The sequence below is a fragment of the Salvelinus alpinus genome, chromosome 5 (assembly GCF_045679555.1).
Source record: "Salvelinus alpinus chromosome 5, SLU_Salpinus.1, whole genome shotgun sequence".
Classification (NCBI taxonomy): Eukaryota; Metazoa; Chordata; class Actinopteri; order Salmoniformes; family Salmonidae; genus Salvelinus; species Salvelinus alpinus.
The window spans coordinates 53,037,525-53,283,068 of record NC_092090.1 but is presented as its reverse complement, the minus strand read 5'-3'; the positions used below and the strand labels follow the sequence as shown (position 1 = coordinate 53,283,068).

At 42.5% G+C, this 245,544-nt stretch overlaps 10 protein-coding genes, 3 long non-coding RNA genes and 2 other non-coding genes across 25 annotated transcripts; 6 read left to right on the top strand and 9 right to left on the bottom strand.

Moving 5' to 3' along the window:
• The first annotated feature begins 2,744 nt into the window (after positions 1 to 2,744).
• LOC139575208 (uncharacterized) lies at positions 2,745 to 5,340 on the top strand. The gene is made up of 3 exons (XR_011674912.1): positions 2,745 to 4,486; positions 4,606 to 4,782; positions 4,899 to 5,340. It is a non-coding gene; the product is annotated as an uncharacterized lncRNA (long non-coding RNA).
• Positions 5,341 to 25,555: 20,215 nt separating this feature from the next.
• On the bottom strand, positions 25,556 to 28,451 carry LOC139576318 (uncharacterized). 2 transcript variants are annotated; one of them, XR_011675090.1, is made up of 4 exons: positions 28,246 to 28,445; positions 28,088 to 28,163; positions 26,022 to 26,103; positions 25,556 to 25,911 (listed from the first exon to the last, which is right to left on the bottom strand). It is a non-coding gene; the product is annotated as an uncharacterized lncRNA (long non-coding RNA). The 2 variants fall into 2 exon arrangements; XR_011675089.1 differs by lacking the exon at positions 28,088 to 28,163 and having other exon boundaries at positions 28,246 to 28,451.
• Positions 28,452 to 33,247: 4,796 nt separating this feature from the next.
• Positions 33,248 to 38,692, bottom strand: LOC139576316 (dickkopf-related protein 4-like). Of its 7 annotated transcripts, none has more exons than XR_011675084.1 (5): positions 38,521 to 38,692; positions 37,608 to 37,720; positions 35,002 to 35,141; positions 34,420 to 34,501; positions 33,248 to 34,309 (listed from the first exon to the last, which is right to left on the bottom strand). XR_011675084.1 is itself a non-coding variant. In XM_071402265.1 (5 exons), the coding sequence occupies exons 3-5, from the start codon at positions 35,102 to 35,104 to the stop codon at positions 34,092 to 34,094; spliced, it is 318 nt and encodes a 105-aa protein (XP_071258366.1). In that variant the 5' UTR covers positions 35,105 to 35,141; positions 37,608 to 37,720; positions 38,521 to 38,692; the 3' UTR covers positions 33,248 to 34,091. The 7 variants fall into 7 exon arrangements, 1 of the variants encoding a protein (XP_071258366.1); XR_011675083.1 differs by having other exon boundaries at positions 35,011 to 35,141; XM_071402265.1 differs by having other exon boundaries at positions 35,087 to 35,141.
• An 11,491-nt stretch (positions 38,693 to 50,183) lies between these two features.
• LOC139576314 (zinc finger MIZ domain-containing protein 2-like) lies at positions 50,184 to 70,569 on the top strand. Of its 2 annotated transcripts, XM_071402263.1 has the most exons (9): positions 50,184 to 52,724; positions 54,030 to 54,195; positions 54,615 to 56,799; positions 57,250 to 57,310; positions 57,522 to 57,617; positions 57,713 to 57,775; positions 58,836 to 59,032; positions 59,495 to 59,717; positions 69,756 to 70,569. In XM_071402263.1, the coding sequence occupies exons 7-9, from the start codon at positions 58,836 to 58,838 to the stop codon at positions 69,849 to 69,851; spliced, it is 516 nt and encodes a 171-aa protein (XP_071258364.1). In that variant the 5' UTR covers positions 50,184 to 52,724; positions 54,030 to 54,195; positions 54,615 to 56,799; positions 57,250 to 57,310; positions 57,522 to 57,617; positions 57,713 to 57,775; the 3' UTR covers positions 69,852 to 70,569. The 2 variants fall into 2 exon arrangements, with proteins under 2 accessions (XP_071258364.1, XP_071258365.1); XM_071402264.1 differs by lacking the exons at positions 50,184 to 52,724; positions 54,030 to 54,195; positions 54,615 to 56,799; ... (1 more) ...; positions 57,522 to 57,617; positions 57,713 to 57,775 and adding an exon at positions 58,122 to 58,222.
• Positions 70,570 to 79,767: 9,198 nt separating this feature from the next.
• Positions 79,768 to 84,540, bottom strand: LOC139576317 (uncharacterized). 2 transcript variants are annotated; one of them, XM_071402266.1, is made up of 4 exons: positions 84,149 to 84,540; positions 83,898 to 84,023; positions 81,086 to 81,167; positions 79,768 to 80,975 (listed from the first exon to the last, which is right to left on the bottom strand). In XM_071402266.1, the coding sequence occupies exons 1-4, from the start codon at positions 84,299 to 84,301 to the stop codon at positions 80,668 to 80,670; spliced, it is 669 nt and encodes a 222-aa protein (XP_071258367.1). In that variant the 5' UTR covers positions 84,302 to 84,540; the 3' UTR covers positions 79,768 to 80,667. The 2 variants fall into 2 exon arrangements, with proteins under 2 accessions (XP_071258367.1, XP_071258368.1); XM_071402267.1 differs by lacking the exon at positions 84,149 to 84,540 and having other exon boundaries at positions 83,898 to 84,133.
• Positions 84,541 to 92,796: 8,256 nt separating this feature from the next.
• On the top strand, positions 92,797 to 103,169 carry LOC139576313 (chromaffin granule amine transporter). Its single transcript, XM_071402262.1, has 15 exons — positions 92,797 to 94,819; positions 95,203 to 95,539; positions 95,682 to 95,740; positions 95,931 to 96,014; positions 96,138 to 96,230; positions 96,526 to 96,615; positions 97,136 to 97,179; positions 97,632 to 97,692; positions 97,908 to 98,003; positions 98,097 to 98,175; positions 100,524 to 100,575; positions 100,662 to 100,725; positions 100,813 to 100,932; positions 101,092 to 101,225; positions 101,727 to 103,169. The coding sequence occupies exons 1-15, from the start codon at positions 94,693 to 94,695 to the stop codon at positions 101,832 to 101,834; spliced, it is 1,548 nt and encodes a 515-aa protein (XP_071258363.1). The 5' UTR covers positions 92,797 to 94,692; the 3' UTR covers positions 101,835 to 103,169.
• A 12,534-nt stretch (positions 103,170 to 115,703) lies between these two features.
• tti2 (TELO2 interacting protein 2) lies at positions 115,704 to 124,309 on the top strand. Its single transcript, XM_071402260.1, has 8 exons — positions 115,704 to 116,224; positions 116,331 to 117,042; positions 117,243 to 117,429; positions 117,544 to 117,636; positions 117,797 to 117,981; positions 118,154 to 118,297; positions 118,392 to 118,548; positions 123,995 to 124,309. The coding sequence occupies exons 2-8, from the start codon at positions 116,342 to 116,344 to the stop codon at positions 124,076 to 124,078; spliced, it is 1,551 nt and encodes a 516-aa protein (XP_071258361.1). The 5' UTR covers positions 115,704 to 116,224; positions 116,331 to 116,341; the 3' UTR covers positions 124,079 to 124,309.
• On the bottom strand, positions 124,253 to 128,144 carry mak16 (MAK16 homolog (S. cerevisiae)). Its single transcript, XM_071402261.1, has 10 exons — positions 127,897 to 128,144; positions 127,253 to 127,302; positions 126,982 to 127,091; positions 126,783 to 126,847; positions 126,544 to 126,695; positions 126,333 to 126,387; positions 126,079 to 126,153; positions 125,831 to 125,935; positions 125,035 to 125,100; positions 124,253 to 124,934 (listed from the first exon to the last, which is right to left on the bottom strand). The coding sequence occupies exons 1-10, from the start codon at positions 127,909 to 127,911 to the stop codon at positions 124,725 to 124,727; spliced, it is 903 nt and encodes a 300-aa protein (XP_071258362.1). The 5' UTR covers positions 127,912 to 128,144; the 3' UTR covers positions 124,253 to 124,724.
• Positions 128,145 to 131,897: 3,753 nt separating this feature from the next.
• Positions 131,898 to 131,995, bottom strand: LOC139577403 (small nucleolar RNA U13). Its single transcript, XR_011675293.1, has one exon. It is a non-coding gene; the product is annotated as a small nucleolar RNA U13 (small nucleolar RNA).
• A 2,388-nt stretch (positions 131,996 to 134,383) lies between these two features.
• LOC139577401 (small nucleolar RNA U13) lies at positions 134,384 to 134,481 on the bottom strand. Its single transcript, XR_011675292.1, has one exon. It is a non-coding gene; the product is annotated as a small nucleolar RNA U13 (small nucleolar RNA).
• Positions 134,482 to 136,746: 2,265 nt separating this feature from the next.
• Positions 136,747 to 141,405, bottom strand: spinb (spindlin b). The gene is made up of 6 exons (XM_071402259.1): positions 141,269 to 141,405; positions 139,962 to 140,167; positions 139,751 to 139,799; positions 139,369 to 139,619; positions 138,931 to 139,164; positions 136,747 to 138,191 (listed from the first exon to the last, which is right to left on the bottom strand). Exons 2-6 carry the CDS (start codon positions 140,011 to 140,013, stop codon positions 137,992 to 137,994), a joined length of 786 nt encoding a protein of 261 aa, XP_071258360.1. The 5' UTR covers positions 140,014 to 140,167; positions 141,269 to 141,405; the 3' UTR covers positions 136,747 to 137,991.
• A 15,365-nt stretch (positions 141,406 to 156,770) lies between these two features.
• mfsd14bb (major facilitator superfamily domain containing 14Bb) lies at positions 156,771 to 181,714 on the top strand. 2 transcript variants are annotated; one of them, XM_071402256.1, is made up of 12 exons: positions 156,772 to 157,010; positions 168,058 to 168,150; positions 172,971 to 173,033; positions 173,681 to 173,808; positions 174,269 to 174,383; positions 174,498 to 174,716; positions 175,008 to 175,121; positions 175,703 to 175,774; positions 175,938 to 176,050; positions 176,224 to 176,321; positions 176,605 to 176,759; positions 177,903 to 181,714. In XM_071402256.1, exons 1-12 carry the CDS (start codon positions 156,939 to 156,941, stop codon positions 178,116 to 178,118), a joined length of 1,458 nt encoding a protein of 485 aa, XP_071258357.1. In that variant the 5' UTR covers positions 156,772 to 156,938; the 3' UTR covers positions 178,119 to 181,714. The 2 variants fall into 2 exon arrangements, with proteins under 2 accessions (XP_071258358.1, XP_071258357.1); XM_071402257.1 differs by lacking the exon at positions 168,058 to 168,150 and having other exon boundaries at positions 156,771 to 157,010.
• Positions 178,915 to 205,678, bottom strand: lrrc2 (leucine rich repeat containing 2). The gene is made up of 11 exons (XM_071402258.1): positions 205,600 to 205,678; positions 203,185 to 203,221; positions 202,131 to 202,278; positions 196,287 to 196,417; positions 194,966 to 195,027; positions 194,693 to 194,849; positions 194,372 to 194,505; positions 187,831 to 187,976; positions 187,150 to 187,302; positions 183,441 to 183,565; positions 178,915 to 183,250 (listed from the first exon to the last, which is right to left on the bottom strand). The coding sequence occupies exons 3-11, from the start codon at positions 202,265 to 202,267 to the stop codon at positions 183,201 to 183,203; spliced, it is 1,095 nt and encodes a 364-aa protein (XP_071258359.1). The 5' UTR covers positions 202,268 to 202,278; positions 203,185 to 203,221; positions 205,600 to 205,678; the 3' UTR covers positions 178,915 to 183,200.
• A 26,563-nt stretch (positions 205,679 to 232,241) lies between these two features.
• LOC139576306 (protein FAM240B) lies at positions 232,242 to 233,906 on the top strand. Its single transcript, XM_071402254.1, has 3 exons — positions 232,242 to 232,423; positions 232,713 to 232,837; positions 233,708 to 233,906. The coding sequence occupies exons 2-3, from the start codon at positions 232,716 to 232,718 to the stop codon at positions 233,817 to 233,819; spliced, it is 234 nt and encodes a 77-aa protein (XP_071258355.1). The 5' UTR covers positions 232,242 to 232,423; positions 232,713 to 232,715; the 3' UTR covers positions 233,820 to 233,906.
• A 2,060-nt stretch (positions 233,907 to 235,966) lies between these two features.
• Positions 235,967 to 239,332, bottom strand: LOC139576307 (uncharacterized). Its single transcript, XR_011675082.1, has 2 exons — positions 238,914 to 239,332; positions 235,967 to 238,723 (listed from the first exon to the last, which is right to left on the bottom strand). It is a non-coding gene; the product is annotated as an uncharacterized lncRNA (long non-coding RNA).
• Between the last annotated feature and the right edge of the window lie 6,212 nt (positions 239,333 to 245,544).

Below are 245,544 nucleotides of genomic sequence, written 5' to 3'. Positions count from 1 at the left end.
TTTCGTCATTTGGTTGTGCATCAGCAGATTTTCTCTTGTTATGCAAGTCACTGACAGTCACTCAATTAGTCCATGTCAGCTAAAATGGTTTAGATTGTACATTTGTCTAGCCAAATATCTAAACCTGTAGTAATCAGGGTCCAATTACAGACCAGGGAGCCTCCATTAATTTTGTTGGCCACTCTCACTCCGATAACATATTAAAAACTGCAAACATTTCTCTTCACCCCATGGCAAAATGAGTAGAATTGCATGAAGTAAGTTACATTTCTAAATCTTCTCTCCACCTCATGGCAAAATTTATAAAATTGCAGCAAACTTGCTTTAAAACTGCATTGCAGGAAATTAACTCTTAACACGTAATTGTTTACCAGATAATTATGATATTATTAGGAAATATTTAGGCCCACTGTGTTGAGGAAAATTTGGTTTCTTTGAAAATAATTACTTTTTACTGACTTGATAACGTATTGTCAAAGGCACGTAGACAATATTATTTACTGTGTCGATACGGGAGTAGGCTAGTGTACAATCGTAACGTAATTTGATGTGCTAGTGTTATTTATTTAATGGATGAATTAAATTGTAAATGAAAAGAGCATATGCCAAACCTGGATTGTGTGTGTGGGGTACAGAGATTGGGTAGTAATATAATAATCATGTTGTGGTCTTTTGTTCATCAAGCAGACCAGATAATTCGAGATCGTTTACTGCAGTATTTGGTTGTCGAAGTTGGTCGCTTAATGGGTCCAGTATGTCAGCTATATGGTCCAATACTTCCTGAGGGATTGGAACCTCAACCTGTGCCATAGTTGCTAACTAATCCAGAAAAGTGGAATTCTCACCGCCACCGAAAACATGAATAAACTCCTTATAAGTATTGTGGCTATGTATCTCAATGTCATGATGTGAAAAGACACACAAGAATAGCATGGTCTTTAAATAGAACCTGTGTGCCCAGCCCTCTGCCCAACCCCCTGCTGCTTCACCAACGCCTGGCATTGAAACATGCCTGAAACGGCGAAAAAAATAAATTTAAATGATGGCAAACAAAGAGCATCAGCCAAACATGGATTGTGTGTGGGGAGTATAGAGTTGCGGTAGTAAAATAATGTTGTGGTCTACATTTTTGTTCATTATCACCAGATAATTTGAGATGATGGGAGAGCCTGTTAGGCTATTTAAAATGGAAGAATACAATTGATATACTGTAGCATGAGACTAATACCTCCTGTTTTTTTTAATGGGATTTGAGTGCTGTTTAGAAAAATATATGTATTCTTAATAAGACACTGCAACATTACGGAGTGCACATCAATTTAAATTCCACTTTGTAACTAAACTATAGGAAAAAATCAAGGTACTGGACAGGACTATGATGTCTAAAGGTCTGGCTTTCCAAGCCTTTCTGTTCATCTAGAAGCAGACCTGATGATTATAGATGGTGGGAGAGCCTGTTATTTGAAATGTAAGAATATAATTTACTGTATATACTGTAACAATGACAATAATCCCTTTATGTATACACAGGCGGCCAGCTCTAGGAAGAGTCTTAGTGGTTCCTAACATCTTCCATTTAAGAATGATGGAGGCAACTGTGTTCTTGGGGACCTTCAATACTGCAGCCATTTTTTGGTACCCTTCCCTAGATCTGTACCTCGACACAATCCTTTTTCAGAGCTCTACAGACAATTCCTTCGACCTCATGGCTTGGTTTTTGCTCTGACATGCACTGTCAACTGTGGGACCTTATATAGACCGGTGTGTGCCTTTCCAAATCATGTCCCATCAATTGACTTTACCACAGGTGGACTCCAATCAAGTTGTAGAAATATCTCAAGGATGATCAATGGAAACAGGATGCACCTGAGCTCAATTTCAAGTCTCATAGCGAAGGGCCTTAATGTTTTTATTTTTTATACACTGCTCAAAAAAATAAAGGGAACACTTAAACAACACAATGTAACTCCAAGTCAATCACACTTCTGTGAAATCAAACTGTCCACTTAGGAAGCAACACTGATTGACAATAAATTTCACATGCTGTTGTGCAAATGGAATAGACAAAAGGTGGAAATTATAGGCAATTAGCAAGACACCCCCAATAAAGGAGTGGTTCTGCAGGTGGTGACCACAGACCACTTCTCAGTTCCTATGCTTCCTGGCTGATGTTTTGGTCACTTTTGAATGCTGGCGGTGTTTTCACTTTAGTGGTAGCATGAGACGGAGTCTACAACCCACACAAGTGGCTCAGGTAGTGCAGCTCATCCAGGATGGCACATCAATGCGAGCTGTGGCAAGAAGGTTTGCTGTGTCTGTCAGCGTAGTGTCCAGAGCATGGAGGCGCTAACAGGAGACAGGCCAGTACATCAGGAGACGTGAAGGAGGCCGTAGGAGGGCAACAACCCAGCAGCAGGACCGCTACCTCCGCCTTTGTGCAAGGAGGAGCACTGCCAGAGCCCTGCAAAATGACCTCCAGCAGGCCACAAATGTGCACTCCAGGAACAGGTTTGCCTACCCCTGTAGGGAATGGATGATCTTTGAGATCATTCAGTTCTTGCTTTGATAGGTGGGTGTGCGGATGTGTTGCTGCTATATCATGCTCCAAGGATATTCCAGCATGCTCACTTCTGTATTCACTCCAATTGTGCAGTCATGGTTGAGGTTAGATAGGAATGCACTCCCTGTGCACCATATTGTAGTACAGGCCTAAAGTTGGTGGTATAGATGGTCACCAGGCCGGGTCTGTTGACACTGAAACTCTCATGATGGCGCAGCACAAACATCTATATATTTATAAACTGGGCGGTTCGAGCCCTGGATGCTGATAGGCTGACAGCCATGGTATACCACGGGTATGACCAAACATTTATTTTTACTGCTCTAATTACGTTGGTAACCAGTTTATAATAGAAAAAGGCACCTTGCGTCGTGCCTAAGAACAGCCCTTAGTCATGGTATATTGGCCATACAACACTCCCTTGGGCCTTATTGCTTAAATATATATAATGCTCAATTAAAAATAGGAATAAAAACACTGACTGTCCAAACAGCAAGTTACAAGTGACCAAATTGGATTTGTGTGTGTTCAGACAGCAGTAATTTGCTGACATGGCTATGCTAGTTGTCATAGTCATGACGGGTGTGTGCGCAGTGGTGTAGGCGTATTGGTGGTGGAGCTCGTGCTTCCTGTCACCCAGAAGTTATGTAGCAAGCTAAGGTGACAACAATGCCTGTCATGGACGTTTCCCAGTTGCTTTGAATGTTCAAATTCGTAGTGTAAGAACACTTTTAAAGCTTCCAGCATCTAATCAGTATCACACTATTGATAGAATGGGCTAAAGAGACAAACGTATTGAGGCTTAAGTCATGATGACGTATGATCTGGTCTGTAGTAGCTGAGTGTATAAATGCTTTTAGAAACATAGTTTGATTGGGATGTGGGGACACAAAGGATGATGACATTTGTACTATAGACTGACTTGAGGAGTTTAGAGTGGTAGATTGGGACTTTACAATTGAAAGTGTAATAAATGAGTGTGTATACAGTTAATTTTGGTTCTGAGAGTGTAAATTAAATTCCTGTGGTGGGTGTAATAAGGAGCGACAGGACCAAATCTAATGGCAGGGTATCACAGTATGGTCAGGCATAGATAGTAGAAGGTTACGCTAAGACCAACTCAGATTGAGGAGTACATTCAAAAGAGCACACAACACCCATGTGCATAACACACCTCTCACCCTGATAGCTGATGTGTGGTGAAAGTTTTGGCACAATATGGTTGCAATGCATCACCAAGTGGGTGCTACACATTGGTGCTACACATTGGTGGTGGATAAGGTGTATGTAAAGTGCTTTGATTTAAACATTTATTTCATGCCTGCAGAAATAGTTTTTCAGACTTAGCGGTAATATGTTTTTTTGTTATTTATCTGATTGTAGTCTGAGTCCTTTCTCGAAGATGGTCCAGCAGAGAAGACTAAGGAAGACGACCCATGCAGTTTCCCAGATACAGCTATGCAATGTCACTTTCAGATTTATTTGCAGGATGCAATGCCATCAGCTACACCAGGGTTTACCAAACTTTTCCACCACTGCCACCCATTTCTCAGCTTTGATCTAACTTTATTAAACAAGCCCCATTCGCCAGAGTAGGCTAGCCTGTTCTCTATGAGTGGAGCGGAGACTGTGCGTGGAGTGGACGGTCCCGCACATGCACAGAAGCTTCGAGACCTTTAGTCGTTGGGAGGAAAGATCCGGAAAAGTCAGATCCGCAGTCACTCAGTTTTTTACATTGCATGCTTTTATTTCACATCATGCTTTCAATAATCTCACCAGAAAAAAACATAACTAACATGTTGATGAAATCAACTCACTTTAAACTGCCACTGTAGGATCAATATTTGTTTGTTCTTTACCTCTAGAATGCAACTTGAAACTTCAGGAAGAGGAACCAAAGTGGTGGACGTGGTTTCAATGACAAAAGTAATTTCTACATTAGATTTTTACATTTGACATATTGTGTTGAATACTGTTTTGAAAATATGCCACTTTACTTTTTCTACTATTTATTGCATATTTGTTTGCCATCTATGTATTATCAGGGCAGACAAAAAGATGTAGGCAATGGAGAAAAAACATATTGTGGTGCAGCGGTGGTCAGTTGCCAGCTTGGAGTCCAAGAGAGTACTTAACGTTGCGTTGGAGAAGAGGGCAAAAGCTGTGTCGAAGACCATCTACCACTCTGCTCTAGAACGCAAATTCATGTGCAGCCTAATGAGGTGAGAGGAATGAAAATCTTTGTGCCATTGTTGGAGTTCTATATGCATATTAGGATAACATTATCTGACCTGTAATACTAACTAACTGTAACACTTTTGTTTTTGTTTCATTTCAGAGGGTCAAGCAATGACGACAAGGTTGTCAAGGAAAAACTTGAAACGTAATAAATTCATGGCATCAATAAAGCTGTACACCCTGAAGGTGTGCCATACCCTTCTCCAATCTCACTCAACTGCTGACTTTCAAAGTGGCAATTGATTTGGAGGGTGGTGTCTGGGGGCAATGTGGAGAGAGTTTCTGTTTAACCTCAAACATATATTTTCTTTGCAATGAGAAAGCTTGACTGTAGAATGTAGACCCTGCCACTTTGCTCTGTAATATTTATTTCAATGTTCTGACCTGTAATTGTGAATAACATTTGTCAAATGCATTTAACCCTATATGGTGCAATTTTTGAATGAGTGTTACTAAAAAAAATACTAAAATAAACATGTTTCATAATGGACAAAGAAAGAATACCAGCATAGTTTATAAAGTCATGTAATGATTAACTATTGAATCACCAATACTTAATATAAATCATTTCTGTTTGGAGTTATTGTAAATTGAAATAAAAACTGTTAATTATAGTGGCTGCTACAATGTTGCACCAGCCGTATATTACCTTTCCCAGGTGAAAGTGCATTTGGTAAAACAGACCGACAGGCATCAGAGAAAGAAAAGTCTAGGCTACGGGAAAAGGGATGATGAAGATTTAAAACATCTAACCTCCACTTTGAAGTGATCTGAGACCTGCACTGAAGCTGGCCGTGTTGGCGGCACCCCTAGTTCCCTAGTCGACTGATAGGGGCGTGGATCAGAAAACTAGTCAGTATCTGGTGTGACCACCATTTGCCTCATGCAGCGCAACACTTCTCCTTCGCATAGAGTTGATCAGGTTGTTGATTTTGGCCTGTGGAATGTTGTCCCAGTCCGCTTCAATGGCTGTGCGAAGTTGCTGGATATTGGCGGGAACTGGAACATGCTGTCGTACATGTCCATCACAAACATGCACAATGGGTGATATGTCTGGTGAATATGCAGCCCATGGAAGAACTGGGACATTTTCAGCTTTCAGGGATTGTGTACAGGTCCTTGCAACATGGGGCCGTGCATTATCATACTGAAACATGAGGTGATGGCGGCGGATGAAAGGCACGACAATGGGCCTCAGGATCTCCTCACAGTATCTGTGCATTCAAATTGCCATAAAAAAAATACAATTGTGTTTGTTGTCCGTAGCTTATGCATGCCCATACCATAACCCCACCGCCACCATGGAGCACTCTGTTCACAATGTTGCAATCTGTCCGGTACAGTTGAAGCCTGGATTCATCTGTGAAGCGCACACTTCTCCAGCGTGCCAGCAGCCATCGAAGGTGAGCATTTTCCCACTGAAGTCGGTTACGACGCCGAACTGCAGTCACAACTTGCAGACTTGTTTACGTGTTGCTGTGCATTTTGTTGCCAACCCCACTTTGCTACCTGACAACTTTACGGTTTTTACTTTTTAATTACCGTTTATATTTTTAGTTTTTCCCTCACTCAACTTTTTTCCATTCAACTTTTTCATTCCGGACGCTTTATCTGGACATGGTTCGTCAGGACTTCCAACAGCCGAAGCTAAGTAGTAACATTAACATGATGCCTTCTAATTGCAGTCGCTGTACTCATAATATACAGGAGAACGATCACCTTACGACGAGGATAGCTGTGCTGCAAGCCCAGCTTCAGACGCAATCGTTAGGCAAGGGTAATTTCAGTGTAGGAAAGGATGAAACAGCGTCTGTGCCACCAGTAAGTACAGCTAGTAATGTTAGTACAAATCCCCTCGCACGGTCCCGCAGCCGGACAGCTTTCTCATGGCTTCTGGAGGGAAATACTGTAGGAATGCTCAACCGGTGTCGCTCATTCAGCCGACAGAAACTTTCAACCGGTTTTCTCGATTAAGCAGCGAGTAGGAGTCTGAGGCCGAGCCTTCTCTGGTCTCTACTCCTCCCATTACGGGGTCTGAGACGCCAAAGGCTCCCACCATTAGCTCTGACAAATTGAAAACCCTAGTCATTGGTGACTCCATTACCCGCAGTATTAGATTTAAAACGAATCATCCGGCGATCATACACTGTTTACCAGGGGGCAGGGCTACCGACGTTAAGGCTAATCTGAAGATGGTGCTGGCTAAAGCTAAAACTGCTGAGTGTAGAGAGTATAGAGATATTGTTATCCACGTCTGCACAAACGATGTTAGGATGAAACAATCAGAGGTTACAAAGCGAAAAATAGCTTCAGCCTGTAAATCAGCTAGAAAGAGGTGTCGGCATCGAGTAATTGTCTCTGGCCCCCTCCCAGTTAGGGGGAGTGATGAGCTCTACAGCAGTCTCACAGCTCAATCGCTGATTGAAAACTGTTTTCTGCCCCTCCCAAAAGATAGAATTGGTAGATAATTGTCCCTCTTTCTGGGACTCACCCACAAACAAGACTAAGCCTGGCCTGTTGAGGAGTGACGGACTCCATCCTAGCTGGAGGGGTGCTCTCATCTTATCTGCGAACATAGACAGGGCTCTAACTCCCCTCGCTCCACAATGAAATCGGGTGAAGGCCAGGCAGCAGGCTGTTAGCCAGCCTGCCAGTTTAGTGGAGTCTGCCACTAGCACAGTCAGTGTAGTCAGCTCAGCTATCCCCATTGAGACCGTGTCTGTGCCTCGACCTAGATTGGGCAAAACTAAACATGGCGGTGTTCGCTTTAGCAATCTCAGTAGAATAAAGACCTCCTCCATTCCTGCCATTATTGAAAGAGATCGTGATACCTTACATCTCAAAATAGGGCTACATAATGTTAGATCCCTCACTTCAAAGGCAGTTATAGTCAATGAACTAATCACTGATCATGATCTTGATGTGATTGGCCTGACTGAAACATGGCTTAAACCTGATGAATTGACTGTGTTAAATGAGGCCTCACCTCCTGGTTACACTGGTGACCATATCCCCCGTGCATCCCGCAAAGGCGGAGGTGTTGCTAACATTTACGATAGCAAATTTAAATTTACAAAAAAAATTAAATATGTTTTTGTCTTTTGAGCTTCTAGTCATGAAATCTATGCAGCTGACTCAATCACTTTTTATAGCTACTGTTTGCAGGCCTCCTGGACCATATACAGCGTTCCTCACTGAGTTCCCTGAATTCCTATCTGACCTTGTAGTTATAGCAGATAATATTCAAATTTTTGGTGATTTTAATATTCACATGGAAATGTCCTCAGATCCACTCCAAAAGGCTTTCGGAGCCATCATCGACTCAGTGGGTTTTGTCCAACATGTCTCTGGACCTACTCACTGTCACAGTCATACTCTAGACCTAGTTTTGTCCCATGGAATAAATGTTGTGGATCTTAATGTTTTTCCTCATAATCCTGGACTATCGGACCACCATTTTATTACGTTTGTAATCGCAACAAATAATCTGCTCAGACCCCAACCAAGGAGCATCAAAAGTTGTGCTATAAATTCTCAGACAACCCAAAGATTCCTTGATGCCCTTCCAGACTCCCTCTGCCTACCCAAGGACGTCAGAGGACAAAAATCAGTTAACCACCTAACTGAGGAACTCAATTTAACCTTGCGCAATACCCTAGATGCAGTTGCACCCCTAAAAACTAAAAACATTTCTCATAAGAAACTAGCTCCCTGGTATCCAGAAAATACCCGAGCTCTGAAGCAAGCTTCCAGAAAATTGGAACGGAAATGGCGCCACACCAAACTGGAAGTCTTCCGACTAGCTTGGAAAGACAGTACTGTGCAGTATCGAAGAGCCCTCACTGCTGCTCGATCATCCTATTTTTCCAACTTAATTGAGGAAAATAAGAACAATCTGAAATTTCTTTTTGATACTGTCGCAAAGCTAACTAAAAAGTAGCATTCCCCAAGAGAGGATGACTTTCACTTCAGCAGTAATAAATTCATGAACTTCTTTGAGGAAAAGATCATGATCATTAGAAGCAAATTACGGACTCCTCTTTAAATCTGCGTATTCCTCCAAAGCTCAGTTGTCCTGAGTCTGCACAACTCTGCCAGGACCTAGGATCAAGAGAGACACTCAAGTGTTTTAGTACTATATATCTTGACACAATGATGAAAATAATCATGGACTCTAAACCTTCAAGCTGTATACTGGACCCTATTCCAACTAAACTACTGAAAGAGATGCTTCCTGTGCTTGGCCCTCCTATGCTGGACATAATAAATGGCTCTCTATCCACCGGATGTGTACCAAACTCACTAAAAGTGGCAGTGATAAAGCCTCTCTTGAAAAAGCCAAACCTTGACCCAGAAAATATAAAAAACTATCGGCCTATATCGAATCTTCCATTCCTCTCAAAAAAAATTGAAAAAGCTTTTGCGCAGCAACTCAGTGCCTTCCTGAAGACAAACAATGTATACGAAATGCTTCAGTCTGGTTTTAGACCCCATCATAGCACTGAGACTGCACTTGTGAAGGTGGTAAATGACCTTTTAATGGCGTCAGACCGAGGCTCTGCATCTGTCCTCGTGCTCCTAGACCGTAGTGCTGCTTTTGATACCATCGATCACCACATTCTTTTGGAGAGATTGGAAACGCAAATTGGTCTACACGGACAAGTTCTGGTCTGGTTTAGATCTTATCTGTCAGAAAGATATCCGTTTGTCTCTGTGAATGGTTTGTCCTCTGACAAATCAACTGTAAATTTCGGTGTTCCTCAAGGTTCCGTTTTAGGACCACTATTGTTTTCTCTATATATTTTACCTCTTAGGGATGTCATTCGAAAACATAATGTTAACTTTCACTGCTATTCGGATGACACACAGCTGTACATTTCAATGAAACATGGTGAAGCCCCAAAATTGCCCTCGCTAGAAGCCTGTGTTTCAGACATAGGGAAGTGGATGGCTGCAAACTTTCTACTTTTAAACTCGGACAAAACAGAGATGCTTGTTCTAGGTCCCAAGAAACAAAGAGATCTTCTGTTGAATCTGACAATTAATCTTGATGGTTGTACAGTCGTCTCAAATAAAACTGTGAAGGACGTTATTCTGGACCCTGATCTCTCTTTTGACGAACATATCAAGACTGTTTCAAGGACAGCTTTTTTCCAATTACATAACATTGCAAAAATCAGAAACTTTCTGTCCAAAAATGATGCAGAAAAATTTATCCATGCTTTTGTTACTTCTAGGTTAGACTACTGCAATGCTCTACTTTCCGGCTACCCGGATAAAGCACTAAATAAACTTCAGTTAGTGCTAAATACGGCTGCTAGAATCCTGACTAGAACCCCAAAATTTGATCATATTACTCCAGTGCTAGCATCCCTACACTGGCTTCCTGTTAAGTCAAGGGCTGATTTCAAGGTTTTACTGCTAACCTACAAAGCATTACATGGGCTTGATCCTACCTATCTTTCCGATTTGGTCCTGCCGTACAAACCTACAAGTACGCTACTGTCACAAGACGCAGGCCTCCTAATTGTCCCTAGAATTTCTAAGCAAACAGCTGGAGGCAGGGCTTTCTCCTATAGAGCTCCATTTTTATGTAATGGTCTGCCTACCCATGTGAGAGACGCAGACTCGGTCTCAACCTTTATGTCTTTACTGAAGACTCATCTCTTCAGTAGGTCATATGATTGAGTGTAGTCTGGCCCAGGAGTGTGAAGGTGAACGGAAAGGCTCTGGAGCAACAAACCGCCCTTGCTGTCTCTGCCTGGCCGGTTCCCCTCCACTGGGATTCTCTGCCACTAACCCTATTACATGGGCTGAGTCACTGGCTTACTGGTGCTCTTCCATGCCGTCCCTAGGAGGGGTGCATCACTTGAGTGGGTTGAGTCCCTGACATGATCTCCATGACATGGGTTGCCTTGTCTCAGGATGGTAAGTTGGGGGTTGAAGATATCCCTCTAGTGGTGTGGGGGCTGTGCTTTGGCAAAGTGGGTGGGGTTATATCCTGCCTGTTTGGCCCTGTCCGGGGGTATCATCGGATGGGGCGACAGTGTCTCCTGACCCCTCCTGTCTCAGCCTCCAGTATTTATGAATTTTTCATGGCCACCGTGCTTCGACAACTGCATTGCTTGCTGGGTTTTAGGCTGGGTTTCTGTACAGCACTTTGAGATATCAGCTGATGTAAGAAGGGCTATATAAATATATTTGATTTGATTTGAGGTCAAGACCCTGATGAGGACAATGAGCAAGCAGATGAGTGTCCCTGAGACGGTTTCTGACAGTTTGTGCAGAAATACTTTGGTTGTGTAAACCCACAGTTTCATCAGCTGTCCGGGTGGCTGGTCTCAGATGCCAGATGTGGAGGTCCTGGGCTGGCGTGGTTACACGTGGTCTGCGGTTGTGAGGCCGGATGGACGTACTGCCAAATTCTCTAAAACTATATTGGAGGCATCTTATGGTAGAGAAATTAACATTAAATTATCTGGCAACAGCTCTGGTGGACATTCCTGCAGTCAGCATGCCAATTGCATGCTACCTCAAAACTTTAGACATCTGTGGCATTGTGTTGAGAGGCCTTTTGTTGCCCGCAGCCGTTTAATCAACATCTTGATATGCCACACCTGTCAGGTGGATGGATTATCTTGGCAAAGGAGAAATGCTCACTAACAAGTATGAAAAACAAACGTGTGTAAAACATTTGAAAGGAATAAGCTTTTTGTGCGTATTGACAATTTCTGGGATTTGTTGTTTCAGCTCATGAAACATGGGACCAACACTTTACATGTTTGCGTTTATATTTTTGTCATTATTGACAGATGTTTTATTTGAAAGATTCAATGTTATTATCAATCACCAATTGAATAACAGAATAAACATCAACAAACTCGAATGCTTTGTATTAATCTCACACCAGTCTGCCAGCACAGGCTCTATGAAATTGGTCCACAAGGACACAGGGACTGGACAACTTGACCTGCTGCCACCCATGCCTTGTCCTCCTTGGCTGGCAAGATGTACACAAGTCCTGTGGTTATTTATTTTCAAGAACTGCATTTCAACAGCACCAGTCAGTCTTATCTGTTACCAGTCTGACAGACTGCCTTCAGAAAGTATTCACACCCCTTGACTTAAAAAAAAAAAAAAGAGTCTTATGTTACAGCCTGAATTTAAAATGGATTACATTTAGATTTTGTGTCACTGGCCTACACACAATAACCTATAATATCAAAGTAGAATTATGTTTTTAAAGTTTTTACAAACAAATCAAAATGAAAATCTGAAATCACTTTCGTCAATAAGTATTCAACTTTGTTATGGCAAGCCTAAATAAGTTCAGTAATAAAGATATGCTTAACAAGTCACATAAATTATGTCAGGGGTTCACCTAGGGGTCATGATAATTGATTATGCTTATGTTGTATTAATAGAAGGGGAGGGTTTATTAGACCCAAATCATCAGGGGACATCTGGACAGCCCAAGAATGTATACCGGACAAAGACTTGTTTGATGTACCTCTTCTTGACTCTGACATGGAGCTGTTCGTTGAGGTTCTGCCTATATAGATCAAAGCACAGGGAAGAAACATGTAGGATTTACTGCAGTAGATGTGGAAACTGATATTGAGGTTATACGTCCCCTAACAGACCATTTATCAGCGCAACAGACAGATTTATTAGCTCGGAACACAGCTTGTGAATTGGGGGAAGGGAAGGCCCTTACTTTCTACTCAGATTCAGCATATGCTAGTGGGGTTTGGAAAGCTAGAGGGTTTACTAATACCACAGGCACACCTATTAAAAACAGACCTTATGTTGAACAGTTGATTGAAGCTATGTGAAAACCTAACACATCTAACACAAGTTTTCTCCACTCTCACACTAGGAAAGCAGCAGAACTAATCCCAGGTGAAGGCCCTGACGAGGTACCCATAAACGTTGGAGACTGGGTGAAACTCAGGGTCCACAAGCAAACATGGAACCAGCCACGATGGATGGGTTCGTTCCAGATTAACCAAGGTAACACCAACAGCCCTGCGGGTAGCGAAGAGGTCCAGCTGGCATCATCTCTCCCACTGCAAGCATCTCCCAGAGTGGAAGCCATTGATGAGTGACTGGAGGGAGGGAGAACAGGGCCCCGAGAACATCTGAAGGAGGAAGAAGGTCCGAGCCAAAGGACAGAAGCAGAGGGCCCAGACCAAAGGCCAGAAGAACCAACAGAGGGTTCAGCCACAGAACCTGAAGAGTCATCAGATGTCGAGGACACCATCATACACACACACTATGGTTGTGAAACCAGAAAATCGTAACCATGGAAACACACATGCAGGGTAATTATTGCTTTCCAAATCCTACTCGTTCCCTTTGTGGATGGGGATGAGGAGAATAATAAATGGATGGAAGCAGTGACAGACATAGGATTACAGGGGAAGGGGAACACATCTGGCACACGGGTAATGATTTTCCAGAAACCCACCTCCACAGCCTTTCTGTGGGGAACCCAGGTAGTACCAATTGGAAAGAATGTTTTTACTCCATTTTATGCAAAGGAACAATACCAGGGTTTGACAAAGAAACAGCAATTATACTATTCTGATGTTGGTCACTAGGGGAAAGGAAGCAGCATGGGAATGTGGATTATCCAATAAGACAATAGGTAATAGTTCAGATGCAGCTAAAGAATTTAAGGAGGGTGGGCCCATTGAGACTAAATGTTCAAGGTGGAAGAAGGTTCCTAGCGTACAACCAGGTAACAATTCCCAGCTGATCAAATGCATAGGACCTCCAAAAGTACAATGGGGAGAGTATCTGACTGGTAATGTAAAGCCCCTAAATGATAAAGGAGATGTTGTGTTGACAGGATTAAAACCCACAATAACTCCTCCTGTTTGTATCTGCAACTCAGGGAATGTGGATGTAGGAAACACCACTAATTGCCTGTCTTACACAGGCCTAAAAACGGATACCAGTAGTTTGATGTACTGGATCGTACTAGGGTAAATATGTCAAACATAGGCAAAGGCATGGGGACACCTCCGGATCATCTCTGGATCTGTGGGGGTAATGGCTAAATTTCCCTCCCCATGGGATGGAAAGGGTGTTGTTATCTGGGGAAAACTGAACTGACAGCAGCAGCAATACCTGCTTCTGAGCTGCTGAACAGTTCTTTGCAAATTAGTTTCAGTTTGAATGGCAGAGCTAAAAGAGCAATGGCTCAAGATAATGAAGTTTATGGACATGTGTTGTCTCAGATAGAGATGGCAGCCCTGGTAATCTTTCCAGGTGCAGGAGTTGTAGTAAAGGGTAAGGGGATTAACAATTTGACATACTCCATGCAGGGCCTTTCTAATTTGAAAGTATAGGGTTTTACTCAGTTGTCACTAAATGTGCAGAGTTTGAAGGCAGTAGTGACCAGAGACGAAATGGCACATATTGGCTAAAGACAGAGGGGCCTACAGGTCCCTTGGAATAGACGATGAGGATTATTGTGTCATGTGCTTCCTGACTTCTCTGACAACATGACAGCTATTATTAATGACCTGGCTAAATTATGAGGTACTCTGGGAAAAGCTGTCAACACCATCTTTGACCGAATTGGACACTGGTTTAATGGTGTATTTGGAAACGGGATGGGTAAGATAATGATGTTCCTGTCTGCCATGATTGTTCCACTTCTGGTAGGACTACTGTGCTTTGCTGTTGCTTTATGTATAATAAAGTGCTTGGCTAAAAAGACTGTTGAACATTTGGGGATTATGGGTCACGTATGTTGGGGTGGTCACAAGAAGGGAGCAAACTTACCTAAGGTGGTAGAGGGAAGATATGGGAGATACTAGAGCTTGTCATGTATATATGGTTTTCTATTTTGCAGAACTTACTCGGAAACATGCGTGCTATGTTCCTGTTGTCAACTTCTGTCTGCAATTGCATTAATAAATGAATGAATGATTTACTTAAAGATATTGTCTGAATGCAAATTTCACCAATGAGACAATACCTGACAAGGAACAAGGAAACGAACCCCAACAGTTACATGGACTCACTCTGTGTGCAATAATAGTGTTTAAGATGCTTTTTGAATGACTACCTCATCTCTGTACCCCAAACATACAATTGTCTGTAAGGTCCCGCAGTTGCAGTGAATTTCAACCACCGATTTAACCACAAAGACTAGGGAGGTTTTTCAATGCCTCGCAAAGAAGGACACCTATTGGTAGACGAGTAAAAATAAAAAGGCATTCATTGATTATCTTCTGGCTTGGGGTAGAAACTGTTATAAGAAGCCTTTTGGACCTAGACTTGGCAGAGTGAACAGTCTATGACTAGGGTGGCTGAAGTTGTTGACCAATTTTAGGCCCTTCCTCTGACACCCCCTGGAATAGAGGTCCTGGATGGCAGGAAGCTTGGCCCCAGTGATGCACCCTCTGTAGTGCCTTGCAGTCGGAGGCCGAGCAGTTGTCATACCAGGCAGGGATGCAAACAGTCAGGATGCTCTCGATGGTGCAGCTGTAGAACCTTTTGAAGATCTGAGGACCCATGACCAAATCTTTTCAGTCTCCTGAGGGGGAATAGGCGTGATTGTGCCCTCTTCATGACTGTCTTAGTGTGTTTGGACAATGATAGTCTGTTGGTAATGTGGACAACAAGGAACTTGAAGCTCTCAACCTGCTCCACTTCAGTCCCGTCGATGAGAATGGGGGCGTGCTTGGTCCTCCTTTTCCTGTAGTCCACAATCACCTCCTTTGTCTTGATCATGATGAGGGAGAGGTTGTTGTCCTGGCACCACATGGCCAGGTCTCTGACCTCCTCCTTATAGGCTGTCTCATCGTTGTCGTGATCAGGCCTACCACTGTTGTGTCATCGGGAAACTTGATGATGGTGTTGGAGTCATGCCTGGCCATGCAGTCATGAGTGAACAGGGAGTACAGGAGGGGACTGAGTACGCACCCCTGAGGGGCCCCCGTGTTGAGGATCAGTGTGGCGGATGTGTTGTTACCTACCCTTACCACCTGAGGGCGTCCCGTGAATAGCATTCTCACATAGGGAATGAATAGCATTCTCACATGGGTGTTCCTTTTGTCCAGGTGGGAAAGGGCAGTGTTGAGTGCAATAGAGATGGCATCATCTGTGTATCTGCTGGGGTGGTATGCAAATTGGAGTGGGTCTAGGGTTTCTGGGATAATGGTGTTGATGTGAGCCATGACCAGCCTTTCAAAGCACTTCATGGCTACAGACATGAGTGCTACAGGTCAGTAGTCAATTATTACAGACTCAGTCAGGAACAGGTTGAAAATGTCAGTGAAGACACTTGCCAGTTGGACAGCACATGCTCGGAGTACACGTCCTGGCAATCCATCTGGCCCTACGGCCTTGTGTCTTCACTGACAATCCATCTGGCCCTACGGCCTTACTCACATCGGCTACGGAGAGCGTGATCACACAATTGTCCGGAACAGCTGATGCTCTCATGCATGTTTCAGTGTTACTTGCCTAGAAGCGAGCTTTTGGTTGGGGTATGTACGTATGGTCACTGTGGGGATGACATCATCGATGCACTTATTGATGAAGCCAGTGACTGATGTGGTGTACTCCTCAATGCCATCGGAAGAATCCCGGAACATATTCCAGTCTGTGCTAGCAAAACAGTCCTGTAGCTTAGCATTTGCTTCATCTGACCACTTTCTTATTGACCGAGTCACTGGTGCTTCCTGCTTTAGTTTTTGCTTGGAATCAGGAGGATAGAATTATGGTCAGATTTGTCAAATGGAGGGTGAGGGAGAGCTTTGTATGCGTCTCTGTGTGTGGAGTAAAGAGGTGGTCAAGAGTTTTTTCCCCCTCTGGTTGCACATTTAACATGCTGGTAGATATGAGGTAAAACGGATTTAAGTTTCCCTGCATTAAAGTCTCTGGCCACTAGGTACGCCGCCTCTGGATGAGTGTTTTCCTGTTTGCTTATGGCCGTATACAGCTCTTTGAGTGCGGTCTTAGTGCCAGCATCGGTTTGTGGTGGTAAATAGACAGCTACAAAGAATATAGATGAAAACTCTCTTGGTGTGGTGTGGTCTACAGCTTATCATGAGATACTCTATCTCAGGCGAGCAAAACCTTGAGACTTCCTTAGATTTACAAATATACACAGACCGCTACCCCTTGTCTTACCAGAGGCCCCTGTTCTATACTACCGAAAAAGCTTAAAACCTGCCAGCTGTATGTTATTCATGTCGTCGTTCAGCCACGACTCGGTGAAACGTAAGATATTACAGTTTTTAATGTACCGTTGGTAGGATATACGAGCTCGTAGCCCATCTATTTCATTATCCAATGACTGTACATTGACTAATAGGATCTATGGTAAAGGCAGATTACTCACTCGTCTTCAGATCCTTACAAGGCACCCCAATCTTTGTCCTCAATATCTCAGTCTCTTTCTCCTGCGAATGATGGGGTTGAGGGCCTTGTTGGGCGTCTGAAGTAAATCCTTCCCGTCCGACTCGTTAAAGAAAAGGTATTCCTCCAGTATGGAGTGAGTAATCGCTGTCCTGATATCTAGAAGCTCTTTTCGGTCATAAGACACGGTGGCAGAAACATTCTGTACAAAATAAGTTACAAATAACGCAAAAAAACTCACACACCAGCACAATTGGTTAGGAGATCGTAAAACGGCAGCCATCTCCTCCGGCGCCATTATGCTGTCCTGAATAAGAAGCGTTGCGTTTGGGGCAAATCCAATACATCACTGAGTACCAGTGCGGTGGCTGCGTCATGTAATGGGTATGCATGTCATTGGCAAGGACTAGGGAGTTTTTTAGGATAAAAATAAACTGAATAGAGCTATGCACAGGCAAAATCTTAGAGGAAAATCTGGTTCAGTCTGCTTTCCAACAGATACTGTGAGAAATTCACCTTTCTGCAGGACAATAACCTAAAACGCAAGGCCAAATATACACTGGAGTTGCATTGAATGTTTCTGAGTGGCCTAATTACAGTTTTGAATTAAATTAGCTTGAAAATATATGGCAAGACTTGAAAATGGCTGTCTAGCAATGATCACCAATCAACTTGACAGAGTTTGAAGAATTAAAAAAATAATAATGTATATTTTTTATATTACGTGAAAGGGTTAAAAAAAATATAGATTTTCCACTTAGTGGCGCAACTTTGGTTTTAGAAGTGGGGGGGACATAACTTGTCATCCCATTTCTTGGGGCATCTAAAGCACATTTCCTGCATTTCTACACAATCTAATATGGCCCTTCTAGCCATCTCTATTTAGAACAACAAAAAGTTTAAGTGATTGATAAGACTGAACTAGATCAATGGTAATTCAATAATCAATATTGTTTTGCATCTTTAACCAATAGCCTAACAAATGAACAACTCTTATAAATAAAGTATTTCACTTTGATTGTCTTTATTAAGACATCCTCTATATCAAATTTCAGCCAGACCACCCAACCAGCCCGAGCTGCCTCGACACCCGACCCTCACCAGTCTAGTCACTAACTCAACTCTCTCCCCAACACAACTTCCTTCCCATCTTTTTTCTGTCTCGAGGGAAACAAAAGTTGAACGAAAACACACATACACCTACACATCAGTGGACGCTGCTGTTGGGAAGGTGGCTCATAATAATGTCTGGAACGAAGCGAATGGAATGGCATCAAACACATGGAAACCATGTGTTTGATGTACTTAATACCATCCCACCAATTCTATTCCAACCATTACTACGAGCCCGTCCTCCCCTATTAAGGTGCCACCAACCTCCTGTGCTACACATTAACACACAGAAACAGTAACCCCTCCATATAATTCACATCATAGGCATAATAGTACTGTAGAGCTCTTTTTACTTGCACACAATATAGCTGGGGTCCCTGTAGCACCCCAATCCAACACACTCCACTCAGATTTAGGATTTTAGTGAAACATTTATTATTGGTTTCAGGTGTGTTAGGCCAAGGCCAGAGTGACAACAGTACAGCAGACTCCCAGGACCAGGACTGAGCAGCCCAGCAGCTAGGGATTGCCTAAAAAGATATCTCCCCTAACGTGGGCTTGTTTTCAATACAGACTCTTTTTGTCGTACAGTATTCCATATAAGGCATCCAGACCTTATGAAAGTTGCACAGTATACCCTTAATCTTAAAACAAATCTTGTGATACCATACATAACTTGACATTTCTTCCATATCTTTTGTTTATGCTTTCATTCCTTTTCAGGTCAGTTCCTGAGACACTTAGGAAGTGATAGAGCCATAAACAAAGTCCCCATACAACCATCACTTAGTGCCACAACGCCGCTCATTGGGGAATTAATGGAATTATATATTTCGTGAGTGTGTGTGTGCGTTGTTAACATCTGCCATAGTTACTACCCAGATTTTCCAGTCTGGACGACCAGACAACGGGTCCGGAACGGCGATCCCAAACCAGACATCCACTGCCCATCCTTGTGGTGGACTGCCCCACTGTCAGAGAGCCTACCAAGGTAAACCACCAGAGGGGGGGGGGTGTTAAGTCCGTCGTCAAATGAATGAGACCAAAGCGCAGCGTGGAAAGTGTTCATGATATTTACTAATGAACTCCGACAAAACAACAAAATACAATACCGAACGTAAAGTTCTGCAGGGCTAGACAACAACTATGCAAAACAAGATCCCACAAACTAAAGGTGGAAAAGGCTGCCTAAGTATGATCCCCAATCAGAGACAACGATATACAGCTGCCTCTGATTGGGAACCATACCCGGCAAACAAAGAAATAGAAAAACTAGAATGCCCACCCAAATCATACCCCGACCTAACCAAATAGAGAGATAAAAAGGCTCTCTAAGGTCAGGGCGTGACAGGGGGACCACAACGGGGATCACCAACCGGACTTCCACTGCCCATCCTTGTGGTGGACTGCTCCGCTTTCAGAGAGCCTACCAAGTTCAACCACCAGAGGGGGACTGCTTTTATTCTCTATGTTGGTGAGGTCGGGTGTGATTTAGGGTGGGTCATCTAGGCGTTTATATGTCGCTGTCGGCCTGTTATGGTTCCCAATCAAAGGCAGCTGTTTATCGTTGTCTCTGATTGGGGATCATATTTAGGCAGCCATTTCCCCTTTGTGGTTTGTGGGATCTTGTCTATGTATAGTTGCCTGTGAGCAGTATATTAGCTTCACGTTTTGTTTGTGCTTGTTTGTTTTTTTTGTTTTGGTGAGTTTCGATTTATTAAAATATGTGGAACTCTACGCACACTGCGCCTTGGTCCATTCATTTCGACGAGCATGACAGTTGATTTGTAACTTGCAGGATAATCACAAGATCCAAATCACCAGGGGGGGACTGTCATGACGTGGCCCTTTCTGGGTATAGATTGTGGTTTCCCCTATCTCTTGCTCTCTCCTACACCCAGGTTCTGTTATCTCAGGTCATAAATTCCTGGTGGAGACTCTCTCCCCCTGGGCATGCAGTATTGAGAGAGAGAGTTTCACACTATATCAAAGGAACTTCTACTACATCACAGAATTTGAGTACTGAACAATATCCATGTTTTGGAGAATGTGTAAACGGTCGGTGGAGAAGCCAGTTACGACCCGGTCCGTTTTGTTTCATGTTTGTGACCTCATGAAAGACAATACAGCCACATTACCATAACTCTGTTTCTACAGGTGCCTCCATTATGAGGTTTGCATCTAAGTATTGTATAAAATGAATGAGTAAAGATGAAACTATTTGTGAAATGATGTAATGTGATGATAAACCTTTAATGTGAGAGAATTGTATTCCGTTTAAAGTTTAACTAAGTCATTGGCCCGCCCCCGTCAGCACAGACATGATCAGGCGTCATAGAACCGCCTTTTCTATTGTTACGAATAAAAAACCCTCCTGAGGAAATCCTCTTCAGACCATGCATACTTTGGTGTAAGCTGAGGTGGCACAGGTTTGAGTACCAAGCCTGAGCAAACCCACAGCGTGAGCTGTGATTGCGAATAGTTTAGACTAAGCAAACCCACAGCGTGAGCTGTGATTGCAAATAGTTATTGAATTCCCAACCATACCACATGAAGCATTGGCTACACGGCTGGAAATGGTTAAACTCTGAGACTATCGATCCCTACAGAATAGGAGAAAATCTTAGATACTAATTACTAGTCTGCAGCTAGAAATGATGTAAACCTGGGATGCGACTACCGACAACCGCCGAAACTTCTATTCTATGAGAACATTTCTGAATGGTACTCTGAAGTATCCATTCTAACCACAAAATAATTTGATCTTCAGGGAAACAGAAAGATAGAGAGAGACTTGGATGAACTCTCCAGCAGATGGACCGGATTCCAACAGAAAAGATCACGACACATGGGCGTAAACATATATTGATTGCAATTATTCCCAAATGAGTGAGCGTTCATGTGCAAAGGATTAGCATTTCAATTAATATAGTTGTCAACTATGTGTAGTGATCCTTTTTGTCTTTCAATCAATTCAATCAATTTTATTTTATATAGCCCTTCGTACATCAGCTAATATCTCGAAGTGCTGTACAGACACCCAGCCTAAAACCCCAAACAGCTAGTAATGCAGGTGTAGAAGCACGGTGGCTAGGAAAAACTCCCTAGAAAGGCCAAAACCTAGGAAGAAACCTAGAGAGGAACCAGGCTATGAGGGGTGGCCAGTCCTCTTCTGGCTGTGCCGGGTGGAGATTATAACAGAACTATGCCAAGATGTTCAAAAATGTTCATAAGTGACAAGCATGGTCAAATAATAATCATGAATAATTTTCAGTTGGCTTTTCATAGCCGATCATCAAGAGTTGAAAAACAACAGGTCTGGGACAGGTGGCGGTTCCATAACCGCAGGCAGAACAGCTGAAACTGGAATAGCAGCAAGGCCAGGCGGACTGGGGACAGCAAGGAGTCACCACGGGCGGCAGTCCCGACGCATGGTCCTAGGGCCCAGGTCCTCCGAGAGAAAGAAAGAGAGAAGGAGAAAATTAGAGAGAGCCAAGATTTTCAAAATGTTCATAAATGACAAGCATGGTCAAATAATAATCAGGAATAAATCTCAGTTGGCTTTTCATAGCCGATCATTAAGAGTTGAAAACAGCAGGTCTGGGACAGGTAGGGGTTCCATAACCGCAGGCAGAACAGTTGAAACTGGAATAGCAGCAAGGCCAGGCGGACTGGGGACAGCAAGGAGTCACCACGGCCGGTAGTCCCGACGTATGGTCCTAGGGCTCAGGTCCTCCGAGAGAAAGAAAGAGAGAAGGAGAAAATTAGAGAGAGCCAAGATTTTCAAAATGTTCATAAATGACAAGCATGGTCAAATAATAATCAGGAATAAATCTCAGTTGGCTTTTCATAGCCGATCATTAAGAGTTGAAAACAGCAGGTCTGGGACAGGTAGGGGTTCCGTAACCGCAGGCAGAACAGTTGAAACTGGAATAGCAGCAAGGCCAGGCGGACTGGGGACAGCAAGGTGTCATCATGCCCGGTAGTCCTGACGTATGGTCCTAGGGCTCAGGTTCTCAGAGAGAAAGAGAGAACGAGAGAATTAGAGAGAGCATACTTAAATTCACACAGGACACTGGATAAGACAGGAGAAGTACTCCAGGTAACCAACTGACCCTAGCCCCCCGACACATAAACTACTGCAGCATAAATACTGGAGGCTGAGACAGGAGCGGTCAGGAGACACTGTGGCCCCATCCGAAGAAACCCCCGGACAGGGCCAAACAGGAAGGATATAACCCCACCCACTTTGCCAAAGCACAGCCCCCGCACCACTAGAGGGAAATCCTCAACCACCAACTTACAATCCTGAGACAAGGCCGAGTATAGCCCACAAAGATCTCCACCACAGCACAAACCAAGGGGGGGCGCCAACCCAGACAGGAAGATCACGTCAGTAACTCAACCCACTCAAGTGACGCACCCCTCCTAGGGACGGCATGAAAGAGCACCAGCAAGCCAGTGACTCAGCCCCTGTAACAGGGTTAGAGGCAGAGAATCCCAGTGGAGAGAGGGGAACCGGCCTGGCAGAGACAGCAAGGGCGGTTCGTTGCTCCAGAGCCTTTCCGTTCACCTTCACACTCCTGGGCCAGACTACACTCAATCATATGACCTACTGAAGAGATAAGTCTTCAGTAAAGACTTAAAGGTTGAGACCGAATCTGCGTCTCTCACATGGGTAGGCAGACTGTTCCATAAAAATGGAGATCTATAGGAGAAAGCCCTGCCTCCCGCTGTTTGCTTAGAAATTCTAGGGACAATTAGGAGGCCTGCGTCTTGTGACCGTAGCGTACGTATTGGTATGTACGGCAGGACCAACTCGGAAAGATAGGTAGGAGCAAGCCCATGTAACGCTTTATAGGTTAACAGTAAAACCTTGAAATCAGCCCTTGCCTTAACAGGAAGCCAGTGTAGGGAAGCTAGCACTGAAGCTAGCACTGGTCCCGTGTGGCTCAGTTGGTAGAGCATGGCGCTTGCAACGCCAGGGTTGTGGGTTCATTCCCCACGGGGGGACCAGGATGAATATGTATGAACTTTCCAATTTGTAAGTCGCTCTGGATAAGAGCGTCAGCTAAATGACTTAAATGTAAAATGTAAATGAGTAATATGATCAAATTTCTTGGTTCTAGTCAGGATTCTAGCAGCCGTATTTAGCACTAACTGAAGTTTATTTAGTGTTTTATCCGGGTAGCCGGAAAGTAGAGCATTGCAGTAGTCTAACCTAGAAGTAACAAATGCATGGATTAATTTTTCTGCATCATTTTTGGACAGAAAGTTTCTGATTTTTGCAATGTTACGTAGATGGAAAAAAGCTGTCCTTGAAACAGTCTTGATATGTTCGTCAAAAGAGAGATCAGGGTCAAGAGTAACGCCGAGGTCCTTCACAGTTTTATTTGAGACGACTTTACAACCATCAAGATGAATTGTCAGATTTAACAGAAGATCTCTTTGTTTCTTGGGACCTAGAACAAGCATCTCTGTTTTGTCCGAGTTTAAAAGTAGAAAGTTTTCAGCCATCCACTTCCTTATGTCTGAAACACAGGCTTCTAGCGAGGGCAATTTTGGGGCTTCACCATGTTTCATTGAAATGTACAGCTGTGTGTCATCCGCATAGCAGTGAAAGTTAACATTATGTTTTCGAATAACATCCCCAAGAGGTAAAATATATAGTGAAAACAATAGTGGTCCTAAAACGGAACCTTGAGGAACACCGAAATGTACAGTTGATTTGTCAGAGGACAGACCATTCACAGAGACAAACTGATATCTTTCCGACAGGTAAGATCTAAACCAGGCCAGAACTTGTCCGTGTAGACCAATTTGGGTTTCCAGTCTCTCCAAAAGAATGTGGTGATCGATGGTGTCAAAGGCAGCACTAAGGTCTAGTAGCACGAGGACAGATGCAGAGCCTCGGTCTGACGCCATTAAAAGGTCATTTACCACCTTCACAAGTGCAGTCTCAGTGCTATGATGGGGTCTAAAACCAGACTGAAGCATTTCGTATACATTGTTTGTCTTCAGAAAGGCAGTGAGTTGCTGCGCAACAGCTTTTTCTAAAATTTTTGAGAGGAATGGAAGATTCGATATAGGCCGATAGTTTTTTATATTTTCCGGGTCAAGGTTTGGCTTTTTCAAGAGAGGCTTTATCACTGCCACTTTTAGTGAGTTTGGTACACATCCGGTGGATAGAGAGCTGTTTATTATGTTCAACATAGGAGGGCCAAGCACAGGAAGCAGCTCCTTCAGCAGTTTAGTAGGAATAGGATCCAGTATGCAGCTTGAAGGTTTAGAGGCCATGATTATTTTCATCATTTCCTGCTCTTTCTCAGTCCACATCCACTTCCCTTTGTCCACCAAGCCATCATATCGGCTTAGCCCACTAGGAAATCATCCCTATCATTTGTTAGTAACATATCTACTGTTTTTTTGTGCATTTCTGTGATTATTTGGTTAGTTAGTAAATAATTAATTAAGCCAATTGGTGTATGGGTGATTTATAGTAAAGGCTAGGTTCGTGCAGATAACCAACAATTTAAGATGTTTGGAATGAGACTGACGTGAGGTAAAGAATAATTCATTAATAGAAGACTAATTGTTCAGATATTAAAATATCTTATAGTTATATTAGGAAAATTATAATTTTGTGAAATTAAGATTTTACGTGGTGCCCCGACTTCCTAGTTAATTACATTTACATGATTAGTTTAGTCATGTAATAATAATTACAGAGAATTGATTTGATAAAATAACAGTCTTCACTTTAAATGATGCCAAAGGCACGTCACTGGCTGTTAAAGTGCAGCATTTTGCCACATGACGTTTTGTGTTAAACCCACTTTTAGATTCTGATCGGTCACTGACTGGACTGGCTATTTTCTATTTAGGGCAGAGAGTCCCTCTTGGTGCAGGTCCAGACTGAATCAATGACATGAAACAATATTGAAACAGTGATGGTAAGTGTGGATTCCAGGCTACAAAACCCTATCCTCGGGCCCTTTTCAGATATTGTCAATTTGATGCTTATAATCTTCATCCAATAGATGGCACTAGTGGACATTGGTATGATGAGGTCTGGACCATTTGAGAGATGGTACCAGATGCCATTAAGTTATGAAATGTGCAGATTTGTCTTTTAAAGATGAATAAGATTAGGTGAGGGGCTCAAATAAAAACAAAGAGTAGACCACCGGAGCTTGTATGGAATTAAATATACATTTACAAAAGCCTAACTTGCATTTAGCCTTTAACATTTAAAACAAAGAATGGCAGAAAAGTAGTTTATTGAGTCAAAAGTTTTGAGTGAAAGAAAGGCTTAAGTCATCCACATCTTCTCTCGGCATTACGCCTCTTGCCTGAGTGTCTAGCACTCCTCCTGTTCTTTTTCAGTTTGGGGATACAAACTCCTTGGTTTTTGGGGCTTTCAGCCTGGGCACGACAGGTTAGCCCGAGAGCACAGTTGCAGCGTTCAAGATTTCTCCGCTGTTTAGAGCGTCCTCCTCGCAGGAGGCAGATCTCTCTCTCCTTTGGGATGCGTTGACATCTTTTCCCTGTTAAATAGCGGACGCAGCACAGTCCTGCCTCACAGTCTCCAGAGCGCATGCATGTGGCCATCTCTGCAACTGGAGAGGGAACAGGACAGTTAATAACACACTCAGATATGCAGAGCTGCAAGAGTTGGAGGCAGCACACACAGTTTGGGACCAGGCTATCCTTTTCCAAGCTTTCTTACCTTTCCTTTTGTTGTCGTCATCATCATGAGCAAGTATTTCTTTACTCTGGTTCTTTTTCTGAGATCCAATGCAGGTATTTCTCTGTGTAGATATAGGAACTACATTACCACTTACACATGACAGTCAGCAGCACAATTAAAGTATGTAATGTTAGCATTTCAGTTTAAAAGGGCAATCTGTGATTGGTACATTTTGGACTTTTGAATTCATGATATAGTCATTTATTATTGAAACAGTGGAGGCTGCTGAGGGGAGGACGGCTCATAATAATAACTGGAACGGAGCTAATGGAATGGCATCAAACACATAGAAACATGTGTTTGATACCATTCTACTAATCCGCTCCAGCCATTACAAGCCTGTCCTTCCTAATTAAGGTGCCACCAACCTCCTGTGCTTGAAGAATATAATATAAATGCATCCTGAATTTAGTTAAACTGTCATACCCCATCAAAACCCAACATGTAAGCTTGTTTTATTTACTCTATTGTTTGTAACGATGTAACTGTAAACAAACACTGTGAAGCCTCAACATTTTTAAACTATAATTTTGATCTCATGGAAGTCACTACTTTGTCCATGAATTTGAGAGTGGTTACATTTCTCCAGCCCCATCCCTTCATCTGCAGATTGCCGCTTTCAGTTTTAATTAAGAGGTCATTTGGCACATAAGGTCACACCATAAACAGTAAGCTCCAAAAGTATTGGGACAGTAGCTAGGTTTCCATCCAATTGGTGACAAATTTTCATGTGAATATTCTAACAACAATATTTTAACAACAATACTCACAAATTTCTTAACTGTAAACGGCTGCTTACAATGCAGCTTTACAGAAACACCACCTTAAAGCTCTTAGGGAAGACCAAATGAAGTGTAACACCACCTGTCAGTTCTACCAACCTGAGCATGAGGACGGAATCCAAAGCTAACGGTGATGCCGACATGCAAAAATGCGACATACAAAAATGAACATGAGAGATTTATCTACTTTCATTTAATCCCTCAGAAAAACAATATCCATATTTTTCACTTCCGAGATGTGCTTCCATTAAATGTACTTATTCCAGATAAAAGTATGTGTGTGATGACATGGTGACATATTAATACATTTGCGGTTAAAAATGTACCAAATGAAAACGGTTGGTTTTCTCACAATTTTTTCCCATTACATAGCGAGTGTGCTAATGTAACAGTATAACTTTAAACCGTCCCCTCGCCCCGACCCGGGCGCGAACCAGGGACCCTCTGCACACATCGACAACAGTCACCCACGAAGCGTCGTTAGCCATCGCTCCACAAAAGCCGCGGCCCTTGCAGAGCAAGGGGAAACCCTACTTAAGTCTCAGAGCAAGTGACGTAACTGATTGAAACGCTACTAGCGCGTACCCGCTAACTAGCTAGCCATTTCACATCCGTTACACTCACCCCCCCTTTCAACCTCCTCCTTTTCCGCAGCAACCAGTGATCCGGGTCAACAGCATCAATGTAACAGTATAACTTTAGTACGTCCCCTCGCCCCGACCTCGGGCGCGAACCAGGGACCCTCTGCACACATCAACAACGGTCGCCCACGAAGCATCGTTACCCATCGCTCCACAAAGGCCACGGCTCTTGCAGAGCAAGGGGAAACCCTACTTAAGTCTCAGAGCAAGTGACGTAACTGATTGAAACGCTACTAGCGCGTACCCGCTAACTAGCTAGCCATTTCACATCCGTTACACTAACTCTGGTATTGGCACGTGCGCTCTTGCCAACAGCGCGCAGATACACTTATAGCCTACTTGATGAGATTATTATAGACAAAGGAGCCTGATTATTTGTATTTGTCAAATGGCAGCCAAGCATCGATGATCATGTCACCAGAATAAGACCCTCGTTATTTCGTTATTTTAGCCTAATAAACTGCATACGTAGTGGGAGGACCACACGTCATCACGTGACTCCAAGTTTACTTCGATATGATGGTTATTATATCGATATTTGCACATAAAATCATTTCCACCAACATTTCTGGAATCATCATCATCTAGCGTATTTTGTTTTGTCAACACTTGTAAAGTTTACCGGAAAATGTTCTTTCCATCAGGCCTGTCATCACATTTTGCATCGGAAACGTGGCTACTTTCTCGCCTAATTCAATCTGAAAAAAGAGACACTTTTTTCCACACAGCTGCAAAACGTAGCCTAGTCATCACTGGTCACTCCACTGCAGGTGCTCTCACCTGTTCCAATAGATCCATCGCTTCTTTAGAGGATCGGATTACATCTGATTCGAGGCTGTGCACAAAACAATGAGAACACATGAAAAGCAAAGCGATCGTAGGTGTCCACATTGTTGACCAAACAAAATGACACATAATATCCAGCAGTTATAAATTGCAAAATCTCCAATATAGAAGACAAAACCCACTTTCCTTTGAGCAGAGCAGAGCAGGTGTATCCTGGTATTTATAACCCTACAAGTTTCACATGTAAATTATGTATGTCACATGCACAAGTACAGTGAAATGCCTTTCTTGCTAAATCAAAACCCTACAATGCAATAATCAATCAAAATGTAATACTAGAAAATAACATAAGGTAGAACAAAAACACACAAGAAATAAGAAAACACTGGCCCACCCGCACAGCATAAAGCTTCTACTTCTTTCACTGCACACCAAAATCAACACCAATTCCTCCTCCCGACACACAGAGGCCCTTTGAAACATATGTTTAATGAATAAGAAATATTCTTTGAACAAACCGCATCAATTGACATGGATTAGAGCTACATTCTGGCCAACCGGAACATATGGTAAGCGGCTCTCTTTAGAACTAGACTAGTTTAGGCCATAGGGGGAAATGTAGTAAATGTAAGAATTGTCAACTGTTTGATGGTGAGAGATCATTATATATCACTAATGTAATAATAATAACTAGATCAGAGGACTGATATGAGAGGTTGATTCTGTCCATTTTGTCTATAAATGCTTACAGTAAATACATGATATTATGAGTCTACTTTTTATGATGTAAAATTAATATATTGAATCATCGATATCATCAGGAGATATATTGAATCATATATGAACAGTCACTGTGACTGCACCCATTGGCAATCTTCTCCCCACCCAAATTGGCTTATTTCAATGGCTCGAGCTAGAGGGAAATTGGCTTATTTCAATGGCTCGAGCTAGAGGGCTGCATTGAGACCTGCAGGTACCGACAGAGATCATTGCGGCACGGTCGTCATTTTTCAATGTGCGTTTGGGAGCGGGTGGTCAGACATAGAATTTAGGAATTGGAATATTTTTGTTGTCCCGCATATTATTTGGAAACTGACTGTCACGTTCCTGACCTATTTTATGTTATTTTTGTACATGTTTAGAGGGTCAGGGCGTGAGTTGGGGTGGGCATTATATGTTTTGTGTTTCATTGTTTAGGTCACTTGTAATTAGCCTTATATGGTTCTCAATCAGAGACAGGTGTTTGACGTTTTCCTCTGATTGAGAACCATATATAGGTTGGCTGTTCACACTGTTTGTTTGTGGGTGATTGTCTTCCGTGTCTGTGTCTGCGCCTGCGCACCACACGGGACTGTTTTGGTTGTTCGGTTCGTTTATTGTAGTCTGTTCCTGTTCGTGAGTTCTGCGTGTTTTATGTAAGTTCCATGATCAGGTCTGTCTATGTTGAACGTTTGTAGCCTGTGTGTGTGCACTACGTTTATAGCTACGTTGTTTGTTTGTTATTTTGTATAAGTCAAGTATAGTTCGTGTCAGTCTTCGTCTTTTCAATAAATTCATTATGTCAACATACCTCGCTGCGTATTGGTCCACCGATCCTTCTCTCCTCTCCTCGTCCGAGGAAGAGGAAGACGACAGCCGTTACACTGACATCTTTCTGCTTTGAATGTGTTAGCCTTTTATTGTATCCAAAGCACATTATTATTCACAAACTCTCAGAATTCGCTGCTTCAAGTGAAGTAGCTAACCTCTTCTGTCCTAGTTGGGCTTGCAAGAACAAGCGCGCCTTGTATGTTTGGTCTTAATGAAATAGAGTAGGCTGCCTATGCATAGGAGGATATTCACTTGGCAGTTATCTTGCCTAGGAAATTAAATTAAATATGATTAGACTATAGTTTACTACAGTGTCTGTAAATAAGTATTGATAATGGAAAGAAGTGTAGGGCGCTCAACCAACGTGAGTCGAGGTGTAATACTTTTTTACAATCATCATTGAAATAGAAAAGGCGCAATGCGCACATAGTGAGTGAGCGCCTTTTCATTTTCAATAAATATTGATTACCTATTAATTTGTCTCTGTCTGCAAATTGTCCTCCTAAAAGGTAGCCTATTTTTTTATATGCAAAACATAGCTTAAGAGAAAGTGCAAGTGTCCACTCATCATTCTTGCTGCTTTATATTCAGTAGCCACAAACGAGAGACCAGGTGCTCATGTGGTCTCAGCTGAATAGAGTAGGCGATATCTTATGCATGGGCCGAAAATCACGGCAGTTATCCTTCCAATGAAATTTTCTTCATGAATATGATTGGGCTATAGTTTACTACATTGCCTAGAAATATATACTGATCACCCATATTTGTTTCCGTCTTAAAATCATCCCATTCCTAAAAGGTAGGCTATACAAAGTAGCTAAAGTGCAAGTATCTACAAATACCTCTAGCCTATTGGCTGATAAAACCCAGTAATACTTATAGCCTAATAATGGGCCACGTGAGCAATGTTCCGTCTAATATTTTTCGGCACTGCCCCTTTAAGACATAAAAAAAGCTCTTTACCTGACTGCTTTTCAAAGATGGCTAGAAATGTATACCTTTGTGCTCTTGTAAGAAGAAACCACTTCCCCATTGCTGACTACAAAATAGCTATAACTGGGCTAATAACTCACTAACTAGAAAAGAATATGAACAAATGTGCACACGTGGCTACATGCAGCTCTAACTTTGATCTCAAAACAAGCACATAATAATCTCAACCACTCATGTTGTAAAACAGCCCAGTTCAAAATGAATGGCACAACTTCATATATGGCAATGGTCTATTTGCATATAGGCCTACTGCAGCTCTGATTGGTTATGGCTAATATTACGTTGATTCGATCACAATTCCCACAGTAAAGGGAAACGTTAATAGTGTTAACTAACGAGGAAAACTAGAAAGTTGAGTAAAGTTCAAGTTCTCATGATTCTCTGCAAGGGCAGATTTTTATTTTGTGCGGCAGTCCCTGGAGAGCTGCGCACCCGTGCACGCGCAGTTTAGAGGGAACATTGCAAGTGAGAATCTCTGGTAATTTAACCTATTCCTTAGGTTATTTTTGGCATTTTCATATTGCCTATAGGGCGCAAAATTGCTGCGAAGATGGCTCGCAAGTGAGCTGCATCACATATGCCTAAAATAACATTGTGGGACTGCGGTTGGGTTCGGGACCAGCTTTTCAGGTAGCAAGTGGGAGTTGGACAGAAAGCCAGAGTGTCGGCGGGTGCCGTATGAAAAGCTGCAGTTCCCGCGTAGACCTCTAGCTAGAGCCCCTGCATTCTATATGGCTTTCCATACCCTAAGATATGTTGTGCATCAATGGAAAATATGAGATTACCCATTACCCTGATTCTACCATTCCAAACATTCTCTCTCTCAATATAGGAGGAAGGTGGAATCCAATTACACAGGCCTTTGACGCTTGCAGGATGTGGCAGGGCTCGCAGTCGATAACAGACTACAAAGCGCTCCCCAGCTGTGAGATACCCAGTGATGCAGAACTACCAAACAAGCTAAATGCCTATAATTCTTGCTTTGAGGAAAAACAACACTGAGTCTTGCATGAAAGCCCCTGTTGTTCCGGATGACTGTGCAATCTCACTCTCTGTAGCTAATGTAAGCAAAACTTTTAAACAGGTTAACACTCGCAAGGCTGCAGATGGAATACCAGGGCTCGTTCTCAGACCATGCACAGACCAGCTGGCAAGCAATTTCACTGACATTTTCAATCTCTCCCAGTCTGTAATCCCAACATGTTTCATGCTGACCACCATTGTCCCTATTCCCAAGAACTCCAAGGTAACCTGCCATGACACACATCAACACCATCATACCAGACACCCTGGACCCACTCCAATTAGCATACCGCACCAACAGATCCACAGATGACACAATCTCAATTGCATTTCATCAAGAGCATCTTGACTGGCTGCATCACCGCTTGGTATGGAAAATTCACTGCCCTCAACCTCAAAGCACTACAGAGGAGAGGATGGTGCGGACAGTCGAGTACATCACTGGGTCCAAGCTCCCTGCCATCAAGGACCTCTATAATAGGCGGTGTCAGAGGAATATCTGAAAAATTGCCAAAAACTTTAGCCACCCAAGACATAGACTGTTCAATCTGCTACTGTCCGGAAAGCAGTACTGGAGCATCGGCTCTCTCTGACTAATAGGCTCCGAGACAGTTTATTTCCGCAAGCCATGAGACTGTGAAAATAGCCATAAGACTGCTAAATAGTGAATTAAATGGTTTCCCGGACGATCTGCATTGACCCTATCTTGCACTGGCTTTATGCACACTCAAAAGACTATATATGCACTATATATACACTCACTCATAAACATTACACTGACACTCACACAAACCCACACATTCATATACACTACATAAGCACACGCAGATAACACACACATGCATACTGATGCCACACACACACACTTTCACAATCATCATATGCTACTGCTAGTCTGTTCTTTATTTTACCCTTATTGTTATCTATCTTGATGCCTAGTTATTTTACCCTGCCTTTATGTACATATTTACCTCAAATACCTAGTACCCTGCACATTGATATGGTACTGGTACTCCCTGTATATAGCTTCATTCTTGTTCCTCTTGTGTTAGTTACTATTTGTAATTTTCTTATTTTATTTTCCCCCACGATGAAATCGGGGGGACTGTGGATCTGTCTCCGTCCGTTAGTACGTTCGTACATTCGTCACATGCGATATCTCAGACAGCACTGGCAAGATTTTGACGACACTTGGGTGAATGATGCGTCTTGCCATAGGGATCTGGCATTTATAAAATGACACTGGTTGGTCAGATAGTGGTGCTATGACAAGCGATTGAAAATGCTACATTTTAAATGTCACGCCCCTCACCCCGTTTGACTTTCAAGTCATGAAATTCGGTGCTGCATTTATTGTTGTTGTTTACTGTTGCCTTGCACTTTTTAACTCTGCATCATTGGGAAAGGCTCGTAAGCAAGCATTTCATGGTCAAGTCTACACACGCTGTATTTGGTGCATCTGACAAATAAAATGTGATTTTGATCAAATGTTTCTCTGTATCTCTCTTTCTTTCATAAACACATATATGATGTGTACATATGCGCACACAGGGAGAGTGAACATGCATTGGTCCAGGCAGCTCACCTAGGGCTGTTTGATTCAGGTCTGCCTTTTTAAAAACCTACCCTCGAGCTAGTAGGCGATGGCACCTGCTCAGTTCCAGGTGAATTTCAGTTATCAAAACACAGTGGAAAAGCCTGTATTCCCTACCCCACTAAATACATTGCACAACACTAATTCTATTAGTAGTAGGTACATATAGTAACAGTACATGACAGTATATAGTAACAGTACATGCTTATAATTTATGCAAAGCAAATAATTCAAGCAATAGAGGAATTATCCCTCTTAGATTCACATGGTACTAAAATAATTTTCCAAATTCTTCATTATTAATATGAGATGAAAGGTGAGTTCCTAACGAGTTCTGGAAACCAAGCTACAGCTTCATGTGATGTTCAAAGTGGTGGAGGCAGATATTTTGATCAAGAGAGACCTTTAGAAAACATGCACATTTTCTTTAACACTAAACATACAAATATGTAATTTACAGTTATAAAGAAGGTGAAATCTTATAGTTTGTAGTTTTATAATTTGATTATACTATATGTAGAAAGCATATAAATCATTTCAAGCCTTATTGTTGAATAAAAAATATGTCATATAATCTTTTCATATTTTTATCATATTTGTACTGTGTACTTGAGCTTGTGTCCTCAAAAGGGAATACCCCTCAAACTCCTTGGTTTTTGGGGTGTTCAGCCTGGGCACCGCAGGTTAGCCCGTGTGCACAGTCACAGTACTCAAGATTTCTCCGCAGTTTAGAGCGTCCTCCTCGCAGTATGCAGGCCTCTCCCTCCTTTGGGATGCGTCTTTTCCCTGTTAAATAGCGGACGCAGCACAGTCCTGCCTCATAGTCTCCAGAGCGCACGCATGTGGCCATCTCTGCCACTGAAGAGGGAACAGGACAGTTAGTACCACACTCAGATATGTAGAACTGCAAGGGTTGTAGGCAGCACACACAGTTTGGGACCAGGCTATCCTTTCCCAAGCTTTCTTACTTTTCTCTATGTTTTCGTCATCAACAGGAGCAAGTATTTCCTTATTCTGGTTCTTTTTCTGAGATCCATTGCAGGTATTTCTCTGTGTAGATATAGGAACTACATTACCACTTACACATGACAGAGCAGCATAATTAAATGATGTAATGTTAGCAGTTCTGTTTAAAAGGGCAATCTGTGATTGGTACATTTTGGACTTTTGAATTCGTGATATAACCATTTATTATTGAAAATCTAAAATAAATGCCTCCTGAGCTTAGTTCAACTGTTGTTCCCATCAGAACCCAACATGTTGGGGCTAAGCTTGTTTTACTAAATTGTTTGTAAACATTGTAATTGTAAACAAACACTGTGTAGCCTCAAAACATGGTTAAAACTATATTTTTGATCTCATGTCAGTAGTTGCATATAGCTTTGTCTATGAATTTGAGAGTGGTTACATTTCTCCCTCCCCAACCCTTTAACTGCAGATTGCCCTTTCAGTTTTTAATTATTCACATTATTATGTTCCCTCACTGTTCCACTTTGCAGGTGCATTAAAAACAACATAATTTGCAAATTTCAATCTGAAAAAATAGATACTTGAATGACCCTTGAACACTTGAATCCACACAGCTGTAACACGTAGCCTAGTCATCACTGGTCACTCCACTGCAGGTGCTCTCACTTGTTCCAACATATCCATCTTTTCTTTAGAGGATAGGATTATAGTTGAGTCGAGGCTGTGCACACAACAATGAGAACACATGAACAATAAAGCGATTGTAAGAGTCTAAATTGTTGACCAAAGAAAATTTCACATAATATCCAGGAGTTATAGGTTGCAAAACCTCTAATACAGAAGACGAACCCACTTTTCTGTGAGCAGAGCAGGTGTATCCTGGTAGTTAGGACACTACAAGTTTCAAGTTTAAATGTCACATGCACAAGTACAGTGAAATGCCTTTCTTGCTAACTCAAAACCCCAAAATGCATTAATCAACAACAACGCAATAATAGAAAATAACAAGGTAGACTCAAAACAAAAGATTATATGGCATGAAATATACATTTGCAGAAGCCTACCTTGCATTTACCCTTCAACATTTTAACCTTAAAAACCTCTTAGATGTAAAGTCCCCTGTTTAAGGGACCTGCATGGTTCTGGTACCGGTTCAGACCAACATTTTTTCTTATAAATAGATCTGGGGACAGAAATGGCTTGCATTGAGCGATAGCCCTGGTTCCCATGGACACAGAGTGCAGGTGCATCCTGGTACTTATAACCGTACAAGTTTCAAGTTTCAGGTTTACATTTTTTATGTCACATGCACAAGTACAGGGAAATGGCTTTATTGCAAACTCAAAACCCAACAATACAATAATCAAAAACAATGAAAATAACATAAGGTAGAACAAAAACACACAAGAAATAAGAAAACACCGGCCCACCCGCACAGCATAAAGCTTCTACTTCTTTCATTGCACACCAAAATCCACACAAATTCCTCCTCCCAACACACAGAAGCCCTTTGAAACATATGTTTAATGAATAAGAAATATTCTTTGAACAAAACCGCATCAATTGATGTGGATTAGAGCTACATTCTGGCCAATGGGAACATATGGTAAGCGGCTCTCTTTAGAACTAGACTAGTGTAGGCCATAGGGGGAAATGTAGTAAATGTAAGAATTGTCAACTGTTTGATGGTGAGAGATCATTATCCATCACTCCTGTAATAATAATAACTAGATCAGAGGACTGATATGAGGTTGATTCTGTCAATTTTGATATTATGAGTATACTTTTTGTGATGTTAAATGAATATATTGAATCATCTATGAACAGTCACTGTGACTGCACCCATTGGGAATCTTCTCCCCACCCAAATTGGCATATTTCAATGGCTCGAGCTGGAGGGCTGCATTGGGACCTGCAGGGCCCGACAGAAGTAATTGCGGCGCGGTCGTCATTTTTCATACTGTAGTTGGGAGTGGGCGTTCAGACAGAGAATTGAGAAATTAAAATAGTTTTGTTGTCCCGCAGAGTATTTGGAAACTGATATTTTCAGTATTAAAAGCACATATTTTTTCTGTTAAGCTTACCTCTTCTATCCTAGTTGGGCCCTGCAAGATCAAGTGCGCCTAGTACAGTGGGGCAAAAAAGTATTTAGTCAGCCACCAATTGTGCAAGTTCTCCCACTTAAAAAGATGAGAGAGGCCTGTAAAAAAAAATCCAGAAAATCACATTGTAGGATTTTTAATGAATTTATTTGCAAATTATGGTGGAAAATAAGTATTTGGTCACCTACAAACAAGCAAGATTTCTGGCTGCATCTAAGCGTTCAGCTGACTGAAAGTGTAAAAAGCTTTCGTGGATGGCCCTTGTTGTAATAGTACCTCACAACTAAAGACATTTGTTCTTTTTTCTTTAAATCTTTGGTTTCATCTGCAATTACACTAAAAACTTCAATTTCTTTTACTTTTCTTATTATTTCACTTTGTACCACCTCAGCTAAGCCCTCAAGAACTTCGTTCTGGATTTGGTGGCTTGTGTACTTAGCATTGCCACATGCATTCATCCTTTTCTCTATGAGAGGGTCATGCTTTGCTATTTCTTCTATATTGTCAAAAAATTACCCTTGTTGTGAGTGTCATCAGACTCTCAATGAACTCTCTGCACTATATTTTGAGTGGCAGTTAATAGGAGCACATCTGCAATTGTTTTAATGTAAGTAGAGTTTTCCTCCACTTTCTTTTTCTGGTTCTCATTTATGACATCTAACATTGATGAGTTGCTGTCAATAGCGCTTTTATGCTGATTCCAAGCATACATAGCATTGATATGATGCTCTGCCTTCGAATGGAGCTTAAACACAGAGTCTTTAAACAGCTCCTTTTTCCAGTTACAAAAACCTGACTGTGATGTAAAGGCAGATGCAGGTGTATTGTGTAGAGAAAAATGCCTACAGGCGAAACAATAAGTCGAATCTTGATTTACAGAATATTCAAGCTATGAATTGTCCTTATCACAGGAGCTGTTGAAAGCCCTTTTCCTAGTACCATGCTGAGTTCTGGGAAATGTTTTCAAACACGGCTGTACAGGACCCTCTTCTCTGGATCTTGAAATGTATGAAATACATGTTAAATAATGTGTCATATGTCCATGGAAATGTCTAATTAAGGGATCCACAAGATTAGATACTAACCGTTGCTAAATAAAATCTGTAATTTAGAGGGAAGGGCTCGATGACATCTCCTGGCAGCTCTGGCTCACTATCTTGCTCAGAGCCAGAGGTCTCTGTGTCATCCCTTGATATATCTATTACATTAAAATAACACAAGAACCATTAGTGTATCATCAAAATAAAAATGCCACAGCCATCAAAACAAGAGCACACATGAATCAACAACCAACATTTTAAAGTGAGGCTTAATCTGACAAAATCATCTATTACAAGCTGAAGCTAAACTTAAATTCTGAACTGGGCATGTGACTGACTACCTGGTAGATGCTCTGACCTGGTGGTGGTAGACTGGGTCCTTGTGAAGTCTGACCACATTGACTCTGACTAGCCTCAGGTAGGGAGCTGCTCTGGGGTCCGATGGTGATGCAATGGCTGGGGTCCTTTTGCACCTGATCTGCCTGTTTGTGCTTCTTTAAAAAATAGTCTATCTATCCCTTCCTTTTCAGGCTAGCCCTACTCTGCAGTAAGTAACTTAGCTAGCTATAATTTCTTACACCTTTACGATACCAAACAGGCTATCTGCAAATTGTGGTAATCTTTTGAGTAACGTTAACAGGTTGATAATAACAATTGTTCATTTTGAGTTCAAGTACGGAAATCTAACTGAGTTAATGGATTTCAAATTGCTGAATGTTAACTTGCTGAACACTGACAGCTGTAGCCTACTAGTTGCCCCACATTAGCTAAACATTCATATACTGTAACTTACTGCACTGTATATGCGTGTATTACTAGCACAGATGTAAACATAATGTTAGGCTAAATTGGGAGCCGATCTCTCTTATCAAAGGTCTAACGTTAACTTACACAACGACTCAACTTTCGTAAAAGTTGTTCAGGAAACCTAAATAAGATGCTAAACCTTAAAACTTACTTCAAATATGACGCTTTCGCCAATCGCGAAAAGAGCTTGTGTAAATATTCTATCTTCGTTTTCTGTATGTTCTTCTTATTCTTCTGTATCTCGCAAACAACGTTAATATTCTCTCTTCCTTGTCTTCGATTTGAAAACGTCAAAATAAATGCTTCTTTCAACAAGAGGTGAAACTAAATGTAAATCAGCATCAAACTGATTCCAGTAGCAAATTACATTTTGAGGTGACAGCCGGGGTGGCCAATCAGATGTCAGGGGGGTCCAGTACCACCCCGGGCACCCCTCTGGCTCCTCCCCTGATCCTATATACAAAACATAGCTCAAGAGAAAGTGCAAGTGTCCGCTCTTATCATTTATGCTGATTTATCTTCAGTAGCCATAAGTGCGAGATGAGGTGCTCATGTGGTCTCAGCTAAATAGAGTTGGCGATAACCTATGCATTGCCGGAAAATTACAGCAGTTATCGTCCCACTCCTAAACTCCTAAACGTAGCTAAAGTGCAAGTATCTCCAACTTCGTCTAGCCTATCGGCTGATATAGCCCAGGAATACCTATAGCCTAATATAATGGGCTACGGGAGCAATGTTCCCTCTAATATTTTTTGGCACTGAGAAAATTTCAGATCTGCTGAGAGCAAACTTAAACCTTGTTAAATTTCTGTGCACCTTCTAGCATGCGTTTACTGAGAACACTGAGGCTGTACCCACTTTAATTTATTGTTTTAACAGTGACCAAGTAGGCTACTGTTGCTATTTGATCATAATGTAGGCCTACCAGAGTGTTTTACAATTAAAATACTATGGAAAATATGAATCGCATAACATTTTAACATGGAAATAGTGGTTCTATCATTCAGCCTACGGTAGCAGCCAATTTAGTGTTCAATGTAAGCCTACATTCCATGAGACTTTTGAAAAAAACATGCAGGCCTTCACATTAACCTATTTATCCACTTGTCCTTCAGACAAGGAGGGGACTGAACATTTTGTTATGTTGTTTGATGCAAGAAACCACTTTACAAAATTTAATGAATTAGTATTCCCTGCTATTATTACAGAGAATCAGAGAAAGTATGCGACCGTCTGCCTATTGGTTGCTTAGCTTATTCAAGCTTGTATAAAAATACAACATTGCCCTTTTAAGACATAAAAAAAGCTCTTTACCTAACTTGCTTTTCAAAGATGGCTAGAAATGTACACTTTTGTGCTCTTGTTGGAAGCAACCACTCCCCCATTGCTGACTATAAATTAGCTACCACTGGGCTAATAACTCACTAACTAGCAAAGAATATGAACAAATGTGCACACGTGGCTACATTTATCTCTCCTTTTGATCTGAAATCAAGCACATAATAATCACAACTGCTCATGCTGTAAAACAGTCCAGTGGCACAAATCCATATATGGCAATGGCCTATTTGCATATAGGCCTACTGCAGCTCTGATTGGTTATGGCGCACAGGTCTGTGTAGAGTATGGGTATGCGCTCTGCCTACAACAAAATCTCTTGCATAGTTAGTTTTGCATACCAAGTCTTGCAAAGTTAGTTTTGTTTTGGTATGTTTCATTGAATGTGGCTAATATTGCATTGATTCGATGACAATTCCCACTGTAAAGGGAAACGTTGAGAGTGTTAGCTAATTGGGAAAACTTTAGAAAGTTAAGTTCAAGTTCTTGTGCTTCTCTGCAAGGGTTGATTTTTCTTCTGTGCTGCAGTCCCTGAGAAGCTGTGCGCATGTGCATTCGCATAGCTTAGAGGGGAATTGCAAATGAGAATCTCTGGCAATTTAACATATTTCTTAGGTTATTTTTGGCATTTTCATATTGCCTATAGGGCACAAAATTGCTGGGACCATGGCTTGGAAGTGTGCTGCATCACATATGCCTAAAATTACATTGTGGGACTGCGGTTGGGTTCGGGACCAGTACTTGAGGTAGCTGGTGGAAGTTGGACAGAAAGCGGGTGCGGTATGAAACGCTTCGGGTCCTGTGCAGACCTGAGCTGGAGCCCCTGCATTCTATATGACAGAGCTGGCTTTCCATATCATAAGATAAGAATGCCCACCATTACCCTGATTCTACCATTCCAAACATGCTCTCTCTCAATATAGAAGGAAGGTGGAATACAATTACGCAGGCTTCGATGCTAGTCGGATGTGGCAGGTGTTGCAGTCAATAACTGACTACAAAGTGAAACCCAGCTGTGAGATGCCCAGTGATGCAGAACTCACAAACAAGCTAAATGCCTTTCATTCTCGCTTTGAGGAAAAACAACACTGAGTCTTGCTTGAAAGCCTCTTTTGTTCCGGATGACTGTATGATTTCGCTCTCTGTGGCTGATGTGAGTAAAATTTTACAATAGTTTAACACTTGCAAGGCTGCAGATGGAATACCAGGGCCCGTTCTCAGAGCATGCGCAGACCAGCTGGCAAGCGACTTCATGGACATTTTCAATCTCTCCCAGTCTATAATCCCAACATGTTTCATGCTGACCACCATTGTCCCTGTTCACAGGTAACCTGCCTAAATGACTATCGTCCCATAGCAATCACATCTGTAATTATGAAGTGCTTTGAAAGGCTGGTCATAAAACACATCAACACCATCATCCCAGACCCCCTGTACCCACTCCAATTCGCATACCGCACCAACAGATCCACAGATGATACAATCTCAATTGCACTTCACCCTGCTTTCTCCCACCTGGAAAAGAGGGGATATAACTGTTTAAGAATGATGTTCGTAGACTACTGCTCTGCGTTCAACCACATAGTCCCATTCAAGTTCATTACCAAGGTCGGGACCCTGTGACTGAACACCTCCCTCTGCAACTGGATTTGGACTTCCTGATGGGCTGGCCCCGGGTGGTGAGGGTAGGCAACAACACCTCCACCACGCTGTCTCTTAACGCGGATGCTCCTCAGGGGTCGGTGCTTAGTCCCCCACCCACGACTCCAACACTATCATCAACTTTTCTGATGACTCGATTCAACTTGTCAGTGTGGTGCCAGGACAACAGCCTCTCCCTCAATACCAGTAAGACCAAAGAGCTAATTTTGAACTGCAGGAAAAAGAAAGAAGAGCACGCCCCCTTCCACATCAACAGAGCTGTAGTGGAGTGGGTCGAGAGATTGAAGTTCCTTGGTGTCCACATCACTAAGGACTTAACATGGTCCACACATACCCGCACAGTTGTGAAGAGGACACGATAGCGCCTCTTCCAACTCAGGAGTCTGAAAAGATTTGGTATGGGCCCTTGGATCCTCAAAAAGTTATACAGCTGCACCATCAAGAGCATCTTGACTGGCTGCATCACCGCTTGGTAAGGCAAATGCACCGTCCTTCACCTCAAAGCACTACAGATGGTGATGCAGACAGCCCAGTACATCACTTGGGCCGAGTTCCATGCCATCATGGACCTCTATGTCAGGCCATATCGGAGGAAGGCCTGAAAAATGATCGACAACTTCAGCCACCCAAGACATAGACTGTTCACTCTGCTACTGTCCGGCAAGCAGTACTGGAGCATCAGCTCTAGACAGCTTCTACCTCCAAGCCATAAGACTGCTAAATAGTTAATTCAAATGGTTACCTGGACTATCTGCATTGACCCTATTTTGCACTGACTTTATGCACACTCACAAGACTATATATACAGTGGGGAGAACAAGTATTTGATACACTGACAATTTTGCAGGTTTTCCTACTTACAAAGCATGTAGAGGTCTGTAATTTTTATCATAGGTACACTTCAACTGTGAGAGAAGGAATCTAAAACAAAAATCCAGAAAATCACATTGTATGATTTTTAAGTAATTAATTTGCATTTTATTGCATGACATAAGTATTTGATACATCAGAAAAGCAGAACTGAATATTTGGTACAGAAACCTTAGTTTGCAATTACAGAGATCATACGTTTCCTGTAGTTCTTGACCAGGTTTGCACACACTGCAGCAGGGATTTTGGCCCACTCCTCCATACAGACCTTCTCCAGATCCTTCAGGTTTCGGGGCTGTCGCTGGGCAATACGGACTTTCGGCTCCCTCCAAAGATTTTCTATTGGGTTCAGGTCTGGAGACTGGCTAGGCCACTCCAGGACCTTGAGATGCTTCTTACGGAGCCACTCCTTAGTTGCCCTGGCTGTGTGTTTCGGGTCGTTGTCATGCTGGAAGACCCAGCCACGACCCATATTCAATGCTCTTACTGAGGGAAGGAGGTTGTTGGTCAAGATCTCGCGATACATGGCCCCATCCATCCTCCCCTCAATACGGTGCAGTCGTCCTGTCCCCTTTGCAGAAAAGCATCCCCAAAGAATGATGTTTCCACCTCCATGCTTCACGGTTGGGATGGTGTTCTTGGGGTTGTACTCATCCTTCTATTCCTCCAAACACGGCGAGTGGAGTTTAGAGCAAAAAGCTCTATTTTTGTCTCATCAGACCACATGACCTTCTCCCATTCCTCCTCTGGATCATCCAGATGGTCATTGGCAAACTTCAGACGGGCCTGGACATGCGCTGGCTTGAGCAGGGGGACCTTGCGTGCGCTGCAGGATTTTAATCCATGACGGCGTAGTGTGTTACTAATGGTTTTCTTTGAGACTGTGGTCCCAGCTCTCTTCAGGTCATTGACCAGGTCCTGCCGTGTAGTTCTGGGCTGATCCCTCACATTCCTCATGATCATTGATGCCCCACGAGGTGAGATCTTGCATGGAGCCCCAGACCGAGGGTGATTGACCGTCATCTTGAACTTCTTCCATTTTCTAATAATTGTGCCAACAGTTGTTGCCTTCTCACCAAGCTGCTTGGCTATTGTCCTGTAGCCCATCCCAGCCTTGTACAGGTCTACAATTTATCCCTGATGTCCTTACACAGCTCTCTGGTCTTGGCCATTGTGGAGAGGTTGGAGTCTGTTTGATTGAGTGTGTGGACAGGTGTCTTTTATACAGGTAACGAGTTCAAACAGGTGCAGTTAATACAGGTAATGAGTGGAGAACAGGAGGGCTTCTTAAAGAAAAACTAACAGGTCTGTGAGAGCCGGAATTCTTACTGGTTGGTAGGTGATCAAATACTTATGTCATGCAATAAAATGCAAATTAATTACTTAAAAATCATACAATGTGATTTTCTGGATTTTTGTTTTAGATTCCGTCTCTCACAGTTGAAGTGTACCTATGATAAAAATGACAGACCTCTACATGCTTTGTAAGTAGGAAAACCTGCAAAATCGGCAGTGTATCAAATACTTGTTCTCCCCACTGTACACTATACAGTGCATTCGGAAGTGTTCAGACCCCTTGACCTTTTCCACATTTCGTGACGTTACAACCTTATTCTAAAATTATTTTTACTTCTTCATCAATCTAGACACAATAACCCATAATGACAAAGCGAAAACAGGTTGTTAGAATTTTTGCAGATGTATTTAAAAAAACAAATACCTTATTTACATAAGTATTCAGACCCTTTGCTATGAGATTCAAAATTGAGCTCAAGTGCATCCTGTTTCCATTGATCATCCTTGAGATGTTTCTACAACTGGATTGGAGTCCACCTTTGGGACATTCAATTGATTGGACATAATTTAGAAAGGCCCACACCCGTCTATATAAGGTCCCACAGTTGACAGTGTATGTCAGAGCAAAAACCAAGCTATGAGGTTGAAGGAATTTTCCATAGAGCTCCGAGAAAGGATTGCGTCGAGGCAATGACCTGGGGAAGGGTACTAAAAAATGTTTGCAGCATTGAAGGTCCCCAAGGACACAGTGACCTCCATCATTCTTAATTGGATGAAGTTTGGAACCACCAAGAGCTGCCTGCCCGGCCAAAGTGAGCAATCGGGGGAGAAGGGCCTTGATCAGGGAGGCTACCAAGAACCCTATGGTCACTCTGACAAAGCTCAATAGTTTCTCTGTAGAGATGGGATAACCTTCCAGAACGACAATTATCTCTGCAACACACCACCAATCAGGCCTTTATGGTAGAGTGGCCGGAAGGATGCCATTCCTCAGTAAAAGCTACATGACAGCCCGCTTGGAGTTTGCCAAAAGGGACCCAAAGACTCTCAGACCATGAGAAACGAGATTCTCTGGTCTGATGAAACCAAGATTGAACTATTTGGCCTGAATGCCAAATGTCACGTCTGGAGGAAACCTGGCACCATCCCTACAGTGAAGTATGGTGGTGGCAGCATGCTGTGGGGATGTTTTTCAGGGGCTTGGACTGGGAGACTAGTCAGGATCAAGGGAAAGATAAACGGAGCAAAGTACAGAGAGGTCCTTGATGAAAACCTGCTCCAGAGCGCTCAGGACCTCAGACACCATAGGGCAAAGGTTCATCTTCCAACAGGACAATGACCGTAGGCACACAGCCAAGACAATGCAGGAGTGGCTTCGGGACAAGTCTCTGAATGTCCTTGAGTGGCCCTGCCAGAGCCTGGACTTGAACCTTATAGAAACAGCTCTGAAGAAACATGAAAATAGCTGTGAAGCGACACTCCCTATTCAACTTGACAGAGCTTGATTGGATCTGCAGAGAAGAATGGGAGAAACTCCCCAAATACAGGTGTGCCATGCTTGTACCCAATAAGACTCTAGGCTGTAATCGCTGCCAAAGGTGTGCTGTGGAAATTCTACACAGTAGATAATTGAAGTCAATCTTAAATGAATCATTCTATATTAACAGCGAGCTGGACAGGTCACAATCAAACTTAGATGCATATAGCATCGGTCTGAAGTGAGCTCCGCCGGGGCAGTTCCTTTTAGTTCTCTTATATACTGCTTACAAAGACAAGTTATATTTGCATGATTTAGCTTATTCATTATTCATCATTAATTCATCATTAACGTTTGGTTCATGCATGTGACCGACCAATATCTCACGAGGCTTCTTCTCTCCAAGCTGTTGACCTTGAAACTGAGATATCCGTTTCGTTTTTAAAAGAAGGTTCTGGGCGTACTGCCAAAATTGCAGATACTGATCGTGAGGATTCCTCCCAGGCACGTTCAATCAGTCACTTGCATGAACACAGAAATTGTTTTTTAGAAAAGCACTCCCAACACTTTTTCCATCACAGGTGCTTCAACAAAGTACTGAGTAAAGGGTCTGAATAGTTATACAAATGTTATATATCTGTTTTATATTTTTTTATAAATTAGATACAATTTCTAAAAACCTGTTTTTGCTTTGTCATTATGGGATATTGTGTGTAGATTGATGAGGGAAAAAAACGATTTTATCAATTTTAGAATAAGGCTGTAACGTAACAAAATGTGGAAGAAGTCAAGGAGTCTGAATACTTTCCTACATAAGGGACCAGTATAACCCCCTACCCTCCAGGTACAGATTAGTATAGTGCCCTACCCTCCAGGTATAGCCCCCTACCCTCCAGGTATAGACCAGTATAGCCCCCTACCCTCCAGGTATAGCCCCCTACCCTCCAGATATAGACCAGTATAGCCCCCTACCCTCCAGGTACAGACCAGTATAGCCCCCTACCCTCCAGGTATAGACCAGTATAGCCACCTACCCTCAAGCAATACTTATATATGCCATTTGGACATTTCTTATGCCATTTGAACATGGTTAACTGACTTTTGTGTTCGGAAGCCAACTTCCTGTGATCATATATGGCAAATGGACAAAACATAGGCCTTATGGACAAACTCACATAAAATAAGACAAATCTATATACATACGCTTCCTACATATGTACAGTGGGGAGAACAAGTATTTGATACACTGCCGATTTTGCCGATTTTCCTACTTACAAAGCAAAAATACAAAAATCCAGAAAATCACATTGTATGATTTTTAAGTAATTAATTTGCATTTTATTGCATGACATAAGTATTTGATCACCTACCAACCAGTAAGAATTCCGGCTCTCACAGACCTGTTAGTTTTTCTTTAAGAAGCATTGATGCCCCATCGCACCTCGTGGGGCATCAATGATCATGAGGAAGGTGAGGGATCAGCCCAGAACTACACGGCAGGACCTGGTCAATGACCTGAAGAGAGCTGGGACCACAGTCTCAAAGAAAACCATTGTTAACACACTATGCCGTCATGGATTAAAATCCTGCAGCGCACGCAAGGTCCCCCTGCTCAAGCCAGCGCATGTCCAGGCCCGTCTGAAGTTTGCCAATGACCATCTGGATGATCCAAAGGTCATGTGGTCTGATGAGACAAAAATAGAGCTTTTTGGTCTAAACTCCACTCGCCGTGTTTGGAGGAAGAAGAAGGATGAGTACAACCCCAAGAACCCTATCCCAACCGTGAAGCATGGAGGTGGAAACATCATTCTTTGGGCATGCTTTTCTGCAAAGGGGACAGGACGACTGCGCCGAATTGAGGGGAGGATGGATGGGGCCATGTATCGCGAGATCTTAGCCAACAACCTCCTTCCCTCAGTAAGAGCATTGAAGATGGGTCGTGGCTGGGTCTTCCAGCATGACAACGACCCGAAATACACAGCCAGGGCAACGAAGGAGTGGCTCCGTAAGAAGCATCTCAAGGTCCTGGAGTGGCCTAGCCAGTCTCCAGACCTAAACCCAATAGAAAATCTTTGGAGGGAGCTGAAAGTCCGTATTGCCCAGCGACAGCCCAGAAACCTGAAGGATCTGGAGAAGGTCTGTATGGAGGAGTGGGCCAAAATCCCTGCTGCAGTGTGTGCAAACCTGGTCAAGAACTACAGGAAACATATGATCTCTGTAATTGCAAACAAAGGTTTCTGTACCAAATATTAAGTTCTGCTTTTCTGATGTATCAAATACTTATGTCATGCAATAAAATGAAAATGAATTACTTAAAAATTATACAATGTGATTTTCTGGATTTTTGTTTTAGATTCTGTCTCTCACAGTTGAAGTGTACCTATGATAAAAATTACAGACTTCTACATGCTTTGTAAGTAGGAAAACCTGCAAAATTGGCAGTGTATCAAATACTTGTTCTCCCCACTGTATAATTGACCAAAAATTGGATTTTTGAAGATTTCACCCTTGAGCCCTGACTTTCTGATCATTTCCCATATAGAATCTTACGGTGGAGCGCACTCGACCCCTTTGGGATTTTTGGTTTATTACACCCGGCATTTGACATATTCCACTTGCAATATGTTTTTGACCAATTGCCGCCCAATTGAGTGGTATTTGCGATTGTGTATATGGATCGTCCAATGCCAATAAGTAGCCATTCATTTTTGTCCATTTCATGGGGGTCTTCCCTTTCCGAATACACTGTATATACACTCACTCACACACATTACACTGACACTGACACTCTCACACAAACCCACACACATTCACATACACTACATACGCACACACATAACACACATGCATACCCATGCCATACACACGCATGCACGCACGCACGCACGCACACACGCGCACACACACACACACACACACACTTTCACAATCATATGCTGCTTTTACTCTGTTCTTTATTTTACTCGTATTATTATCTATCCTGATGCCTAGTCACTTTACCCTACCTTTATGTACATATTTACCTCAAATACCTAGTAGCCTGCACAGTGATATGGTACTGGTACTCCCTGTATACGGCTTCATTTTTGTTCCTCTTGTGTTAGTTACTATTTGCATTTTTCTTATCTTATTTTCCCTCACAATGAAATTGGGGAGGGTACTGTTTATCTGTCTCTGTCCATTAGCATGTTTGTTTGTTTGTACATGCATCACATGTGATATCTCAGTTAGCACTGGCCCGATTATGATTAAACTAGGGTGAATGATGCATTTTGCCATAGAAATAGGCATTTACAAAATTACACTGATTGGCCAGATGGAGGCGCTATAACGAGGCGCTATAACGAGTGATTGAAAATGCAAACTTTTAAATGTCATGCCCCTCACCCCGCTTGGCCTAAAGTCATGAAATTCAGTACATCAGTCTCTATTCTCATGCGTTTACTGTTGTTGTTTACTGTTGCCTTGCATTTCCCGGTAAAGTCTACACATGCTGTATTCTGAATAATACAATTCGATTTTTCTTTGTCTCTTTCTCTCTCTTTACATGATGTGTACACATGTGCACACAGGGAGAGTGAACTTGCATTGGTCCAGGCTGTTTGATTCAGGTCTGCCTTTTTAAAAACCTACCCTCAAGCTAGTAGGCGATGGCACCTGCTCAGTTCCAGGTGAATTTCAGCTATCAAAACATAAGGGGAAAAGATAGGGAGGGGCCTGTACTCCCTACTCCAATAAAAGCCTGCACACCACTAATTCTACTAGTAGTAAGTACATTTCAAGCTGACAGAAATATAGTAACAGTACATGAATATCATTTATGCAAAGCAAATAATTCAAGCTATGGAGGAGTTATTCCTCTTAGATTCACATGGTACTTTTAGAGGGGAGTGTGGATTTCAGAATTCTTAAAATCCTACATGTTTTGATTGGACCACTTTTACCATTTGATAATATTACATTTGCATGTCAAGCAGTGAACAAACAGTGGCTCCAGGTTTTCCAGCAGCAGGTTCGGAGGTGTACACAGTGAGAAGTGGATGTGCTGCCTTTTGTTAACAGTTTACAAGACTCTCCTCCTGGTACGCTAGCACAACAGGGACCTGTTGACAGAGCCCATTGGACAAAGATGAAATGCAAACAGGCCTGCTGAAAAGGTTGCTCCACAGTTTGAAAAGGGTCCATTTGGGTGAGATGGCAGATAAACCTTATTGTGAACAACACCAGCCTCAGGTTACACACCCCCTCACCCACCCACCCCTCTCAATAAAGAGCAGCAGATGTAGATAATTGCTTCCCCTTGTGACGCAGAGCAAGCTCAGGCCAGGGAGTGTGTATGTGTGTGTTTGTGAGGTGGCTGTGTCTTATGTGAGGGGTAAGACGTAGAGTGACTAACTTGTGAAAAAAGGCTACAGCAGGACTTAAATAGAGCAACAGGAGGGTGAGTTGACCACTTGTACCCAATGTGGATCTGCAGGATGCATCTGAAGGTAAGACATCTTGGCTCAGGTCAAATTGGACTCTAGGCCTCCCGAGTGGCGCAGCGGTCTAAGGCACTGCATTGCTTGAGGCGCCACTACAGATCCAGGTTTGAACCCGGGCTGTGTCGCAGCCAGCTGCGCCCGAGATCCATGAGGCGACGCACAATTGGCCCGGCGTCGTCCGGGTTAGGGGATTGTTTGGCTGGCCGGGATGTCCTTGTCCCATCTACTCCTGTGGCAGGCCGGGCGCATGCACGCTGACACTGTCACCAGTTGTACTGTGTTTCCTCTGACATATTGGTGTGGCTGGCTTCTGGGTTAAGCAAGGAGTGTGTCAAGAAGCAGTGCGACTTTGCAGGGTCGTGCTTGGGGGGGACGCAGGGCTCTCGACCTTTGCCTCTCCCAAGTCCGTACTGGAGTTGCAGAGATGGGACAAGACTAACTACCAATTGGATATCACTAAAAAGTAAACAAAAAATGTTTGGACTCTAGGGATGCTCAATACTTTTCTATAGACCTAACTGAAATTGATGAAGGATGAGGCTAATCAATCGTAGAAATGTTCATTTTAGTTTGTTCTGTAACCATTAAAGGCACTCCAAATAATGCATGGAATATGACTCAAACCTGAATTGTAATGTTATCCATTGCTTTGTTCCCACCAGTTATGCATGGTAACCAAAGGCTATATGATGTATCATAATAATGTCTGAAGGTAAGAGTAAGCTATATGCAAACCTGATGTTCAGAAATAACCAACTTTTTGCGTATTCACCTCTATTACTGGAAGATATTGTGATTTTCATAGGAGATTGGTGTAACGTAATACGCTGGGAGTCAGGGGCAGGTGCAGAAGGTGAGTTCAATAATGAATCGAAGCAGATTAACAAAATGTGATAAGCGTACAGAACGTGAGAGAAAACAATACTACCTAGTGACTGCTGTCAACTGAGGGCTAAATAAAGGGGGAGTAATCAAGGAGATAATGATGACCAGGTGTGCGTAATGATGGGAGCAGGTGTGCGTAATGAATGTTGCCAGGGCCGGTGGTTAGCAGACCGGCGACGCTGAACGCTGGAGAGAGGGAGCGGAAGTAGGCGTGACAATTGGTGCTGTGTGTACTGAGCCTTTTGCACACTTGTTGTTGACTAGCATGTTGTGTAAGGAGAAAGGATGGAGCTGTGCGATCAGACGTATGTTTGACATATGGACCAGTCCTTATTTACAGTTTATGAGCACCACAGCAGGCAAGCAGGCTACACTTGACCTTGATCAGAACAGAACACAGTAGGCAGGGCTCTGAGAGGGCCCTGGAGGAAGTCTAATCCTATTGCTGAGAGACAAAAACACCATCCTCAGAGCCAAATGTCTCTCCAGAAATACCATGCCTGACCATTCAGGCAGCAGCCACCAGCTCACTCCATTAGCTACCACAATTACTGTAGCCCTGGCTGGGCATCCCAGTTTATTAAATTGAAACGGAGGGTGCATTAGTGGTGGCTGCAGGTCAGGGAAAGGTAACATTAGAGGTAGTACACACAGAGAGATGAGACCCTTCAGATCAGTTACTATTGTAGTTTTATATTTGAGATGAGAAGAGTAAACCTGATGTACACTGTCATGACTGGCCTGTTCGGGTCAGGTTACCGTAGACCATAATCCTACAGCGATATCTCTCACACCCACCAGTGGGGGACAGATCGAGAGTTATGGAGGTGGGGGGTTTCATTACACCTCCTACCCATTGTAAATCTTAAGGCAGCAGACAAAATCCCCTTTGTCCTCTCAGTATGGAGGGATGGAATGTATGATGGGCCTATGGAGAACCTACCTCTGAACAGTAACATGCAATAAATGGACTTTGGGACAATATGTTTCGTGGTAGTAGTGACAATAGAGGGAATATGAAAATGAGTGTCATTTTTGTTATGTTATTCAAAGTTAAATGACGATGTTATAACGAAAACATTATAACTTGAAGAGTTTTCACACTATGTACTTGAGGTTTGCATACTGTACGTTGTGTGGAAAATGTCCAGATCAAAGAGAATGTTTTTGTAAAGATGTAATGTGAAGTTGGTTGTCTAAATCGGATCTGAGTCAAATCCAGACCTTGCATCGTAGCTAGTTACGACCAGAGAACTTGCCCTAAAGGTGGAAACGCCCATTTCTGACCCGAGGGTATAAAACATGTGAAGTAACATAGCAGACTAAGCGACCACGAGCTCCAGCCAATGTCCAAATTAGTTGTATACCCAAAATTCAACACAAGGTTGAAGAAGACAAAGGAACCTGAAGAGGGTTAAACCAAGGCCTCATACCTTTTAAAGGGTTAATATATTGTGCTATGATAAACTCTGTGTGTGTTAAAACCTGTTTTGAGTGTTGTGCCCTTCAGACACTATCAGAAGACGAAAACCGCCTACAGTACGTTCATACTCCTCCTGTTGGGCCCCACCATGGTTATCTGAGGTTCTGAGAACACAAGGCTGCCGCAGGCCTGATGAAAACAGCCACCTGTCAGAAGATGCTTGGACTCGTTCACCTTGTTATGACTCTATACTTGTGATGGAAGGTCAAGTTTCGGTCAACCCACTTCTGAGCTTTTAATTGCTGATAATTGCTGGTTGCTGCTGTCAGGGAGAGGTTAGATTTATTAAAATGTTGTTGTCAGGGAAACTCACGCAAGGAGGACTGGGAGAGGCTCTATGAGTTACAGGATGTCTTAGACATTTTGCAGAACCTGGGGAGAGCTATTATATACTGTACTCTGTACCAACTTCTGCCTACAATTGTATTACTGAATGAGTATTTTAATACTTAAACAAAGAGTCTGTGTTTCCTTTCCATTACTAATGTATGTTTGATAATTATGTAGACCTGATCATCTGTTGAAGAAATTGACCAACAAACCTTTTTACAATCTATGGTACGGATGAGTAACTGTGTCTAAAGAGGGTGAATTCAAGCAGGACCACCCGGTCACCACTCTACAAGGAATCGTGTATCTAAACTACTTTCATTCCCACGCTGGAACCATCTACACGGCTGATTAGCCGTCCTCCGAAGAACCCCTTTCAGAGCAAGGGCGAGGAAACATTCCACTAATAGTAAGGACACTGACATCGTGAGGACAAACAGAGAGTTACACCTGGCAACCGAATGCGTGCTGTCATCAGAGAAGTTAGAACGCGGTCCACGAAGAGGCACCCCATCAGAGACCTGCAAAACGTAATTACATCATTATATTCTGACCCATAAGAGCGGCAGTTCGGGGCAAGGGTTAAAATAAGCATAGTTGACAAATGTACCCAAGTGCGCTTTTCTCTCGTGCACTCTCTCTCTTTCTCTCTCTTTTGAAATCCCCATTTTGTGTAACGATTGTCGTATTGTTTTGGCCTGCTAGGGACCTGTTTCATTGTACTACGTTCTAATCAATAGCCTAGACTGTGTGTTTATGTATGTGTATCTTATATTATAATTTTAGCTTGTTAGTAAATAAATGATCAACTCAATTGGTGTGGTATTGACTTATTTAGTGAGACTCGGGTTTGTGTAGATTCCTGGATTATGCGACGTTCAGAATGAGACTGTAAAGGAAATTAGTTAATTAGCGACTGTTGTAAAATCGATATCCTGATATTCTTTGAGTTAATTTGGTAAATAGAAACTCAATAAAGCCAAAACCCTCCCATTTTGTGCCCCAGGTTAATGAGTTAATAATTACCTGATTCATTTAATCTGTCACGCCCTGACCATGGAGAGCCTTTGGTTCTCCATGATGTTTAGGTCAGAGTGTGACTAGTGTTCTAGTCATTTTGTTTCTATGTTTTGGGATTGAGTATGGTTCCCAATTAGAGGCAGCTGATTATCTTTGTTTCTAATTGGGGATCATACTTAAGGGTTCCCTGTTCTCACCTGCTTGGTGGGATATTGTTTTTGAGAGAGTGCATGTAACACTTCAGTACTGCACGGTAGTTGTTTGTGTCTTGTTTTGTTTGAAAGTTTCACTAAAATAAAGATTTGGAACTTTAATCACGCTGCGCCTTGGTCCGTCTCTCCACACAATCACGTAATTATAAACCGTTAATCATTCATTGAGCAGCCGTCGTCACATTAATCAATACAACATTATGACAGCGCTCTTAGAAAAAAAGGTGCAATCTACAACCTAAAAGGATTCTTCAGCTGTCCCCATAGGAGAACCATTTGAATAACCCTTTTTGGTTCTAGGTAGAACCTTTTTTGGTTCCATGTAAAACTCTTTCCACAGAGGGTTCTACATGGAACCCAAAAGGGTTCTACCTAGAACCAAAAAGCATGCTCCTATGGGGACAGCCAAAGAACCCTTTTGGAACCCTTTTTTTCTAAGAGTGTAGTTTGTGTGTAGTTAGTTTAGGACTAACTCAACTGTAGTGGTGTAACGATAATACAGACATGGTTTTGGAGACCTTATTGTGACTAAATTGGTAATCAAATGTAAATATTTTCAAATATGTTTTAATTATCAACATATCTGTTTCTTATCCAAAAAAGGAACTGTTCTGTAGCTATTGTCCTAGGGAACGTGGAGAGCTATGTCGCTGTTCAACCCCTTGGCGTGGGTGCGAGAGTTGCTACGACAGAGCAGAGGCTCCTCCAGATTGGTGCTGGTGGTCGTGTGTTGCCCTACTACTGGATAGCATGCTGCTTACTGTTGTCGGTGAGTCCAGACAACCCACACACACACACGCACACGTACACACAAACACACACTTTCAAATGTGCATGTAGTTGTGTACCTTAGATCGGGTAGTGATATTTGTATTGAAAAAGGCACGTCACCCATTTTAATATTTAGCTGCAGGGCCAACAGTGCAGCTAGCGTGACCATAGCATTTGCCTTTACCTGGCTTGACCTCTAGACCCCACAGAGAATAACTCGGGTTGACAGAGAGCAGTGCGACCACATTCCCCCTCATGGAGTAGATCCACTGTGCCTCCCCAGTACTGAGACAAAAGGGTTCCCTCCTTTCCTTTCGCCTGCCTTTTAAAGTGCACAGTCTCCTCCAAACCCAAATGTGTCATCTCGCAGTACCCATAATCCCAACGTTTTTATATGCCCTGGATCCTCCTACACAGGACACCTTCATCCAGCATGCAGAGGCTCTCTGAAGAGGGCTTCACATTGGCCTCGGTCAACTCCTTCTACGACAACACTTCCTACAGCATCAGGTGCTCTGAGAGCAACCTGTCTGAGGCCCTCCTCTTCAACATCTCCAGAAACTCCAGCCAGGTGAAAGGCAGCACATGCCAGGAGGACAGTGCCTTCTTGGACAAGGAGAATGTTCGTGTGGGACTCCTCTTTGCCTCCAAGGCTCTGGTGCAGCTTCTGATCAACCCCTTTGTGGGTCCCCTGACCAACAGGTACATGTTCCGGCTTCACAGCAAGTGTTTTGTGTGTGTGACAAAATCACAGCTTGCTAGGACGGTGTTCAATTTCGCATTTATTGAAATTGATTAAATACAATAGAAACTGGTTCTAATCTTATCATTATCTTTTCCCCCAAGAGTTGGACATCACATACCAATGTTTGCTGGCTTCATCATCATGTTTGTTTCAACAATAAGTATGCGTGTCTGACACTGACACACACTTCTAACTTGTTACACACAGTTGATAATGAGATATAATTGAGGTAGTGATCTCTAATATACATACCATGACTGTTTCACAACTCCAATGTGTCATCTTCAGATTTGATTGTATCTTACCACAGGGCAGTCATAGTAACGCTGGTTGTGTCTGGTGGTTGTCAGTGTTTGCCTTTTCAGGTACATACACCTTGTTGTTTTTAGCTTGCTCTCTTCAGGGAATTGGTTCCTCATTCTCCTCCATGTTTTGTGTTTCACAAAAATATCCTAATTCCCCAGTGTTGCAATAGAATATGAACCATTTTGTCCTAGCATCTTAATGTCTAAGTGAAAAGCATGTCTTCTCCTGTAAGACTGGGAATGTTGGCCAGTGTGTACACAAATAATGAGGAGAGAGGCGTAGCTATGGGGATCGCTCTGGGTGGACTGGCCATGGGGGTTCTCGGTGAGTTACTCCCCTTTTTTTATTTAACCTTTATTTAACTAGGCAAGTCAGTTAAGAGCAAATTCTTATTTACAATGACGGCCTACCAAAAGGCAAAGACCTCCTGCGGGACGGGGGCCTGAGATTGAAAATAACAAATAAATACAATATAAATATAGGACAAAGCACACATTACAACAAGAGAGACAACACAACACTACATACAGAGAGACCTAAGACAACAACGTAGCAAGGCAGCAACACATGACAACACAGCATGGTAGCAACACAACATAACAACAACATGGTAGCAACACAACATGGTAGCAGCACAAAACATGGTACAAACATTATTGGGCACAGACAACAGCACAAAGGGCAAGAAGTTAGAGACAACAGTGTGACGGTATGAAGTACTGCCAGAAAGGCTAAGATTAAGAAAGGAGCAGATCCTGGTGGTCCTGTGTGGCTCAGTTGGTAGAGCATGGCACTTGTAAGTTGTGGGGTCAATTCCCACTGTGGCCACCCATACGAAATTGTACTGTATGCACACATTACTACTGTAAGATGCTTTGGATAAAAGCATCTGCTAAATAGCAAATGGTTATGATGAAACGTGTCTTACACTAAAACATGCCAAATATGAAATCATCAAGTGGAATACATGTATAATCAATAATTTTTTCTTGAAACTGTCTTTGACAGTTGGAGCGCCATTTGGCAGTGTGATGTATTCATTTTTGGGGAAGACTGCTCCTTTCTTGATCTCGGCCTTTCTGGCAGTATTTCAGTATTTCCGTTTATCTGTTACACTTTACATTAGTGACCTTATTACAGTGTAATTATTCCTGTTATTACAGTGTAAGAAGTATTGTAATTACTCAGTGCAGGGTAATAATGAGTAATAACAATTATCATTACACTTGTACAGTAAAGTCTGTACTTATAATGTGTTTTGCATTGCTTAGGGTCGGGCCAACGTTAGGGTTATGGTTAGGTACAGTGTAATATGGGAAATTACTATACTTGTTGTTACACTGTAATTACATGAGACACAGTAATAAGAGCACTAATGTCAAGTGTTACTAGATTATCTCTTGTGGCTACCAATCAGAATGACGAGTTTAGACAGGCAAGCTGTTTGTACTGTTCGGAGAGGACAAGATATATTCTAGGAATGTTCCTTAATGCTGACTGACTCTCTAAACACACAGTGTTACATCTCTGCCATCAAATATTTCACCAGATGTGAGTATACTTTTCACCTTTTCTTTCAAGATAAAAAAAATGAATGTAACCCACCCACAGAATGAACATAACTGAGTTGATCAAATCAAAAAATGGGGCTTTATTTCAATTCATCTTTCCTTGATTCCTCAAATGCTATGTCCCACCTCCTTCACAAAACCATTACAGAAGAAGGCCTGAGGAGGGACTTTGGACCTTCTCTTCCAATACTATAGAGTAGAAGGCGAGGAGCTAGGATGTGAGGAACCACGGAAATACAAATTCGGATTGAGCCAGAGTGTGTACGAATCAGTGTCGTTCAAGATGCACCGAACAGAAGCCATCATTGCATTAAATTACACGTTGTTTTATTTTATAATGTTGACATTTCAGAGGTCTCCTCCCTCACGCTAGAAAAAACAAGACATTTTCTCTGTCTCCTCCGGCTTAACATTTCACATTAATTTACAGAGTGTGGAGGGCACTCCTTTGCTGACCCTACTGAAGGACCCCTACATTCTCATTTGTGCAGGTGAGTCTGGGCCTTGACTGTCAGAATAACAAATCAAAGAGGAAGGCTAAACACAGAGAAAGTGTCCCTAATGTCAATCTATTCCCTATTAGTGCACTACTTTTGACCAGGCCAGGGTGAAGTAGTGCACTAAATAGGGATTACATTGCCATTTGGGATGCAGACATAGTCGTAAAACAGAAGTGAGCTGACCTTGGTGCTTTGGTTTCAGGCTCTCTGTGCTTCGCCAACATGGGAGTTGCCATTCTGGAGCCCACACTTCCCATCTGAATGATGCAGACCATGTGCTCTCCCAAATGGCAGCTTGGTACGTTCCTACGTCATGTTTTTTTTCTTTCCAGTAAATCGTATGGATGAAATAGTCCTTCCTTTGTTTGACAGTGTTTTGCGTTTGATTTGTAGGTATGGCTTTCCTACCAGCGAGCATTTCTTACCTTATTGGCACCAATTTAACAAAACGTGAAGGTAGGTTTTCGTTGATCCTCTCCTGGTTACTTCTATTTGTTCCTATCTATCAATTATCAATATATAAAAGCACGTCACCATCTCTTTAATGCTAGTCACTCAGTAAAGAAGATCTCATGTAAGCCTATGGGGGTTGTGTGAATCAGTGTTAGTGTCTGTGTGAATGTGTGCAGGGGCAGACTGCCCAAAATGCCAGATGTGCTGGTCAATTTTTTCCCCAGTGGGCCTGTCCAACTTGTTATTTTTGCCTAAAATGATCATTATCTGGTCCCAGTCCTCCTCTGTGTGTGTGTGTGAGAGAGAGAGATGATTATTCCCATTAAGGAGATGGTATTTTTCTCTCCTCAGGTGGCTGTGCTCCATGTTTGGGATGTTTATTGTTGACGTCAGTCTCCTTTGCGTGACTATTATTTCCTATGCACACTTTTGGCTCTGCAAGATCACAAGGTAGTTCAATGAAGAACCATCATATTTCTTGTCCTATAGGTTCATTTTGCAAAGAACATCTATGGTCTTATTGGTCCAAATGCAGGCCTGGGGTTTGCTATTGGTGGGTGCCGATGTATTATATAGAAACACATATGAATGATGGTCTGAAGCATCAGAGAGACAGACAGACAGATATATATATAGCCCAGGCCCAGCCCAATTGTTGACCCAAGATCAGCGTCCAGTGGCAACTTAATCCTACTCTGTAGTGCATATTGTCTGCTATAGTAGTACTGTGGTCTCAGGATGACCGCAAGCCAGGGGTTGAGACACATGCGCCGTATGGGAATTGCCTGCAAGACCCATGTATTGTGCTGAAAAATAAACCAAAATGGTGGCCTCTGTGGGTCTGAGTGGATACTGCACTCCCTGCTGGCTATAGGAGTGTGTGGCTTTATGTCATGTTCAACAGAGGGAAGTTCTTCGACTTTGCAACACTGCTCAATATGGACCGTATTTATACGTTATTATAACCATGTAACCCAGGGAAAACAGAGAACATCAAAGTGACTTCTGTTTCCTTTATCTCATCTGCCATATCATGCCCACACTAACCTAGAGGACTTTTCAGATGGGCGGCGGTGCGGGCTACAACACACAGTTCATGCAACACCCGGGCCCCATGTCCCCGGCAGGTATGGGTCCCGCTTGTTCTCCGTCAATGGGGCCCCTCAGGGCCAGAGGATGCCCCTACACCCAGGCTACCCCAGGGCTCAGCAGGGACCCACTAGGCCGCAGCAGGGACTCAAATGCCCATACAATGCTGAGGTGAGTCTCCCTCAGCGAATGACTTCACATATTTTCTAATGCAAACCATTTGTAGACTGACAGCCATAAGTTGAAAATATACAGTTTGAATTACAATACTACGTTAACACCTACGTACATTTTATTTATTTTATTAAGCTTGAGCTTTATATTGAGTTTAACGTAATGTAGTTGTATTTTGTTAGTGTCCAACTTCAACATGGGCCATTCTCTTATAGTAGTCAGGTGTCCCTTCACATTTCAGCAAGTAAACGTTAGTCTTTAATAAACTCTGGGTATCAGATTTTGCGAGCTTAAGCTCAACTTCCTTATTTGGTGAGGTTTATCTCGGTAACGTTATAGCTTTCATTTGTTTGTATCCTCGTCATACAGAAATATATTTGTGTGCCCAGTTTTGTTTTGAGGTCAACACATATCTCGGTTCCATTTTGCCCCCTCTGTGTCTCTTCCTTTACCGGGCAGCAGTATGGTCCAGGGCTTTACCGGGCAGCAGTATGGTCCAGGCATGGCTGACCCTGCTCCTGGTCAGGGACCCTACCCTGGGCAGCCCATGCAGTACCACAGGGGCCTGTGGCCCCAGTGCTCAGCCAACTCTCCCTCCTATCAAGGCCACAAGATGCCCATGCAGCAGGGAAACATGGGCCAGTACCCCTCAGGACCAGCCCATCCAGGACAGTGCTACAAGGTAATGCTACCTACGCTGTCTAGTGCCACTATCTGTCAAACCCCTATTCCTGTCTCTGTTACACAGCCTGTTGGGCTGTGCTGTTTTCATACCCTCCCTCCTATGTGTGTGTATGCCCTTGCTGGCTACTGTAATAATACCCAAACTAGAGTCCAGAGTACAAACCAGTGTTGTGTGATTTGCCTTTCCGTCAGAGCAGTTCAATGGACAGGGCAACACACTAAATGCACTAGCGATGGCTAGGGGAGTCGGTGGAGTTTACAACACCTTCAACCAGGCTGCAGTCAATGGGAGACAGAGTGAGAGAACTCATTCCACCTTTATTTATATCTAATGTTCAATGTGTTTCCATCACATTTTCAACTCTACCAATAGTTTTGTCACAATCTGTTGTGTTAAATACCAAATGTGTCTACTCTGGTCTTCGTGCACTCTAGCCAACATCTCGCAGATACAGGGTAATGGCTAGAAGGGATCCAGCTTTTGTTGAATTAACGTCAGATTTGACTTTTTGTAGCAGGTTGGGAGAATTTATGCAGCAGGTTAGCAGAATTAACGTAGCAGGTTATAATAATTAGGTTAAGGTTAGGAAAATGGTTAGGGTTAGTTAAAATGCAAAATAATCTACTTTTTATGTGTATTTGACAAAAACTGAAGCCCTTATAGCCATGACTCAGATACAGTGCGGGTAAACTAGTCTACATGATGAGATTATGAATAAGAGCAAGAATGTTTTTTATTTTTCAAAACGGCAGTCTAGCATTGATTATTATTATACCAGAATAAGACCCTCGACATTTATTGGAAAGGAGCATCAAGCTCATACCATGCACTTTCACCACCCTGTGAAGTTCATCATTTATTTAATCTGTAGCCTAATGGCCTAAACGGCATTGTTTCCTGAGTCGAAGTGGGAGGACCACACAGCATGTCATCACGTGACTCCAAGTCTATTTCAAATTATTGTTATTATATCAATATTTGCGCATAAATGCTTTTCCACCGCCATTTCTTGCATACCCTTACAAAAAAGTCTTACAGGATTGACAAAATCCTGCAGGAAGTATGAATTGTCCTGCAGAAATGTAAAAAAAACTGCACAAACATGACAATTCCTACAGGAATCCTGCAGGACCAAACGCAGAGTGGCTCCCGAGTGGTGCAGCGGTCTAAGGCACTGCATCTCGGCGCAAGAGGTGTCACTGCAGTCCCTGGTTTGAATCCAGGCTGCAATCTAGAAGAAAAAGAAACGCACACCTATTTAGGCGAGGTGCTGGCTAGCGGAGTAGAAAACTTCAAAATAAAGGAGAGCCGCACACTGTAGGAGCTCAGATGCAAAAATGTAATTACCAACGTTTCGACAGCCAAGCTGTCTTCATCAGGGTATGATCACAAACACTGCAGGATGACTCGTTTATATAGTGTCAAAAGACATACAGGTGTCTGTAATCATGGCCAAGAGTGGCCTAATATCATTGGTTAATTCTCAAATATTAAAATGGCATACAAAGAGCAGCGTACAAAAAACAAATGGATAGCATACGATCATAGATTCATTTTAGACTACACAAGCTTACAAACAATGGCAAAGTCACAAGAATGGCTTCAGATCAAAGTCTACGTTGAGACCAAAGGGTCGTTTTAACAATAAATTATCAAGGTCACCCACTCTCCTAGGGAGGGTGACATGTTCGATGCCAATATAACGCAGAGACGAAATCGAGTGGTTTGCTTCCAAAAAGTAGGCTGCGTCACATCTGGCCATGATTGGGAGTCTCTTAGGGAGGCACACAATTGGCCCAGTGTTGTCCGGGGTAGGCTGTCATTGTTCTTAACTGACTTGCCTAGTTAAATAAAGGTTCAATTAAAAAAAAAGAATAACTGGCAATTCCTGCAGGACCAAGTCAATTCCAGGTTGAATCCTGCAGGACAATAGGTACCCTGCACCAGTAGCAGTAAATGGTGTAAGTACTGCCTGGGTAAAATCCCATTTAAAAAGGGAAGGCTATAGAACAGCAGGAAGTGTCGTAACTCTGTGGCTTTCCAATATTTGAGAAAATTAATTGAGTGTTGTGGTCTTGTCACATTTACAGGTGGTTTTATGGCAAGCAATCTTTTATTTACGCTCTCTATTTCTCTTCCAGAGTACCAGTACTCAGGGTGATATTTGGACTCAAACCACAGTATAGTCATTTGCCTACATATGCCAACTAAGATGCCGTGCATGTAATCAAAAGCAAACCCGGCAATCATGTTGAAAACAGTGAGGAACATTAAAGGAGATCGGCCCTTAACACCATGTATGATGTTCCCTGACTCTACCAACAAGGCAACCTCTCTGCGGTGTTTACTGTCTGTGCATGGCTCTGGCTCACTCAAGTGGATACAATCTAGTGAACCCATTACCCTTTTCAACCACTTCTCCTTTGTGATAGCACCAGGTGCACCCATGTTCAACATTGAACTGTTTGATCTTTTGTACTTTAGAACGAGCAGTGGAATCACAAATACATAGTAAACTGCACACATTTGTGGGTGTCCCTCTCAACTGTCATGTCAAGCCCTCACCCTCAAGTGAAACACACTCATCAACAAAGGGCTGAAGGAAATAATTAATTTCTGTGCTCTTTTGCCCAAGCCACAGCCCCACAAGAATGATGTGCTTTGCTCTTAGGTTCGGGGGACGTTCATTAACTGTGAATTGTGTAGTGGAAATATTCAGTCAATCATATTTCCCAAATACCGGAGCCTGTGAGTTCAAATAGACTTTTATTACAACATAATAAAAGCCTAGCTGGTTCATGAAAACAACTACCTTTCCAGTCTTGGCACATACTACTTATACATTTTTCCTCCTTACGTCACACACACACAGTTATACCTCTTAATGACTCATCCCTTCTGGCATTTAGCCACCGTTATCTTATTGCCTTGCACTAATTTTAGTTTGGTTTCACATTAGGGCATGGAAACTGTAGAGCCACACCAATTGTTAAAAAATACAGACATGTGCTCGCCTTAAGACAGGTGCATGCATGTAGGACCATAGCAACAGTCCTTGGCACTTTACAGAAATAACCAGACATGTCATCCTGCTAACTCCTCTGAAAGGGACACCCATGTTCTAGAAAAGACCCAAGAGGTATAACCATAGCAACAGTACATATCAGGCCATAACACAGTTACAGGAATAACCAGGACCAAATATATCCCCTCACATAGCTAGAAAGAAGTATAAGATCCCCCCCCCCCCCTCAAGCCAATTATCCTTCAACATACAGTGTAAAAGCATATGCATGCATTTCTTAGCCTTGCCTGAGATTTTTTGTTATGCATGAGAAAAGAAAAACAATTAAAACATCAAAAATAATAAACTAAACCTCAGAAACCTTTATAACGTCGTTCTCGATATGTCACGACTTCCGCCGGAGTCGGTCCCTCTCCTTGTTCGAGCGGCGCTCGGCGGTCGACGTCATCGGCCTTCTAGCCATCGCCGATCCACTTTTCATTTTCCATTTGTTTTGTCTTTGTTTTCTACACACCTGGTTTCAATTCCCCCATTACATGTTCATTATTTAACCCTCTGGTTTCCCCCATGTTTGTGTGCGTGTTTGTTCTATTGTTCAGGCTGTTACTGACGGCTGGTATTTTGTTGCCGGGTTTTGTTATTACGCCCGTTTATTTCGTGGTACCGGTATTTTTCCCGCACCGTAGTATTGTGTTTATACTGGTGTTCTATTGTAATAAATACCTTGTCCACGCATCTCAGCTCTCCTGCGCCTGACTCCTTTCACCAGTTACCCACAGCCTTGTCACAATATGACACCTAAAAACATGGCCCTCCCTCACAGACACCTCTCTAACCACTATTTGGTCATAAGTGAAAAAACCTGTTAGAGGATTAAGGGCATGTTCTGTGGACTCTTGTAACCGGAAAACCCTATGTAACTTACATGTCTAAGCAAACTGAAACTCAGAAGGTCTAACATAATTTATCATTCAGCAACTGTTACATTGAGTACATAGTTATATTCCATTATACTATGTGTATACTCTAAACATATTCATAAGGGGCAGTCCCCCTTTTTGCACATGGCACAGATAATTTAGTCAGCAGGATGAAATGTCCAAGTTTCACGTCATCTAGTTTGCACCATTTGCACAAACCTCAAACGTCGCAGGTTTAGGTACTATTACTACACCTGTCATGGGGGATTTGCTACACAGTATACAAATGTCCATTCTATGTTATTTTTTTTCCTGCTGCCCCACTGAACCCACTTATATCAGCCATGTTTTGTTGCTTTTCTAAATTTTGGTCAATGTCAGATTCTGGGGTAGTTTCTTCATTGTGGCTACCCCAGTTGGTAACAGGTGTCCAGATTTTCTGCATCAACCCACTTTCTTGTGGTTTTGCCATTGTCTCCATTGGTGTACTAGTGCTAGGTGCTAGGTGTTTTTACATGTTCTTCTAGGTTTGCCGCTGTTGCTGTCAAGGCATTCTACCGTTCTTCTACCGTTCACTGTTTGTTAAGAAATCGATGGTAGGGATGTTTCCTTCCCAATCTCCTGTTGTTGTTTCTCCGTCCCCTTTGACAGCGCCTCCGTCAGGGGTATCTGCCAGACTAGGTATGTCATCAGGAGCAACATTAAGTTTGCAGATGACACAACAGTGGTAGGCCTGATCACCGACAACGATGAGACAGCCTATAGGGGGGAGCTCAGAGACCTGGCAGTGTGTTGCCAGGACAACAACCTCTCCCTCAACGTGAGAAAGACAAAGGAGCTGATCGTGGACTACAGGAAAGGGGGGCCGAACACACAAATTCACATCAACGGGGCTGTAGTGGAGCGGGTTGAGAGTTTCAAGTTCCTTGGTGTCCACATCACCAACAAATGATCATGGTCCTAACACTCCTACACCGTCATGAAGAGGACATGACAACACCTTTTTCTGCTCCGGACACTGAAAATATTTGGCATTGGTCCCCATATCATGAAAAAGTTCTACAGCTGCACCATCGAGAGCACTGGATTAGCTACAAGCTAATTTAGCCATTTTTTTGCCGCTGCTAGTAGCTTTTACCTTCTGCACAGACACCAGCCCTGTTATTAGCCTGGATATTACTCACCAATTTACCAGCATCGGACTGTCTCTCGACAACAACGCCGGACTCCTGCCGTAATCCCTGAGCCACTACTTCTGATCCTCACAGCTAGCTTGCAGCTAGCGCAGCTAGCGCCACTGCCACGAAGCTAGCACCAGTTAGCAAACACAATTCTACAATTCACAACCTCTCTTTCGCCATCCGGCTTGGATTCTCTGTCGACACGACCACGTCTGAGCAGACCCCCTCCGTCTGAGCAGACCACCCCCCGGGCTACTAACTTTAAACGCCGCGTGCTAGCTTAGTGGAGGCCTCCCTGCTCCATCTACGGCTGCCCCCTGGACACTATGATCACTTGGCTACATAGCTGATGCATGCTTGACTGTCCATTAATTCACGGTACTCCATTCTGTTTATTTGTGTTTTATCTGTCGGCTCTGTGCTTTAACTCAGGATCTGTGTGTAGTTAATCCGACCCTCTCTGCCTAGTCGTCGCCATTTTTACCTGTTGTTGCTGTGTTAGACTAGCACCCTGTTATTGCTGCTGTTATCTTACCTGTTGTTTTAGCTAGCTCTCCCAATCAAGACCTGCAATCACTTTATGCCTTATTGTATGTCTCTCTCAAATATCAATATGCCTTGCATACTGTTGTTCAGGCTAGTTATCATTATCATTGTTTTGGTTTGCAATGGACCCTGTAGTTCCACTCTCCGTACCTCTGATACCTCCTTTGTCCCACCCCCCACACATGCGGTGACCTCACCCATTGAGACCAGCATGTCCAGAGATACAACCTCTCTTATCATCACCCAGTGCCTGGGCTTGCCTCCGCTGTACCCGCGCCCCACCATACCCCTGTCTGCACATTATGCCCAGAATCTATTCTACCACGCCCATAAATCTGCTCCTTTTATTCTTTGTCCCCAACGCTCTAGGCGACCAGTTTTGATAGCCTTTAGCCGCACCCTCATCCTACTACTCCTCTGTTCCTCGGGTGATGTGGAGGTAAACCCAGGCCCTGCATGTCCCCAGTCACCCTCATTTGTTGACTTCTGTGATCGAAAAAGCCTTGGCCTCATGCATGTCAACATCAGAAGCCTCCTCCCTAAGTTTGCCTTACTCACCGCTTTAGCACACTCTGCCAACCCTGATGTCCTTGCCGTGTCCGAATCCTGGCTTAGGAAGGCCACCAAAAATTCTGGGATTTCCATACCCAACTATAACACTTTCCGTCAAGATAGAACTGCCAAAGGGGGAGGAGTTGCAATCTACTGCAGAGATAGCCTGCAAAGTTCTGTCATACTTTCCAGGTCTATGCCCAAACAGTTCGAACTTCTAATTTTAAAAATTAATCTCTCCAGAAATAAGTCTCTCACTGTTGCCGCCTGCTACCGACCCCCCTCAGCTCCCAGCTGTGCCCTGGACACCATCTGTGAATTGATCGCTCCCCATCTAGCTTCAGAGTTTGTTCTGTTAGGTGACCTAAACTGGGATATGCTTAACACCCCGGCAGTCCTACAATCCAAGCTTGATGCCCTCAATCTCACACAAATCATCAAGGAACCCACCAGGTACAACCCTAAATCCGTAAACATGGGCACCCTAATAGACATTATCCTGACCAACCTGCCCTCCAAATACACCTCTGCTGTCTTCAATCAAGATCTCAGCGATCACTGCCTCATTGCCTGTATCCGCCACGGGTCCGCGGTCAAACGACCACCCCTCATCACTGTCAAACGCTCCATAAAACACTTCTGCGAGCAGGCCTTTCTAATCGACCTGGCCCGGGTACCCTGGAAGGATATTGACCTCATCCCGTCAGTTGAGGATGCCTGGTCATTCTTTAAAAGTTACTTCCTCACCATATTAGACAAGCATGCTCCGTTCAAAAAATGCAGAACCAAGAACAGATATAGCCCTTGGTTCACTCCAGACCTGACTGCCCTCGACCAGCACAAAAACATCCTGTGGCGAACTGCAATAGCATCGAAGAGCCCCCGCGATATGCAACTGTTCAGGGAAGTCAGGAACCAATACACGCAGTCAGTCAGGAAAGCAAAGGCCAGCTTTTTCAAGCAGAAATTTGCATCCTGTAGCTCTAACTCCAAAAAGTTCTGGGATACTGTAAAGTCCATGGAGAACAAGAGCACCTCCTCCCAGCTGCCCACTGCACTGAGGCTAGGTAACACGGTCACCACCGATAAATCCGTGATAATCGAAGACTTCAACAAGCATTTCTCAATGGCTGGCCATGCCTTCCTCCTGGCGACTCCAACCTTGGCCAACAGCCCCGCCCCCCCCGCTGCTACTCGCCCAAGCCTCCCCAGCTTCTCCTTTACCCAAATCCAGATAGCAGATGTTCTGAAAGAGCTGGAAAACCTGGACCCATACAAATCAGCTGGGCTTGACAATCTGGACCCCCTATTTCTGAAACTGTCCGCCGCCATTGTCGCACCCCCTATTACCAGCCTGTTCAACCTCTCCTTCGTATCATCTGAGATCCCCAAGGATTGGAAAGCTGCCGCGGTCATCCCCCTCTTCAAAGGGGGAGACACCCTGGACCCAAACTGTTACAGACCTATATCCATCCTGCCCTGCCTATCTAAGGTCTTCGAAAGCCAAGTCAACAAACAGATCACTGACCATCTCGAATCCCACCGTACCTTCTCCGCTGTGCAATCCGGTTTCCGAGCCGGTCACGGGTGCACCTCAGCCACGCTCAAGGTACTAAACGATATCGTAACCGCCATCGATAAAAGACATTACTGTGCAGCCGTCTTCATCGACCTGGCCAAGGCTTTCGACTCTGTCAATCACCATATTCTTATCGGCAGACTCAGTAGCCTCGTTTTTTCTAATGACTGCCTTGCCTGGTTCACCAACTACTTTGCAGACAGAGTTCAGTGTGTCAAATCGGAGGGCATGTTGTCCGGTCCTCTGGCAGTCTCTATGGGGGTACCACAGGGTTCAATTCTCGGGCCGACTCTTTTCTCTGTATACATCAATGATGTTGCTCTTGCTGCGGGCGATTCCCTGATCCACCTCTACGCAGACGACACCATTCTATATACTTCCGGCCCTTCCTTGGACACTGTGCTATCTAACCTCCAAACGAGCTTCAATGCCATACAACACTCCTTCCGTGGCCTCCAACTGCTCTTAAACGCTAGTAAAACCAAATGCATGCTTTTCAACCGTTCGCTGCCTGCACCCGCACGCCCGACTAGCATCACCACCCTGGACGGTTCCGACCTAGAATATGTGGACATCTATAAGTACCTAGGTGTCTGGCTAGACTGCAAACTCTCCTTCCAGACTCATATCAAACATCTCCAATCCAAAATCAAATCAAGAATCGGCTTTCTATTCCGCAACAAAGCCTCCTTCACTCACGCCGCCAAACTTACCCTAGTAAAACTGACTATCCTACCGATCCTCGACTTCGGCGATGTCATCTACAAAATAGCTTCCAATACTCTACTCAGCAAACTGGATGCAGTTTATCACAGTGCCATTCATTTTGTTACTAAAGCACCTTATACGACCCACCACTGCGACCTGTATGCCCTAGTCGGCTGGCCCTCGCTACATGTTCGTCGTCAGACCCATTGGCTCCAGGTCATCTACAAGGCTATGCTAGGTAAAGTGCCGCCTTATCTCAGTTCACTGGTCACGATGGCTACACCCACCCGCAGCACGCGCTCCAGCAGGTGTATCTCACTGATCATCCCTAAAGCCAAAACCTCATTTGGACGCCTTTCCTTCCAGTTCTCTGCTGCCTGCGACTGGAACGAATTGCAAAAATCTCTGAAGTTGGAGACTTTTATCTCCCTCAACAACTTTAAAAATCTGCTATCCGAGCAGCTAACCGATCGCTGCAGCTGTACATAGTCCATCTGTAAACTACCCACCCAATTTACCTACCTCACCCCCCATACTGCTTTTATTTATTTACTTTTCTGCTCTTTTGCACACCAGTATCTCTTCTTGCACATGATCATCTGATGATTTATCACTCCAGTGTTAATCTGCTAAATTGTAATTATTCGATTTATTGCCTCCCTCATGCCTTTTGCACACATTGTATATAGATTCTCTTTTTTTTTCTACCATGTTATTGACTTGTTTATTGTTTACTCCATGTGTAACTCTGTGTTGTCTGTTCTCACTGCTATGCTTTATCTTGGCCAGGTCGCAGTTGCAAATGAGAACTTGTTCTCAACTAGCCTACCTGGTTAAATAAAGGTGAAATAAAAAATAAATCCTGACCGGTTGCATCACCACCTGGTATAGCAACTGCTCGGCATCTGACCGTAAGGCGCTACAAAGGGTTGTGCGTACGGCCCAGTACATCACTGGGGCCAAGCATCCTGCCATCCAAGACCTCTATACCGGGCGGTGTCAGAGGAAGGCCCTAAAAATTGTCATAGACTCCAGCCACCCTAGTCATAGACTGTTCTCTCTGCTACCGCACGGCAAGAGGTACCGGAGCGCCAAGTCTAGGTCCAAGAGGCTTCTAAACAGCCTCTTACCCCCAAGGCATAAGACTCCTGAACATCATCTAATCAAATGGTTACCAAGACTATTTGCATTGCCCCCTCTATTTTACACTGCTGCTACTCTCTGTTCTTATCATCTATGCATAGTCACTTTAATAACTCTACCTACATGTACATACTACCTAAGCTAACCGGTGCCCCCGCACATTGACTCTGTACCGGTACCCCCCTGTATATAGTCTCGCTATTGTTATTTTACTGCTTCTCTTAATTACTTGTTACTTTTATTTCTTATTCTTATCCGTATTTTTGAAACCGCAATGTTGGTTAGGGGCTCGTAAGTAAGCATTTCACTGTAAGGTCTACACCTGTTGTATTCAGCGCATGTGACTAATTCAATTTTGATTTGATTTGATCACTCTCATAGGAACCCGAAAGAGGAAAAGGAGAAAGTCAAACGCTCCGGCTGAAATGTAGGAAGTCAAAAGCTCCAGCTGAAATGTCCTTATCAGTTGTCCAATAGAAGGGGGAGTAAGAGTGTGCATAGTGTGATTATAGATCAGAGGCCATTAGGCTGCTCAGAGGTGTAAACATACAAATCAACTGAGAATGTTAATCATGTTTGTTTTTTTTCATGTTTTTTGTTTTGTACATTTATAAGTAATTTCCAAGTTTATATAATGTTGAACAGTATGGAGTTAATGTTCAAAATGGGGGACTGATGGGTTATAAACGTTAAATATGAAATATCCTTATTCATGTTACTGAGGGAGCAAGGGGAATGCAAAGAGTTTACATTCTGTCAGAGCAGGTTGGTATCAGATATTAGGTATCCTATGGAGAGGAGAAGGGCCACAGTCTGGTTTCAGTTGTTGGGTTGTAATTTGAAACACTTGCTACACCAGAAGTTAATGTGTAGGGGTCAATGGAGGTTGGATATGAGCCAGGGGCTTGGAATGTTACTAAGTAAGGGAAAAGGCAATCGCATGGTTGCGGTCACAGATAAGGGTGGATTAGTGAGGAATGGGGGCCGAGGTCAGGTCACATGAAGGGAGAAGGGACAGTGTATTACCCATATCACTTAACTTCCTGCCTAGCAACTGAGATGTATTGGCTGTCCAGATGTGTAAGGAGTACACTCAGCACAGGAGGAAGTTATAAATATATGTACTTGTGTAAATATGTCTTTGTCTTCTGCAGCTGTGTGACCCAGTGAGTGAATAAACTTGGTTTGAGCTTTATTAGTTTTCCGTGAGTTTTTACTATGTCTAGTTAGAACCTAACACTCAGAATTCAATAAATTGTATATTTTCTCACAAAACTACCAGGAAGTCTGAAAAAACAGGCAGAGTTAATCAATCAATCAATCAAATGTATTTATAAAGCCCTTTTTACATCAGCAGATGTCACAAAGTGCTATACAGAAGCCCAGCCTAAAACCCGAAACAACAAGCAATGCAAATGTAGAAGCACAGTGGCTAGGAAAGGCAGGAACCTAGGAAGGAACCTAGAGGAACCAGGCTCTGAGGGGTGGCAAGTCCTCTTCTGGCTGTTCCGGGGGGAGATTATAAGAGTACATGGCCATTAAGGCCAAATTGTTCTTCAAGATGTTCAAATGCTCATAGATGACCAGCAGGGTAAAAAATAATCACAATGGTTGTAGAGGGTGCAACAGGGCCAACCAGGCAGGATATAACCCCACCCACTTTGCCAAGCACAGCCCCCACACCACTAGAGGGATATCAACAGACCACCAACTTACTACCCTGAGACAAGGCTGAGTATAGCCCAACGAAGATCTCCTCCACCGCACAAGCCCGAGGGGGCGCAAAACCGGACAGGAAGATCACGTCTGTGACTCAACCCACTCTCAAGTGATGCACCCCTCCTATGGACGGCATGGAAGCGCACTAGAAAGCCAGTGACTCAGCCCCCGTAAATAGGGTCAGAGGCAGAGAATCCCAGTGGAGAGAGGGGAGCCGGCCAGGCAGAGACAGCCAGGGCGGGTTGTCGCTCCAGTGCCTTGTCATTCACCTTCATACCCCTGAGCAAGACTACACTCATTCATAAGACCTACTGAAGAGATTAATCTTCAGTAAAGACTTAAAGGTCGAGACCGAGTCTGCGTCTCTCACATGGATAGGCAGACCATTCCATAAAAAAATTGCTTTATAGGAGAAAGCCCTGCCTCCAGCTGTTTGCTTAGAAATTCTAGGGATAATGGGCTGGGAGGTTATATTAATGAGCTCGCCTTGACTGAAAGCTCTTTGAAATACCCTTGTGGTCGTTGCCAGGTAACAAGGTAAACAACGGGCAACGTCATTCCGAGCCTAAATAGCATGCCTCACCCCATTTTCTCAGAAAAATGCTCTCATGGTCAACAGAGCTAATCATGGACTGTTGGATATCAATTGCATTTGTAATGTTTTGTAACTATTTACAGAATACAGTTAAGTGTGAGTCACCTTAGAAGCTTTGACATAAGGGAATGTACATGAAAACAGCATACAATAAGTGTACTGGACAATGTATTGGTGCTTCTGTATTAGCATTATAAATGACAACATGTTCAGAATTGTATGTATTGATCCGACATTTATGTGATCATTCACAATAGGTCAGCATTGCCCAAAAAAATATCAACATGAAAACTCATAAGAAATAAAGGTGTGAAATAATGGTTAGATGTAATTTTACATAAAAAAAGAATGCTTGAAAAAACAAAACAATACAAGGTAACAAAATTGGGTTGAGGTCGGGTGATTGTGGAGGCCAGGTCATCAGATGCAGCACTCCATCACTCTCATTCTTGGTCAAATAGCCCTTACACAGCCTGGAGGTGTGTTGGGTCATTGTCCTGTTGAAAAATAAATGATAGTCCCACTAAGTGCAAACCAGATGGGATGGTGTATCGCTGCAGAATGCTGTGGTAGCCATGCTGGTTAAGTGTGCCTTGAATTCTAAATAAATCACAGACAGTGTCACCAGCAAAGCAACCCCACACCATCACACCATCTCTTTGCTTATTTGAGCTGTTCTTGCCATAATATGGACTTGGTCTTTTACCAAATAGGGCTATCTTCTGTATACCAAACCTACCTTGTCACAACACAACTGATTGGCTCAAACACAACTGATTGGCTCAAAATTAAGAAGGAAAGAAATTCCACAAATTAACTTTTAACAAAGCACACCTGTTAATTGAAATACATTTCAGGTGACTACTTCATGAAACTGGTTGAGAGAATGCCGAAGGGGGTGCAAAGCGGTCATCATGCAAAGGGTGGCTACTTTTAAGAATCTCAAATATAAAATATTGTTTGATTTACATGATTCCATATGTGTTATTTCATAGTTTTGATGTCTTCACTATTATTCTACAATGTAGAAAATAGTCAAATAAAGAAAAACCTTAATGTGTCCAAACTGTTGACTGGTACTGTATATATATATATATGGGGTAGTGTGTGTTGGCCAGTGACAAAACAAATCTACATTTAATGCATTTTAAATTCAGGCTGTAACAACAACATTTTGAAAAAGTCAAGGGGTATGAACACTTTCTGAAGGCACTGTATGGCCTCCTTCTAGTCAGGCCTCTCACAGACAGGGGTCCTGGGATGGACAGCTTGCACAGCTTCCCCACATATGGCGTTGGAGGGGGGGGCATCTAAAGCACATTTCCTGCATTTCTACACAATCTACTATGACCCATGACCCTTCTAGCAATCTCGATTTAGAACAAGAAAAAGTAATCAAAAATGCCCACAGTCATCAAGCAAGGTAAGAGATTATGTAATAAGTTTAAGACTGAACTAGATAAATGATAATTCAATAATCAACCCAACTTACTTCCCATCTTTTTTTTATGTCTCAAGGGAAAGGTTTGGAGAACAAAAGTTTAATGAAAACCCACATACACCTACATGCTAACACACAGAAACAGTACACCCACCATATAATGAATATAATAGGCATAATAGTACTGTAGAGCTCTTTTTACACAGTATAGCTAGGTCACCCGTCCGGCCCCTAGGGGTCCCTGTAGCGCCTCAACCCTACACACCAGACATCAGATTTAGGATCTTAGTGAAACATTCATTATTGGTTTCAGGTGTGTTTGGCCAAGGCCAGAGTGACAACAGTCCAGCAGACTCCCAGGACCAGGACTGAGCAGCCCAGCAGCTAGGGATTTCCTCAGTAGATATCTCCCCTGACGTGGGCATGTTTTCAATACAGGCTCTTTTTGTCGTACAGTATTCCATATAAGGCATCCAGACCTTATGAAAGTTGCACAGTATACCCTTAATCTTAAAGCAAATGTAGTGATACTGTACATAACTTGACATTTCTTCTATACATTGTGGGAGGATAACCAACGTTCCAATTAATGGCAATGCATTTCCTAGCCGCTATAAATGCTAGGTTGCACAGTTTCTTCTGATAACAATCTCCTGTTTCAACATTGGCAAGCAAACAAAACAGGGAGAATGGAAAATCCTGCAAGAATTCAGTCAGCTTTCACAAGACCATAACATATGCAAATATGTCCCCTTTTGTGCTTTACACCTCCATGTCACAATCGTGTGTAGAGACAGACCAAGGCGCAGCGGAGGTTGAGTTCCACATGTTTATGAAATGAAACTCACAAAACAATAAAGAGCAATGAACCGTGTCGTTCTGTAGCGCTCACAAGCATCAACACAAAAACACGATCCCACAAAAACTAGTGGAAAATGGCTGCCTAAATATGATCCCCAATCAGAGACAACGATAAACACTGCCTTTGATTGGAAACCATAACAGGCCAACATGGAAATAAATGCACTAGATCACCCACCCTAGTCACACCCCGACCTAACCAAAATAGAGAAAAAAGGCTCTCTATGGTTAGGACGTGACACTCCAACAGAATAATACAATTTCAGAGTGCACGATATTCAGTTTCACTGGCATATAGTACATTCTATGGATGGTCTTAAACTGCAGTAATTTGTGAGTAATTTGTGAGATTATATGAACATGACTGAGCATTCTAACATATCTGTATCCATTCATCATCATCAATAGCGTCTCCCAGGTCTTCCTCACATTTTTGTTTTACATGTTTTGTGTCATCGGGAAAAGCCTCTATCAACCCTTGATATAGTTTGGAAATGAAATTGACTTTAGAGGTTTGTCGGACTGCCTTAAAATAGTTTCAATCTTCCAAGCTTCTTGATTTTCTAGTGTTTGATGCACAGGGAGAATAAAGTGTTGTTCACCTCTGTGCTGTTACAGACTGGTCTTCCCTGGCTGCCTGAGACCTCTGTCACCATCTGATCCTGCTCGGATGAGGTATGACAAAGAATTACCTTGGTGTACATTTATACATGATATTATCCATGAATAGAATCAATGGTTCAATAATTGAAATGACCATTATTTCCAGATCCCAAACTATAGCCTACCCATCAACTCAAGATGGAACTTTGTATCCATTCACTAATTTTATATACTGCAAAATTCACCTGACTGGTCTTCCCTGGCTCTCTGACCCTGCATGGACATCTGTCACCATCTGATCCTGCTAAAACATAATGAGCATAGCGTACTGACTGTGCATCATGACAGTGAAGCATGTGGAGCTATTTATACCATGTCAGTGTGAAAAGTAGGGAATTAGCTATGGTAACTGACAGATCAATAATGTTACATTGCTATACTGACTAATAAAAACTAACATTGCGCTGAAAATACATCAGAAGATTGGTCTTCAATCGGTTGGTAACTGGTTTCATCATTTGATTCAGGTATAGTGTGATTGAACAACAATAATAGCTAAAGATATTGAGCTAGCTAGCTAGCTAATGTTAGTCAACTTTTGGCAAGCTATAGCAAATGGTACATCATCATATTACTTCTGTTGAAATGTGACAAAGCAAAGGCTACAAAACATTACCATACACACAACAGCTGTTAGATACTGCTACCTGAGATAGCTAGAGGCTAGCTAGAGCTGAACTGGCCGTGGTAGCTGCTAGCTAGCTAACTAGCTGCTAGTAGTTCATTCACTTCAGTCGAGAGGTGATGAAACATTGGCTCACATAATATGTGAGTTACTACTAGCTCAGCACTGGGAAAACATATTTTTTTTCCTATCAAACAGCAGTTACCTTGCCAGTTAGATCAGTCAACTAATGAGTAGCCAGTTTCTGCTCTGCTTGCTTTTACAACTGGGAGAAAAAGCGCAACACAGATAGCAGCTGCCTCTGTTCATCTATCCCATGCTGGTCCTATATGCCAGCCTTTCAGAAACTTTGCCTTCACACACCCTGTCAACACGCTCTGTGGTGTCCATGCACCACCATCTCAATTTTCTGTGACTTTCGTTCTATCCCCGCAGTAAATCAAATCAAATCAAAGTTTATTTGTCACGTGCAGTGAAATGCTTACTTACAGGCCCAAAACAACAGTGCAATTTTTAAGTAAAAAATAGGTATTAGGTGAACAATAGATAAGTAAAGAAATATAAAACAACAGTAAAAAGACAGTGAAAAATAACAGTGGCGAGGCTATATACAGAAGCAAGGCTATTAAAGTAGCAAGGCTATATACAAGCACCGGTTAGTCGGGCTAATTGAGGTAGTATGTACTTGTAGGTATGGTTAAAGTGACTATGCATATATGATAAACAGAGAGTAGCAGTAGCGTAAAAGAGGGGTTGGCGGATGGTGGGTGGTGGACACAATGCAGATAGTCCGGGTAGCCAATGTGCGGGGGCACCGGTTAGTCGGGCTAATTGAGGTCGTATGTACATGAATGTATAGTTAAAGTGTCTATACATATATGATAAACAGAGTGTAACAGCAGCGTAAAAGAGGGGTTGGGGGGACACAATGCAAATAGTCCGGGTAGCCATTTGATTACCTGTTCAGGAGGCCTTTTGGTCTTTTGGTCCTAGACTTGGCGCTCCGGTACCGCTTGCCATGCGGTAGTAGAGAGAACAGTCTATGACTAGGGTGGCTGGGGTCTTTGACAACTTTTAGGGCCTTCCTCTGACACCGCCTGGTGTAGAGGTCCTGGATGGAAGGCAACTTAGCCCCAGTGATGTACTGGGCCGTACGCACTACCCTCTGTAGTGCCTTGCGGTCAGAGACCGAGCAGTTGCCGTACCAGGCAGTAAGGCAACCAGTCAAGATGCTCTCGATGTTGCAGCTGTAGAACCTTTTGAGGATCTGAGGACCCATGTCCAATCTTTTTAGTTTCCTGAGGGGGAATAGGCTTTGTCGTGCCCTCTTCACGACTGTCTTGGTGTGTTTGGACCATTCTAGTTTCTTCGGGATGTGGACACCAATGAACTTGAAGCTCTCAACCTGCTCCACTACAGCCCCGTCGATGAGAATGGGGGCATGCTCGGTGCTCCTTTTCCTGTAGTCCACAATCATCTCCTTAGTCTTGGTTACGTTGAGGGATAAGTTGTTATTCTTGCACCACCCGGCCAGGTCTCTGACCTCCTCCCTATAGGCTGTCTCGTCATTGTCGGTGATCAGGCCTACCACTGTTGTGTCGTCTGCAAACTTAATGATGGTGTTGGAGTCATGCCTAGCCATGCAGTCGTGGGTGAACAGGGAGTACAGGAGGGGACTGAGCACGCACCCCCGAGGGGCTCCAGTGTTGAGGATCAGCGTGGCAGATGTGTTGCTACCTACCCTCACCACCTGGGGGTGGCCCGTCAGGAAGTCCAGGATCCAGTTGCAGAGGGAGGTGTTTAGTCCCAGGGTCCTTAGCTTAGTGATGAGCTTTGAGGGTACTATGGTGTTGAACGCTGAGCTGTAGTCAATGAATAGCATTCTCATGTAGGTGTTCCTTTTGTCCAGGTGGGAAAGGGCAGTGTTGAGTGCAATAGAGATTGCATCATCTGTGGATCTGTTTGGGCGGTATGCACATTGGAATGGTCTAGGGTTTCTGGGATAATGGTGTTGATGTGAGCCATTACCAGCCTTTCAAAGCAAGTGCTACAGGTCTGTTGTCATTTAGGCAGGTTGCCTTAGTGTTCTTGGGCACATGCACTATGGTGGTCTGCTTGAAACATGTTGATATTACAGACTCAATCAGGGACATGTTGAAAATGTCAGTGAAGACAGCTGCCAGTTGGTCAGCACATGCCCGGTGCACAAGTCCTGGTAATCCGTCTGGCCCCGCGTCCATGTGAATGTTGACATGTTTAAAAGTCTTACTCACGTCGGCTACAGAGAGCGTGATCACACAGTCATCCGGAACAGCTGATGCTCTCATGCATGCCTAGTGTTGCTTGCCTCGAAGCGAGCATAGAAGTGATTTAGCTCGTCTGGTATGTTTGTGTCACTGGGCAGCTCGCGGCTGTGCTTCCATTTGTAGTCTGTAAGAGTTTGCAAGCCCTGCCACATAAGACGAGCGTCGGAGCCGGTGTAGTACGATTCCATCTTAGCCCTGATTTGGTGCTTTGCCTGTTTGATGGTTCGTCGGAGGGCATAGCAGGATTTCTTATAAGCTTCCGGGTTAGATCCCGTACCTTGAAAGCGGCAGCTCTACCTTTTAGCTCAGTGCGAATGTTGCCTGTAATCTATGGCCTCTGGTTGGGGTATGTACGTACAGTCACTGTGGGGACGACGTCCTCGATGCACTTATTGATAAAGCCAGTGACTGATGTGGTGTACTCCTCAATTCAATAGGAAGAATCCCGGAACATGTTCCAATCTGTGATAGCAAAACAGTCCTGTAGTTTAGCAATTGCTTCATCTGACCACTTTTTTATAGATGAGTCACTGGTGCTTCCTGCTAGAATTTTTACTTGTAAGCAGGAATCGGGAGGATAGAATTGTGGTCAGATTTACCAAATGGAGGGCGAGGGAGAGGTTTGTTCGCGTCTCTGTGTGTGGAGTACAGGTGATCTAGAATTCTTTTCCCTCTGGTTGCGCACTTAACATGTTTATAGAGATTAGGTAAAACTGATTTAAGTTTCCCTGCATTAAAGTCTCTTATTATAAGATATTCTACTTCAGGCGAGCAAAATCTAGAGACTTTCTTAGATTTCGTGCACCAGCTGTTGTTTACAAATGTTTACAAATATGCACAGACCGCCCCATTGCTATAAATGCTAAAAATCCAATCTTACTGAAACATATTTCACTTGTATCCCTCTGTACTGGTACAGATCTTCCACTCACACCACTCCTCTCAGCATCCCTCCCCCATGACCTATCTTCCTCTACTTTCTTCACTGCCTCAGCTTATGACAACTTCTGCGCTACTCTAACCATGGAAACCTCAACCTGCTTCTCTCTAGAAGCTAGTTTCCCGTTTATAAACAAAGGCATAGGTGCACATGATGACGGTTTTAAGGCGGTACATATTTAAATTAGTTAAGATGATAAGACACAACCATTGGTGCATAACATTTCCGGCTTCATGTGACGTTGCATAAAGCTAGAAGTAAATCCTTGGTATCGCCTGGTTCCTGAATCCCAGTGTTTGATGCCGTGTTCACGTGTTAGTCGGAACTAGGAAACTCAGACATTTCAAATTTGCTAACTGGTTGAACATGGCATGTGTGTAACTACAACCAGTTAACAAGTCGGAAATTTTAGAGTTTCCTAGTTCGGGCAAGCATGTGAACACGGCGATAGCTGATTAACACTAAACTTTGTTCTCTTACATCGAGGCGGAGTTGAGTTTTGATAACGGGTCGCGGGATTCGCTAGCAACATTGAGCCATCAGTCGAATCTTCTAAAAATGTAAATTCTGAAAACGCTTACCGGTACTATGTTTGTCTTGTACAACTACGGTCCTTCCGCAGGGTGCTGAAATTCATACTTTTAATAAACTTTTAGCAAACACAACACCTGACTTTTTCCTTTTTGCTCGTACTACGTAAACTGAGATTCAATTGGCTCCGTGCTATCCGGGATCGTTGGGACGCCCCTACCCCATTGAAGTTGACATTTTCATTGGTTATGGTTAGGGTTATGGTTAGTGTTAAGATTAGGGTAAGGCGAAGGGTTTAGGGTAGGGACGTCGCAAGGATTCCGGATAGCACGGACCCAATTGAATCTCACCTTATGTAGTAAGAGCAATGAGGAAAAAGTCAATGGTTGTATGAATTTCAGCACCCAGCGTTTTGAGAATTTACATTTTTAGAAGAATCAACTGATGGTGGCTCAATGCTGTTACTAGCAAATCCCACGACCAGTTATCAAAACTCCCTCAACTAGGGGAGAGGGGACCTGCAACTTTATGATCAAACTTTATCAATGTGCTAACTACTGTAATTATTTTATATTTCGGTCAACCTACTTTTAACTGGTTTCATCCAAATATCATCCAATTCGATTAAAATAAATATGATTTTCCAAAGCTATCTTATAGCTGTACCATTCAAGGTTATATTGAAAGCACAATCACAATCATTTGAGGAAATTGCAGTTTATTTTTTATTTCACAATTCATTTTCATTACACAAATAACATTTTGATCTTAGGATCAATAATGTCACGGCTGTTTTCCATACTAAAAAGTGAAGTGCCACTCATGCACACCAGTTCTCCATGAACAGTAGGCTACAAGCTATAAAATGTTATGTTCTTCACCGTGTGAGTCATAGAAATTACGATCTTGCGTTCGGGCCTTTCCGGCAGTCTTCGTGGTTTTTATATGCGGGAACAAAAGTTGTATAATTGTAAACTAACAAAGATTTTGTTCTAGTTAGAACTCAGTTATATTAGTTAATATACAGCACCAACTACATCAATATATGACAAGGCCCATTATGTGCTACCTGGCCTTTAAAGTGCAGCATTTTGCCACATGGGGTTTTGTGTTAAACCCACTTTTAGATTCTGATCGGTCACTGACTGGACTGGCTATTTTCTATTTAGGCCCAAGAGTCCCTCTTGGAGCAGGTCCAGACTGAATCAATGACATGAAACAATATTGAAACGGTCAGTGTGGATTCCAGGCTACAAAACCCTAGCCTCGGACCCTTTTCAAATATTGTCAATTTGTTGCTTATAATCTTCATCCAGTACCAGTAGATGGCACTAGTGGACATTGTGATGATGAGGTCTGGACCATTTGAGAGATGGTACCAGATGCCATTAAACTCAAGGAAGTTATGAAATGTGCGGATTTGTCTGTTAAAGATGAATAAGATTAGGTGAGGGGCTCAAATAAAAACAAAGTGTAGACCACCGGAGCATGTATGGAATTAAATATACATTTACAAAAGCCTAACTTGCATTTAGCCTTTAACATTTAAAACAAAGAATGGCAGAAAAGTAGATTATTGAGTCAAAAGTTTTGAGTGAAAGAAAGGCTTAAGTCATCCACATCTTCTCTCGGCATTACGCCTCTTGCCTGAGTGTCTTGTACTCCTCCTGTTCTCTCTCAGTCTGGGGATACAAACTCCTTGGTTTTTGGGGCTTTCAGCCTGGGCACGACAGGTTAGCCCGACTGCACAGTTGCAGCGGTCAAGGTCAAGATTTCTCCGCTGTTTAGAGCGTCCTCCTCGCAGGAGGCAGATCTCTCCCTCCTTTGGGATGCGTTGACATTTCTTCTCTTTTAAATAGCGGACGCAGCACAGTCCTGCCTCACAGTCTCCAGAGCGCACGCATGTGGCCATCACTGCAACTGGAAAGGGAACAGGACAGTTAATACCACACTCAGATATGCAGAGCTGCAAGAGTTGGAGGCAGCACAAACAGTTTGGGACCAGGCTATCTTTTTCCAAGCTTTCTTACCTTTCCTTTTGTTGTCGTCATCATCATGAGCAAGTATTTCTTTACTCTGGTTCTTTTTCTGAGATCCATTGCAGGTAATTCTCTGTGTAGATATAGGAACTACATTACCACTTACACATGACAGTCAGCAGCACAATTAAAGTATGTAATGTTAGCATTTCAGTTTAAAAGGGCAATCTGTGATTGGTACATTTTGGACTTTTGAATTCATGATATAGTCATTTATTCTTGAAGTCAGTGGAGGCTGCTGAGGGGAGGACGGCTCATAATAATAGCTGGAACGGCGCTAATGGAATGGCATCAAACACATAGAAACCATGTGTTTGATACCATTCCACTAGTTCCACTCCAGCCATTACCACAAACCCGTCTTCCCCAATTAAGGTGCCACCAACCTCCTGTGCTTGAAGAATATAACATAATGCGTCCTGAATTTAATTCAAATGTCATACCCCATCAGAACCCAACATGTAAGCTTGTTTTATTTATTCTATTGTTTGTAAACAATGTAATTGTTAACAAACACTGTGAAGCCTCAACATGGTTAAAACTATAAATTTGGCGCAGCGGTCTAAGGCACTGCATAGCAGTCACTACAGATCCAGGTTCAATCCCGGGCTGTGTTGCAACCGGCCGCCACCGGGAGACCCATGAGGCGGTGCACAATTGACCCAGCGTCGTCCGAGATAGGGGAGGGTTTGGCCGGATGGGATGTCCTTGTCCCATCGCGCTCTAGCGACTCCTTGTGGTGGCCGGGCGCATAAACGCTGACTTCGGTTGCCAGCTGTATGGTGTTACCTCTGACACATTGGTGGGCTGGCTTCGATGTTAAGTGGGCAGTGTGTCAAGAAGCATTGCGGCTTGGCGGGGTCGTGTTTTGGAGGACGCATAGCTCTTGACCTTCGCCTCTCCCGAGTCCATACGGGAGTTGCAGTGATGGGAGAGACTGTAACTACCAATTGGATACCACGAAATTGGGGAGCAAAAGAGGCCTGACCTAAAATTTGAAATGTAGAGAGATTCAGATGATATTTTGTAACTACTCTCAAATGTAACTACTCTCAAATTCATAGACAAAGCTATATGCAAGTACTGACATCCTTGAGATAAATTCTCTCTCTCTATATATTTATATATTTAGAGAGAATTTTCATCTCATGGATGTCAGTACTTGCATATAGCTTAGTCTATGAATTTGAGAGTAGTTACATTTCTCTTTCAACTGCAGATTGACGCTTTCTGTTATTAATTAAGAGGTCATTTGGCACATAAGGTCACACCATAAACAGTGAGCTCCAAAAGTATTGGGACAGTAGCTAGGTTTCCATCCAATTGGTGACAGATTTTCATGTGAATATTCTAAAATCTGCATAAAAACAATATGCTAATTTTCCCTACAGAGATGTTCTCCCATCAAATTGACTTGTTCCTGCTAAAAGGCTGTGCGTGATGACGTAGGGCGCATATAAAGACCTTTTGCGGTTAAAATCCCATGTACCGAATTAAAAATACAAGTTAAAGGAGTTTCCATTGCATCTTCAACTGTACTGATGGTTTCCTCATAAAAAAATGATGTCATATAGCGAGTGTGCCAACTCTGGTATTGGCACGTGCGCTCTAGCCAACAGCGCGCAGATACACGTATTGACTACATGATGAGATTATTATGGACAAAAGAGCTGATTCTTTTTATTTGTCGAATGGCAGCCAAGCATCAATGATCATCATGGGGCGGCAGGTAGCCTAGTGGTTAGAGCGTTGTGCCAGTAACCGAAAGGTTACCTGATTGTATCCCTGAGCTGACAAGGTCAAATCTGTTGTTTTGCCCCTGAACAAGGCAGTTAACCCACTGTTATTAGGCCGTCATTGTAAATAAGAATTTGTTCTTAACTGACTTGCCCAATTAAATATAGCTTATATAAAAAATATATAAAATAAAAAATGTTACCAGAATAACACCCTTGTTATTTATTGGAATAGAGCATCAAGCTCATCACCTTGCACTTTCACCACCCTGTGAATTTCATCATAACTTTTCATCTGTAGCCTAATAAACTGCACGCTTTCCCGACGAGTCGTAGTGGGAGGACCACATGTCATCATGTGACTCCAAGTTTACTTCGATATGATGGTTATTATATCAATATTTGCACATAAAATCATTTCCACAAACATTTCCGGCATAATTTATTTCACTGACACAAAAAGGACTCATTGTCTAGCGTAAATGTTATTTTTCCATCAGGCATGTCATCAAATGTTATATCCGACATGTTCTTTACTCGCATAAAAAGCTTGGAAGGAAAACTAGCTAATGAAATGTTTTGTTGTTGTTGTGGCTCTGTGCTCCAGCCCTTTTGAAATGATACAATAGTTATGATGTTAAAGTGCAGACTGTCAGCTTTCATTTGAGGGTATTTTCATCCATATCTGGTGAACCATTTAGAAATTACAAATAGTTTTTGTACATGTTCATTTTAGGGTACCAAAAGTATAGGGACAAATTCACCTTTGTGTATTGCAGTATTCAAAAGATAGTATGTGGTCCCATATTACTAGCTTGCAACTATTACATCAAGCTTGTGAGTTATCCTTTTTTGGGGTGGTATGATATTTATGCCTCTATAACTTGCTCACTTATCATTACTCACGATTCATTCAGGACTACCAGTAATCATGGTAGTATCCACATTTATGTAGAAGTGTTTAGAAACATATTCTATTATTTAAGAATTAATTTGACTACGCAGTGATAACAGTCTCAGATCCCTTCTTTCTTATCTCTCTCTCACACACACACTACAGCACTCACCGTTGACGGATTGCATTCTTGATCAGGACAAGATGGCCTGGTGTGATGGCGAGTAGAAGATGTATCTGCCCTGCGACGTGTGTTCACATTATTCTGTACACCCATCGTTCCATTGTGCGGGTCCACCTGTATTACGAAGAAAAGCATTGGCCTAATTCAATCTGAAAAAAAGACACTTGAATCACTTGAATCCACACAGCTGCAAAACGTAGCCTAAGCATCACTGGTCACTCCACTGCAGGTGCTCTCACCTGTTCCAATAGATCCATCGCTTCTTTAGAGGATCGGATTTGGTTGGAGTCGAGGCTGCGCACAAAACAATGAGAACACATAAAACAATGAGAACACATGAAAAGCAACGCGATCGTAGGTGTCCACATTGTTGACCAAACAAAATGACACATAATATCCAGCCGTTGTAAATAGCAAAATCTCTAATACAGAAGGCGAACCCACTTTTCTCTGAGCAGAGCAGGTATATCCTGGTACTTATAACCCTACACCGGCCCACCCGCACATTGTAAAGCTTCTACTTCTTTCATTGCACACCAAAACCCACACCAATCCCTCCTCCCAACACACAGAGGCTCTTTGAAACGTATTTTTAATAAATAAGAAATATTCTTTGAACAAACCGCATCAGTCGACATGGATGAGAGCTACATCCTGACCGACCGGAACATATGGTAAGCTGCTCTCTTTAGAACTAGACTAGTTTAGGCTATAGGGGGAAATGTCGTAAAATGAAGAATTGTCAACCGTTTGATGGTCTGAGATCCCTATCTATCACTCCTGTAATAATAATAATTAGGATATTAACTGTCTAAAATAATGTAATAGGCTATAATAAATGTGTTACCTCGACCTTATTTTGATATTTTCCTATTCTCTAAGTAGGCTACTTGACTCCGAAATTAATTTTAAAAATAAGGGTGTCAAACACCTTCGTCCTGTGCACCTTTTCCTTGCCCAATTGCTTCATCTTTTTTGTTAGATACAGATCAAACACGTCAAAGTGAGGGCAGGTATTTACGAGATCAGAGGACTGATATGAGGGGTTGATTCTGTCCATTTTTATAAATGCCTACCTAGCAGTCAATACATGATATATTAGTCTACTTTTCATGATGTTAAATTCATATATTGAATAATCTATATCATCGGGCGATATATTGAATCATATATGACACTGTGACTGCACCCATTGGGAATCTCCTCCACGCACAAATTGTCTTATTTCAAAGGCTCGAGCTAGAGGGATGCATTTGGGAGCTGCTGGTCCCGAGTACGACAGAGATCATTGCGGCGCGGTAGGCATTTTTCATGCTGCGGTTGGGAGCGGGCGAGACAGATAACTTTGTTTTGTCTCGCAGATTACTTGGAAACGGCCAACTTTTTTGTTTGCGTTAGTTTAGGCCTACCTTTGTCTTATTTTTCACAAACTATCAGAATTCGCTGCTTCAAGTGATGTAGCTTACCTCTCCTCACCTAGTTGGGCGTCTGAGATCAGGTGCGACTAGTATATGTGTGGTCTCAATAAATAGAGTAGGCTGTCTATGCATTGGCGTAGAATCACGTGGCAGTTATCTTTCCAAGGAAATTAAATATGATTAGACTATAGTTAACTACAGTCAGTGTCTGTAAATAAATATTGATAATGGAAAGAAGTGGAGGGAGGTGCAACCATTGAGTGATGGTGCAATCAAAAAATGACATAATCATTGAAAAGGAAAAGGCGCAACGAGCATAGGCAACCATGGTGAGCGAGCATTGCGCCTATTCTATTTCAATAAATATTGATTCACCCCTTAATTTCTCTCTGTCTGCAAATAGTCCTCCTAAAAGTTATCCTTTATTATATATTCAAAACATAGCTCAATAGAAATTGAAAGTGTCCGCTGTCATCATTCTTGCTGCTTCAAGTTTAGTTGCCATAAGTGCAAGATCAAATTTTCAAAAATTTGTTAGGAAACAGCCTTATTCTAAAATGGATTACATTATTTTTCACCCCTCATCAATCTACACACAATTGCCCATAATGACAAAGCAAAAAAAAGTTTTTCGTAACTTTAGCAGATTTATAAAAATAAAAAAATGAAATATCAGATTTATATTAGTATTCAGACCCTTTACTTGGTACTTTGTTAAAGCACCTTTGACATTGATTACAGTCTCGAGTCTTCTTGGGTATGATGATACAAGCTTGGCACACCTGTATTTGGAGAGTTTCTCCCATTCTTCTCTACAGATCCTCTCAAGCTCTGTAAGGTTGGATGGGGAGCGTCGCTGCACAGCTATTTTCAGGTCTCTCCAGAGATGTTCAATCGGGTTCAAGTCCGGGCTCTGGCTGGGCCTCTCAAGGACATTCATAGACTTGTCCCAAAGCCACTCCTGCGTTGTCTTGGCTATGTCCTTAGGGTCATTGTCCTGTTGGAACGTGAACCTTCGCCCAAGTCTGATGTCCTGAGCACTCTGGAGAAGGTTTTTATCAATGGATCTCTCTGTACTTTTCTCTGTTCATCTTTTCCTCGATCCTGACTAGTCTCTCAGTCCCTGCTGCTGAAAAACATTCCCACAGCACAATGCTGCCGCCACGATGCTTCACCGTAGGCATGGTGCCAGGTTTCCTCCAGACGTGATGCTTGGCCTTCAGGCCAAAGAGATCAATCTTGGTTTCATCAGACCAGAGAATCTTGAGAGATCTTAAAGTGCCTTTTGGCAAACGGCAATCGGGCTGTCATGTGCCTTTTACTGAGGAGTGGCTTCCGTCTGGCCACTCTACCATAAACGCCTGATTGGTGGAGTGCTGCAGAGATGATTGTCTTTCTGGAAGGTTCTCGCATCTCCACAGAGGAACTCTGGACCAAGGCCCTTCTCCCCTGATTGCTCTGTTTTGCCGGGCAGCCAGTTCTAGGAAGAGTCGTAGTGGTTCAAAACGTCTTCCATTTAAGAATGATGGAGGCCACTGTGTTCTTGGGGACCTTTAATGCTGCAGAAATGTTTTGGTACCCATCCCCAGGTCTGTGCTTTGACACAATCCTGGGACTGAACACCTCCCTCTGCAACTGGATCTGGACTTCTTGATGGGATGTCCCCAGATGGTGAGGGTAGGCAACAACCCCTCTGCCACGCTGACCCTCAACACGGGGGCTCCTAAGGTGTTTGTGCTTAGATCCCTCCTGTACTTCCTGTTCACCCACAATTGCGTAGCCACGCACGACTCCAACACCATCATCAAATTTGCTGACGACTCAACGGTGGTAGGCCTGATCACAGATGGTGATGAGACAGCCTACAGGGAGGAGTTCAGAGACTTGGCAGTGTGGTGCCAGGACAACAGCCAAGGAGCTGATTGTGGACTGCAGGAAAAAGAGAGAAGAGCACATCCCCATCCACATCGACGGAGCTGTAATTGAGCGGGTTTAGAGCTTGAAGTTCCTTGGTGTCCACATCACTAAGGACTTAACATGGTCCACACACACCCTCACAGTCATGAAGAAGGCACAACAGCGCCTCTTTGACCTCAGGAGGCTGAAAAGATTTGGCATGGGTCATTGGATACTCAAAATGTTCTACAGCTGAACCATCGAGAACATATTGACTGGCTGCATCACCGCTTGGTATGGCAAATACAACACCATCGACCTTAAAGCGCTACAGAGGTTGGTGCGGACAGCCCAGTACATCACTGGGGCCAACCTCCCTGCCATCCAGGACCTCTATATCAGGCGGTGTTGGAGGAAGGCCTGCATTTATTTTTATTTTTGCCGAGTGGTGCAGCGGTCTAGGGCACTGCATCGCAGTGCTGAGGTGCCACTACAGCCTAGGGTTCAACCCCAGGCTGTGTTACAGCCGGTCGTGCTTTATGTAAATGTTTACCTCAAATACCTAGTACTCTGCACAGTGATATGGTACTGGTAGTCCATGTATATAGCTTAATTATTGTGCATTTTATTCCTCTTTTGTTAAATGTAATCGTGGGGAGGACTGTGGATCTGTCTTACATCAAATCAAATTTTATTAGTCACATTTGCCAAATACAACAGGTGTAGACCTTAGTGAAATTCTTACTTACAAGTCCCTAACCAACAATGCAGTTTAAATAATATGAATAAGAATAAGAAATAAAAGGAACAAGTAATTAAAGAGCAGCAGTAAAATAACAGTAGCGAGATTCTATACCAGGGGTACCTGTAAAGAGTCAATGTGCGGGGGCACCGGTTAGTTGAGGTAATTGAGGTAATATGTACGTGTAGGTAGAGTTATTAAAGTGACTATGCATAGCTAATAACAGAGAGTAGCAGTGGTGTAAAGAGGGGGAGGGGGGGGGGGGGGGCAATGCAAATAGTCTGGGTAGCCATTTGATGAGATGTTCAGGAGAATTATGGTTTGGGGGTAGAAGCTGTTGAGAAGCCTCTTGCACCTAGACTTGGCCCTCCTGTACCACTTGCCGTGCGGTACCAGAGAGGACAGTCTATGACTAGGGTGGCTGGGGTCTTTAACAATTGTTAGGGCCTTCCTTTGACATCGCTTGGTAGAGAGGTCCTAGATGGCAGGAAGCTTGGCCCCAGTGATGCACTGGGCCGTGCGCACTACCCTCTGTAGTGCCTCGCGGTCGGAAGCCAAGCAGTTGCCATACCAGGTAGTGGTGCAACCAGTCAGGATGCTCTCGATGGTGCAGCTGTAGAACCTTTTGAGGATCTGAGGACCCATGCCAAATCTTTTCAGTCTCCTGAGGGGGAATAGGTTTTGTCGTACCCTCTTCACAACTGTCTTAGTGTGCTAGGACCATGATAGTTTCTTGGTGATGTGGACACCAAGGAACTTGAAGCTCTCAACTTGCTCCACTACAGCCCCGTCGATGAGAATAGGACGTGCTCGGTCCTCCTTTTCCTGTAGTCCACAATCATCTCCTTAGTCTTGATCACGTTGAGGGAGAGGTTGCTGTCCTTGCACCACATGGCCAGGTCTCTGACCTCCTCCCTATAGGCTATCTCGCCATTGTCGGTGATCAGGCCTACCACTGTTGTGTCATCGACAAACTTAATGATGGTGTTGGAGTCGTGCCTGGCCGTGCAGTCATGAGTACAGGACGGGACTGAGTACACACCTCTGAGGGGCCCCTGTGTTGAGGATCAGCATGGCGGATGTGTTGTTACCTACCCTCACCACCTGGGGGCGGCCCGTCAGGAAGTCCAGGATCCAAATGCAAAGGGAGGTGTTTAGTCCCAGGGTCCTTAGCTTATTGATGAGCTTTGAGGGCACTATGGTGTTGAACGCTGAGCTGTAGTCAACGAACAGCATTCTCACATAGGTGTTTGTTTTGTCCAGGTGGGAAAGGGCAGTGTTGAGTGCAATAGAGATTGCATCATCTGTGGATCTGTTAGGGCGGTATGCAAATTGGAGTGGGTCTAGGGTTTCTGGGATAATGGTGTTGATGTGAGCCATGACCAGCCTTTCAAAGCACTTCATGGCTACAGACGTGAGTGCTACGGGTCGGTAGTCATTTAGGCAGGTTACCTTAGTGTTCTTGGGCACAGGGACTATGGTGGTCTGCTTAAAGCATGTTGGTATTACAGACTCAGACAGGGAGAGGTTGAAAATGTCAGTGAAGACACTTGCCAGTTGGTCAGCGCATGCTCGCAGTGCACGTCCTGGTAATCCGTCTGGCCCTGCGGCCTTGTGAATGTTGACCTGTTTAAAGTTCTTACTCACATCGGCTGCGGAGAGAGTGATCACACAGTCGTCCGGAACAGCTGGTGCTCTCATGCATTTTTCAGTGAAACATGCCTCGAAGCGGGTATAGAAGTAGTTTAGCTCGTCTGGTAGGCTTGTGTCACTGGGCAACTCTCGGCTGTGCTTCCTTTTGTAGTCTTTAATGGTTTGCAAGCCCTGCCACATCTGACAAGCGTAGGAGCCGGTGTAGTACGATTCGATCGTAGTCCTTTGCTTGTTTGATGGTTCGTCGGAGGGCATAGCGGGATTTCTTATAAAGTTCCGGGTTAGAGTCCCGCTGCTCTAGCCTTAAGCTAATTTCGGATGTTGTCTGTAATCCATGGCTTCTGGTTGGGGTATGTACATACGGTCACTATGGGGATGACGTCATCGATGCACTTATTGATGAAGCCAATGACTGATGTGGTGTACTCTTCAATGCCATCGGAAGAATCCCGGAACATATTCCAGTCTGTGCTAGCAAAACAGTCCTGTAGCTTAGCATCTGCTTCATCTGACCACTTTTTTAATGACCATTTCACTGGTACTTCCTGCTTTAATTTTTACTTGTAAGCAGGAATCAGGAGGATAGAATTGTGGTCAGATTTACCAAATGGAGGGCGAGGGAGAGCTTTGTACGCGTCTCTGTGTGTGGAGTAAAGGTGGTCCAGAGTTTTTTCCATCTGGTTGCACATTTAAGGTGCTGATAGAAATTTGGTAAAACGGATTTAAGTTTCCCTGAATTAAAGTCCCCGGCCATTAGGAGCGCCTCCTCTGGATGAGCGTTTTCCTGTTTGCTTATGGCGGAATACAGCTCATTGAGTGCGGTCTTAGTGCCAGCATCAGTCTGTGGTGGTATGTAGACAGCTACGAAAAATACAGATAAAAACACTCTAGGTAAATAATGTAGTCTACAAATGATCATGAGATACTCTATCTCAGGCGAGCAAAACCTCGAGACTTCCTCATATATTGTGCACCAGCTGTTGTTTACAAATATACATAGTCCGACCCCCCCTTGTCTTACCAGACGATGATGTTGTTTTATCCTGCTGATACAGCGTATAACCAGCCAGCTGTGTGTTGATAATGTCGTCGTTCAGCCACGACTCCGTGAAGCATAAGATGTTACAGTTTTGAATGTCCCGTTGGTAGTTTAATCTTCCTCGTAGGTCATCGATTTTATTTTCCAATGATTGCATGTTAGCTAGTAGAACGGAAGGCAGTGGGTGTTTATTCGATTGCCTACGAATTCTCAGAAGGCATCCCGACCTCTGTACCCTTTTTCTGCGTCTTCTCTTCACGCAAATTATGGAGATTTGGGCCTGTTCCCGGGAAAGCAGTATGTCCTTCACGTCGGGGTCGTCGGACTCGTTAATGGGAAAAAAAGCTTCTGCCAGTTCGTGGTGAGTAATCGCTGTTCTGATGTCCAGAAGTTATTTTCGGTCATAAGAGATGGTAGCAGCAACATTATGTACAGAATAAGTAAAAAAATATGTTACAAATAATGCAAAAAACAAACAAAAACACATTTGGTTAGGAGCACGTAAAACATCAGACATCTTCTCCGGCGCATTCTCCGTCCGTTAGTACGTTTGTCACATGCGATATCTTAGACAGCACTAGCCTGATTTTGACTCAACTTGGGTGAATGATGTGTCTTGTCATAGAGATCCAGCATTAAAAAATGACACGGATTGGCCAGATGGGGCGCTATAACAAGCGATTGAAAATTCGGACTTTTAAATGTCATGCCCCTCACCCCATTTTACCTAAAGTCATGAAATGTGGTACATTGGTCCCTCTCCTCACAAGGAAGACATTTGCTTCAGAGATCCATAAGGTCCGACATGATGGATTTTTTGCCATTTAGAATTTTGTGAAAAACACTTAAAATGCTACTCCTCTGGCACTGAATGACCGATCTGCACAAACCTTGATATGTGGCTTATATGGACAAAGGTCTCTCAACGCAATATTTTCCAGACTACTACCTAAAACAACATGATCATTAAGCAATAATCATTCACCGGGGCATGGTCATGGTCAAAATCTGGTACAGATGTTGCAAACACTGTCAAGACTCAACATATGCAAGAACATTCACATCGACCACACGGTGGCGCTATAACGGGCACATGTTTTGTTACTTTCAGTATAGTCCAGTTTGAATTGTTGTCACTAATTGGTCCAAAGGGGAGGGTGCTGCATCATTCGTGGGGGACAATGTTTACTGTTTTTGCTTACAGTTGCCTTGTTCTTTTTAACTCTGCATTGTTGGGAAAAGCTCGTAAGCAAGCATTTCACGGCAAAGTCTACACACGCTGTATTCGGCGCATCAGACAAATTAAATGTGATTTTAATTAAATTTTTCTGTCTCTTCTCTCTCTTTACATGATGTGTACACATGCGCACACAGGGAGAGTGAACTTGCGTTGGTCCAGGCAGCTCACCTAGGGCTGTTTGATTCAGGTCTGCCTTTTTTAAAACCTACCCTCGAGCTAGTAGGCAATGGCACCTGCTCAGTTCCAGGTGAATTTCAGTTATCAAAACACAGTACTCCCTACCCCACTAAAAACCACACACCACTAATTCATTCCAAGCTGACAGAAATATAGTAACAGTACATGACTATCATTTATGCAAAGAAAATAATTCAAGCTATAGAGGAGTTATCCCTCTTAGATTCACATGGTACTTTTAAGCCATGTTCACATTGGCAGTTTGAATTGACTCAAATCAAAAAAAATTGCAAATCCGATTGCAAATCCAATACAGCCCATGCACATGGAATCAGATGTTTCAATTCACATTTCAAACCACCTTCAAAGGTGCTTTGAAGTCAGATATAAATCTGATTCCTGGCCAGGTGATTTGTGTCTTAATGGTAAAATCTGATTTATTTGCCCTCAAGTGGTTTATTAACTTTTATTTGGCATATATTGTTGCTTGCTAGCTACTCTGTTGAGAGTTTGACAAGACCATATGGTAGCTAATTATCTTGTTAATTGCTTACAAACAAATTTGTGAATGTTCTAGGAAGCTTAACAGCTACCTAGCTGGCTAGTTGACTGCCTTGGCTGGCCAAAAATGACTCATTTTGACAGTTGGATCATCTTATACTTTGACGCTTTAAAAGTGTTCTTTGAGCATTCAAAGCAACTGGGAAACGTCCATGGCAGAAATTGTTGTCATCTTAGCTTGCTACATAACTTCTGAGTGATGGGAAGCACGAGCACCTCCACCAATTTGCCAACACCACTGTGAACACACCTGTCGTTACTATGACTAGCATAGCCATGTCAGCAAATGACAAATCCTATTTGGTCACTTGTAACTTGCTATTTGGACAGTAAGTATTTCAAAACGGATTTGAAAAACAAAACTGATTTGAGCATTAAGGCCTGCATTGTGAACAATTCTTTAGATGGGCGAGTGGTGTGGATTTCAGGAATTCTCAAAATCCTTCATTTTCTAATTGGACCAATTTTACACTTTGATAATATGATATTTGCATATCAACCAGTGAACAAACAGTGGCTCCAGGTTTTCCAGCAGCAGGTTTGGAGGTGTGCTGCCTTTTGTTTACAGTTTACAAGACTCTCTTCCTGGTACGCTAGCATCACAGGAACCTGTTGACAGAGCCAATTGGACAAAGGTGCAATGCAAACAGGCCAGGGGAAAAGACCAGGTTGTTCCACAGTTTGAAAAGGGTTAATGTGGCTGAGATGGCAGATAAAGCTTATTGTGAACAACACCAGCCTCAGGTTATACAGCCCCCCCCCCTCACACACCCACCCCTCTCAATAAAGAGCAGCAGATGTAGACAATTACTTCCCCCTGTGACGCAGAGTGAGCTCAGGTCAGGGAGTGTGTACAGTATGTGTGCGTGCGTGCATGTGTTTGTGAGGGGGCTGTGACTACCCTATGAAAAAAGGGCAGCCACAAGAGGACTTAAATAGAGCAACAGGAGGATGAGATGACCACTTGTATCCGATGTGGATCTGCAGGATGTATCTGAAGGTAAGAGGTCTTGACTCAGGTCGAATTGGACTTAAGGGATCCTCAACACTTTACTATAGACCTAACTGAAATTGATGAAGGATGAGGCTAATCAATTTTAGAAATGTTAATTATAGTTTGTTCTGTAATCATTAAAGGTGCAAATAATGCATGGAATATGACTCAGCATGAATTGTAATGTTATCCATTGGTTTGTTCCCACCAGTTACGCATGGTAACCATGGGCTATATGATGTGTCAATATAGTAATGTAAGATGTCTGAAGATAAGAGTAAGATTTAGATTTCTCTGCAAACCTAATTTGCAGAAATTATTAACTTAATCCGTAATCACCTCTGTTACTGAAAGTCATTGTGATTTTCATAGAAGATTGGTACTGTGTGTACTGTGTGTACTATTTGTTCTTGACTAGCACGTGGTAAAACGAGACATGATGGAGCTGTGCGATCAGACATTTGTTTAACAGATGGACCAGTCCTTATTTACAGTATGTGAGCACCACGGCAGGCAAGCAGGCTGCACTTTACCTTGATCAGAACAGAACACAGCAGGCAGGGTTCGGAGAGGGCCCTGGAGGAAGTCTAATCCTATTGCTGAGAGAAAAAAAAACATCCTCGGAGCCAAATGTCTCTCCAGAAATACCATGCCTGACCATCCAGGCAGCAGCCACCAGTTCACTCCATTAGCTACCACATCCCAGCTTATTAAATTGAAATGGATGGTGCATGAGTGGTGGCTGCAGGGCAGGGATAGGTAACGTTGGAGGTAGTACACTCACAGAGCGATGAGACCCCTTCAGATCATTTACTATTAAGGTTTTATATTTTCAGATGAAAAGAGTATACCTGGGGTAGGTTATGTGTAGTTAGTTTAGGACTAACTCAAATGTAGTGGTGTAACGATAATGTACAGACACGGTTGTGGGGACATATTGTTGTGACTAAATTGGTAAACAAATGTTGATGTTGTCAAATATGTTTTAATAATCAGCATATCTGTTTCTCATCCGAAAAAGAGAATTGTTCTGTAGCTATTGGCCCAGGGAACGTGGAGAGCTATGCCACTATTCAACCCCTTGGCGTGGGTGCGGGAGTGGCTGCGACAGAGCAGAGGCTCCTCCAGATTGGTGCTGGTGGTCGTGTGTGTTGCCCTGCTACTGGATAACATGCTGCTTACTGTTGTCGGTGAGTCCAGACAACCCACACACACACACACACACACATACGCACAAACACACACTTTCAAAAGTGCATGTGGTGTGTACCTTAGATCGGGCAGTGACATCTGATTTGAAAAAGGGACATCACACATTTTAATATTTAGCTGCAGGGCCAACAGTGCAGCTAGCGTGACCATGGCAATTGCCTTTACCTGGCCTGAACTCTAGACCCCACAGAGAATAACTTGGGTTGACAGAGAGCAGTGCGACCACATTCCCCCTCATGGAGTAGATCCACTGTGCCTCCCCGGTACTGAGACAAAAGAGTTGACCTCTCTTCCTTCCGCCTGCCTTTTAAAGTCCACAGTCTCCCCCAAACCCAAATGTGTCATCTCTCCTCTCTCGCAGTGCCCATCATCCCAACCTTTTTATATGCCCTTGACCACCCGACACAAGACCCCTTCATCCAGCCAAGCACACAGAGGCCATCTGAGGAGGGCTTCACATTGGCCTCGGTCCACTCCTTCTACGACAACACTTCCTACAGCCTCAGAGGCTCTGAGAGCAACCTGTCTGAGGCCCTCCTCTTCAACATCTCCAGGAACTCCAGCCAGGTGAAAGGCAGCACATGCCAGGAGGACAGTGCCTTCTTGGACAAGGAGAATGTTCGTGTGGGACTCCTCTTTGCTTCCAAGGCTCTGGTGCAGCTTCTGATCAACCCCTTCGTAGGTCCCCTGACCAACAGGTACATGTTCCGGCTTCACAGCAAGTGTTTTGTGTGTGTGACAAAATCAGCTAGCTAGGACAGTGTTCAAGTTCTCATTTATTGAAAATGAAGAAATACAATACACACTGGTTCTAATCATATCCTTCTCTTTTTTCCCAAGGGTTGGATATCACATACCAATGTTTGCTGGCTTCATCATCATGTTTGTTTCAACAATAAGTATGCGTGTCTGACACTGACACACACTTCTAACTTGTTACACACAGTTGATAATGAGATATAATTGAGGTAGTGATCTCTAATATACATACCATGACTGTTTCACAACTCCAATGTGTCATCTTTAGATTTGATTGTATCTTACCACAGTGCAGTCATAGTAACGGTGGTTGTGTCTGGTGGTTGTCAGTGTTTGCCTTTTCAGGTACATACGCCTTGTTGTTTTTTGCTCGCTCTCTTCAGGGAATTGGTTCCTCTTTCTCCTCTGTGGCAGGTACTGTTTGTGGGTGTTGTGTGTTTCACAATAATATCCTAGCTCCACAGTGTTGCAATAGAAATTTAACTACTTTGTCCTAGCATCTTAATGTCTAAGTGAAAAGCACGTCTTCTCCTGTAGGGCTGGGAATGTTGGCCAGTGTGTACACAAATGATGAGGAGAGAGGCGTAGCCATGGGGATCGCTCTGGGTGGACTGGCCATGGGTGTCCTCAGTGAGTTACTCCCCTTACTCCCCCTTTCTAAGATCCTAGTGTTCCAGTGTGGCTCAGTTGGTAGAGCAAAACACTTGTAATGCCCAAGTTTTGGGTTCAATTCCCACTGTGGCCACCCATACGAAAATGTACTGTATGCACACATTACTACTGTAAGTTGCTTTGGATAAAATCATCTGCTAAATAGCAAATGGTTATGATGAAATGTGTATTATGCTACAACATGAACAACTTGAAATCATCAAGTGGAATATATGTAAAATCAGCTACTTTTTCTTGAAAATGTCTTTGACAGTTGGAGCGCCATTTGGCAGTGTGATGTATGAATTTGTGGGGAAGACTGCTCCTTTCTTAATCTTGGCTTTTCTTGCAGTATTTGATGGAGGTAATCAAATTAAAATATTTCTTATAATATTACATCAAGAACTGATTTAATCTCAGTGCTATGACTGCATTGACTGTTTCAATACCGTTTATCTGTTACACTTTACATTACAGTGACCTCATTACATTGTAATTATTCCTGTAATTACAGTGTAACAAGTATCGTAGTCACTCAGTACAGTGTAATAATGAGTAATTACAATTGTCGTTGCACTTGTACAGTACGGTCTGTACTTACAATGTACTTAAGGTTACTTAGGCTTAGGGTCGGTGCTAAGGTTAGGGTTACGCTTAGTTCAGTGTAATATGAGGAATTACTGTTGTGTTGCTACACTGTAATTACAGGAGTAGTTACACAGTACTAAGGGCACTGTAACATAAAGTGTTACCAGATTATCTCTTGTGGCTACCAATCAGAATGAACAGTTTAGACAGGAAAGCTGCTTGTATTGTTCGGAGAGTACAAGATATATTCTAGGAATGTTCCTTAATGCCAACTGACTGACTCTCTAACTACACAGCGTTACAGCTTTGTATACTTCAGCCATCAAAGATTTCACCAGGAGTGAGTATACTTTTACCATCTCTTTCAAGATAAAAAAAATGTAATAAACTCTCAAAATGAACATAACTGACTTGATCAAATCCCAATCACTGAAAATAGTGGGGCTTCATCTCAATTCAACTTTCCTTGATTCCCCAAATGCTATATCCCACCTCCACAAACCATTAGAGAAGAAAGCCTGAGGCGAGGGACTTTGGACCTTCTGTTCCAATACTGTAGAGTAGGAGGCGAGGAGCTAGGATGTGAGGAACCTCGGGAAAGACAAATTGAGCCAGAGTGTGTACGAATCAATTTAGTTCAAGATGCACCGAACAGAAGCCATCATTGCATTAAGTTACACATTGTCTTATTTTATAATGTTGACGTTTCACAACTCCCTCACATTAGAAAAAAACTGATATTTTTTCTGTCTTTCTGTCTCCTCCGGCTTAACATTTCACATGAACTTACAGAGTGTGGAGGGCACTCCTTTGCTGACCCTACTGAAGGACCCCTACATTCTCATAAGCGCAGGTGGGACTGGGCCTTGACTGTCAGAATAACAAACCAGAGAAGAAGGCTAAACACAGAGGAAGTGTCCCTAATGTCACCCTATTCCCTATCAGTGCAATACTTTTGACCAGGCCCTATGGGCGAAGTAGTGCACTAAATAGGGATTACATTGCCATTTGGGATGCAGACATAGTCGTAAAAACAGAAGTGAGCTGACCTTGGTGCTTTGGTTTCAGGCTCTCTGTGCTTCGCCAACATGGGAGTTGCCATTCTGGAGCCCACACTTCCCATCTGGATGATGCAGACCATGTGCTCTCCCAAATGGCAGCTTGGTACGTTCCTGCGTTATCTTTTTCTTTACAATTAATATTTTAGATTGCAATAGTCCTTCCTGTGTCTGACAGTGTTTTGCGTTTGATTTATAGGTATGGCTTTCCTACCAGCAAGCATTTCTTACCTTATTGGCACCAATTTATTTGGTTTGTTGGCTAACAAAATGGGAAGGTAGGTTTTCGTTGATCTTCTCCCGTTAGCGTCTATTTGTTCCTACATACAGTACCAGTCAAAAGTTGACACACCTACTGTCAGGTTTTGGCCAGGACTGTTCTGGTTTTTTGTCACTAGATGTCCCCATTGCACCTTTTTTGTACCTTTTGTTTTTCCCTTGCTCTATTATTGTTTGCACCTGTATGTCGTTCCCTTGTTAGTATTTAATCCCTGTGTGTTCCTTAGTTCCTTGCTCAGTGTTTGTATGTTAGCACCCAGCCCCAGCCCAAGCCTTGTTGTGAACATATATTTTTCTCTTGTTGGATTTTCCAGAGGTTCTCTGGTTTTGTTCTTTTGTATTTTGGATTAGTCTTTTAGGTTTGTTTTTTCCCTTGCTGTTTTTACCACTTTGTGGATTTTCTTTGTATTTTGGAAGTTATCTATTTTTTATTAAACCACCATCTCTAGTACTGCTGTTTCTGCCTCATCTTCTGGGTTCTGCCGATTTAGTGACTGTTTCTCGCACCGGGTCATGACACCTACTCATTCAAGGGTTTTTCTTAATTTTAATTTTTTTTCTACGTTTTAGAATAGTAGTGAAGACATCAAAACTATGAAATAACACATATGGAATCATGTAGTAACTAAAAAAGTGTTAAACAAAGCAAAATATATTTTAGATTTTAGATTCATCAAAGTTGCCACCTTATGACATGTTGACAGATTTGCACACTCTTGGCATTCCCTCAACCAGCTTCACCTGTAATGAAGTCTTGAAGTCTTGAAGGAGTTCCCACATATGCTGAGCACTTGTTGGTTGCTTTTCCTTCAATCTGCGGTCCAACTTTTCCAAAACCATCTCAAGAGGTTGGGTGATTGTGGAGGCCAGGTTATCTGCTGCAGCACTCCGTCACTCTTCTTTTTGGTAAAATAGCACTTACACAGCCTGGAGGTGTGTTGGGTCATTGTCCTGTTGAACAACAAATGATAGTCCCACTAAGCGCAAACCAGATGGGATGGCGTATCACTGTAGAATGCTGTGGTAGCCATGCTGGTTAAGTGTGCCTTGAATTCTAAATTAATCACAGACAGTGTCACCAGCGAAGCACCCCCACACCATCAGACCTCCTCCTCCATGCTTCCCAGTGGGAACCACACACGCAGAGATCATCCGTTCACCTACTCAGCATCTCACAAAGACACGGCGGTTGGAACCAAAAATCTTACATTTGGACTCATCAGACCAAAGGAAAGATTTCCACAGGTCTAATGTCCATTGCTTGTTTTTCTTGGCCCAAGCAAGTCTCTTCTTATTTTTGGTGTCCTTTAGTAGTGGTTTCTTTGCAGCAATTTGACCATGAAGGCCTGATTCACGCAGTCTCTTCTGAACAGTTGATGTTGAGATGTGTCTGTTACTTGAACTCTGTGAAGCATTTATTTGGGCTGCAATTTCTGAGGCTGGTAACTCTAATGAACTTATCCTCTGCAGCAGAGGTAACTCTGGATTTTCCTTTCCTGTGGCGGTCCTCATGAGAGCTAGTTTCATCATACCGATTTATGTTTTTTGCGACTGCACTTGAAGAAACTTTCAAAGTTCTTGACATTTTCCGGATTGACTGACCTTCATGTAATGAAGGACTGTCATTTTTCTTAGCTTATTTGAGCTGTTCTTGCCTTAATATGGACTTTTTTAACAACTGATTGGCTCAAACGCATTATGAAGGAAAGAAATTCCACAAATAAACTTTTAACAAGGCACGCCTGTTAATTGAAATGCAATCCAGGTGACTACCTCATGAAGCTTGTTGAGAGAATGCCAAGAGTGTGCAAAACTGTCATCAAGGCAAAGGGTGGATACTTGGAAGAATATCAAAGATAAAATATATTAAGATTTGTTTAACAATTTTTCAGTTACTACATGATCCCATATGTGTTATTTCACAGTTTTGATGTATTCACTACTATTCTACAATGTAGAAAATAGTCAAAATAAAGAAAAACCCTTGAATGGGTAGGTGTGTCCAAACTTTTGACTGGTACTGTATCAATGATAAATATATAAAAGCATTTCTCCATCTCTTTATTGCTAGTCACTCAGTAAAGGAGATCTCATGTAAGCCTATGGGGGTTGTGTGAATCGGTGTGTTAGTGTGTGTGTGTGTGTGTGTGTGTGTGTGTGTGTGTGTGTGTGTGTGTGTGTGTGTGTGTGTGTGTGTGTGTGTGTGTGTGTGTGTGTGCGTGTGCGTGTGCGTGTGTGTGCAGCGGCGGACTGCCCAAAATGGGGCCTGTGTGTGTGTGTGGGCGCTTGCGCGTTTGTGATGAAGTTGATGATTCGCAGTCAGGAGAAGGTATTTTTCTCTCCTCAGGTGGCTGTGCTCCATGATTGGAATGTTTATTGTTGGCATCAGTCTCCTTTGCGTGAGTATTATTTCCTATGCACTTTTTTGGCTCTGCAAGATCACAAGGTAGTTCAATGAATAACCATCATATTTCTTGTCCTATAGGTTCCTTTTGCAAAGAACATCTATGGTCTTATTGGTCCAAATGCAGGCCTGGGGTTTGCTATTGGTGGGTGCCAATGTGTTATATAGAAACACATATGAATGATGGTCTGAATCACCATTACAACTATGAACTGTCTGCTGTGTGTATTAGGAATGGTGGACTCCTCTATGATGGCCATAATGGGATACCTGGTGGATATTCGCCATGCCTCGGTCTACGGCAGTGTTTACGCCATAGCTGATGTCGCATTGTGTATGGGTTTTGCCATTGGTGAGTGATCATTCCTTTGTTGTCTGCTTCTACACAAATACAGCAAATACAGTAAATCACTTAAATTGTATGACCCAGCCAGGTGGTCTCAGCGATTCAAATTTTCCTAGCTTGTCTGACCCAGCAGCATCCTCTGTCTCCCGTGTTGTTGTGATCCAGGTCCTTCGATAGGGGGCTCCTTGGTCAGGGCCATTGGATTTCCTTACCTCATGGTATTCATTGGCATCATCAACATCTTCTACGCTCCACTGTGCTTCTTCCTGCGTAATCCTGCCATCAGGGAGGAGAAGATGGTGAGTGGTATTTCCTATTTGCTATCCCCTGGCTCCAGTCATAATCCAGACCCACCAGAATGTCTGGACCAACGTGTTCTAACACATCCTAGGAGGTGAGGTTTGCAATCCAATGTGTTTGTATCAGTGCCAGCTAACAGAGAATCAGCCCTCACATATAGTGGGAAGGTGTATTAGCCAAAGGTATAATTGTAGAAAAGATAGTGCCTCTTATTGATGTGGGTCTTTACCGAATAATTATGATCATGGTTTTAAAGATGATGGTCATGCACTTCAAAGATACAGTCATAACAGAAAATAAGGAATAAATTATTAGAAATTAATAAAAATAATTATATTATGAAATCGAATTAATTATTTAATAATACCAATAGGAGTATAAGAGTAAAATATGAAAATAAAGATTATTTCCTACTCTTGTAAAATAATTGTATGCCCTGAAATCAGGTAATTTCTTACGGCTCATGACAATCTTTTACAAATGTCTTATGTGTCTTGTAGGCCATCATAGACCAGGAATGCCCTCTGCACAGGAAGAGCTACAACACACAGAAGGAGTGTCGAGAGTTCCCTTTGAGTGACGAGAGCGAGGAGGAAACGGAGGAGTAACATGCTCCTTGTCAACCCAACACACACATTTTTTTTACAGTGAAAGAGCAGAGGCATTGTTCATAATGCCTTTGAATTGACATGATGTCTAGAAAATACATTTTGTTAGCACTTATCTGTATTCAAAGTTTCCTAATGACCTCTGTACTTAGTTTATTACTGGAAATAACAAACAATGGCACCTGTGTTTTTAATATGGCATGTATAGTGACAGTAGTGTTTGCATTTTATTGTGTGTGTGTGTGTGTGTGTATGTGTGTGTGTGTGTGTGTGTGTGTGTGTGTGTGTGTGTGTGTGTGTGTGTGTGTGTGTGTGTGTGTGTGTGTGTGTGTGTGTGTGTGTGTGTGTGTGTGTGTGTGTGTGTGTGTGTGTGTGTGTGTGTGTGTGTGTGTGTGTGTGTGTGTGTGTGCATGAACTTGGTTACTTTCAGTTACTCTCTGTCAGATTTCTGTGAATAATTTAGCTTAATGTACTAAGAGGTAAAAGGAACACTTGTGCAGGCTCAACAAACATTAAAACCTACTATAAGCTTGAAAATGATGTCTTTACATACATTTGGCATTTGATTGTAGCTACGTTTATGTTCATTTGTTGAGCCTACCGTATGAATCAGTAGCTTTCAATGTTTGAAATATGAACGTCAAGATATGTTCAATGTGTATCCGGATAACTAATTGGTCTAGATCCAGAACAATGCTTATTCCTAGGCCAACTCCTAATTGCTGAATATAACCTATCCACGATCATGAAATCGGAATATTTAATTCACATCGCTCGACTAGAGAACAATGCTTGTTCAGAGCTCATAAAAGCTCAGAGCTTTCAGTTCAAATGCTGTAACATGTAATATCCTCTCTTCTAGTGTGTCTCGCTGTATCAACCAATCGGCTGCTGTCTGGTATAGTGCAAGAGCTATCTCGCCTCACCTTTAATTTCCTCTTTGGCTGTAGCAAGTCTCTGTCCCAAATGGCACCCTATTCACTATGTAGTGCACTACTTTGACCAGGACCCATAGGGCTCTTGTCTAAAGTAGTGCACTATATAGGGGATAGCCTAGGGTCCCATTTGGGACACATCCTCTGTGTTGGGTCGGTTTACTTCTAACCAAGGAGTGGAAATTATGAACACAAAGAGGCAAAGATGAGATAAAGAGAGCAAGATTGGCATCATTGTGGCTCAAATGCCTCAAATCTTCTTGGCCCACATAAATAACATATTGCCACTACAAGCTCATGTGATGCGAAGCAAATTGTCAAAGCCAAAGTATATATTTGATTGCACGTTATAAATGCCAAATGAAGTCTTATTAAATGTATCTGGAAAACAAAATAAAAAGGTAACTACAATGAATCAAGTGGAACACTCCAGCTTTATACTGTAGTTTGAATAAAGGAAAGTTTCACCAGAAGACTCAAATGAGAGGCTATTTCAAAATGGTGGAAGTTTTATTTGAGACACCACATTTTATTTTTATTTAACTAGGCAAGTCAGTTAAGAGCAAATTCTTATTTTCAATGACTGCCTATGAACAGTGTGTTAACTGCCTTGTTCAGGGGCAGAGCGACAGTTTTTTTTAACTTGTCAGCTCGGGGATTCAATCTTGCAACCTTTCGGTTACAAGTCCAACGCTCTAACCACTAGGCTACCTGCCTGTTTATCTAAACAGTATATTATTTTTCACATTATTTCCTCACTCAATCAATATATGCACGTTTTCATATTGTGTTTTCCCATCAATGATGGTCTTTTCCCCTCCTCTTAGGCTGTAAGCTTGGCCAACAGGCAACTCCTAGGCTGTTACTCTGAGATGACAGAATAGGAACCTGTTTGGCTTTCTAGATAAATGTGTGTGATAATTAAACAGAACTGTGTCATTCATAGACTGGTACAAGGATGGAGATATCACATGTGAAGTAACCTATCCTGGACATCGTCACTACCCAAATGAGTCAAATCTGTCATTGTCTTTACTTGTGGTCAAACCAATAGAACACAAATTTTAAAAAGGCATTGGGATATGAAGATTTCCATTAAATTTACTAGTAGATGCTATGAAAGTCATCATCAATTGCATTGACACATTTTGGAATTATAACCAAACTTAATCATACATTGCCAGACGACATTACTTCTCTTAGATTATTTTACAAAGGGATTTTACTGTTTGAGTGTAGAATTAAACATAGCTTTGCCTTAAAGGGACTATCTGTAATTTCAACAGCCTGACCCTGAAATTTTGGTTGGTAAGCTCAAAAAATATATATATTTGTCACAAGCGCCGAATACAACAGGTGTAAACCTTACCGTGAAATGCTTACTTACAAGCCCTTAGCCAACAATGAGGTTTTAAGAAAAATGAGAGTTAATAAAATATTGACAAAATAAACTAAAGTAAAAAAATTTAAGAGCAACAATAAAATAACAATAACGAGGCTATATACACGGGTCACCGGTACCGAGTCAATGTGCAGGGGTGCAGGTTAGTTGAGGTAATATGTACATGTAGGTAGGGGTAAAGTGATTATGCATAGATAATAAAAAGGGGGGGTTGGGGGTCTCCCGAGTGGCACAGCGGTCTAAGGCACTGCTTCACATTTGCAAGCTGTGCCACTACAGATCCTGGTTAGAGTCCAGGCTCTGCCGCAGCCGGCTGCGACCGGGAGACCCATGGGGTGGCGCACAATTGGCCCAGCGTCGTTCGGGTTAGGAGAGGGTTTGGCCGGCAGGAAAGTCCTTGTCCCATCGCGCTCTAGCGACTCCTGTGGTGGGCTGGGCGCATGCACGCTGACACGGTCGCCAGGTGTACGGTGTTTCCTCTGACACATTAGTGTGGCTGGCTTCCGGGTTAAGCGGGCATTGTGTCAAGAAGCAGTGTGGCTTGGTTGGGTCGTTTTTAGGCTTTTAGAATGTTTACAAATGTATTAAAAACAAAAAACAGAAATGCTTTATTTACATAAGTATTCAGACCTTTTGCTATGAGACTTGAAATTGAGCTCAGGTGCATCCTGTTTCCATTGACTATCCTTGAGATGTTTCTAAAACTTTAGTGATGCCTCCAGCAGCTTAGACCGCTGCGCCACTCGGGAGCCTCATTGGAGTCCACCTGTGCTAAATTCAATTGATTGGACATGATTTGGAAAAGCACACGCCTGTCTATATAAGGTCCCACAGTTGACAGTGCATGTCAGAGCAAAACCGAAGTCGAAGGAATTGTCCGTAGAGCTCCGAGACAGGATTGTGTCGAGGCACAGAACTGGGGAAGGGTACCAAAACATTTCTGCAGCATTGAAGGTCCCCAAGAACACAGTGGCCTCCATCATTCTTAAATGGAAGAAGTTCGGAACCACCAAGACTCTTCCTAGAGCTGGCCGCCCAGCTAAAATGAACCATCGGGGGAGAAGGGCCTTGGTCTGGGAGGTGACCAAGAACCCAGTGGGCACTCTGACAGAGCTCCAGAGTTCCTCTGTGGAGATGGGATAACCTTCCAGAAGGACAACCATCTCTTCAGCACTCCACCAATCAGGCCTTTATGGTAAAGTGGCCAGACAGAAACCACTCCTCAGCACATGACAGCCTGCTTGGAGTTTGCCAAAGGCACCTAAAGAACTCTCAGACCATGAGAAACAAGATTCTCTGGTCTGATGAAACCAAGATTGAACTCTTTGGCCTAAATGCCAAGCGTCACGTCTGGAGGAAACATGACACCATCAGCTGCTGGGACTGGGAGACTCGTCAGGATCAAGGGAAAAATGAACAGAGCAAAGTAAAGAGATATCCTTTATGAAAATCTGCTCCAGAGCACTCAGAACCTCAGACTGGGGCGAAGGTTCACTTTCCAACAAGACAATGACCCTAAGCACACAGGCAAGACAACACAGGAGTGGCTTCGGGACAACTCTGGGTGGCCCAGTTGTATACCTGTTGTATTTGGCGCATGTGACAAATACAATTTGATTTGATTTGATTTAACTCTACAACGTGTCGAAAGCATCCAACAGGGATGCTGGCCCATGTTGACTCCAATGCTTCCCACAGTTGTGTCAAGTTGGCTGGATGTCCTTTGGGTGGTGGACCATTCTTGATACACGTGAAACTGCTGAGTGTGAAAAATCCAGCAGCGTTGCCGTTCTTGACACAAAACGGTGCGCCTGGCACCAACTACCATAACCCGTTCAAATGCACTTAAATCCTTTGTCTTGCCCATTCACCCTCTGAATGGCACATATACACAATTCAAGTCTCAACTGTCTCAAGGCTTAGAAATCGTTCTTTAACCTGTCTCCTCTCCTTCATCTACACTGATTTAAATGGATTTAACAAGTGACATCAATAAGGGATCATAGCTTTCACCTATGTTAGGTTCTACATAACAAGGTAAAAAATGACGGACAACTATAAAAGCTCAAACCAAGTTTATTCACCCAGTGGGTCAGACAGCTGAACAAAGACATGTTCCCACCAGCACAAATACAGTACACATACTCCAATTTAGGTGAACTACTCCTTCGCTCTAAACATTACATCGTCATTGCTAGGCAGGAAGTCAAGTGATATGGGTAATAAATTGTTCCTTCTCCCTTAATGTGACCTGACCTTACCTGACCTCGGCCCCCATTCCTGACTAATCTACAGCTCTCCACCCTTATCAGTGACCGCAACCAAGCGATTGCCTTTCCTTTACTCAGTACATTCCAAGCCCCTGGCTCATATCCAACCTTAATTGACTCCACCATATACATTCTTCCTACAGATAACCATTAGCTTCTGGTGTAGCAACCAGACTGTGGCCCTTCCTTTCCATAGGATACCTGATGATGAACAATATTTCAAGTTTAGAAGTCAGAACCCATCACCTGGATTCACCAGGTCAGTTTACTGTATCTCATGGAAAGAGCAGGGCCGAGATTCACAAAACCTGTGAATTTCTTCTTAACTGCCATTTTTTCCTTTACTATAGACTTATGAAGAAAGTTAAGCAAAGTTGCTATTCGTCAAAAAGGTTATTGGAAATGTTGTGCTATTTCTTATGTTTCTCCTTAATTAAGTGAAAAATTAAGACGAAATTAGATTCTTGAAAATAAAGTTATTGGATTTGTTCTTAATTCCAAGATAGCTAAACCCTTGTCTCCAAGATGGCTAAACCCTTGTCCTAAACTCTGGGCAGTGAGAGAATAAGATCATGAAAGCAATAGAATATGTTTAATTCACTCATTGATTATTTTAAACCATTAAAATCATTAAGATACTGTTGAGGAATTGCACTTAATAACTATTTTATTAACTTTTTTAGAAGCTGAAGTTTTTCCATAAGAAGTGTTTTGTGAATTTGGGCCCAGGTGTTCATAATGTTTTGTACACTGTGTATATGTAAACAAAACGCTTTACTTTTGGTATACACTATACAATTTGTTTTACTAGTTATCAGTTCTGAGCTAATTGATTGAGTCATATTTAGTATGTATAATAACAAATGACAAGAAAATCATATCAAAACTTATGTGAATAATGCATTGTGAAAAGCAGATACTTAGATGTAATATGTATGCCAATTGTATGATTGATTTGGTGCAGTGAACAAGTGACTTTGTGAATATGTGAATATGAATATGTTTGTTGTACAATTGAAAATGTACTTGAAAATGTACTTGTTTTGAAGCACGTCCCATTTTGATGATCTGTTGATTTATGTGCTAATAGTTGTGAAAATGTACCACATAATTGCACCAGTGATTGAAGAAAACTGTAATAAAACACCCTGGGAGACCAGGAGCATGCTTTTGTATGTTACTCAATCCCATTGACATCCTACTACAGTATAACTTCTCTCTGTTTGACAAAATGAATCAGTTTACAGTGTATGGTAACAATTATTTTGATACTCTATAGAGCATCGACAGATGGACAGTAACATTTCAACTAACTACTAGCCCTTACCCTATCTGTAACGGCAGTGTAGGGATCGGACCAAGACGCAGAGTGGAAAGTGTCCATAATTTATTATAAAATTAACTGATCACTACAATGAAACAAATTAACAAATAGAATCCAACCGAAAACAGTCCCGTGTGGCACGAATACTAACACGAAAGACAAACACCCACAAGAACCCCGGCTGCCTAAGTTTGATTCTCAATCAGGGACAACGATTGACAGCTGCCTCTGATTGAGAATCATACCAGGCCGAACGCACAAAACCCCAACATAGAAAACAACACATAGACAACCCACCCAACTCACGCCCTGACCATACTAAATAAATACAAAACAAGAGAAAACAGGTCAGGAACGTGACATAACCCCCCCCCTCAAGGTGCGAACTCCGGGCACACCCCCTAAAACTCTAGGGGAGGGTCTGGGTGGGCGTCTGTCCGCGGTGGCGGCTCTGGCGCGGGACGTGGACCCCACATTAACAATGTCTTTGTCCGCCTCCTTACTCGCCCCCGTGGCCTCCTCCTAACAACCACCCTCCATGTCAATCCCACTATACCAAAGGGCAGCACCGGACTGAGGGGCAGCACCGGACTGAGGGGCGGATCTTGGCTGGCTGGCTCTGGCGGATCCTGGCTGGCTGGCTCTGGCGGATCCTGGCTGGACGGCTCTGGCTGGTCCTGGCTGGACGGCTCTGGCTGGTCCTGGCTGGACGGCTCTGGCTGGTCCTGGCTGGACGGCTCTGGCTGGTCCTGGCTGGACGGCTCTGGCGGATCCTGGCTGGCTGACGGCACTGGCGGATCCTGGCTGGCTGACGGCACTGGCTGCTCCTGGCTGGCTGACGGCACTGGCTGCTCCTGGCTGGCTGACGGCACTGGCTGCTCCTGTCCGGCGGACGGCACTGGCTGCTCCTGTCCGGCGGACGGCTCTGGCTGCTCCTGTCCGGCGGACGGCTCTGGCTGCTCCTGTCCGGCGGACGGCTCTGACGGCTCGGGACAGACGGGCAGCTCTGACGGCTCGGGACAGACGGGCAGCTCTGACGGCTCAGGACAGACGGGCAGCTCTGACGGCTCGGGACAGACGGGCAGCTCTGACGGCTCGGGACAGACGGGCAGCTCTGACGGCTCGGGACAGACGGGCAGCTCTGACGGCTCGGGACAGACGGACAGCTCTGACGGCTTGGGACAGACGGACAGCTCTGACAGCGCTGGGCAGGCAGGCAGCTCAGACAGCGCTGGGCAGGCAGGCAGTTCAGACTCTGGCTGCGCTGTAGAGGAGGAAGGCTCTGACAGCGCTGGGCAGGCAGGCAGTTCAGACTCTGGCTGCGCTGTAGAGGAGGAAGGCTCTGACAGCGCTGGACAGGTGGGAGCAACTGGAGAGAGAAAACGGAGAGACAGCCTGGTGCGGGGGGCTGCCACCGGAGGACTGGTACGTGGAGGTGGTACCGGAATTACCGGACCGTGAAGGAGGACACGCGCTCTTGAGCACCGAGCCTGCCCAACCTTACCAGGTTGAATGGTCCCCGTAGCCCTGCCAGTGTGGCGAGGTGGAATAGCCCGCACTGGGCTATGCTGGCGAACCGGGGACACCATTTGTAAGGCTGGTGCCATGTACGCCGGCCCGAGGAGACGCACTGGAGGCCAGATGCGTTGGGCCGGCTTCATGACACCCGGCTCGATGCCCAACCTAGCCCTACCAGTGCGGCGAGGTGGAATAGCCCGCACTGGGCTAAGCACGCGTACTGGGGACACCATGCGCTCCACCGCATAACACGGTGTCTGACCAGTACGACGCCCTCTCACTCCACGGTAAGCACGGGGAGTTGGCTCAGGTCTCCTACCCGGCTTTGCCACACTCCGCATGTGCCCCCCCCCCCCAAGAAATGTTTGGGTCTGACTCTCGGGCTCCCAACCGCGTCGCCGCGCTGCCTCCTCATACCAGCACCTCTCTGCCTTCGCTGCCTCCAACTCCGCCTTTGGACGGCGATATTCCCCTGAGCCCAGGGTCCTTTGCCGTCCAGGATCTCTTCCCAAGTCCAGGAGACCTGGGTTTTTGGCCGCTGCTGCTGCTGCTGTTGCTGCCCTTTTCCACTCCGCTTGGTCCTTTGGTGGTGGGTGTTTCTGTAACGGCAGATTTCCTCCTCTTCGTCTGAAGAGGAGGTGTAGGGATCGGACCAAGACGCAGAGTGGAAAGTGTCCATAATTTATTATAAAATTAACTGAACACTACAATGAAACAAATTAACAAATAGAATCCAACCGAAAACAGTCCCGTGTGGCACGAATACTAACACGAAAGACAAACACCCACAAACACACACGTGAACCCCGGCTGCCTAAGTATGATTCTCAATCAGGGACAACGATTGACAGCTGCCTCTGATTGAGAATCATACCAGGCCGAACGCACAAAACCCCAACATAGAAAACAACACATAGACAACCCACCCAACTCACGCCCTGACCATACTAAATAAATACAAAACAAGAGAAAACAGGTCAGGAACGTGACACTATCCTTAACCCTTACTCTTACCCTAACCCTTATTCTAAACCTAACTCTAACTGTAACCGTAGCAAACAGTTGCTTATCAACACAGTTTATTAATAGTATGACTATCTGTAGAGCATCTACAGATGGAAAATCCGGACTATCCAAATAAATGTGACCCAGTGTATTGATTAAAAATAATTTTATGAATCGAATATACATTTAACCCGTTCCAGCAGTACATTGTAAAATACACCATAACTTTCAATTGTGTCTCGTTCCATTGTGCCACATGATTTCTCCATATATTCGAATGGCTTGCTTCGTTTCAAGCACGGTTTCAAGCCATGCACTGTTCTCTGTATCTTAAATATGTTTCTCAAATATTTTTATTTCACCTTTATTTACCCAGGTAGGCTAGTTGAGAACAAGTTCTCATTTACAACTGCGAACTGGCCAAGATTAAGCAAAGCAGTACGACACAAACAACAACACAGAGCTACACATGGGATAAACAAACATACAGTCAATACACAATAGAGAAAAAGTCTATATACAGCATGTGCAAATAAGGTAAGATAAGGGAGGTAGACAATAAATAGGCCAAAGTGGTGAAATAATTACAATTTAGCAATTAAATACTGTAGTGATAGATGTGCAAAAGACGAGATAATGGGGTGCAAAGGAGCAAAAAAATTAATTATAAATAACATGGGGATGAGGTAGTTGGATGGGCAATTTACAGACGGGCTATGTACAGGTGCAGTGATCTGTGAGCTGCTCTGACAGCTGATGCTTACATTTAGTAAGGGAGATATAAGACTCTAGCTTCAGTGATTTTTGCAATTCGTTCCAGTCATTGGCAGCAGAGAACTGGAAGGAGAGGCGGCCAAAGGAGGAGTTGGCTTTGGGGGTGACCAGTGAAATATACCTGCTGGAGTGCGTGCTACAGGTGGGTGCTGCTATGGTGACCAGTGAGCTGAGATAAGGCGGGGCTTTACGTAGCAAAGACTTATAGATGACCTGGAGCCAGTGGGTTTGGCGACGAATATGTAGCGAGGGCTAGCCAACGAGAGCATACAGGTCGCAGTGGTGGGTAGTATATGGGGCTTTGGTGACAAAACGGATGGCACTGTGATAGCCTACATCCAGTTTGCTGAGTAGAGTGTTGGAGGCTATTCTGTAAATGACATCGCCGAAGTCAAGGATCGGTAGGATAGTCAGTTTTACGAGGGTATGTTTGGCAGCATGAGTGAAGGGTGCTTTGTTTGTGAAATAGGAAGCCGATTCTAGATTTAATTTTAGATTGGAGATGCTTAATGTGAGTCTGGAAGGAGAGTTTACAGTCTAGCCAGACACATAGGTATTTGTAGTTGTTCACATATTCTAAGTCAGAACAGTCCAGAGTAGTGATGCTAGACGGGCGGGCGGGTGCGGGCAGCGATCGTTTGAAGAGCATGCATTTAGTTTTACTTGCATTTAAGAGCAGTTGGAGGCCACGGAAGGAGTGTAGTATGGCGTTGAAGCTCGTTTGGAGGTTTGTTAACACAGTGTTCAGAGAAGTGCCAGAAGTATACAGAATGGTGTCGTCTGCATAGAGGTGAATCAGAGAATCACCAGCAGCAAGAGCAACATCATTGATGCATACAGAGAAAAGAGTTGGCCCGAGAATTGAACCCTGTGGCACCCCCATAGAGACGGCCAGAGGTCCGGACAACAGGCCCTCCGATTTGACACACTGAACTCTATCTGAGAAGTAGTTGGTGAACCAGGCGAGGCAGTCATTTGAGAAACCAAGGCTGTTGATTATTCCGATAAGAATGAGGTGATTGACAGAGTCAAAAGCCTTGGCCAGGTCGATGAAGACGGCTGTACAGTATTGTCTTTTATCGATGGCGGTTATGATATCGTTTAGGACCTTGAGCGTGGCTGAGGTGCACCCATGACCAGCTCGGAAACAAGATAATGTGTACGTGATGACTGGGGTGCACAACGGGGTGCACAAGATTTTAAAGGAAGAATGTGCATTGCCCAATTTGGTACTCATCTGCTGTGTGTGCCATTCTTTACAATTGGCTGTCAGTGCAGCATCCAAAGAAACCATCCCTAGGAGTGTTGAGTACTTAATCAAAGAAACCTACAACTGGTTTTCGATTTCCCCAAAACGGTGTGAGGCGTACAAAGCAGTATATGCCACCATTAATTGTGGCCAGAAACCCCTGCAGATCACCAAAGTATGTGCCACATGTTGGCTATCGATTGAGCCTGCGGTAACTCGTAAATTGAGCCAGTGGGAAGAACTGAAACTCCACTTTGAGTTGACCAACACCAGTGAGCGTTGCTACATGGCGGATGTGCTCCACTCCATGTACATGGACAAGACCATCTACGTCTACCTGACATTCTTAAAATCAATACTGTCCAACGTACAAGTTGCAGTGAAGTCATTTGAGGGAGAGCAAACAGATCCTGTCAAGCTTTTGGACAATCTGGTACACCTCTTAACATAGATTTGCAGCAGAGTAGTCAACCCTATGGAAAAAATTGATGTCCTGAAGGATGTCATTGATGGACATCTCAGTACATCACCGTACCTTGGGTACCTTTTCGAGACCACAGTGTACCAACCCAGTCTTGCACCAGAGGACGAAAAGGTCATTCGGAGACAGTGCATCAACTACATTGTTGCTTTAAGCAAGGAGCTGCACGCAAGGCTCCCAGACAACCTAGAAGCCTTGCGAAACATGGCCTTGTTCAGTGTAAAGGAAATGCTAAAGCACAATAAAGGCACCACTGAAATTATTAAAATAGCTGAGCTACTGGTGTACCAGCCCCAAACAATTGATAAAATTGTTTCCCAATGGAGAAACATCCATCTGTTTAGGTGGGACTCAACTGAAAATCCAGTCGAGTTTTGGAGTGAAGTGAATAACTACACGGACTCTTCCGGGTCAAATCCATTTGAAGAACTGTGCAAAGCTGCACTCACTGCCCTCTCCTTGCCACACTCAAATGCGGAGGTTGAACAGCTGTTCAGCCAATTGAGTGTGGTCAAGTCAAAGTTAAGAAATAGAATGTCACTGCACACTCTCAACTCCATACTCCTGGTGTGGTATGGACTGAAGCTGACTGCTGATACCTGTTACCAGTATAAACTACCAAGTGAAGTTCTGCAGCAGGTTGGCACCACAGCAGCATACAGCTTTAAGACCACTCCATCCTCTTCTGCTGGTTCCAGCTCCGTGACAATACAGTTGGACAGTGAAGATGAAGAGAATGATGATGATATTTAGTACGCATGCAAGGAGTGGACTTTCTGGAACTGGCGGAGACACACAGCTGATAGTGGCAGTGTGCACTGCAGTGTAGGGGAGAACAGTGGCAATATCTAGAGGAACACATTGAGCAGCTAGCCAGCCAAGCAGCAAAACAACCTGGAGAGAGCTGGAGAGAGATACCTAGCGTACACATAATTATTTGAGTTAAGTTGCTTGTTCAATAAGATAGCATATATATCTTGTTATTAGCATGTACCTAGAATTGTTGATCAGTTAGGTAGCATGTTAACTAACTACCAATACACTGCTTAAAACTAAACTCAGCAAAAAAAGAAACGTCCTTTCACTGTCAACTACGTTTATTTTCAGCAAACTTAACATGTGTAAATATTTGTATGAACATAACAAGATTCAACAACTGAGACATAAACTGAACAAGTTCCACAGACATGTGACTAACAGAAATGGAATAATGTGTCCCTGAACAAAGGTGGGGGTCAAAAGTAACAGTCAGTATCTGGTGTGGCCACCAGCTGCATTAAGTACTGCAGTGCATCTCCTCCTCATGGACTGCACCAGATTTGCCAGTTCTTGCTGTGAGATGTTACCCCACTCTCCCACCAAGGCACCTGCAAGTTCCCGGACATTTCTGGGGGGAATGGCCCTAGCCCTCACGCTCCAATCCAGCAGGTCCCAGACATGCTCAATAGGATTGAGATCCGGGCTCTTCGCTGGCCATGGAAGAACACTGATATTCCTGTCTTGCAGGAAATCCCGCACAGAATGAGCAGTATGGCTGGTGGCATTGTCAAGCTGGAGGTTCATGTCAGGATGAGCCTGCAGGAAGGGTACCACATGAGGGAGGAGGATGTCTTCCCTGTAACGCACAGCGTTGAGATTACCTGCAATGACAACAAGCTCAGTCCGATGATGCTGTGACACACAGCCCCAGACCATGACGGACCCTCCACCTCAAAATCGATCCCGCTCCAGAGTACAGGCCTCGGTGTAACGCTCATTCCTTCAACGATAAACGCGAATCCGTCCATCCCCCCTGGTGAGACAAAACCGCGACTCGTCAGTGAAGAGCACTTTTTGCCAGTCCTGTCTGGTCCAGCGACAGTGGGTTTGAGCCCATAGGCGACGTTGTTGCCGGTGATGTCTGGTGAGGACCTGTCTTACAACAGGCCTACAAGCCCTCAGTCCAGCCTCTCTCAGCCTATTGCGTACAGTCTGAGCATTGATGGAGGGATTGTGAGTTCCTGGTGTAACTCGGGCAGTTGTTTTTGCCATCCTGTACCTGTCCCGCAGGTGTGATGTTCGGATGTACTGAACCTGTGCAGATGCTGTTACACATGGTTTGCCACTGCGAGGACAATCAACTGTCTGTCCTGTCTCCCTGTAGCGCTGTCTTAGGCGTCTTACAGTACGGACATTGCAATTTATTGCCCTGGCCACATCTGCAGTCCTCATGCCTCCTTGCAGCATGCCTAAGGCACGTTCACGCAGATGAGCAGGGACCCTGGGCATCTTTCTTTTGGTGTTTTTCAGAGTCAGTAGAAAGGCCTCTTTAGTGTCCTAAGTTTTCATAACTATGACCTTAATTGCCTACCGTCTGTAAGCTGTTAGTGTCTTAATGACCGTTCCACAGGTGCACGTTCATTAATTGTTTATGGTTCATTGAACAAGCATGGGAAACAGTGTTAAAACCCTGTGAAGATCTGTGAAGTTATTTGGATTTTTACGAATTATCTTTGAAAGACAGGTTCCTGAAAAAGGGACGTTTCTTTTTTTGCTGAGTTTATAATTTTTCTGAATGTGTAGGTTTACTAGTTAAAAAGAAAATAAATTAAATGTAATTGTTCAGTATTGTGTAATGTGTAATTGTTCAATAAAATAAAAATATCTGATCATATAAAATGTGTTGTGTTTGTATTAGTTTTACAAATAAAAATATGTGATAATAAACAAACAAATCTAAACTAGCAAATGTCAAATCATATTTTTGCCGGGATGGCCAGTCAATTTGAGTAACATTATTGCATTATTGCGTATTCTACGTAATGATGCGATTTTACGTTATTACGTAATGACGTCATCACGCAGAGACATCACAACGTCATTTAGCAACTTTTAGCAACAAATTGACCTGCCTCGAGCAACTTCCCCTGAAAATGAGTTGGCAACACTTCGTGGTTGATGCTTTTTGTCTACTCGCAAATTAATGTATGAAACGTTGATTTGAACCTTCTGACCAACTAGTGGACCAGACGGCGCCCCACTGTCTGATTAATATCGCGTGATTACTGATAAATGTTCTCGATTATATCGACCTTTTGTTTCTGTATGGGAGGCACCTATCTGTTATAGCATGAGCCAGAGAAGCTCCGCCTACTTCTCTCATTCCAGGAAGTATATTGTCGCGGTCTCGCCCTTCGTCAAATCATAAGCTGCAAATCAAGAGTCCCTCTGCTATCAATACTACAGCTATGAATATGAATGGTTATAAAGTATCACTCAACGGTGGATAGCTTTAGTTTAACGTAGGTTTTTAGAGTATGTCTAGGTAGCTAGCTTGTTAGTCCATGTGGTCCCATCGTAAACGGCTAACTTTAGCTAGCTAGTTGACATGTTCAACCATAACTTTTACGGATAAGCGTGATATTCTTTTAGATGGCACACATCTACAATAAGGTATGCTTTTGTGCTGGGTCAGAATTGTGAGCTGTGCCATTAATATTGCATGCATGTCTTCTATGTTTTATTGTCACAAAAACAACATAATTCCATCACTAAACAGATATTTCAAAGATGGACTTTGAAATATCCCATATGCTGCAAGACCTACAACAAGGTAAGGCTCCTGAAGAGGGACATTCCCCAGCAGAACCTGATACGCTGCTCTCTCGTCCAGTGGCTGAGGTCCTGCTTCATGTCCAGGAGAAACTCAAGGCACCAGGGCTCACCACAGAACAAAGTGGAGCAATCCTTCATATTGTGGAGCAGCTATTCAGACTGGGGGACAGACACTGGCTTTTTTCTGAGTGTTGCAGCAATCAGAGCACAGACTTGACAAGGGAGTATGTAGACTTTGTGAGCTCCCTGACACTGTATGCTGCTTTGCCATTGTGTGACAATGACAGTGGCACACTACCGGAGAGTTCCTTTGAGGCCACCCCGGCCAGAGCCTGTGTCGTGAGTTCAGTAGTCTTAGCCCTGGTACAAAGACTTGGGAATGGAGGAGAGGCTGTTTCCAGCCACTGCCAAGCCACCTCCTGGGTCTTCCTCACAGGTCCACTTGCCCCCCTCTTGTGTGTGTTTGCGTTGACTCATATGCAAGAGCAGGCATGGACCAGTGAGGCCTCCAGAACAGCTGCATCTAACCTCCTGGACTCAGTGGTCCAGGCAGGGGACTGGGAGACCACTTCACAGCTTCTGTTTGGGAAGAACAACACAGAGCGCCAACCAGTCCTTGGCTCCATCTTGGAGATCCTGCAGTCAGATTTAAAAAGGTGAGTTCTGTCAAAATGACTCACTAGTAAATAGTGCAAGTTGAAATTATTCAGAACATTTCAAACACTTTAACCTCCTCTGCGTTGTTGACCATATTTCATCAACATTCCCAATCTCAAAACTGAATATCCTTTGCATTATTTTTTCAATCAGTGCACCGTGCTGTGAATGTTTTGAATGTGTTTATAATGTTTTGCAGGGACAGCTGGAAGCGAAACCAGGCCACTAAGCATGTATTTGCCTGGATCCTCATGCAGGTGGGCCGGCCGTGGCTGGCCGACTATCTGGAGAAGGTTTTCCCCCCTTCACTGCTGATGTCGGATGATTACTGCACTGACAACCAAGTGCTGGGAGTACGCTGCCTGAATCACATTGTCCTCAATGTGGTGAGATGTACTATATCTCTGAATTTTCAGATAATGCCGTTATCTACAGTAATGGGTTGTAAAACTATGTGTGGTGTTTTGTGTATCTGTTCAATTAACGTCTCCCCCTTTCAGCCTGCTGCCGATCTCTGTCAGTACAACAGGGCCCAGGTGCTCTACCATGCCCTCTTCAACCACCTCTACACATCTGAGCCTCAGCTTATTGAGGTAATGCTGTGGCTTTCAATGGCATTAACAGCTTTTGTATGTACAATGCACCGACCAGCATCTCATAATACATTTTGTATGTACTAGGTGACCAAGTAGGCTCATTCACATCATGGTATTCTATTGTTCCATATACTGTATCTTCCCCTCTGTGGCTCAGGTGGTCCTTCCATGCCTGATAGACCTTCTGCCTGTGTTGGAGAAAGACCCTGCTTGCACTGGGCTCCCCAGGAAGCCTAACCGTTATGACGAGGTGCTGCGGCTGACCCTCACCCATATGGAAATGGAGCATAAACTTGCACTTCGGAGTGTCTATGCCAAGTTTCTGGAACACTTAATTGAAAAGTGAGGTCTATCTCCTCTTGCTAACAATTGAATGGATTTTTTCATTACACTATTATTACACTGAGTATCTGTGAGAAATTGCATTTGTTGTGATCTCGTGGTTCTGGTAAATGCCATTTTTAAAATGTAAGACAATTTTGGACACTTTTGGATTGTACTTTTCTTTTGTTAGGATGGGTATCGTCATTGTTCGCCATCTGAAACGATTGGAAAGAGTAATCATTGGGTATCTAGAGATCTCAGACGGTCCTGAAGAACAGACTAGACTGGCTATCCTGGATGCTTTAGAAAAGACCCTGCTCATCGCCTGGCCAAGGTTGTCATTACTCCCAGCAAATAACTTAGACTAATGGAAATCCCATCTCTGTTTTTGGTGTCATGCTGAGTGTTTGTGTCCTCTGGACTTGCAGAATGGAGTGCCGTCTTTCCGCCCTGGTGCAGAGTCTGTTGAGGCTACTGTGTGACCTGTCCACAGAGTCCATACCCCCAGCAGTGAGAGAGGAGCTTGTCACCAAGGCCACTCATTGTCTGCTGCTGCTGGACCACTGCACCCAGGGCAAGCTCAAGGTAGGCATAGAACAGTATCACTGTACCACTTAGGGTCTTGGGTCAGCTTTTAACCTCCAAGTAAATTACCTGTTGAATACAACTTGGCAATAATCAGAAGTTGATTTAGGGCTCGATGAAGAGCTGCACTAAAGTGCATTAGGTATTTAAAGGCGACGTTTCAGCGCTAGCGGAGACTGCATTCACGGTAAACGCTACATTTGTCAGCTCAATCCTAAAATTACCTTTACATTTCAATCAGGCTATAAAGCTGATTTTCAGCGATACGGATTGATTTGAGCTTCTAGAGCAGCCATATTCAACAGATCCGGACTCAGAACTGGGTCAATACGGACCACGAGTCCTGCATGTACAGTGCATTCGTTAAGTATTCAGACCCCTCTTTCAAAATTGTTATGTTACAGCCTTCTTCTAAAATTGATTAAATTGCTTTTCCCCCCTCAATGTACACACTATCCTATAATGACAAAGCAAAAACTGTTTTATTATTTTTGCAAGTTTGTATTAAAAAACATCACGTTTATGTAAGTATTCAGACCCTTCACTCAGTACTTTGTTGAAGCACCTTTGGCAGCAATTACAGCATCGAGTCTTATTGGGTATGACACTACAAGCTTGGCACACCTGTATTTGGGGAGTTTCTCCCATTCTTCTCTGCAGATCCTCTCAAGCTCTGTCAGGTTGGATGGAGAGCGGCGCTCACAGCTATTTTCAGGTCACTCCAGAGATGTTCAAGTCCAGGTTCTGGCTGGGCCACTCAAGGACATTCAGAGACTTGTCCTCAAGCCACTCCTGCGTTGTCTTGACTGTGTGCTTAGGGTTGTTGTTCTGTTGGAAGGTGAACCTTCGCCCCAGTCTGAGGTCTTGAGCCCTCTGGAGTAGGTTTTCATCAAGGATCTATGTACTTTGCTCCGTTCATCTTTCCTTGATCCTGACTAGTCTCCCAGTCTCTGGCTCTGAAAAATATCCTCACAGCACGATGCTGCGACCACCATGCTGCACCGTAGAGATGGTGCTAGGTTTCTTCCAGACGTGACGCTTGGCATTCAGGCCAAAGAGTTCAATCTTGGTTTCATCAGACTAGTGAATCTTGTTTCTCATGGTCTAAGAGTCTTTAGGTGTATTTTGGCAAACTCCAAGCAGGCTGTCATGTGCCTTTTACTGAGGAGTGACTTCAGCCTGGCCTATCTACCATAAAGGCCTGATTGGTGGAGTGCTGCAGAGATGGTTGTCCTTCTGGAAGGTTCTCCCATCTCCACAGAGGAACTCTGTCAGTGACCATTGGGTTCTTGGTCACCTCCCTGACCAAGGCCCTTCTCCCCCGATTGCTCAGTTTGGACGGGCGGCCAGCTCTAGGAAGAGTCTTCCAAATCATGTCCAATCAATTGAATTTACCACAGGTGGACTCCAATCAAGTTGTAGAAACTTCTCAAAGATGATCAATGGATACAGGATGCACCTGAGCTCTATTTCAAGTCTGTTTTATGTTTAATAAATTAGCAAACATTTCTACAAACCTGTTTATGATTTGTCATTATGGGGTATTGTGTACAGATTGATGAGCGAAAAAATGTAGTCCATTTTAGAATAAGGCTGTAACATAACAAAATGTGGGAAAGGTCAAGGGGTCTGAATACTGTATGTGTGTGTATGTATGTGTATATATATATATATACAGTGGGGAGAACAAGTATTTGATACACTGCTGATTTTGCAGATTTTCCTACTTACAAAGCATGTAGAGGTCTGTAATTTTTATCATAGGTACACTTCAACTGTGAGAGACGGAATCTAAAACAAAAATCCCGAAAATCACATTGTATGATTTTTAAGTAATTAATTAGCATTTTATTGCATGACATAAGTATTTGATACATCAGAAAAGCAGAACTTAATATTTGGTACAGAATCCTTTGTTTGCAATTACAGAGATCATACGTTTCCTGTAGTTCTTGACCAGGTTTGCACACACTGCAGCAGGGATTTTGGCCCACTCCTCCATACAGACCTTCTCCAGATCCTTCAGGTTTTGGGGCTGTCGCTGGGCAATACGGACTTTCAGCTCCCTCCAAAGATTTTCTATTGGGTTCAGGTCTGGAGACTGGCTAGGCCACTCCAGGACCTTGAGATACTTCTTACGGAACCACTCCTTAGTTGCCCTGGCTGTGTGTTTCGGGTCGTTGTCATGCTGGAAGACCCAGCCACGACCCATCATCAATGCTCTTACTGAGGGAAGGAGGTTGTTGGCTAAGATCTCGCAATACATGGCCCCATCCATCCTCCCCTCAATACGGTGCAGTCGTCCTGTCCCCTTTGCAGAAAAGCATCCCCAAAGAATGATGTTTCCACCTCCATGCTTCACGGTTGGGATGGTGTTCTTGGGGTTGTACTCATCCTTCTTCTTCCTCCAAACACGGCGAGTGGAGTTTAGACCAAAAAGCTCTATTTTTGAATCATCAGACCACATGACCTTCTCCCATTCCTCCTCTGGATCATCCAGATGGTCATTGGCAAACTTCAGACGGGCCTGGACATGCGCCTGCTTGAGCAGGGGGACCTTGTGTGCGCTGCAGGATTTTAATCCATGACGGCGTAGTGTGTTACTAATGGTTTTCTTTGAGACTGTGGTCCCAGCTCTCTTCAGGTCATTGACCAGGTCCTGCCGTGTAGTTCTGGGCTGATCCCTCACCTTCCTCATGATCATTGATGCCCCACGAGGTGAGATCTGGCATGGAGCCCCAGACCGAGGGTGATTGACCGTCATCTTGAACTTCTTCCATTTTCTAATAATTGTGCCAACAGTTGTTGCCTTCTCACCAAGCTGCTTGGCTATTGTCCTGTAGCCCATCCCAGCCTTGTACAGGTCTACAATTTATCCCTGATGTCCTTACACCGCTCTCTGGTCTTGGCCATTGTGGAGAAGTTGGAGTCTGTTTGATTGAGTGTGTGGACAGGTGTCTTTTATACAGGTAACGAGTTCAAACAGGTGCAGTTAATACAGGTAATGAGTGGAGAACAGGAGGGCTTCTTAAAGAAAAACTAACAGGTCTGTGAGAGCCAGAATTCTTACTGGTTGGTAGGTGATCAAATACTTATGTCATGCAATAAAATGCAAATTAATTACTTAAAAATCATACAATGTGATTTTCTGGATTTTTGTTTTAGATTCCGTCTCTCACAGTTGAAGTGTACCTATGATAAAAATGACAGACCTCTACATACTTTGTAAGTAGGAAAACCTGCAAAATCGGCAGTGTATCAAATACTTGTTCTCCCCACTGTATATACACTGCTCAAAAAAATAAAGGGAACACTTAAACAACACAATGTAACTCCAAGTCAATCACACTTCTGTGAAATCAAACTGTCCACTTAGGAAGCAACACTGATTGACAATACATTTCACATGCTGTTGTGCAAATGGAATAGACAACAGGTGGAAATTATAGGCGATTAGCAAGACACCCCCAATAAAGGAGTGGTTCTGCAGGTGGTGACCACAGACCACTTCTCAGTTCCTATGCTTCCTGGCTGATGTTTTGGTCACTTTTGAATGCTGGCGGTGCTTTCACTCTAGTGGTAGCATGAGACGGAGTCTACAACCCACACAAGTGGCTCAGGTAGTGCAGCTCATCCAGGATGGCACATCAATGTGAGCTGTGGCAAGAAGGTTTGCTGTGTCTGTCAGCGTAGTGTCCAGAGCATGGAGGCGCTACCAGGAGACAGGCCAGTACATCAGGAGACGTGGAGGAGGCCGTAGGAGGGCAACAACCCAGCAGCAGGACCGCTACCTCCGCCTTTGTGCAAGGAGGAGCACTGCCAGAGCCCTGCAAAATGACATTACATCAAAGTTGGATCAGCCTGTAGTGTGGTTTTCCACTTTAATTTTGAGTGTGACTCCAAATCCAGATCTCCATGGGTTGATAAATTTGATTTCCATTGATAATGTTTGTGTGATTTTGTTGTCAGCACATTCAACTATGTAAAGAAAGTATTTAATAAGAATATTTCATTCATTCAGATCTAGGATGTGTTATTTTAGTGTTCCCTTTTATTTTTTTGAGCGGTGTATATATATATATATATCATTTTTATCAGTCTGGCTTTTAGCTGCTGTTGTAGTCGTAAAAGGTGCAATTTTTTAATTTTGTAGTGCATGGGCAGTTTACCTCTGTCATTCACTGACAGATCTTAGAGCTATTCATAACCCGTCAGAAATGTCCAGTTGATCAACTAGGCCATGTTAGCGAGGTAGGTAAATTAGGCTAACCAGCTATCTTATAGTTATCATGGTCAGATTACGCCGTGTTTGTTCACAGGCCTCAACCCCCATTTGATTTTGTTGAGTCATTCGGGTGTCACTGTAAAATGTGTAGAATTGCAAGAAATGTTATTTTAAAATGTATACATTTTCTCTGCCAACAAGAAGGGTGTGAACAGTTTGGGGTTAAATGTGTTGCGAGATGGGGGTTTGTTACTTTGCCAAAGAATCAATGACCTTTGCCACCTAGGACTGGACCTTCTCAAATTGTAGTTAAGTACCCCTCGAGCGTAACTAGTAATAAATTAATGTATTTCAAGTTGTGTATGATATAAATCTGAGCTCCAGAACGTCTGAGATAAAGGGGCAAGTTATTGCCACTTACACTGAACAGAAACACAACTTGTTATGTGTTGGTGCCGTGTTTCATCAGCTGAAATAAACAATCACAAATGTTCCATACACACAAAAAGATTACCTCTCATAATGTTGTGCACAAATTAGTTTACATCCCTGTTCGTGAGCATTTGTCCTTCACCGAGATAATCCAACCACCTGACAGGTGTGGCATATCAAGAAGCTGATTAAACAGCATGATCATTACACGAGTGCACCTTGTGCTAGTGACAACGGTACTCTAAAATGTGTAGTTTTGTCACACAACACAATGCCACATGTCTCAAGTTGAGGGAGTGTGCAACTGGCATGGTGACTGCAGGAATGTACACCACAGCATTTAATTAATTTCTCTACCTTAAGCCGCCTCCGAAGTTTTAGAACATTTGGTAATACGTCCGACCAGTCTTACTTGATGTCAACAGAGTGCCCCATGGTGGCTGTGGGGTTATGATATAAGCTGACAAGGAACACAATTGTATTTTGCCCGATGACAATTTGAGTGCTCAGATACTGACGAGATTGAGGCCCATTGTCGTGCCAGTCATCCACTGCCATCTCACGTTTCAGCATGATAATGCAAGGATCTGTACACAATTCCTGGAAGCTGATGGTCACATCAGATACCGACTAGTTTTTTGATACATGCTTTTTTTTTTAGGTATGTGACCAACGGATTAATATGTATTCCATAGATTAAGGCCTACTTAATTTCATAAGGAAATCAGTCAAACTTTGAAATAGTTGTATTTTTGTTCAGTATTTTAATGGTAACTATTCCTTCTTCAGATGCTTCTAAAGGATGTCGACAGCAGCTGCACCAGCACCTATGTCCTGAGATGCATCGAGACAGTCACAATGGCCCAAAGATGACATATCTAGTGTTCATTCCTCCATTGGAAATGAAGCCCACATCTCTATGGATATCTGGAACAGTGATAAGATGAATGTGGTTAATTGAGCAGGACTGACAGAACCTTGATCTCCCTATATGTAGTCTGGCAATATGAGACTGACCCAAGTGCTATTATACAGTAAACTGACATGTTCCATTCTGTATGTCAGTGGATCCCACTGTATTTATTAAAACATCACTGGTTGAGAGCTGGCAAGTCATTCTTTATCAAACAGCAGAAACTGTCATTTTTTTCAGCCAGGTTGAAGACATTACATTGTCAGGCTACTCGGCATTGAGATTTATTAATTTGAACAAATGGGCAGAAGAGGACCTGTCGGTGGAAAAACTGAATCTAAGACAGCAAATCATTTGAAATTGCATACATGGGTGACAATTTAGTGGGGTCAAGCTTGATCACAGGATTACGCCCCGTCTCATAATCCACCCAGGAGTGATACATTGACAAATTACTGGAAGTACAGTCCCATTAGGCAAAACATTCTTGACAGCTCAAAGAACCAAAAGGCTTGATGCCTTCCAGTAGTAATCCTTCCAGACAACATAACCAGGTTAACCTCCCAAACTAAGAAAGGCCTAGAGTCCATGTCAGAGGAGGTCTGACTATGTTGCCTTGCTTTTGGGGACAGGCTCCGTCTCCTGTTCAAACTCAATCTCCACGTAGGCCCTTTTCTTCTTGAATACAGCGCCTTTGAGGGGCATCTTTCCTTTGGAGCCTGAGGCCTCAGTCTCCTCTTCCATCTCTTCTTCAGACTCATCCTCTTCACTGGATTCTTCCTGTTCATCGCTGCCTGCCTTCAGATTGTCCATGTCCTTCCAAAGGAGACATGTTTAGTCTTAAAGCATATCACATCCTATATTAGTCAATGTGAGTGATCTTTAGATGTGATCATGCTATATTTTTTTAAGTTACCTCAAAGTCACTGAGATCGCTCTCTTCTATTTCATCCTCAGCGACAAATTCTTTCTTTCCAACATCCTGCAAACACATTCACTTGATTAAAATACATCAGATGGCATTGGGCCTCCCACTTGGGTTTCATTTTGAACAGTGCTAATGTCCCGCACCAGACCCTGCCCAATATATGAGGCATCTTATTGGTTGTGCTGAAAGGAACACTTGCAGTCCAAGGACCAGTCCAAAAACTTGATATTGTTGAGTAATTGCACTTAAGAACTATCTTAAGATTGAATGATTTTCATACCTTCTTAATGTCTTAACTATCTTAAGATGTTTGTTGCTAGTCAACCTACCTAGCAAGCAATGGCAATCATGTTAGCATATTTCCTACTGAGATTACTGTTCTAAAACATGTTCTTGGGTTTGAAATAATCAATACTGAAACTTTCAGATGAAGTTTGAGTGAATTAAACATGTTCAATTGCTTTTATGAGCTTATTCTCTCACTGCCCTGAGTTTAAGACAAGGGTTTATCTACCTTGGAATTAAGAACATATCCAATAACTATTTTCAAGAATCTAATTTCTTAACTTGTTGCTTAAAGAGAAACAACAAACATTTCCAAGAACCTTTGAGGAATAGCAACTTTGCTTAACTTTCTTCATAAGTCTATAGTTAGGAACAAATGGCAGTTAATACATTTCTTCTTAAATCTGTAGTTAAGGAACAGGTGGCAGTTAAGATATTTCTTCTTAAGATTTTGTGAATCTGGGTCCTGCTCAATAGAAACTCAAGGAGCAGTTGTCACCTCATCATCCTCCTCCTCCTCCTCTGAGTCGGTCTCACTCTCCTCATCCTGGTGCTCCAGTGCCTTATCAAAGGCATGGATGGGGAAGTTGTAGATGTCTCCATACTGAAAGAAATAGAACATTAATATTCAATCTCCTGTTATGAACATACCATATTTGTCTCATGCAGTTTTACATTGTCTGAAACTATTCTTCAGGAGGTGACAAATTGTGAAGTGATTGACACTGTACATAATCATGTATTTACCGTTCCTTGTTTCAGTCTCTCCAGCAGTTCTTTCTCTATTGCGTTATCAAGCTGTGCAGCAATCAGGGCCTTTTCCTGTAAAACAATAGAATATGAATCTCATGCTTAGATCACATTACATTTTTGTAAACCATACCCTTTGACATGAACTCTTGAATCGCCAATGCCTTACAGTCTATTCACCAACACTCCTTGGAGCAGAACAGTTGAATGCCAGGGCCAAACACTACTGAACTGTTTAACCAAGTACGTACCTCTTTCCTTTTCTCTCTTGCCTCCACCTTTCTGCTAAGGGGGACCAGTTTCCTCCTGAAAGATCATACATTTACAGTTAACACGTCATTTGAATAAAATAAAAAGACAAGTTAACATTTACTATACAAGTTAAAGGAAACCAAACTAATTTCCGCAAAGATCAGTTTACGAGTGTGTGAAAGGAATGGTGTATATAGGTTGGATGCTTACTGTCGTTTGAGCGTGAGCTTGCGGATACGGATGAGGTACTGTGTGATCTTGGTGAAGCGCTGTTTACATTTGTGTCTGATGAAACGGGGCCAATAGATCAAGTTCTGGTCAATCTGTTCCAGAGCCTTCTCATAGTTCTTACTAAGTTTCACCTACGAGACAAAGTTGAAGTTAAAGAAAAGACATCAAATATAAACCAATGTCTTAACAGACAGTTCTTTAGTTCTATTGTCACTTACCTTCTCCCACATCCGGGCAGGGAAGGCTGCCCTCTCAATAACCTTCATATATAAGAAACATTGACCTAAGAAAAAAGGTAAGCAGACACATTAAACCTCAATTTGAATTGTAATCTCAATACCCTTATCAACTACTAAAAACATACTTCCTACGTGTAGCTAAATATTTCTGATACTTATTTCACAGGAGACAACTTACCTTTCTCCTCTCTTATAGTTGCATACTGACTGTTTGCTAGTGGGCAGGATGACCTATTACAAAGTCCAGTTATATTGTATTCATTCCGGCAGAAGTTCTGAACCTTTGTCCTGTTAAAAGACCAACAGAAACAGTCTTTTGTAAGTTAACCACCAATGAATGACCTTATCATCTTGATAGCTACAACAAATGAGCTGGCGTTAAAAGCACTAAATGGGTTCCACATCCACACACTTGTGAAAAGATTAAACTTCAACAGTGGGTAACTTACTTGACTTTGAAGGAACAGAACGCTCTGTTTCCTATGATATCCCAGATAACCTAGAAATTAAGTGTTAGATTAGTTACCTGGTCACTTTCCTCCAAAACCATCTACCAAATATCTAACTAGGGGCAATTCTACGGTAACAGTGACTCTGATTTTTCACTTTAAAATGTACATGTGCAGTTTGTGCCATGATTTGCATCTGTCCGGTTACTCAAGTAAATATATTTTTACAAAATGTTCAGTGGAATTTTTTCACTGCAGTCCTTGTGTATAGTTTTATGGCTTGTTTTACTTTACAATCGTCGGTTTTTGCTTGACATATATCTTAAAGGAAAATAATCTTGAGTCTCAGCATCACTCAATCACCCTGGAATTGACCCAGCTAGCAAATTTAGCCGGTTTGCTAGGTAACGTTATATGGCAGAATACACATTGATCAAGCTAGCTGGCAAACCAACCAACAAGCTGGCATTTTATGTATCATTGTTCGTCATTGAAAGATTAGATAATCTATGTGAATGCATAATCACAAGTCAATATTGTAGCTACAAGTGTAAAATAAACTGATGTCCAGAGCTCGCTAGATAGCGCGTGGCGTCGACACAGTCGTGTCTCGGATATCAGCTAGCTAGTATCTCTTCACTTACATCGTCGTGCTGCATTTTTAGTTCCCCACACGAGTGTTGTGAATTCTCCGATTGTTTCAAATATATATTTTTTTATCAACTCCAAATAGTACAACTTTACAGGCAAGGTGTAGTTAGGTTTTATCTCAGTACTACCACATGGAACAATAGGAAACGGACGTTATTCTTCTTCTTTACATTTGTATTGCCGGATCGCAAACGTGAAGTGCATACACCGCCGCCTACTGTACTGGAGTGTGAGGACATTCACGGGGTGGTGGGCCGAAGCCTTAAAACGTGAAGTTGATCGATCTCCGTCAAAGGAGGAGCAGATTTTTTTTGTGTGACATAAACATATTATGACTATAAAATATGTTGGCACCTTCAATAATTGCAATTTTTGTTTATAAAAAGTATATTTCAACACTTGGCCGCTCAGGCAAATTTGCCGAACGCCTAAACATGGAACCAATCAGAACTCCCGTACCAACCCGTCATGATGAATCAACCAATGGCCTGCTTATATATACGACGTAAACACAGCCTTTTGTGAAAACGCGAGCTGCTGTCTGATGAAGAACAGATATTGCTAGCTAGCTCCCAGAATGAAGTACGATACGTATCTGTTTTCGAGTACACTAGAAATATTTCGCATGCAATACTAATTGTCTTGATTGTATGAAGAGGTAACTCCATTGAATGGAGATTTAAAAACGACAACTGCATATGCATATTAGCCAATACATATGCCATAGTCTACACATACAGCATTGTGCTCTGAACTCTAAATCAGATGAGTTCTCAAATAGCAGCTGCCCAATACCAAGGTGGGCATGCATTGGAAAATAAAGAAAATCTTGCCAATCCATTTGTTATTCTGCTCTGCTATGACTGAGTGAGACTTGTTTCATGCATATACAGTACCAGTCAAAAGTTTGGACACACCTACTCAATCCAGTGTTTCTTTTACTATTTTCTACACTGTAGAATAATAGTGAAGACATCACAACTATGAAATAACACATATGGTATCATGTAGTAACCAAAATAGTGTTATACTAATAGAAATATAATTTATATTTGAGATTCTTGAAAGTAGCCACTCTTTGCCTTGATGACAGCTTTGCACACTTGGCATTCTCTCAACCAGCTTCACCTGGAATGCTTTTCCAACAGTCTTGATGTAGTTCCCACATATGCTGAACACTTGTTGGCTGCTTTTCCTTTTCCTTCCTTTTCAATCAGCTGTCCAACTCATCCCAAACCATCTCAATCGGGTTGAGGTCAGGTGATTATGGAGGCCAGGTCATCTGATGCAGCACTCTATTACTCTCCTTCTTGGTCAAATAGCCCTTACACAGCCTGGAGGTGTGTTGGGTCATTGTCCTGTTGAAAAACAAATGATAGTCCCACTAAGCGCAAACCAGATGGGGTGGCGTATTGCTGCAGAATGCTGTGGTAGCCATGCTGGTTAAGTGTGCCTTGAATTCTAAATTAATCACAGACAGTGTCACCAGCAAAGCACCATCACACCTCCTCCTCCATCCTTCACGGTGGGAACCACACATGCTGAGATAATCCGTTCACCTACTCTGCGTCTCACAAAGACATGGCGGTTGGAACCAAAAATCTCAAATTTGGACTCATCAGACCAAAGAACAGATTTCCACCGGTCTAATGTCCATTGCTCGTGTTTCTTGGCCCAAGCAAGTCTCTTCTTCTCATTGGTGTCCTTTAGTAGTAGTCTTTGCAGCAATTTGACCATGAAGGCCTGATTCACGCAGACTCCTCTGAACAGTTGATGTGGATATGTGTCTGTTACTTGAACTCTGTCAAGCATTTATTTGGGCTGCAATTTCTGAACTTATCCTCTGCAGCAGAGGTAACTCTGGGTCTTCCTTTCCTGTGGTGGTCCTCATGAGAGCCAGTTTCATCATAGCGTTTGATGGTTTTTGTGACTGCACTTGAAGAAACTTTAAAAGTTCTTAACATTTTCCGGATTGACTAACATTTCTCTTTGCTTATATGAGCTGTTCTTGCCATAATATGGACTCGGTCTTTTACCAAATTGGGCAATCTTCTGTATACCACCCTTACCTAGTCATATAACAACTGATTGGCTCAAACGCATTAAGAAGGAAAGAAATTCCGCAAATTAACTTTTAACAAGGCGCACCTGTTAATTGAAATACATTCCAGGTGACTACCTCATGAAGCTGGTTGAGAGAATGCCAAGAGTGTGCAAAACTGTCATCAAGGCAAAGGGTGGCTACTTTGAAGAATCTCAAATATAAAATATATTTTGATTTGTTTAACACTTTTTTGGTTGCTACGTGATTCCATATGTGTTATTTCATAGTTTTGATGTCTTCACTATTATTCTACAATGTAGAAAATAGTAAAAAAATAAAGAAAAACCCTGGAATGAGTAGGTGTGTCCAAACTTTTGACTGGTACTTTACATACAAACAAAGAACACCATCAACTAATGTTTCACCATTTATTCAGTAAGAAGACAAATTGCAAAGGTGTCAGGCAGTATTTGAAGTATCTAAATATTGTGTAACCAACCAATCAATGTATGTCAGTATGAATGAAATTAGTGGGTCCTGTCTTGATCACTATTAGATTTACACTAGTTGTCAGTGGTGTAAAGTACTTAAGTACAAATACTTTAAAGTACTACTTAAGTAGTTTTTTGGAGTATCTGTACTTTACTATTTATATTTTGCCTACTTTTACTTTACTACATTCCTAAAGAAAATAATTTAAATAATTAAATAATTTTTACCCATACATTTTCCCTGACAGCCAAAAGTATTCATTACATTTTGACAGGAAAATGGTCCAATTCACACTTATCAAGAGAACATCCCTAGTCATCCCTACTGCCTCTCATCTGGCGGGCTCACTAAACACAAATGCTTTGTTGGTTAAATATGTCTGAGTGTTGGAGTGTGCCGCTGGCTATCCGACAATACAAAAATAACTGGAAAATTGTGCCGTCTGGTTTGCTTAATATAAGGAATTTGAAATGGCTTATACTTTTACTTTTGATACTTAAGTACATTTTCGCAGTTCCATTTAAGTATATTTAAAACCAAATACTATTAGACTTTTACTCAAGTAATATTTTACTGGGTGACTCACTTGAGTTATTTTCTATTAAGGTATCTTTACTTTTACTCAAGTATGACAATGGAGTACTTTTTCCACCACTGCTAGTTGTCCTATAGATTTTTGTAGTCTTAAATTATTACTTGAAATAAACTGAAAGCTAAAATGCTTGTGACCGAACATACAGTTGAAATTTCAAGTTTACATACACTTAGGTTGGAGTCATTAAAACTCGTTTTTCAACCACTCCACAAATTTCTTGTTAATAAACTATAGTTTTGGCAAGTCGGTTATGACATCTACTTTGTGCATGACACAAGTCATTTTTCCAATAATTGTTTACAGACAGATTATTTCACGCTGTATCACAATTCCAGTGGGTCAGACGTTTACATACACTAACTTCACTGTGCCGTTAAACATCTTGGAAAATTCCAGAAAATTATGTCATGACTTTAGAAGCTTCAGAAAGGCTAATTGACATCCTTTGAGTCAATTGGAGGTGTACCTGTGGATGTATTTCAAGGCCAACCTTCAAACTCAGTGCCTCTTATCTTCACATCATGGGAAAATTAAAAGAAATCAGCCAAGTTCTCAGAAAAAAATTGTAGACCTCCACAAATCTGGTTCATCATTGGGAGCAATTTCCAAATGCCTGAAGGTACCACGTTCATCTGTACAAGCAATAGTTCGCAAGTATAAAAACCATGTGACCACGCAGCCGTCACACCACCTCAGGAAGGAGACGCGTTCTGTCTCCTGGAGATGAACGCACTTTGGTGCGAAAAGTGCAAATCAATCCCAGTACAACAGCAAAGGACCTTGTGAAGATGCTGGAGGAAACAGTTTCAATGAATTGAATACCTTTCACACTATTTTAACCATTTAATGAAATCCCGGTTCATGATCAGACGGTTGAGGTGCATTGCGTAACAATGAGGTCACACCTGTCACAGAAAGACTATGACGCTCCCGATCATCACATTTTATGAACCAAAAGGATCAACTTTGCTAAAGGTTCCAAAAGTATTAGAGGAATGCTCATAGTCTTTTAGAAACTGGTTTCGAAACAAAGTCCACGTTTTCTTGTATAATTACATTCAACGAATAGTACAAAAATATAATCACAATTCCTCAACATGAAAGAAAGTAAAATGTTTGTGAATTTCCAATAAATTACAGCAAACCGTCAGTAGTTCACGTTATAATATATTCACAACTGATGCATTCTGGGACATTGGATATAGTTAGCAAAGAGGAAGAGTCGAAGCGAGAGCGATAACTCGGCCGGAAATATGTCTTTTCGAGCAGGTGCCGTTTTTTAGTTTTTGTATGGAGGTCAATGAAAGGGAATTTGGTTAACAAAAAATGTAATGGCCTATTTGCCACAGGTACAAAAGTATCTATATTCATAGTAAAACGAGTCTTATATCGACATAACCTGAAAGGCCGCTCAGCAAGGAAGAAGCCACTGCTCCAAAACCGCCAGAAAAAAGCCAGACTACGGTTTGCAACTGCACATGGGGACAAAGATCGTACTTTTTGGAGAAATGTCTTCTGGTCTGATGAAACAAAAATAGAACTGTTTGACCATAATGACCATCGTTATGTTTGGAGGAAAAAGGCGGAGGCTTGCAAGCCGAAGAACACCATTCCAACCGTGAAAGCACGGGAGTGGCAGCATCATGTTGTGGGGGTTATAAGGGATTTGCGTCAATTCAAATCTGGTATCAGGACAAAATGTGATTCAGAGTCACCGAATATACTTTAAGTATTTTTATTAAACTCAAGCGATAAATGGTAAATGCAATTTTTGTATATACGGGTTCACTGTACCACCCCGCAGGGTAGAACAGGGAACTGGCAGGATGTAAGTAAACAGCTGTTCTTATACTGTGACAGACGTAGTTCCAACCCGTCTGTTGGCCTATCACAGTAGAGGCTGAGCGTGGTTTAAACTTTGCTCAGCCTATCGCCGGCGCTCAGAGACTGGTCCCAGCCTCTTGGCGCTCCTTGGTGTCCGGCGCTGTTGCTGTGTAGATTACGCTCCCACACCCCAGAGACTGAGGTCAGATAGCTCTGTAACATTGTCTGAGCTATTTGCACCTGCATACAAAGCACACTGTTCTCGCTCAAGGCTAACCACAGCTTCCCAGCACACTTATCTGGGGCTAACTGTTACTTCCAGCACACACACACAGACACCCAGGCGCCCAGGCCAACAGTTGCTAATATTCAATCACGTGATGTAGTATTGGGTTATAGTGCAATAAACATAAATCCTAACAGGGTGCTTTGCTGCAGGAGGGACTGGTGCACTTCACAAAATAGATGACATCATGAGGTAGGAAAACTATGTGAATATATTGAAGCAACATCTCAAGACATCAGTCAGGAAGTTAAAGCTTGGTCGCAAAGGGTTCTTCCAAATGGACAATGACCCCAAGCATACTTCCAAAGTTGTGACAAAATGGCTTAAGGACAACAAAGTCAAGGTATTGGAGTGGCCATCACAAAGCCCTGACCTCATTCCCATTGAACATTTGTGGGCAGAACTGAAAAAGCATGTGCGGGCGGGCAAGGAAGTCTACAAACCTGACTCAGTTACTCCAGCTCTGTCAGGACGAATGGGCCAAAATTCACCCAATTTTTTGTGGGAAGCTTGTGGAAGAATACCCGAAACGTTTGACCCAAGTTAAACAATTTAAAGGCAATGCTACCAAATACTAATTGAGTGTATGTAAACGTCTGACACACTGGGAATGTGATGAAAGAAATAAAAGCTGAAATAAATAATTCTCTACTATTATTCTGACATTTCACATTCTTAAAATAAAGTGGTGATCCTAACTGACCTAAGACAGGGAATATTTACTAGGATTAAATGTCAGGAATTGTGAACAACTGAGTTTAATTGTATTTGGCTAAGGTGTATGTAAACTTCCAACTTCAATTGTATGTTCGACCTAGCATATATGCCTACATCATTCGGGATTGGGTCGTGGCAGGGGTTCAGGTGGGTCATAGGTTGACATTTTTTGCATATAAAAAATGAATCCATTATAGTGTCAGTCAGCCCCTTAAAACTGACCAGAGTTTAAGATCTTTATAAAGTTAGATGTTCTGAAGCAGAGGGGTTTTATTTTGTACTTACTATTTGGTTCATGTTTTTATACCGCTATTCTCTAGTGGGTTACAACTGTTGTTTTAGTGGTTCACGAAGCCAAACGCTTGGGAACCCCCAAAACGAATAAAAGCCTCTGCTGCATCCACGGGCAATTACTTGCATTTACCCTTCAACTAAACCTGCATCTGTGCGAAAAATTTGAACCTTTCAATGAATTGAATACCTTTCACACTATTTTAACCATTTAATGAAATCCCGGTTCATGATCAGACGGTTGAGGTGCATTGCGTAACAATGAGGTCACACCTGTCACAGAAAGACTATGACGCTCCCGATCATCACATTTTATGAACCAAAAGGATCAACTTTGCTAAAGGTTCCAAAAGTATTAGAGGAATGCTCATAGTCTTTTAGAAACTGGTTTCGAAACAAAGTCCACGTTTTCTTGTATAATTACATTCAACGAATAGTACAAACATATAATCACAATTTCTCAACATGAAAGAAAGTAAAATGTTTGTGAATTTCCAATAAATTACAGCAAACCGTCAGTAGTTCACGTTATAATATATTCACAACTGATGCATTCTGGGACATTGGATATAGTTAGCAAAGAGGAAGAGTCGAAGCGAGAGCGATAACTCGGCCGGAAATATGTCTTTTCGAGCAGGTGCCGTTTTTTAGTTTTTGTATGGAGGTCAATGAAAGGGAATTTGGTTAACAAAAAATGTAATGGCCTATTTGCCATGTGTGGCTTATTTGATCGAATATACGTTTCGCAATGATTAGGTTGTTTAGAGTTTACTGATAAAGCTAAGGACTCGTAAACTTTGAGGAAAAAACATTTATCGGAGTTATGCCTCGTCGTCATTAGTTACCACAGTCATAAAGTCATACACCTCGCCTATTTTCACAATTGATCTTCTTAAATTGTGCTTTTAAACCTTAATCACACTGTTAACCTTATGCCTAAAACTAACCTCAAATAAAAATCACATTTTTGTTTTCATGAATTTTACAGACTATTTTGACTTTGTGGCTGTAGTAACTAATGGCCACCGTTGAGCCTGTTTTTCACGCGAGTATATGCTCTCTCATTGGCTAGAATGTGCCCACCTGATCTTGCCCCCTCCCGAATGCCTCTATTTTTTAAAACATGTATTTTCATTGTTTGAGTGGCTTCTAGAGTATCTGGTCAATATAATGGATAATATGTGTAGTTGCTCTGTCCCTTGACATCCAAATCGACCAATAGCCCCTCCTCCCTAGATCTAAAGGGGTTAGAGAGGTGTAAATCAGTGACACGTCTTCTTTACATTATAAGGCCTCATGCTATGGAAGAAAGAGGTTTCTTATTTACTTGTTTTTATGCTCGTTCATAACCAGGTGGGAAGGGGGTAATTACAGTTGGGAAGTTGTAAATACCAGTTGGATGCATTCACATGCTCTGAACTCGTTGAGAAACGCTGATTGGCTAATGGCCAACAACCTAGTGTCAACCATAACCAAAAGTACAACTATCATGCTTGTTAAGAAATTATGGTGCTCAAAAAAACAAATCAATAGATTGCTTGTCATAAAGTTGTTGTAGTAATTTCCATAGTAGGTGATGTCAGAGGTTGGCATGTGGGAGAAGTCAGTGCTCAGTGTTGGTAGATGAGTTTCCCACTAGTAATTACCAGTTGGAGGGGCGTTCAAGTGTTTTTTCCCCCAGTCGTATGTGGTAAATACCACCTTCTCACTTTGTTATGATCGCAGCATTAGTGCCTAAGAAAACTCAAGTGAGACAAGATTAGGATCTGAAAAACAAGAAACATGATGTCCTTCCTCTCAGCCTTACCTTATGATGGCACACATAAAGGTGACAAGTGGCAGAACCGGATCTGAGGGCCTAGCTCCTTGACTATATTGTTTCCACTCATGATGTGCTAAAGTATTGATAAAGTAATCTAATAAATTATACAAGTTTGACAATATCTTGTAGCTAAATACACAGCGATCCTATAATTCATATTCTATATGTAATTCCATTGCTAAGTATTTCTCAGAGTTAGCATGACAGAGGGAATGGCTAGCTAGTATTTGAGTTTTGCAACACTCAATATTATGAGAGCTTTTCCATGGACACCATTTGGACTACTACACAATCGAAAATCTTACCAGGTTTGTGTTAAAATTAAACATAACATTCTTATATAACATTTAAGAACATATGACATACTTGTTTTAATATTCAGAGTAGTCTTTAATTATAAAATGTCCTTACAGAACTATGTAACATTAAAGTGTTTGTGCCAAATGACAAACTGTAACCATTTTCATTATTCAAAAATAATGCATTAGGTATATTAACTGAATGTAGAACACACAATGCCTTTGAGAACACATTTTACCTCTATATTGATGTATAAATAGGACTTCACTACTGTCCCTTAGCTATATCTAAATTCTCTTCCATTTCAACTCAAAATATGTTAGTCCTATTTTGACATACAACCACTGTGACTGAATATGTACACACAAGCTTCATCCTTACATGCACACACATTTCTCCCAATCAAATAAGGCAAGCTCTTTGTTGATACATACAAATAAGCCATGTTTTTGTGGAAAAATCAAAAACAAAAAACAGACAACTGATTTATTTAGAGATGTTACCCATTAAATGCTGTACAACACTGGCACCATTAGTTGGCACTCACTTATCATTATCAGTCAACTGGTTTCTGTAATGCATGGTACAAAAACAACAAAATAAATGTCACAATTTACATAAGCTCATAACCTTGAAAAGAACAAACTGACATGCAACTCACATCAACTTACATTTAGCTATAAACATGAAAACACAAGTCTGCTTTTCAGAAGTGGAACTGACATTGCACACAATACAGTACAACAGTAATGTAAAATGTTAAACACCTTGATGGCTCCCACAGCCATTGGCAGCATATGATGATTTCCACACCTTGGAAATCATGAAGGGACCATCAAGGATCTAGCATTTTGACCAAACGTATATCCAGGTGCACATGGTTCAGAGACCTGTTGCAGACCTTCAAGATGTCTTATCAATAATACTACATTGAGGTTAGCAGGAGCTGATCTTTGTACACAAGAGTGACTGTAGTAGCGGTAAGTAAACCTGCAGCAGCATCAGAAGAGCTGCTTAGGACAACAGTGACATAGGCTTCAGTAACACAAGGTGAACAATTTAAACATGTGTTAACAATACAACAATTCCCACGTAAAAGAACCATGACATAGTTCTTTTAGGTGAGAATTAGTTAAAATTCAAAATGCTGCAAGCAGGGTTCTAAGGTATGCAGTTAAATATTTTGCTGTGCGACCTAGAGTTTTCATTTGGGAGCACTGTGCGAAAGAATTATAATCCAATATATATATATTTTTAATAATTGCTGTAATGATAAAGTGTCACTGTAACATTGTTTCCAGAGTGCAGATTAGTTAGCGTCATGCTTGCACCATTAATACAGTGAAAACGGCTTGCTTCTAACCAAAACAGTTAAAAAGATCTGACCCATATTACCAGCGCAATGATTTTTTCCCCCCCCCGCATTTTACATTCATAAACAATGTCGCACATGGCGTCTGGCCCAATTGAACAGTGTAAATGTTCAGACATGCCGAAATCTGCAGAGGTCTCCCTTCTTTTAGAAACAAAGTGGACTTGAAACAAAGTACACTAAAAGATTTCGCATTGGAAGCAGTGACACAGGAAACGACAAGTTCCACATTTGCAGCCTGTGAAGGAATTGTCCATTTTGAATGGAAATGTATGTTGTTTCAAAGAAAGTGTCAGAACATTTGCCAAGGTCTGTGAATCAATGATTTTCTCAATGCCTATTGCCCTAAGACGTTTTTACTAAATCGTAGACGTAGATGTGAAAGTCGTCATCAAACTTGATGAAATAAACAGAGGGTTTGGCTTCAACCTGATGGATAACCATGCCAGTCCTTTTGCCGCCATCCTCTTTGGCATACTCCACTTGTTTGCCAACAAGGCTATCCACCACTTCTCCAGGCTCTCTCTCTGCTGGAGGCGAGTCATCTGCAAAAGCATAGAATATTACCAGCTTTAGTGAGATAATTGGTTGACTACATCTATGTAGTATGATTGTATCTACAGTAAGACAATTTAGAATTACATGTCTTTTTTAAAAGAGAGAGAGACATTAAACAATGAGTACGGTTACATGCACACAATAATGTGATTATTGTGGATAGGTTAATACAATAGTTTGTTTAAAATGTTTACATGCTTTGCAAGAAGAACGATTTCCCTAATAATCCTGTTTACATGGACACATCTGAAATCAGGCTACTGATAGGCCTTTTGATAAGTGCAGAAAATCGGCAATAAAAATATATTTGATTCTGTGTTCGGACATAAAGTTTGTATGCGAAAACTATTTATAAGATGCATACTTTCAGTTTTTCCGAACTCACTTCACTCGCACTACCTGGTGCTAGCACAGGCACATGCGCAGATCAAATACACCACCGGAACACCGATTAAGCTGTTCACATGTCCTAATTATTCAAAAGATTGCTCAGTGCTCAAAATTGAAGTAAGCATACACCGATTAGAACTATGTGTTCTAATCGGTGTATGCTTACTTCAATTTTGAGCTTATGCTGATTAAGATAAGCAGAGTAAGGTGTTTACATGACTATTGTATAATCTGCCTACTGCCATAATCAGTTCAATATCAAACTATTACTGTGCATGTAAATGTACTCAATGTCTACATTTTAAACACTGAAGATAATTTCTGATGGACTCTCACTTGAATCAGGCATTATCCGGAGATCCCCCTCTTTGTAGTCATCCAAGAGCTGGTACATGTACAAAACAGGGTCCTTTTCGTAAGTGATGTAGAACCATGTGTTCATAATGGGAGCCTGTGCTAGCACCATGCCCCTCCACTCCTCCTTTGGTCCTTCATCTTGCTCAAACATGTGCTCCACTGCTTTGCCTATCATGGTTTCTGCTAGCTGGGAATCGCTGACACGAGCTGGAGCTGCAATACAGAGAGCACTTTCAAATGGACAGCTAATATGGCTATGAAAAGACACATTTACTAATCTGTGATATAAGGTATGCATGATCAAACACACATCAAGCGCATAAGTACATTGGTTATACCATACTGAACAGACATAAGTGGAATATGCTTTTTATGGCAGAGCAAAGCCGATTTTTGTCATGTCTTCGCAACACATACCAACTCGGTCTGGTAAAACCTCCAGGCCTTGCACCCTCTCATCTTTGTGAAGCTCAAGTCCATAGATGCAGTCAAATCCATCATACTTGATTAGGTAGAGAGAGGGGTTAACAGGGACTTGGTCGAGAACTGTTCCTTTCCACTGGGAAACCTTGGAGTCTTCCTTCCACTGGTGTGTTATCCTGCAACCCACTATGTTTCGTCTGGGTTGGGCAATAGGCTTGCTTGGACCAACATTATTCTTTTGCTTCCTATAGAGATCCCAATTTGAGAGTCAAGGACAGCAATATGTAAATGAATGTCAAATCAATCTATGTAGTATCAGTTTGTAAGCCAACCTGCTTTTGGTCTTATGCTGTGTCTACACAATGAGAAAACTTACTTGTGGGAATTTTTCTTCTTCATCATATTTGTAGATACCCCAATATTCCCTAAAATGACAAAACAAACATGTGCATGAAATCTCACCAATCAGTATTTATTATTGTATCATATGTATATCTTAAAAATAACAGCCATATAGTGTAGTAGGCTATACGTAATGTGTAACGTTCCTGCTGCCTTCATGTACACAAGGCGAGAATGTGTCTCACCCCCATCAGCTCTGGGGCGCTGGCCTGGCCTCTTCCCAAATGGGGTCTTCATTGATATACATGTAGGTAAGCAGCCAGGCTGCCAGACTAGGGTGACAATGTCTCTACTAGGTAATCAGGAGAAAGAAGGACAGCATGCAGGTGGTGGCCCCAGGTGGGAGGATCACTCCCCTCCAGGGCAGGAACACTTAATGTGGCAGTTCAGACTGTTGAAAAATGAGCATGTGTTAAACATGACAACGTTATGATGAAGAATGACTTTGGGGTAGAAAATGTCATAACTAGCAAGTATCTCATTGCAAATGTAACTGATATGAACCTATTCAGTCATGCTGACTCGTGTGCTATAGACCTGTCCTTTTATACAATCATATATAGCACCAGTAGCTGCCTAAAAACAATTGCAGAACAGTATATAATTTTTGGTTGTTGCAGGGTGACTTAGTCTTACACACCATGTTCAATGAGTCATAATTACAGTAGAGACCAAGTAGGCCTACCAACACAGGTCAATCAGACTCGAATTACTATTAGAGGTCCATAGAGAAAGTAGGGCCCATCTTGGCTCAATTTGTCACAATTCTGATGTCATTTCTACAACGTTAGGTGTAATAGAATGATGTATACTTATGAAAATAAACAACATAGGCTGTCTTTCCTAATAATGTATAAACAATAGGGATTTACACCCCCCCCCCGATTTTTTTTTATCCAGACAGCAGAAATTACTTTTTAGTAGACTAGGATTAGACCCGCCCCCTTCAGACATGTTTTCAAACATTACTTACCTACAGGTAACATTGAAATAACGTTCGTCTCATTGCCTCGAACTCACTGTTGTATACTTTTATTTAACAGAAATGGCAAGCAGTTCAAGCTAAGTAAAACTACTCAATATGCTCTAGAGTGACCCAAGAAAGTATAGGATTGTCATTTTGTTTACAATTAATAAAGTCAAAGCGAGGAAATATGTTGCTTGACGTTGCATACATGTGCATCCTAAAACACCGATTCGCTTGACTGTCAAATAGGCGGATTGACTGGATTTTAACTGAGGAGGTCTGGTACCTCAATGTCAGCCATGTTGCACCAGTATATACAAACCCCGCATCAAAACCAGCGCAAGCGAACAAAGGAGGGGAAGGTTTGGGTCTGTCTGACATGCATTTGAAATGCAAACAACAAAGCGGGTTTATACACAAATTGCTCATGCACATGCATACCTCCCAATGAACTACTGTAGTTAGTGGTCGTCTGAGTCCATGCATTTGATTACCAATCGAGTGATTAGTTTGAGGGTTGCTTACCCGATGAATTGTACATCTAAATTGATCCCATCTCGCTTTTCCTCTGGCTCCGTTTGCATACACAACCCAAATCCTATGGCCGAGTCCCACCTATCCCGCTTTCTACCAAATAGTGATCTGGAAATGTAGATGGGGACGCGGGAAGCTCGGTCTTCCTGCCAAATAGTGGGTTCTTCGACCGCAAATTGCGCATGCGCGGACAATACAACACCATTCGTAGAAGCATACACATATTTGAAAACATCTGTATTTATGTTTAATACAAGCAATTGTGATTGGCTACCACTTGCAACTTTGTGATGAACATGACATATGAATACAGGTACATGAATATAAACAAGTAAACAGTTGTAATTACTTATTGTAGTACCGATATGAAGAAATACCACAGTTTACTATAGAATAATTGCTACATTACTTACTATAGAATTCTGTAGTAAACCGTAGTATGCTATACTACACACTGTAGTACCCCTCGATTGTGTAGTGCTTACTTTAGAATGTTGTAGTATATTGTGGAATAATATACTACACACTGTAGTATCCCTCGATCATGTGTAGTACTTACTATAGAATGTTGTGGTATACTGTAGAATACGATAGTAAATACTACAGTATTATCTGAAAAAAAACTATGTAGTAAATATTACAGTAACGTCCGCAAAAACACTACAGTCCACAAAAACACTACAATTAAACTATAGCAAATATTACAGTATTTAATTTGCATATACCCTGCCCATTCCCCCATATCACAATTTGTGCCACCCATAAGTGAGAAACCTATATGCCAAGTACATTCCATATATTGTGTTCCCTACATTTCTAGAAGGAAAATGGTCCCTTGAGAAGGCACAAACAAGAGGTATGTCAGGAGAAGTGCAGTGTTATCATAAGGAGATGTATACTTGGAATACGGAGGAGGAATGGGCGGAAAAGAGAGGCAGAGGAGGTCAAAAAGAGCAAAGGAGGAAGAGGGTGAGCTTGAATCAATTAAAAATAGCTTTTTGGTTTGTTAAAGAAGAATGGCAGAAAGTGTAAGCAGAGTGAGCTGTACGCCGGATCGAAGACAGGAGGAGGGCAAAGTATTGGAAGGGGTAGGTGTGGTGAAGTTCTCGGAGGCCTAGGCACTGAGGGTCAGGATAAATATGAGTCTGTGAAGGTAGGAGTGACATTTTTGGAAAAAGTGGACCTTTGCCTTTTGGCTGATCCATTTGTGGTTTCAGGGTGGGTGAAAACAGAGTTGGGTGCAGTGGAATCGGTGAGGGTTACCAGAAGTGGTCTTGTGATAATTGTTTGTATTTCTGCAGGTCAGAGGAAGCAGGCGTTCCGGGTTAAATAAATGGCGACAAGCGATGTGAATTGTTTTGCTCTCAAGAAAAGGGCGCCATTGAAAGGAGTGATTACTGGCGTAGAGATAAATGTGAAAGTTGATCAACTGAAAGGGAAGATTCCCGGTGTTTGTGATGCTCGTCGTTTGGTGCGACGCAGACAGGGTAGCATGAGTGGGGAAACAGAAGAGTCGTTGTCTGTTCTTTTGAGTTGTGATGTTGAGTCTTTTCCCGACAAAGTGATGTTATTGTATTTAAGTTGTCCTGTACAAGCTTTTGTGCCGAATACATTACGTTGTTACAGCTGTCAAGCTTATGGGCATGTGGCAGCACTGTGTAGGAGGGAGGTTCCTAGGTGTGATAAGTGTGCAGAATTCATGAGACAAAGGAATGTATAGCATTGGGGAAAGTGGTATGTGTTAGTTATAGGGGTGCCCATGCGTGGATCAGAAATGTCTGGTGTGAGAGAGGCAGGTTGAGGTTTCCAGGGTGAGAGTAGTGCAGAAGTTTATGTATTCTGAGGCAGTGAAGAAAGTAGATGAAGATGGGTCAAGGGGGAGGGATCCTGAGAGGAGTGGTGTGAGTAGTAGATCTGTACCAGTACAGAGGGATAGGCCAACAAGTGATATATGCTTCAGCAGGATTGGATTTTTAGCGTTTATAGCAATGGTTATCTACTGTACTGCAGGAATGGAACGTAAGCTGTAGAAAATGTAGGTTGTGGTGGCAGCTGCAGAGAGGTATTTGGGTATACGAGACTTGACGTCAGAAGAGTTACAGGGTGGTGTTGTCCTAGCCTTTCAGGCTGTTAGCCTGAGGTAGGACTAAATAGATTTAAATAGTGGAGTATTTGGTTAGTGTAGTGTTAAATGGTAGGTTATTTGTTGAGTTATTTTAATTTTCAAGCAAAGTACAGGAGGTGGCGGTAATGCAACATATATTGAATGCCAACCGCCGTTAAACCTCATCTAAGAAGAAGTACAGTTATTTTTATTTTTATTTAACCTTTATTTAACTAGGCAAGTCAGTTAAGAACAAATTATTATTTACAATGACAAGCTAGGAACAGTGGGTTAACTGCCTTGTTCAGGGGCAGAACGACATATTTTTACCTTGTCAGCTCAGGGATTCGATCCAGCAACCTTTCGGTTACTGGCCCAACGCGCTAACCAAATCAAATCAAATCAAATCAAAGTTTATTTGTCACGTGCGCTGAATACAACAGGTGTAGTAGATCTTACAATGAAATGCTTACTTATAGACTCTAACCAACAGTGCAATTTCTTTAAAAAAAAAAGGTATTAGGTGAACAATAGGTAAGTAAAGAAATAAAAACAACATAAAAAAGACAGTGAAAAATAACAGTAGCGAGGCTATAACAGTGGCGAGGCTATATACAGGCACCGGTTAGTCGGGCTGATTTAGGTAGTATGTACATGTAGATATGGTTAAAGTGACTATGCATATATGATAAACAGAGAGTAGCAGTAGCGTAAAAGAGGGGTTAGCGGGGGTGGGTGGCGGGTGGCGGCATTACACACTGTCGCCATTTATTTAACCAGGAACGCCTGCTTCCTCTGACCTGCAGAAATACAAACAATTATCACAAGACCACTTCTGGTAACCCTCACCGATTCCACTGCACCCAACTCTGTTTTCACCCACCCTGCAGATAGCCCCGTTAGCCCATGTGCGGGGGCACTGGTTGTTCGGGCTAATTGAGGTAGTATGTACATGAATGTATAGTTAAAGTGACTATGCATACAGTGGGGAGAACAAGTATTTGATACACTGCCGATTTTGCAGGTTTTCCTACTTACAAAGCATGTAGAGGTCTGTCATTTTTATCATAGGTACACTTCAACTGTGAGAGACGGAATCTAAAACAAAAATCCAGAAAATCACATTGTATGATTTTTAAGTAATTAATTTGCATTTTATTGCATGACATAAGTATTTGATCACCTACCAACCAGTAAGAATTCCGGCTCTCACAGACCTGTTAGTTTTTCTTTAAGAAGCCCTCCTGTTCTCCACTCATTACCTGTATTAACTGCACCTGTTTGAACTCGTTACCTGTATAAAAGACACCTGTCCACACACTCAATCAAACAGACTCCAACCTCTCCACAATGGCCAAGACCAGAGAGCTGTGTAAGGACATCAGGGATAAATTGTAGACCTGTACAAGGCTGGGATGGGCTACAGGACAATAGCCAAGCAGCTTGGTGAGAAGGCAACAACTGTTGGCACAATTATTAGAAAATGGAAGAAGTTCAAGATGACGGTCAATCACCCTCGGTCTGGGGCTCCATGCAAGATCTCACCTCGTGGGGCATCAATGATCATGAGGAATGTGAGGGATCAGCCCAGAACTACACGGCAGGACCTGGTCAATGACCTGAAGAGAGCTGGGACCACAGTCTCAAAGAAAACCATTAGTAACACACTACGCCGTCATGGATTAAAATCCTGCAGCGCACGCAAGGTCCCCCTGCTCAAGCCAGCGCATGTCCAGGCCCGTCTGAAGTTTGCCAATGACCATCTGGATGATCCAGAGGAGGAATGGGAGAAGGTCATGTGGTCTGATGAGACAAAAATAGAGCTTTTTGCTCTAAACTCCACTCGCCGTGTTTGGAGGAATAGAAGGATGAGTACAACCCCAAGAACACCATCCCAACCGTGAAGCATGGAGGTGGAAACATCATTCTTTGGGGATGCTTTTCTGCAAAGGGGACAGGACGACTGCACCGTATTGAAGGGAGGATGGATGGGGCCATGTATCGCGAGATCTTGACCAACAACCTCCTTCCCTCAGTAAGAGCATTGAAGATGGGTCGTGGCTGGGTCTTCCAGCATGACAACGACCCGAAACACACAGCCAGGGCAACTAAGGAGTGGCTCCGTAAGAAGCATCTCAAGGTCCTGGAGTGGCCTAGCCAGTCTCCAGACCTGAACCCAATAGAAAATCTTTGGAGGGAGCCGAAAGTCCGTATTGCCCAGCGACAGCCCCGAAACCTGAAGGATCTGGAGAAGGTCTGTATGGAGGAGTGGGCCAAAATCCCTGCTGCAGTGTGTGCAAACCTGGTCAAGAACTACAGGAAACGTATGATCTCTGTAATTGCAAACTAAGGTTTCTGTACCAAATATTCAGTTCTGCTTTTCTGATGTATCAAATACTTATGTCATGCAATAAAATGCAAATTAATTAATTAAAAATCATACAATGTGATTTTCTGGATTTTTGTTTTAGATTCCTTCTCTCACAGTTGAAGTGTACCTATGATAAAAATTACAGACCTCTACATGCTTTGTAAGTAGGAAAACCTGCAAAATTGTCAGTGTATCAAATACTTGTTCTCCCCACTGTATATGATAAACAGAGAGTAGCAGCAGCGTAAAAGAGGGGTTGGGGGGGCACACAATGCAAATAGCCCGGGTAGCAATTTGATTACATGTTCAGGAGTCTTATGGCTTGGGGATAAAAACTGTTGAGAAGCCTTTTTGTCCTAGACTTGGCACTCCTGTACCGCTTGCCATGCGGTAGTAGAGAGAACGGTCTATGACTGGAGTGGCTGGGTTCCTTGACAATTTTTAGGGACTTCCTCTGACACCACCTGGTGTAGAGGTCCTGGATGGCAGGCAGCTTAGCCCCAGTGGCCACCACTTGGCTACCTGCCGCCCCAAAGTTATAGAACAGATCTGAAGCTCTGAACTGTCTAGTCAGACCCCAGTCTGACCTACCTACAGGATATGGAAAATTTGCTCTATTAGTTTTTCTCCTGAAGGAGAAAGCTTCCACTCCTATGTCAAAGATAATAAAACAAAAACAATATAGTAAATACTACAGTAAAGTCTGCAAAAACACTGCAATAAATAATAGTGTACTTCAAGCCGCAAAAACACATTTAATTACTATAGTGTATACTACAGTTATTTTACTACAGTCTTTATACTAAAGTTAACTGTACACACTACAGTATACTACAGTAAATACTACACAAAGTATTACAGTATTCACTGTAGTGTTTTTGCACTACAGTGATTACAACAGTAAAATCAGCAAAAACACTAAAGTGAATACTATAGTATTTATACAATAGTATACGTAGTATACCTTCCCCAAAATGACAGTGTATAATGTAGCGAACTGAGTACAACACAACAACCTAGTTGGACTGTTGGACTGACAGTCGCAAGGGCTGAGTTAAGAGTTATGTTCTGGCTACTCTGCTATATCTTTTCAAAATCAACAAAGATTTTCTAAATATAATATTGTAGGCCTCTCATTTCCACTACAAGACATTAGATGGCGTATGCACATTTTGAAATCAATTATTTGAACCAATGAGGAAGATAAAGAAACCTGCTGTAAAAGTAGCTGCTGTTCTAAAGTCAGTTTTTTTTATTTTATTTAGTCATTATGCTAGCAAGTGTCATCTTTGGAAAATCTAATTTACTGTGCGTTCATGATGGAAGCGGGGGCAAGAGGAAGAAGAATGTCATACGTCTGAGAGGCCAGCAAGAATAAGCAAGACCAATCAAGAATAAGGCCGTGACCTCAACGATTTCTCTTCAAAATAAAAGTCCCACAAAGAAGATAGTAAAAAATAATACAAATGTTCGAAATTCGTAACATTTTATTAGGAAATGTTAGAAGACTTAGAATATTGTTTAACAATATAAAAAAATGAAAAAAATGAATATAGCATTGACAATATTTTTTACAGAATTAAAAGTAATGATTACTAGATCGTTATTATGGTAGCAACAGTCATCCAAATAACAAAACATTATTTATAATGCAACTGTTAATAATAATAGTAATATCAATATTAATAATTATATTAATATTATAATAATCAACTTTAGAAAACACATTTAAATCCTATTGTTATTTAGTTCATTAGTATTGCATGATGTTCAGTATCCTTTTCATATTGCACCGTACATAATTGCCTGTACATTGTGTCGCAGTAAAAGGGGGTCGATTCTACTCAGGAGCACTTTTACTTTCCAAAAGGGCCAGTGTTGCTGTTCATTTTGCGGCCCTTAAAGTAACAGTCCAGCGAAATCTCACTTTTAGAAGTTAATAATCTGTTAACTCATACCCAAATAATGTTGTTGACTCATCTTATACTCGCATGTGGCCAAAGCATAGATTTGAGAGAAAAAAACATTTTTTTTAAACGCACCTCAAACTTGAATCAGACCATTTAAAAAAAGCTTGCTATTTCCTCATAGAGAATGATGAGCTGGCCAATCAGCGCTCTGCTCGCACCAGGGAGCTTTTCAAAAGCTTCATAAAAAGGGCAGTGATTGATAGATGGGTAACAATAACAAATCAGACATTGAATATCTCTTTAAGCATCGTCTAGTTAATAATTATGCTGTGCATTATGTATTAAACCACTCAGACACCTCAAAGATACAGTCGTCCTTCTGAACTGAGCTGCAGGACAGGAATGAAACTGCTCAAGGATGTTACTATGAGGCCATTGGTGATTTTAAATCAGCTAAATAGTTCAATGACTGTGATGGGAGAGAACCAGGGTCTGGAACCGGTTCAGGGAACAGAACCGAAAACTGCAAAAGTTCATATCAGGAAATCAGTCAATTTAAATAAATAAATAATGCCCAGTCATGTGAAATCCATAGATAAGGGCATAATTAATTAATTTAAATTGACTGATTTCCTTATATGAACTGTATGTTGCGTTCATATTTTTGTTCAGTATATTTTGGACCATTTTCAATGATGTTGACTTCTTTAAATGTCTTCTTTTCCAGGACCGCTAGACCGATCGGAACCAAATTAGGTATATAGCATCTATGAATGCACATCTTCAAATGCACTATTTTACAAGTCTCTAGCTGAAACAATAGGGCCGCTATGAGCCAATGAGCTTACAGGTTAGCTAGCCTCATATCCTCGAGCATGTGTGCCAAATTTCATCACTCTGAGTCAAACAGATCAACAGATACAAAAATGTGCTGTTATAGCACCACTGTGTGGTCGGTCCAAATGTGCTTTGATATGTTGAGCCTTGACAGTGTTTGGAACATGTGTACCAATTTTTGGCACAACACGAAGATCTGTCTGATTTGTATGCATTTATGTGCAAGACCACGCCCATGTGAATGTTCATTGGTCAATAGCAGCCACGCAGATCGGTCAAACGGTGCTAGATGAGTAGCGTCTTAAGTGTTTTTCACAAAATTCTGAATGGCAGAAAATCCATCATGGTGGACTTTATGGGTTCTTGAGAAATTTTGTTCCTTGTGAGGAGAGGGACCTAGGAACTAAATTTGTTCCTTGTGAGGAGAGGGACCTAGGAACTAAATTTAATGAGTCTAGGTCACATGGGGTGTGGGGTCTGACCTTTCAAAGTTTTCATTTTCAATCGCTTGTTATTGCGCCACCATGTGGTCAATTGGCATGGTATTGCATAGGAAGGTGTGGCTCCTGGGCTTTTACCATGTTGCTAAGTTACACAGTTCTGAGCCTTTTCATCTCTCGGACATTTTGATTTTTCCACCAAAATGGGAGAAAAAGGAACATAACAATAATGAACTGGAAGAAATACAATAGGGTTTCACTAGCTTCGCTGCTGAACACCTAACAAATAAACAAACCAAGCTCTAGTTACTGTTAGCATATTTTAATTTACTGGTGTTCTATGCAATCCCAAAATGTATGAAGTGATCTCTCTTCCAATGTGATAATTTATTTTTATTCTTAAAAATGAATTTGGTATCAGCGTTTCTGGCTTCTTTAAGAACTGTTATTATGATGGATTTTGGATGTCCTTATTTATTTGTTTGAGGGCATATGCATGCCAACTCGATCATATCATTCTGGAGACATACTTACACCCCCAGTCTCATTGCTTTGCATGAATGATATCTATCAACTTTAAACAATGCAACATTTGAATACAAACTCAATCACTTCTTTCTATTCTGTGGTTGCATGAAACGTAACGTGAATTCAGCTTTGTTTACTTAATCTTTGTGGCTCCCTGATTAAACAGTAACATCCATTACTGTAACCTTCACCCAAATCCAGATAGCTAATGTTCTGAAAGAGCTGCAAAATCTGGACCCCTACAAATCAGCCGGGCTAGACAATCTGGACCATCTGTTTCTAAAATGATCTGCCAAAATTGTTGCAACCCCTATTACTAGCCTGTTCAACCTCTTTTATGTATCGTCTGAGATTCCCATAGAATGGAAAGCTGCCGCGGTCATCCCCCTCTTCAAAGGGGAGACACTCTAGACCCAAACTGCTATAGACCTATATCTATTCTACCCTGCCTTTCTAAGGTCTTCGAAAGCCAAGTTAACAAACAGATTACTGACCATTTCAAATCACACCGTACCTTCTCCGCTATGCAATCTGGTTTCAGAGCTGGTCATGGGTGCACCTCAGCCACGCTCAAGGTCCTAAACGATATCATAACCACCATCGATAAGAGACATTACTGTGCAGCCGTCTTCATCAACCTGGCTATGGCTTTCGACTCTGTCAATCACAACATTCTTATTGGCAGACTCAACAGCCTTGGTTTCTCAAATGACTGCCTCACCTGGTTCACCAACTACTTCTCTGATAGAGTTCAGTATGTGAAATCGGAGGGCCTGTTGTCCGGACCTCTGGCAGTCTCTATGGGGGTGCCACAGGGTTCAATTCTCGGGCCGACTCTCTTCTCTGTATACATCAATGATGTCGCTCTTGCTGCTGGTGATTCTTTGATCCACCTCTACGCAGATGACACCATTCTGCATACCTCTGGCCCTTTTTGGACACTGTGTTAACTAACCTCCAGATTAGCTTCAATGCCATACAACTCTCCTTCCGTGGCCTCAAACTGCTCTTAAATGCAAGTAAAACTAAATGCATGCTCTTCAACCGATCGCTGCCTGCACCTGCCCGCCCGTCCAGCATCACTGCTCTGGACGGTTCTGACTTAGAATATGTGGACAACTACAAATACCTAGGTGTCTGGTTAGACTGTAAACTCTCCTTCCAGACTCACATTAAACATCTCCAATCCCAAATTAAATGTAGAATCGGCTTCCTATTTCGCAACAAAGCATCCTTCACTCATGCTGCCAAACATACCCTCGTAAAACTGACCATCACACCGATCCTCGACTTCAGCGATGTCATTTACAAAATAGCCTCCAACACTCTACTCAACAAATTGGATGCAGTCTATCACAGTGCCATCCGTTTTGTCACCAAAGCCCCATATAGTACCCAGCCACCACAGTCATAGACTGTTCTCTCTACTATCGCATGGTAAGCGGTACCAGAGTGCCAAGTCTAGGACAAAAAGGCTTCTCGACAGTTTTACCCCCAAGCCATAAGACTCCTGAACAGGTAATCAAATGGCTACCCGGACTATTTGCATTGTGTGCCCCCCCAACCCCTCTTTTACGCTGCTGCTACTCTCTGTTCATCATATATGCATAGTCACTTTAACCATATCTACATGTACATACTACCTCAATCAGCCTGACTAACCGGTGTTTGTATGTAGCCTCGCTACTTTTATAGCCTCGCTACTGTATATAGCCTGTCTTTTTACTGTTGTTTTATTTCTTTTTCAACCTGTCTTTTTACTGTTGAGAGTCTTTTTCAACCTTAATTTACATAAGTATTCAGACCCTTTGCTATGAGACTCGAAAATTGAGCTCAGGTTCATCCTTTTTCCATTGATCATCCTTGAGATGTTCCTACAACTTTATTGGAGTTCACCTGTGGTAAATTCAATTGATTGGATATGATTTGGAAAGGCACACACCTGTCTATATAAGGTCCCACAGTTGACATTGCATGACAGAGCAAAACCCAAGCCATGAGGTCAAAAGAATTGTCCGTAGAGCTCAGAGACAGGATTGTGTCGAGGCACAGATCTGAGGAAGGGTACCAAAAAATGTCTGCAGCATTGAAGGTTCCCAAGAACACAGTGGCCTCCATCATTCTTAAATGGAAGAAGTTTGGAACCACCAAGACTCTTCCTAGATCTGGCCACCCGGCCAAACTGAACAATTGGGGGAGAAGAGCCTTGGTCAGGGAGGTGTTCCTCTGTGGAGAGGGAGGTGTTCCTCAGAGTTCCTCTGTGGAGATGGGATAACCTTCCAGAAGGACAACCATCTCTGCTGCACTCCACCAATCAGGCCTTTATGGTAGAGTGGCCAGACGGAAGCTACTCCTCAGTAAAAGGCACATGACAGCCCTCTTGGAGTTTGCCAAAAGGCACCTAAAGACTCTCAGACAATGAGAAACAAGATTCTCTGGTCTGATGAAATCAATATTGAACTATTTTGCCTGAATGCCAAGCATCACATCTTGAGGAAACCTGGCACCATCCATTTTTTTGTGGCAGTTACTGGAAGACTAGTCAGTATTGAGGGAAAGATGAATGGAGCATTGTACAGAGAGATCTTTGATGAAAACCTACTCCAGAGCACTCAGGACATCAGACTGGGGCGAACGTTCACCTTCCAACAAGACAACGACCCTAAGCACACAGCCAAGGCAATGCAGGAGTGGCTTCGGGACAAGTCTCTGAATGTCCTGGAGTGGCCCAGCCAGAGTCCAGACTTGAACCCGATCGAACATCTCTGGAGAGACCTAAAAATAGCTGTGCCGTGACGCTCCCCATCCAACCTGACAGAGCTTGAGAGGGTCTGCAGAGAAGAATGGGAGAAACTCCCCAAATACTGGTGTCCGAAGCTTGTAGCATCATACCCAAGAAGACTCGAGGCTGTGATCACTGCCAAAGGTGTGTCATGACTGTCCTGGTGTGATCCAAATGGTCAAATCAGTTCTGCAATGAATAAACTTCCACCAGACCCCCTCTCACCCACAGAGGGGAGGAGGAAACTGGTGTGGGGGTTTTGACACCTCACGCCCTGTTGTAAATAAGGTATTCATGTTTTTTTAATATATATATACATTTACAAACATTTTTTTTAAACTGTTTTGACTTTGCCATTATGGGGCATTTTGTGTAGATTGATATTTAAATATTGAATTAATTTTAGAATAAGGCTGTAACGTAACAAAATGTGGAAAAAGTCAAGGGGTCTGAAAACTTTCCGAATACACTGTATATCAGAGGTTATTTTCCAGTCGTTTAGTTCTGAACAGAACCATACATTTTTTGTTACGTTCCACTGTTTCGACTAGAAGAAATTAAGTTCTGAACCGGTTTGAACCATAAAAATATTACGGTTTATATCGTTCCTTTTTAAACATTTAGCTCGACATTAAATTACTTCACCAATGGATAGAGCGGCTTGCTATGGAGCGGGAAAGCTATGTACATGCATCGGAAAGACACATTTTTCTCTGCCAGTAGTACCCCTGAAGTACCTCCTCATGTACATTGTACCAGGAGGCCTATGGTCTCATGAGTCTTCTCAAGTACCTCCTGTGGATAGGCCAAGTACCCACAGGGGTCCGAGTACCCCTGGTTGGGAATCATTGACGTATAGCACCGCCCACCGGGTGAAATGGCTTGAAAAGAGTGGGTACATTCGAGCAGATTGTTGACCAATGTTGATCACTGCCTTTCAAAGTGTGTTGCATTATGGGTTTAAAAATTGTCTGACTTGCGGCTACATTCCCTCGGGGGAATCCCTGTTGAAACCGGATGCAGTTTGATTGCCATCTTAAGTGGAGGTCCAATTCACAAATGTTGCTCCCTCGGTCCCTCGATTTAGGTCGAGGGAGCGAGTTAAGAACTTTGATCACTCGTGGGGTTGATATGACCCACACTTCAATGCCAATTGTAGTCACATGTTAAGCTCTGGTGACCGCGAAGTGTGAAATTTAATCAACACGGCTGCATTTTCGGCATGTCAGACAAAATTATGATGCTAGCGTGGTAAAATATATATATTTTACATGTAAATGACATTGATTTTAGCATTGGCAAAGTGGCTTAGTCTCGTAGTGAAGAGCCTGTAAAATCTAGCTCGCTTCATGAACATATTTTGGGGAATTCTGAAATGTATTGGAATAAATGACCAAACTGTAAAACTAGCTAGTCAGCTATGGGTAACTGTAGCTAGTTACCTGACAGGAGTGCAAGCTAGCTACATTAGCTTGCAAAGTACATTAATAGCTTTAGGTTGTGTAACGGCAGTCTAAGTCGTCCTCCTCATCGGACGAGGAGAGGCGAGAAGGATCGGAGGACCAATGTACAGCGTGGTAAGTTTCCATGATTTAATAACACGAAAACTAGACAAAATACAAAAACAACAAACGAACCAACCGTCACAGTCCCGTGTGGCACAAACACTGACACAGGAAACAACCACCCACAAAATCCCAACACAAAACAAGCCACCTATATATGATTCTCAATCAGGGACAACGATTGATAGCTGCCTCTGATTGAGAACCATATTAGGCTGAACACAGAAACAGACAAACTAGACACACAACATAGAATGCCCACCCAGCTCACGTCCTGACCAACACTAAAACAAGCAAAACACATAAGCACTATGGTCAGGACGTGACAGGTTGGTTGTTTTTAAGCTCAACTTCAAGATTTCTACAAAGAATGTTGCCTCTCCGATCATCACTCTCCCTCGCATGGGCAAGAGACATTTAAGGTACACTTGGATGTGACGATGTAAAACGTCATTCAAGGGCTGAGGGTTTAGGACCGAGGGCTGTCTACTTTGAGTTTGGACTGCATCCAATGTTGACCGTATGACCTTTATAACAAGCATGTGATGAAAGGTCATGAACTTTCGACTGCAGTTGACTGGAAATTTCTGCAGTTGCTCCCACACCAACTGCAACTTGAAGTCGGAACCAAAGCATTGTGGGAGACAACCTTCTTATGTTTGTTTTTTTAAACGCAAAAGGCACTTCAAGCTCATAAATTGTTGATTTCACCACCTATCATTGGTTATTACCAATGCATGTTTACTGTTTTGGGTCTATGACTATTTAGAGCTTAAATACATATTTATCCTTACGATTTAATTACATTGGCCTACATATGATGCAAATTTCTAACATAAATAAATACAATATCCAGTTTGCAACAACATAGCTAATGTATTTATCTAGATGCTACTGTAATGTTTTGTCCCATGTTATAGCCTACACTTTGTCTTGTCTGTAATATTGTTCCCCAAACAAATTCAAATTTGTTGATTGTTTATTAAATGTGAATAAAATGTAATACATATTGTAGGCTACACGTGTTATTGTAGTGGATTTCTACACTGGGGATTTCTACACTTGCAATTTTGGAGAATGAATCTGTGTCTGGGGAACCGTCCCTTAATGAGCAAGTACCCCAGACACCAGTCGTGGTGTCAATACCAAGCGTTTTTGACTGCTTAGCATATTGCTTGGAATATTGTTTACCCAGTAACTTATGTGAACTGATGTACATGTATTGTCTAATACTTTTCTGCACAGTGAGTGTTTTGTCCTTCATGTGATTGAATCAAATTATGTTCTTTACATGCTTACTGACAAAAGCAACACAGGTTGAGAATGAAAGAAATACACTGCCGGTTGTAGTGATGCTGACATGCAATCAATTACCATACAGTAAGAATCTTTGTGAACTGCATTTAATCACATCTGTTACAATTCCATGTTGCACAATCACAAATAATAATGAGGAAGGTACAAGGGCATGAAGTAATGGCAAACAACAGAGCATAGCCCATAGGTTGCAAAACACCTATATGTTCTCGTTCTAGAAGCCTATGTACTAACTACCAGGTTATATTTTGAGAAACCATCACAAAAATACAAAACAAGTCTCGTGAATGTTAGAAAGAGCTTGGACTGGTATTTAATTTCCTTATCATCAGGATATTCATTCCTTGGAACATGTTGATCATGTTCTGCTTTGTTTAGGAAAGGTGAAATTTCGATACCATCAACTTCATCGGCAATAACAAAGACAAATGCCAATGTGTACCATTTTCGTCTGTCCTAGAAACAGCAGAAGTTGTCTGACTTGCTATCGGGCAGATGTACCTCCCTCCACTTTACTCATTGACTTCTGTCTACCGTCGGCTACTTTCGCCTTACCACTCAAACGTCTGTCCGTTATTCTGAAGGATTCCAAAAATCTTTGACCCAGAAGTGCTTAGTTATTCTTGCCTGCTTCTCAAGGTCGTCACTAGATAACACAGCCACTAAGTCATAAACCCCACATATTTCTACAATTTATATTTTTAAAACCTTAACTACACTGCTAACCTAATGCCTAACCCTAACCTTAAATTAAGACCAAAAATAATTTTTGTTTTCATGAATTTTTACGGTATATCCAATTTTTACTTTGTAGCTGTGCTAGCTGATGGAAACTGCTTCACACAGCCAAATCAGGGACGGAAGAGGAAGGGAGACATCCCACTCCCTAAGCTTTTGTGCCGAACCCACTAAGGTGTTTCAGATGCCAAGCTTATGGTCAGGTTGCATCAGTGTGTAGGAGGGAGATTCTGAGACGTGAGAAGTGTGCAGTAGGGCATGGGACAAAGGAATGTGTAGTTTTGGTGGAAAAAACTGTGTCAATTGTGGTGGTGGCCATGTTGCTGGGGATCAGAAGTGCCTGGTGCGAGAGAGACAGGTTGAGGTTGCCAGGGTCAAAATAGAACAGAAGGTGTCGTATGCTGAGAAAGTGAAGAGAGTAGAGGATGATGGATCAAGGGTGAGTAGTAGCCCTAGGCCAATACAGAGTGATAGGAATGTGTGCTTCAGTAAGGTTGGCTTCTTAACATTCATTGCCAACTGTACCGCAGAAATTGAATGTAAATCAGAGAAAATAGATGTTTTAGTGGCAGCTGCAGAGAAGTACTTATGTGTATGGGGTTTTACTGCAGAAGGGTTACAAGGTGTGTTGAACGAAAGAGGCCTGTCCTCCCAGGCAGTAGGCCTGGTGTAGAACCAGTTAAGGTCAAGGTAGTGAAATGGGGTGATACGTTTTTTTTGTAGTATTGGTATATATAGTAGGTGTAGGGTTAGTTGGTAGTGCATTATTTTTCTTCCTTTTCCCTCTTTTTTATTTTTGTATCACAAAATGTAACGTGATCGACCACACACGACCGCACAGTAGGTGGCCTCATGCGCAAACAAAATGTGCGAACGCCACATAATACCAAAGAAGAAGAACGTCATGACGTAAAATCAGAATCTGACAGAAAAACTCACAACAGTTTACTCAGGCCGGGTAATAGTCATAGTTAGTCATAATCATCAAGACAACCTGGAAGAGACGGATGTATCTAAGAATATTACACAGCATGGACTTTATCTAAATATCGTTACAGCAAGATGTGAAATGACCCAGGAGAAAATACCGACTGAGACCAACGACATCATGTTGGTCCGAAACATGAGAGATGGGACCCCTGTAAGTGAAATTAACGTTACCCACGTTTGTACATCCTTCAAAATATTTAGTTAGCTTCTGTAGTTAGCTAGTAACGCGTTAGGTACGGCTATGCCGGAAGTGTCAATAACGTTATTTAGTCCATCTTGTTGCTACCAGTCAGTCGAAGTTAGCATGTTATTAAGTAGCTACTAGCTAGTACGTTAGCTTTCTAGCTAACGTTAGCTATCTCTTCTGTTTTCGCTAGCTAATATCTCTGCCATTTTGACAATCTCATTTTCACGAGGTTATTGTGTCCATATAGATAATTACGTATTTTCACATGATTCGGATACATACACGTTAGATAGCTTTGTCGCTACATTTTGCGAACTCGTTAGCAATAAAGTTTGCTGTCCGTGCTCTTGAATTCCAATCTGATATGATTAGCTAGGCGAGGGTCGGGGTCATATGAACAGGGTGCACATGACAGTAAGTGGCTATAGCTACTACAATAACATACAGCTGGGTGCCCTAAAATGTCTTTATCCAACATGACATTGTAGTAAAGTAAAATGTTTGGTCTGGAGCTATGCATGTAGCGAACTAGCAAATCACAATACTTGGCTTTATAAATTTTTTCAAAACTGATAGAACAGCTGAAAATACAAACATTTTGGTTAAGGAAAATATATTTCACAGGTGTTTAGGTGTTACAGTGATTCTCTACACTATACTTGCTTGTTTTGTCACATAAAAAATAAATAGGCGAACTATTCGAACTTTATCAACCAGGAAATGGCGACGCGATTTCTGCATAGGGGCACTGGCCTACACATAATACCCCATAATGTCAAAGTGGGATGATGTTTTTCGAAAATGTTACAAATTAATAAAAAGTTACATTGAATATCCCTTTGGGCATGGTAAAGTTAATAATTACACATTGGATGGTGTATCAATATCAATACACCCAGTCACTACAAAGATACAGGCATCCTTCCTAACGCAGTTGCCGGAGGACATGAAGCCAATGGCGACTTTAAAACCGTTAGAGTTTAATGGCTGTAATGGGAGAGAACTGAGGATGGCTCAACAACATTGTAGTTACTCCACAATAGTGATTAACACCGGGATCCCGGGACCACTCTTCACATGTCCTGAAAAAATGTAATGACAAGATCCCGGAAATTACAACATTTCCCCCCAATGTCGCACAAATGCAATTCCAAAAAATACACAACATGCGCAGCAGCAGATTGGCCAAAAGTAAAATGGCACATTATCCAAACAGGTTGTTGCATGGAAGCCTTTAGCCTAGCGTATTTCCTTCACATGAAGATGTAATAATTTCAAAGCGAATGCATAATTGACACTGTCGGACTGCACACGCGAACCGAATGCAGTTTAGAGTTCTCATCAGAACTGACATTTAGATCACGGTCTGACCCAAGCCCGGTAAATTGAAGCCCGAGCCCCAGTCCGACATAACAGGAATTAACCCGAAAAAGACAGATTTCTAGAAGACAGCAGGCTATTTTGATTTAAATGTGTTGAAAACATTGCGGCGGAGGCAGGCAGCAGCGGAGTGAGGAGACGAGGAAACAAAATTGAGATGAGTGCTAATGCTTGCTCATATATTAGTAGAGCAGAAACGTTTGCTAGCACGTTATACAAGTCTGCTTGGTCTTCACTCGCGTAGTAGCCTGTCCTACTCCCGACCAAAAGCCTTTGGTTACTTCATCTCTGGCTGGACAAGTGGAAGTGGTAGCTTATTTATTCGTCTACTCATCTATCTACTGATCAGAAAGATTTAGCATAATGTAAATCAAGTGTATTATTTTTCTATTGACTCATGTATTAGCCTTATATAAAGCTTAGGCTATTTTCCCACTGAATCCCAGTGAAAGAGTAGGCAACAACACATCTGCCACGCTGATCCTTAACACTGGGTCCCCTCAGGGGTGTGTACTTTGTCCCCTCCTGTATTCCCTGTTCACCCACGACTGCGTGGCCAAACACTACCCCAACACCATCATTAAGTTTGCTGACGACACAACAGTGGTAGGCCTGATCACCGACAATGATAAGACGGCCCATAGGGAGGTGGTCAGAGAACTGTCAGTGTGGTGCCAGGACAACAACCTCTCCCTCAATGTGAGCAAGACAAAGGAGCTGATCGTGGACTACAGGAAAAGGCGGGCCGAACAGGCCCCCATTAACATCGACTGGGGCTTTAGTGGAGCGGGTCGAGAGTTTCAAGTTCCTTGGTGTCCACATCACCAGCAAACTATCATGGTCCAAACATACCAAGACAGTTGTGAAGAGGGCACGACAGGAGACTGAAAAGATTTGGCATGGGTCCCCAGAGCCTCAATAGGTTCTACAGCTGCACCATCGAGAGCATTCTGACCGGTTGCATCACCGCCTGGTATGGCAACTGTTCGGCATCTGACCGTAAGGCGCTATAGAGGGTAGTGTGAACGGCCCAGTACATCACTGGGGCCAAGCTTCCTGCCATCCAGGACCTACTATATAATAGGCGGTGTCAGAGGAAAGCCCATAAAATTGTCAGACTCCAGTCACCCAAGTTATAGACTGTTTTCTCTGCTACCACATGGCAAGCGGTACCGGAGCGCCAAGTCTAGGACCAAAAGGCTCCTCAACAGCTTCTATCCCCAAGCCATTAGACTGCTGAATAATTCATAAAAATCTCCACCGGACAATTTACATTGACCCCCTCTCCCTTTTGTATATTGCTGCTACTCGCTGTTTGTTTGCTACCTATGCGTAGTCACTTCACCCCCACCTACATGTACAGGTTACCTCAACTAGCCTGTACCCCCGCACACTGACTCGGTACTGGTGCCCCCTGTATATAGCTTCGTTATTGTGTTACTTTTTATTATAACTTTTTATTTTAGCCTACTTGGTAAATATTTTCTTCTTCTTGATCTGCACTGTTGGTTAAGGGCTTGTAAGTAAGCATTTCACGGTGATGTCTACACTTGTTGTATTCCGAATGTGGCAAATAAAGTTTGGTTTGATTTTGAAACCCAGAATCGCATGAAAATTCATAACTTTATTTTGTAATCCATAGGTTTCATTATCAAAGCACGTCTCACCTAGTCATGTCAAATACCGTGATAACATTTACCCCGCTTCTCTGCGCTGTCTCCTGTTGCGGCCCATATGAGAGCTTCGGTAGAGAATGTGTGATCAACAGACTGAATGAGAGTAGGTATGGATAGTTTGTTTACGGAGTTGGTCCCTGTTAAGATACCTTGCTATTTAAACTATTTCCTCTCTTCATCTCCCTGTTTTATTCATGAGCTGATCTGTTTAATCAACAACTCAATTTTGCCAAATAGGGGATATTCTGTCATTTGTTGCAACGTTGGTAATTTGACTTTTGTTTGACTGTCGTTACAATGTTTGTATGATTCAGAAACGCTATAGCCTACTCTGGGTGCGTTCTGTGGATCCTGAGCACGCTCTGTGTGGAGATAGCCTAGGCCTACTGCTTAATTGCGCTGAATTAATTGAGGAACATGATAACACTTTGGAATTTATGAACAGCCTGTTTCACAATTGTCGATCAAAGTTACTCTATCATTACTAAATATCAGTTTCACTTGCTGTGAAATCTTAACATAGTGGTGTAGCCGACAATGTAATTTTGGGAGATCCCTGTCAAAGTGACCGTATCTTGGTTTTAAACGCTTTAAATGGGCACTTCCGATTTTTGCTGTATTTCCCGGGACTCTCTGGAAAATTATTAATTGTTCCCGGTATCCACAACACTAACCTAACTGACAGAGTGAAAAGAAGGAAGCCTGTACAGAATAAAAATATGCCAAAACATGCATCCTGTTTGCAGCTAAACGGCACTAAATTAATACAGCAAAGAAAATTGGCAAAGCAATTTAACTTTTTGTTCTGAATACAAAGTGTTACGTTTGGGATGAATCCAATACAGTACATTACTGAGTACCACTCTCCATATTTTCAAGCATGGTGGTGGCTGCAGAATGTTATGGGTATGGTTGTAATCGATAAGAACTGTGGCGTTTTTCAAGATAATAAAGAAACGGAATAGAGCTAAGCACAGGCAAAATCCCAGAGGAAAACCTTGTGGAGTCTGCTTTCCAACAGACACTGGGAGATGAATTCACCTTTTAGCAGGACAATAACCTAAAACACAAGGCCAAATATACACTGGAGTTGTGCATTCGGAAAGTTTTCAGACCCCTTCCCCTTTTACACATTTTGTTATGCCTTATTTTAAAATTGCTTAAATATAATTTTCCCCTTATTAAATCTACTCACAATACCCCATAATGAAAAAGCAAAAACAGTTTTTTGCAAATGTATAAAAAAAAAACTAAACAAATACCTTGTTTTCAGACGTTTTGCTATGAGCCTCGAAATTGTGCTCAGGTGCAACCTGTTTCCATTGATCATCTTTGAGATGTTTCCACAACTTGATTGGAGTCCACCTGGGCTAAATTCAATTGATTGGATATGGTCCCACAGTTGACAATTCGAAGGAATTGTCCGTAGAGCTCAGAGACAGGATTGTGTCGAGGCACAGATCTGTGGAAGGGTACCAAAACATTTCTGCAGCATTGAAGGTTCCCAAGAACACAGTGGCCTCCATCATTCTTAAATGGAAGAAGTTTGGAACCACCAAGGCTCTTCCTAGAGCTGGCCTTCCGGCCAAACTGAGGTGTCAGGGGGAGAAGGGCCTTGGTCAGGCAGGTGGCCAAGAAACCTGATGGTCACTAACAGAGCTCCAGAATTCCTCGTCTGAAGGAAACCTGGCACCATACCTACGGTAAAGCGTGGTGGCAGCATCATGCTGTGGGGATGTTTTTCAGCAGCAGAGACTGGGAGACTAGTCAGGATCGAGGAAAAGATGAACGGTGCAAAGTACAGAGAGATCCTTGGTGAAAACCTGCTCAGGACCTCAGACTGGGTTGAAGGTTCACCTTCCATGTCCTTGAATGGCCCAGACAGAACATCTCTGGAGTGACCTGAAAATAGCTGTGCAGCGACGCTCTCCATCCAACTTGAGAATCTGCAGAGAAGAATGGAAGAATCTCCCCAAATACAGATGTGCCAAGCTTGTAGCGCCATACCGACGAAGAATTGATGCTGTAATCGCTGCCAAAGGTGCTTCAACAAAGTACTGAGTAAAGGGTCTGAATACTTATGTAAATGTTTTTATTTGCAATAAATTTGCAAAAATTTCTCTGTTTTTGCGTCGTCATTATGGGATATTGTGTATAGACCAGGGGAGGACCTTCCTCGGTGAATTTCATAAACATAATGAAACATTTTTAGGTAACTATGCTAAATATATTCACGTCACCAAATAATTTATTAAAACGCACTGTTTTGCAATGAAGGTCTACAGTAGCCTTAACAGCACTCTGTAGGGTAACACCATGTTGTAGCCAGAGGACAGATAGTTTCCATCCTCCTCTGGGTATATTGACTTCAATACAAAACCTAGGAGGCTCGTGGTTCTCACCCACTTCCATTCGGGCTGGGCAATACTGTATATCGCATTACTTTGATGTAATTCAAATTAGTTTTTGAGCGATATTCCAAATGCCTGTAGTTTTGTTTTTCTTTTTTTTTTATCAGCGTTTACGTCCACTTGTTCTAATGTTGTATTTTTGGTCTCGTCTCCTTCACTCACTGGGGCGGCAGGTAGCCTAGTGGTTAGAGCGTTGGACTAGTAACCGAAAGGTTGCAAGACCGACTCCCCGAGCTGACAAGGTAAAAATCTGTAGTTCTGCTCCTGAACAAGGCAGTTAACCCACTGTTCCTAGGCTGTCATTGAAAATTAGAATTTGTTCTTAACTGACTTGCCTAGTTAAATAAAGATAAAATAAAAACTACTGTGTGCACCTTCCCATTTACATCAGAGATCTGTATATAATGACGAAAGGCACATCTCCGCCCTAACAATGGGAATCGTTTTCCCAAATGCGGGAAGGCAGGCGTCAAGCTTAGGTCCAAAATAAGCCCACACACCAAGCCTCTTCCCCTGCCTCTCACGCTTACAAAGTTGAGAGTTCACATCTTCCTCTTTGACCAGGGTTGCCATGTTCACATTTTTCCTGCCAAATTGGGATACGTTAAATGTATTGGTTGCAGGTTTTTGGGCTACTTCTAAGTTGCACTGCGGTCGCCATTTGTGTGTGTGTTGAGAGAGCATGCAGCTTAGACCACTATTGGCTGAGTCATGTGAGTGAGAGTAGACAAAGCAGCACATGTGCTCGTCAACTTTTTACCAGTTGTAGGTAGACTATTTAACTTGTCATTATGCGCAAGTGGAAACTTGAAATGGAAGTTATGGAACTCCCTTGCTTGCTTCTGTTATGGGGAAAAGTCCTCAATGAATACATTTTCATCTGTTGGCCATCAAGTAGCCTACCTGGAGCTGGCAAACAGATTGAACGAATAGCCTATAACTTCAGTGTATTCTTGTTGTAGCCTTGTGTTATTATGCAATTATTAATGGCTACATTTAGTTGATCAAATTGGAAGTTATCAAAGCTGTATCGCAATTGCCGGTCAGTGGTTAGAACGCATTAGATTGACGGTAACAGTCAGTCAGATTTAGGCCCCAGGTATAAAAAAAAGAAAAGAAATAATATTAATAATAATAATAAACACTGGCTGTTGTTGACAAGCATATTCAGTTCATAAACATATCATTCATATTTAATTCAGTGATTGAAATTATGACCCCATCCTCAGTAGCCTATTCCAGCAGGCTATTGGGAAACACAAGCACTTCTTACCTCGAAATCGCCAAACTATTCATGTTCAAATAAATTAATCTCTAACTTTGAACTAAGCAAGCTGCTAAATCGTTCAGATGACATCTTGCCTACGTTTGACTTACATCTTCAGTCTACAGAAGCCTATCAGGGGCTATAGGCTACTTGCATCTAAGTACAATCGTAAACCCAGATTTTAGTTTGTAGCCTATGCCTATTGAAATGACAAGTCAGTCTCGCAAATGGGCCCATTTATAACTGTTTGTAGTCTTAATAGCTGGCACATAATAACGGCACAATGGCCCGAAAATAGGCTAACATAAAAAATAAAAAAATGTAGTTCATCGAAGTGTTTCTTGCTCAGAGATTGAGATCCTTTGTCCATCTTTTATCACTCAAACTCCCCTGTCAGATGTATCTATAGTTATGCTCATGCGCAAAAGGGATTTCCTTACAATTATAAACCGGGTTCGAGCCCTGAATGCTGTTTGGTTGGCATATCAGACCATATACCATGGGAATGAAAAAATTACTTTTACGTTGGTAAATAGTTTATAATAGCAATAAGGCACCCTGTGGTATATGGCCAATATACAGTACCATGGCTAACGGCTGTATCCAGTCGGCTTGTTTGTGCCTTATTGCTTAATCATAGCAGTCAAACAAGTTAAATCGAAATCCATTGATGGAAAATTCTGGCGAGGTTAAGGGCAAATGATCTTTTCTCTTGTGACAATCTACTTAGTTTATTAAGTCAAGTCATAATTTGCAAGGCCACTTGATTTCAACATCTGAACAAAGTGGAAAGGCTAACATGCCACAGAAGGGTGTGTTTAACAATTCAACTGTTCAACCTTGTTGGCTAGCAAATAGATCCAAATTGGCTGAACTTGAAATATAAAGATTAGCTGGCTAATCACTAGCAGGTGGGTTTGAGAGATTTGACGAGACCTGTGTTAATTTTCAATAGCCTAATGCCTGCTACAAGAAGTTTGTCATTTTTAGTGAATGTGAATTATGCATGGTTGTAGTTACATTAACAAAAAATGGCATTTTCGTGGAAAGACTTGAAAGCTACTCATTCAAGGATTTTTCTTTACATTGTAGAATCATAGTGAAGAGATCAAAACTATGAAATAACACAGATGGAATCATATAGTTACCCCAAAAAAGTCTTAAACAAATCTAAATATATTTTATATTTGAGATCCTTTGCCTTGACAGCTTTGCACACTCTTGGCTTTCTCTCAACCAGCTTCACCTAGAATGCTTTTCCAACAGTCTTGAAGGAGTTTCCACATATGCTTTTCCTTCACTCTGCAGTTCAACTCATCCAAACCATCTCAATTGGGTTGAAGTTGGGTGATTGTGGAGGCCATGTCATCTGATGCAGCACTCCATCACTCTCCTTCTTGGTCAAATAGCCCTTACGCAGCCTGGAGGTGTGTTGGGTCAGTGTCCTGTTGAAAACAGATAGTCCCACTAAGCGCAAACCAGATGGGATGGCATACTGCTGCATAATGCTGTGGTAGCCATGCTGGTTAAGTGTGCCTTAAATTCTAAATAAGTCACTGACAGTGTCACAAGCGAAGCACCATCACACCACCTCCTCCATGCTTCACGGTGGGAACCACACATGCGGATATCATCCGTTCACCTACTCTGTGTCTTACTAAGCAGACACAGTGGTTAGAACCAAACATCTTAAATTTGGACTCATTAGACCAAAGGAGACATTTCCACCGGTCTAATGTCCATTGGTCGTGTTTCTTGGCCCTAGCAAGTAACTTCTTATTATTGGTGTCCTTTAGTAGTGTTTTCTTTGCAGCAATTTGACCTTGAAGGACTTATTCACGCAGTCTCCTCTCAGTTTCATCTTAGCACTTGATGGTTTTTGCCACAGCACTTGAAGAAACTTTCAAAGTTCTTTAATTGTTCCGGATTGACTGACCTTCATTTCTTAAAGATATGATGGACAGTCGTTAAAATTCACTTTTAACAAGGCACACCTGTTAATTGAAATGCATTCCAGGTGACTACCTCATGAAGCTGGTTGAGAGTTTTTATTTTGTGTTTAACCTTTTATTTAACTAGGCAAGTCAGTTAAGAACAAGTTCTTATTTACAATGACGGCCTAACAAAAGGAAAAAGGCCTCCTGTGGGGACGGGGGCTGGGATTCAAAATTTAAAAAAGATATAAATATATGCCAAAATGCACATTATGACAAGAGACAACCCTACATAGAGACCCTAAGACGACAACAGAGCAAGGCAACAACACATGACAACACAGAATGCCAAGAGTGTGCAAAGCTGTCATCAAGGCAAAGGGTAGCTACTTTGAAGAATCTCATATAAAATGTATTTAGATATTTATTTTTATTTTTTTTGGTTTCTACATGATTCCATATGTGTTATTTCATAGTTTTGATGTCTTCACTACTATTATTAGACCAATGTAGAAAATAGTACAGATAAAGAAAAACCCTAGATGAGTAGGTGTGTCCAAACTTTTGACTGGTACTGTAGGTGCTGGGCTTATAAAGAATTCTAGTAAACAATAATTCCCCCACACTGTTAAAGCTCCCAATTCACCGCTTATTGACAAAGTTCCGATCCGTAACGAATCTTCGTCAGGCCAAACACACAAACTGGGTGCTCACATCCCAAAATATACACATTTCACCTCACATGACCATTGTGGACATGACGTATGGTGGGTGCAAAAACTATTTGTGTATCTCTAATAACTTGATAACAATGAGATGGGTACATGTAGTAGTTCCAGATAATTACAAAATGTCCAAGTAGGTGACCTGGAAGTCAAGACAAATCAAAGTGACATATTCATGTAAAAAATTGTCAGATATCAAACTCTTGTTTCAGACCTCTAGGAGACATGGTACACAAACGGTGATTCCAATCCATTACAATTCTCTTCTCCAATAATAGATTATCAGTATCTTCCCCCCCTCCTAGGAGTCTTTAACATGTTCGATGCCAATGTATCTCAAAGAGCTAATGTGGTGACGAGCATCCATGAAATTATTTAAACACCCAATTCTATTTTTCCCCTTAATTGACCTGATAAAACCAGGGGTTCACATACTTTTTCACACGGATATTGCATGTTGAATCATTTGTGGATAAATAAATGTTGAAAAAGTAATGTTTTTGTGTCATTTGTTTAATCAGGTTATCTTTGTCTATTATTAGGACATAGATTAAGATCTAACATTTTATGTGAAAATCCTAAGGTGTTCACAAACTTTCTCCGCATTGTACATCTAATAGCCAATTAGCCATATTAGCTAGCTACTAGCTCCCTGTGTCCCCTCCACTGAGATTTATAGTCCCCTCTTGCAAACTCCTTGCGCACATTGTCTGTTTTTCTTCATCTGTAGGGTTTCACACTGGTTGTTGTTGCCGGGACAACCTAAAAACACGCCACATCGATACAGCTATGACCAAAAGTGACTGTTCCCAACAAGCATAGGCAATCTCTTCCGCCTCATGTTACCAAAACCCCGCCAACAAGTCGAAAACGATAACCTAAACTAAATAGCAAAATTAAGAATTGCGATTGATTTTTTGAATTTGATCATTTGAATTTTGACTGTCTTAAACCACACAGAGTATGGAAAAGCGTTGTCAATTGCCAGTTGAGAATTTATTAGATTTGTCACAATTCATGTTATCACAACAATGCAATTAAATGGCAAACATGAGAAATTATTTGTCATTTATGCATTTACGTTAGATTTTTAAATGTGTCAGTGTTGTACTGGTTAGTACCATGGGAATTAAATGTCAGACATTTATCTTTTTCAAATTGGCAGACGTGTACTCAATCATGAAAATTATAATGCAATTTATTTTGCATTTCAATATGAATTGTCACAAAATGCATACCTATTGAGGAAAAGGAATTGCAATCTTGATATTGATTTATCATTTTTCCATTTGCATTTCCAATTGAGTTTCGGCAGGAAACTCCTCCATTACTATTCATCAGAATCAACCAATATTCATCAGAATCAACCAATAGGAAGCTTTAAGAGTCTACGTAACTAACTTACATTAAATTTAATTCTGAGGTCCCGAGTTTCCGACATGACCTGAACGCGGCAGTAGTCCCCCTACTGTAGCATCTCCCCACGTTGACATTTTCACTTTTAAAACAAGGAAGGTTGTAGCAAGTTCTTGCTCAATGTTGTTATTACAGATAAGACACTGCTATTTTGCACCGTGGACTGTCCTAAACAGCCTCTGTCACTATCTTCCCATTGCAGCACACCACCGGCCGTGCCAAGGTGTCCCATGCAGTTGTGGTCATCTTTCTAGAGTTCTTTGCTTGGGGGCTGCTTACAACACCAATGCTGACTGTAAGTAAACACACCAGACACCTAAGTTTTTTTAAATATTTTTTTATATTTTATTAGTCATTTTAACACAGGAGACTCATCCTTTACTCATCCTTGAGATGTTTCTACCTGTGGTAAATTCAATTGATTGGACATGATTTGGAAATGCATGTCAGCCAAAATCAAGCCATGAGGTCAAAGGAATTTTCCCTATAGCTCCGAAACAGGTTTGTCAAGGCACAGATCTGTGGAAGGGTACCAAAACATTTCTGCAGCATTGAAGGTCCCCAAGAACACAGTGGCCTCCATCATTCTTAAATGAAAGAAGTTTGGAACCACCAAGAGTCTTTTTAGAGCTGGCCGCCCAGCCAAACTGAGCAATCGGGGGAGAAGGGCCTTGGCCAAGGAGGTGACCAAGAACCCGATGGTCACTGACAGAGCTCCAGAGTTCCTTTGTGGAGATGGGAGAACCTTCCAGAAGGACAACCATCTCTGCATCACTCCCCCAATCATGCCTTTATGGTAGAGTGTCCAGACGGAAGCCACTCCCTATGACAGCCCACTTGGAGTTTGCCAAAAGTTACCTAAAGGACTCTCAGACCATGAGAAACAAGATTCTCTAGTCTGATGACTTGTCAGCATCGAGGGAAAGATGAATGTAGCAAAGTACAGAGAGATCCTTGATGAAAGCCTGCTCAGGACCTCAGACTGGGGAAGAGGTTCACCTTCCAACAGAACAACGACCCTAAACACACAGCCAAGACAACACAGGAGTGGCTTCTGGGCAAGTCTCTGAATGTCCTTGAGTGGCCCAGCCAGAGCCCGGACTTGAACCCGAATGAACATCTCTGGAGTGACCTGAAAATAGCTGTGTAGTGACACTCCCCATCCAACCTGACAGAGCTTGAGAGTATCTGCAGAAAACAATGGGAGAAACTCCCCAAATACAGGTGTGCCAAGCTTTTAATGTCATACCCAAGAAGACTCAAGGCTGTAATCACTGCCAAAGTTGTTTCAACAAAGTACTGACAAAGGGTCTGAATACATATGTGATAGTTCAGTTTTAAAAATGTCTAACAAACTGTTTTGCTTTGACATTATGGGGTATTGTGTGTAGATTGATAATTAAAAAATATATTTTTAGAATAAGGCTGTAATGAAACAAAATGTGGAAAAAGTCAAGGGGTCTGAATACTTTCCGAATGCACTGTAAATAGGTAGGTGCTACAGAATGTCATTATTGGTGAGTTTGGACATTTACATGTGAACGAGAGACATTGTGAAATGTCAAATGAACAGTACTGGCTATGGAGTAGCATGTGTACATGCTGTGTCTGTGTGGAGTCTGGAGTTGGTAGAGCAATGGGCCTGCCTGGAGAAGATGGCGAAAGAGCAGACAGGCCGAGAACGGAGAGGAGAAAAAATGCAAGGAAATCAAAAGACAGTGGCAGCTGTACAGATAATTCATCCAAAGGGCTTTGACTTCTCAAACACGGCAAAGCCAACACAATATGATGCCCCGTCACCTTATTAATTCAGCCACTTACTTACTTAGATAACTAGCAAGTTAAACTTAGGGCTTGCTTTAACGTAGAATTCTTTGTTTTTCACACTTGGAAAAAAAGATAATACGCATAAATATCTTTCTTCTCGGCATCAGACAACTTTGTGCTTTTGTTGCACTTCTCCACTGGGATGAGAATTCAAAAACGGGCATTCTATCAGCAGACAGCGCTCTGACTGATGTGTAGCTACTTTTCTCTGGTACTTTTCGTGGTGTGGCCAGCCAACTTTTCTCTGGTAAAGTGCAAGCTGGCTACATTCTTTCTGTGATCAACTGAAATATGATGGCCGTGCATTGATTTAGCAAAAAAAATACCTTGCTTTTTCATTGTAGGCTCATTTAGCCTACTTCCAGCCAAATAGCGTTGTACTTCTGTTGTCATCTGATGAAAATGACTATTTTCTGCCAATTGTTGCACTAAAGTATTTTCTGTAATGGAAAACTATAGTTGCACGTCCCTGAACACTCTATTGAAGCAAAAAAAACAACTGACTTTCAATATAAAACGCAACTGGTGTCAATAAACAGCGGTACTCATCTGCTTCCGCTTTCTCCAGTTGTGCTATTTACAAACAAACACGTGACTGGCTCAAATGTTCTGGGGAACTACGGTATGCTTCATAATGTAAAATAATGACAGGTGAAATGGAGAATTCAATCTGCTTTATCTTCTAACATATTGCACAAGTTGACTGCAGGTATTTACTTAAAAAGTAGCTACAAATATTAAAATGTATAGAAAAACTTGTAATAAATAGTTTCACCGGTATTGAAAAACCATCCCGTGGCTATTTCAAAATACCTCGGTATACGACCCAAGGCTAGTGTTCACCACCCGCTGGCGGTCGTTAGCGGAGCAATTCCGGTACCAGGCTGCGATGCAACTGGTAAGGATGCTGTCAATGGTGCAGCGGTAGTATTTGGAGAGGACCTGGGGTGGCATGCCACATTTCTTCAGCCTGCCTTAGGAAGCAACGGTGCTGTTGCACCCTCTTGACGAGTGGTGGTGTTGGTCCATGTCAAGTCCTCTTTGATGTGGATGCTGGCCCACGTGTTAAGAGTCTGAATGGAGTAGGTTCTGTTGCCATTCCTCACAACCTGTGGTCTGCCCGTCAGGATGTCCAGCGTCCAGTTTTAGAGGGTAGTGTCCAGAGTTGGGGCTCTGCGCTTCGAGGGAACAATAGTGTTGAATGCTGAACTGTAGTCAATGAACAGCATTCTCACATAGGTGTTCCTCTTGTTCAGATGTGTTAGGGGCCGTATGAATAATGGTTGTAATGGCATCTTCCGTGGATCTGTTGGAGCGGTAGGCAAATTGGAGTGAGTCCAGTGTGCCTGGCATGCTGGCCTTGATGTGGGCCATGACCAGCCTCTCGAAGCACTTCATGATGACCGGTGAGTGCGACTGGGCAGTAGTCATTTGCGCATGTCAGCTTGTTTTTCTTGTGCACTGGGATGATGGTGGTCTCCTTGAAGCAAGTGGGGGAACTACAGCATGGGACAGGGACAGGTTGAAGATGGCAGAGAAGACTCCCACCAGCTGGTCAGCGCACACTCTGAGGACGCGGCCAGGGATGGCATCTGGGCCGGCGGCTATGTGTATTCACTCATGAGAGTTCCTCACGTCAGACTCGGAGAGCGAAAACATCTGGTTCTGGAGCAGCGAGAGCCTTCCTGGATTGCTCAGTATTGTCTGCCTCGAAGAGTGCATAGATTGTGTTAATCTTGTCTGAGAGGGAGGGCATGACACAGCTGGATTTGCCTTTGTAGTCCGTGATAGCCTGTATTCCTTGCCACATGCGTTGCGAGACTGAGTTGTCAAACATCGATTTAAATTTTGAGTTTGTAGTGTCTTTTTGCATCCCTAAAGGATTTGTAGAGCTCGTTCCTGCTTGCCTTGTACGCGTCGCACGCCACCGACTTGTTGGGGTTTGCGCTGCTGACATTGAATGCTGCAGTATGGGCTCTCGGCATGGTACGGATTTCTCTGTTCTTCCAGGGTTTTGGTTAGGGTATGTCTGGATTGTTTTTGCAAGTACATCATCAACACATTTCATAATGAAGCCTGTGACTGACAATGTATATTCCTTAATATTGATGGATGAGTCCTGGGTGGATGAATCTTTGAACATATTCCAATTAATATTCTTAAACAGTCCTACAGTATTGAGTCTGCCTCTGTCCAGTACTTCACTATTCTTTGTGTTGGTGGCTCCCTCTTGAGCTGCTGCTTCTAGGCAGGGAGTAGGAACAGAGAGACGTGATCTGATTGGCCGTTGTGGAGGCGGGGGACGGCTTTGTATGCGTCACAGATGTTTTGTGTACACATGGTCCAGCACGTTGTTTCCTCTCGTGGTCCAGGATACATTTTGGTGATACTTTGGAATAATAAAAAATGAACTTGCTTTGTTAAAATCTCCCCCGTCCATAAAGACTTCGTCCGGGTGAGAGGATTCTTGCTGGCCAATTTTCTTGTACAGTTCGCTGAGTGCCGCTTTGATGTTTGCTTGTAGCTGTTTGTACGCAGCCGTGGTAATAACGCACGTGAATTCCCTCGGCATATCGTGGGGTCCAAAAACCCAAAACTCAATGTAGGGTGAACAGGAGCTTGATGTTTTTAACTTCGGTACACCATGAACTGTTGACGAGGAAGCATATGCCTCCCCCTACTCTTACCAGAAGCCGGTGTTCAATCAATACGGAAAATTGAAAAGTCGTCTGGTTGAATAGCAGAGTCAAATGAGTTGTCCATACGCCATGTCTCTGTAAAAACCAAGACTCAGCATTCCCTGATGTCCCTCTACGATTTGAAGCCTTGCTGCTCTGAGTTCACAAAGTTAATTTTCCAGCGATTGGACATTAGCCATCGGGATGCTAGAAAGAGGAGGACATGTAGCCTGTCTTTTCAGCTTGGCTTGGAGTCCCCTTTTTCGTTCTACTTCGTCGTCACCGGCATTGCCTTCTGTCGTCTCGGCCAGGAGAAACAGGTAAGCCAGCTGTGCGAGAAATGAATTATTCCAGAACTGGGAGGCTCAGCGATAAGTCTGTAGCTTCTGATTCATGATCCAGAAGTGTTTGTCGCTCGTAGGAAATTATTACACAAACATTCTGAACAAACAAAGTCATAATTAATGCAAAAATAGTCGAGCAGGAAGCGGCAAGACGTGCGCCCTCCTCAGTGCCCCAAAGGTCATGAATGAATGACAGCATTATCTGTTTAGACTTTGCAAATTACCTAACAAGGGTATTTGTATTGTCTCCTTCCTCTGTCCTCCAGGTTCTTCATGAAACGTTCCCACAGCACACATTTCTCATGAATGGTCTGATTCAAGGTGTTAAGGTAAGAGGCATTTCCATTTGGGTTGCTTTTAAGATTCAATGTTTTTTTTTGTTTAAAAAAAAATAGTAACTTTTATCTCAGTTGCGATAAGAGGATTTTTGGTCACTATGCTCACTTTCTAATTTCAGACAGCCTTGTTCTTTTAGTTAATGTTTCTGGATTATTTTTAGGTGATCTAGCTTTTTGGTGTAGGTGAGAGGTGCAGGGGGGAAACTGTTTGTCAAGTTTCTACTAGGCACTGTCTTTTCGTCTATCTGGTTTGTTCAGATCAGCATTAGTCACTGGTGAAAAGAGCTGAGTATTACAGCATTGTAATATAAAATATTGTCATGTATGACATAGAGATGGTTGTCAGTCAGAATCACAGAGGGTTGAGCTTGCCTGGTAACCCAGGTCTGCCTAAGGTTTGGTCATGATCGTCTTTGTGCTGCATTTACTACCCACAGCAAGACCCCATGTTACTATAATTCAGTTAGCTATGTCACACTCTTTATGTGCTTAGGTGAGCAATTTTAACATTGGTTATGTAGCTCTTTCACACCTACATTGAGTTGTGTGAAACGCCTGCCCATATAGGTCTCGTGCTTGATGCATTTTTGACGTAGCATTGTGATTACATTTTACCCACCCCCCTGTGTCGTGTGTAGGGGTTGCTGTCTTTCCTGAGTGCCCCTCTGATAGGTGCCTTATCAGATGTTTGGGGCAGGAAGTCCTTCCTGCTGGTTACAGTGTTCTTCACCTGTGCCCCAATCCCCCTAATGAGGATAAGCCCATGGTAAGAGGCACCGGTAGACATAGCACCCTTTGTGCTCAGTCACATGCTTCTCATGTGAGTGATCTCTACAGCGCTCTCCGTGGCTTCTGACTGCGAACCTGCTGGGAACAAGGGTCGTATGTGGGCAATGGGAAAATCTCAATTGCATACTCCTCGTGTCCTCTCTCTTTGCCTCCTTCTCAAAACCTATTGGATGAGAAAGCCATAGGTCCCTCCCCTCTGATCTTCTCCTCCAATGGGTTTTGAGAAGGAGGCAAGAAGAGAGGAAGCGAGGAGTAGGCAATTGAGATTCTCCCTATGTGTTTTCTGCTGATGCTTACCTTCTCTCACTGAGAGAAATGTATCTTCGCTGCTGAATTTAAATAACTTTGTTTTCAATATACATTTCTATCAGTGTTGAATATATGTGACATTTCCTCTGTTTTGAGTAAGATTTTTACTTTTGAATGTTTCTCTACAGGTGGTATTTTGCCATGATATCAGTCTCGGGCGTCTTCGCTGTGACTTTCTCTGTAATATTTGCATATGTTGCAGACATCACTGAAGAACATGAAAGAAGCACAGCATATGGACTGGTAATGGCTCTTGTCTGTCTTAACGCCTTAACCCCCACCACTTATATGTTAAAGAGGATAGAATAAATTAACACACAAATGTTGAGAATGTTCCACCTTCCCCTTCTGCTTCAGGTGTCAGCAACGTTTGCCGCCAGTTTGGTCACGAGTCCCGCCATCGGTGCCTACCTTTCTGCAAATTACGGCGACAGTTTGGTGGTGCTAGTGGCCACTATCATCGCAGTGGTGGATATCGCCTTTGTCCTTTTGGTCGTGCCAGAATCTCTCCCAGACAAAATGAGACTGACGTCCTGGGGGTCGCCTATCTCTTGGGAGCAAGCTGACCCCTTTGCTGTGAGTGACATTGACATAACCTTACCCAAATTGAATAAACTGTTATACCTTATGTACATATGCAATGCAAGAAGGCAATTAGCTCCGTAACATGGCAATTTTGCGGAGTAAAAAAATTGAAGGGCTGCATATGTCTGCGTATTTTGGATCGTCATTTTGCATTCTTGCGTATGTTGGTTGTGTACAAATTAGCCTCAAGTCTTACAGCTGTTCGATATGTTTAGAATTTCACTGTGATACTGAATGTTGACCACTTGGTTTTTTTCTTCCTCACATGTCATTTGTCCACAGTCTCTTAGGCGAGTGGGAAAGGACCCGACAGTGCTGCTTATATGTGTCACAGTGTTCCTGTCCTACTTGCCAGAGGCAGGCCAATACTCCAGTTTCTTCCTCTACCTGCGACAGGTGCGACTGGTTATAAGTCAGTTATAAGCATCATGGGACGTCTTAAGTCATTCTAGCATTGTTATCAATCATTATGTAATGTTATCTGACCAGTGTTGCCAACAATTTTGCGGTGAATTTCGCTTTTGGCTCCTTGATTTGTCGCTAGAACTCTCTAGATGTTTTGGCATTGCTGCGACGATGTCACAGCCCAAATTTGGCTTGCTGCGGCATAGCTGCAGTCCCTGATGTAGTGTTTTCGCCCCCTCTCTCGCCGCTCATCCCCTCCCCGTGTGCTTCTCAGCCTGTGTGTGTGTCGTTGCTGTGAATCCCACTCTCGTTTGCGGCAGAATTTAGTGGGAAAAGCCCTCGTGTCAAAACTTCACAAAGGCACACTGAAAAGTAGCTGAATTTGTCACTAGAGCCATTAAAAGTCGCTGGAGGGGTCTGAACTTGCATAGTATTAGCAACAAAGTCACTCAATTGGCAACATTGCATCTGCCTTGTCTAAATTAATTGGATATGTTGAGGGTGACGTGTATACTTAACTTTTATCCACACTGTGTAATATGAGATGCACTGTGCTTTGTGTTCCTTTTCAGGTTATTGAATTCTCACCTGCAGCAATTGCTGCTTTTATAGCAATGGTCGGGATCCTCTCTATTATCGCTCAGGTATTGTGTTGCTATATTAGTATTTTTTCTATTCATCAACTGTGAAAAGTGTCACTATTTACGATGTTCCACGTCAATATTTACCTCAAACTATTAAAAGATAATGAAGAATACAATATTTTGGATTTACTGTAATTTCTCTCCCCCCTTTTTCTTTTAACAGACATTGCTCTTAACCTATTTTATGAGAACTATCGGGAATAAAAACACAGTGTTGCTTGGACTGGGGTTTCAGCTGTTCCAGCTAGCCTGGTATGGCTTTGGATCAGAACCATGGTAAGTTTGTGTTTGATCCACAGCCAAAATGATATCTCATACATAGGGTTGGTCTTTTAGTCTTCAGTGTTGTCCAGCTGTCTAAGTGTTGGCACCGCGTGAGTGTGGAGGGGATTTGTCCATTGTCCGTGTGAAATAGCTCTAACCCCACTGTGGGACCTCCTGCCTTTCAGGATGATGTGGGCTGCGGGTACAGTCGCAGCCATGTCCAGTATCACCTTCCCTGCAGTCAGTGCTTTGGTGTCCCGGATAGCAGCCTCTGATCAGCAAGGTAAGACAACACCAGTCTCCTCTCTGTGGCTCTACCTTTTCCCCTCTACACATTGCCCTTACACAGAGCTGCAGAGGTCACTGCCACTGACCAACTAAAGAGCAACAGCTGACATGTGACAACTGATTCAAGCCTTGGTCTATGTAATCTCTACCTTGCTCTCCCTTTCACCATAACAGGCATTATGCTTTTTATACCCTTTCTACCTGAGGTGTCTGAAAGGAGGTGAATTGTGAGTTTATCTGTGCCGTCAGAGTAAAATCTGTCTTTGTTACGTTTACAGGATGTGTCCAGGGAATGATTACGGGTATCAGAGGCCTATGCAATGGGCTGGGTCCAGCTCTGTACGGCTTCATATTCTTCCTGTTCAACGTGGAGCTGAACGAGCTTGACCCTATGACAGGAAGAAACAAAAGCACACCTCAGGAACCCAGCGAGGTACAGAGCCCGCTTACATCTTTAATTTCATGGCTGTGTAACTCTGAGATCATATGAGTACAGCTGTGTTCGTGTGATGGTGAATGTGATGTCAGTTTGCTTTAGGCCCAAAGAGCACAAAAACCCCTTCTGTTGGCTAAGAAACAGTAGTTTTATTTTATGGCGTTGGATTAGTAAAACAAAAAGTTATCCCATTAAGAGAAGCTTCTTCTACTTTTTGATGATGGTTAAAATAATCATTATCAAAGTAAAACCTATCATCAATACATACAGTGCACAGCCACTCCTCAGTAAAAGATGCATGACAGCCCGCTTGGAGTTTGCCAAAAGACACCTAAAGGACTCTCAGAACATGAGAAACAAGATTCTCTGGTCTGATGAAAACCATGCCAAGCGTCACGTCTGGAGGAAACATGGCACCATCCCTACGGTGAAGCATGGTGGTGGCAGCATCATGCGGTGGAGATGTTTTTCAGCGGCATGCGCTGGGAGACTAGTCAGGATTGATGCAAAGTACAGAGAGAACCTTGAAAACCTGCTGCAGAGAGCTCAGGACCTCAGACTGGCGTGAAGGTTCACCTTCCAACAGGACAACGCTCCTAAGCACACAGTCAAGACAACGCAGGAGTGGCTAGAGGACAAGTCTCTGAATGTCCTTGGGTGGCACAGCCAGAGCCCGAACTTGAACCCGATCGAACATCTCTTGAGATACCTGAAAATATCTATGCAGCGACGCTCCCCATCCAACCTGACAGAGCTTGAGAGGAGGATCTGCAGAGAAGAATGGGAGAAAGCCCCCAAATACCAGTGTGCCAAGCTTGTTGCGTCATACCCAAGAAGACTCGAAGCTGTAATCGCTGCCAAAGGTGCTTCAACAAAGTACTGAGTAAAGGGTCTGAATACTTATGTAAAATTGTCTACGTTTTATTTGATACATTTGCAAAAAATAGAATCCTGTTTTTGCTTTGTCATTATGGGGTATTGTGTGTAGATTGATGAGGGGGGGGGACAATTCAATCCACTTTAGAATAACATGGTAATGTAACACAATGTGGAAAAGGTCAAGGGGTCTGAATACTTAACGAATGCACTGTACATGCAAGCGGATCGTTTTGGTAACATTTATTGTGAATTTTCTTTCAGAAACCGACCATTCCCGGTCCGCCCTTCCTGTTCGGAGCCTGTTTAGTGGTGCTGGCTCTCCTTGTGGCCATCTTCATCCCTGACCACAGAAGTATGGCAGTGAAGACCTACACGAACACGCGCAAAATCAGCACCAGCAACAACCTCCAGAGTTTAAACCCCCTGCCTGCCAGTGAAGAGGACATAGAGCCTCTCCTGCAGGACAGCAGCATGTGATTGTCTGAAAGGGACTCCAACATGAGCCCCCCTAATGGTCCCCAAACTACAACCTCAACCAGCAGCAGCTGACATGGAGCCATTCAGGGTATATCCTTCAACCACATTGAACACACAGTTCTGTTTCTACGATTAGGGAACGGTCTTTTGTCCAGCGAGATGGTTTTATCGTTTACTGTGATTTTACATTGCGACAAGGACAGAAACAATGCTGAGTTGAAGAGATGACCGTAAGCTCTGCTGGTTTCTCATGCTTAAAGAACCCCCCTCCTATTAATGGGTTTAAAAGGCCAATCAATGCCCACTCCAGCTTTATGTTAATAAAATATTGACCTGTATCTCATCAAAGTTACTGTGCAATCTAGATTGTAAACGGATTGGTGTATAGTTAGGTAAATACACTACATGACAAAGTATGTGGACATCTGCTCTTACACCATCTCATTCCAAAATCATGGGCATTAATATGGAGTTGGTCCCCCCCTTTGCTGCTATAACAACCTCCACTCTTCTGGGAAGGCTTTCTACTAGATGTTGGAACATTGCTGCGGGGACTTGCTTCCATTCAGCCACAAGAGCATTAGTGAGGTAGGGCACTGATTCATACCAAAGGTGTCAAATCAAATTTTATTTGTCACATACACGTATTTGCGGGTGTAGCGAAATGCTTTTGTTTCTAGCTCCAACAGTGCAGGTGTTCGATGGGGCTGAGGTCAGGGCTCTGTGCAGGCCAGTCAAGTTCTTCCACACCGATCTCGACAAACCATTTCTGTATGGACCTCACTTTGTGCACGGGGGCGTTGTCATGTTGAGTTGTTGTTGCTCCAAGACGTTTCCACTTCCCAATAACAGCACTTACAGTTGACCGGGGCAGCTCTAGCAGGGCAGAAATTTGACAAACTGATTTGTTAGAAAGGTGGCATCCTATGACTGCCATGTTGAAAGTCACTGAGCTCTTCAGTAAGGACATTCTACAGCCAATGTTTGTCTATGGAGATTGCAATGCTGTGTGCTTGATTTTATACACCTATCAGCAACGGGTGTGGCTGAAATAGTCGAATCCACTAATTTGAAGGGGTGTCCACATGCTTTTGTGTATATATAGTGTATGTACCTTAAAGGTGATGCAATTTATTATAAATGCTGTGCCATATATTATTTTTATTTTTGCCTTTTTGTCATGCATTGTTGAATCAGCCGAGTGAGACTTGACTTGGACTTGAATGTTACAGAAATAGTTGCTGAAAGAGTTGAACATGACATTCCAAATATGCCTATCCACCCTACAAATCCCAACCTGCGTATATTGTCAGCTACCTCAAATGTTTACCTCTTCATAAAATGTAAATTTAAGACAAATCTAGGCCCCCTGATTTGGTATAGCTTCTTATAACCTTTAAAAACGAAATCATCACTTTTACAGCAACTGTTACTTTTTACATCTGAGTGTTAGTTCTTGTGTTGCATAAAGGTCTGGTGGGATTGTGGCTACCAGTGAAGTATTAATGGATTAACTTGAGACCCACAGTACAGTTGTACTCCTCAGTTTTTAACTTGAGACTTTAACATTTTAACTGCCAATCCTGAATTGAAATTAAAACTGTGATAATGGCATATTGTGGTACTTTAAAAATGTATTTTCAGAGTACAGTTGTTTGGCCTCATAACTATTGCAACTAGTTGGAAAGTGCTTTTTTTGTGGTATGGTACAGGTAACTCAAAATAAAGGATACACTTGAGTAAATGAGGGTTCTGGCCGCTCTGTTATGGTGCATTTTCCTGGCATGGTTTAGTTCCACTCAACCCCTTAGAGGACAAGGTAAACACCAATGAATACACAGCCATTGAGTGATCACCAACTTATGGTGAATCCTTTCTGTCCTGATGGAAGTGGTCTCTTCCAGGATGACAATGCCCCCATCCACAGGGCACGAATGGTCACTGAATTGTTTGCTGAGCATGAAAAACGATTTAAACCATATACCATGGCCGTCTGTTACCAGATCTCAACCCAATTGAACACTTATGGGAGATTCTGGAGCGGCGCGTGAGACCACGGTTTCCACCACCAACAAAGCACCAAATTATGGATTTTCTCGTGGAAGAATGGTGTCGCATATAGTTCCAGACAGTTGTAGAATCTGTTGTATGCCAAGGTGCACTGAAGCTGTTCTGGCGGCTCGTGGTGACCCAATGCCCTATTAAGACACTTTGTGGGTGTTTCCTGTATTTTAGAGGTTGCCTGTATCTATTATGACCCCAGACTGAATTGAGACCAAGATGTTGCTCTGTCAGATCTTAAGATTTTTTTAAATGTTGCTTTCTCAAAGATAGTTGGTGTAAAGAAACACAATACAACCTATATTTTTGCATACAATCATAACTAACCTGTAAAAGTGGAATTTAGTGTTACATTTTCCATGTTGTGTACTGTATTCATTTTGCCAGCAGGTTTGAATCTAACTTATGACATATCTCTACAAACATGTTGATGAAACAGTATGAATCTGTTCAATAACTTACGTAAGACCCAAGTCTTTTGGACTTTCGTAATGTAGCACTTTTTAAGAACAAGGTTAATATATTTAGCCATTGTTATTGCTAAAGAAAACTATTCAATTATGCAGTTAAAATATACTTATTTCTACATGAACAAGTCATTTACTCAACTCTTGCAGTGTAAATTATGCATTAATTTGCTGAGTACTGCACCTTAATTTCAGTGAATGTGTGCCTAAAAATATATATACATGTTAATATACTGAACAAAAATATAAGCGCAACTTGCAACAATTTCAAAGATTTTACTGAGTTACAGTTCATGTAAGGAAATTAGTCAATTGAAATGAATTCATTCGGCCCTAATCTATGGATTTCATATGACTGGGCAGCGGTGCAGCCATGGATGGGCCTTGGAGGGGATAGGCCCATCCAATAGGGAACTAGGCCCAGGCAATCAGAATGACTTTTTCTCCACAGAATGGTTTTATTACAGACTGTAATGTTTCTAACCCCCTACAGTTTCGAGGCCGGTTGGACGCACTGCCAAATTCTCTAAAATGACGTTGGAGGCAGCTTATGGTAGAGAAAGTGACATTCAATTATCTGGCAACAGCTCTGGTGGACATTCCTGCAGTCAGCATGCTCCCAACAAACTTGAGACATCTGTGACATTGTGTTGTGTGACAAAACTGCACATTATAAAGTGGCCTTTTATTGTCCCCACCACAAGTTGCACCTGTGTAATGATCATGCTGTTTAATCAGCTTCTTGATATGCCACACCTGTCAGGTGGATGGATTATCTTGGTAAAGGAGAAATGCTCACTAATAGGGATGTAAACAAATTTGTGCACAAAATTTGAGAGAAATACACTGTGGGTATGGAACATTTCTGGGATTTTTTATTTCAACTCATGAAACATGGGACCAACACTTTACATGTTGCGTTTAATATTTTTGCTCAATGTATTTTGACGTCTTTTTTTAAATGATTTGAATTATTTCTTCATGGGTTGTGCATTTGTAATCGCTTTGTTTGATCTTAAATCATAATTCTGGATAATATCTACAATAATAAAGAAATGTATAGCAATTGTTGGATGTCTGCATTACATAATTTATACTAACTGATTTTATAATCCACACATTTTGACCATTATGTGGGTATTCTATCAAATTTGATTATGTGAAAAGGATTCCTCATATTTTTTCTTGGTGTCATGCAGACTTCGAAAGTGTGTAATCATACAGCATTGTCTATAACAAATAATACAAACTGCTCACTTGCAAAACACTCGGCACCCCAGACACCCATTCAGTAAACTTGATTGACAATCATTGTCTTTGAGAAAAAAGTTAGAAAAATATAATCCTACCTACATTCAGGCCTTTCACTATTGCACTGCAACAAGTGTTTGGTCACATCAGAACAGATATACCATATTTCATAACATGTGAGAGACCATTTTGTAAATATTGAAGCTAGTGCTAGCCCAATCTGCACAAATTTTACACTAAACAAATGTATATCGATATGGTCATGTCATTTACAAGCCTTATTGATCATGGATTAAAAAGCGGGGGACCATGCTTTCCTTGGCAAAATGCAAGGTCCCCAAAAGGCATTTGATATATGAAGTAGAAATCACACAGCATACTATATTGCAACATTTTTAAATGATATTGCACTCCAGCAGAGACTAGTAATCATGGCACAATATTAACCCATCCATAATCTTGAAAAAACTAACTTGAACTGTTAAAGTAGTACATTACCGGGTGCAATTACTGGGAGAGTTCCAGGTCGACTTCATTGCATTGCATCAACCAATGGTTGCGTGATATGTCATCGACTGCGTCAGCATCAGATTGCAAAATCATATGGAGTTAGTTTATATGTTAAAACAGTGCCGTTGGCCAATTTTGTATTTTTTTAAAAAAAATTATCATGGGGCAAAGAGAAAATGTAGCTGTTTTATAGCTAATCTCATGCTATTCTATATGTTTTGCCATGAGGCTGAGAGAAAATGTTACTGTTTTAAAGCTAATTTCCTGCAATTTTATAGCTAATTAAAAATCAAATTTAGGTGGTTGACTTTGATAAAAGGCACTGGAATATGAGCTGTCTTGTTTGCTAAATGAACAAATGAAATAGGCAGTGGCATAGAAGCACAAGGATATAAGCTGCATTGCAGTCATATTCGTGAATTATTGGGAGTGTGGTTTCCAGTTAGTTATTTTTGGCAACCCATCCCATGAGAGTGAATGTCATTCCAGTTCATCTCTTCTGTTATATTTACTCAAATCTGACTAACCCAATGCACTGCTTGCTATGAATTCTATCTGATGGTGTTTGTATGTTTAGGTAAATAATATCCCGTTTGGAACACTGACAAGTAAAGAGCATTACATGCCTACGCCCCTGTGTTAAACATCTATCCAGGTGATGTGAGTTTTGGCATGAATCTGCAATGTAGTCAGCCTGGAACTCGGCCACTGTTTACAAGTGTTCAGAGGATTGATATGCAATGCATGCACAGCAGCATGGTTGTCCGTTTTCTTCTGGTCATCTGAATCTCCATTACAGACAGCATGAGAATGACACTTTGGTGGTGTATGTTGGCGCAGTTTCTGGAGAGAAATTATACATTTACATGTTGAACTCTGCATTTATAGTCTACACAATACTAGATTATTAAACATATGAGTGCCTTGCGTTGTAAAGAAATAGTCTGTGGTGGATGGATCTAATGTCTTGCGAAGTGATTGCTAACTTGTCCAACAGTGAAACAACTCACAAATATGAAAAGCGATGTCTTACCTCTGTCCTTCACTGTGTCAATGTATGTCTGCAGAAATTCTTTGTGATGGTCTTGTCTTGTTTCCAATATCTCATCATCCCCCTCCATTATCTCATCAACCATGTTGTCATATAGCTTAATGAATCTGAAAGGAAAAAGGCATATCACATATTTTCAATTTTTATTTAATATTTATCATCTGGACACAGTTTTTTTAATACAGAAAAAATTATCCTGTGTTTTCCCAATCTTGTTCCCCCATTTGACTGTTCCCCTTCATTAGAACACATGTCATGGGATCATATAACATGATCTTTGTTGTAGTATATGATGTGATATGTTACAGATTTGATTCATTTTGATCTGGGAAAGCTTTCCACTAGATGTTGGAACATTGTTGCGGGGAACTTGCTTCCATTCGCAAGAGCATTAGTGAGGTTGGGCGATTAGGCCTGGCTTGCAGTCGGCGTTTCAATTCATCACAAAAGTATTTGATGAGGTTAAGGTCAGGGCTCTGTGCAGGCCAGTCAAGTTCTTCTGCACCGATCTTGACAAACCATTTCTGGATGGACCTCGCTTTGTGCACGGGGACATTCTCATGCTGAAACAGGAAAGGGCCTTCCTCAAACTGTTGCCACAAAGTTGGAAGCACAGAATCGTCTAGAATGTCATTGTATAATCTAGCATTAAGATTTCCCTTCACTAGAACTAAGGGACCTAGCCTGAACCATGAAAAACAGCCCCAGACCATTATTCCTCCTCCATCAAACTTTACAGTTGGCACTATGCGTTGTGGCAGGTAGCGTTCTACTGGCATCCGCCAAACTTAGATTCGTCCGTTGGACTGCCAGATGATGAAGCATGATTCATCACTCCAGAGAACGCGTTTCCATTGCTGCATAGTACAATGGTGTCGAGCTTTACACCACTCCAGCCGACGCTTGGCATTGCACATGGTGATGTTAGGCTTGTGTGCAGCTGCTCAGCCATTTCGTGAAGCTCCCGATGAACAGTTATTGTGCTGACGTTGCTTTCAGAGGCAGTTTGGAACTCGGTAATGAGTGTTGCAACCGAGGACAGATGATTTTTATGAGCTACTCGTTTCAGCACTCGGCGGTCCCGTCTGTGAGCTTTTGTGGCCTGCAACTTCGTGGCTGAGCCGTTGCTACTCCTAGACGTTTCCACTTCACAATAACAGCACTTACGGTTGACTGGGACGGCTCTAGCAGTACAGAAATGTGATGAACTGACTTGTTGGCACTAAGAGGGTCGATTAAAAATATGGTGCCGATAGAGGGCAGCCGTGCTTCTAGCCCCTAGGCAACGTTGCAACATTTTGTTTTGATTATGTGTTATTTCTTACATTATTAGGCCAGAATTATTTTTGTGTTATTACATACAGCCGGGAAGAACATTTAGATATCAGTGCGGCGGTAACTCACCAGCATTACCAGCATTATGACCAGGAACACAACTTTCCTGAATCAAATCCTTTGTTTGTACCCCCCAGGGCAATTGAACTGATTCCAGAGGCTGACCCAAAACATCACCGGCGGAGAAGAGGTACTCGGAGTGGACTTCTAGTCTGACTCAGGAGGCACGCACACCACCAACCGCTTCAGAGTATATTACTCACTAATGTTTAGTCTCTGGATAATAAAGATAATGAGCTGAGGATTTCCTTCCAGATATACATCAGGGATTGTAACATACTCTGTTTCACAGAAACATGGCTCTCTTGGGATTTACGGTCCGAGTCCGTACAGCCAGTTGGGTTCTCAGTTCATCGCGCAGCCAGAAATAAATATCTCTCCAGGAAGAAGAAGGGTGGGGTGTATGTTAGGCCTGATGCGTGGGGCCGGTACAGGTGGCACCGGGCTGATGACACGCACCTCAGGGCGAGTGCGGGGAGGAGGCACAGGACATACTGGACTGTGGAGGCGCACTGGAGGCCTGATGCGTGGGGCCGGTACAGGTGGCACCGGGCTGGTGACACGCACCTCAGGGCGAGTGCGAGGAGCAGGTACAGGACGTACTAGACTGGGGACACACACTCCAAGGAGAGTGCGAGGAGCAGGTACAGGACGTACCTGACTGGGAAGGCACACTTGAGGGAGAGTGCGAGGAGCAGGAACAGGACGTACCGGGCTGTGGAGGCGCACTGGAGACACGGTGCTTAGAACCGGCACACATTGTACCGGAACGATGACACTCTTCACACGGTGAGTACGAGGAGTTGGCACAGGACGTACTGGGCTGTGAAGGCGCACTGGAGACCTGGTGCGTATAGCCGGCATCAATTGTACCGGAACTTTAACACACTTCTCAGGACGAGTACGGGGAGTTGGCACAGGACGTACTGGGCTGGGAAGGTGTACTGGAGACCTGGTGCGTATAGCCGGCAACACTTGTACCGGAACTTTAACACACTTCTCAGGATGAGTACGGAGAGTTGACTCAGGTAGCTTTAAATCGATAACACGCCCCTTAGGGCAAATGTCGTGCATCCTCCACCAATTCAATAACTCTCATTTCTCTCTCCTCCACATTCTCCCTCAACTCACTGACAGTCTCTGGTTCACTCCCCTCAACTTTCGCCGCCTGCTTCCATGGCAGGCTTCTGTCTCCTGCCATAATCTCGTCCCACGTCCAGGATGTCCTCCACTCCTGGCTTTCCTCCTGCGCACGCTTCTTGGTCCGTTGTTGTTGGGATCTTCTGTCACGATCGTCATAATGAGTGGACCAAGATGCAGTGTGGTATGGTTCCATCCTCTTTATTATGAAGTGAAACTCAAAGAAAACAATAAATGTAAAACGAAACGTTAAGCTGCTATAGTGCTCACAGGCAACTATACATAGTCAAGATCCCACAAAGCACAAAGGGGAAATGGCTGCCTAAATATGATCCCCAATCAGAGACAACGATAAACAGCTGCCTCTGATTGGGAACCATACCAGGCCAACATAGAAATTTAAATCACCTAGATGACCCACCCTAGTCACACCCTGACCTAACCAACATAGAGAATAAAAAGCTCTCTATGGTCAGGGCGTGACAAATTGACAACAAATGTGCTTTTCTTTCAAAAACAAGGACATTTCTAAGTGACCCCAAACTTTTGAACGGTAGTGTACATAGACATGAAATCATTGGCCACTTTAATAAATGAAACACTAATCACTTTAATAATGTTTACATATTTTGCATTAGTCATCTCATTTGTATATGCTGTATTCTATTCTATTGTATCTTAGTCTATGCCGCTCTGACATTGCTCGTCCTTATATTTATATATTCTTAATTCCATTCCTTTCCTTAGATTTGTGTGTATTGTGTGTATTCTTGTGAAATTGTTTGATATTACTTGTTAGTTCTGCACTGTTGGAGTTACAAACACAAGCATTTCGCTACATTCGCAGTAAAATCTGCTGAAGGTGTATGTGACCAATACAATTTAATAGAATTTTATCCTATGACAGTGCCACGTTGAAAGTCACTGAGCTCTTCAGTAAGGCCCTTCTACTGCCAATGTTTGTCTATGGAGATTGCATGGCTGTATGCTCGACTTTATACACTTGTCAGCAATGGGTGTAGCTGAAATAGCCAAATCCACTAATTTGAACGGGTGTCCACATACTTTTGTATATATAGTGTATATGTGACCAACAGGCGTAGTTATACAGTGATATTATGATACTATACACTCTCAGTCATCTTGTCAGACTTACTTGATGGCAGGATTTTCTTTAAGCCCTGAAGGCCAGCAGATCAATGTGTCTCCACTAACAACAATCATCTTGAGTGTAGTGATATTTACCAAACACTTTGGCAAATATGACATGTTATTCTTATGAACAAACAAGGATTCCAATTCTTCCAACCTGAATCGGACACAGATATTGGAAATAGTTAAAGAAGCGATGGCCAACCCTCCTCCTAGAGAGCTACAAGGTACAGGCTTTTCCCTCAACCCAACACACATTTAATTCAAGGGTGTACTTACTAGGAACTAAACCAAAGCAAATGTGACAAAACGTGGAGGGTCCTACCTAAATTTGAACAAAAATGAACTCATTTTCCTTGCAGAACATTTTTCGTTGCCAAATACTTTGCTACGATGTGCACTAGCAAATACACCCCAGCTAATCAAGATCCTGATGAGCAGCTGATTAACAGAGCTTTCAGCAGGGCTGGAGAAAAAACCTGCACACTCAGTAGCTCTCCAGGCAGAAGGTTGCCCCCACCCAGAGTGGAAACATGTAGTACTTCATAATAACCATTTTAATATCATTTATGAATATGAAACTTTTATCATTAGATGATCATGATGATAATCAATGATGGTAATGTGTGAGTGATGAATGATGAAATGGTCATCTGTTATAGCATTAAGGCTATGCTTCACATACCTGTCCATATCCTCAGGCAAATCCGTCAACATGTTGATACTCATATCCAACAATTGTAGGCTTGTCATTCGAAGAGCACAGATGGGTATGCTGGCGAATTGGTTTTCTGCTATATCCAGATGTGTGACTTTCTTGAGATTGCTTAACTGAAACAAAGACTCAGATTAATTCTGTGTTTACATAGAAGAGCAGTAGCAAGAAAACAAATCCCTACAATAAAGGTCCTATAAAACATTATCATCACAGAATGAGACCTTTTGCATTTTTGTTAAGTTTTTGCATGGTTGTGGTTCGCCATTGTTGCTTGTTGTACAGTATACACACTGAGTGTACAAACATTAAGAACACCTTCCTAATATCGAGTAGCACCCCCCTTAGAACAGCCTCAATTCATAGGGGCACGGACTTTAAGGTGTCGAAAGCGTTTCACAGGGATTGTTGACTACAATGTTTCCCACAGTTGTGTCAAGTTGGCTGGATGTCCTTTGGGTGGACCATTCATGATACACACGGGAAACTGTTGAGCTTGTAAAACCCAGCAGTGTTGCAGTTTTTGACACAAACCAGTGTTCCTGGCACCTACTACCATACCCCATTCAAAGACACTTAAATCCTTTGTCTTGCCCATTCACCCTTTAAATGGCACACAAAAACAATCCATGTCTCAAGGCTTAAAAATCCTTCTTCAAACCGGTCTCCTCCCCTTCATCTGCACTGATTGAAGTGGATTTAACAAGTGACATCAGTAACGGATAATAGCGTTCAACTGCATTCACCTGGTCAGTCTATATCATGGAAAGAGTGTTCTTAATGTTTTGTACACTCAGTGGAAATACCTGGTTCTAATACAGTTAACTGCCAAAATAATGGAAACACTTGAGTAAATGAGGGATACAAAGTATATTGAAAGCAGGTGCTTCCATATAGGTGTGGTTCCTGAGTTAATTAAGCAATAAACATCCCATCATGCTTAGAGTCGTATATAAAAATGCTGGATAGGCCATTATTTTGGCTACCATGGCTATGCCCCCATAGGATGACAATGCCCCCGTCTACAGGGCATGAGTGGTCACAAAGGTTTGATAAGCATGAAAATGATGTAAACCATATCCCATGGCAGTCTCAGTCCCCAGATCTCAACCCAATTGAACACTTATGGGAGATTCTGGAGAGGCGCCTGAGACAACATTTTCCACCACCATAAACAAAACACTAAATTATGGAATTTCTCGAGAAAGAATGGTGTCGCTTCCCTCCAATAGAGTTCCAGACAATTTTGGAAAGACCTTGGACACTATAAACACCCAGCTAGAGGTCGGCGGAACAGTTGTTACTGTTGTTCAGCGGAACAGTTGTTACTGTTGTTCAGTAATATAGCATGGCTGCTATTCAGAGGATTGTTGCTCTGTAACATAACTTGCAGCAACGGCCGCGCAGTTGATTGGTGTATATAAATGTGCATATTCACAACAACCTGAGCCTGTTGCAGACTCACAATGATGGGGCTTTCCTTAAAAAATACAGGGTCCCACAAGAGGAGATAATCAGACTGCTTGACCTTGTGTCTCCCTCAATCAGCCGACCAACCCACTGCAACTTTGCCTGTGTGCTGCAACCTGGGCTTAGGGGTAGATGTAACATAGTAAACAAAAATCCGGGACACTCTAATTAGTATGAAATGTTACGTTTGTATGTATGACTTTGTGGAGGTCCATCATCCATTTTGTATGATATGTTTCAAATTACAATTAGTATGATATGTTTCGAATTACAATCCGTATATGTCAGAAATTGCAATTCGTACAATAAGTTCAAAATATGATATTTTACAAATTCCAATTTGTTGTGGCTAATGTTAGCTAGGTGGCTAACGCTAACGTTAGCTAGACTAGGGGTTAAGGATAAGGTTAGAAGTTAGGTTAAAGGGTTAATTTTGGATTTTCATTTACTATGTTGCATCTAGTCTATGAGACCAGAGTGACGTAACTTTGGTCAACTCTGAGTTCAACTCGGGATAACCAGTCATATGAATATGGCTTACATTTTAGTCAGGTCAATTTTTATGGCAACAAATCCTTCAGATCTAACCTGCTCCGGGGCAGACTAACTCAGGGCTAACTCCATTTATCCTGAATGAAGTGTTTGAGCTGCGAGTAGAGGACCAATGAAATCAGAATACCTCCCTCTTGCAAATATTGATTGAGGAAGATAATTGATTAAATATTTTATTATTCAACTGTTTTTGTGTGTAAATACATACAGTACCAGTCAAAAGTTTGGACACCTACACATTCAAGGGTTTTTCTTTATTTGGACTATTTTCTACATTGTAGAATAATAGTGAAGGCATCAAAACTATGACATAACACATATGGAATCATGTAGTAACCAAAAAAGTGTTAAACAAATCAAAATATATTTTAGATTCTTCAAAGTGATGACAGCTTTGCACACTCTTGACATTCTGTCAACCAGCTTCACCTGGAATGCTTTTCCAACAGTCTTGAATGAGTTCTCACATATGCTGAGCACTTGTTGGCCACTTTTCCTTCACTCTGCGGTCCAACTCCTCCCAAACCATCTCAATTGGGTTGAGGTCGGGTGATTGTGGAGGCTAGGTCATCTGATGCAGCACTCCATCACTCTCCTTCTTCGTCAAATAGCCCTTACACAGCCTGGAGGTGTGTTATGGGTCATTGTCCTGTTGAAAAACAAATGATAGTCCCACTAAACGCAAACCAGATGGGATGGCGTATCGCTGCAGAATGCTGTGGTAGCCATGCTGGTTAAGTGTGCCTTGAATTCTAAATACATCACAGACAGTGTCACCAGCAAAGCACACCCGCACCATCACACCTCCTCCTCCATGCTTCATGGTGGGAACCACTCATGCGGAGATCATCCATTCACCTACTCTGTGTCTCACAAAGATACGGCGGTTGGAACCAAAAATCTCACATTTGGACTCGTCAGACAGATTTACACCGGTCTAATGTCCATTGCTCATGTTTCTTGGCCCAAGCAAGTCTCTTCTTATTATTGGTGTCCTTTAGTAGTGGTTTCTTCATATAAATTTGACCTTGAATGCCTGTCTCCTCTGAACAGTTGATGTTGAGATGTGTCTGTTACTTGAACTCCGTGAAGCATTTATTTGGGCTACAATTTCTGAGGCTGGTAACTCTAATGAACTTATCCTCTGCAGCAGAGGTACCTCTGGGTCTTCCTTTTCTGTAGAGGTCCTCATGACAGCCAGTTTCATCATAGCGCTTGATGGTTCTTGTGACTGCACTTGAAGAAACTTTCAAAGTTCTTGTAATTTTCTGTATTGACTGATCTTCATGTCTTAAAGTAATGATGGGCTGTCATTTCTCTTTGCTTATTTGAGCTGTTCTTGCTATATTGTTCTTGCCTTATTTGAGCTGTTCTTACCAACTACCTACCTTCTCCCCATATTTGTTTTTGTTTTTCTGCTCTTTTGCACACCAGTATTTCTACTTGCACATCGTCATCTGCACATCTATCACTCCAGTGTTAATTGCTAAATTGTAATTACTTCGCCACTATGGCCTATTTATTGCCTTACCTCCTTACTTAATTTGCACACACTGTATACAGATTTTTATATTGTGTTATTGACTGTACGTTTGTTTATCCCATGTGTAACTCTGTGTTGTTATTTTTGTCACACGGCTTTGCTTTATCTTGTCCAGGTTGCCGTTGTAAATGAGAACTTGTTCTCAACTGGCCTGACTGGTTAAATAAAAGGTGAAATAAAAAATAAATAAATATGGACTTGGTCTTTTACCAAATAGGGCTATCTTCTATATACCACCCCTACCTTGTCACAACACAACTGATTGGCTCAAACGCAATAAGAAGGAAATAAATTCCACAAATTAACTTTTAACAAAACACACCTGTTAATTGATATGCATTACAGGTGACTACCTCATGAAGCTGGTTGAGAGAATGCCAAGAGTGTGCAAAGCTGTCATCAAGGCAAAGGGTGGCTACTTTGTAGAATCTCAAATATAAAATGTATTTTATTTGTTTAACACTTTTTTGGTTACTACATGATTCCATATGTTATTTAATAGTTTTGATGTCTTCACAATTATTCTACAATGTAGAAAATAGTCCAAATAAAGAAAAACCCTTAAATTAGTTTTTTTTGTATGACTTAATCAAATTATTTTATCGATAGGATAGAGGCTGACACCAAGACACCCAAGACCCACTCCAATTTGCATACCGCCCCAACAGATCCATAGATGACGCATTCTCAATTGCTCTTCACACTGCCCTCACCCACCTAGATAAGAGGAGTACATACTGTATGTGAGAATGCTGTTCATTGACTACTGCTTAGCATTCAACACCATTGTCCCCTCCAAGCTCTCCACCAAGCTTAAGACTCTGGGTCTGAACACCTCCCTCTGCAACTGGATCCTGGACTTCCTGACGGCCCGAGCCCAGGTGGTGAGAGTAGGCGACGTCACCTCCGCCACTCTAACCCTCAACACAGGGGCGCCACAGTGGTGTGTGCTTAGTCCCTTCCTGTTCTCCCTGTCCACCCACAACTGCGTGGCCACGCACGACTCCAATACCATCATCAAGTTTACTGATGACATGACGGTGGTAGGCCTGATCACCGGCGACGATGAGTCAGCTTACAGGGAGGAGGTCAGTAACCTGACAGTGTGGTGCCAGAACAACAACTTCTCCCTTAATGTCAGTAAGACCAAGGAGCTGATCATGGACTACAGGAAACGGGGGGGCGAGCACGCCCCCACCCACCTCGGCGGGGCTGCAGTGGAGCAGGTTGAGAGCTTCAAGTTCCTCGGTTTCCAAATCACTAAAGACTTAAAATGGTTCAAACACGAGCACAGTTGTGAAGAAGGCGCGACAGCGCCTCTTTTCCCCTCTGGAGGTTGAAAAAGTTTGGCATGGGCTTTAAAATCTTCAAAAAGTTCTACAGCTGTACCATTGAGAGCATTTTGACTGGCTGCATCACTGCCTGGTATGGCAATAGCATCGCCCTTGATCGCATGGAGCTACAGAGCTTGGTGCGGATAGCCCAGTACATCACTGTGTCCGAGCTCCCTCACATCCAGGACATCTTTATCAGGCAGTGTAGTAGGAAGGCCCGGAAAATTGTTAAGACTCCAGCCACCCAAGCCATAGGACTATTCTCTCTGCTTCTGCACGGCAAGCGGTACCGATGCGTCAAGTCTTGCACCAACAGGCTCTTGAACAGCTTCTATCCCCAAGCAATACGACTTGATAAATAGATAACAAAATAGCTATCTGAGTTAACCTTGTATCCTTATTGACCTTTTATTTTTATTTTTGCATTGCACTCTCACAGGGCCCTACACACACACTCACACACACACTCACTCCATCATCTTCTCACTCACACATAATATGCACACACATTTATACTGACTCTACACACACCCACTCACAAACAAGCTGCTACTACTCTGTGTATCTTATATCCTGTTGCCTAGTCACCTTACCCCTATACACATCTACCTCCATCACTCCAGTATCCCTGCACATTGTAAATGTGGTATTGGAACTGACCCTGTATATAGTATGCTTACTTACTTATTGTGTTCTTGATATTTCTTGTTTTTTTCCCTTCTAGTTATACATTGTTATTGATTATTGCATTGTTGATTTTCGAGGTTTGCAAGAAAGGCATTTCACTCTACTGCATGTGACATTAAAACTTGAAACTTGAAAAGAGGTGCTCGTGTATTGATAAGCACACAAAAGACGGCATTAATGATAAGTAATAAAATAAAGACGGCACTTCTAGAAGCCTATTTCACACCATAGCCTGCTTGATTGTATTGATCTCTAGAGAAACTGCGCAATGTGCATATTGAGCTCACAGAAAAAAATTATACCAAAATTCAATTAGCTCAGCACTAGAGCTTAAGCACTGTAGAAAAGAAGACGGCAGATTCAAATCTTGAAATCAATGGTTTGTTTGTTATTTATTTTTGTTATTTATTTTCATTCATAAAAACTAATCTGTGAAATGTATTGGCATAGCTTACATTTCACATGAAATGTGGGCTATTAGTTGTGTTTGCGATTTCAGTACCAGGGAACTGGATGGGATCACGTGAAAAACCAAACATGGCCCCAATGATGCTCTTAGCTGTCACACTTACAGATTCACTCTACGTGCTTGTTTGGGAAACACTTAAAAGTAAATTACTTGGGAAGCACTGCATCTGGTACTATCATCGTAATGCTTAATGCTTGTGTCACAACTGGGAAACGAGGCCCAGATCTGTCTACAATTGTAAGATATCCAGATCCAATGTGTGTCTGACTAACTCCGGAGGTGGGCAAGAAGATCTGATCACAATGTGTATTTTGATTGTCTACCCATGTCAAAAAATGTTGGGCACAATCAGAATCTGGACGAAATCAGGAAAATGGATGCATGTTAGAACAAGCTATAAACAGAGCTTTTGAAGATATCATACCACACAAGCCATTTCACACAAATACCCCTTACCTCAAAAGGCAACTGTTCAAGATAATTTCCAGTTAGCTCCAATCTCTCCAGATTCTCACATTCACCAAGTTCTGGAGGAATACTGGACAGCCTATTGTAATTAACTTTCAGCACCCTCAGCTTTGTTAATTGACCTTACAAAAAAACATAGGAAAGACATGTAACGGAATGTAGAAACAGATATGTTCTAAATCCCATTTAAATTCAATTCAAATTAAGGATGTTTAATGAGCTAATGTAACAAATAAAGACAAAGTCATAGGAGAGACTTCAGCGTTCATATTTTCAAATAGGAGGACATGCATGATACATAATAATTACCTATTTCAACAGGCAGCTTGCCAATTCCGTTTTGGGGTATATCCAATACGCAGAGGTCCGGAAACTGCACAATCCACTCTGGTAATTTGCAGATTTTAGTTCTTCTTATGTGCCATTCTCGAAGGTATGTCATATCAAGAAGATTATCAGGAAGATCCTGCATTGAAAGTAATACAACATGAAAACAACGTTAGTGTGGATACATACAATGGTAGTGATTTTATCTGAAAACAATCATAATGAAAAAGAATGAGATGGTATGAGCCAATTTACCATCCATTTATCACCATCCAGTTCAAAAATGTATTTGATGCCATCAATTATGGGATTTGCATCTGTAGGATAAAAAAGTCAGTTAAAGAGTGGAGCATGGCAGTGATTGAGAGTGAGAAGAGAGTGAGCATAGTAACTATGGCACAAGTACTTATTCAGATAAATATAAAGTGCATTCGGAAAGTATTCCGACCTCTTCCCTTTTTTCACATTTTGTTACATTACAGCCTTACTCTAAAATTGATTAAATTATAACATGTACTCTACACACAATACCCCATACGGACGAAGCAAAAACCGTTTTTTTGCACGTTATAACAAATAAAAAACAGAAATACATACAGTAAGTATTCTGACCCTTTGAGACTCGAAATTGAGCTCAGGTGCATCTTGTTTCCATTGATCATCCTTGAGATGTTTCTACAACTTGATTGGAGTCCACCTGTGGTAAATTCAATTGGTTGGTCATAATTTGGAAAGGCACACACCTGTCTATATAAGGTGACACAGTTGATAGTGCATGTCAGAGCAAAAGCCAAACCATGAGGTCGAATGAATTATCCGTAGAGCTCAGAGACAGGATTGTGCCGAGGCACAGATCTGTGAAAGGGTACCAAACAATGTCTGCAGCATTGAAGGTCCCGAAGAACACAGTGGCCTCCATCATTCTTAAATGGAATAAGTTTGGAACCACCAAGAATCTTCCTGTAGCTGGCCGCCGGCCAAACTGAGCAATCGAGGGAGAAGAGCCTTGGTCAGGGAGTTGACCAAGAACCCGATGGTCACTCTGATAGAGCTCCAGAGTGGAGATGGGAGAATCTTCCAGAAGGACAACCATCTCTGCAGGACTGCACCAATCAGGCCTTTTATGGTAGTGGCCAGACTGGGGCGAAGGTTCACCTTCCAACAGGACAACGACCCTAAGCACACAGCCAAGACGATGCAGGAGTGGCTTCAGAACAAGTCTCTGAATGTCCTTGAGTGGCCCAGCCAGAGCCCAGACTTGAACCCGATCGAACACCTCTGGAGCGACCTGAAAATAGCTGTGCAGCGACGCTCCCCATCCAACCTGACAGAGCTTGAGCGGATCTGCAGAGAATTGGAGAAACTCCCCAAATACAGGTGTGCCAAGCTTGTAGCGTCATACCCAAAAAGACTCAAGGCTGTAATCACTGCCGAAGGTGCTTCAACAAAGTACTGAGTAAAGGGTCTGAATACTTATGTAAATGTATATTTGTTTTATATTTTTATACATTTACAACATTTTCACGGGACATGTTGGATTGCTGTCCTAATGATTTAATTGTTTTGCTGAGCTTGCCTGTGTTTGGTATATCCTGGTGGAGCTGAATTTCATTCAGAGCTGTTCTCGTCAGGTAGTGTTGGAGCACTTCCACCTCGTTGGATTTCAATTTCTTGCATGCTATGCGATACTGCCATTGCTGATCGATCCTTGGGAAAAACAATTAAAAGTTTATCTGGAAACGTTTACATTTGTGTAGTAGCCTATTTACAAAAGGCAAGATTGGACCAGATCACAGCAACATCAATTGTTGAAAATACATTGTCTGGATGAGAGCAACGAGAAAGACACTGCTGTTGGATGTCATTATTATCACATAGCTAAGGTGAATCTAGTTTACTGGGGTACCAGTCTTTTTTTGTGCCATCATGCTACTCGTCGTCTTGTCATACCAAATATTTTGCCGCTCCAAACAAGGAGTTGCATGATGGCACAAGCAGACTGGAAATCTAGGTGACTTAAAGGAAAACTCCACCCAAAAACTATCTTTTGGTATTTGTTTCATTAGAATATTGTTGGTATAGTCCCAAAATGTTTTGCATGCCAGAAATCACATTTTCAAGATATGTAACTTTCAAAATACAGCAATACAGCTGGTATGATGCATTTTGCATCAAATAATGCTGCGTTCAAATCAAATTTTATTGGTCACATACACATGGTTAGCAGATGTAAAAAGGGCTTATGAATTTGATTGATTCATGTTATTGCGAGTGTAGCGAAATGCTTGTGCTTCTAGTTCTGACAGTGCATCAATATCTAACATGTAATCTAATAATTCCATAACAATTACCTAATACACACAAATCTAAGTAAAGGAATGGAATAAGAATATAAACACGCAGTTGAAGTCGGAAGTTTACATACACCTTAGCCAAATACATTTAAACTCAGTTTTTCACAATTCCTGACATTTAATCCTAGTAAAAATTCCCTGTTTTAGGTCAGTTAGGATCACCACTTTATTTTAAGAATGTCAATTGTCAGAATAATAGAAGAAAGAATGATTTATTTCAGCTTTAATTTCTTTCATCACATTCCCAGTGGATCAGAGAGTTTACGTACACTCAATTAGTATTTGGTAGCATTGCCTTTAAATTGTTTAACTTGGGTTAAACGTTTCGGGTAGCCTTCCACAAGCTTCCCACAATAGGTTGGGTGAATTTTGGCCCATTCCTCCTGACAGAGCTGGAGTAACTGAGTCAGGTTTGTAGGCCTCCTTGCTCGCACACGCTTTTTTCAGTTCTGCCCAAAAATGTTCTATAGAATTGAGGTTAGGGCTTTGTGATGGCCACTCCAATACCTTGACTTTGTTGTCCTTAAGCTATTTTGCCACAACTCTGGAAGTATGCTTGGGGTCATTGTCCATTTGGGAGACCCATTTGCGACCAAGCTTTAACTTCCTGACTGATGTCTTGAGGTGTTGCTTCGAAAAATCCACATAATTTTCCTGCCTCCTGATGCCATCTATTTTGTGAAGTGCACCAGTCCCTCCTGCAGCAAAGCACCCCCACAACATGATGCTGCCACCCCCGTGCTTCACGGTTGGGATGGTGTTATTCGGCTTGCAAGCCTCCCCCTTTTTCCTTCAAACATAACGAAGGTCATTATGGCCAAACAGTTATCTTTTTGTTTCATCAGACCAGAGGACATTTCTCCAAAAAGTACGATCTTTGTCCCCATGTGCAGTTGCAAACCGTAGTCTGGCTTTTTTATGGCGGTTTTGGAGCAGTGACTTCTTCCTTGCTGAGCGGCCTTTCAGTTTATGTCAATATAGGACTTGTTTTACTGTGGATATAGATACTTTTGTACCTGTTTCCTCCAGCATCTTCACAAGGTCCTTTGCTGTTCTGGGATTGATTTGCACTTTTCGCACCAAAGTACGTTCATCTCCAGGAGACCGAAGCGGTATGACGGCTGCGTTGTCCCATGGTGTTTATACTTGCGTACTATTGCTTGTACAGATGAATGTGGTACCTTCAGGCATTTGACAATTGCTCCCAAGAATGAACCAGACTTGTGGAGGTCTACAATTTATTTCTGAGGTCTTGGCTGATTTTCTGTTGATTTTCCCATGATGTCAAGCAAAGAGGCACTGAGTTACAAGGTAGGCCTTGAAATACATCCACAGGTATACCTCCAATTGACTCAAATTATGTCAATTCGCCTATCAGAAGCTTATAAAGCCATGACATAATTTTCAGGAATTTTCCAAGCTGTTCAAAGGCACAGTCAACTTAGTGTATGTAAACGTCTGACCCACTGGAATTGTGATATAGTGAATTATAAGTGAAATAATCTGTCTGTAAACAATTGTTGGAAAAATTACTTGTGTCATGTGCAAAGGAGATGTCCTAACTGACTTGCCAAAACTATAGTTTGTTCATTAACAAGAAATGTGTGGAGTGGTTGAAAAACGGGTTTTAATGACTCCAACCTAAGTGTATGTACACTTCCGACTTCAACTGTATAAATATATGGATGAGCAATGACGGAGCGGCATGGGCAAGATGCAATAGATCGCATAGAATAAAATACAGTACATACATATGAGATGAGTGATGAAATATGTTAACATTATTCAAGTGGCATTATTAAAGTGACTAATGATCCATTTATTAAAATGGACAATGATTTCAAGTCTGTATGTAGGCAGCAGCCTCTCTGTGTTAGTTATGGCTGTTTAACAGTCTGATGGCCTTGAAATAGAAGCTGTTTTTCAGGTTCTCGTTCCCAGCTTTGATGCACCTGTACTGACCTCACCTTCTGGATGGTAGTGGGGTGAACAGGCAGTGGCTCGGGTGGTTGTTGTCCTTGATGATCTTTTTGGCATTCCTGTGACATTGGATGCTGTAGGTGTCCTGGAGGTCAGGTAATTTTCCCCCAGTGATGCGTTGTGCAGACCGCACCACCCTCTGGAGAGCCTTGCGGTTGTGGCGGTGCAGTTGTCATACCAGGCGGTGATACAGCCCAACAGGATGCTCTCAATTGTGCATCTGTGAAAGTTTGTGAGGGTTTTAGGTGACAAGCCTAATTTCTTCAACATCCTGAGTTTGAAGAGGCGATGTTGTGCCTTCTTCACCACACTGTCTATGTGAGTGGACCACTTCAGTTTGTCCATGATGTATACGCCGAGGAACTTAAAACTTTCCACATTCTCCACTGCTGTCCCATCGATGTGGATAGGGGGGTGCTCCCTCTCCTGTTTCCTGAAGTCTACGATCATCTACTTTGCTTTGTTGACGTTGAGTGAGAGGTTGTTTTCCTGACACCCCACTCCGAGTGCCCTCACCTCCTCCCTGTAGGCTGTCTCGTCGTTGTTGCTAATCAAGCCCACTAATGTTGTGTCATCTGCAAACTTGATGATTGAGTTGGAGACGTGCATGGCCACGCAGTCATGGGTGAACAGGGAGTACAGGAGGGGGCTGAGCACGTACCCTTGTGGGGCCCCAGTGTTGAGGATCAGTGAAGTGGTGGTGATGTTTCCTACCTTCACCACCTGGGGGCGACCCGTCAGGAAGTCCAGGACCCAATTGCACAGGGTGGGGTTGAGACCCAGGGCCTCAAGCTTAATGATGCGCTTGGAGGGTACTATGGTGTTTAATGCTGAGCTACAGTCAATGAACAGCATTCTTACATAGGTATTCCTCTTGTCCAAATGGGATAGGGCAGTGTGCATTGTGATGGCGATAGCGTCGTCTGGACATATTGGTGCGGTAAGCAAATTGAAGTGGGTCTAGGGTGATAGGTAAGGTGGAGGTGATATGACTGATCCTTGACTAGTCTCTCAAAGCACTTCATGATGACAGAAGGGAGTGCTACGGGGCGTTAGTCATTTAGTTCAGTTACCTTTTCCTACTTGGGTACAGGAACAATGGTGGCCATCTTGAAGCATGTGGGGACAGCAGACTGGGATAGGGAGAGATTGAATATGTTTGTAAACACACCAGCCAGCTGGTCTGCACATGCTCTGAGGACGCCGCTAGGGATGTCGCCTGGGCCGGCAGCCTTGTGAGGGTAAACACGTTTAAACGTCTTACTCACGTCGGCCACAGAGAAGGAGAGCCCACAGTCCTTGGTAGTGGGCCGTGGGCCGTGTCGGTGACACTGTATTATCCTCAAAGTGGGCAAAGAAGGTGTTTAGTTTGTCTGGAAGCAAGACGTCGGTGTCTGTGATGTGGCTGGTTTTCCTTTTGTAGTCTGTGATTGTCTGTAGATTCTGCCACATACGTGTCGTGGCTGAGCCGTTGAATTGCAACTCCACTTTGTCTCTATACTGACGTTTTGCTTGTTTGTTTGCCTTGCGGAGGGAATAACTACACTGTTTGTATTCAGCCGTATTGGCAGTCACCATTCCATGTTTAAATGCGGTGGTTCGCGCTTTCAGTTTTGTGCGAATGCCGCCATCTATCCACGTTTTCTGGTTAGGGTAGGTTTTAATAGCCACAGTAGGTACAGCATTTCCAATACACTTCCTTACAAACTCACTCATTGAATCAGCGTATACGTCGATATTATTCTCTGAGACTACCCGGAACATGTCCCAGTCCGCGTGATCAAAACAATGTTGAAGTGTGGATTCCGATTGGTCAGACTAGCGTTGAATAGCCCTTAGCACGGGTACATCCTGTTTGAGTTTCTGCCTATATGAAGGGCGGCGCAAAATGGAGTCATGGTCAAATTTGCCAAAAGGAGGGCGGGGGAGGGCCTTGTATGCATCGCTGAAGTTAGAGTAGCAGTGATCCAGTGTTTTATCAGCGTGAGTACAGTCAATATGCTGATTGAATTTAGGTAGCCTTGTTCTCAAATTTGCTTTGTGAAAATCCCCAGCTACAATAAATGCAGCCTCAGGATATGTGGTTTCCAGTTTGCATAAAGTCCAGTGAAGTTCCTTGAGGGCCGTCGTGGTATCGGCTTGATGAGGGATATACATGGTTGTGACAATAACCGAGGAGAATTCCCTTGGGCGATAATATGGTCGGCATTTGATTGTGAGGAATTCTAGGTCAGGTGAACAAAAGGATTTGAGTTCCTGTATGTTGTTACAATTACACTATGAGACGTTAATCATGAAACATACACCCCCGCCCTTCTTCATCCCGGAGAGATGTTTATTCCTGTCGTTATGACGCACAAAGAATCCATTTGGCTGTACCGACTCCAACAGCATATCCCGAGAGAGTCATGTTTCCGTGAAACAGAGTATGTTACTATCCCTGATGTCTCTCTGGAAAGCAACTCTTGCCTTAATTTCGTCTACCTTGTTATCTAGAGACTGAACATTAGCGAGTAATATACCTGGAAGTGGTGGGTGGTGTGCACGCCTCCGAAGTCTGACCAGAAGACCGCTCCGTCTGCCTCTTCTCCGGCGGCGTTGTTTTGGGTCAGCCTCTGGAATCAGTTCAAATGCCCTGGGTGGTTTGGACAAAGGATCCGCTTCGGGAAAGTCGTATTCCTGGTCATGGTGCTGGTAAGTTGACGTTGCTTTGATATCCATAGTTCTTCCCGGCTGTATGTAATAACACTTAAGAATTTGTGGGCTAACAATGTAAGAAATAATACATAAAATTACAAAATACTGCTAAGTTACTCAGGACTAGAAGCGAGGCAGCCCTCTCTGTCGGCGCCATATTTTCTCCACAATGCATCATACCAGCTGTACTTTTCTATTTTGAAAGTTATGTATCTTAAAAACTTGATTGCTGTCATGCAAAAAACAATGGGACTATATTAACAATGGACTACTGAAACAAATACCTTAAATATAGTTTTGGGGTTTAATTTTCCTTTAAGTTAAAAATAATATGAAAATATATCTAGAATATGGTTGTCAAACCTCTGAGTTTTGATTAATAAACATACTTGGTCAGAGCGCTTTTCTGTACTCGCTCGTGTTCCTTCTTCTGCTTGTTTTTGTATTTTTTCTCTCTGCCTTCCCAAATGTTCCTGAGCAGTGAGATGTCATAAACTGGTATATCAACCCTCCTGTCCACCCTCATGTTGATTTCCCCTGTGGAAAAATACAGAAATTTAGGGTAAGTAAAAAACATGACATTATACCCACAAACAAAAAGGTATTTCACCTCAAGCCTCTATCCTTTTGAGAAAATCTGTTTATAAAATTATATTTAAAAAAGGATTGGGTTTAGCTAACAGTTAAGCAGCATCAAGGGGGTAAAATGTAATATCTTGTTAGAAATCAGATGACAATCTACCATAAAACAAGGGCAATCCAAAAACTGTATCTAACCGTTTGACCCACGATCTTACCTCTGGAACTGTTAGGTTGAATCTCACAGTTGATTGTTGATTCCATGTTATGTGTTTTAAATGTGTCTGCCAATATGAATGACACTGTACAAGTTCAGATGTAGAGTTGTAGATCTTTGATTCCATATTGAAATTGTTACCAATTGACACTCCTTTTTTGGGCTCCCGAGTGGAGCAGCGGTCTAAGGCACTGCATCTCAGTGCTAGAGGCATCACTACAGAACCTAGTTCGATTCCAGGCTGTATCACAACCGGCCTTGATTGGGAGTCCAATAGGGCGGCGCACAATTGGCCCAGCGTCGTCCGGGTTAGGGTTTGGCCATTAGGGTAGGCCGCCATTGTAAAAAATAATTTGTTCTGATCTGACTTTCCTAGTTAAATAAAAATGTATTAATACCATAGTGCAGGAAGTGCCTTTGAAAACAAATATTGGTTTTGTGCCCTTTGTCTTTCATGTGTACATTAGATTTTAGTCAATTAGTAGGAACTTTTATCCAGAGCGACTTGACTTGCATTTTCTAGAGCTTTGGGAGAAAATCATACACAAATAATTTACTCTACAGTTGTTTAGACAAGTATTAGCATCAGAAGCACAGGCTTCCCCAAGCGAGATTGGACAAGCACAAACATGCTTTGCCATGCTTACTTTTCAGTGCGCTGAATAGGAAAAGTCTCTATTTCTCCTGTAAAAAACATATGATACAGATGATATTGATTAAAAAAAGGATCATGTTATATACAGTAAGTGCTTCATTTATTATATATTTTTTTTTACTGTTTTCTACATTGTAGAATAATAATGAAGACATCAAAACTATAAAATAACACATATGGAATCATATAGTAACCAGAAAAGTTTTAAACAAATCAAAATATATTTTATATTTGAGATTCTTCCAAGGAGCCACCCTTTGCCTTGATGATAGCTTAGCACACTCTTGGCTTTCTCTCAACCAGCTTCAAGAGGTAGTTAACTGTAATGCATTTCAATTAACAGGTGTGCCTTCTTAAAAGTTAATTTGTGGAATTTATTTCCTTCTTAATGCATCTGAGCCAATCAGTTGTGCTGTGACAAGGTAGGGGTGGTACACAGAAGATAGTCATATTTGGTAAAAGACCAAGTCCATATTATGGCAAGAACAGCTCAAATAAGCAAAGAGAAATGACAGTCCATCATTACTTTGAAACATGAAGGTCAGTCAATGTGGAACATTTCAAGAACTTTTCTTCAAGTGCAGTCACAAAAACCATCAAGTGCTATGATGAAACTGGCTCTTATGAGGACCACCACAGGAAATGAAAACCAAGAGTTACCTCTGCTGCAGAGGATAAGTTCATTAGAGTTACCAGCCTCAGAAATTGCAGCCCAAATAAATGCTTCACAGAGTTTAACAGACACATCTCAATATCAACTGTTCAGAGGAGACTGCGTGAATCAGGCCTTCATGGTTGAATTGTTGCAAAGAAAGCACTACTAAAGGACACCAATAATAAAAAATAAGAGACTTGCTAGGGCCAAGAAACATGAGGAATGGACATTAGACCGGTGGAAATCTGTCCTTTGGTCTGATGAGTCCAAATATGAGATTTTTGGTTCCAACCGCCGTGTCTTTGTAAGACGCAGAGCATGGAGGAGGAGGTGTGATGGTGTGGGGGTGCTTTGCTGGTGACACTGTCAGTGCTTTATTTAGAATTCAAGGCACACTTAACCAGCATGGCTACCACAGCATTCTGCAGCGATACGCCATCCCATCTGATTAGCACTTAGTCCCACTATCATTTGTTTTTCAACAGGACTATGACCCAAAACACACCTCCAGGTTGTGTAAGGGCTATTTGACGAAGAAGGAGAGTGATGGAGTGGTGCATCAGATGACCTGGCCTCCACAATCACCCGTCCTCAACCCAATTGAAATGGTTTGGGATGAATTGGACCACAGAATGAAGGAAAAGCAGCCAACAAGTGCTCAGCATATGTGGGAACTCCTTCAAAACGGTTGGAAAAGCATTCCAGGTGAAGCTGGTTGAGAGAATGTCAAGAGTGTACAAAGCTGTCATCTAGGCAAAGGGTGGCTACTTTGAAGAATCTGAAATCTAAAATATATTTTGATTTGTTTAACACTTTGTTGGTTACTACATGATTCCATTCCATGTAGAAAATAGTCACACAAAAAAATAAAACATTGAATGAGTAGGTGTGTCCAAACTTTTGACTCAAACTGTATATATATTATATACGCTAAAGGTAACCATGCCCTATATGTGGAGCACATCAATCATCACCACAGCATTTTGATGAGAACAGTCACAGCAGTCGGCTTTGCTAAGCTCACCTCGCTCTCTAATGCCTCTGACCACACTGACACATTTGGTCTCTGATCACAGTCATACCACACTGAAACCTAGAAAACATGTGACGTGACTTTAACCCTGTTGAATAGTCTAAACTGAATAATCATTAATGGGGATGTTCAGGATTGTACAACTTGATGTTAGATGGTTTAGATGGTTTTAAAGAAAAACAAACCATTGGTGATAGTTTCTCCTGGTCCATAGACTACAGGAGGGTGTGGAACCGAAGAATCGTGAACATCCACTTTAAAAGTCAGAAATTGATATAAGTATGTAAATTAGAATATTAGTAATGGTGGAGTTATGCCATTAGGTGCTATTTTTGTAAAATTCTACTTTATATTTAGACTTAGGAACAGACTGCTGTGACTGACTATTGATTTAAAAACTGAAGTCATGGTAGCAAGCACTTGAACAGGATTGAATGCTTTCATAAATGTATGTCTTCATATATATTACTTTCAGCTCAAGAGTCTGAATGGTCCTTTATCAATCTCACTTGGAAACATATTGGTTTCTCTATACTTTTAGATCCAAAACAGTTGTTTGCTGTAGTTTGTCTGTACCTTGAATTTCACAACACACATTTATTATTGTGTGAAAATAACTCGATTTTCCCCTAAGCTATAAATCCTGTATGAAAACAATGAAGACATCCATAGGTACGATTAGTGATAAGACAATGCGTACAACAAATACATTTTCTTACCTGTGTAAATTGACCGCTTCTGTGTGACTTCAACTGCTTGTTTAGTTGTTTACAAAGTTGTTCGGCTAAAATACAGATGACTAACAACTGTCTGCCTCTCTGTGACCAAGGTGCTATTTTTACACTGGAGATATGATTCCATGGGTCACATGGAGGCACTCTCATGAGTACCAACATTACAGCATGAGCCCTACCGTCTGTCACCTTATGGAATCTCTTATGGAAACTGTTCTACTAAACTGCTCTCAAGTTTCAGTGGTTAAGAATCTAAAAAGCTCTCATATTGCAGTGGTTACTAGTGATTAGAAGTGATACATTGCAAGTTATAAAATGGGTGGTTCGAGCCCTGAATGCTGATTGGCTGACAGCCGTGGTATATCAGACCGTATAGACCGGGTATGACAAAACATGTATTTTTACTGATCTAATTACGTTGGTAACCAGTTTATAATAGAAATAAGGTACCTCGGGGGTTTGTGGTATATGGCCAATATACCAAGCCTAAGGGCTGTATCCAGGCACCCCGCGTTTCGTTGCGCATAAGAACAGCCCTTAGCCATGGTATATTGGCCATTTATATATGGTATATTGGCCCTCTTGTGCCTTATTGCTTAACTATACATTCTACATCAGTAAAGAAAACAGTTGTAATGTTAAACTTACATAGGCATATGCGTGCGTGCAAATGTGTGTGTGTGTGCTTGCATGAATGGTATTTCACATTGGATGTTATGACCTCTGTCCTACCTTCTCTGACCTACAGTACCAGTCAAAAGTTTGGACACAGCTACTCATTCAAGGGTTTTTAATAGTGAATAATAGTGAAGACATCAAAACTATGAAATAACACATATAGAATCATGCAGTAACCAAAAAAGTGTTAAACAAATCAAAATATATTATATATTTGAGATTCTTCAAAGAAGCCACCCTTTGCCTTGATGACAGCTTAGCACACTCTTGGTATTCTCTCATAGATAATGAACAGCAAGTAGCAGCACTGTACAAAACAAATGGAGGGGGGGCAATGTAAATAGTACGGTGGCCAATTGATTAATTGTTCAGCAGTCTTATGGCTTGAGGGTAGAAGCTGTTAAGGAGCCCTTTGGTCCTAGACTTGGCGCTCCGGTACCGCTTGCCGTGCGGTAGCAGAGAAAACAGTCTATGACTTTGGTGACTGGAGTCTCTGACAATTTTATGGGCTTTCCTCTGACACCGCCTATTACTTCCTGGATGGCAGGAAGCTTGGCACCAGTGATGTACTGGGCCGTACGCACTACCCTCTGTTGCGCCTTAAGGTTAGATGCCGAGCAGTTGTCATACCAGACGGTGATGCAACCGTTCAGGATGCTCTCGATGGTGCAGCTGTATAACATTTTTGAGGATCTTGGGACCCATACTAAATCTTTAGTCTTCTGAGGTGAAATAGGTTTTGTCGTGCCCTCTTCACGACTGCTTGGTGTGTTTGGACCATGATAGTTCGTTCTCGACTCTCGACCCGCTCCACTACAGCCCTGTTGATGTTAATGGGGGCCTGTTCATCCCTCATTTTCCTGTAGTCCACAATCAGCTCCTTTGTCTTGCTCACATTGAGGGAGAGGTTGTTGTCCTTGCACCACACTCCCAGTTATCTGACCTCCTCCCTATAGGCTGTCTCATCGTTGTCGGTGATGACGCCTACCACTGTTGTGTCGTCAGCAAACTTAATGATGGTGTTGGAGTCTTGTTTGGCCATGCAGTCGTGGGTGAACAGGGAGTACAGGAGGGGACTAAGTACACACCCCTGAGGGACCCCAGTGTTGAGGAACAGCATGGCAGACGTGTTGTTGCCTACCATTACCACCTGTGGGCGGCCCGTCAGGAAGTCCAGGATCCAGTTGCAGAGGGAGGTGTTTAGTCCCAGGGTCCTTAGCTTAGTGATGAGCTTCGTGGGCACTATGGTGTTGAACGCTGAGCTGGAGTCAATGAATAGCATTCTCACAAAGGTGTTCCTTATTTCCAGGTGAGAAAGGGCAGTGTGGAGTGCGATTAAGATTGCGTCATCTGTGGATCTGTTGGGGCGGTGTGCGAATGGAGTGGATCTAGGGTATCCGGGAGGATGCTGTTGATGTGAGCCATGACCAGCCTTTCAAAGCACTTCACGGTTACCACACTATAGAGTGTTATCACACGGTCACCCAGAACAACTGGTGCTCTCGTCTATGCTTCAGTGTTGCTTGCCTCGAAGCGAGCATAAAAGGCATTTAGCTCGTCTGGTAGGCTCGCGTCACTGGGCAGCTCGCGTCTGGGTTTCCCTTTGTAGTCATAGCCCTGCCACATCTGACGAGCATTAGCTCAATGCAGATGTTGCCTGTAATCCATGGCTTCTGGTTGGGATATGTACTTACGGTCACTGTGGGGACGATGTCATCGATGCACTTACTGATGAGGTGGTATACTCCTCATTGCCATTGGATGAATCCCGGAACATATTCCAGTCTGTGCTAGCAAAACAGTCCTGTAGCGTAGCATCCACGTCATCTGACCACTTCCGCAATTGAGCGAGTCACTGGTACTTCCTGCTTTAGTTTTTGCTTGTAAGCAGGAATCAGGAGGATAGAATTATGGTCAGATTTGCCAAATGTAGGGCGAGGGAGAGCTTTGTATGCGTCTCTGTGTGTGGAGTAAAGGTGGTCTAGAGTTTTTTTCCCTCTGGTTGCACATGTGACATGCTGGTAAAACTGATTAAAGTTTGCCTGCATTAAAGTCCCCGGCCACTAGGAGTGCCACTTCTGGATTAGCATTTTCTGGTTTGCTTATGGCCTTATAGCGTTGGTTGAGTGCGGTCTTATTGCCAGCATCGGTCTGTGGTGGTAAATAGATGGCTACAAATAAAATAGATGAGAAATCTCTGTGTAGGTAGTGTGGTCTACAGCTTATCATAAGGTACTCTACCTCATGCAAGCAATACCTCGAGACTTCTTTAATATTAGACATCGCGCACCAGCTATTATTGACAAATAGACACACACCCCCACCCTTCGTTTTACCAGACGTAGCTTCTTCTCTGTTCTGCCGGTGCAAGGAAAATCCCGTCAGCTCTTTATTATCCGTGTCATCGTTCAGCCACGACTCGGTGAAACATAAGATATTACAATTTTTAATGTCCCGTTGGTAGGATAATCGTAATCGTAGGTCATCAATTTTATTTTCCAATGATTGCACGTTAGCCAGTAGAACGGATGGCAGTGGGAGTTTACTCGCTCGCCTACAGATTCACAGAAGGCAGTCCGACCTGTGCCCCCTTTTCCTCCGTCTTTTCGTCATGCAAATGACACGGATTTGTGCCTGTTCCCAGGAAAGCAGTATATCCTTCTCGTCGGACTCGTTAAAGAAAAAGCTTCTTCCAGTTTGAGGTGAGAAATCGCTGTTCAGATGTCCGGAAGTTATTTTTGGTCGTAAGAAACGGTAGCAGCAACATTATGTACAAAAAACCACTAAGCAAGGGGCACCACAAAGCAAGCGGTACCATGAAGGCCAAGGAGCTCTCCAAACAGGTCCGGGACAAAGTTGTGGAGAAGTACAGATCAGGGTTGGGTTATAAAAAAATATTCGAAACTTTGAACATCCTACGGAGCACCATTAAATCCATTATTAAAAATGCAAAGAATATGGCACCACAACAAACCCGCCAAGAGAGGGCCGCTCACCAAAACTCATGGACCAGGCAAGTAGGGCATTAATCAGAGAGGCAACAAAGAGACCAAAGATAACCCTGAAGGAGCTGCAAAACTCCACAGCGGAGATTGGAGTATCTGTACATAGGAATATTTTAAGCCGTGCACTCCACAGAGCTGGGCTTTATGGAAGAGTGGCCAGAAAAAAGCCATTAATTAAATAACAAAATAATCAAACACGTTTGGTGTTCACCAAAAGGCATGTGGGAGACTCTCCAAACATATGGAAGAAGGTACTCTGGTCAGATGAGACTAAAATTTAGCTTTTTGGCCATCAAGGAAAACGCTATGTCTGGCGCAAACCCAATAGCTGTCACGACTTCCACCGACGTCGGTTCCTCTCCTTGTTCGGCGGTCCGCGTCACCGGTCTTCTAGCCACCGTCGATCCACTTTTCATTTTCCATTTGTTTTGTCTTGTTTTCCTACACACCTGGTTCTCATTTCCCTCATTAAGTGTTGTGTATTTAACCCTCTGTTCCCCCCATGTCTTTGTGTGGAATTGTTTGTTGTAAGTGCTTGTGCACATGTTTACTGGTGTGCGACGGGTTTTGTACCCATGTTTGTTATTCTTTATGCCGTTGGTTTTTGCAATTAAACTGCTCTGGCTATTACCTAGTTCTGCTCTCCTGCATCTGACTTCCCTGCCACCAGTTACTCACCCCTTACAATACCTCTCATCACCCCGAGAATACCATCCCCACAGTGGCGCATGGTGGTGGCAGCATCATGCTCTGGAGATGTTTTTCATCGGCATGGACTGGGAAACTAGTCAGGTCAGTCAAGTTTAGACACACCTACTCATTCAATGGTTTTTCTTTATTTTTTTACTATTTTCCACATTGTAGAATAATAGTGAAGACATCAAAACTATGAAATAATACATATGGAATCATGTAGTAACCAACAAAGTGTTCAACAAATCAAAATGTATTTTATATTTGAGATTCTTCAAAGTAGCCACCCTTTGCCTTGATGAAAGCTTTGCACACTCTTGGCATTCTCTCAACCAGCTTCATGAGGAATGCTTTCCCAACACTGTTGAAGGAGTTTCCACATATGCTGAGCACTTGTTGGCTGCTTCTCCTTCACACTGCGGTCCAACTCATCCCAAACCATCTCAATTGGGTTGAGGTCGGGTAATTGTGGAGGCCAGGTCATCTGATGCAGCACTCCATCACTCTCCTTCTTGGTCAAATAGCCCTTACACAGCCTTGAAGTGTGTTTTGGGTCATAGTCCTGTTGAAAAACAAATGATAGTCTCACTAAGCGCAAACCAGATGGGATGGCGTATCGCTGCAGAATGCTTTGGTAGCCATGCTGGTTAAGTGTGCCTTGAATTCTAAATAATCACAGACCGTGTCACCAGCGAAGCACCATCACACCTCCTCCTCCATGCTTCACAGTGGGAACCACACATGTCGAGATCATCCGTTCACCTACTCTGTGTCTCACAAAGACACGGCGGTTGGAACCAAATATCTCAAACTTGGACTCATCAGACCAAAGGACACTTTTCTACTGGTCTAATGTCCATTGCTCGTCTTTCTTGGCCCAAGCAAGTCTCTTTTTCTTATTGGTGTCCTTTAGTAGTGGTTTCTTTACAGAAATTCGACCATGAAGGCCTGATTCACGCAGTCTCCTCTGAACAGTTGATGTTGAGATGAGTTTTTCACTTGAACTCTGAAGCCGGCTACGTGGAGTTTTCAGGGGGTTAAAACACTACTACCTGTATTTACTGGTGTCACAGACACCACTTAAATTGACCTTGCCTAACGATTTGCATCTGATGCCGAGCTTGCAACTTGACTATCCTCACCATAAGGTGATAGTTCTCCTTTATATTAAGAGTACCGTGACTGCAATAAGAAGGCATAATGTTACTTAGCTTTTTTTCGGCAAGAGTAGGTCCTGCTGACCTATGTCCAGATTAAGCGTCCGGGGTGAAAAAGTATCTTAAAAATGGTTGTGTGAGGACAAAACTAAGACCGTGGTAAACTTGTTAAATACAGAGTTTGATTAAATAGTTATTAAAAAGCAAAATCATTTTGCAGATAGCAACAAACAGTACATCAGTACAGAGACAACACGGATGTGCGTTTCTTCACCAGCCACGTGATCCAACTCGACAGTGAGGCTAAGAAACATAATATGCACACACATTTATATTTACTCTACACACACACACACATCCACATATGATCATCATATACAGCGCATTCGGAAAGTATTCAGACACCTTGACTTTTTCTTATTGTTTTGCTTCTTCTCAGCTGCATCCGATTCATTAACATCTGTGACTAAGGTTGGGATCCTTTAAGAAAACAGATCTAATACCAGTGTCATCCCAGATGAGGAATAAAACACTATTTTAAAGCATAGTACATGTAATGTTTCCCTAAGTACAATGTAATTACTAGTTGTTACACTTCATTTTAACTAGCTAAATCCTGTGTATCTTACAGGGTACTTACTTGTAACTAATGTGTACTTATACAGTACATTACCCATCCTGACAACCTGGCCCTAATTTACATTTCTGGAAGCGCCATCCAAGTGGGAGAGTAAATGCACTAATACACCATAGAGAACATGTAATATTTGTATAAGTACAGTGTAATTACTAGTTGTTACACAGGATTTAGCTAGTTAAAATGAAGTGTATCTTGAGGGGTACACAGTTGTAATAAATGTGTACTTACATAGTACGTTACCCATCCTGACTCTCGTCTTACCCTTATTTTACCAGGTAAGTTGACTGAGAACACATTCCCATTTACAGTAATGACCTGGGGAATAGTTACAAGGGAGAGGAGGGGGAATGAATAAGCCAATTGTAATCTGGTGATGATTCGGTGACCATGATTGTATGAAGGCCAGATTGAGAATGTAGCCAGGACACCAGGGTTAACACCCCTACTCTTACAATAAGTGCCATGGGATCTTTAGTGACCACAGAGAGTCAGGACGCCCATTTAACATCCCATCTGAAAGACAGCACCCTGCACAGGGAAATGTCCCCAATCACTGCCCCGGGGCATTGGGATATTATTATTATTATTAGACCAGAGGAAAGGGTGCCTCCTACTGGCCCTCCAACACCACTTCCAGCAGCAACTGGTCTCTCATCCAGGGGCTAACCCTGCTTAGCTTCAGAAACAAGCCAGCAGTGGGATGCAGGGTGGTTTGCTGCTGCCAAAGTACAATGTAGTATCTGCCTAAGTACAACGTAATTACTGGTGTTACACAGAATGTAGCTAGTTAAAATGAAGTATACATTGAGGGGTACTTACGTGTAATTATTGTGTACCTACATTGTACATTACCTACATATATAGGTTACCAATGAGCAATTACCATATACAGTACCTACTTACTAATCATTACCAAGTAAAAATACCAACAAACAAAAGATGAGCTTCTAGTTTACTTTATTGCAACATGTAAAACAACCTTACATTTCTTACAAAATAATAAGGATTTGTATTATTGGATTAATCATTTGATTAACTAGATTAAACAAAGATATGGGCTTACTCAATTGCAAAAAATAACTATTTTAGTGGTGATTCAAATCTGCAGCCTATTGTATGGTGAGTAGCCTAGGTAGCTAGGTAATTCAGAAAAAACTGAAATGTATTCCCCCATTTACAAGCATCAATAGAAATAACAATGGAAACATCTGTCTTCATCTGTTTCTTTCTTGTAAACATTTTTCCTATCCTGGAGTCTGAGAACTTGTGGAAATCTGTGGTAAAATTTGAGAAAAATAATGCAACGTTAGCAAAGACAATTAGCCTACTAGCTAGCTATCATCAGGCTCGGAGACAGTATAGCTAGAAACCTTCCTCTGTAATCATCATTATCATGATTTCTAACATTTAAGGTTTAGTCCGTAGCTATGCCTAGATACCTAGTTGTGTTATTCAACTAGTATTATACTAATAATGGTGCTTAATAAGCTAAGTAGTGTTTACATTGAAAAGGACCTAGCCTCAGTGGTGTAAAAAGTACCCAATTGTCATACTTGAGTAAAAGTAAAGATATCGTAATAGAAAATGACTCAAGTAAAAGTGAAAGTCACCCAGTAAAATCCTACTTGAGTAAAAGTCCAAAAGTATTTGGTTTTAAATATACTTAAGTATCAAAAGTGAAAGTATAAATAATTTCAAACTCTTTATATTAAACAAACAAGACACAAATTGTCTTTTTTTAAATTTACGGATAGCCCAAGTACTTTTGGGTGTCAAAGAAAATGTATGGAGTAAAAAGCACCAAATTTTCTTTAGGAATGTAGCAAAATAAAAGTAAAAGTTGTCAAAAAACATAAATAGTAAAGATACCCAAGGAGTGTACAGTCGTGGCCAAAAGTTTTGAGAATGACACAAATATTAATTTTCACAAAGTCTGCTGCCTCAGTGTCTTTAGATGTTTTTGTCAGATGTTACTATGGAATACTGAAGTATAATTACAAGCATTTCATAAGTGTCAAAGGATTTTATTGACAAGTACATGAAGTTGATGCAAAGAGTCAAGATTTGCAGTGTTGACCCTTCTTTTTCAAGACCTCTGCAATCCGCCCTGGCATGCTGTCAATTAACTTCTGGGCCAGATCCTGACTGATGGCAGCCCATTCTTGCATAATCAATGCTTGGAGTTTGTCAGAATTTGTGGGGTTTTATTTGTCCACCCGCCTCTTGAGGCTTGACCACAAGTTCTCAATGGGATTAAGGTCTGGGGAGTGTCCTGGCCATGGACCCAAAATATCAATGTATTGTTCCCCGAGCCAGAGGATGTGTTGGTACCATTCTTTATTCATGGCTGTGTTCTTAGGCAAAATTGTGAGTGAGCCCACTCCTTTGGCTGAGAAGTAACCCCACACATGAATGGTCTCAGGATGCTTTACTGTTGGCATGACACAGGACTGATGGTAGCGCTCACCTTGTCTTCTCCGGACAAGCTTTTTCCGGATGCCCCAAACAATCGGAAAGGGGATTCATCAGAGAAAATGACTTTACCCCAGTCCTCAGCAGTCCAATCCCTGTACCTTTTGCAGAATATCAGTCTGTCCCTGATGTTTTTCCTGGAGAGAAGTGGCTTCTTTGCTGCCCTTCTTGACACCAGGCCATCCTCCAAAAGTCTTCGCCTCACTGTGAATGCAGATGCACTCACACCTGCTTGCTGCCATTCCTGAGCAAGCTCTGTACTGGTGGTGCCCCGATCCTGCAGCTGAATCAAACTTTCTTGGGTGCCCTGAAGCCTTCTTTACAACAATTGAACCGCTCTCCTTGAAGTTCTTGATGATCCGATAAATGGTTGATTTAGGTGCAATCTTACTGGCAGCAATATCCTTGCCTGTGAAGCCCTTTTTGTGCAAAGCAATGATGACGGCATGTGTTTCCTTGCAGGTAACCATGGTTGACAGAGGAAGAGCAATAATTCCAAGCACCACCCTCCTTTTGAAGCTTCCAGTCTGTTATTTGAACTCAATCAGCATGACAGAGTGATCTCCAGCCTTGTCCTCGTCAACACTCACACCTGTGTTAACGAGAGAATCACTGACATGATGTCAGCTGGTCCTTTTGTGGCAGGGCTCAAATGCAGTGGAAATGTTTTTGGGGGATTTAGTTCATTTGCATGGCAAAGAGGGACTTTGCAATTAATTGCAATTAATCTGATCACTATTCATAACATTCTGGAGTATATGAAAATTGCCATCATTCAAACTGAGGCAGCAGACTTTGTGAAAATGTATATTTGTGTCATTCTCAAAACTTTTGGACACGACTGCATATATAGGTGTGTTGACACAATTAGCTAGCTACCTAAGGTTAACATGCTGAATGTGCCTCACGTAATACTCTTGGGTACAGATACCCTGAGAACAAGGTTCAGGGAAGATCTTGACCATAGAGCCCAGCTAGCTAGCTATTTGCCAGCTTTAGGTAGTTAGCTAGGTAACTAATGTTAGCTGTCAAGGTTAGAAAACTAGCTAGCATGGAAAGTATATTCTGTGTAGATGTTAACTAAGTTAGTTGGCCAACTGTCTAGCCTAGTTGGTAGGCCTACCAAAAATGGTAGCTAACGTAGCAAGCTAGTTTTTGGTGTTCTGCTGGACGATTTAGCATAGATAATGTTAGCTGGCTAGCTAGCTACCTGTGCTAAATCATCCAGCACAATTACTGTATCCAAAAAGTTAAACAAATTGCATCGAAAACCTACGTTCTCTCTCCTGTATGGACGATTTTGTCTCGTCTACAACACTTCTTCCTCTATGGTATATTGGCGCCAGTACCCCTTGAAAGTCTCCAATGTAAACTCCTAAGTCCCAAAGACATTTCTGTCGCAGCCACAATAATGTCTAGTTTCTTTGACACTTAAGCCGTACAGTTTATAACTGTGGCATGAACGCCACAAAATCCACCTTAACGCACATGGTATCTTTTGACTGGCAGCAAACATTTACTTGGCCTAAAGGCTACCATGTTATCAGCAGAGTCACTTGTTTTCTCAACTCTTTTAATCGCCTCCGCATAGGAGATTAGATTGACCTCCCAAACATTTGCCACCTGAATCTCCTTACAGGGTACTCCTGGAACTCGGGATCATGATCCCCACCACTATTGCAACACCGGTGTCCTTCTACACACTGTTCGTCAGTATACTCTGTTCATCTGCACACATTTGAAACATGGCCAAATCCTTATTTTTTACACTGCAGTGGTTTGGGGACGAAAGCTTTCACAGCTAATTGTACATAAACAAGCTTCACATGCATAGGTAGGTGCTCTTCATAAAAAATAGAACAGGACCAACAAATGTTCTTATTTTATTCCATTCAGGTAAGTTAAGATTTCCCTTCACTGAAACTTAAGGGGCCTAGCCCGAACCATGAAAAACAGCCCCAGACCAGTATTCCTCCTCCACCAAACTTTACAATTGGCACTATGCATTCGGGCAAGTAGCATTCTCCTGGCATCTGCCAAACCGAGTCGGACTGCCAGATGGTGAAGCGTGATTTATGACTCCATAGAGCATGTTTCCACTGTTCCAGAGTCCAATGGCGGCCAGCTTTCCACCACTCCATCCGTCGCTTGGCATTGCACATGGTGATCTTAGGCTTCTGAGCGGCTGCTTGGCCATGGAAACAACCTTTCATGAAGCTCCCGACGAACAGTTATTGTGCTGACACTGCTTCCAGAGTCAGTTTGGAACTCAGTAGTGAGTGTTTCAACCAAGAACAGACTAATTTTACGTGCTACGCGCGTCAGCACACATCGGTCCTGTTCTGTGAGCTTGTGTGGCCTACCACTTCGCGGCTGAGCCGTTGTTGCTCCTAGACGTTTCCACTTCAATAACAGCACGTACAGTTGGCAGCTCTTGCAGGGCAGAAATTTGACGCGCTGACTTGTTGGAAAGGTGGCATCCTATGCCGGTGCCACGTTGAAAGTCTCTGAGCTCTTTAGTAAGGCCATTTTACTGCCAATGTTTGTCTATGGAAATTGTATGGCTGTGTGCTCGATTTTTATACACCTTTCAGCACCGGGTGTAGCTGAAATAGCCGAATCCACTAATTTGAAGCGGTGCCAACATACTTTTGTGTACACAGTGTAGACTGACCAGGTTAATCCAGGTGAAAGCTATGATCCCTTATTGATGTCACTTAAATCCACTTCAAATTAGTGTAGATGAAGGGGAGGAAACAAGGTAAAGAAAGATTTTTAAGCCTTGAGACAATTGAGACATGGATTGTGTATGTGTAACATTCAGAGGGTGATTCTTTTTTTTTGCTTTTGACCGGGGTATGGTAGTAGTAGGTGCCAGGTGCACCGGTTTGTGTCAAGAACTGCAATGCTGCTGAGTTTTTCATGCTTAACAGTTTCCCGTGTGTATCAAAAATGGTCCAACACCCAGAGGACATCCAGCCAACTTGTGCCAGCATCCCTGTGGAACGCTTTCCACACCTTGTCCATGCCCTGACGAATTGAGGCTGTTCTGAGGGCTAAGCGCGGGGGGGGGGGGGGGATTTTTGTTGTCTCCGCCTTATTGTAGGCAATATCAAGTTGGTGTAGGAACGAATGGGTTATAGAGCAAACAAAGCAATTATCATAACATAGATTGCAATATAGCTTTTTTTACTGGCTTGGCTTCCCCAGTGATTTTACCCACGTACCGCTACTGCAACCCTGGCATCCACTTCCGCCATCTTCCTTTTTCCTGCTCAAACACTTGGTTCTTTCACAGCAATCTCTTATGTCTGGATTTTGCACACAACCTTTGTCTCAATCTCGGTTCTTTGCGCACTTTCATGTCAGTGTCAACACAAATTGTGGGCACGTTTGAGGTCTTCCTTTTTTAGAGCGCGTTGCACAGATGGGCAGGTCTTGACATGATACCTTAATTCCTGTGACATATAAATGCACCAATGCATCTCATCCAAAAATGAGAAAGGGCTTCAACCGTGAAACCCTTGCAAGGTTACATGATGGAAAAAGAGGTTGTCTTATGACCATTTAAAGTGCATTTATAAACCATTATTCCACCAAGCCTAATAGGCTCACAATTTGGCAAGCACTGAATGACTATCTCTCAATTTTAACCATAACTGTTTATTATGTGTTTAAAAAATATATTTAGAGTTATAGTCCAAAGGCCACCCACCAAAAAAGAAAAGACATTCAGAAAAGGCATTCTGTGACCCAAGAAACAAAAAAGTTTCAACGTCATTATGTGGATACTTTTATGAATATGAACACTGTGGTTGAAAACTTGTAAAAGTTGCACATTAATTAAATATTATAAATCAAAGGTACAATTTCAAAAGCATAGTGCATTTGGGGTGAGACTGCTTATAACGGCACCACCTATAGGCCAATCGGTGCCATTATTTTTGACCAAGTTACTCATGTCCTCTAGTGTGCCAAAACAAAAATACCACCATCTATGCTTGAGTTAATTGACAAGGTCAATTATTTATTTTTGAATAACAGTTTACTGTGAACCCCTAATTACACTGTAATAAGGACCCCATAAAATGTGTTACCAATCTTATGCTACACCCGGAGTGACCCCATTTTGATATTTAAAAAATGTGTGACACCTCTATGTAAAAAAGTGATGTAATCAATGGCCAATGTTTACTCTTTTAATTGAGGCTATGACAGTCTATAACAAATCAGTCTGACAGTACTTTTGACAGTATTTCAATCTGAAGGAAGTATGGTTTGAAGTGACTGAAATGCATCAGAAAGGTATTGGGAAGTTCAGAAGATCATCAGGCAATAATTATGTATGATCTTATGTATAGAAAATAACATCAGTAGCTAGGTTTTCATCCAATTGATTTTCATGTGAATATTCTGGAATCCACATAAAGTGAATGTGAGCATTTTCCTCCAAACGGACTTTTTGCGAAAGAAAATCAGTGCATGATGAGGTAGTGCACACAAAATGTACTTTTTCACTTAAGTTTTCATGTACCGAATAAAATTCTGAAGTTCAATGTGTTTCCATCGCATTTTCAACTTTGCCTGATAGTTTAGTCACAAAAACTGTCAAATAGCAAATGTGCCTACTCTGGTCTTGGCACCTGCGCTCTAGCCAACAGCTTGCAGATACAGCGCGGGTATGCTGTGCGGGTTGGCTAGTCTACATGATGAGATTATTATGGATAAGAGCGAGAATATTTGTATTTCTCAAGCATCAATCATCATGTCACCAGAATAAGACCCTCAATATTTATTGGAAAGCAGCATCAAGCTCATCACTGTGCACTTTCACCACACTGTGAAGTTCATCATCATTTATTCCATCCAATGGCGATTTTAGCATGTACATCTTGATGGGGAAAACTCCCCAAAACATGTTTTGATGCATGCCAGCAAAGCCATTAATCAACACAACACTAAACAATACATCATTTGCACTATAACGGTGACAAACAGTTCCTTACAAACTGTTAGGACATACAGTTGAAGTCGGAAGTTTACATACACCGTAGCCAAATACATTTAAACTCAGTTTTTCACAATTCCTGACATTTAATCCTAGTAAAAATTCCCTGTTTTAGGTCAGTTAGGATCACCACTTTATTTTAAGAATGTGAAATGTCAGAATAATAGTAGAGTGATTTCAGCCTTTATTTCTTTCATCACATTCCCAGTGAGTCAGAAGTTTACATACATTCAATTAGTATTTGGTAGCATTGCCTTTAAATTGTTTAACTTGGGTCAAATGTTTTGGGTAGCCATCCACAAGCTTCCCACAATAAGTTGGGTGAATTTTGGCCCATTCCTCCTGACAGAGCTGGTGTAACTGAGTCAGGTTTGTAGGCCTCCTTGCTCGCACACGCTTTTTCAGTTCTGACCACAAATTTTCTATAGGATTGAGGTTAGGGCTTTGTGATGGCCACTCCAATACCTTGACTTTGTTGTCCTTAAGCCATTTTGCAACAACTCTGGAAGTATGCTTGGGATCATTGTCCATTTGGAAGACCCATTTGCGACCAAGCTTTAACTTCCTGACTGATGTCTTGAGATGTTGCTTCGAAATATCCACATAATTTTCCTGCCTCATGATGCTATCTATTTTGTGAAGTGCACCAGTCCCTCCTTGTCACGCCCTGACCTTAGAGAGTATTTTATTCTCTATGTTGGTTAGGTCGGGGTGTGACTATGGTGGGTCATCTAGGTGATTATGTGTCTATGTTGGCCAGGTATGGTTCCCAATCAGAGGCAGCTGTTTGTCGTTGTCTCTGATTGGGGATCATATTTAGGCAGCCATTTCCCCTTTTGTGGGATCTTGACTATGGATAGTTGCCTATTAGCACTATTGTTAGCTTCACATTTCGTTTTGAGATTTATTGTTTTTTTGTTTTACTGTGAGTTTCACATAGAAATAAAAGATGTGGAACCCAGATCACGCTGCGCTTTGGTCCACTTATTATAACGATCATGACACTCCTGCAGCAATGCACCCCCACAACATGATGCTGCCCACCCCATGCTTCACGGTTGGGATGGTGTTATTCGGCTTGCAAGCCTCCCCCTTTTTCCTCCAAACATAACGATGGTCATTATGGCCAAACAGTTCTATTTTTGTTTCTTGAGACCAGAGGACATTTCTCCAAAAAGTACGATATTTGTCCCCATGTGCAGTTGCAAACCGTAGTCTGGCTTTTTTATGATGGTTTTTGAGCAGTGGCTTCTTCCTTGCTGAGCGGCCTTTCAGTTTATGTCAATATAGGACTTGTTTTACTGTGGATATAGATACTTTTGTACCTGTTTCCTCCAGCATCTTCACAAGGTCCCTTGTTGTTGTTCTTGGATTGATTTGCACTTTTCGCACCAAAGTACGTTCATCTTTAGGAGACAGAACGCGTAGATGTCCTTACCTACTTACCAAAACTATAGTTTGTTAACAAGAAATTTGTGGAGTGGTTGAAAAACGAGTTTCATTGACTGCAACCTAAGTGAATGTAAACTTCCGACTTCAACTGTACATAAAGCTATTCCAACAGCAGTCCCAACACCTTACCTCTGCTACGCCTGGCTATCAGCGGAGCCTTGTCTGGCAGCGAAACACTTAATTCAGCCTCATTTACTGCCTTTTAAAAAACATAGCTGATATGGCTGACTTGCTTAAACAAATGAGGTTTCTAATGACAATTGAGATGTACAAACTATGGCATAAGGGGACGACGAGCGGATAAGAGGCAATTCATAATTTAGATTAAGACATTAATGAACGGGCTAGGACTGACATAGTCAATATAACTTTGTTTTCAGATCATGGGCATTCTTACAGTATTCTCCCTGTACACAAAGTCAGAACTGTTGGATAAATAAAGAGGGCATATAAGCAGACAATGAAAGCTCTTACAATATTCGATGATGACATTTCTCTAAAACAGGCTATAGGCTACATGTGCACCACCAAGTCAGAACAGTAGGCTAAGTTATGAGGATAAAAGGGACCACATTTTCAGGGTGAAGCACATGGGCTACTAACAGCTTACTACACAACATACACTTAGTGTTACTTCCTTAGCTACAGTATACATATCTCACTGGTATATTACATAATTTATGCAGCAGCATACAAGACATATTTGGACTTGTTGTACTGTGCACACTTGAACAGGAAGATGGCGCAGCGGTCCATTGTGGGCAAATTTTCGCATCAAACTTTGCCATGAAAGTCTGGCATTCTCTGGATTTATGGTGCTTTCAAGACAACTGGGAATTCGGAAAAAAACAAGGTAGAATCATGATGTCCGTGATCTTCAGGTCAGATTCTGACTTGGAATTCCGAGTTGGATGACCGTTCAAAACGGAGATCGTTTTTTTTCAGAGTTCCCAGTTGTCTTGAAATCACTGAAGTCTGAGTTTCCCCAATTCCGGGATTCCAGTTGATTTGAACGTGGCAGAAGTCATGCTGGATTGACAACATGGCCAATGTTGAATTTTTGTCATTTAAGCTTGGAAAAGAGACCCTTAATAGCAGGAATAGCAGGCAAGTGATTGTTTTGCCATGCTTGCAGTTAGCCACTGATTTCTTCCAAACCATTCATTGTTGAATTTGACATCCAACTTGTTGTGTAATGTTAATGTCCAATGGCCAATGAGTACTGATACACTTTATCTATAATTTCTCTTTATGTGACAAGGATTGAAAAGGATTTGCCAGTAGATTGTCGACTTGATTCATGATGATGACTGCTAGCTAAGACTTTGAAAGTATGATGTTGACATGATCAGTCCAATCAAAGCTACGGTAGTTATAATGCAATTTGACAGCATTATATCTGTGGCCAATGACTTTCAGCCTTCTTTTTATTTTTTATATTTTTTTATTTCACCTTTATTTAACCAGGTATGTTATGCTGGTGAATGAGGACCCAAAAGCGACTTAATAGAAACAGAGTCTTTAATCCAAACTTAAACAAACAATGATACTCCTGGATAATATCATAGGTCAATCCAAAACAGGAAACTGAAATCCTCTCGTCAGTAGAGAGGAACGACTGGAGACGCGACCACAGACTGCAGGTCGCTTCAGGAAGGCACAGGCCGTAGCTGACATAGACACCTGCTCACACGCAGCATCTGAAGAAGGCAAAAACACGACAGGGCGGAACAAGGACACAGAACAGCAAACATCAAACAAGAATCCGACAAGGACAGAAGCGGAAAACAGAGGGAGAAATAGGGACTCTAATCAGAGGGCAAAATAGCGGACAGGTGTGAAAGAGTAAATGAGGTAGTTAGGAGAATGAGAAACAGCTGGGAGCAGGAACGGAACAATAGAGAGAGAGAGCGAGAGAGGGAGAGAGGGAGGGGGAGAGAGAGGGATAGAAAGAGGGAAAGAACCTAATAAGACCAGCAGAGGGAAGCACAGGGACAAGACATGATAATCAATGACAAAACATGACAAGGTAGGCTAGTTGAGAACAAGTTCTCATTTGCAACTGCGACCTGGCCAAGATAAAGCATAGCAGTGTGAACAGACAACACAGAGTTACACATGGAGTAAACAATAAACAAGTCAATAACATGGTAGAAAAAAAAAAGAGAATCTATATACAATGTGTGCAAAAGGCATGAGGTAGGCAATAAATCGAATAATTACAATTTAGCAGATTAACACTGGAGTGATAAATCATCAGATGATCATGTGCAAGAAGAGATACTGGTGTGCAAAAGAGCAGAAAAGTAAATAAATAAAAGCAGTATGGGGGGTGAGGTAGGTAAATTGGGTGGGTAGTTTACAGATGGACTATGTACAGCTGCAGCGATCGGTTAGCTGCTCGGATAGCAGATTTTTAAAGTTGTTGAGGGAGATAAAAGTCTCCAACTTCAGAGATTTTTGCAATTCGTTCCAGTCGCAGGCAGCAGAGAACTGGAAGGAAAGGCGTCCAAATGAGGTTTTGGCTTTAGGGATGATCAGTGAGATACACCTGCTGGAGCGCGTGTTGCGGGTGGGTGTAGCCATCGTGACCAGTGAACTGAGATAAGGCGGCACTTTACCTAGCATAGCCTTGTAGATGACCTGGAGCCAGTGGGTCTGACGACGAACATGTAGCGAGGGCCAGCCGACTAGGGCATACAGGTCGCAGTGGTGGGTCGTATAAGGTGCTTTAGTAACAAAACGAATGGCACTGTGATAAACTGCATCCAGTTTGCTGAGTAGAGTATTGGAAGCTATTTTGTAGATGACATCGCGGAAGTCGAGGATCGGTAGGATAGTCAGTTTTACTAGGGTAAGTTTGGCGGCGTGAGTGAAGGAGGCTTTGTTGCGGAATAGAAAGCCGATTCTTGCTTTGATTTTGGATTGGAGATGTTTGATATGAGTCTGGAAGGAGAGTTTGCAGTCTAGCCAGACACCTAGGTACTTATAGATGTCCACATATTCTAGGTCGGAACCGTCCAGGGTGGTGATGCTAGTCGGGCGTGCGGGTGCAGGCAGCGAACGGTTGAAAAGCATGCATTTGGTTTTACTAGCGTTTAAGAGCAGTTGGAGGCCACGGAAGGAGTGTTGTATGGCATTGAAGCTCGTTTGGAGGTTAGATAGCACAGTGTCCAAGGAAGGGCCGGAAGTATATAGAATGGTGTCGTCTGCGTAGAGGTGGATCAGGGAATTGCCCGCAGCAAGAGCAACATCATTGATGTATACAGAGAAAAGAGTCGGCCCGAGAATTGAACCCTGTGGTACCCCCATAGAGACTGCCAGAGGACCGGACAACATGCCCTCCGATTTGACACACTGAACTCTGTCTGCAAAGTAGTTGGTGAACCAGGCAAGGCAGTCATTAGAAAAACCGAGGCTACTGAGTCTGCCGATAAGAATATGGTGATTGACAGAGTCGAAAGCCTTGGCCAGGTCGATGAAGACGGCTGCACAGTAATGTCTTTTATCGATGGCGGTTATGATATCGTTTAGTACCTTGAGCGTGGCTGAGGTGCACCCATGACCGGCTCGGAAACCGGATTGCACAGCGGAGAAGGTACGGTGGGATTCGAGATGGTCAGTGATCTGTTTGTTGACTTGGCTTTCGAAGACCTTAGATAGGCAGGGCAGGATGGATATAGGTCTGTAACAGTTTGGGTCCAGGGTGTCTCCCCCTTTGAAGAGGGGGATGACCGCGGCAGCTTTCCAATCCTTGGGGATCTCAGATGATACGAAGGAGAGGTTGAACAGGCTGGTGATAGGGGGTGCGACAATGGCGGCGGACAGTTTCAGAAATAGGGGGTCCAGATTGTCAAGCCCAGCTGATTTGTATGGGTCCAGGTTTTCCAGCTCTTTCAGAACATCTGCTATCTGGATTTGGGTAAAGGAGAAGCTGGGGAGGCTTGGGCGAGTAGCAGCGGGGGGGGCGGGGCTGTTGGCCAAGGTTGGAGTCGCCAGGAGGAAGGCATGGCCAGCCATTGAGAAATGCTTGTTGAAGTCTTCGATTATCACGGATTTATCGGTGGTGACCGTGTTACCTAGCCTCAGTGCAGTGGGCAGCTGGGAGGAGGTGCTCTTGTTCTCCATGGACTTTACAGTATCCCAGAACTTTTTGGAGTTAGAGCTACAGGATGCAAATTTCTGCTTGAAAAAGCTGGCCTTTGCTTTCCTGACTGACTGCGTGTATTGGTTCCTGACTTCCCTGAACAGTTGCATATCGCGGGGGCTCTTCGATGCTATTGCAGTTCGCCACAGGATGTTTTTGTGCTGGTCGAGGGCAGTCAGGTCTGGAGTGAACCAAGGGCTATATCTGTTCTTGGTTCTGCATTTTTTGAACGGAGCATGCTTGTCTAATATGGTGAGGAAGTAACATTTAAAGAATGACCAGGCATCCTCAACTGACGGGATGAGGTCAATATCCTTCCAGGGTACCAGGGCCAGGTCGATTAGAAAGGCCTGCTCGCAGAAGTGTTTTAGGGAGCGTTTGACAGTGATGAGGGGTGGTCGTTTGACCGCGGACCCGTGGCGGATACAGGCAATGAGGCAGTGATCGCTGAGATCTTGATTGAAGACAGCAGAGGTGTATTTGGAGGGCAGGTTGGTCAGGATAATGTCTATTAGGGTGCCCATGTTTACGGATTTAGGGTTGTACCTGGTGGGTTCCTTGATGATTTGTGTGAGATTGAGGGCATCAAGCTTGGATTGTAGGACTGCCGGGGTGTTAAGCATATCCCAGTTTAGGTCACCTAACAGAACAAACTCTGAAGCTAGATGGGGAGCGATCAATTCACAGATGGTGTCCAGGGCACAGCTGGGAGCTGAGGGGGGTCGGTAGCAGGCGGCAACAGTGAGAGACTTATTTCTGGAGAGATACATTTTTAAAATTAGAAGTTCGAACTGTTTGGGCATAGACCTGGAAAGTATGACAGAACTTTGCAGGCTATCTCTGCAGTAGATTGCAACTCCTCCCCCTTTGGCAGTTCTATCTTGACGGAAAGTGTTATAGTTGGGTATGGAAATCTCAGAATTTTTGGTGGCCTTCCTAAGCCAGGATTCGGACACGGCAAGGACATCAGGGTTGGCAGAGTGTGCTAAAGCGGTGAGTAAGGCAAACTTAGGGAGGAGGCTTCTGATGTTGACATGCATGAGGCCGAGGCTTTTTCGATCACAGAAGTCAACAAATGAGGGTGACTGGGGACATGCAGGGCCTGGGTTTACCTCCACATCACCCGAGGAACAGAGGAGTAGTAGGATGAGGGTGCGGCTAAAGGCTATCAAAACTGGTCGCCTAGAGCGTTGGGGACAAAGAATAAAAGGAGCAGATTTATGGGGGTGGTAGAATAGATTCTGGGCATAATGTGCAGACAGGGGTATGGTGGGGCGTGGGTACAGCGGAGGCAAGCCCAGGCACTGGGTGATGATAAGAGAGGTTGTATCTCTGGACATGCTGGTCTCAATGGGTGAGGTCACCGCATGTGTGGGGGGTGGGACCAAGGAGGTATCAGAGGTACGGAGAGTGGAACTACAGGGTCCATTGCAAACCAAAACAATGATAATGATAACTAGCCTGAACAACAGTATGCAAGGCATATTGATATTTGAGAGAGACATACAGTAAGGCATAAAGTGATTGCAGGTCTTGATTGGGAGAGCTAGCTAAAACAACAGGTAAGATAACAGCAGCAATAACAGGGTGCTAGTCTAACACAGCAACAACAGGTAAAAATGGCGACGACTAGGCAGAGAGGGTCGGATTAACTACACACAGATCCTGAGTTAAAGCACAGAGCCGACAGATAAAACACAAATAAACAGAATGGAGTACCGTGAATTAATGGACAGTCAAGCATGCATCAGCTATGTAGCCAAGTGATCATAGTGTCCAGGGGGCAGCCGTAGATGGAGCAGGGAGGCCTCCACTAAGCTAGCACGCGGCGTTTAAAGTTAGTAGCCCGGGGGGTGGTCTGCTCAGACGGAGGGGGTCTGCTCAGACGTGGTCGTGTCGACAGAGAATCCAAGCCAGATGGCGATGGCGAAAGAGAGGTTGTGAATTGTAGAATTGTGTTTGCTAACTGGTGCTAGCTTCGTGGCAGTGGCGCTAGCTGCGCTAGCCGCAAGCTAGCTGTGAGGATCAGAAGCAGTGGCTCAGGGATTACGGCAGGAATCCGGCGTTGTTGTCGAGACACAGTCCGATGCTGGTAAATTGGTGAGTAATATCCAGGCTAATAACAGGGCTGGTGTCTGTGCAGAAGGTAAAAGCTACTAGCAGCGGCAAAAAAAATGGCTAAATTAGCTTGTAGCTGGTATTGTAGCCCAAGAATTCGCTGGTAGACCTCTTCAGCTAGCCGGCAGATGGGCCTAGCTCGAGGCTAGCTCAAGGCTAACTGGTGCTTGCTTCGGGACAGAGGTGTTAGCCAGTAGTAGCCACTCGGTTGCAGCTAGCTAGCTGTGATGATACGGTGTAATTGTCCAGAGCTTGCGTCAGGAATCCGGTGATGTGGTAGAGAAAAAGCAGTCCTATATGCTCTGGGTTGATATCGCGCTTGCAGACTGGCAGGTATTGGCCCGGTATTGAAGCTGGCTGTGTCCGAGTTGAGGGTGAAGACCGCAGCAGTGGCTAACTGACTACTAGCTAGTAGCTAGTTATCTGGCTAGCTTCTGATTGGGGTTACGGTTCTAAAGTATAAAAAAATAGCAGGTCCGTACCACATTGGGTGAGGCGGAATGTAGGAATGTATATTCAGTTCCTAGATGGAAAGTGAAATTAAAATATATACGAAATGTATACGAAAAATACGAAGACTATTTACATGGGACAGGACAAAACAAAGACTCGTCCGACTGCTACGCCATCTTGGATTTTGGAGGAATGGGCACTTCTAATGTAACTCTATGGCAGCACCCAGGGGCTTGAATTTTCAATCTCTCCCCATAGATCTTGCGGTGAAGTAGTGTCCCCATGAGTGAGAGAACACTGAGCCAATCAAGGAGCAACTAGAGAACATTACCAACCCCTACGCTCTGTATTTTCCACTGGCTGCCACCACCACAGAAAGCACTGAGCTAGGCTGAAACACCTGCATTTTGGAGCTGACTTAGTCAAGAAAGCAAAAAAGAGACTATGTTTGTATGTGGTTTTATTAGCTCAATGATTATTCTTTTTTTTACATTGTTTGCAAGCTGATTGTCACGTTCGTTTGAATGGACGGACCAAGGCGCAGCGTGTGTTGAGTTTCACATCTTTTATTTAAGTGAAACTTTCAAACAAAAGCAATAAACAAGTAACGAAACGTAAAGTAATGTAACGTAACGTAACGTAACGTAACGTAACGTAACGTAACGTAACGTAGTGCTACCTGCACAAGCACAAACAATATCCCACAACCCAGGTAGGAACAATGGAGAACATAAGTATGATCCCCAATTAGAGACAACGAACATCAGCTGCCTCTAATTGGGAACCATACCAAGAGCACCAACATAGAAATGAAAAGACTAGAACACCCCCTAGTCACACCCTGATCTACAACACCATAGAGAACCAAGTGCTCTCTATGGTCAGGGCGTGACACTGATGACAAAATAACATGCAAAACAGGCAAAAAAAACATGCCCTGAATGATTCTATTTAGCACCTTTTATTTCAAAGATAAATACAGTGCATTCGGAAAGTATTCAGAACCCTTGACTTTTTCTACAATTTGTTACGTTACAGCCTTATTCTAAAATTGTTTTAGTCGTTTTTTTCCTCATCAATCTACACACAATACCTCATAATGACAAAGCAAAAACAGGTTTTTATACAATTTGGCTAATTTATAAAAAACAGTTTTTGCTTTGTCATTATGAGGTAGTGTGCGTACCCTTTACTCAGTACTTTGTTGAAGCACCTTTGGCAGTGATTACAGCCTTGAGTCTTCTTGGGTAGGATGCTACAAGATTGGAACACCTGTACATTTGGGGAGTTTGTCCCATTCTTCTCTGCAGATCATCTCAAGCTTTGTCAGGTTAGATGGGGAGCATCGCTGCAAAGCTAGTTTTAGCTCTCTCCAGCGATGTTCGATCGGGTTCAAGTCCGGGCTCTGGCTGGGCCACTCAAGGACATTCAGAGACTTGTCCCGAAGCCACTCCTGCGTTGTCTTGGCTGTGTGCTTAGGGTCATTGCCCTGTTGGAAAGTGAACCTATGCCCAAGTCTGAGGTCCTGAGCGATCTGGAGCAGGTATTCATCAAGGATCTCTCTGTACTTCGCTCCATTCATCTTTCCCTCGATCCTGACTAGTCTCCCAGTTCCTGCCGCTGAAAAACATCCCCACAGCATGACACTGCCACCACCATGTTTCACCATAGGTATGGTGCCAGGTTTCCTCCAGACGTGACGCTTGGCATTCAGGCCAAAGAGTTCTATCTTGGTTTCATCTGAGAGTCTTTAGGTGCCTTTTACTGAGGAGTGGCTTCTGTCTTGCCACTCTGCCATAAAGGCCTGCTTGGTGGAGTGCTGCAGAGATGGTTGTCCTTCTGGAAGGTTCTCCCATCTCCACAGAGGAACTCTAGAGCTCTGTCAGAGTAACCATCGGGTTCTTGGTCACCTCCCTGAACAAGGCCCTTTTCCCCCGATTGCTCAGTTTAGCCGGTAGGCCAGCTGTAGGAAGAGTTTTGGTGGTTCCAAACTTCTTCTATTTAAGAATGATGGAGGCCACTGTGTTCTTGGGGACCTTCAATGCTGCAGACATTGTTTGGTACCCTTTCACAGATCTGTGCCTCGATCCAATCCTGTCTCGGAGCTCTACGGACAATTCCTTCGACCTCATGGCTTGGTTTTTGCTCTGACATGCACTGTCAACTGTGGGACTTATATAGACAGGTGTGTGCCTTTCCAAATCATGACCAATCAATTCAATTTACCACAGGTGGACTCCAATCAAGTTGTAGAAACATCTCAAGTGTCACGTTCCTGACCTTATTTCCTTTGTTTAATCTTTGTTTAGTTGGTCAGGACGTGAACTGGGTGGGTATATTCTATGTGTTGTGTCTCATTGGTTTAGGTGTGTCTGTTTGGCCTGATATGGTTCTCAATCAGAGGCAGGTGTTTTACGTTGTCTCTGATTGGGAACCATATTTAGGTAGGCTGTGTTCACTGTTTGTTTGTGGGTGATTGTTCCTGTTCATTGCGTTCTTTGTTTTACTAGGTTCACATGTTCAGGTCTGTAGCGTCGTTGGTTTCATTCTGTTTATTGTTTTGTTCATGTTGATAAGTGTTCCAATAAATATGGAAACGTACCACGCTGCGATTTGGTCCTCCTCTCTTCCACATAACGACGAGCGTTACATCAAGGATGATCAATGGAAACAGGATGCACCTGAGCTCAATTTCGAGTCTCATAGCAAAGGGTCTGAATACTTATGTAAATAAGGTATTTCTGTTTTTTTTTTTTAATACATTTGCAAACATTTCAAGAAACATGTTTTCGCTTTATCGTTATGGGGTATTGTGTGTAGATTGCTGAGGAAAATGTTTTATTTAATCCATTTTAGAATAAGGCTGTAACAAAATGTGGAAGAAGTCAAGGGGTCTGAATACTTTCCGAATTCACTGTATACCAGTTTTATCTGTATAGAAAAAAGGAGCAATGAAATACGAGTTCATTCTAATGCAGCACTATTATCATTTGGAATTATTTCAAATCATGTTTTTTCATCAACAATAAATGTTCTAGCCTTTGTCTCTTGTGCTTTTGTTCTAAATGAGTGTATGCTCTCTTCACTCTCAGTCCCAACTAATTCCTTGAGAGTTGGCATATCATTCGCATAGCTGGATATATTCAATATTGATTCAGATGCCTATATTATTATAACTGTACTTAGCGAGGTAATTATTGATTGATTACTCTTCCAAAATGTATCCAAAGACAAATGAATCAGTATATTGGAATGCTAGTGTAATTATAGTATGTTAGCAAAGGCTCTGGCTGTACCCAAAATAGACCACATGACAACCCTTGTTACCTATTTTTAATACCGTTGGCGTGCAGTGTGTCACACCCAGAGGAAATTAAATGTCAGACATGTGTTATCACATTTATCATCACAGCTACCCTCTCAAAAAAGTATTCGCTACACTGACCACCAGTGTTAATTGCCTCATGGCCAACATAGATCACTTTCTCTGTCCACACAATGTTCTCTGTGCCCCTTTCACTGATTGGCCGAAGTAAATGTTGTCTTCGTTCTGCCTTGGACATGTCTGGTGCAATACTTTGGGAATGGGAGTGGGTTACCAAATGTCTTCATTTTAGACCTCATTCAGCATGTGAGGTAAAGTGAACTGTTGCACTTGCAATATAAAGACACTGGCTGCGGTCCAAACACTAAAAAGACACACCCTGTCCCCTCAGCCCTCAAATTAAGTGGACACTTCTGATGACGTGTTATGACGTCTGACGAGAATGAACTTGCAGGGCAAGGGGCGAGGGATGAAGGAATGATTTTTAAATGGTCCACCCTTGGCCGGAAATCCGTCACTCGTTCATCCCGCGATGATTGTGTTTTCAGCCACCGGTTGCTTGTGGGTGCTTTATATGCACTACAGTCAATTATGAGTGCGTGTCTACTTATATTAAATATATAATTAATATAAGCCTACTGTATGAAAGCTAGCAAATTAATTAGCTAACTAACATTTGCCTGCCTAGCTGGAACTTCTGAAGAAGGAAAATGTTTTATTTCTACAATTTCCAAAAGATAACCAAACAAAAACATATTTACAAGACGTGTTTGTGTCGTCATGTGCATTAGTAGCACAATTTCTAACTTATTGGGATTTGTTTTTACTTACATTTGTATGTTGTTGTTTTTAAGTTTTCACAGACTTTTCTTTGAGGATGTACTATTGTCGCGAATTGAATTATGGGGAGTTTCAGGCCCCGGAGTGAACGTAATTGTACACTTGCAAAGCCGACTTAACACGAGGGCTGAGGGGCTTACGTTACAAACTTCCCTTGCTTGGCTAATCATTTGGACTGCCCTCCTTTACCACACTTTACCTCAATGCCATCCAATCATTGAGGTTGTCAAAAGCAGTTAAGGAGTTGTCAAGAAGATGTCAAGGATGTTCTGGTCATAAATTAGAACCTGATACATTCATCAGTTTTTCAAGTAACACGATCCACAGCTACCCAGCCTAGCCTTGCTGCTCTCTCCTCTCAGGGGCCACCGTCTTAAAATGTGGTGCGAGCCATTCAAATTGAATAAAAAGGGATGATATCAAATGACTGATGCGATCTAGCCAGAATGAACAGAACAAGCCAATCCTTCTTTTGGTGCTGGTGTCATTGGAGTAGTGGGGGCGGTTATAATAGGGCCAGTGTGGGAGGCCCCTAATGCTGAGCTGAGCACTACTACAGCCCTGCTATAGGTCCCCTCTAAACATAATGTCATCAGACGTAACAAAGGGAATTAACGTTATGTTTCCCCCTCCCTTCCAAACTCTTCTCAAAAAGGCCAGATGACACGAAGGTCTTATGTTGTCCGCTCTTAAATAAAGCTCAGCAGGGGGCGTGGGAGAGGGGAGTCTTTCATCGGCACCACATCCACCACGACAGGACTATACAGTACATCCTGTGACATTGAGGCTCTTTGGGAGAAGAAGATTCATACCCACAGAAGGTTTGTTTTTAATGATCTATGCATGCTGTTCCTCCTATTATTCCAGCTGGTTGGAACTCGTTGTCTCATCACTAATATCTGACTACATATACTGTAGCTACTATCTACTACTATACAAATACATGTTCAAGATGAGAAATGTATTACTGTCAAGAATAAACATAATTGACATTGATTTTATGAGCCATTGAGAAATGTGAGACATTGCGTAGCTTTTTCAAACCAGAATCAAATCTAGCAGAATTTAATTGAGTCCATGTTAACTAATTAGATGTGTATTTTCTTCTAGGAAATGAATGTGGCTCTTATTCATGATAAGCTTTTTATAAAAGATCTCTGGGAACAAAAAATTGCTAAACACGACCAAAGGACAGAAACTGAAGACATGAGGAAGAAAAATAGTGCTCTCACCAAGTAAGTATTGTTGGACATTCTGAAGGGATACACTTTTGTGCTATAAGAATACTGCCAGGATATGAGGAAAGGTTACTCAAGGGAAACAAAGGTCTATTTATTTATGTTTTTGCAGAACTTTTCTTCTTCGTATTTGGATTAGGAATACATCCTGCTATGAGTGATAAAACGTCCACAATTTAGGCGATATCACTTTCGACGCATACGCTACATGTAACAGACCCTGATTTTGTTACGAGCAAAATGTTAACAAGGACAACTTACACTGACAATCATATTAAAGTACTTGGCCATAAGAATCTTTAATCACAAAAGCAAAACCGCACTCTAATATCTCCTAACCCCGTGGCTAGTCCGTGGCTAGTCCATGTAATCATGTGTATATCCCTGATCTGAGAAGGACTGGAAAAACTTTAGGGAATCCGATATGATAATCAGAGAGTGTTGAGTGATATTAGGGGATGCCATATTCCATGCTTAGCTGTCCTACAATAACCTGTGCTGCTTTAAGGTTAGAGGATTATCAGACACAGCAGTCACAGCAGGAACAAATGCAATAAGCCAAGTAGATGTGAGGAAGGTGGCAGAGCCTCACAATACTGGGCACAAGAGCACGGTGTCACAAATAATAAACCCATTGGAACTCCTAGAGGAATTGTCGAAGAAATTTAGCCCGGGTGCCCGTCTGTTTCTGCTCTCTTGCTAATGGAGTAGGTAAAAGCACAAACAGATCTGTAACCAGGCTAGAAAAAATAAATTGTCCTAACAATACACATACAATTAAGTAGCCTCAAGCAATATTGGAAACGTATGGCTTATGGAATGTGTCTGACTTTAAAAAAAAAATTATAATACTTTGTCTTTACATAGGCTGCGAGACGAATGGCACCGAAGGCTTGAGAGTCGAACAAAACATCTGAAGAAATTAAATGACGAACTTCTGAGGAAGAGCAAACTTGCCGAACAGGCAGATGACACATAATGGAGTGTTGCATTTGTCCCCTCTGTTCTCGTGAAGAGTGATGTATTTTTTCTGATATCAATAAAAAAACATGTTTTATCATGGTCACTCCTGTTTTGTCTCACACTGAGGGAAGATTCAGTATTGAGCATACTTTTTAGTCCAGCATTATCTATACTTAGGTTTAAGGCTTACGCATAGGCTTAAGTGGGCTTAAGTGAACGAAGCGTACACACTTGCAGTTAAAACAGGTTGAAGAGTGTTGGAAACTGACCCTAGGAGTTCAGTTTTCTCAAGTGTATTCTGGTATCACTGTAAAAGGACTACAGAAGTCAACTATATAAATTGTGCCATTTCTACATGGAACAATGACACTATTGGTATGAATATAGGACGTTTTACTGAGATCATGTATAAAAATATCAAAGTAAATGTTAGTTTGGAACAGATTACGTTGGTAAATACGCCAAATGATTTTGTGAGTTGATTTATTTCTGTTGGAAAATACTCAGTATCCTAAGCAGTCGGTGAAGGCGTGTAAGTATTTATCACTTTATAAACTATAGGCTAGTGGCTATGAGTAGATATTTTTTAATTCTAAGACCTAAGACCTGCTGATATATTTGTGATACCTCCTCAGGAGCAGCCGAAGCATCACCCAGGCGGGTGCTACACTGTTGTCGGTGGTGCACTAAGACATTCAGAGGAAGTATGGGGGAATGAATGTTGGAGATGGCAAGGTGCCTTGAAGAAGAGCTCCTGGCCTGTCTGTCAGACTGACTTCCTCCCGGACCCTGGCTACTGTAACTATCAATACCCTTCTCTTCACTCAATCCTGCCTTTCCGAACTGCCTCTACTTCTATGTGAAGTTGGCTAGAGACACCATTTGCTTTCCATTTTTTTTTTAAATAAATTGTTGTGCCTGTTTATTTTTTGCTTTGCAAGTTATAGGGACCACAATGGAAATACGTCTCTGACTTTTGTGATATCCTTGTCATGTTTTTCAAATGTATTTACTGTGTATATGTGTTCTACATATTAACTGGTAATTAGAAATAGATCTACCTCTATTCCAATGAAATTGTCAGCCACTTGTTTTGGTAGACATATTAGCCACTCTAAAATATGCAGTTTTGTCACACAACACAGTGCTACAGATGTCTCAAGTTGAGGGAGCGTGCAATTGGCATGCTGACTGCAGGAATGTCCACCAGAGCTGTTGCCAGAGAATTTAATGTTCATTTCCCTACCACAAGCCGCCTCCAAAATTGTTTTAGAGAAGTACGTCCAACCGGCCTCACAACCACAGACCACGTGTAACCACGCCAGCCCAGGACCTCCACATCCAGCTTCTTCACCTGCGGGATCGTCTGTAATAAAGCACTTCTGTGTGGAAAAACTAATTCCGATTGGCTGGGCCTAGCTCCCAAGTAGGGCCTAATGAATTTATTAAAATGTTCTGATCTCTTTATATGAACTGTAACTCTGTAAAATCTTTGAAATTGTTGAGTGTTGCATTTATATTTTTGTTCAGTGTAGTTGTCAGAGCACTACTACTGTGACATATTCACACAATGAATAGCCTAAAATATTGGAATATCTCAGCTGTTAGCTATTACTGTACCGACCACTTGTCAGTCTATAGAGTAGTCCTAGCCAATTTTACATGCTGGTATTATTTTTCAAGACCAATGCTAGTTGTCCACCATCCAACATCACAATATGGAAAATCAACAATTTGTCATGTACAAACATTTTCAATTACAGAATGGTCAACATAAAAGGTATATAACACAAGAAGATCATTGAAATTAAGTAAATACAGCACAACTAGAGGGCACAAGACTCCCCAAACGCTTCTGACATGCAGACGTTTGCACCCAACAGGTGGTCTGAAGGGCATTCATTATCATGTCATGTGTCCTCTCTCTGGTAGGCAAATATATGACTGACAGCAGTGGCAAAATGTGTTTACTGCCCTGTCAAACTACAGATGGTATGTCACTGTATCATACTTAAAATATTGATTCCTGGTGCCAATGCTGAAAGATGTTGTCATGAGCATGATTCACTGCCACTCAGCAATAGCCCAGGTTCTCACCCTGTGTATCTTAGTATGAGAGTCAAAGTCTAGACCCACATTGACAAAAAAAAAAATCACAACTCATTATAGCAAAATAGGTATAGTATTAAAGGCAAAGTCAGCGATGCACAAAGTAAACAGCTATATGTGGCCAACTTATCACATCATATCGCCGAGTCTCAGTTTAAAGTAAGCCGTAACAGTTAGAGAGTCTGACCTCTATTAAATAATTTAAACCTTAAACATCACCACTCAAAGTACAATTTTATTTATACACTACCGGTCAAAAGTTTTAGGCATTCTCTCAACTAGCTTCACCTGGAATGCTTTTCCAACAGTCTCGAAGGAGTTCCCACAAATGCTGAGCACTTGTTGACTGCTTTTCCTTCACTCTGTGGTTCGACTCATCACAAACCATCTCAATTTGGTTGAGGTCGGGGGATTGTGGAGGCTAGGTCATCTGATGCAGCACTCCATCACTCTCCTTCTTACACATCCTTGGAGGTGTGTTGGGTCATTGTCCTCATTGTCCTGTTGAAAAACAAATTATAGTCCCACTAAGCCCAAACCAGATGGGATGGCGTATAGCTGCAGAATGCTGTGTTGGCCATGCTGGTTAAGTGTGCCTTGAATTCCAAATAAATCACAGACAGTGTCCCCAGCAAAGCACCCCCACACCATAACACCTCCTCCTCCATGCTTTACGGTGGGAAATACACATGCGGAGATCATCCCTTTCACTCACACCACGTCTCTCAAAGACACGGCGGGTGGAATCAAAAATCTCCAATTTAGACTCCAGACCAAAGGACTAATTTCCACCGGTCTAATGTCCATTGCTCGTGTTTCTTGGCCCAAGCAAGTCTCATCTTCTTACTGGTGTCCTTTAGTAGTGGTTTCTTTGCAGCAATTCGACCATGAAGGCTTGATTCACAGTCTCCTCTGAACAGTTGATGTTGAGATGTGTCTGTAATTTGAACTCTGTGAAGCATTTATTTGGGCTGCAATTTCTGAGGTTGGTAACTCTAATGAACTCATCCTTTGCAGCAGAGGTAACTCTGGGTCTTTCATTCCTGTGGTAATCCTCATGAGAGCCAGTTTCATTATAGTGCTTGATGGTTTATGCGACTGCACTTGAAGAAACTTTTAAAGTTCTTGAAATGTTCCGTATTGACTGACCTTCATGTCTTAAAGATATGATGGACTGTCGTTTCTCTTTGCTTATTTGAGCTGTTCTTGCCATAATATGGACTTGGTCTTTTACCAAATAGGGCTATCTTCTGTATACCACCCCCACCTTGTCACAGCACAACTGATTGGCTCAAATGCATTAAGAAGGAAAGAAATGACACAAATTAACTTTAAACAAAGCACACCTGTTAATTGAAATGTATTCCAGCTGACTACCTCATGAAGCTGGTTGAGAGAATGCCAAGAGTTTGCAAAGCTGTCATCAAGGTAAAGGGTGGCTATTTGATGAATCTTAAATATAAAACATATTTAGATTTGTTTAACACTTTTTTGTTTACTACATGATTCCATTTGTGTTATTTCATAGTTTTGATGTCTTCACTATTATTCTTCAATGTAGAAAATAGTAAAAATAAAGAAAAACCCTTGAATGAGTAGGTTTTCTGAAACTTTTGACTGATAGTGTACATCAATATACAACCAGGACCCAGGCCCACTCAATCAGTGTTCCAAATCGGACATTATTTATCTTTTTACCAAAACACAGTACTTGACTTGGGCAGGAGCTCACTGGAATTGAGTACCGGCACCTCAAATTGTCTTCTGCTTGACTTCCTCCACCTCCTATAGAATATTAGCTCAAAAGTATTGAGGAGTTCCTGCACCTAAATAAAAACTCTACCGGCACCCAAAATGAGTACCGGCACCTATTTCAGTCCAAGTCAAGCACTGGCCTAAACATGCATATGCCATCAGATAGAATTCATAGCAAGAAGTAGGTTGGGGGGTGGGAAAAGGATATATACTGAATAAAAATATAAATGCAACAATTTCAAAGATCTTACTGAGTTACAGTTCATATGATAAAATCTGTCAATTTAAATGAATCCCAACCATGAAGCACAGAGCTGGTAGCATCATATTGTGGGGGTGCATGTCACAATATAGATTGTTAAAGCTTGGTCCCAAATGGACAATAATTCTCTCTCTCTCTCTCATCACAAAAGAGGTGCGCTTACCTGAGGTCTATTTGTAGTGCAAAGGCTCAGACTAATTGTTGTTCAATTACTTGCGACCAAGCTTTACAGTTTTTATCAATTGCTAAAACACAATTTCTGAAACCTTGCTCCATTTCCTGAAAACATTAAACACAAAACCTCATCTTCAAGCACTATTTACATAACCTCTGACTCCTCTCGCAAAATGAAACATTCGCCTCAAAACAGTTTTACCTGTGTTCAAAATCAAACACTGCTCTCAAATTATAAACCATTCCCTTACCTGAGCAGCTCGGTGGAAACTGACATTGTCCCACACTATCACATAGATGGGAATGGGATTCTCATTTAGCTCTTGACCCTGCTGCTCTTGAACCTGCTGCTCAAATAAAATATCTCTTAAATTGGCAATAAATCTTAGAAGGTGCTGGGTGTTATATGGCCCGAGTGTAACATGGTGATGTAGAACACCATGGTTGCTGATAGCAGCACAGATTGTGACATTGCCACCTCGTTGACCAGGGACTTCAACAATGGCCCGCTGTCCAATCATGTTTCGGCCTCTCCTTCTCCTCTTTGTTAGATTGAAGCCTGCTTCATCGACAAAGATGAACTCATGGGGTCTGTCCAAGGATTCCAAGTCAAATATTGTCTGTGTAGAAATACAATATACTGTATATAGGATTTTGTAAGTCGTACAGAGACAGTGCTATACTGTAGAGTACAATTAGGCTTCTGATTCACATACATTGTATGTACTGAAGAGTAATGTCATTCACATAGTATGTGTTAGTACTGTAGACAATCTGGATTACAGTAAATGTTTATGAATGTACACTTACTTGCACATACTGAGCTCGCAGTTCTTTCACCCTTGGTGAGTTGCGCTCAAAAGGTACTCTGTATACTTGTTTCATTCGCATCCTGTAACGAAGGAGGACACGGTCAATTGTGGAAATGCTCACACTGTCAATTCCCTGGAAGTGTGTGTTGTCTTGTATCACTCGTTCCTGGATTTCTCTGAGTCGTATTGCATTATCTTGAAGGACCATGCCAACTATAACGGCCTCTTGCTCCCGAGTGAATATAGCTGTCCTTCCACCTGCATGTGGCAGCCTTGCAATTCTACAAAAAGTAGTTGTGCAGTTACAAAACATATTCATGCAGTACAATACATACAGTGATTAACTTTACAAATGTCTATTGAAACAGCTGCATATAGTGTAGTACAGTAAATTTGCAATTACAAAAATACAGTAGTATACTGTACCTATTCTCTTCTCTGAATGTCCTTACTATGGTGGACACAGAACATCAGCTCAAATTGGGTTGCACTCTAAGTCCTGCTTCCCTCATTGTCAGTCCATGGACAAGAACATGGTCTATAACTGTTGCTCGAATTTCATCAGATATTTCCACTCTTAGTCTTCCTCTTCCTCTTCGTCCTCCTCTTCCTCTTTCTTGCCCTCCTCCTCGTCACCCACCTCGCATACGCACTCGTCCTCTCACATTGTTTCTTCTATCCATTCTCAGACTTTCTCCTTCCCACCTTCAACAACCTGTTTGCTCTCTGAACTGGCTTATATTGGTTGTGTCGCTTCATTTGAAACAGGTTAAATCAATTTTGAGTGGTTGTGTTCAATCAATGACATGTGTTCTCTATTTGTATTTGATTGTTGCCACTTGCGTTTACCAGTATGGATGACATGTGCATTAGAGTGCAGAATGTGTTTTGAGAATGAGAATGTGTTTAGAGTTTTGCTGAAAAGTCTAAGTGAGATCTGCAAATTGTGTTTTACCATGTGAAATGGTTTAAGGTATTGACAACAGACTGCATAATTAGCTAAATGAGTCCAGGCAACTGCGAACTTTGTTCAGCCAATGGGTTTTAGTGTTTTAGCAATTGAGAAAAACTGTAACTTCCTGACTGATGTCTTGAGCTGTTGCTTCAATATATCTACATAATTTTCCTGCCTCATGATACCATCTATTTTGTGAAGTGCATCAGTCCCTCCTGCAGCAAAGGACTGCCACAACATGATGCTGCCATGCCGTGCTTCATGGTTGGGATGGTGTTCATCGGCTTGCAAGCATCCCCTTTTTACTCCAAACATGACGATGGTCATTATGGCCAAATAGTTATATTTTTGTTTCATCAGACCAGAGGACATTTCTCCAAAAAGTAAAATCTTTGTCCCCATGTGCAGTTGCAAACCTGATAAAAGAATGTATATGTTTAAGGTAATGACTAAATGATTCCGACCTGAAACGCATAACTGTGTAAAGAATTAGAATTATAAGACTGTAATTCTATAATATGTGTGCATAGGACAAGTTAAGACTTTACTATTTAGCAATGTAAGTGAGACATTTAAGGAAAAGAGGAACTGTTAACAGACAGCTTATGACAGACAACTTGTGACCACTGTGAAACTGATAACAGGAAGGAGGTCTCCCCACCCAGGGAGGGGAGAAACCATTAGGCTTGCAGTAGATTATATAAGATGTTGTAGGATATGATAAGCAATGTATGTGTTGTAGAAAACTTGTAAACAACATTGACAGTGTTAGAGAGGAGGAGGGGCATTTATATGACCAAATGTGAGGTATAAAAGGCTATGTGCAGTGTATAATTTTCTGAGCTCTCGTGAATAAAGAACTAACCTTTTGCAGTATTCTGGGACTTTGTCTAATTCTTCTATTAACCAGGGCCTTACAACCTCTGGGGAATTGGTCAAAGCTTATTGTGAGTTGAGTTAATATCATTGGAACTAGAAATTCTCGTGCCAAAACCGTAGTCTGGCTTTTTTATGGTGGTTTTGGAGCAGTGGCTTCTTCCTTGCTGAGTGGCCTTTCAGGTTATGTCGATATAGGACTCGTTTTACTGTGGGTATAGATACTTTTGTACCTGTTTCCTCCAGCATCTCCAAGGTCCTTTGCTATTGTTCTGGGATTGATTTGCACTTTTCGCACCAAAGTACATTCATCTCTAGGAGACAAAAATGCGTCTCCTTCCTGAGCGGTATGATGGCTGCGTGGTCCCATGGTGTTTATACTTGCGTACTATTGTTTGTACAGACGAACGTGGTACCTTCAAGCGTTTGGAAATTGCTCCCAAGGATGAACCAGACTTGTGGAGGTCCACCATTTTTTTCGGAGGTCTTGGCTGATTTCTTTTGATTTTCCCATGATGTCAAGCAAAGAGGCACTGAGATTGAAGTTAGGCCTTGAAATACATCCACAGGTACACCTCCAATTGCTCAAATGACATCAATTTGCCTATCAGAAGCTTCTAAAGCCATGACATAATTTTCTTGGATTTTCCAAGCTGTTTAAAGGCACAGTCAACTTAGTGTATGTAAACTTCTGACCCACTGGAATTATGATGCAGTGAATTATAAGTGGAATAATCTGTCTGTAAACAATTGTTGGAAATGTACTTGTCATGCACAAAGTAGATGTCCTAACTGACTTGCCAAAACTATAGTTTGTTAACAAGAAATTTGTGGAGTGGTTGAAAAATGAGTTTTAATGACTTCCGACTTGAACTGTAAACCCTTAAAACATAGAAGGAAATAACTTCAAAACAATGTTTTTTTTGCATTTGGTTGTATTACTGTAACGTCTACTCCCGAGTGGTGCAGCGGTCTAAGGCCCTGCATCTCAGTGCTTGAGGCGTCACTACAAACACCCTAATTCAATTCCAGGCTGTAACACAACCGGCCGTGATTGGAAGTCCTATAGGGCGGTGTACAATTTGTCCAGGTTTGGCCGGTGTAGGCCGTCATTGCAAATAAGAATTTGTTCTTAACTGACTTGCCTAGTTAAATATATATATTTTGAATACTCCCACTCCTCCGGCGTTCGACGTCGCTGGTATACTAACCACCAGTCCTGGGATCCATCATTACGCACTCCTGGCATCCATCATTATGCACACCTGCAGATCACTATGATACTCACCTGGACTCCATTTCCTTTCTGATTACCTCCCCTTTATCTGTCACTCCCTTGGGTTCCTTCCTCAGTCGGTATTGTTCCTGTGTACATGCATTATCGCCACTGTTGTGGTGTCTCGGTTCATGTTTGTTGTTTTATTAAATGTTGAACCTGCTTCTCGACTCACAGCGTCTACTTTACAGAATACCGACTCCAACTATGGAATCAGCAGGAACATTGAATATCTCTGACGGTCGACGAACAGGGTTACCTTGTACGTTAACACCATGACCAGCTGGGACAACTGGGTACGGCTATGGAGGAGGTTCTTTGCAGTTTGAAACGTCTCGAACACACCCAGGAGGCGTTGCCTTCAACCAGCGGAGGATATCTGGGAGACAGGATTCCTGTGAGGCGTTCATGGCTCTGTTTCAAATGTATTTTTGACCATCCCCCAGAGGGTGATGCTCTACTGCAATTACGACAGGGGGACATGACAGCTTCTGAGTACGCGTTCACCTTCCGGACAGTAGCAGCATCCAGTGGATGGAATGAGCTGGCGCTTCGTACGCTATTCAGAAGAGGTTTGCTCAAAGAAGTCCAGATGGAACTGGCCTGTCGAGACGACAACCTCACCCTGGACACACTCATTGCGATGGCCGTCCGGATAACCTACTTCGGGAGAGCCGGTACTCTCATTGCTTCTCTCCTTTCCTCAGTGAATACTCGGGATCAGAGCCTGAACCCATGGAGGTAGGGGTCACACACCTCCCCGCAGTGGAGTGCCGCAGATGGATACAGCTGGGGCTCTGTCTGTACTGTGGACAAAGAGGGCACAAGCTCCAGAGGTGTCCGGCATGTCTGAATCTGGGATCCACAAGAGCAGAGGGACGGTCACATGATCTTCCACCCTCTGGGTCAGGAGTGAGTAATCCATCTTCATCACTGTTTGCTAGGCTCTTTTAAAGTGTCCATCACACCAGCTGACTGTCCCTCATGTACTTTGTCTACAGCTTTAGTGGATTCCGTTGCCGCGGGGAACATTTGACCAGACCCTTGCCTCCCTTAGCATCATCTCATATCCGCTCTCCTCTCCTACGGGATGTATTCTTCAAGACTCGTGCCACCTGTCTTCTTCCTCATCGGCGCTGGGACTGTGCCATCGACCTGCTTGCAGGTTCAGCACCTCCGCGCAGACGCATCTACCCTCTGTCGGTGGCTGAGACCCAGGCCACGGAGGATTACATCCCAGAGGCACTCCAAGGTTTCATCCGCATGTCCACTTCCCCTGCGCCGGCTGTTTTTTCTTCTTCGTGGCTAAGAATGATGGAGGGTTATCCCTGCACTGTCTACAGAGGACTCAACGAAATCACCACAAATATTCGGTACAATCTCCCATTGGTGCCATTGAACACCTCCGCAGGGCCCAGTTCTTTACCAAACTCAACTCAGTATCAAATCAAATCCAATTTTATTTGTCACATACACATGGTTAGCAGATGTTAATGCGAGTGTAGCGAAATGCTTGTGCTTCTAGTTCCGACAATGCAGTAATAACCAACAAGTAATCTAACCTAACAATTCCACAACTACTACCTTATACACACAAGTGTAAAGGGATAAAGGGATAAAGAATATGTACATAAAGATATATGAATGAGTGATGGTACAGAACGGCATAGGCAAGATGCAGTAGATGGTATAGAGTACAGTATATACATATGAGATGAGTAATGTAGGGTATGTAAACATAAAGTGGCATAGTTTAAAGTGGCTAGTGATACATGTATTACATAAAGATGGCAAGATAGAGTAGATGATAGATGATATAGAGTACAGTATATACATATACATATGAGATGAGTAATGTAGGGTATGTAAACATTATATTAAGTGGCATTGTTTAAAGTGGCTAGTGGTACATTTTTACATAATTTCCATCAATTCCCATTATTAAAGTGGCTGGAGTTGAGTCAGTATGTTGGCAGCGGCCGCTAAATGTTAGTGGTGGCTGTTTAACAGTCTGATGGCCTTGAGATAGAAGCTGTTTTTCAGTCTCTCGGTCCCTGCTTTGATGCACCTGTACTGACCTCGCCTTCTGGATGATAGCGGGGTGAACAGGCAGTGGCTTGGGTGGTTGTTGTCCTTGATGATCTTTATGGCCTTCCTGTGACATCGGGTGGTGTAGGTGTCCTGGAGGGCAGGTAGTTTGCCCCCGGTGATGCGTTGTGCAGACCTCACTACCCTCTGGAGAGCCTTACGGTTGTGGGCGGAGCAGTTGCCGTACCAGGCGGTGATACAGCCCGACAGGATGCTCTCGATTGTGCATCTGTAGAAGTTTGTGAGTGCTTTTGGTGACAAGCCAAATTTCTTCAGCCTCCTGAGGTTGAAGAGGCGCTGCTGCGCCTTCTTCACAACGCTGTCTGTGTGGGTGGACCAATTCAGTTTGTCCGTGATGTGTACACCGAGGAACTTAAAACTTTCCACCTACTCCACTACTCCGTTACAATTACCAACATAAATTATCATACAATCAATATTAGTCACAAAATAATAATAACTTAGGTTCCTCAGTAAATGTCCCATACCTCGGGCATAAAAAAAAGTCAGTGAACCCAAGTGACCTCAGGCACGCAAATGTTCATTCATAAAGATGAAGCGTATAACAAGAACCATGCGAAATTCAGCACCATGCACATTCCCGGCCACACAACAACACAAATAAAGATTCACAATTTACAATGCCTTCGGAAAGTATTCAGACCCCTTGAATTTTTCCACATTTTGTTACAGCCTTATTCTAAATAATAATAATGACAAGGCAAAATATATAAGGTCCCACAGTTGACAGTGCATGTCAGAGCAAAACCAAGCCATGAGGTCGACGGAATTGTCCGTAGAGCTCTGAGACAGGATTGTGTCAAGGCACATATCTGTGGAAGGGTATCGAAAAATGTCAGCAGCATTGAAGGTCCCCAAGAACACAGGAGCCTCAATCATTCTTAAATGGAAGAAGTTTGGAACCACCAAGACTCTTCCTAGAGCTGGCCACCCGACCAAACTGATCAATCGGGGGAGAAGGGCATTAGTCACCTCCCTAACCAAGAACCCGATGGTCACTCTGGAGGAAACCTGGCACCATCCCTGAAGCATGGTGGTGGGAGCATCGTGATTTGTGGATGTTTTTCAGCGGCAGGGACTGCTAGACTAGTCAGGTTCGAGGGAAAGATGAACAGCGCAAAGTACAGAAAGATCTTTGATGAAAACCTGCTCCAGAGCGCTCAGGACTTCGGAAGGTGAACCTTCACCCGAGTATAACAGGACGACGACCCTAAGCACACAGCCAAGACAATGCAAGAGTGGCTTCGGGACAAGTCTTTGAATGTCCTTGAGTGGCTCAGACAGAGCCCAGACTTGAACCCGATCAAACATCTATGAAGAGACCTGAAAATAGCTGTGCAGCGACACTCCCCATCCAATCTGACAGAGCTTGAGAGGATCTGCAGAGAAGAATGGGAGACACTCCCCAAATAC

Excerpts from the sequence above, each read along its gene's own strand:
- spinb (XM_071402259.1), bottom strand. The coding sequence starts at position 140,013 with ATGAAGACCCCATTTGGGAAGAGGCCAGGCCAGCGCCCCAGAGCTGAT. Across the intron at positions 139,620-139,750 it reads AAGAAGAAAAATTCCCACAA|GAAGCAAAAGAATAATGTTG; the intron begins GTAAGTTTTCTC and ends GGATCTCTATAG. Across the intron at positions 139,165-139,368 it reads GGTTTTACCAGACCGAGTTG|CTCCAGCTCGTGTCAGCGAT; the intron begins GTATGTGTTGCG and ends TCTGTATTGCAG.
- LOC139576314 (XM_071402263.1), top strand. The coding sequence starts at position 58,836 with ATGGGCGGCGGTGCGGGCTACAACACACAGTTCATGCAACACCCGGGC. Across the intron at positions 59,033-59,494 it reads AATGCCCATACAATGCTGAG|CAGTATGGTCCAGGGCTTTA; the intron begins GTGAGTCTCCCT and ends TTTACCGGGCAG. Across the intron at positions 59,718-69,755 it reads ATCCAGGACAGTGCTACAAG|GAACCCGAAAGAGGAAAAGG; the intron begins GTAATGCTACCT and ends TCACTCTCATAG.
- tti2 (XM_071402260.1), top strand. The coding sequence starts at position 116,342 with ATGGACTTTGAAATATCCCATATGCTGCAAGACCTACAACAAGGTAAG. Across the intron at positions 117,043-117,242 it reads CTGCAGTCAGATTTAAAAAG|GGACAGCTGGAAGCGAAACC; the intron begins GTGAGTTCTGTC and ends AATGTTTTGCAG. Across the intron at positions 118,298-118,391 it reads CTGCTCATCGCCTGGCCAAG|AATGGAGTGCCGTCTTTCCG; the intron begins GTTGTCATTACT and ends CTGGACTTGCAG.
- lrrc2 (XM_071402258.1), bottom strand. The coding sequence starts at position 202,267 with ATGAGGGTGGACAGGAGGGTTGATATACCAGTTTATGACATCTCACTG. Across the intron at positions 195,028-196,286 it reads CCAGGATATACCAAACACAG|ATGCAAATCCCATAATTGAT; the intron begins GCAAGCTCAGCA and ends TTTATCCTACAG. Across the intron at positions 187,977-194,371 it reads TTGAACAGTTGCCTTTTGAG|TTAAGCAATCTCAAGAAAGT; the intron begins GTAAGGGGTATT and ends TCTTTGTTTCAG.
- LOC139576313 (XM_071402262.1), top strand. The coding sequence starts at position 94,693 with ATGCCACTATTCAACCCCTTGGCGTGGGTGCGGGAGTGGCTGCGACAG. Across the intron at positions 96,616-97,135 it reads TCTTGCAGTATTTGATGGAG|CGTTACAGCTTTGTATACTT; the intron begins GTAATCAAATTA and ends CTAACTACACAG. Across the intron at positions 98,004-98,096 it reads CTCTCCCAAATGGCAGCTTG|GTATGGCTTTCCTACCAGCA; the intron begins GTACGTTCCTGC and ends TTTGATTTATAG.
- LOC139576317 (XM_071402266.1), bottom strand. The coding sequence starts at position 84,301 with ATGTGTCATTTTGTTTGGTCAACAATGTGGACACCTACGATCGCGTTG. Across the intron at positions 81,168-83,897 it reads AAGAATGCAATCCGTCAACG|AGAATTACCTGCAATGGATC; the intron begins GTGAGTGCTGTA and ends ATATCTACACAG. Across the intron at positions 80,976-81,085 it reads TGACGACAACAAAAGGAAAG|TTGCAGTGATGGCCACATGC; the intron begins GTAAGAAAGCTT and ends TTCCCTTTCCAG.
- mak16 (XM_071402261.1), bottom strand. Across the intron at positions 126,848-126,981 it reads AACTATAAGAGAGGAGAAAG|GTCAATGTTTCTTATATATG; the intron begins GTAAGTTGTCTC and ends CTTTTTTCTTAG. Across the intron at positions 124,935-125,034 it reads GCGATCTCAGTGACTTTGAG|GACATGGACAATCTGAAGGC; the intron begins GTAACTTAAAAA and ends CTCCTTTGGAAG.
- LOC139576306 (XM_071402254.1), top strand. The coding sequence starts at position 232,716 with ATGAATGTGGCTCTTATTCATGATAAGCTTTTTATAAAAGATCTCTGG. Across the intron at positions 232,838-233,707 it reads AAAAATAGTGCTCTCACCAA|GCTGCGAGACGAATGGCACC; the intron begins GTAAGTATTGTT and ends GTCTTTACATAG.
- mfsd14bb (XM_071402256.1), top strand. The coding sequence starts at position 156,939 with ATGACCCAGGAGAAAATACCGACTGAGACCAACGACATCATGTTGGTC. Across the intron at positions 176,051-176,223 it reads GGCTTTGGATCAGAACCATG|GATGATGTGGGCTGCGGGTA; the intron begins GTAAGTTTGTGT and ends CCTGCCTTTCAG. Across the intron at positions 176,760-177,902 it reads CACCTCAGGAACCCAGCGAG|AAACCGACCATTCCCGGTCC; the intron begins GTACAGAGCCCG and ends ATTTTCTTTCAG.
- LOC139576316 (XM_071402265.1), bottom strand. Across the intron at positions 34,310-34,419 it reads TGACGAAAACATAGAGAAAA|TGGCAGAGATGGCCACATGC; the intron begins GTAAGAAAGCTT and ends TTCCCTCTTCAG.